This window comes from Cololabis saira, chromosome 16 (assembly GCF_033807715.1).
Source record: "Cololabis saira isolate AMF1-May2022 chromosome 16, fColSai1.1, whole genome shotgun sequence".
NCBI classification, from domain to species: domain Eukaryota; kingdom Metazoa; phylum Chordata; class Actinopteri; order Beloniformes; family Belonidae; genus Cololabis; species Cololabis saira.
The window spans coordinates 24,544,735-24,765,639 of NC_084602.1; the positions used below are offsets into that span (position 1 = coordinate 24,544,735).

The following is a 220,905-nucleotide window of genomic DNA, read 5'->3' on the forward strand; positions in this document are numbered from 1 at the left end:
ACATAGTAATACAAAACATAACACTTCAGTTACAACTTGCAGACATCCTGCTATTATTACTGCCCGGCTATGAGAATCTTCCTTTTTCTGTCTTTTGCTTGGATCAGAGAAGATGTATTACAGCCGGTTATGCAACCAAAGGAGTTTTTGGGTGTTCGTAACGATTTTTTCTTTTTGGTTAGGTTTGTGATTAACAGTGACCAGGTTTCCTCCAGATGTGACTTGGCCCCGGACTCACGCTGAGCACATTTCTGATCAATTCACCAATAAAGATGTGACCCTACACAACACTCTTCATCATTTAAAGAGCTGACGCAGTGATTTAATAAGTAGATCTGACTCCTTGCTGCAGACATGGAATCATTCTTTACACTAAATTGTGGACAGATGGTCAGGCCTCTGCAAACAATCACAGCCAGTGATTACAACACTATTAACTGTTCAGATAAAAACAGTAAGGTGATGGGAAACAGTAGTTGAGCTCATAGGGCTCTGACCATCATAACCTCTTGCCTCAACCAGGCCTCCAGTGCAAAATATCTTTGATTGTGTCACTGTGTTTTAGCTGCTTAGCTAAAACACCCAAGAATGTGTTTATTTTCAGAGGGAGACTCAAAATATTCCAGATCGATCCACAAAACAACAAACAGGCTTGTGGTTGTTTGTGAATACCGGCTATTCTTCTCCATTCCCTTTTGCATTTTCCTGGAACAAAACCCCCACATTGAGATGATTTCCAACCATAATACCTAATAGAGAACAAAATGTGCAAGATTTCAAGCCAAAATTGGTTCAAATAATGTCTCTAAACATCCCAGGCAATAAGGATGTCTATCAAAGTCTGCCCTGTAAATCTTATTTACGAGCCTTGAGTGATTCCTTATCTTATCTAAAGTTAAGTAGAAACAGTTGAAGGACACCTTTATGACTCTATCGTTTGTTAACAACTCTCAATAATTGTCAGCGGGTACTTTTTTCCACAGCTGTCATCCCATTTCTTTTAGTCATTAAGACGTGTACCTTTCACTTAGATAAACACTATAGTCTTAACTGTGCCAGCATGGTCCACTGGGAAAGGAGGCGGGGCACTGATTCTGCAGAGAGCAGAGAGTTTGGAGAATAATCTTTGGTCAGTTATCATGTAGTGAAAACACTCTAAAAACAAAGTGATAAAGTACAACTTTGATTTATACCTGTGCATTCACAGATATTGCAAGCTACTGGTGTCTTGCACCTTAACATTTTTCATAGAAAGTCAACCAACCATCACTCCCAGTCCCGAGGTGGAGTTCCTGCCCTTAAATGCCCCCCACGTCTAACATTAACTGCCTTTTTGTTGCAAACATATATATACTGCTTTAATATTCACTTTAATTTTCATATAGAATTCATAGGACTTTGCATCTAATAAAGAGATTAAAAGGTTACTTTAATTGGATTTGGGCCAGCTTGCAAGGATTTTCTTTCTTTCTTTTTTTCTTGTGGTTATTCATGAGACATGCATGGTTTGTTTTATGTTAAATATGCTATACTATTCATATGTCCTTAAAAGAAACACTTCTACATGCGACTGCAAAAACAAAGTTGGATACAAGCACCCAACCAACCAATTATTTATAGATTCAAATGAGCTTAAATTCAATGAACTGGTGGACTTCAAAACTGCACAGATTATGTTCAAAATCAACAATAACATGCTGCCAGACTGTATTAAAAATATGTTCAATTTAAGACAAAGCCATTACAACCTCAGAGAGGAGAGCATATACAGGGAATCAACAATCAGAACCAACACCAAACTGAGATGCTACAGTGGCAGCGGTGGATGTATGGAATAAGTTGGATAGGGATTTGAAATTATGTAACCTTATTTAAAAAAACATTGAAAAGAAGGAGGATTTCCTTAAATTAAATTAATGAGTGGTAATGCTTGCTATGTTGATTTGGGTATTTATTTAATTGGGGATTTGATTTGATTTTTTAAGGATGAAGGTAACATGTAGACTGCACCTTTATTTTAAAAATCTTTTTTATTTCTTGAGGAATTTTTGTTATCCCCATGGAGGCCATTTGTTTTACTGGCAGTCTTTCTCTTACTTCTTGCTTTTATTTCATTAATTTAATTAATCTTTTTGAGGGTAGGCAAATAATAAGCTTTGCTTCAGCCTACAACTTTTTCGGTCTAGATGTTATTTGTTTATTTGTATATTGGAAACTTTTTTGTAATGTTTTCTTTGAACAGTGTATTCGTTTTTTTGTTGTCATTTTTATTCTTTTTTTTTTGTGTCATGACCGAAAATAAACTAAACTAAACTACATCACTACTATGGATTTAGTCAAGAAAACCTTCGGCCTCATTGCATGCCGGTGTAAGGACCTCAGAACTGAAGTGATGCGGTCCACTTTCTTAGTTCTGGTGAGAACCCGGGCAGCAGCGTTCTGGATCAGCTGTAGCTGTCTGATTGACTTTTAACGCAGACCTGTGAAGACACTGTTGGAGTAATCAATTCGAGTGAAGATGAACGCATGGATGAGTTTTTCAAGGTCCTGCTGAGACATTAGTTCTTTGATCCTGGAGATGTTCTTCAGGTGATAGAAGGCCGACTTTGTAATTGTTTTAATGTGTCTCTGAAAGTTCAGCTTCCAGTCCATGACTACACCCAGATTTTGAACCTTATCAGTGGTTTGTAGCGGTAATAGCTGAAGCTGTGCGCTGACTTTTAAAAGTCTTCCTTTGGTCCAAAAAACAACTACTTAAGTTTTGTTTGTGTTCAACTGAAGAAAATGATGGCACATCCACTCATTCATTTGTTCCATCCATGAATTTGTGCTTCTTCTGCTGCATAGAAGACTGCAAAAATATGATCTAAGCAGCAGACATTTGCATCTATGTCCTGGTTTATATTACTGGGATCGAGGGAGATTAAATCAGTCCAAGTGAATGGCCATTCACACTCCTGGGAACTCTTGGGCAGTTAGGCTTCAGCCAGACTGTTGCTCTGAAATGGTGCGAATGTGAACGCTGGACCGGCCAATTTTGACTTGATAAAGAAAGGTTGACGTAAACATTACTCAACCACTCTGAGTCAGTTCAGACAGATGGCTCACAATGTCATTTCTACTCATTAAACTCCCTGATATATGACTAATACGGTACAGTGTTGGGTCATGTACATATATGCATCGCTCATGATGTAGTGAGGAAAGCAGGATAAGTAAATTCACCTCTTCTGGCATTTGAAGCTGTTTAGCAGCATGTCTGTCTGCGGGCTTATTAAAACTCGGCTTCCTAATGACCATTTGCCCTTGAAGCCTGCTGAGTGCTTAGCGCTGCTCAGGAGACGAGCTCTGGACGCATGGGGCCTCTCTTCCTGCTCCCTACAGAGCCCTCGGTGGTGTAAAACTCAGCTGTACCGGCAGGCCCGGGGTGGAGTCATATGAATCCTTTCACATTATAGTGAACTGGAATGTTAACAAATGTTAACAGCAAACGCATTCTCCGCTTTTTTTCCTCTGTGTTTTAATTCCGCACAAATTAATTCTTTGAGCTGATGTGGAGAGCTGTTTCTGTCACTGTCATCTCTGCCGTGGGGGATTTAAATCCCACTGCTGCGGAGCGGGAGAGTGCGAGGAATAAAAAAAAAAAAAAAGCAGTTCCACATGGGCTGGGGACCCTGCAACCACGCCATGACTTCACACCCCACCATGCCAATTCTGGTGTGTGCATGAGAACTCTGGTCGAAGCTAAATGTGCTAAATTTCACAAAAACAAGTCCAGCTCAAACATCATTACGTATTTAGTTTGGATAGATAGATAGATAGATAGATAGATAGATAGATAGATAGATAGATAGATAGATAGATAGATAGATAGATAGATAGATAGATAGATAGATAGATAGATAGATAGATAGATAGATAGATAGATAGATAGATAGATAGATAGATAGATAGATAGATAGATAGATAGATAGATAGATAGATAGATAGCAGGGGTGGAAAGTAACAAATTACATTTACTCACGTTACTGTAATTGAGTACTTTTTGTGAGTAATTTGTAATTTTCTAAGTAGTTTTTGAAATATGTAATTTTTACTTTTACTCGAGTACATTTTGACCCAAGTATTTTACTTCGCTACATTTGAACCCCCTCACGTTACTGAGTACAACATTTATGGTGAAAATCTTGTGGGCATTTTATTTTGGTTTATTGTGAATAGCAGGATCCTGCGGGCATTAGGCACTTTATTTTGTGTTTGAATACTTTGATTCTGGTTTTAGTGTACTTTAATATGCCTCAAAGTTGATTCGTGACTCATCCTTTTTTTGCATTAAATAACTGAAAGTAACTTTTACTCAAATTACATTTTAAATGAAGTACTTTTGTACTTTTACTCGAGTAAATTTTTAGATGAGTACTTTTACTTTTATTTTGAGTAGAATTTAAGCAGAGTAAAGATACTTTTACTCAATTACAATTTTTCAGTACTTTTTCCACCTCTGATAGATAGATAGATAGATAGATAGATAGATAGATAGATAGATAGATAGATAGATAGATAGATAGATAGATAGATAGCAGGGGTGGAAAGTAACAAATTACATTTACTCACATTACTGTAATTGAGTACTTTTTGTGAGTAATTTGTAATTTTCTAAGTAGTTTTTGAAATATGTAATTTTTACTTTCCCCACGGTAAGAATTTGCCATCTCACGGTAAAAACGATAAATTGAGGAAATTAGAAAGAAAGAAAGAAAGAAAGAAAGAAAGAAAGAAAGAAAGAAAGAAAGAAAGAAAGAAAGAAAGAAAGAAAGAAAGAAAGAAAGAAACGACTATCGTTATTTGGCTAAATGAAAGAAAGAAAGAAAGAAAGAAAGAAAGAAAGAAAGAAAGAAAGAAAGAAAGAAAGAAAGAAAGAAAGAAAGAAAGAAAGAAAGAAAGAAAGAAAAAAGAAAGAAAGAAAGAAAGAAAGAAAGAAAGAAAGAAAGAAAGAAAGAAAGAAAGAAAGAAACGACTATTGTTATTTGGCTAAATGAAAGAAAGAAAGAAAGAAAGAAAGAAAGAAAGAAAGAAAGAAAGAAAGAAAGAAAGAAAGAAAGAAAGAAAGAAAGAAACGACTATCGTTATTTGGATAAATGAAAGAAAGAAAGAAAGAAAGAAAGAAAGAAAGAAAGAAAGAAAGAAAGAAAGAAAGAAAGAAAGAAAGAAAGAAAGAAAGAAAGAAAGAAAGAAAGAAAGAAAGAAAGAAAGAAAGAAAGAAAGAAAGAAAGAAAGAAACGACTATTGTTATTTGGATAAATGCCAGAAAGAAGGAAAGAAGGAAAGAAAGAAAGATTCCCGTTGATGACACTTTTTGTATTGGTATTTTTTTATCGTTATTGGGATAAATGCCAGAAATTATCGTGATACATTTTTTTGTCCATACCGCCCATCTCTAATAGATAGATAGATAGATAGATAGATAGATAGATAGATAGATAGATAGATAGATAGATAGATAGATAGATAGATAGATAGATAGATAGATAGATAGATAGATAGATAGATAGATAGATAGATAGATAGATAGATAGATAGATAGATAGATAGATAGATAGATAGATAGATAGATAGATAGATAGATAGATAGATAGATAGATAGATAAACAGACAGACTGACTGACAGATAACTGACTGAACTTCACTGGTTCTGCCATGTCAAATGTCACATAACATGTAAAAGCAGTTCAAAGGGATTCCAATAAACCGGCGTGATGAATGGGCAGTTTTTCTGAACATCTGTAAGGGGCCTCGCCCTCGGTCTGTCTGCCCCCTGAGGGGGCCTGTTTCAGGCAGGTCAGAGTCGGGAGGCTTCCTCCCTCAACCTCACACGGCTACTCTTCTGTTCTTGCTTCCTGCTCATAAAGAAGGTTTCATTGATAAAGTGAAATCTGGCCCTTGTTGTACGCCGGTCCTTCTATTGCCCCATGCACTGGGGGGGAGGGAGGGGGCGTTGACCACCCAATGCTGCAATTGATAATTAGCAAAAGCCTGTGGCAAAGGGACTTTGAAGTCATCTCAGCTGATTGTTGTGTCTGGATATTTTTTTTCTTTTTTTTCCCCGTTGAGGTTGGCTTGTGGTAAACAGAAGTCGAGTCCGACGGGCCAAAGGAGTCTGCTCTGACTAAATGAACTATGGGGAAAAGGTTTAATGGATTGAAAAATAACAAATTTATCATGCTTAATAGGAAGCCATTCAGGCCAAATTGACCTCATGTGGGGGGTTAAATCGCATCATAATTTTCTGTTGCTCGACCTTCACTGTTAATTGGGGGCAGAGAAGAAGATTTCTCATACTGCTGGATGCCGTAGAGCACATGACTCCCTGCTCCCGGTTAGCCAAGCATGATGCCCGTGCAGTACTACGTATTGGCAAAAGAACATGAAAACACAAAGAAGGAATTAGTTTGAGCCCAACTAGAGCTCCATACCTAATTGATGTGCGGTCATGTTGGAGGCAGAAAGGCACGTGTCATCTGTGAGTCACCCACCAAACGGGTTCATGCCTCATCCATTGCCAGGTAGACATATCTTTGTGTGTGTTACCCAACAGACTGTAGTGTAACAGCAAAACAAGTAGTAGTTTAGTACGTCTGTGCTTGGGGGTCCGTGTGTGGGCAGACTGTGGGGTGTACAGATTAGTTCACTCAAAAAGGATCTACATATAGAGATATATATACCGTATTTTCTGGACTATAAGCCCCTACTTTTTTCATCGGTTTTGAACCGTGCGGCTTATACAAAGGTGCAGCTATTCTGTGGATTTTTCTTCCACCGCTCGGGGCGCTCTAACCGGAATTAAAATAAAAACTAAGAAAAAATAAATGCAAAGAAGAATACGCTACTTTTTCTTTAGCAGATAGAAGTAGGTAGAAGCAGATTTCAAACAGATAAATGGATAAATAAATACCGGTTATTTTCTCTTGGTTCAGTCCCGTTTTAATCAGCAAAGTTGCTGCCGTGTTAAAAGACACTGTTAGGAAAGGATCTATTTAGGTACATACATGTACCTCATTTACAGTTCAAAATCCTTCTGTACATGTAGTAAATATCTAATCTAACAACATAAATATTTGCGGCTTGCATATCTTTTTTTTTTAAATAGAGCAGATGCGGCTTATATACGGGTGCGGCTTGTATATCTTTTTTTTATTGTTTTTTTTAAAATGGAGTGAGTGCGGCTTATATACAGGTGCGGCTTATAGTCCAGAAAATGCGGTAATATGATATATATTATGCTGCTCCCTGGTGCATATGTTCAAACTGTATTTGGATAAATCCTGCACCAAAAATCAATCCCTTTTTTGTATTTATTTTAATAAAATGCTTCGTAACACTTAAGAAAACCCCTCAACTTGATCCAAATATACCCCTTTTCCAACAAACCAGTTCCAGGGCTGGTTCTGGGCCAGTGCTGGTGCTGGTTCACAACACGTTCAACTTGCAAACCAGCTTAGAACTGTTTTTTTCTGTTTCATAGCTCTGGGTGCTCAGGGGAGCCACGTCATTACGTCACTGCAAATGTCAGTTACATCGATGCGTTTGCATTGGAATTTGTCGCTTATTTGAAAATGTCGCCGTCACGCAGTCTTGCTATTGCCGTTGGTCTTAACAACTCCGCCCCCTCCGCTCACTTAAACGGTTCTTTCCTTTAGCCCAGCAAAGAGTTGGTGCTTCCTTGGAACTGCTTTTTCTGGCCTGGAGCCAGTTCTTTTTCCGTGGGAACAGAAACCCTGGTTCCAAACACAGCACTGGGCTAGAACCAGCCCTGGAACCGGTTGATGGAAAATGGGTAATGGTGTACCATGGTGTAATGGTGCATGTTTTAAAATAATAAACCCGATTTGATTTAGAAGATGTATGGTATGTTTGAAAAATCGCACATACTGGATTTAGTCTTGGAAATCAATTTGGTGGTGCCTTGTCTCACCTTTGCCCCAATTTCTAAAATACCTCATCTAATTTGGCCTCTACGTCACCATTGTCCTTCTCTGTTATGAAAGTGTTCCTCTGTGGTGGTTGAGGCTGATGAAGGGTAATTGCAGCAGATATCCATTTCTATCCTCCTGGTAAAGTTTCTAATGTGGAAAATGCTTGACCTTGATTTTCCATGGTCTGTTAGTGGAGACACCGTGAAACAACGAGAACAGGGACCAAAGCTGTGAGGCTCACAGTCATATATCACTCCCGTCAGGCCCAATAGCAGCAGGAATGGCTCCAGAGAGCGCCTTGTGGCCAGGTCACAACCAGGAGGACCAGGAGGAGAGCAGGCCCATGGGCCGGCCTCTGGACTGCCAGGAAAATTAAAAGGGGAAGAAAAATAGAGAGAAATAGAAATAAAGGTCCGGTTCAAGAATCAGTTTGCTTGGTCAAATGCATTAACTCCTCAATTTGCCTTTTATGTAATGATCATGCTTAAATGTTCAGAATTTAAGAGAATGCATGTCACAGAGGGCTCTCCATCCCCACCTTATTTAGACATTCTTACCAGTATTAAATTAAGCTCTGGCTGATTTCAATCTGAGTATTTTCTTCCAACAATTTTTTCTTTCAGCTGAATGGGAGACAGAAACAAAGCGCCTGGATCAAATGTCTAAGTTAGACTGTCATGCAAATTCTTGAATCACAAGAGCCAATATGATTCTCTACCCAACCCTCGTCAAAGTTAATAAAAAAAAAAAACACTTTAAGCTCCAAAATAGAATCAGAAGTATAAGTTCATCCTTTGTGTCTATATTCTCATGGCATTGTCATTTCTAATGTCAGGGTTCACTTGAATGTTCAGGAAGTGGGCGGTAATTAGCTAATTAGGGCAGTTTGTGCCATTGGATAGTAAAGATTCCTCCATTATTTTACAGACTTCTGTTGTTACACTTCATATCTTTGAGTCTTTTATTAGCAACTCACACCCTCAACTGTGAAGGAACATAGGGTGGACATGCGATCAGCGATCTGACATGCCTTTGAAACTATTTAACAGGATTTTGATCAATCTCAATATTTCACAAGTGTTGACGGGCAGAGGTTTTTCTTTTGTTTCATGTCTAACAATGCAATGTATGGTTTGCATTTATAGTGTGGCTGTACAGAAAGCACTCACACATATACACACAGTTTTTCAAGGACACGGTTCCAACACCACAGAAGAAAAAGCATGAATATCAAGCGGGGCAAATCAGAAATGGCTTTCTTAAATAACGTCCGTGTGACTTACTTCTAGAATCTAGATGACAACACTTCATTCATACAAGCTGGGAAAGGCCCTGCGGTGACTGGCCTGAGAACATTACATTTGTCCTGCTCCATCTTTAACTGTTTCCTCTTGTTGTGTAAATGTCTGTTCAGCTGCTCAGCTTGTTGCTAAGCATGATGGAAATCTTATTTAACATTCCTTAAGAAGAAACCCGGTCACGTTTCATGAGCAGAAACATTAATAAAGCACATAACTTCAGCTTTTACAAAGCATTTCTCTGCCAAAAGCACCTCCTTTTTCGGCTTTTTTTCCCCTGGCCCGGTCTGAACAATGTTGGTATTATGCTAGCTCCAGGGCAAAGAGAAAGGAGAGCTTAGGGCTTTGATACAAACAGCAAAAGGTAACGAAGAGATTGACATTCCTTCTTGGTACTCACCATTGAAAAGTCATCACAGAGACCAATTCACATGAATCACTTTAAATTCTGGTGGCAGGGTTATAAATGCACTGTTGATGGTCGCCTATAATGAGCGACCTACATTCTGGGTGCAGTGATACTATTTGGCTTTCTAGCGGGTGCACTTGAACTTTGATCCTTCACTTCGGGCCGTCACTCCCGGCGGAATAGATGTAAATGTGACATTAATGCCGACAGGTAAGCATGCGTCAAGCTACTTCAGTTTCCCGAGAACTGCTTCACATAAACTCCATCTAAAGAGAGAAACAAATAAGTGCACTGGTACGAAGACGAATGAGAGCCACCTTGGGCTCTTTTCACTAAACAAACACACACGAGTTGTTTATGGCAGTCAAATTGCAATACTTGGATTTTTTTATTGTTATTACAAGTGTTTTGTGAGAAACTGTTTGGTAGAATACAGTTATATTTCAGAGGCATTTGAAAGATGATAGGAGTGGCTTGGTTGTCTTGCCAGAACTTTCAAAAGACTCTTTGTGTAGAAGCATTGGTCATAGCCAGAGACATCCTCCTGGTAATTATTCTAGAGTTCCTCCATATGCAGCAAATTGTATCAACTGGGACCATGTTAAAGCCCAGCTTCAAAAGGAGGATAGCTGCTTTGCAGATCATTATCACTTCCCGAACAGAAGTACTAGTGCAACAGACTATATGCCAGCAGCTGTCAAGCGGTACTTAAAAGATAATAGACCAGCTCAACAAAGTGACATAAAAGACACACACTGAAATGTGGTAGTTTAAAAAAAGATTCTGCACATTAATAGGAAAATTCCTACAGATACACTGAAGCAACAGTGCCACAGCTTGATGATTTGTGTTGTAAAGCAGCCAGATTCACATGTTAGTGCAGGAAGGTCCCTGAACTGCATTTCAGGTACGAACAACTACCAGATTTTTTAAATTTCAGTATGACAAGTTATCTGTGCTGGAGTAATGGACAAACAAAAGACTTGCTAAAAATGCTTAACTGCAGAGATACTTTGGTTGCTAAATGTGATAGGTAGCTCTCGGGTAAAATAGCTGGATGAATGTTTGCAGTTTGCAGGATATACAGATATCTGGATTCAAAGCAAAACAAAGAATCTGTAAGTTAAGGAGATGGTTATTGATACCGAATGCTTTCTGGTTTCCATTTGTTGGCCGCGTGGTATTGAGCAATCGTGTTTGAGTCACTGAATACACATCTACATCACATGGAGAGCACAGACTGAACCCAAAACACAATCTCAAAACCGTCCACTATTATCTGATGAATATTAAGCTTTTTATTTGACTTTCTTCATTTATTTTCTACTAATGCTGGTAAAGGGACTACAAGGTCTTATAGCTGTTTGTTATCTGGCTATACTTTACTAGAAGGCCAGACGTACAGGCTGTTTGTCTTTGAAGGACTCATTAGTCTAAGCATTCTATCTGTTGGATAAGGTGTCAATATAGATATTGTAAGTAATTGTCATTGTGATGGGAAGTTTATAGTCTCAGGGATGGAAAAACACTTATTTCTCTGGCGCCTTATTGTACATTATGTCTGTTGTGCTATCTGAGACCCTGAGAGTCTCCATCACTATCCTTAGCTGTACTCCAAACACTACAAGTCTACATCTGTTGAAACCAAGAAAGGTTACTTGTGGATTTCCAGTCTCACCTCATTCATTTTTCAGATTATTACATTTTGAAATGATGAAATAATGAATGGTTGACACTGTACTAAAACTAATGGATAATGTTATAGCAGTGGAAATAAATGCATGGTTGCATTATACTGCTAAACTCTGGTAACATGATGATGTGTTCAGCGGTCAAATGTTTTGTCTATCCTAAGTAATATAGAAGCGCTGACTTTATATTAGAATGTAATGCAATTTAATAGCACCACAAGCCACAGTCAAATAAACGCAAACAGTACCCAACGCTACATAATTCTAAGTAGTAAACCACATCCATTGAAAAATCAGTCAAAATGAACCCAGTTTGAACATGGATGTTTGACAGGGCTGCAGGGTACACCTGCCAAAAGGCTCAAGAAAAACTTTGCCGTACGTCGAGATCAATACAGAAACAGATTAACACACTTGACTCAACATCTGCACTTGAGCTGCAGCCAGCTGCTCGCTTACACAAAACACACAGGAAACTAGTCCGTGCATGTCCCGGTCCCCCTTCAAGGATGTTGGGGTCAACTGACAATTATCAGTTGCAGAAGCAGTATAAACAGCAGACATGCGTGCGGCGAGCCTCGGGAGTGGAGCGAGACTGCCGGACAGTCATAAGACAAATGCATCCCCCTTCTCTAATTAGATTTCTCATAGTGGAAGATGAGCCATAATCAGCTGTGCTGCTTAGTGCAAGCCTCTGCATACTTTACTGGAGGAGCCAACAATAGTCTTGTGTGTTATACAGAATCCTGGTTTTCTTTTTTTTTTCCAGTTTTTTTTTTTCTTCTTCAGTGAAGTCACTTTTCAAAGGTTGAAGCCTGTATCACATGACATTTAAGGTGGGACAGAGTATCAGTGGGAACAGTGCAGTCTGCAGTGTGCTTTAGACAGCAGCTGTGTGAGTAGTATAAGCAATGCTGCTGCTGGGGGAAAACTCATGAGAGAGACAGCCATATGCATCTTTGTGGGCTGAATGGAAGGAGTGTGCCAAACTGACTTTTTGGGTTGTTTAGGATCTTATGGGAGAAGAGAAATGTGTTGTTTCCAGACGGTCAGCAGGAAAGTGATGATGCAGCGTGGATAGAGAGAGGAGGTGAATGGGATCTGTTACATAACTTGACCAGTTTGAAGGTTTCAGTTTGGGTTTGGGCTGCAATACAGTAGCATACTGGAACTGTAACTCAAACTGCAAATGCTCCGAGTCGAGTGGATGCTTGAAATCAAATCTCTAAAAGTGAAACCGAAACAGAATTTGAGTTTAATTAGATAATAAACTAATTAGTAACACATTCTATATTGAATGAAATGATCATAAAAGAGAGTGCTTTAACTGAATTAATCCAGCAATCAGAACTGGAGACTCTCAAAGGAAAACATCTGGAAGTTGTGGCAATCTTCATTTTTATGACATTTTAATAGTCTGTCAGTTCAAATATAAATTGACGGTAATGATCAACGCAGCTGCAAGTAAGTCCAATTGTGTTCAAAAGAATAGGGATTTTTTTTTTAGACACCATGTAACTTGGCAGATAGAATGCGTGTGGCCACATGGACTGAGCCGTGCTGTGTGTGGAAGCAGCAATACGGTCGACAAGGGGGAGTTTCTTCTTGCGAAGCGCATGCAATCCCCTACAAAAATTTCCAGTGACTTCAGATCCAAGGAGGTGGTGATATTCATGGGAGCACGATTCAAACTCTCTCAACTGGAGCGCAGCTTCAGCAGCCCTGTAGTCAGCGCGCTGCTCTCTGCGCCACTTCTCTAGTTAAACATAACCTGAAACAGATGGAATAATGTTTTCTTAACATAATTCGTTTTTTTTTTTGTTTTTTTTTTTGCGGCGCTGGAAGCAGAATCCCTGATAGTTTTTTTCCTCTCACTTTTGGAGTGAAGCTAAGTGCTGATTTGATAACCTGAAGACATTCTGCTTGTATCTTACCTGGGCATTATGAAGAGGTATCCAGGCTCCTTTCATTCCTGGGAAAGGACACAGCCTATCTGAGCTCGTGTAGACACTTCGCCTTTTTTTATTTTTTATTTTCCTTTTTTACTCATATTTTAGTGGCTCTTTCAAAAATTGCAACGCGAGCTGAGCTTTTTACGCGGCACATTCAAAGCTTTTACATGTCCAAAATGGACCGCGCGCAATTTGCTGTTTTGGTGGTTTTGGCTGTTGCGCTCATGCGTGCTCATGGTGGCAGTCACCGGGAGACGACAGGTGGGAGGAAAGAGGGCACCGGGACGAACCAGGGGCAGCAGTCCCGGGAGATCACTCAAGGTCAGTCGATAAGAGATCCACGGGACGGTACATCCTCGAAAACATCCAGAACAACTCCACAGTCTGGGACCGGCCAGACTAGAGGTCTGGTCCGCGCACCCAGAGCAGCATCACGTCAAGAGGATCCCAAGCTCGGACCCGGAGCAGACCCGGCTCCTCCTGCTGCCCAGGCTGCTGCTGCTGCTGGCGCCTCCCGGGAAGGGCTCGCCTCCGCGCCGCAGGATGGAGCGCAGCGCCCCGCCAGACGCGCCGTGAGCGCGCAGGGCCAGCAGAGGACCAGAGGGAACCGCAGGCAGAGCAGCACCAGGAGACTCGTTGGGTAAGAGTGACAGTCCGGTGGCACTAGGGTTGCCACCTTTCAGAAATAAAAATAAGGGACGCCCTGATTTCAGCAGCGCAGGAGCCAAAAAAAAGCCCCAAAACTTCTAAACTGAATAAAAATGTGTTTATTTTATATGAAAAAACAAAATGCTTTGATTTAAAGTTTAAAGTGCTTTAATAGCATTGCATTTTCATGACTGTACAGACAGCCAACCATACTAGCAACTGAAATAGCCTCCTATGCTCTGTATGTCCACATCAGCCCAGATGTAATATAGCCTACAGGTGAAGAATATGGTGTAAAAGTTAATTTATTTCAATAATGCAACTAGAATATGGTGTAAAAGTTAACTTATTTCAATAATTCAACTAGAATATGGTGTAAAAGTTAATTTATTTCAATAATTCAACTAGAATATGGTGTAAAAGTTAATTTATTTCAATAATTCAACTAGAATATGGTGTAAAAGTTAATTTATTTCAATAATTCAACTAGAATATGGTGTAAAAGTTAATTTATTTCAATAATTCAACTAGAATATGGTGTAAAAGTTAATTTATTTCAATAATTCAACTAGAATATGGTGTAATAGTTAACTTATTTCAATAATTCAACTAGAATATGGTGTAAAAGTTAACTTATTTCAATAATTCAACTAGAATATGGTGTAAAAGTTAATTTATTTCAATAATTCAACTAGAATATGGTGTAAAGGTTAACTTATTTCAATAATTCAACTAGAATATGGTGTAATAGTTAACTTATTTCAATAATTCAACTAGAATATGGTGTAATAGTTAACTTATTTCAATAATTCAACTAGAATATGGTGTAAAAGTTAATGAAAATACGGTACAAATCGCGTCCCGTATTAGTTCAATACAGGACGCAACATTTTTTTCTCAAATAAAGGACAATTCCGTATTTTACGGGACGGGTGGCAACCAGTGACAGTCCGGTGGCACACAATCAAGAATAAATGTTTTCACGCTCTTCCAGCCAGGCGAAGCTCAATCCAGCCTCCAACAGCTCTGGAGGAATTTGTGTGACCTATTTTACTGCAGCCAACATGAGTCCATGTGGTTTACTGTAATGTGGTGGTGGCCCACTTCAGCAAAAATCTTTCTTCCTGTAAGGAAAACCAGGAGATGATGTAACAAGAGCCACAAAGTACTATGTACAATATAAACTCCATTAAGCTGTCATCCAGAAAGTGATAGTTTTTATCCATCAAACTGGTACTGTCGGCAATGTTGCCTTGTGTCATGAGGGTCACGGTGGGACACGGAAAGATAGCTGAGGTTAAACCCTTTTTGATTATGGGGGCTGCTAGTGCAAGCTTCTACAGTAGTAGTTGGACTGCATTCAAACTGTTAGACATGGCAGTATAGCCCTGCCATTACTTCACATTATAGTAAATTTAAATCGTATTAAGGGAGTGGGTGCAGTGGCTCTCTGTGTGTGCCCTGGTTTTCTGTTTTGGCCTACAGCAATCTATCATAGTGGTCCAACCAGAGCTTTGGCTGGTAAACATTTGCAAATTCACATAATGATCAAAAACACCTGTTTTTTTTTTCCTTTTTCCTTTTTTTTTTCTTCTAGTGGCTCTCTCTTTATTGTCTCTGCTTAACTCTAAACAGGACGATGGGTTGTTTCCATTAAGGAGCCCTTTTCTGTTTGTTGAATGCAGCCTTGTGCATCCAGTCATGTTTGCTCCATAAGGACAAATCTTGATACTCTCTGGAAGGGGGAATGTTTACATAATAATCAGAGGGGGATTTTAATGGCTCACCTTGGGCTGTAGACAGTGAAATATAAATATGTGTGTCATAACAAGGCTTATTGCCTTCAGAAAAATGATTATGTGGCCAATTTATGGAGGGTGCTTTACAAGAAATGGAAGGATTCATGTAATTGGTTGTATAGGCACACATCATGTCATGCATAGTTTCTGGCCTAAACCTTGACAAATAAAGAGAAAAAAAAGCTAATAGTAAATACATTCTAGGTCATGGCCTGAGTCTGCTCACACACTCATCCACCTGAAAGTGATTCACGAGGCTGCTTTTGTGGGGAAGAAACCTCTAAAGTGACCTCACCCAAGATGTATGATCCATCACACAGATAAAAAAAAAAAAAAGTCTCAATATTCTCACAGTTGTGCAGGTGCAAGATGAACCTGAGGTTGAATATGCCACAAGGACAAGGACACCTTATTAAAGTAGCGAAATAAACTTCCTCTCAACTCCTAAATGTCAAAATGTTATTTTTTTATGTTGACTTAAGTTGTGACTTGTCCATTTACCTCACAAATAAATAAATATGTTAAATGAGATGCAGCAATTATATAAACAATTAAATATGTAGAACTATATCTTGGCAAAAGTACCACTCAAGCAGCATTGTTGCCATGTACCACACAATCAATGCAAGAGTTGAAGCTGCTTGGAGGTTATGTTGTCACTGAGGTCAGGTGTAGCAATCCACTCCCAGAGACTATGCCAAAGCGGGGGTTAGTCAGACTGGGAGCAGTACTTAAAGTGATGGATACAGAAAATAATAACTACTAGTATTAGATCTTGAAAAAAACTGATTTTAGCTTGGAGTGAAGAGGATTCTTTGAGTTTTAAGAAAGCTTAAAGGGAACATTACCTTATAGTAGTCTGCATGGTGGTTTAAAGTGTTAAATGAATCTAGTTCATTTGAATCATCCATCCATCCATCCATCTTCTGCACCCAATTAATTCTCTTCGGGGTCTCCGGGCAGATGATTCATCCAGTGCTTGTTATTGAAAGTTTTCCCATGACACATTTCCTCTTGGAATCCCCACTAGGCTCACTCAGTGATGGTACCCCACAACACAGGCAGTTACAGGAAAACACTTAACTCTCCCTTACGGTCAAGATGACTCAGTATGACTCTTTCTCCTTTAAAGGCACCTGTCAGGTCCTTCATTGCACCTGTCGGCTTAGAGGTGCAATCATTTCTTCTCCACAGCATCATAATGAAACAAAGTGTGAACAAGGTGCTCTATATGTACAATGTATTTTTACCTGCAACATGATAGTTATAATTTATAAATGCCTCCGTGACATGAATTAACCCCTTGATGGAATTTGAACGTGATGATTGATGTTTTTTTGGCACAAGCCTGGTCTGGTGTGTTTGGTTCATGTTAAAGCTGAGCTTGCCAGAGGCCCCAAACAACTGCGCCTCATCCCTGTGATGCCTCAACAGTTGTAGCATCTAATGAACACAATCCGGCTGGGGTCAATGAGTCAATCTCTGTTATCTTTTCAAATCACTGTTCTTCAGACATCCACTTACTGTAATGTCTTGTGAAAAGATGATGGGGCAAATATTCATGCCAGCGCGTTGACTGCTCTTGCGGTCTGGGGCCTTTTCATCTGTCTTGTTACAAAAACTGGCGTGTTCTGTAAGTGTGGATGGAAGAGGGCGAAGAATCCGGTTATAACTGTTTAAAACTTGTCATCCCTCATTTGTTCAGCGGTTTATTGGACACACAGGTTGTTTTTTCACATCTCATGTGTTGAGCATAATCCCTTTTAGGCTCAAATAACACCGTATTTGTGTTCACTTTGGGCTCTCAAATAACATAATGAAAGAATTGTGCAACAGCTTGAGACTCATCATGGTCACAGTTATTACTCTACACTACATGAAGAGCCTCTTTATATTCGTGTATGCCTGATGAATACCATTAATGTGTTTTTTGACTCTGTTTTTTGTATGTGTGGTGCTTTATTCAGGCCTAATGTCTGTGGAGGACAGCAGTGCTGCTCTGGTTGGGTGGTGGCACCAGGAACCAACCGCTGCATAAAACGTAAGTTTTACCAGCATGATTTCCTACAGTGTGTTGATATAAAAGAAGTTGGATGTTTTTATTTTATTTATTCTTTCAACTTTTATCATAGAACAGTGTTCCCCAATTCAGGTCCTCGAGGCCGCTGCCCTGCACGTTTCAGGCCCCATCCGCATGAAGCCGAACTCAGGCTTAAACGCAAAAGTATTTTATAAAACCATAGAGTATGAATCCATACAAAGCCAGCATTTTGGGGGTCTTTAAACGATCCTTTTTGAAACCACGTTCCAGAGTGGAAAGATTTGAACACGCCGTTTATGTGGCTCAGTTGTTACTGCCTCTCCACAACGTTTCAGAGACACTTGCTTGCATGTCACTCGTACTTCCCCGTTTAGAGATTTCTGCACAAGTGCGCATACACAATGTTTCCGTCAAAGCATCACAGCGCCATTCATGTGGACGCACACATTTACTGACACGTATCCATCTTTACTAAGAACGTTTCGTTTTTCGTCTTCATGTAGATACAGCCTTAGATGTTTCCCTGCTCGATCACACCTGATTCAAATGAATGGATCATTAACAGATAGATTTGTGCAGACCTTGACGATAAGCTAATGGTGATCTGAACATTTGAATCGGGTGGCATGGGAAACATTGCCTCAGGCAGTAACATTGCCACACAATAATGACATTTAGACTGGTTCCAGTAACTCTTTAAGGAGTCCTTAAGAAAGGGTGGTTCCCATTACATCACAAATGATGTACATCTGCATTTTAAGAGCTTAATATTAGGGTGTTTTTCCTGTTAAATGAAATAGTGGGTTCTATTCTTATATCCTTTGCAGAGTTTCTTTTATTTTCTAAAGATAAGTTAGCATAACTACGCAGATGACACACAACTTTACATTACAATATCACCCGGAGACAATGAGCCCATACAAATATTGAGTAGATACATGGAACAAATTAATGAGTGGATGTGCTGTAACTTTCCTCAGTTGAAAACAAACAAAACGGAAAGAAAAGTAGTTGTTTTTGGACCAAAAGAAGAGTGTTTAAGAGTCAGTGTACAGCTTCAGCTATTATAGCAACAAATCACTGATAAGGTTTGAAATCTGGGTGTAGTCATGGACTCGGAGCTGAACTCTCAGAGACACATTAGAACAATTAAAAAGTCGGCCTTCTATCACCTGAAAAACATCTCCAGGATCAAAAGACTAATGTCTCAGCAGGACCTTGAAAAACTCATCCATGCATTCATTTTCACTCGAATTGATTACTCCAACAGTGTCTTCACAGGTCTGCCTAAAAAGTCAATCAGACAGCTACAGCTGATCCAGAACGCTGCTGCCCCGGGTTCTCACCAGAACTAAGAAAGTGGATCACTTCACTCCAGTTCTGAGGTCTTTACACTGGCTCCCTGTTTCTCAGAGAACAGACTTTAAAATACTTCTGTTAGTTCATAAATCACTGAATGATTTAGGACAAAAATACACCAGGGGCTTGTTGCTGCCATGTCAACCATGCAGATCTGTCAGGTTTTCTGGTTCAGGTTTACTCCGTGTCCCCAGAATCAGAACCGAACATGGAGAAGCAGAATTCCGCTTTTATGTTCCACAGATCTGAACAAACTTCCAGAAAATTGCAGGAATGCAGAAACTTTCAGTCCCTTTAAATCAAAGTTAAAAGACAATTACCCATACGTCTCCCGCCTACCTTCACTCCTTCATTAATAGCTACACTCCCTCTCGACAGCTCCGCTCAGCCAGTGAAAGACGCCAGGTGTTTCCACCACAACGTGACATGAAATCAGTAGCGTAACTCTTTTCCTCCACTGTTCCCCCATGGTGGAATGACCTACCAAACTCGATCCGCAAGGTCTGTACTTACTTTTAAGAGCAAGCTAAAGACTTTTTAAGGAGCATTTCTGCATCTAATAAACTTCTCTGCTCATCAGAACGAGTTAGAAGATTCATCCAGCTCTTTGCATGACTCAGCACTGAGACAGCTGCATGCACTTATGACATGATGATCGTATGATGCTCTCTTTTAAGACATACTTTTCTTGTATAAAGGGACTGTTGTGCTGGATGGGAAGGGAACACTTCAACAAAAAAATAAAATGAAATACAAATTCTAAAAAGAACAACCTAGCACTGGCATGGCAGCACCTGTATCCAACTGGACTCTCAGCGGTCTGACTATGGGGATAAAACTACAACACTTTGGATAAAACCGTCTGCTAAATGACAGTAGAAGTAGTAAAGTAGTAAAAACCCATTTGTTTACAGCTGACTTTGACTGAGTTATTTAAACTATTTTGAATGTAACTTTGAACAATGTTAATTTCCGTCTTCAATTGTAACTCTAGTTTAAGTCCAACTTTTCTTTTATTCAGCCACTGCACTGTAACCTTTTTTCTCCTCCTCACTCTTCATATATTTATTATGTACCGGTAAAGCACCTTGAATTACCTTGTAGCGGGCATGTGCTATACAAATAAACTTGCCTTACATTGCCTTGCGTTAAGATACACAGTGTATATATGATACTTATCTTTCTTTTCTTAAGACTTAAGAAAGACTTAAAAACCTTCTATCTGCATCATGTCTCCAATATAAACTAAATTAATCAATGAACTCAAGTTTTTTCTATTCCCCTCCTCCACCCTGATGCCAGCTCGAACTGTACACTGCAAAACCAGTCTCTGTAGAAATAAGCCTACTGTTGCATGAATTGTGTCATAATTGTATTATTTTAAACAAAAATAGCATTGCTAATGGGGGTTAGAAAAAGGTTCTTTACTCGAATTCTTCTAATTTTCATGAAACAGATTGTTTTTGTTACTTTCTCAGAACTGAGTTTTTGCAGTGTATTTGTTTACAGGAGGCAATATTAAAAAAAAAAAAATCTCAATACATAACAAATTTCTATTACAACTTTGGCTCTTATATTTTCTCTCTTTTACTGTAGTGTTGATTACAGTATTTCATGTTCTGTACTGCTGGGACGAGTTGCGCAAACTGAGAGCGATGTGATCTTTGCAGCAGCATAGTTGGCAGTAATACCAATTGGAAATGCTAGAAGGGAAAACTGTCAATTGCAATTTCTTCCCCGTCATTCAGCTTCTAAAGTTCATTGTTTGGCAATGAGTGTTGTACGTTTATGTGAGATCAAAAGTAAGCTGACATGCATTATGAATATTAGTATATTCTCTATTCATAAACTTTGACAAGCTTAAACGTGTATGCGCGTGAGCTGAAATAATAACACAGAAAATAGATCCTAATAACTATCCTGTGAAGTGCAATTGGCGTATAAAAGTTTTTTAGGGTCTTATTGCCCGTATGGTGATGTTCATCGTGTGCTATTTGTCTTTTCTTTTTTTTTTTTTCCTCGTTAGATCCCTATTTGAAATTACGAGCAGTTAGCTCGAGGCTTTTTTTTTCTTTTTGACACCAGCATATAATTATAGGTGTAACAGCTCTTTTTTTTTATTTGACCACAGCAGTACTAGTTATATAAACTCCCAGATCATTATAGTGGAGTAGGAGACACCAACAACTGTATGAATGAAAAATCAGCCACTTAGTTCCCTTTTTTAGATTTGTTTTACAGGTTGATCTTAAAATAAAAATTGCTGCAGCAGACTAACTCCTTGCATGTCTTGTTTCAGTTTCAGAGTGTTATGACCACTATTGTTTCCAGCAAACTGAAATAAGAAGTTAGAACTACTTTTTTTTCTTATGGTTAAAGTTATTTTTAAATTTTACGAGTAAAGTAAAGCCTAGACTGCAAGTGACATCTCTCGAGCAGAGAAACAGATCTCTCTCTCTCTTTGTTACTTGTTTAATGTTTTCTCTGTTCCTGCTCTGCTGATTATTTCTTCTCACACGCAAAACACATTTCACACACATTTCAGACAGTTAATTACACAACAAGCTGACTGGCCCCGGCAGTCCCCTTATTGGATCTCCTTCCCTCCTGCCTAGTGCAAAGCCTCCGTCCATGTTTTTCCCTCTCAATTCCCAGACACACTTACAAAGGTGGGGATGCAGTTACCCAAATTAAAAGAGTAAATACTTTTAATCGTCCAGAAAGTAACAGGTTCAGCCAAACGTGCCTGCATTAAACGAGGCTGTGCATTGGAGGAGGCCAGGGGTCTTTCCAACCATCTGGACCCCCTCACAGCTTGGCCCTCGCCCAGGTCTGACTGGAGGCTATGTTATCGTCAGCTGAGCGAAGCCCGACGGCCGGCAAAGTGCCAACACAAAGGCCCCAGACTGGAATTGGGACTGGAAGCCCCCGCATAGAAGACCCCCATTGAGGAAAATCTTTAGTCCACCATCGCCAGCATCCCAGGCCGCTTTATTAGAAGATGGCAGCATGAGAAAACATGTTCACAGTGGGGGAAAGAAAAGGAGCAATCATGTCGTTTCGGAGCAAAAGTGAAAACATAACCTGGCCTGGCTGTGTTTAGGAACTTCTTGCTGAAGGGATTTGTGTAATTTATCATGTTAAAGGTGTCAGCTGCAGGCTTGGATTATGTGTCTCGAATCGAGGCTTCCAAACAATACCTCCTTGTGCAACCGGGTTGAGCTCAGAGCAAATACATCACAGGACCTCCATCCCTTTATCCAGGAAGTGCGCCTACGTATCTTGAGAAATATAATTATAAAAAGATCTATGCCTGGGTCTGCATGGGTCGAGTTAGAGATTGTCATCTGGCTAACTAAAAACTTGCCCTCACTCATATCCTGGCAGATTCAGTGCTTAATGTTGCAACTTTAGGATGAATGGTTAGCAGATTTGTTTGTTTACTAAATGAAATTCATATGCTGAAAATAGCCAGTTGTCTTATTTAAAAAACAAAACAAAACACAAAAAAAACCCAACTTTGATCCATTAATAGAAAACAAGGCATTTCGCCTGATTTGTTATATTTTATTTGGGCAAGTTGCAACCTTAATTAATAAAAGCTCATAGATTTATAAGATGTTATTAATGGTGGCTGAGAAGCAGAGGTGTCTGTGTTGTGGCTGGCCCGTAATATGAGGCCAGGCATGAGCTTGGCTGCGCTTTAGTGAGGAGAATCCTGAAAAGATGAATGGGGCATCGTGTTTCTGGGTCACCACTCGTCCTTAATCCTCACTTTGTTGACCTTCACATCTGTTCATCAGAAGCTTTGCAGCTAGAAGAGAAGCAGAGGGATTCAATATTTGACCAGTTAAAGTCCAGCAGTACTCTGCTTTCATATGTCAAGATTACCAGCGACTTGCACTACTGTTGCTTTCAATGCGCTGATGCAATGCCTGTGCTGAGCAATAGAGATGGTAAAAACAGTTTTAACTATCATTTTAACACTTGGACAAATCACTGAATCCACTAGTTATGATAAGCCATGGGAACATTATGCGGTTTTCTAAATGGTTATTGTCAAAAGACGATGTAGAATGTTGCTTTATTGCCAACAAATCTGTATGTCCCACTGAGCAGATTGCGTTGAAAATGGCCACTGTTTACAAAACAGTACCTTACTTAGCTGCGGAATTAGAGTGGAAGTTTGAATTGCTGGTCTGTTTTACGGTAAATACAGTAACCTTCAATTAGATGTCTTGTTCAACACTACAGCCGCAATTCCAAAAATTGTTGTGTCGCTGTGTAAAATGTAAACCCAAAAAGAATTCAGTGATTTGAAAATCTCATAAACCCATATTTTTTTTTCCAATATAACATAAACAACAAATATTTTTCAAAAAAAGATCTCTAAGATTTTGTAAGAGGGTGATGTTTACCATTGTAGCACACCCCCTTCTTTTAACAACCACCTGTAAATGTCTGGGAAATGAGGAGACCAGTTGCTGGAATTTTAGTGGAGGAATGTTTGCAGGATTCTAACTTCTCCAAGGTCTGGACTGCAGACAGGACAGTTCAGTGCCCAGACTGTGCTCCAGCAGAGCCATGCCGTTGTGATGGATGCGGCATATGGTTTAGCATTGTCTTGCTGAAATATATAGCACCTTCCCTGTAAGAGATGTTACCTGGATGGAGGCAGATGTTTCTCTAAAACATCTATGTACTTTTCAGAAGTGTAAGCTGCCCATGCCATAGATACTAATGCAACCCCATACCATCAGGCATGCAGGCTTTTAAACTAAGCATGGATAACAAGCTCCTCTGTAGTGCTCAGGAAATGGCATCCATGGTTTCCAAAAATTATTTCAAATTTTGATTCATCTGACCACAGAACAGTTTTCCATTTTGCCTCAGACAATTTTAAATGAGCTTTGGCCCAGAGATGACGACGACATTTCTGGATCATGTTCATATGTGGCTTCTTCTTTAATCATAGAGCCATTATACACTGTAGATGTTGGGATCTTCAAAAGTCCTCGCAATTTTACTTTAAACATTTTCCTGAAACTGTCACAGTCTGTTGATGCTTTTTGTTGCAGATTGGTGAACCGCTGCCCATCTTTACATCCGAGAGGCTCTGGTTCTCTAAGATGCTCTTTTTGTACACAGTCATCCTACTGACTTGTTGCCAGTTAACCTAATTAGTTGTCAAATGCTCCTTCAGTTGATTTTGATTTGTGCTAATTACATTTCCAGCCTTTTGTTTGCTGCTTTCCCCTTTCCTCAGTTGAGAGAGCTGAACTACGTAAGACGCACCGCTCCCTGCTTAAATTGAAAACTTGTGCAGAGAGAAACATGGCCACCAATTTTGAATTTGAGTGGTTTATCCATATGTTTGAGCCGGGGTTAGATACAACGTGTTTCCAGTGCTAATTTGGAGCTAGTGCCAGACTTAGCACTAGTTTTTTGCTTGTCGATGGTCGGCTGCATGGAAAACACGGTGTCAGGGCCATGAAAATTAGTGCTACGCTAGGCAGGGCCGCCGCAAGGGGTGTTTTTTTCAAAAAAAAATTTTTTTTTCGTTTTTTCTTTCTTTCCCTTATAAATATCAACAGTCACGTTCCATTACAGACCTAAATGTGTACTAGTCTGTGCATATCAATAAATATATGTGCAATGATGCGCGTGTCTGTTGTCCAATACAACTGCGTCTGACCAAGCGCGTTGACGCAAGGTGCTCTGATCCAGACGGGGGAGTTGGAACAAACTGTCACACAATGTCGAGAGAACGAGACAGATTCAGGAAATTTCCATCAGGGGATGAAAAAAGAAAAAAACAAAAGAAAATGGAAGAGTTTAATGCCTCTCTGAAAGGCTCGTTTGATAAATTTGTTAGAAAAATCACCGATCCGCCCGGGTCTCAAGCAGCCATGGGGCCCCGCGTCGAGGCAAGAGATGATGATGAGGCAGGGGAAGGTATCCAGTATTTTGCTAATTGGAGAGTTAAAATTGCGCATATAGACACCCGATCGACCCGAAAAACCCAAAAGTTTGCCCCCCTCAGCCATTTCGCACAGGGCCTTGCAAATCTCCCAGACGGCTCTGACGCTAGGTCCCACTTCATCAATGCGGGGGCTGTAATTATTCTTACCTACCAAAACAATGCAACCGGCATATTTAGAGGATGGACTATGAGCATGATACATCTGCTGCTCACGAAGACTAAAAATATGTCAGATCTTTGGAATTGCTTGTCAGTAGTAATGAAATTCTGGCCTAGAGCACTATAATGAAGTCCTGGTGTGACGTAGAAACAGGACCAAACTCTGACAGTCTCCTCTTCGTCCTGATTGTGACAGCATACGGAAGACAGACTTTAATATGATCAATTTAATCACATTTAATGTTGAACATTTTACATTTATCTACTTAGTTTGGATTCACATTGATCTTGGCTGTCATGCTGTATTCCCATGGATAGCTTACTAACTCCTTATCATCCATCCATCCATCCATCCATCCATCCATCCATCCATCCATCCATCCATCCATCCATCCATCCATCCATCCATCCATCCATCCATCCATCCATCCATCCATCCATCCATCCATCCATCCATCCATCCATCTCTTTGACTCATATTCTGTGGAAGGTGCTTTTAGAGTATGGGGAACTGGATCCTTTGCTAAAGGGCATTTGGCCCCTACAAACCCAGAATGAGGGCTTAGATGTGGGAGAAAAAAATGTTGTGGGTGTTCAATTCAAACAGTCAAGGATTACATATTTGCTTTTTTGTAGATGATGTGGTCTTGTTGACTTCATCAAGTGGAAATCTCCAATAGGAACTTGGGTGGTTTGCAGTGAAGTTTGAAGCAGATGAGATGAGAATTAACATACAACCATGTCTGAGGATGATATCTGCCAGAAGAAAGTGGATGATCTACTCCAGATTGACACTGAGTATCTGAAGTTTTGGAGTTTAAGTATCTCATTTTCCTTTTTTTTGAGAGTTGGTTGAACAGAAAGGGAGATTGACAGGTGAATTGAGCCAGCATCTACATCTCAATTGGCAACAAGAGAACTCATCTGAAAGGCAAAGCTGACAATTTAGCAGTCTATAATTATAATCAATTATAATTATAGTCATGAGCTCAGGGTAGGGACCCCCACAAGTGGGAAAAAAAGACAAAATGAGCTTCCACAGAAGGGTGGCTGCTACAGGGTGAGGAGCTCAGTCATGGAAGGGCTCGCTGCTCCTCCGTATTGAAATGAACCAGTTTAGGTGGTTTAGGCATCTGGTTAGGACGCTTTCCAGATGCCTTCAAAGGAGAGGGTTTCAGACATGGCCCACTGGAACGAGGCCAGACGGCAGACCCAGAACTCACTGGGGGGATTATAGGCCTCAGCTGGCTTGGAAATGCCTTAGTGTCTTACACTGGGAAGTGTGTGAATCTTTGCTCAGTCTGTTACGCCTACGACCCAACCTCACAATGTGACAGAAAGTGGGTGGATGGATGGAATGAGGGATGATATATTTCATAGGAGTAGCCATAGTTCTCACAGTCAGAACTTTGTCCCCTGGCCATCTTTTATCCTTCTTCACAGAGTGACATAAAACCACAATTTTGGATTCATGGTCAAAGATATCATCATGACTCTTTTACATTTATTTAATTTGGCTTGAACAGTTGAAAACCCCCTGATATAGGCTACAGTGTATTCACTATTCACTGAACTCTAATTGTAGATTAAATCTATGTATTTTACAGGGCTGAGGATCTGAATGTATTTGAGTAGCCCCTTGAGACAACTTAATATTAAGCATTGCTGTAAAATAATGGTTATCATTAGCATACTATTAGCATGCATACTGTACATGCACACAATCCTACATTTAAGCGTGTAAAAATATACAAATATGACAGATCTGTTTAGTTAGTAATATTTACCAGGTGCAGTACTTCAGTTTTGTCTGTTAGCATACTAACTTTTGTTATCAAGAGAAAATGCAATTCAGTTTATTGGAACATCAGATACGTTTCAGTGTTGGTCAATATGAAATTTAATGCTTGAGACATGGATCACCAAAGTAATACAATTGTATCGCTGCCAAATTTAATGAAAATCTGTCAAACAGTTATAGTAAACCTCAATGTAATTCTAGAGGAAATGTTGGGGGACCACCAGAGTTTGCTGGATTGAAACTTTCGGAGTCTTTGATTATTTTATTTCAGAGTGGTTTATTACAGAGTGGTAAGTTATTGAAATATTTTAGTTTGGATATCAAACAGCACAACTCTGGCATGAATACAAGATATGCAACACCAACACATGAAAATGGCTGTTGTCGGTCATACTTGCAGCTGCCTCGTAACAATAAGTTGTGTTGATATAGCTGTTGAAGTAATTGGATTAATGGCATGGTCTGCCACACACAGATCATTGAACATACTGGAATATATCAAAAATCTGAGGAATGGATCTCTTCAGCACAGACATGAACTGTACCACAGCTTAAGTGCATGCTTGTGGATTCTTCTGGAGTATTAATTTTACCACATTATACATCACAATGTTTCGTTGAAAGCATGTGCCACATATGGCAAAGTTCTGCATGTAATGCCAACAGTAAGCGTTTGACTCTGCCTACAAAAACACACACATGGTCTTTGATTTAAAACTGCTGTTTAGAGTGCAGATGAAATGTGCATTGCTCACACGGAAGAATAAAGTTGTTTGCAGTCTCATAAGCATTTGATGATTGACAGAAAGAAAGGTGGTGGCGAGGGGTTTCATTTTGATTCCCTTCCAGCTTTCTTTGGCCTGCTGTGCCGCTCACAGTCCTGTATCTGCTCGAACATAACTCCTAAAGCATAAAAGTCACTTCTTCTCCTGCCTTTCCCATCACAAGGTAACTTTTTCTCATCTTTCTAAACAAACACTGCCTGCAGTCTTCAAGTTCTTGGTCTACTTTGGGTTGGATCTACGTACATGATGGACGGACTGAGAATTATGTTGACTTACAAAATTACCTTGACATTTATTTTATCTCTGTTTAGATAGGGCATAATATTAGTTGAACTCGAGAGCTCATTTAAAGTCTGAAGAGGGAATTACATCTTCAGAAATGCCAGTTACATAATTCGATACAGTGAATCTAAAGCAGTTTAGACTTTAGTACTTCATGACCAGGGATGACTATCATTGACTATATGTAGCAGGAAACGAATGGAGTGTATGTATCGAGTACTTCATCATTCATAAATTTAATAAAATCATGTTTAATCAAGCATATAGTTTTTAATAATGATTTGTTGGATTCCCCTATGATAAATATATCAAGATTTTACTCATGTTAAGATGTCCATTAGATGTCTTTTTTTATATGTTACAAGACAGTTGTAGGGTGGCGAGGAATTGATAGGTTACTGTAGAAGAACTGAGGTTATGTGAGGGAGCATGATGGTGTAGGACACCTGTGTGATAGGGCTGTTTACAGAGGCCTTTGTGCATGAAGAGAAGTAATTTGACGTAATTTGTAATTCAAGTTTTTATTTCTTATTCTTTGGTGTTTGACAGTACAAAACTTCACATTGTGAGACATTTCCTATTATACACATTACATGTAATATCAGTGTCAGAGCAAAACCAAAATAAACTAAAGATGCAAACTAAAGATGCAGCGTGAGCATTACTGTTCGTAAAGAGAGCATATGGATGGATCCATAGCTGTAGAGTACACTGGACTATAGTGCCGGATATGGTACAATCGGAGGGAGGTATTCATACTGTAGAATCATCAGGTAGTGCGATGTGAGCCCAGAACGAGTCCCAGTCTGGTGCCTTGGTCTTGTCTATATTGTTCAACCTGTTGAGCATGAGTTCATACGAAGCCGTCTTTATCATGATGTTTATCCACTCTTTCAGTTCAGGGGGTTTTGGTGTTTTCCACAGTTTCAGTATCGTCCTGGCAGCCGTTGTAGTCCCTGCCATGATTACAGAGAATTGTCCGCTTGTTATATTGTGTATTTGGCTTCTGTCCCCTAATAGGCATATTCTGGGAGATAATGGTATGTCACTTCCCAACCAGTTGCTCAGATTGTTCACGACCGCTTTCCAGAAAGGCAATTTGACGTAATTTGAATTGTATTCATTGAGCTATGGGCAACCTGTGGGTTTTTTCAGGAGAACAGGGGGGGGGGGGGGGGGGGGGGGGGGGAATCTTGTGTGTTTTTAGTAAGTGATTGTGTGGCAATCTATTTTATCGCAGTCCAGCTTGATGACATTGGATTACATTCGTGATTCGATCTTGGAATCAGACTCCAGTGATGCACCTGGTCAAAGTGGAGTGGGTGCCAGGGGTGATGAATTTAGTGGAGATGTAGAACTGAATGTCATCAGCATAGCAGTCATAGTAGAGACCATGTTGATGTATGATATGACCAAGGGGAGCATATAAAGAATAAATAGCAGGGGGCCAAGCACCAAACCCTGGGGGACACCTTAAGATGGAGGAGCATAGGAAGAAATGCAGTTATTGATGCTGATGAACTGTTGCCTGTTTTTGAGAACTGCAGCCAAGATAGGGTGGCCCCGGTGACGCTAAGGGTGGAATCAGGCAGGGAGATAAGAATGTTATGGTGCAACTAGTGCAATTTATGTTAGTTATTAGCACAGGCTAGAAGCAAGGCAGTGTTTTCCTGTACATTTATGATGCTTTTCTATTTGATATAAATTATTTCACTTTCTTTCTGATTTGTTCAAACATGTACAGCAAAATAAATCCGTATTTAAAACTGGACATTGCATCGCATAAAAAAATTGCAAGGGACAGACAGTTAAGTGTTATCTGCCAGAGCGGACAGATATACTGTACATGTGGGGCCAGATAAGTGTAGATCATGATCCACTAAATAAGGAAAAAAAACCTTTTAAGGTCTTTCTTTTTCTTCTTCATGGCAAAAAAACTTCAGCATACAGTTTTGAGAAACATTATACATTTAGAGTGAATTAATAACGGCACTTTATAGAATTAGGATGTACTAAATGATTGTTGACAATGATAATCAAGAGCTGCTAGTGGGAAATAGCCAGTAAACCATTTCTGTACATCAGTACTTCGTCAGAAAATATTTGAGAAATGCTTTATTGTCTATCATCAAAATACTCCTGATTTGTCCCTTACTCATTATTTAAAGCTGCCCAAAGGGAGTTTTGATATCTTTAGCACAGAGTTCCCCTTGAGATTAAGTCTCTTTCATGACAGTGAAAAGAAGACAGCGACCACTCTCTTGTTCACTCTCTTGTTTTGTCCTCCATCTTTGCTTTCTTGAGTCTCTTAATTTCCTCGACCATGAAATCCTCTGCAGCTCTGTGAGCTAGTTGTTGATGCTTTTTATAGTCCCAGAAAGCAACATGAAGTCATTGCAAAAGGCAACTAATATAGGGCTCCAATGTTACTTTTGGTGATTTTTACAGATAGTACTCTCAACTCAACTGAATTTTATTTATAAAACACTTTTAAGACAATGCAACACATAGAGAAATTAAAGCTGCAAGCAGCGATGAACGGGCCTTCGCACCCTTGTGCACATTCAGGCGTGCTGCAGTGGAAGCGCTTGTATGACTTGCATGTAGATTCTTCAGGCCTGGACATTTAGCGGATGACAACACCCACGACTCTCTATATCAAACCATTCAAAAGTTATGGCAGAAAGTAGGAACTATCAGATATCGACCAATCAGATGAAGGGGCGGGGCTAATCAAGGCCAATGAAGGTCAAGTACTCAATACCGAGTCAGATGACACCACCCACGAGTCTTTATGTCAAACCATTCAAAAGTTATGGCAAAGAATAGGGACTATCAAATATTGACCAATCAGAAGAAGGGGCGGGGCTAATTTGCACCAATTATGTTCAAGAACTCAAAACCGAGTCCGATGACACCACCCACGAGTCTTTATATCACACAATTCAAAAGTTATGGCAGAAAGTAGGAACTATCAAATATGGACCAACCAGATGAAGGGGGGCGTGCATTTTGGCATCTATCCTCGCCACGGTAACGCTTATCAGTGAGAAAAGTAATGCGCGTCGTCGCAGGATGGAGACGCACATTTTGATGTATAACACACCTGGGTGCACGTTACGGTTCGGGCGAAGAAGCGGCTGAAGAAATGAAAATTTCACCAAAATGACACGATTAATTCAAAATGGCCGACTTCCTGTTCGGTTTCGGCCATGGCGCCAAGAGACTTTTCTTGTTGGGACATGATACAGGTGTGTACCGATTTTTGTGCATGTACGTCAAACCGTATTGTGGGGCTTGAGGCACAAACTTTTCTAGGGGGCGCTGTTGAGCCATCTTGCCACGCCCATTAATGCAAACCATTAAATATCAAATTTTTCGCCAGGCCTGGCTTGCGTGCAAAATTTGGTGACTTTTGGGGCACGTTTAGGGGGGCAAAAAGGCCCTCCTTTCATCAGAAGGAAAAGGAAAATAAAGAAAGAAAAGAATAATTCCTACGGATACAATAGGGCCTTCGCACTGTAAGTGCTCGGGCCCTAATAACAAAAGATGAAATAAACTCAAAATAGAGCGTCTGTCTGCCACCACCAAATACAGATAAAACACAAATCACTTTAAAAGCCAAATAGGTTTTAAGAGTGAATTTAGAAACAGGAAGTGAGTGCCATACGAGTGCCAGACGTTTAAAAGAAAATAAAAGAATATTATAATCAAACCGAAAGCGAATAACAAAAACATGAAAAACGCCACTAATGTGAGTAGCGGCAGACAGCATGCCAAACACACTGGTCTTCTTCTTAATCCTAGTGTAAAGTAATCCAATATTCTTTGAAATGTAATTGGAGTAGATGTATTTACCACAAAATAACTTTCGCTACTACCTGAAATTTGGTTTGAAATTACAACTTAACTACTGATTAAAAATGTTTGTGCTCCTGTAGATGACAAGAGAGTTAAGGAACTACAGTTTGGTTGTTACATCTTGCATTGAACGCCTTTTGCTTTAGATTTTGTAGAATTTTTGCTCAGTTGAGGAATAATTATTTTGACTCAGCCTGTGTTCATCCTGGTGGGTGTTAAAGGGTTAATGCCTCTCTTTAGCTGCTACATGTGGAAAACAGCTGGTGAACTATTGAGGGCATACATGTGTGAACATTTTCTAACCTAAAAAAAACTGCATCCAAAAATATGGGTCATCCATATTATTTATGGTTTGAGCTATTTCAGTTTGCCTTCTGTTAAGCCTCCTGCCAGACACACAATGAAATATAAATATTTTGGAATAATCTTTTGACTTACTGCAAGAGAAAAAAATGTATCATGAAGATCTAGAAGTTATATTTCATATCTATTGTTCTGGGACATTTTCAGTACCAAACAAGACACACGAATGCATGTCTTTATTGGCAGAAAATATATTTAATGAATGTAGCAAATGTTTGAACTGTGGAGTTGCAGGTTCGTTGTGTCATGTGCACTTCATTAGCCTGTCTAGCTATTCTATTTATTTTGTTTGTCTGTTTCTCTTCAATACAAATATTTAGTGTGGTTCTTCAGGATTTTACTTTGATTTCCAGGGGGCAGTGTCTATCAATGGATGTAGAAGAACGGCCCCCGGAGGCCATTGGATAGGCGGGAAACCAGTCATAGAAATGAAGCGTGTGATCTAAGCAGAACAACAACCAGATTTGTAAGGCAAGGCAAGACAAGGCACGTTTAATTGTGTAGCACATTTCATGCACAAGACAATTCAAAGTGCTTTACATAAAAGGATTTTAAAAAATGCATTAAAAAATGAAATAGGTTAAAAGCAGAAATTAAAGACAGACAGACATAGGTTGAAAGTAATTGAACATATGAGATGCAAGAAATGAAGGTTGCAGTGAATTATGGTGGATCGCTGAAAAACAGCCTTGAGTTAAAGCAAATGAGAATTTCAGTAGCCCTGATGCATTCTGGGAGTTTGTTCCACAGGTGAGGAGCATAAAAGCTTAACGCTGCCTCACTGTGTTTAGTTGTGATGGTTCCGGTTGGTTCATAATGAACCAGGAGATCAGAGATGTATTTTGGCCCGAGACGATTCAGAGATTTATAAACCGACAGCAGGATTTTAAAATCTATTCTGTGACAGACAGGAAGGCAGTGTAAAGACTTAAGCACTGGAGTTATATGGTCTCTTGGTCTTAGTGAGGACTCAGGCAGCAGCGTTCTGGACTAACTGCAGCTGTTTGATGGATTTTTTAGGGAGGCCCGTGAGAGCAGCATTACAGTAGTCCAGTCTACAGTATCTGGACAGTAGTCCAGAAATGTTCTTTAGGTGATAATGGGATGACTTTACTACTGTCTTAAAGTGGCTGTTAAAATTCACGTCTGAGTCCAGAACCACTCCCAGATTTCTGGCTTGGCCATTGGCTTAACTTTACTGCTTGAAACTGAGTGCTGACTTTTATCTTTCTTCCTTGGCTTCAAATACTATTATTTCTGTGTTATCTTCATTTAACAAAAAGAAATTCTGGAACATCCACTCTTAAATTTGATCAATGGATTGTTCAATGTTTGAATTGGATTATAGTCTCCTGGTGAGACAGTTGTCTAGATTTGTGTGTCATCCGTGCAGATATGGTAACACTTTTTGTTTTGTTTCTTCACAATTTGAGCGAGTGGGAGCATATAAATGTTAAACAACAGAATTAAACCTTGAGAAACTCCACATGTTATTTTTGTTAGCTCCGATTTGTTGTTACCTAAAGACACAAAATAGTCCCTGTCTTTTAGATAGCACTCCAACCAGGCAAGTGCTGTGCCAGGAAGTCCCACCCAGTTCTTCGACTGGTCTATCAAGATGTTATGGTCGACCGTCTCAAATGCAACACTGAGATCCAGTAAGACCAATACTGAAATCTTGCTGCTATTCGTATTGGAGCGGATGTCATTAAGGACCTTTAGAGCATTAGACATTATGACCTTTAGAGCGGTCTCAGTGCTGTGATGTGGCCGGAAACCTGACTGGAAGAAATCCAAACAGTCGTTCAGTGTCAGGAGGGCATACAGCTGTTGAAAAACAGCTTTTTAAAAATGATTTCAGAAAAAATATACGGGCCTATAGCTGTTCATAAGTGACCTAACTAGACTACTCTTTTTTTAAAGTGGCTTAATGACACCTGATTTTAGGCACTGAGAGAACCTGAAAGCAAAGATGCATTTATAATGTCTAGACCGGGGGTCGGCAACCTGCGGCTCTAGAGCCGCATACGGCTCTTTAGTGCCGTCCTAGTGGCTCCCTGGAGCTTTTTCAAAAATGTTTGACCTTTTTTTCATTTTTTCTTCTTTTTTTCATTTTTTTCTCTTTTTTTCTCTTTTTTTCTTCCTTTTTCCTTTCCTTTTTAATCTCGACATTTTGACTTTTTTTCTCAAAATTTTGACTTTTTTCTCAACATTTCGACTTTTTTTTTTGACATTTCGACTTTTTTCCCGAGATTGTACTTCAACATTAATCTCGACTTTTTTCTCGAAATTTTGACTTTTTCTCAACATTTGGACTTTTTTCACGAAATTTTGACTCTTTTCTCGATATTTCGCCTTTTTTCTCAAGATTGTACTTCAACATTAATCTTGACATTAACAACATTAATCTTGGACGTTTTTCTTGAAATTTCAACTTTTTATTCTCGACATTTCGACTTTTTTCTCGAAGTGCATAATGAAAAAAAATAATCTTCCCCCAGTTATAACTAATATAGATACATGCAGCATGTGTTGCCTTCATTATAAGGCTTATACAAGACTTCATTTTTTGCGGCTCCAGACATATTTGTTTTTTGTGTTTTTGGTCCAATATGGCTCTCTCAACATTTTGGGTTGCCGACCCCTAGTCTAGACTCTCTGGACGGCCGTACAATGTGCAATACTTGTTAAAAACCCTGTTGGGAGAGTATCAAGGCAGAGGTGTTGGAATTCAGGTGATGTATGATGTCATCCAAGTTCTTATGAGTGATCTAGCATAGGAGCACTGACTGACTGTTGGATTTTCTGAATTGTGTCAGTAAAGGAGGCACATTCATTGCAGGGATGGTTGGATAGAAGTTAGGTTTGTTAACCTGTCAACAGTAGTGAACAAAGTGCATGCATTATTGTTGTTTTTGGCAGTGATATCAGAAAAATGTGATTGCCTTGCATTCCTCAGATCCATATTATATATGTTGGGGCTCTCTTTATAGATATCATAATGAACCTACAATTCAGTTTTCCATCACCTGCATTCAGCTTTTCAACACTTTCAGCTTTTTTCAGCTCTGACCTGTCCAACATTTCTCCATGGAAGTTTCTTTTTAGCAGTGATAACCTGCACCTTGGTGGGAGCAGTGGTATCAAGAATACTAATAATTTTACTATTGGATTTATCCACAAGCTCATTAAGTGAAGATGAGTGGAGGATGGGTGAGGAGGAATAGATCTGAATAAACATTTCAGAGGCATTTTCACCTACGTGCCATTTCTTGATGATTTCTGCCTGGAAGCTTCTGGTCACATTACGGTAATACAACTCCCAAAGAAAACACAATGATGGGCAGACAGAGCAATATCTGTCACCATAACCTTACAGATGTTCAGATCTTTGGATATTATTTGCTGTTGTCTGTGTTGCACTAGAAACTTGTATATCACAGGTGTTAATAGCAATTCTGCAGCAACTTTGCTTTTTTGTGAAATGGTTCTTTGTAACACATGTATGAGTCACTGCCTGCCCCGCTGTGATTAGTTCAGGTACATTCTGAATTGGTAAATCTGGCCAAGCCAGTGCTTCATAGGATGGATACTGGTGAGTAACACATCTTAATGGATGTTTATCAGTAGGGTTAGTGAAGATATGAAGAGTTTTGTAGAAGATAGGACCCTTTTTTAATCTATAAAGAGAAATTGTCCGACAAGCAAAGGGGGTGTCCTACTAACTAAATCTATACTTCAACAGTTTTGAGACATTCTTTTTAGAAAAAAAATAAGAAAGAAAGAAATATTTAAGTCTAAAGTGTAACAAAAAGTGCACCAATGACCACCGAGCCAGCATTCTCTGTTTTACAAGAACAAGAGGAGGTTTTAAAGACGCTGTTGTCTCTGGTGATATCATTGAGCCCGGCTTGAAATTACTGCAACACAGACAGGCCGGCTTGGCTTTTAAATGTCGTGTGTGGATTTGTGGGGGTTGCGCAGTTTACAGTTTGGGGGCATGACACTCCTTTGGCAGGCTTGCAGAGAGTTACAGCCCATTAGACAGATCCTGTAATCAATACACACTTCATGGTCCAAAACCCCATCATTAACATAGACGCTGGACAGCTCGTTCTCACTTTGTCTCCCCAAACTAGGAGTGCTGCTTTCTCCACTCCAGCTGGTGTGTCTGTTTCTAGGTTGCAATTGAGTTCTGTTTTTTGGCGTCTTTCTTCACATGTTGTTCTAATTGCTACCATTGAGAAAAAAAGCTGTGAAAATTAAGTACTATAGAACATCTGGTTTGTTTTAGAACTATTTGTCTAATTTATTTACACATTATTCACCATAGGTTGTGAATGGAGATAAAGCTTTAAGATATTCCTCATTTGCACTCAATAACATCTTTTATTTTCTTTATTACAATACATTAAAGACCATGAGATGAAACAAGCGACTTCCACTGATACGCAGACCCACTGAGACTGAAGGTAGTCCTAACCATATATCATAGCACCTTCCAGAATAAACACCATATGGAAGTTGTTGGGATGTGATCCCTCAGGAGGATGGGTTTTGAGGTTTTTAGTAAACACCGCGCCTCTCAGAGTCAGCTTTACAAGTAGTCGGTAAACCCCCCCAACCGCCTCCTCACACACACACACACACACACACACACACACACACACACACACACACACACACACACACACACAGTCCACCCCCTTCCCCCGAGATACAGATATCCTACACAGAGGGCCCCCAGCATGTGGCCCATTAAAGGCTGAACGCTTGCGTTTGAGGGGTGTGGTGGAAGCATAATATGGCATGGCGAAAATTAATATACACTGTGTCCTGGGTCAGACGTAGGTTAACAAAATTCCCACACCGGCTTAAGGTGGATTTGAGGAGCAAAAGCTTGAACTGCTGTGGTAGACCAAAAAAAAAAAAAAGGGAAAGAAAAAAACTTGACCTATGTGCATCTTCTATGAGGCACCTTCACATGGTAAAGTATAATTAAATAAAGTATCAGTCAAACTGTGTTGTTGTCTGGTTTTGATGAGAAAAAACAGAGACGTTTGTTTCCGAGCATTTAATGAAAACTTGTGGTAACAACTGTTTGGTTTTAGGCAGTAAAGATAGTGTTTAGCAAACCTGAAATGACAGCACTTGTACTGGCAGCCATGTGGAAATCACATGTTGCAAAGAGATTAACACTCACTTGAAATAATTACCATTGAGGGGCAATTGCATTAACTGCTCAATAGACCAATTCTTACTTCTTCAGTGAACAGAAATTATGGATGAGAGTCAAATTTTCAAGCTTGTTCTTCCTGTCACAGAGGTTTTATACTTGTCTGTTGATGTTCTGTATACCTCTTTGAAAAACTCCAGCCCCTTCACATGTATTGCATCCACAACACACACATTCTCGACCTGCAACATTAACAAATTGAGACTTCGAAAACCAGCCAAAAGTTGTTTTTTTACCTAATGATAATTTTGATTTGTTCTTCTTTCTGTTTCATGTTTCTTAGTTTCAGGGTTTGACAGAGCATTTAGTCAAGATTTTAGTCAAATTCTGCCAAATTCTCACATTCAGATCATCTTGTCATCCATACGTCTCATACTTATGTTCAGAGCCTTTAAAAGAGTCTTTCCCGAGATTATTATGTTTATGCTTTTATTGTCATATTTTGTTCATAAATGTCAGGTTATAGGTGCACTGTTGACCCGAAGAGGTTTCTCAACATCTTTGAAGTATCTCTACGTTGGTTCCAGATTGGCCCATTCTCCACAAAAAGACTATAAAGATTTGATGGGTTGTATTTCAAGGAGAGGGAAGGCCAATCTCTGGTGGATTATAATAAAGTGGGAGCAAGCACAAGTATGAAATTAGAGTCCAGAAGAAGAGGAGGGGTGAAGGGTTCAAAAATACTAATCTTAGTTACAGTAAATGCATAAGCCTAAACTCATTGCAGACAACTGCACTCAACTGCAGACCCACTGGAGAAATTATGAAAAATACACACGCCAGTAAAGTTCCTGGCAATGCTTGAATATAGGTTGCGAACTATTGTGTCATTGTCTCAAATGGAGCCTTGTACGTTGCAATAGTCCTTATTTATACAATATGTTGTGAATGTTTGCTTAACCTCTAGCAAACCTTGAACATTGGATTGACGTTTGCTTTAACGATATGCATCAGGGCTTTTCTGAGAAATGCTCCCCAAGCAGTAAAGTTTTTCTTGAACCTTAAAGATGCACATCTTTCTGGAGTCTCAAGTTCTTTGAACCCCAAAAAACAAATAATCAAAATTGGAGACATGGCAGTGTATCTCTTTATGCCTTAAGATGGCCTGCATGTAACTCAATAAAATCCTTAACCTGTGATACATTTCCCAGAATATTTGTTCTTTTGTCAAATCAACACAATATATTTGCAGAATTTTTAAGCAAAATAAGTAGTAACACAGATATAGTTTCATGGCCAGATTTAGAAATCTCAGTTTCAGCAATTTATTTTACCAAGGAGACAAGAATGTAGAAATATGTCCCATCTCATTTTTCCTCTCATCTATAACTGTAGCTACAAATGTGTGTATTTGTTTCTAGTGACGCACATGGCGTATCTGGTAGCTGGTGAGGCACGTGCACGTGAAATAAAGAGAAAAAAGGAGAGCAACAAAAGAACAGTAGAGACTCTTCTACTAAAATAGATTGAAAGCACATGTGAATAATATGAGCCTTTGACATGACCGTCAAAAAACTATTACCGTTGCTGACTGCTAATGTCAGATAAACGTACTCCTACATCCATCTAGTCCCCTGCAGGTTCAAAGGGTTAGTATAAAAAACATTTATAGGCTCCTTACCTTCAACAAAGATTACAATGACTATTTGATGCTTTGTTTTTGCTCTAGGGATGAGCGGTAGGAATCCAAGTTAGCTGTGGCAACTAGGCAACTCATATAACTGATCTACACCAAAAAAGGTGCGACGCTGCTGGCTAACGTTTGCAGTGGAATATCCCTTTTCAGATGTTGTTATTTAAATGTAATTTAGTGAATCCAGATAAAAAATGACCACTCTTTTCAATTGACACTGGTTTAGTACAAACAGATGATTGCTGCGTTATGCTTCGTAGCATGACAATGACCGATAACAAAGTGATAATGCTTCACCATTGACTAAGTCGACTGCTAATCAAAATGCAACATACTATATTTCAAATCAATATATGAGGCTATATAAATTCACCTGGCCTGGTACAACCTATTCCCTGGTTCTCATTAGGGCTGGGGATCGATTCAAATGTCAAGAATCGATTTGATTCCGATTCTTAAGATTCAGAATCGATTATCAAGATTTGATTCGATCCGATTCGATCCGATTCCGATATTGATTTGGGTTAGTGTTATTAAAACTGTTTTTTGAGCTGTTGCATGAATTATATGACTGTAGTTATGCAAAATATTATTACTAGTATTATATTGAGATTAAACAGCAAGTATTGTCAGCTAATGATGCTGTAAGGACCAATTGCCTCCCAGAATGCTGATAGAACTGCTTTCAGAAACATCGTGTGGGTCAGAATTACCAAACAGATCCAGGGCAGCAAACAGAGACGGATTAAATCGGTTTTATTTTTTCCCACATTCCGTTTTTATTTCTTCCATTTTCGGTCTATTTTGGTTTTTAATTTTTGAGCATTTGGTTTTTAGCATTTTTTGCAAATGTAACCCCAAGACAGTATATAAAGTAATGAAATATAGACAATTTATGCAATTATAACCTAACACTTTAGTGTTTTCATACCTTTAAACATATTTAAAGGCAAAAACATGGCACCAGTTATTCTCGTGTCCAACAAAACATTCCTTTTTTGGGGATAAACAAAAAAATAACCAAAAGTTGTAATGTAATGATGAAAAACAAAAAACATGAATAAATAAATAAAAGAAAAAAAAAAAAGAAAAATGAATCGATTTTTAGGAATTAATATGAGAATCGATTTAGAATTGGGAAATCGATTTTTTCAACACAGGCCTAGTTCTCATGGATGTGGTTTGACATTGTACCATGGGAGTCTATGGAGAATGACTCGCCGTTGAAGCCAGCCCCCAGTGGTCAGTCGAGGAATTGCAATTTCCTTTGTTCTGGATTGAGCTCAATACAGAAGTAGGATTGTTGGCGGTTGGTGAAACTGAAGTAATATGACTCAAACCTGTGTAATGGAACAGGAGGGGTGCACACGCTACACCAAGGAGTATAGCCTGGAACTGAGAGAAGTGTGAGAGCAAAGGAGTTATTAATGTCTATAAGACTGACTGAAAAACAAATAATTACATTTAAAACATTCCTAATAATCTAGATACCCAATTGAAAACTGGATATCGACATCATGAATAAATATCCAGATATATCAGAGTATTTGTGTTCTGGTTCCTTGCATATAAAAACCTGGGTATTGAATTTGTGGTTTTGATCTGTTCTGCCATGCTATGGACCTCTTTTTTCCCTCATGATATGTCATGATACCAAATGGAGAACACCACAAAGACATCTTAACAAGGTCGAAGATAATACCTTAAGTTCGGAAGGATCGGATGATGTGGATAATTCAACAAATTCCAAAGCGCCGTTTGAGTTTTAACCATGATACGTCTGGATTAGTTTGTTTGCATGGGGAATGCTCAAAGCTTCAGTCTAACAGTCTCCTCTTTTCAGATGATTGGATGTGGACACAACCTCCAAAAACTGAGCCAGGCTGACTCAGTCATAATTAAGGCTGAAGTGGCAATGCCAGGAATGTTTGCCATTTCTCCTCTTTTATTTCCGATGGATTCTCATTTTATTATTACTGTCGCAAAGTAATAATTGCTGCACATATTTGTGAAATGGATGGAATGTGAGGCAATTAGTTTTAATGAAGTGCAAGAAAAATCTGCACGACAGCAATTACTGTGACAATGTGTTCAACAGCCCAGAGGCAGGGCCCAGAGACAACACAGATAGGCAGTGACACTGCGAGCCTTGGCCACGCAAGCTTCACGTGGGGCATATGTCAGGCCCAGAGTCGGTGACCTCTCCAGTCTTTTGTCAGCACAGGCGACAGATTTGTCTGCCATCAGTTTTGTGTCTCACAGTGGAAAGCTCATAAAACGTGTGCTATTGTATGGCGGTCCCGTGCTGTTTCTCATGTCAGTTTGGACAGTTTTATTCAGGGAATGTAGTTTCACACATTACCAAGTTGTCCCCTTCCAGCATAATGTCCCTGGAATCTGTAGTGTACTTGATCCAAGACTCCATCTCAAACATGAGCTTGACCAGACTCCGGACAAGGGAGCAGCAACCAGCTCGCCCGTACTTAAGTTAGATGATAGATCTTTGCTTCTTGCCAAACAGAACTCAGGCAATCCCTGTTTTATCCCGTAATGGAAAATTCACGTCACATCCCAAGTTATACAAATCCCACAACCACAGTACTTTAAATGTGGATGGATCATCAAAAAAGCTTGTACATTTTCCCCCCGAGCACTTAAAAGGCAATATATGAGTTAAGTAGTTGGTTAAAAAAAAAAAAAAATTCTTCACAGTACCGCAAAATAGAGTTGTCACTGTCTGATGTTTCATCATCGGTTTGTTAATGTTTGTCCGCAAACCGTCTCCTGACAATTAATAATCCAGTGCCTTTTAATTAAACATGTGTAATACATCATAAAACACCAATTCTGATTACATATCTGGTTATCTTAGGAACTCACTGTAGTACTGGTAAATAAAGTCAGATGCTACTGTTACATATCACCGTCACGCTTCTCTCTGTCCATTTCCAACTTGTGTAATCAAAAACAATGTTCTCGGTGTCCAGTGTGCTTTTACTGAAGACCACAGGAAACAAAGTGGTCAGAGTCTGAGCAGCGTTGCAATAACAGGAAGTGTGCAGCAGGTGAAGCGTTGTTCGTACCCAGTCGGCTCCTTTCTGACTCCCAGCAAGAGCTGTGATTGTGTTCCTGCCTGCGATTTCTCAGTGTTCACAGCATTTGTGTCAATAGCATTCCATAGCCCTGTTGACAGAGCGCCACTGTTTGCTTTAGCCACCAAAGACCAGTGGCCTGATATACTGTTTGAGGACAGTGTCATAAATCCCGACACAAGATCAGCTTGTTTATTTTAAATTGCGTGCCACGCGGTCTTTCATTACTTGAAGTAACTGGAATGTGATGCAGGGTCGTGGGGTGGCGGTGGAGAACAGATTATTTTTCCTTGACTATGAAATAACCACAGCACTCTGTATTTGCAGACTACTGATAAATATTATGCACACATTCATCTTTATAAGTGCAGGGATAAACATCTGATTTTATTTGCTTCTCAAATAGAGGAGTCAACTCTGCAGGCCATCTCTGTGATGAAATGTCAAAGATTCACGGCTGGTTTCCAGGATATTTTTTTTTCCTATTTTGTATTTTCTCTTTTTTTATGACGTTTTACTTTTATGACCATTTTTAGCTGTTTCTGTTACAGTGAAAGCACACACTGGATTTTAAGTCCAGGACGAACTGCATAGAAGTGCCCCCAGCATTTCAGCAGATCTCTGAGCTTGTCATAGAGGCTTTACCTCAGGCAAAAATTGGATAAAGATTTAATGTAAGCGATCATTTACATTTAGACTAAACAGGGCAGTTTAACTTGGGTGAAATTGAAACCGACAGCCTTTTCAGGGTCTCGGCTCAATTTAAAAAGACTAAACTGGTTAAGCATTGACGCTAATGGACCCCTGATTGAATCAATTCAAACTGAACCCCGGTGTTGAGACCAGGAAAATACATTTCTGCTACTGCCTCTTCATACAAGTGGGCACATGCTCTAACATGCTGAAAACTCAATCTGCATCTGTGCTCTCCCCCCCAGCCGACTGCCAGCCCCCCTGCCAGAACCGCGGCTCCTGCAGCCGGCCTCATATCTGCGTGTGCCGCTCAGGCTTCCAGGGGCCCCGCTGTGAGGAGGTGGCCCCGGAGCAGGTGTACATCCATGAACGAGGCACCCTGAGACGCATCAAGCCTGGAAGCAACATTTTCCAGAGGGACCAACCGCAGAGGCGGCTGTCGGAGAGGCAGGACAGCACAGACACCACCAAGGTCCAGACCCCGCGGCCTGCAACAGCCAAACAGTCTGCACAAACCACGTAAGTGCTTCTCTGTTTCTATTAGAGCCTGAAACAGGCTTGCAAGCAAAAGGTACGATTTTACAAACCTCCCACGACCCTCAAGTCGGTAGAATAATGTGTACCTCCAGTCGTCATACTTTGTTCAGAGCAAAGATCTCTCTTTGTGGTTTACTGTTGGTAAACAGTTCAAATTTGCTTGTCAAACACACTATTGATTCTGCAAACAAACTCACAGTTTGTGGCCATTCCACCAAGATGTCATGTGTGTCCTTCTGTTGTAATTGCCTGATTGTTCAGGCCTTTAAGATCTTATTTTGCACTTAATCAGACTTTTGGTTTCAAAGTATGTAGTGTTTCTTTTCAATTTGTCGAATGAGCTCCCATACAGTATTTAGTGGTTTTTCCACGGATACACAGTATATTGGTTTTAGCCACAGTAGGCGGGGGTGGGGGGGTAAACAAATTGACAGGCTCAGCTATTTAAAAGACTGTTGAGTAAACGGTGGTGTATTACCAGCATCCTCCGTGTTGCTTTTTTATTGTAGCTGTAAATCAAGTCAGAAGACTAAATTTACGTATAAAATATTTGATATGGTCTTTGTAAAACAATATAAAAAAGAACGTAAGCTCTTGCTGCCACTTGGTGACAAGACTAAATTTAGATCTGTAAGATTGAGGAAAATAAAACATCACTTACTATAAGATTGTATTTAAGATTACAATTTTGTTTAGACTTCATTTTTTCTTGATTTATTGAAATAATTGTGACTATAAAGCATCCTACCAATAATTGCTGAGATGAAGGCTCCAAAGACTGCTAATCAGACAGAGCTAATACTTGGCTTTGACGTCTTACTGTTTAAATTCCAGTCTTTTTGGTAATAATGGCTTGGTCTGATTAATCATTTTTCCGCGGCTTGAACCATATTCCTGATCAAAGATGTTGAAAGGGAATAATTGTTTCCGGGAATATTCTAATGGACTGTTATTACTCACAGGTTCTGATTCGTATTGTCAGAATCGTGCTCGATATTGGAACTCAGTGCTTTTCTTATCTGGTCAGAGTCTGGCTTAAGTTTTATAATTTGTTTGGGCACTGAGGTCATTGCGCACTATTTAGCCTGTTTTTCATCTGGGTAATTTCTCCCCATGAAACCGCAGAAACATTCTCAATTATAACTGACATTTATGGAGCTCCCCTTGTTAATTGTGAAAGTCTTGTGTCATTTTGGGCTTTTGTTGGCGTTGTGGAAGAATGTTGGCCGAGCCATCCACGTGTTTGTGGTAGCTCAGTGAAACTTGACTAAATATCTCAGCAGATGATTCATAAAAGGTTTTTTTTATACATCCTCCTTCCCAAAACAATTATCTTGAAGTCGTAGTAAATCTTTTAATCAATACAAGATCTCTGGAGAGTGCACAGTTGCTGTGCATGTGTTTTCTTTGTTCTTGAGTCACAGGACATATTTGTGTACTGAGTCACAAATCTGCGATAAATAGAGACCGAAGCGCAGGTTCAACATTGTAAGAAGTAAACAGTGCTCTTGAATCACAAATACCCAGTCTATGACTGTGTTTCTGCTGAAGCTGACTAACCGTTTGAATGAGGTGTTACTCTAAGTTCAACACGAGTCATCTTCCTCTTTAAAATGTCCAGCAAATCCAAGTATTAGAGCCCTTTTTTTCCAGGACAGAATAATAACTTCTGCCAAAAAAATTGTACAATGTCTTCATTTAAAGATTAATCACAAAATTATTTAAAGGCCTGACTTAGTTCTTCCAGGAAGCTATTTGAGCTTTTGGAAACCGCTGCAAATTTTCTGCATTCTCTCTGTCTCGAATGATCTTTCAGGGGTGTTACAGCTTTCTCTCTGGATAACTTGTGGATGCAAGTGTCGGTTTCAGATATCAGCCCGAGGTTCCACTGCTTCCAAAGCCAGGAAAGCACGAGCAATGCGAGGTCACGGAGAGTGAGAATCAGATAGCAAGGCCGGTGCCAATGATCAGGAAAAAAAAGGACAAAGAGGAGAGGAGAAGGGAGGACAGATGCTCAGGCTGAGATATAGCATGTCGGCCTTGCCCCCTCTTATATACTGAGGGAGCAAAGGCCACTTAATACTTGCAGCACGCAGCCAGCCTCCTTTCATTTGTCACTACTAGAGAAGGTGCGAGGTGCTATATATGTCTTTCTTGGAGCAGACTTAGTTTGTTATGTCAGCGGCACCCTGTAACTAACCCAGGCTGTCAGGTGGCGCCAAGAACAAGAAATAGCTTAAAGAAATACAAACTAAAATGATGATATCAAGAAAATCTGACGTTTTCCTTTTTTCCAGACGGTCCGCCTGGACTTCTGTCATTAGTTATTTGTAGTTTTAAAACCTCACAATTTGTACATGAATAAAATGTGATGTTGCTTCCTTCTCAGTCGATATGTATTTTAACCTTTTATGGCTTAAAAAAACAGCTTTGTTGACAAACCCAAATACATTTTTTTTTGTTTTTTGTGTTTTTTAATAAAGGTAAGGATTTTTATCATGTGGAAACCTTTCAACATTGTCCTTCTTACCCCATAAATTACAGAAATGAACTGGAGTACAGCGTAAATAGCAGATGTTTTTACATTTGTGCCATAACAGAAATTACAATATCCTCGAGCATCATGTGATTATAGACCTTTCCCAATCCTTGTTCAAGGCAACACTGTTTGCCGTTATATGATCTTGCCGTTCTATGTGAAAATGATCAAATGAGGTGTATTGTTGGTGCGCCTTTAAGCTGGCAGGTGAAGTAACAACAAAACTGAATCAAAAAGCATGTGTTGGGGCGTGTTGTTGATGCTAGCTCTTCCTCTGTTCTGTAAAGAATTCCCAGTGTTTTATGGTTTAAAAGCCTCTCTGCACTTGTTTGTATTGGTCATCAAAATAAAAACAGTGAGATGCTCTGAACATATCCCACCAAGGGAAACACTGCCTTCCAACACTCTCAGAAAGTTTATTTTTTTGTTTTACCTGCTTCTAGGAATGGGCGATATTTTACCGTTCACGATATACCGTCAAAAAAATTCCTCACGATAAGAATTTGTCATCTCGCGGTAAAAACGATAAATTCCCGTTGATGACGTTTTTGTGTAAAACCTGATTTATGGTTCTGTGTTAAATCCACGCACAACGTACGTGAAGGAAGGAAGGAAGGAAGGAAGGAAGGAAGGAAGGAAGGAAGGAAGGAAGGAAGGAAGGAAGGAAGGAAGGAAGGAAGGAAGGAAGGAAGGAAGGAAGGAAGGAAGGAAGGAAGGAAGGAAGGAAGGAAAGAAGGAAGGAAGGAAGGAAGGAAGGGAGAAAACAAGGAAGGAAGGAAGGAAGGAAGGAAGGAAGGAAGGAAGGAAGGAAGGAAGGAAGGAAGGAAGGAAGGAAAGAAGGAAGGAAGGAAGGAAGGAAGGAAGGAAGGAAGGAAGGAAGGAAGGAAGGAAGGAAAGAAGGAAGGAAGGGAGAAAACAAGGAAAGGAGGAAGGAAGGGAGAAAAGAGGAAGGGAAGAAGGAAGGAGAGAGCAGGAGGAAAGAAGGAAGGAAGGGAAAAAGGAAGGAAGGAAATGAGCCTGAAAGAAAGAACGAAAGAAAGAAAGAAAGAAAGAAAGAAAGAAAGAAAGAAAGAAAGAAAGAAAGAAAGAAAGAAAGAAAGAAAGAAAGAAAGAAAGAAAGAAAGAAAGATAAATTCCCGTTGATGACGTTTTTGTGTAACAAACATGGCGGATCTGAAAGCGAGATAGATTTATAGTTAAAAAGATGGAGTTGAATTGGAATTTTCTTTTATCGTCATTTTTATCGTTACCGGGATAAATGCCAGAAATTATCGTGATACATTTTTTAGTCCATACCGCCCATCCCTACCTGCTTCTCCACTGCCTGTTATTGTTTCAATGGTGGGCAGCACAAGCCATTTCTTTTTCTTTTTATTCATTTTCATTTTCCATTTTATTCTCCATAGCTCTGCATGGATAATATAGCCTATACCTAACCATCACCCTCCTGTCATGTACTGTACTTTCTAACTAGTCCATGAACAGTTTTACAGAATGAATATATGTTCTGCCTTCGAAATATGTCATGGGGGACGTAAAGTAAAAAAATAAAAACTCCTAGAAACCTCCAAGACTGTTAGGTTTGGGGCCATGAGATCATAACTGTATATTGCTAGTCCCTGTTGTTTTATTCTTGTTATACATTTTCCAACCCTTTTCAAACCCTCTTAACAATTTCCCACATGTCCTGTGTGCCTGTTCTGTAGGATGTTAATGTTAAAATTTAAAGTAAGTAGAGGCTAACTGCAGCTGACAACCAAATAATGGTCTCCTCCTCTGACCTGTGCTGTGGAACAAATGCATTTCACTGTAACCCTGTGTTTCCTGTGAGGACTGTGCTCGGCCGTAAAAGGCTGTGAGAGGCTGGTCCCCATCAGCTGTCCATCCAGATATGAAGGTCATGGTCAGTGGTGAATATTAACGGTTTAGCTGAAACAATTATAATGCATACAGGACATATTCACAACCTCCTGTGAGTCCTACATATCATCTCCACTGACCCACCATCCTCTGACATCAGCACTCTGCAGGAAACAGAGCAGGGCAGAGCAGGAAGTGCGTCTTGTATGCAGGTCATCTTTTCAAAGGTCATGTCTCCCTGTTCTAACTAACATAATCAGACTCAGGGCAGCTGCAAGTTGCGACCTGGACAACAGACCTGTACAGTTGTACTGCATGCAGCTCACGTTTAAGGCAAGCTAATCTGGACTTGAAACCATCTAATGATACTTTGGAAGAGGTGGCTTACTCTAGTACGGCTTAACTTTGGGTATAGCCTACCTTAACGTTGAACAGATAAAGTACTTTTTGTTAGCTCTACTTTTGCCACAGCATCATCTATGCAGCCTCACAGTGTATTTCTCCCCACTGAACTCCTGATTCTGTCCAATCAGTGATAGAGATCTTGAAATATGTTTCTTTTGTGTTAACTCATAGATGCATGCAGATGTGGAAGCAGAAACAGCTGCATGAAAGAGCTGGATCTAAACGACTCCCTTTCAAAACGCATTTCATTATTTCATTAAGTACTAACTAAACAAATGGTTCTCATTAATCACTAAAATTCCATTAGTTAAACTAATGTTTTTCCACAACACTCATATATATATACATGTCCCACCAATCATTTGAGCCTATGAAAATGAAGATAATTTTCCGAGAACGTTTTTTTCAAAATATGACATGCCATATTTTTGTAAAATTCTCTCTCTCTACCCATTTCCTGTCTACTTCCTTTATTTAGAAAGGAAGTAGACAGGAAATGGGTAAATAAAGGCCACTAGTGCCACAAAAACCTTTAAAAAAAAGGAAAACTCTGTCATTATCAAAATAGTTTTATCCAGTCAAGTTTAAGTGTCCGGCTCCTTGATCAAACTTGGTCTCACATATACACAGTGTCTATTTAGATATAGATCCTACTTTTAATGTTAATTGGTGATCCTGCACCAACCCTAGAAGTGTCAGCTCGGTGTTTGTCTTGTTTGTCTCCGTGTGGATCTGTCATCCACTAGAAACCTGTCCGGGGGATCTGTTTGGATTCATTTCTGGGCAGAATTGTCAATACAAAAACCAGTTGCGCTCCTATTTCCACTTGTCGCTTGCAAACAGCTGTTCTTTGTAAACACTCTTAATTATTCAATCTGACTGTGTTAACAATTAGTTTATAATCTTATGTTATTACAAGAAGTTTCACCCCAAGTCCCCACAATACAGCTGGCAGAAATGTTCAGCTAATTATTTTGTTAATGATATTTTTACGAGCTCATAAAATAAACTATTTGGCAGTGCGACAAAGTAACTTTTTTAACACTTTTAAAAGCACCAAACATAGCACCCCTTAAATCAACTTCATCACAACACTTACATTTTTTTCTCTACATCTTAACTCAGTTTCTGAAGAAGCTTTGGTAATAAACATTTTGATAAACAATATAAATGAATACTGATCTGTACTTTTAGTTGAGAAAAGAAAAAAAATACTCAGAGTGCCGTAAAACTTATGATGAGGAAAACAAGACATTAAGCGCTTGACATATTAAAATAAAAAAAAATAAACATTGGCAGCTATGTCTGTAATAAGTTAGTTACCTCATGGTTTAGATCCAGTTACAGTTTTAGGGTACTTATGAGATTGTTTTGTTGAGCAGTAAAGCTCCAAAAAGGAAATGGGAGGCAAATTAATGTTTTTTTTATTTCTATTTTCCACTTATAAGAATAAAAACTGTAAAAGCAAAAAACAGCATTCACCAGGTCTGCTGGAGCCTATCCCAGCTCATTACAGGCGAGAGGCAGGGGTACGTCTTGCACAGGTCGCCACTATTGCAGGGCCACATATACAGACAGACAACCACGCACACCTACGGGCAATTAGGGATAATCAATTAAGCTAGTATGCATGTTTTTGGACCGTGTGAAGAAGCTGGATTAACTGGAGGGAACCCACACAAGCACAGGGAGAACATGCAAACTCCACGCAGAAAGACTCTGGCTGGACCCGGGAGTCGAACCAGGAAACTTCTTGCAATGACCTTACTAACCACTAAGCCACTGTGTTGCCCCACTCGGTGACATGGTGACGTTTAATATTTCCTCAGAAATGTTTAAATGTCTAATGCGGACCGGAGGCTACTGTGCACTAGGGCTGTTCGATTAATCGATTTTAAATCGTAATCGCGATTATGTAATTAGAACGATGTTAAAACGTGAAAATCGTAAAATCGATTTTTCACTTTTTTTTTTACCTTGTCTGCAAACATATTAATGATTGATACCATATTAATGACTGATGGAAATACCTCTCAATACCTGCGACAAGTGCCCCATGGGAGAGGCTCTTTAGTGTAGGAGGGGGCGTTGGAACATGCCACCGGGCATCCCTCAAGCCAGATGCGGTAGACCGGCTCGTGTTCCTTGCAAAAAACTTGCAAATGTGAATAGCAAATGTAATGAGTGACATTACACACCTCTACCTCCTTCATGGGTTGCATTATTATTTAGCATGCAAAGACCCAGTTTAGTTTAATTAGAAAATGTCTTGTTTTATTTAATTGGAAATATAACTTATTGTATGTTTGCATGTGCTGATTTGCTGATTTTTTTTTTCAGAGATAAAACTTTTTTTCAACTTATTTTACAGAGTTTTGCACTTTATTCATTCATTTTTGGTTTAATAAGAGCAAAGTTTGCACTTAAAGCCCAATGGGGCAAATGTTCAATAAAAAAACAGCATATTTGAAATCATTTCTTTTCCTTTTGTCAATTCACAAAATAATCGTAATCGTAATCGAAAATCGGATTTTGAGAGAAAAAAATCGAGATTTTATTTTTGGGCAAAATCGAACAGCCCTACTGTGCACCAAGTTTTGACAAAGGTTCAAGTTCAGTTAACTGGCTGACACTTCTATATCACTGACAATAAAATGGACACATGGTGTAAGTCAGGTTTACTTATGTTTCTATGAATAGTTTCGCTTATGAAGTTGTCTCACTTGGAGCTATGAATCAGCTTTCAAACTGTGGAAGGATTGCTTGAAAAACATTTTCTTTTCAATGCCCTCTGTGTGCCCATTAGTACATTTCTTTGCTGGTAAGCTTGTTTAATACTGTTTTTGTGCTTTATGAGTGTTTTCTGTTTAAATTAAAGTGTCTGTGCTGGGCAACAGAGTGAGTTCTACTTTCTTTGCCATATTGTTACCTCATAAACGGCGTGAGTGTTTCATACTGGAAGGAACATGTCTGCTTTTTTTCACCCCAATTTCAACAAAATGATTTGCTAGTTTTATGAGGTGAGTGACAGAGATAGAAGAACAAAAATCAAGTGACACTTTTGTTTCTGCCTTGTGTTGTAGTGATGATGAAAACTTCATGCTCCCCTCAGTGTTTATATGATAAAGATTTAACAAATAATATGGAAAAAATAGCATAGATACTGTATATTTTATAATATATGTACTGTATTACAATATTCAAAATTTTTAGGTCCTGAAAAGTTTGGAGGCACTACATAAATTTAGGATATCTTTTTTTGTTTTTGCAAGTCTCAATCAAATTTTTATCTTCCTAGTACAGTAGGTGTAGCATAATAAACGCATTGCTTTGTTTTCCATGGGACAAGAGATGGATATCGCCCATCGACCCAACCTTACTTGGCAGCCAAGTTTTTCACAGAAAACACACAGAAAACCTCCTCTCAGACAGGCCACAGCGTTACAAACATTTGGTCGAACCTAGAAAACATATTTCGATGTTGAAAGTGAAAACGCTCAGTGAAGACATCAAGGCATGGAGTTTTCTCTGCATTTGGTGTTACGCTTATGTCGGCTCCACTGTTTTACTGGTGACTAATGCGGCTGGTGGTTATGTGGCTTGTTGACTCAAGGCTTTGCACATAGCCACCCAGTCGGTTTTCAGAGGAAACTGTGGTCATAGTGGGAGTTCTCCGTGTTTATCATGGATCACTGGTCTCTTTCACTCCCACTCCAGACAGACCACACTACCAGCGCTGGCGGGAGCTGCTGTCAAAATCCCCTACAGAAGGTGATCTCTGCACCTGCACACAAATATTGTCTTGCCATTACGCATTGGTCACAATGATCACTGAAAACTGCTAGACAATGAATGTGAAAATAACACAGGGCTAGAAGAAAATACCATCATAAATCTGGAAATGCACTTAAATTGCTCTTAACTTAGTCGAGACATCAATCATTTTTACAGTCCAGTAGCTTCTTATCACTCTTGATCGGTTACGATCAGTTAAACATGAACATGGTAGATGTCTTAATGTTCAGCTCGCAAAAGTTTTCCGACTGCATCAACAGGCAGTCTGCTTATTGTACTTACTAGAAGAGGTTACGTCCAGAATTGTTTCCTGCTTCCAAAAACAGAGGAGTCCTTGTAGATGGGAAGTCTGGTTCCAGCAGAGTAAAGGGGTAAAAGGAAGGGTAATTCCCACAGGTTGTACAGCACTGTATGCTCTCCACTGAATAGGGCTCTATGCTTATTTTAAACCAGGCATGTGATCGTGTGTCTGGAGTTATGATTTGTATCCTTCTGTGGTTAGGCTGGGAATGAACTTGAATGGGGTAAGGTTAACTGGTCTTCTGCTTGCAGGCGTGTTTGTGCTGTGTACTGCTGCTGAAAAGTTGACTCACGCCCTGACCTCAGTCCTTGGTGAGCAAGTTTCTCCTGTCATATGATGAGGACAGGGTTTACCAGAGTATGACATGACATTCTATGTCATGGCTTCGATGTAACGAGGGCTGTCATTTCAAACTTCTGCTGCAAGTTACTCAGAGGTGAAGGCCATCTTGTTTTCAATCAATCTGTCAGTGCTGAGCCTTTTTTTTTTTTTTTTAATGTGCCTCTATATGCACTAGGACTGGGCGATTTTGGACAAAAATAAAATCCCGATTTTTTTCTCTGAAAACCCGATTTTCGATTTCGATTTCGATTTTTTTGGTAAAACTCCAAAAGACAATGGAATAAATTTCAAATATTTTATCTTTATTTTTAAAGAAAAATAGCAAACAAATTTCCCTATTGGGAATGAAGTGCAATTGAAAGATACTGTAAATCCTCCTTGAGTTTAGTAAAGTGGCAACATTTACAATTTTCTTGACCAAACAAAGATGACTAGACGAGCTCTGTCTGTAATGCAGCCAGATGCAGAAAAGGAAAATCGATTTTCCGATTTTCCTTTTTTTAACATCGATTGTGATTAATAAATCGTATTTAGATTTAAAATCGATTAATCGCACAGCCCTAATATGCACATATGATGGTATAGCCTATACATCATAGTTCAAATTTGCCAAAACTGATTCAGCAGTTCTCTGATGTGTTTCCCAATATACAAGTCTAAATGTACTTTAGATTTCTGGCTGTGAGCAGCTTTAATACAGAATACTTCCTGAACCAGAGCTGGAAGAGTTGGTGTTTCTCTTCTCACAAAGACAGACTCAACGAGTCCCTTGGGTCGTTGGCTTCCTGCTAGGCCAGTGGGAAAAAAGGACTATAGAGAACTGAACCCTCAGCATGGGACAGATATGTCTTTCATTTGGGGAGTCTGCATCCGTAGCCAAATCCATCTTATCCTTCTCACATAGGCTTCTGAACATGCAGCTGTCAGAGACGCTCAAGCACTGTGCGGACGTCAAGGGCGCCTTTCCCAGAACGCACTCCAGCTCTGGTGCTAAGGTAGATGGAGACAACATCGATCAGGCTCATCTCCTAGATATGAAGCGTGGTGTTGAAAGCTGGGCTCATATGGCTCTACTGGGACCATTTAATCCATTCACATGTCAGGACTTAAGGTTCCTGTGGGGCTGAGCAGTGGTGTAGGCCTTGAGACTGTGCAATGATGTACTTCCAACAAGTTCAAGAACGACACACAGATTTAGTTTCTTGTCTATAACCCTACTTCGTGTTGGCCGCCTTCATGCCTACATTTATCCACTCTGTTCTCTGTGAAGCTCTGCTACAGTTTTCATGGCTTTTCAAATCAGTGTTATACGCATTCTTTTTTTAAAGTTCCCTCAATCATCTCCCTTGCTGGAAGCCCTTTTTTGGCTTATCGTCAGAGCAGTCTGACATATGATGCTGACCAGCAAATAGGCAAATCCTCAGTCAGCACTTTGTAATGGCTCTTCCTGCTGACCTGTCTTGTGGCATTTCAGTAAGTGAATGATCAGAGCAGCTACAATAAACTAGAGAATATTGAATGGCCCTTCAGCTCACCATGCCTCCAGGCCTTTTGATTCCAGCCCCTAAACCACATCGCCCACACTGCCTTGCTTCCAACCAGAATCAAGACTTTCTGGGGTTCTTACACTTTGAAAGCCCTGCTTTATAAATGCTGAGGTGAAAACAGACAGGCTGGCACGCTGACTGCTCCCCTGGAGATATGGAACTGTTTATTTCACAGCTTTTGGCCTGTGATTAAGTAGGCTGCAGTAGTCATAAGTTTGGATCATGTAGAGTCTGCAAACCTCAATGAGGTCAAATTTACACAAAATCTATTTTCATACGCTTGCTGAGTAAAGTCATACCTAACAAGTTAAGTGGAACTTCAGATTTTCATTTATCTATGTAGCAACTAGGCTAATCTAAATAACAGTGTTTGCTAAGTGAATCTTGGCCCAGCGGTTGCACTCGTACTGTAAAAACTTTCACCCATCTTTCTGACTCACCCTGACTTTGTTGCATTTTATTTCACCCAAGTTGTGGCTGCTATGAACATTCCTGGAAGAACATCCAGACGGAGGGAACATGATTTAATCCAGCCCCCGTTGCTGGTGCGATAAACGCTGAGGCACACCCAGCTTTTTTAAAAGGGGAAATATTCAGCCAGGACCCACAATTATCCAACGTCATAATGACAAGAAATATTATCAAAGAAAAAAAGACTGGACCTTAATTGCTCACTGATGTTTGGCCTTATGTGACCACCTTACAAGGAAAACGTGTTTCAGTAGAAAGCAGCTTACTATATTATTACAGCACATGTTTCTGGGACCAGTGGCTAACAGAGCAGATGCTCTTTGAACAACTGGGAACACAAAGCACTGTTAATTCAGTTCCATTGGTCTGTATTAGGGATGTAACGATGCATCCTGACACGATTAAAAATCAGTACAAATGCTTGATGATTAGCCCGGTTGACAGAAAAAATGTATCGCGGAGGCCAGAGAAGTACGATACATTGTTTTTTTTTTCAATTCATTTTTTTTTAGAAATAGGTTACGTTATCTTAAAAAGTCACTGGTTGGTGATTAATTTGTTCAACTTTAGACGTCAAGCAATGTGATTTACGTCACTCTGTAGGTACTGGGAACAGAACGAGGGAATACATGGCGACATTAAGTAACAACTTTGAACTAGAGGATGCACTGAGCGCTTTTAAATTCCTTGTGTGGCAGCATTTTGAATTCCCCATATACACAAATACAACCGGTGAGAAATGGACAGACAAAACCAAAACAGCATGTAAATATTGCAAGAAACTGCTAACATATACCGGCAACACGAGCAACTTGCAGCAGGGTATTAGCCGTACTGTATGTAAAGTTAGCCCACCTCCTGAGTGTAAATTGCAGACAAGAGGCTTTACATTTCCCCTCCCCCATAACAATGTAAGAGCGCAAGAAATTACCAGAGCAATTGGAGCCATTTTCCATCGTTGAACATGAGGGCTTTCGGCTGTTGATGAACACGCTCGAGCCAAGATACCGCGTCCCGTCACGATAGCATGTCAGCCAGGTGGTCGTGCCAAAACTCTACCAGAGGATGAGAGCTCATGTGGTGGAGGTTCCCCAGGGTGCTGATACTGTGTCTATCACAAATGACGGGTAGACATTTAGAGCGGAATGGCAGCTGGAAGGGGAACAAGGTATCACTGGTGTCACAGACAACGGATGTGGCGGTGTTTAAACAGTGTTTCTGTGAAGAGAGGACCTCATTTTTTGGTCAAGATTTTATATTCTTGTTATTTAAAATATTTAACACCAGTTTACTTGTGAGATTATTTCTAAAGAAAGGAGATATTTTTAATGTATTTTGTTGTTTAAAGGAGCTTGATGCCGGATTGAGGCAGGATTTATGAAAAAAATTCGTATACGTTTTAAGTTTTATAGTAATAATGTCAGATGAAGCGTTCCAAACCCAAAAGGATGAGCCCTCTAGTGTATCTCTCCTTTGCCTTGAACAGGCTGTGTGCTGCAAAATGTGCTGCAATTCGGGCCCAAATTTCCCGTGCTGGGCGGCGGATGTGACGTCACATGACGCTGCATGCGCGTTCTCCCCGTTCTCCCGTGCCGGCTTCGCTGTTGGCTGCAGTACCCCCGACGGCCGTCGTGGCGAAGGGTGGCGCTAGAGAGTCTCATTTCTTAAAAGAAGCCTCATGCTCCTTTAAGGTGACTATGCAAGTTGTACTTTTTATAAGAGGACACAAACTGTTTTGCAGAGTTTCTGTAATTTTTTCCAATGCATACATGATCATTTAATTTGGTCATAATTTGTCTGTAGCTCATTTTGATTAACAAAAGAAAAAAAAAAAGATTGTGTGAGAAAATCGTATTGTGAACAAAATCGTGAATCGTATAGAAGTGTGAGATGAGTGCATCGTTACATCCCAAGTCTGTATATATTTGGCTTGCGCACATCTCAGTGTCTCCTTTGAATAATTCTTGTTTTTTTCTTAATCCCTACCACAGTTCAACTTGAAATTGTAAATATTATATGAGCAAAGAGCCATTACACTCTTACCTGTGTAGTAAAGGTGTAGATCAGGAGGAAGAAACAGCTAGTACTGCTAAATAAAAAAAAACTCACCAGCTTTAGATTTGCACATAGCACATATACTACAAGAGTGACCTTTTTTCTGTCTTTGTGCAGAACCTATTTTCCAAGATGCTAAACTATTTCTTTTCATTGACATGAAGCTCTTGTCTAGTTTTAGCAATGTGCACAAACTGCGTGATTAGTTTGCAAAACCAGCTTTGAGAAACTGCAGAGGCAAACCTTTACTGCCAGAGATTAAATATTCACAAAAAGCTGTAATTTTGGGCAGGACTTTAATGTGACAGTGGTTGGTGTGGAGTTATTTTTGAATTTCCAATGAACACAAACTTCACAGCCGAGCCATTGCATGACCTTGTTGCTATGAGGAACGCACAACAGTATAATGAAATCTCCTTGGGATTGGATATTATATTTATTGGTTCATGCTCAGGATCAGACCTCAGGATTTTATTGAAAGAAGCAGAGGGACCTCGGTGAATGATGAATGGATGAGGGGGTTCTGAATAAAGCCTGAGGAATGAGACCACAGTGGGATTTGACCACTGCTGGTGCAGATGGCTTGGTGCATCTGACTAGCGAGTAAAGGAGAGGGTTAACGACTTTTTTCCACATCCTAAAAATCTTTAGCTCTAAAGAAACAACATCATCTGAATTTTCTTCCCGGTGGCAGAAATGAGGCAGATCAAAGTTAAGTCCATATAGACTATAAGTATCCATTTACTAATTAATTTCTCATAACATATCAGATGTGAAATCTGACATTTTACTTAATCAAATCACATTACACAATAAAAAGAAGTCAGCCTTTGGTATCTTTACTGTTCATCTGACATATTTCCCTCTTTCTGAGCTGCACTGTAGTTCTGTGTCTTGGATGTCAGAGAGATTCATAACACTGTTGGGCTTTGGATAACAAAACATGAACAAGAGTCAAGTGTGTATGTCTTTGCTAATACTCTTGAATAACACCTCCTGGGACTGCTTTCAACAAGTCTGCTCTCTCCTTCCTCGCCCATGAAATGTGGAGCACCATCTACTGTATTGCAGAATTGTTTTCTTAAAAAATACATTTGTTGACATTTTCAAATAAAAAAAAAGTTTTAAGAGATTATCTATCCATTTCAAAGTTTCCATGCTTAATCATGCTGATCCAGATTTTTTTTTTTTTACACTTCATGACATACAACCTCAATTCAAATCTCTTAACAACTGCCTTTCCCATTGGTTCAGGAAAACATTTTTGGACGAGGGCCATGGTGTGTTTATACCCCACACAGAGTGTTGTGTATAGTTCACAGCTCCCCCCTGTTCCACTGCAAATGTTTGTTTCCCAAATGCTCTAATAAATCTTGTCTCTTAATTGTTGCCAACAGTGTTTGCGGCATTTGAGCCGCAAGTGTTTTCATTGTTTCAGCTGCTGTTTTCACAGTTTTTTAAGATTTCTGCTGCCCTCACTTAGACTGATGATATGCATATCCAAATGTTGTCTTTGAAATAATAAAAGGTGTAGAACTTTTAACCTGTATGAGATTAAATATTACACATCATCATTGATGACCATCAATTATATATCTGTTAACAAGTGGACTCCAAATTGCTCTAATTATATGTAATTGTTATGCAGTAAGGGCTGTTGGCTGATCTTTCATGTTGGAAAAAGAAGTCAATTTATCTTCTAGAACATGTCGTCAAAACCAAAAGTCATGCACTGTGTGTGTGTGTGTGTGTGTGTGTGGATTTTGTCAAAGGAAACTTTAGAGGTCGTTTCCATTCCATCACAAAAGAAAACTGACAGGAAAAGGTGACAAAGCAGGGAGTTACTGAGTTGTGCAGTGCAACCTAGACTGGGATGCTAACGGTAAATACCTCTGCCTGCTGTCACAATGTTGTGTTTAGACATTCTATTCAGTGCCAAACGGCTTCATCCAATAACAGACAACTTTTTCATATCGGCCTAGTTTCTGTGTTGGCTGCTATAAGCCAAAAATCCAAGCCGTTAGATGTTGGTATGGACTTTGTTATTCTCAAACAATTCAAAATGAAAAATGTGCTTTGCCAAGAAGGATCTGTGCTGAGCTTCAGCGCTGAAAGAGCTGGGGAAAAACAATTTTATATCACTATGCTGACCTTCTTTCCAACAAGGCATCCTCAGCCCAGAAGTAGGCTCCCTGCTTGGAATACATCAACTGTCAAGAATGCTTTATTTCTTCAGAAGATTTATTGAGACAGAGGATCATGAAAGCACCTCAGAGAACTGTTAGTGAATGAATCAGCTGCGGCCCATACGTTACCTCGCAGCGCTTCACATAAACACTGATCGAGCCTCGCCAAGCAGAGTGGGCTGCGGAGATGGTTCAAGATGTAAACAGTTCCAGCGAATCTGGGTCATGGTGCGTGTGTGTGTGTGTGTGTGTGTGTGTGTGTGTGTGTGTGTGTGTGTGTGAGGATCATCAGATAAATCCAGAATTCCTCTGTTTATCTAAGGCACACTTGTTTCCCAGTGGACAACTTACAGAAAAAACACAGTCACCGTTTGGATGATTGGAGGTGATGTTTTTCAAGCCTCCACTACAGGGGTTTCCTGGCTCTCAAACAAAAGCCACCTAGCTGAATTTCACTCCCTGTCCCCACACACACCTCCTCAAGTAACCTCTTCGAAAACACACAAACTTCAAAGTACACCTAGCATTTTGTTTGGCAGGGTAATTCATTTCACTTTATGATCAACATGGCTTATGGACAGCATCAGCAGAAGATCAAAGATCAGAGAGTTTGTAGCCCACTTGACTGTCCTCCAGTTCTTGATACTGACTTGTGTTTTCGTAGCGCTCGACTGTGCAAAGTCCAAGCGTGCCTCTTCTCCAACTCATCTGGCTCCGGAGGCGAAGCTGGAACTGCCACATGCACTGCCTGTCTTGCCTTTTTTATGAAAAGTCAGATTCACATGTTGAAATACAGTGTTGAGCTAAAAAAGACTCAGCCAAGTGCCAAGTAATACTTTTGTAATCCTCTGGAAGCTTTGTGGAATTGTTTCATGCGTGATGAAGATTCTTGGCCATTCTTGTCTGTGATTGGTAATTTCCTCAGATGTGTTGAGGTTTAGCTCTGATTCTTTTCCATGTGCACATATGAAACAAATGATAACGACTGCAGGTAGACAGTGCCAATGATTTCATGTCTGAGAGGCTTCTTCTGCTGTCACTTTAATCAAGTGTTTGGCCTGAGATTTATCAGAATTCATTGCTTCACTTGGAATATGATTATTGAACATATGTTGTGAACATGCACATAGTCAGAGGAAATGTATGCTGGATGGCAGTGAATCCTCTTAATTTAATCAAAAAGCCTTAGTAATAAAACTCGCATGGCTTGATTTAATGTCAGTACTTCAACATCTTGTGTGTACCATAAAGATATCTTACATTTGACAGTTATTGAAACTAATGTCGTATCTGCATGCAAAAATGCTGGAGTTGCTAAAGAAAAAAACTCCCAAAAAAAAGCACAGCAAAACTGCTGTGCTTCTCATTACAATCTTTTGCGAAGATAGATGAACTTTGTCCTGGTTGGGCCACGCTCTTTGAGCCTTCCCAAGTGAAGTAGTCTCCTGCAATGAGACAGAAGGAATAAGTTTGAGCCAAAAACTGTTATTCTGTTACTGTAAACCCTTCTTAATTGATTACACATGACATAATTAATTTAGTTTCATTCCCATAGATCAGAAACCATATCCATTAAGTAAACTGAGTCATGAAATGAAGTTAAACAGTGTACTGTAAACAGTGCATCAGTAGACCAGTGATTCTCAACCGGGTGTAATTGGTGCGTGATAATAATATATATATATATATTTTATATAGATCCTCTGACATTTATAGAAATAGATTATCGTGTTACTCAAATGTGACCGAGACCTTTATCTACCTAAACTAGAGAGGGTAACATGACCTTCTTTTACTCTTTACAAGTGTTTTGTATTTTATTGTTGTATTTTAATAAGAAATCTTGCATCCGTTTGCATTGAAGTTACTGCATGACACCGTTAATACAAACGTAACACAATCTGCATCCTTTTCAAATTATGGGCCCCTTAGCGTTTCAGTGGGAATACACCCTTCATTTCTTTATAATGCTTTTATTGTGAAATATTTGCAAGAAGCTGTTGGGGAATGCTCATTAACTTGCAAAGTTCAAGTTAGCGCTCGAAATTGCAATAATGTTAAAAAAACTAAAACAAAGAAGAACATGATAAGTACAATGACACAAAGAAGAAGAAGAAAAACATAAGTAGACCATGATGGCTCGTAATAGAAAAAAGATCCAAACGTAGCAGACTTTGAGCCACTGGAAAAGAAAAAGAAAACAGACAGAAAAAAGAGACTTTATAAAGAAGAATATATCATTTTGGGATTAACAGCAACTGATTGGGACCCTCAGCAGCCTCTGTGTTTTTTATGTGGAGAGGTTCTGTCCAAAATATTTGTAATAGACAGCAGAATATACCATTTAACATGTTGATGCGACGGGAAATCAAAAATTGCCGTCACATTTTGCTTAAGCTAGGTTAACACAGTGGGTGGTTGCTTCGATTAGAACAGTAGCACGATGATTACAGATGAGGAAGTGATAGTGGCTAACCATAGGTTGGGCTGACCGTCGAAAAAATCATATTAGAAATAAATTTGATGCTTTATAAAAACTCCTGGTGTGGTACACCCTCAGAGTTCTCATGGATGTGAAATCAAACAATTAATACCAAAATGTTATTTTGAACCAGGCTGTTAATATGTTTATTTCTCCTCTAAAGTTTGACATTTTACCATGGAGGTCAATGGAGATTGACTCGCTTCTGCAGACGGCCTGGATTGGTCAGTTGAGGAACTGCAACAAATCTTAGTTCCCCATAACACTGAGTGTGGAAGTAAGATGGTTTGAGCTTGGGGGCTAACAAGACAGAGGTGCAAACAATCAGGATCGATGCAGTCAAGGGAAGTCAAACAAGAACCTTATACACAAACACAGACTTTCAAAATAGAACAGGAAACAAGTTACAAACACAAGACCAAACCTGAACAATCAAGTAAATTACAAAAGAGGAAACCCAAAACCCAATAGAAGATATAGAGCATGGCGTGCTAGAGCTAAACGTTTGCTTGAAGAACATTCTAACAATTTTGACATGTTTTAAAAACAAGTCCCCTTGAAATTCAGGTTATGATTGTAAATAATAAATCTAGCCTTCAAGAGAGATCTCAAAAGGAACATCTGTTAGAGGTTTTTGAGCAGAAGAAAGATTGGGGAAACTCTCCGGATTAGATCATGCACCAAAGAACATGCTTGTGGTCAGTCTCATTAAATATTTGCTCACATCTCCCACCCAACAACATCATGCCCAAATGAAAGTGATCACAACCCTAAGACATGTAGTAAAAGGAAAAATGCAACAGCGCTTATAAAAGTGCTTATTGCTTGTCAACCAAAACCAGTTTGGGCGTCAGATTCCTTGTTTGCTCTTTATAGAAGCTTTACATAATAAATATCAGGGGCCTCATTTATAAAGCTTGCGTGCCCACAAAACAGGGCTTGACAGATGTGCACGCCACCTTCGACGCAATGGTTGGGATTTAAAAAAAAAAAACTTAACGGGAAAATGTGCGTATCTCTACGCAAACTTTGATCCTAGCGAACAAACAATTTGAAGATATGGGGAACTGGCGACGCAGACGGTGAGGTGGTGAAATGAAGCCAGATTCATGTCATACTTTTAATGTCATCACATATCAGACTTGTAATATAATAGCGCTGATCGTGTCCCTCTGTGTTTGAGGCACAGCGTCAGTCAGGACACGTCCACTTCCAGCTGCGCCATGTGCTTGATTCGCTCTGGTGCTGCTGGTGCAGCCGCGGTGCAGGACACGCCGGGCCGGGAACCTCCTCGTCACCCACCGCTTCCAGCTGTAGAGTGACTGAGGACAGAACAAATAGGTGCCGGGCCACTCTCCTCTCGGCCTCCACCTTCAGATCACACCACTTCTTTTTTATTTCTGCCACAGATCTGTCCGTGGCACTCACGGCGTTTAGCGCAGCAACGACGTGCTGCTACCCACTCGCTTTCTTTTTGTTAGTGATGCCAATACTGTGACCACCAAATAATGTGGTTTTCCTGGCCTCCACCTCACAAGCATCTCGATCTCGGTCTCCGTGAAATTTAGTGGCACGGTGGCCTGGCTCCACACATGACTCATTCATCCTGACGCGCAGCCGAAACAGACTGCAGGCAGGCGCTGCGCATGATCAGCAGGCTCATTCATATGCAAATACATTCATCAAGTATTTTCCATTGACCATTCATGGTAAAAAGTGGGCGTGTAGAGGGCGGGATATGAGGCAAATTCACGTGCGCAACCTTCCAGGTGGACTGTGATTTGTAAAGAGAACATTGCGTGCAAGTGTGCCTGCACACGGTTTTATAAATCAGGATTTTTTTGTGCGCACGCCTTTTTTTGGTTTTTGAGCACACGTTCACTTTTAGTATGAATCCTACACACTCTTTTATAAATGAGGCCCCAGGACTTGAATAAACTTTCCAATTATCACAGAAACTGAAACCTCAGCAAATCTCTAACAATGATATCAAAAAGACAAAGTATTAGCAGCACGCTAAACCAGTGGAAACAAGCATCTTTATCACAATGTGAACATAATTTCTTTGCCTATTTTTAAACTATGGTCCATAAGTAAATGAAAGATGTTCATGACATATTTGAACAGAGATTAAAGTGGACATGGCATGCTTGCTGTGTTTTTATACACGTTTTTAGGTGTTGCAATGATGAATTCTTGCCTTAGATGTCATTATAAGCTCAAAAAAGAGGTGTACTAGGTGTTGTATTTCTATGCAAAATAGATATAGTGCAATGAAGTCATGAAAACTCTTAAGATGCAGACTTAAAAGATGAGGAAAGCCTTGACCTTGAGAGTACCACTGACCAAAGGTTCCTGTGTGCATCACCTCCAGCCTGGACCGCATCATGATGTCACTGGCCCAGCTGACATGAAAAGGCGACGTTGAAATGCAATCAATCAGAAGACACCTAAGAATCTTTAAACATTCGATCAATCAAAAAACAGAGAGGACAACATCATCCCATTTTCAGGAAGTTGTATTACCCATGATATTTGTCCTTATTGTTCTAAAGGAATATCACATTGTTTAGAGGTATGATGGGTGCAAAGTTAATGTAAAAAGGCCCTAAATAAGAGGAAAATAGCTGGAAATGCCATCTAATGTGTATTAATGCTACTGTATATATGCTTTACCTTCCAAATTCTCCATCACCAACTATCATTTAGAGTACTGTTTTGTACTGTGTTCTTTTTGCTTTTTTAAGAAAGAACAAATGAAGGGATGAATAAATGAACAAACAGAGGAATGAACAAATGAGCAAACAAATGACTAAATCTACCATACAACAGGGTCAATCACACCTCATCACCAAAGTATGTATTTTCCCTCTTCCTCAATCAGTGTTTCTCATTATAGGCATTCCTAAATGTAAACGTTTTACTGAATATTTTCATTCTTAGTAAGAAGCTCTTTAAAAGTTTTTGCAGAGCATTTGTAAGCACAGTCTTTGAATAATGAAAGCTTGGTATTTACTCTCTTTTCAGCCTTTTTTGTGGGTCACTGCCATCTTTTGCCTTTATATGTTCCCCAACTGACCTGCCCAGGGTATATCCATGACCATGAGCACGATAAAGTGAAGAGTTGGAGACAACTGACAGTTGTGGAAATTAATCGAAACTGTTAACACATGTGTAGCAAAAGCCAAAGAATTCATAAATAATTTTATTAGTGTTGAGTGGAAATGCAAAATCCAACAATAATAAAGGTATAAATGTAATTTTTCCAAGTCATTTTATTCAACTCTTTATTTTTCTTAAAGTCGTGTGCTAATGCAACAGCTTTCTTTTTTGGCACTCTCAGTTACTTAATTAAAAGTGAAAAACCATCACTTGATACTCCAAAACATTTTTTCCATCCGTCTGCTGAACCGTGTTCCGTGTAATTCTGGCAGAGATCTGCCAAACTGCTTTCAACTAACCCAGAACAAGGTTGGAGGATGGATCTTCTCTGGGCCTCAGGGGCCCCGAAGTCTCGAATGATGACATCACGCGCGCAGAGCATGTCATGCTTTCCCTCCGTGCCCCCTGATCCGCAGGCTGAGAGGGTAGTGGTGAGCTCATGTGGAGAGGAAGTTACTTTGCCATTTAAAATGAAAGACCAACATCTGGCAAAGCCTCGGAAGTGGGGCAGGATGCTTGCAGGCCACGTGTCAAAGTTAGTGATGGAAAAACACAACTTTAATTCTAACTGAAAGCTGAAAGTTGGTTTGGAACCTCACGTCTGACCTTACCACCATGACACTACAACCTTTCATTTCTCTGTGTCCCATCCTATCCCAAGAACCCCCCTGAAGATTCAGGATCTGGGTCGGCATCTGCCAGCTGTAGGTGCTGCTTATACCGATGTGAGAGGCCTTTATCAAGGGTTTTTCTCTCTTTTCATTTAGTCGTCTGGTTCGTTTTGGCAGCAGGAATGTAGTTTGTACTCCATGAATGAAGAGGCTTGCCGAGGCTTGTGCTACGTTTAGCACAGCTGGGACAAGCTGTGCATGTCTGCTTTTGCATTTGCAAATGTGTTCACATGTGGACATTTGTGTTGAATGTGCACGCAGAGGTTTTTATTTTATGTGTGTTGTAGACTGTCAGAGCTAGCATGATGTGTAAAAACATGACGTAATGAATGTTACGTGCTTAATGCTCTCATTAGGGGTTTGATTACAGCCCCTAATACATTCACGAACACAGGTGTGTTTTGTGGAACAGTCTGTCTCGTGTATCAGATGTTTAATGCTGCTGACTGGATGTCAGGGCAGGTCAGTGGAAGCCAGATGTTTTTGTTGGGGCTGGATCCCAGCATTCCAAGATCAATGCTACAACTCAAGTAGGCCCGCATCTACCTCAGAAGCCGGGACCTCCTCCAGGTCACACACAGGTTCAGCTTTCCGGTGGTTCAACCAAAACTCAATTACTGACCTAAAAGTCAAATGTTATCTGGTAAATAAATAATTTCCCTTGAAGTTATGGTTGAGCTTTGTCTACCTTAGTTCAATTCCTCCAATCCAGTAAAGAAAAAATCAAGATATTGCTCCTTGGTTGGTTACAGTCAGAAAAAAGCCTGTCAACCCGTCACACGCTTTTATGAGATCACAACCTCACATCTACACATTGAGATCAGTAACTCTTACTTCCTTCGCTTGGCTGCTAATTTATCTTTTGATAATCAAACGTTAATTATTTACTCTTTCAAGATTTAATGAATGACTAGCTCAGTATTTCACCAGATGAGATAGTGTTGCCTCTCTGCAGTACACGATAGTTGAGAACCCCTGTGCTCTTCAAGACTGATTGCATTATTTAAAGGAGCATGAGGCAAGAATAAGAAATGAGACTCATTAGCGCCACGACGGCCGTCGGGGTTCCTGCAGCCAACAGCTAAGCCGGCACGGGAGTGCGCACGGACTCCTTACTTCTTTGCGGCTAATGCTACTTAGCACTTTAGGCCACTCCGACTCCTTGGTAATCTCATGTGATTTTCAAATCAAGCTCTAAATATGACTTACAATGTTATCTTACCTGGTCAGTAGGAAATGAGCCATGTCAGCATCTGTTTTCAGTCCCAATTCAAGTTGAAGCTGCCTCCATGACTCAAACGCGTATCCAATGTTTACTCGTGTGCCTGCCCGTTTTTGCTCGTAATTTCTTTTCGACTCGCGACTTGTCTCTGATAAAGGCTTCGTTTTCTTCTTGGTAGCACTTTTTAGTGGGCTTTGAGTGGCGCTGGGTCGTTTGCCGGCTGTGGAAGAAGGGACCAGAATTGCAGCGCATTTTGCAGCACACAGCCTGTTCAAGGCAACGGAGAGATACGCTACAGGGCTCATTCTTTTCAGTTTGGAACGCTTCATCTGACATTATTACTAGAAAACTTAAAACGTATACGCATTTTTTTTATAAATCCTGCCTCATGCTCCTTTAATTAAGACAAACTTATTTATGAATCATTGTGCTTTATGAATACAATTAATTAAGTAAAATCAATGAATCCCCGCCCCTTCTCAGGAATGCTATAATCTTTTGTCCTCACTGACAACACACAAACTTTTCTTCTTTTTTTTTTCAACTTTGATTACACGTGGACACCGTCTAAGGTCACATGTTTATGGTTCTGTGGTGATGTGATTGGCAGGAGCCAAGTGAGATGGGGACTCTCGGACTCCTCCCCTCAGCAGACGGGGACCTCCCGGACTGTGAAACGTTATCCATCATCGTCTGGGCCAATAACCTCCAACGCTCTGCCGAGCAGCACCGTGGATGCTGACGGTCATGGCGGCGAGCACAGGACCTGGTATGGACACAGGAACGGACACACAGGACCCTCCTTTAACGCTCACAGGCCGACCGGCAACGGCCAGCTGCACGGACAGTTCAACAACGCTTTGCTGCCAGCAGGTAAGAACAAAAAGCTGAACATGTATATTGCCCGTGTCACGATATCAACAAACGTAAATCTGTGAATTTCCACTCCTCCCGAGAAACTTCAAAACAAGCACTTCCCATTCTGGCACCGTTAACAGCTGCTGCAATATGTGCATACACTTCCTATGGTGTCACTGTTAATCGGAACATTTGCAGCAAGAAAAAAAACTGGCAGCGTCCCAGACGACTCATCCCTCTGTCCACCCACCTCACCCTCTGCATGGCCTCCATCACACAGACAGACGTTTCATATCAAGGCTGCAGTAACTGTGTGTGTTTGGACTTACATGCTTTGAATCTACACTGTCACCTCTTCTGCGTGACAGGCACTGGACTCTGGCGCCATTAGCCACAACAAAAACTAATGTGACCTTGTCTTCCCTAATCCCCCTCCCCTCCCTTCACTACTTCACCTTTTTCTGATATATCATCCAGCGTTCACAGCTGTCTGTTGTTCTGGCTTGTATTTTTCCTTTGTACCAGGGCAACGGCTGTTGACCAGATCCCCCCATTACACAATGTTCACTTGCACTTATTCTCTTTCTGTCTCCCTCCCATACACACACCCGAACCACCTCCTTTCAAAGATAAAGTGCTTGGACGCTTGCCCGATGCCTAATAGTATTGTTCTTCCCATTTGCTCAACTGTGGCACATCGCTCTTTCAGCTGCGGCGTGCCACTGGCTAACAGTCAGCACACACCCTTACACTTATAAACCTCCCTTTGCCTAGACGGGGAGTAAGTCACTGTGAAGCTTAAGTGGGGAAGGATGCAGTTCCTCTCCGACGCGTCTCCACTGCTGTTTCTTTTCATGCAGGTGTGTGTGTGTTTTCCAGGGGCCAACCTCACCTCCAGCCTGGACCGCATTAAGATTGTCTTCACACCTATGATGTGCCGCAGGGTGTGCAACGGTGGCCGCTGCTACAACAGCTGCGAGAAGGGCGACATCACGACCGTATACAGCGAGGCCTCACTCCACCAGCAGCAGCAGCAGCAGCAGCAACAGCAGCAGCAGCAGCAGCAGCAGCTGCCCAACACCCAGGGCTTCAGACTCTGTAAGTGTTGAAACCAGGTCCAGATTCATCCTTGTTGTACTCGTCCTTTGTCTCACTTCTGCTTTCGCAGTGTCACTTTCGCTTACTTTCACATACTTTCTCGGTGTCTCAATTCTGGCATGTCATTCTTGCTTTAAAGAGGTGAGCCGGGCAAAGTGGGTTCCCAGTGTCACGCTGTCTCCGTTGAATACTAAGCTCAGACGGGAGGCAGAGCGATACAGATTAAAACTGAAAGCTGAGCTAAAAACTCTCACTGACAAGGAGAAGGATAGATGGGGAAAGAAACTGAGACATGGCTAGAACAGAATTAAAGTGGGCTCTGTGGAAGAGGGCTAATCTCCCTTTCGTAGACACACACGTGGTGCTGGTGGTCCCACGCTCCGAGCACTTAGCCCCATCTATTTGCGGTTTGCACCTCGCGGTTGGCCCCGCCGTTAACCATTTAACATGCTCCCTGGGAGAGCAGAAACTAATGAAAGAGGAGAGGGAGCAGTAGAGAGAGTGAAAAGGTAGCAGCATGAATCAGATTTTATAGGGATTACATTAAACCTGCCATTTATGCAGAGGGCTTTGCTCTGAATTCTGCACATAGGTGTCCATGGGAAAGGAGTGGGTGGTCACTGCCAGTGGGAGTTTTTGCATTTCTGTATGTTTCCAGACCAGGTTTATAAATTAAACATGAAACATAACTCAGAGTTTGAAGTAAAAATCATGAGATGCCAACCTATCTGTAGAGTGTTGTCTTGTCTCAGATGACACCCATGAATAATGATATGTGTAACCACTAATCATGTATGTTTTTCTAACCTTAAACATGCAATATGTAACATCTCAATCGTGTCAGTTGTGTGCATTGACATGTAACAAGCTCTCCCGTGTGAGCATCACCACAAAGCAAGAACATCTTGGGATACAGAGCACAAGTCCTGTTTATTACACCTCACTTAAGACAAACTGAAACAGGCAGGCGGTCAAGCCACTCTCACCTAATCGCATTAGGCTTTCCAGAGAGCGAATCTGCCAGACTTATTAACATATAAACTAGGCTGCTCTTGCAGATTTATGTGCCCACTGGTGAGGTTTTAGGACATGGTGCTGATACTTTAAACACTTCAGCATCCTGAAACAGGCCTCGCACACAATTAAATTCCCTTCACTGCCACTTTTCCCCTCAACATGTTGTTTTTCCTCTCGAAAAAACTTCCTTCAGTCAATGTATAAAAGCATGCTTTAACGAACATTACAAAAATTGCTTTCCATTTAGACTCGTATCCTGTTATTGCTTGGATCTGCGTGTTACTTGAGGAATGTCAAGTGGACAGCAAACAGTTATCTCATGCTGTTGTTATGTTGCCTACATGGTGCAGTAAAATCTGGCTGGATAATTATAACAGACTCTTGATTCACACCCCATGTACGACTCTTACTTCAAAGTTACATATTAGCCTGGGTGGAAAGTGTAGATGTCTGTTAATTGAGTGAAAAGTGTTTGTCTGCTGGTGAGGTAGTTGGATGGAGAGAGGGGATACATGTTTTCCATGAATTGCTCCTGCCTCATGCCGGGTCACAACTGGCACCAGACAGACCCGTGCAGACACGCATCTCACATCGAGATGTTTTAATAGTCTCTCCAGATGATTATTTAGCCTGCATGTCAAATCACAGGAGACCTTTTTGTGCTTTTGGACACCACTGCGGGCCAAATTTAGTCTCTGTGTTCGGCTCGCATAATTTTTTCAGCTGTACAGCCTTTCCTCTCTTTCTTCCTCTTACTGTGTCTTCTCTGTTTTCAAGCTATTATGTTAACATTCCTCCCTAATCCATTTCAATCTCTATTTATACTCTCTAATTTTATTCCATTCCTCCTCTTTGTCCTCCTCCAGTCTTAATGCTGTTAATGCTACGTGACAGGGAGCTCATTGCTCTACATGCCATCGAGACTGTCCAGTGTCTCTCTGTTCTCTGTTTACACTTTGTTGGTGTGTTACGTTCTGTCAGTGAACCAGAGAGGATGCAGTTACCATCCCAGCCTGATTTAATGACAGTATGTGGGCCATTTGTATCTCTAACTTTCCTGTTAAACAGTTCCTCATATCGTGTTACAGCAGAACTAAAAATTTAATTCAATTTAATAAAGGACTATGCTTTGTTTTTCCATCGTTTGCACCCCTTAAAAAAGTTTGCTGTATTCATTATTGCAGGACGGATTTGCTTTCATTTTATTGGCTTTGATGTTTTGAGTTAGGAGAGGTCATGTCAGGGCAAATCTGTAGATGGGAGCAGGCCCAGGTATGCAGGGTGCTGGCCTGGCACCTATACTTTATGCCAAAAGATAAGGTCCGTGAAAAGTCTGTCTGTGAAAGCACTGTCAAACACCATCTGGCCGGTACTGGCCCTTTTCCCCTTCTTTATGGTGTATTGCAAACTATGTCTGAAATTGTAGACCGAATTTGTTTTGGTATTCTTTTTTTTTTTTTTACTTGGAGGCATTTGTTTCCCTTTGAAATTTGTACAAGATTTGATTGTTTCTGAGATTCCGGTTTTGTCTCCCCGTGCCAGCTAATGATTATTGGATGAGTCACGGATCATCACTCACTACCCTGTTCAGGAGTATGTAATTACTGATGTGAAGCAAAGCACGCTTATGAGGGAGCTGCAGCGCAAAGGGGCAGTGCCGCATCTCTGTCACTGTTTACTGCAAGCCTACTTACAGGAAACTAAAAAAACATGCCCTTCATACTAGGATTACCCATTCTGTTTCTTATTATCAAATCTTTATGTGAGAGGGTGCTCCTTTGCAGTCTTGAAAGTATGGAGAAATGTGATATTCTTTTAAGCCGAAATGTGGAAAAGAAATGAGTGACAGAATAGAAACTAATTTGTATTTAGAGAATATTTTAACTATTATGTTTTCCAAAATATAAAAATGTTAATTTCTAAAAACAAGAATCTCCCTAGATTGGTTTACCAGGTTTATCTTATAGAGCCATATTGTTATATAACGTTGAACTTTTCTTCTCAAAAATATTATTTGAACCTCTCTCAAGTATGGGCAAAGTGGACAGTATTCACGGATACCTTCTGCACGTAATAAGATATTCAAACTTAGAGAATACACTGGTTTTATACTAGTTCTACACAGAGGTGGGTAGTAACGAGTTACATTTACTTGAGTAAGTTTTGGGAAATTTTGTACTTTTAGGAGTAGTTTTTAATCACTATACTTTGTACTTTTACTTGAGTAGATTTGTGAAGAAGAAACTGTTACTCTTACTCCGCTACATTAGGCCACGTTGAGCTTGTTACTTTTCTTTTATCCCCTCGACGTACGCGTCAATCTCATGACATCACTGAGGGATTCTTTGGGAAAAATGTTTGTTTTTGCATGTTTTGTCACATATACACAGACTCAAACACACACAGAGTTTATATGAGTTCATGGGTTTATTCTAGTTCTGCCTGGTTAAAAAGGAAAAGTACAAAGGCTTGAAATTTTGTGCTACTTGTGGTTAATTAATTTTTTTATTCTGTTATTTTATTTATTTTATTATTTATTAAAGTACTTGAATTTACTTTAAGATTATTTTAATTCAAGCTATTTTTTATTTTTTATTAATTTAAATTTATTTTGTTATTTTATTGATTTAATTTAACTGAAGATGATTATTTTGTACTTTTTTCTGTTTGAATGGTTGTGTTAAAAACATAATTCAGACACTACTCAACAGTTACTCAGTACTTGAGTAGTTTTTTCACCAAGTACTTTTTTACTTTTACTCAAGTCATTATTTGGATGACTACTTTTTACTTCTACTTGAGTCATATTATTCTGAAGTAACAGTACTTTTCCTTGAGTACAATTTTTGGCTACTTTACCCACCTCTGGTTCTACACCAGTTCTCTTTGTTTTTCTGGGTTCATGGTAATTTTACAGACACTTTCTGGTAAAGGAGATTGTTCGCATCTCCGTTACCAGGGACTTCCCTGTAACAAGGCTAGTCCCAATTTAGGTTAGGAATTTCACCATGACCCTGAAAAATTGCTGTCATGGACAATTGGGTGTGCCATAGCTTCTTCCATGTTTACTTTATCTTATTTTGATGTCTTTTTCTCTTTTCCCATTGTCATCTTCTTGTATTATTTTATCAGCAGTTAACAAACAGTGACAGTGTTGCATTGCTGCCGTCGAGTTAGTTTGCTAGGTCAGTGGATCCTACTGGGGTCGACACTGTTATTGAGACACAACAGCTGAAAGAAGTGAGGAGGAGGTCAGCCCTGGTACAGTTCCCACCGCCATGGCTTCTCCCCAGACCGTTAAAGGACCTGCCTACAGTCTTAGATCTTCATAACCTAGCTCAGAACCCTTTGTCCTACGCAGTTGTTTGCTTTGAAAATCAAAGTGTTGATGGGTCCTTTTGCTAACCTGAATCTGGTACTTTGGCTGTCAGGACCAAAAGTTATAAGGTAGGCTCTGATTCCAAAGTAGAAATGCAATGGACCTTACGTTTGCCTATAAGGCTTTATGGGCAGGATGAGTGGGAAGATCAGTTGAAGAACAGATTGCTCCCACATTGCAAGATTTCCTTCCCTGTATGCTTTAGGGTCTTTGGCCAAGGCACTAAATCCCAAGATGTGTGGAAATGACAACTGCCAGGCAGCATTTACCTTGCTTGGCAGCCACATATGAAAAACACATTGCCTGTACCTTGTTAGTGTTAAAAGGTTTATTATAATTAACAATGTGTAAGTCACAAGTTACCCCAGCCTTAACGCAAATCATGCTTTACTCTTTATTGAATTCAAAATTCGACAAAACTTGTAGAAAAAGAACATTGGATTGCATTGAAGTAAGCTCAGACCTTGTCATTAAGACCATAAGCACATTACGGAAACTGGCAACAAATGGGAAAGATGGTGTTTTTCCTACAGCCTGACTTATATATGCCTCTAGACCAATGCTTGCAATCCTGGTTTTCAGACATCTTCTTGCTTCAATACCACGATTCTGATGATTGGATCACCGCATCAGCTTGTCATCATCGTTTGCACACTGATTTGAATTATGTGTGTTGGAACTGGGAAGCATCTAAAACATGCAGGGCAGTACGCCAGGATTGAGAAACACTATTCTAGAGGCATGCCCCTGTAGGCCATTAAAGAAGTTACAGACTGATGGCACTTTGCATTGGATTTACTTCTCAGATCTGGATCCAAAAGAATCATTTCTTTTATCACATATGTGTAGATCATTTTTGTAGTGGTTGTAGTAGGCAACTGGTGTGAGCCAGGGGAGCGAGTGTGTATCCAACACATATGACTATTGCATGATTGTGTGAATAGACAAGACTAAACAGAAAATTGCAAATGTTTATAGCTGGTTTTAGGTTCTTATTCATAACAGAGGCTAGCATACAGTATATAAGGGAAACAAAATGTTACCTATATATCATACTGTTGAGTCAATATGTTGGAAGCAAAAGGAAAATATGGCCTCATTGGTTTATTTTCTCTCTGGTCGAAGATGGTTTTGCTTTTCTGCGTTGCTCATTGTGTTAGCACTTGCAGCATAAATAAAATACAATGTACTACTTTGGCAGTAAATGATTTACAAGGGCTGCAGTATCTAGAACTTAAATCTTTTGTTAAATATTTGGCAGTATAATGGTTCTTAAAAAAAAAGCAAAATCTTCACCATCTTCAACAGATTTCCAAACAATTTCCAAAGACGGAAAAAACCTGGCATTTGAGTCTGAGAAAAGTATAAAACTTTCAAACTTGATTTTGCAGAATAACGCAGAATCTTTGAGTGCAGTTTAATGTGGCATGTTGTGCTTGCTAATCTCGCATCCCTCCTTCCCTTTCTGCAGATTTCTGTCAAATCCCCTGTCAAAATGGAGGCCGGTGCATTGGCAGAGACCTGTGCTGGTGTCCGTCAAACTCAACAGGAAAGTTTTGCCACCTGGCAGTACCGCCTCCTGCCAGACCCACTCCCCGCAGCCGAACTGATGCCGTCCACCAGGGACCCAGATCTCCATTCCACACCAAGTACACGCTGCCGCTGTCCAATCAGGACTGTAAGTACTATTATAATACTAACATGACTAGTGACAAGGTAGAGCTCTGAGTAATATCTCTTTAGGACAACGTGTATATATGTGCCTCAAATAAATATAGATTTCACTTTTTTGGAAAACAAAATTTGAATATCCTCTGACATTGATGCAAATTATCCACCAATAAGCTCCTTTTGTCATTATTGTTGAATAATTTGTAACATTTTATTCATATATTCTGTGTCTTTGCATTTATTATGGACTAGGGCTGTTCGATTTTGCCCAAAAATAAAATCTCGATTTTTTTTCTCTCAAAATCCGATTTTCGATTACGATTACGATTATTTTGTGAATTGACAAAAGGCAAAGAAATGATTTCAAATATGCTGTTTTTTATTGAACATTTGCCCCATTGGACTTTAAGTGCAAACTTTGCTCTTATTAAACCAAAAAGGAATGAATAAAGTGCAAAACTCTGTAAAATAAGTTAAAAAAAAGTTTTAAAAAATATAATAAAATATAAAGTTTTATCTCTGAAAAAAAAAATCAAGGAACACGAGCCGGTCTACCCGGTGGCATGTTCCAATGCCCCCTCCTACACTAAAGAGCCTCTCCCATGGGGCACTTGTCGCAGGTATCAAGAGGTATTTCCATCAATCATTAATATGGTATCAATCATTAATATGTGTGCAGACAAGGTAAAAAAATAAATAAAAAAAAGTGAAAAATCGATTTTACGATTTTCACGTTTTACCATCGTTCTAATTACATAATCGCGATTACGATTTAAAATCGATTAATCGAACAGCCCTATTATGGACTATATTACAAATCATCAATGATTATAAACCACACTCTTAAAATATAGTGACAAAGTTTCTACTGATGGGAATCATTGCATAACAGCCTGGTTGAGAGTAGCATGCTGGGTTGTTGTCAGCATTTTCAGTAGCTCTCATTATTAAATATTTTTATGCTTTTCAAAGGAGAATCAAAACGGGCCCATGGATTCCCTGGCTATTCTTTTCCCATCAAAAGTAAAACTGTCAAGACACCCTGGAATTGGCCAGTTGCTCCCATTGCTCAATGTTTTTATAAGCAAATTCAAGAACATGAATTATGCCACAAAATGAAATTCATTAAGAGGGAAAACTCTTGAAAGTACTGTCCTTGATTTTCAGGATTTCTTTCACAGTGTAGTACTTCGCTTCTGTTGGCCAGCTACGAGGTCAGACTCTATTTTGAGCAAATTATCTAATGATGACTCAGTGGAAATCCTCACACTGTTGCACAATGCTGCTTTCATCAAAACAGGAGTGGTTATCAGAAACAGGATAGAAACTTCATCTTATATAAATAGAAAAATGAAATGTTCTTCTCATCCTCTTCTATTTTTAATGTAATCCTTGCATCTCAGTCAGTATCTAAACATGGCAAACCCTAAATGGGTGGGAGATTTATGTTGGTGACACTTCATAAAGTGGTGTCTTCCTGGATGTTGCTGCCTGTCTAGAAGATTGATTCATGAGTGGGTTGGAATTCTGGGAAGAAAGGCTGTTTATGTTTATTTAAATAAAGATGGTTTCACTCAGTCTCTCACTCAGACATTGCAACATCTTCTCAGCTCTTTGCCAATCTGGTTTTGGTTGATAAAATGAATTGATTTAAACCAGAAAATCACACAAGTCTTTGGAGTTTTCGTTGTTGTTGTTGTTGTTTGCTGTGTTGTGGTAGTTTGCCAGGAATTCCCAGTATACTCTTGATATCATAATTTGCAAATAAAGACGCTGTTTGATTAAGTGTATTTTTCAAATGTTTGGTGGCTGCTCAAAAATGGCAGTATGTACTAGGGCTGGGCGATATGGACCAAAAGTCATATCTCGATATTTTCTAGCTAAATGGCGATACTCGATATATATCGATATTTTTTCTGTGCCATAATTGGGGTTTCCCCCAAAGCATTATAGCATAGCATCTCTGTTAGCTTCATTTTTTTCTGAGGCAAACCCTTAAAAAAACAGTCAGTTTTAATACAAAGCCTCGTGCCAAATGTCACACAGGTTCCTTTATTAACAGAGGTCTGCACAATATCAAAATGTATAAAACAAATGAAATAAAAATAAACTGCCTGCATATATAGAATAAAAATGCTTCTTGAATAAAATAAAACAAATATCCCTTTCCTGCATAACAATTAAATTAAAATACACTGTGCAATTAATACAATGTAGACAGTAACAGGCAGACTTTTCCACTGAGGTTGACAGTTGTGCAAATAACAAAACATTTGTGCAAATCTCAAATAAAACATTCAAGTCAATTTGTCACAAAATAAGCTATATAAAAATAAAAAATTTTAATCGATATAAACGATATTGTCTCGTACTATATCGCGTTTGAGAATATATCGATATATATATTAAAATCTCGATATATCGCCCAGCCCTAGTATGTACTGTATATAAAGCTTTTAAGTTGTAGCTGAAGCTGCCTCCACCTACGTGAACTATTCATCAAGTATGTTTGAACAAACTCTGGATCTGTCTTGTTCCAGCGTCTCTCCATCCATCCTTGGTGAACGTCCACATTCAGCATCCAGCAGAGGCTGAGGTCAAGGTGCACCAGGTAGCTCGAGTTCAACATGGGCACAGGCCGGCCACCACGGATGGGGTTCACTCCGTCCAGCAGCGATCCCAGCCAGGAAATGGACACGAACACACCAGCAAACAGAACGGCAGACACTCACACACCAACGGGTTCGAGAACGGCCACGCTACCACGTTCAACCGCCATGTTGAACATGTCGGGAGATGCTTTCAGGAGACAATTGATGGACAGGTATTGTGTTAAGTCTTTGAAACACACTGTACATGTAGACTACACTTGTTGATCTCCAAAATCACGATCAAGCCACTGAAACTAGTAGGTTAAAGTATAGCACAGTTGCTGTTTTCATCATTTTGTCCATAGCTGCTGTGTCAAATGGGAATTTAATTTATTTTTTAATTTATTTATTTCAGATCCCCATTAGTTGCTGCCTCAGCAGCAACTATTCTTCCTGGGGTCCAACAGTACAAATATACATTTCTAAAAAACTTTTACAGTACAATATAAAATGTTAGTTAAACAGAATAAAACAAAGTAGATAACAAGTACAAAGAACAACAACTAAAAAGAAAAACAAGACAAAAAACAAAAACTAATAAAAACTAAAGATAATAAGAAGCAGAAAACAATGAAAAAAAAGAAAATTAATTTTCCTAAATGAAAAAAAGAAAATGAAAAAAACAAATAACAACCAAAAACAGATAGATTAAAGATAAATCCAAGTACAACTAAAGATAAATAAGTGCATACTAAATGAGGCAAATACAAAAACAAAAAAATGGCTAAAACCATTAGACACAATCTAAAACAACCAGTTTCTTTTAAAACTTCCGGAATGGAGGCCGTCTGATTGAATATGATGTAAAGTTCAGGATTTATGTGACCATGGGACACTGCTCATCTTATTTTCCACCAGTTTCCTATAAAAGACGCCTGTTATAAATCAGGATGTGTCAGAGCACAGAGGTTAAGCTTGAAATGGTGCATGTGGTTCTCTGTGTGGCTTTTTGTGGTGTCTGTGTTCACTGTCTGGCCCATATTGTTTATTTGTGTTCTTTGTACGGTCAAGAACGACCAGAACAAGCTGGCTGTGGTCACAGTCGTGTATTGAAACCAAGTTAGGAGAGGAAAGGACTTCAGTCCCTTGACCCCAGATTAGCCGTGTTGACGAGCGTGCCTTAACTTCAATTGCAACTTTATTAGAGGAATTAAAACTGCGGTTTGTCAACACAATGCCAAAGAAGAGCAAAACTTCAACATAAAAGGAGCATGAAAGCGTGTTCGCGTGCAGGAAAATAAATACCCTTAAGTTTTATCTCTACAGGCCAAAAATTCAACTAACTATAGTTTGATAGGACTCTCTCGTCACAATTAACTGAGTGCTTTAATTAGGCACACCAGGCGGTTCATAATTGGTCTTAGGGGTCTGTGTTTATGTGTTCCTCCAACTAAATAATATCAGATGTGTCTGGTTCACTCTGTCCTTGGAGAATATGTATTTACGCACACTCTGACATAACTACACTAACGCCCTTGCCAACACACAAACACTCACACATAAACAAGCACGCACGCACAAACTTGCAATTCCCAAAAACTTGTTTCATTGATTAAACACAGATGTGTGTTGTTGTAGTGTGGCAAGCCTCTGCCAGGCCTAACCAAACAGGATGATTGCTGTGGAAGTGTCGGTGCATCCTGGGGTCTAAATAAGTGCCAGAAGTGCCCGGCCAAACCAGGTAAGCCCTCGGGACAAAAGCTATCAGATCCAAACATTTCTTTTTGTTTGTGAATGTGTGTTTGTACTGTATGTGTGTGTGTGTGTGTGTGTGTGTGTGTGTGTGTGTGTGTGTGTGTGTGTGTGTGTGTGTTTCCATTATATGTTTTAATCTAATTTCTTCCTGTTGATGCTTTTCTCTACTCGTGCTGTATTTGTGAAGAGATTAGCAGGTGATTTATTTTATATTCTTTGGCATCCATTGTTTATGCCTGATAGATTTTATTTTTTTCATCACAGTATTTATCACAGGCTTAAACACAAGGACTAATGACGATTAACACACTGCAGTTCTCATTAGATGGCGCTCTGATTCGTCCTTGCACCAAGTGATTCAAATTAAGATGGTTTCGCTTCCATAAAACCAAAACTGGAAAGGAAATGAAAACACATTTAGCATACAGATGAGATTCTGGCAGTCATGCCACCCACTCCGCGGGCAGAGAGAGCCAAAGTGGCCTTGAAAGAGTGAGGAAATGAACAGCTTTCCAACCAGAGCTGCGGTAGGTTTGAGGAGAAGCAGCAGGGTGGTTGCTTTCTGGAAAACAGGGTGGGTGGCAGCGCCATCCACTTCAGATTGAGACTGTCACTCAGTCTGACAGCCTTGTGTGCGTAGGGAGTCACCGTTCGTCCCTCCGCTGGTGCAGACCTCATGGGAAACGGCTACAGCATTTTTCTGCATGGGATACTTGGTTATTTCCCAGCTCTCTCTGTCATATTATAGCCATACCCATGGATGCCACTTGGCCGCCAGATTGCCTGAACCATTTTTGACTGGAACTTAATCAGAAGCAGATGTGAAACCTCAGTCTCTTCCATCGATAATAGATGTCGATCCGTTCTTTTCCCTCACACGGTTTGTCTTCCCTGGAATTTCAGGTTTCTGCTCTAAGTCCCCAGCATGATCTCTTTTGGTTCCCAGATGTTTCACCTTCCTCCTTTGAAGTTTTGGGGTGAATACCCTGATTTCTCATCTTTTGTGGAGATGTTTTTTTTTTTGTGTTTTCATTCTGTAGGCTGTAGGGTCACATGCAGAAAGACATGAAAGGGCAAACGGAATGATAGAGGGAAAAATGAAGTAAGAACTTTACTAAGAAAAAAATACTTAGAATTCCTTCAGAAAGTTATTTTTCTTAGTTTAGACATGTTGACTTATCTTTTGACCACAGTACATTCTTCTCTGAATGGTCTGAAGTAGATTTTCTCATTCTGATGTTATATAATTGATATAATTTCATAATGAATGAGCTGGTGTCAGCTTGCAGCTTAGGGAGAAGTTGTATGGCTTTATATGAGTCCCCTGTGAGTCTCCTTTTGAGTGTGTGATAATTATGTCATAAAAGCCCATTTCATGTTTAGGCGTACAACACTACCAATGGTCAGTTTATAGTTGCTTGGAAATACACTGTTCACTCAGGACAAGACTGGCTACCTCATCCTTTTACTGTCCCTGCAGAGGATTTGCCTTTATGACTACAGCATAATGAGGTTCTGATGCTCGCAGGATTTTAAGCCTTTCCTTCCTGTATGCACATGAATTTTAGTAAATTTACATCAGCCTCACTTAAAACAGTGACATATTTTGAAAATAAGTTGATTGTCTGTGCAGTCTGGGTGTGTCTGTGAAGTCTTTAATTGTACATATAGGCATTTCAGGGCAGTTATGTCACTGTTGTGTCACTAGGAGGTGTATATGAAGGAGGGCTGACATTTTGGAGGCACTGATGCCCGTGTGCTCCATCTTGGTGAGAGCTGAAGCTTTTTAAAAGCCAAATGCTGAGGATTCCTGGCCTGTAATGAGATCCAGATCGACCAGAACAGGCTGAAACCCATTCCTCTGACTGAGATGGAGTAACAAAACATCATTGTCCTTGGCTTTGAGCTCATTCCATAATTGCAATTTATGAAAGTAGCGTTGAGATGCTCAAGCTTGTCCTCAAGTATGAAAACTTCTCAGCAGATCATTGAATCTAGAGAGAATGTGAAGAGAGCAATGTGCTTACATAAGCCCTCATTTATTAAGATGCCGAAAAGGAATCTGATCCTTGAAATGTGTGGAGTTGGAGTAGAGTTGTTTGTGTAGTTTTGGGGTCATCTTAAAAAAACACTTTTGTCAGCAAAGGTACATTGCTGCTGTCCAAGGCTGACCTGGCAGGACTTTCTTGCTCAAGGGCAGCTTTCCTTGTGACTCTCAGTTAGGGCTGTTCGATTTTGCCCAAAAATAAAATCTCGATTTTTTTCTCTCAAAATCCGATTTTCGATTACGATTACGATTATTTTGTGAATTGACAAAAGGCAAAGAAATGATTTCAAATATGCTGTTTTTTTATTGAACATTTGCCCCATTGGGCTTTAAGTGCAAACTTTGCTCTTATTAAACCAAAAATGAATCAATAAAGTGCAAAACTCTGTGAAATAAGTTGAAAAAAAGTTTTAAAAAATATAATAAAATATAAAGTTTTATCTCTGAAAAAAAAAATCAGCAAACTGGCAAACATACAGTAAGTTATATTTCCAATTAAATAAAACAAGACATTTTCTAATTAAACTAAACTGGGTCTTTGCATGCTAAATAATAATGCAACCCATGAAGGAGGTAGAGGTGTGTAATGTCAGTCATTACATTTGCTATTCACATTTGCAAGTTTTTTGCGAGGAACACGAGCCGGTCTGCCCGGTGGCATGTTCCAACGCCCCCTCCTACACTAAAGAGCCTCTCCGATGGGGCACTTGTCGCAGGTATTGAGAGGTATTTCCATCAATCATTAATATGGTATCAATCATTAATATGTGTGCACACAAGGTAAAAAAAATAAATAAAAAAGTGAAAAATCGATTTTACGAGTTTCACGTTTTAACATCGTTCTAATTACATAATCGCGATTATGATTTAAAATCGATTAATCGAACAGCCCTACTCTCAGTGATGTTGAAAGGGTCCAGATCATACATCCCCTGAGCATAAAGTAACCACCACATCCACAGGAGCCTTGGCTCCCTCTGAATCTCCTCCCCTGGGTTATGCAGGTAGTGTTATCCTTCTTTTCCCTCTGAGTCTCTCTCTCTCTCTCTTTCTCTCTCTGCGTGTGTGATGAGAACAGTCAGATCAAGCAAAGTTGGTCCACTGAGGCTCATCAGTCCCAGATCTTCCCACATGAACTCATCCAATTCTTCCATCTATTCCAGTAACATTTAATCGACATCCACAGAGAGCCCAGAGCTTGTCCTCCTTCCTTTTTTATTAGCTCTGATCAAACAAAAACACTTGTCGCTATTCAAAAAAAAATGGTGTTGGGGTGACTAAGCCTCAGAACGCATGCGCTGGAATCATTCCATGGCAGCTTTTCCTTGTGATTACTTAAAGATGTCACAGTTCTCTGATAGTACTTTATACAGTGATGTTGCCTTGATGTTATCCCTTCACAACTAGAATAAGGAAACTATTCTCGAAGCAGGAGCGTGGATAATCAGGGTCGAGCAGACCTAACCACTAAACCAAATTAATTCCACTTGGATGAAGATGTATATGAAATTCTTGATCCATTTCTTAATGGGATCCAAACTACATTAAACACTGTGAATGTACCGTGTCATTTGGAACAAGCCCAGATGGTTAACACACTGAACTGGTAATCAATGAAGGAATGTGGATCTGTTTCAAATGTGTTTGTCATGGGTTACAGTGTCATCATCTCCAAAAAGGGGGTTAACATAGATGGTCATAGGGCTGTGCGATTAATCGATTTTAAATCTAAATCGGATTTATTAATCACAATCGATGTTAAACAAAGGAAAATCGATTTTTTTTTAAGCTGGCTGCATTACAGACAGAGCTCGTCTAGTCATCTTTGTTTGGTCAAGAAAATTGTAAATGTTGTCACTTTACTAAACTCGAGGATTTACAGTATCTTTCAATTGCACTTCATTCCCAATAGGGAAATTTGTTTGCTATTTTTCTTTAAAAATAAAGATAAAATATTTGAAACAATTTATTCCATTGTCTTTTGTAGTTTTACCAAAAAAATCAAAATCGAAATCGAAAATCGGGTTTTCAGAGAAAAAAATCAGGATTTTATTTTTGTCCAAAATCGCCCAGCCCTAGATGCTCATATTACGGAGAGCTTAAATGCTTACTTTCTTAGGTAGAAGCAGTTAAATGTATGTTATTGGTAAAGATTTGATGTAGACAAGCGACTCATTAAAGCCTTTCTGATGTTGCATCATACAGTGGGGCAAAAAGTATTTAGTCAGCCACCAATTGTGCAAGTTTCCCCACTTAAAAAGATGAGAGAGGCCTGTAATTTTCATCATAGGTAACTTCAACTATGAGAGACAAAATGGGGGGAAAGAATCCAGGAAATCACATTGTAGGATTTTTACTGAATTATTTGGCAAATTCCTCAGTAAAATAAGTATTTGGTCACCTACAAACAAGCAAGATTTCTGGCTTTCAAAGACCTGTAACTTCTTCTCTAATGGCGCTTTTGCACTAGTACCGCATCAGCTCGTCGCGGCTCCACCCGTTTTGTCCCCGTTTGTTTTTCCACAGCCAGGGGAGAAGTGGGGGGGTTTGGGTGAAGCTGCTGTGACGTACTCGATTGCGCAACACCTTTGTTCGTGTCGGCGCAGATGAGAAATCAGCTGGAGCCGCGAGCAGCTGAGAAAAAAACAGCCCGTCTACATCCCTTTTTTAATTCTCTCGTCAGCCACCAGGTTTATGAACATCTGCACCTCAGAGTTGGATCACCAAACAGACGTTTGTGCTGTATAATAAAATTGCTGCGAGCCGCGGGTCGCTCCTGCTCTGACTCCCGCTTCCTGATTCAAACGTCTGACGGCCCCACCCCCCGACCAATCAGAGGCGTGGAGGGGGTGATGTCAGAAATAGTCCCGGCTCAGCCCGGTTAGAACTTCGCCAGAATGGTTACAGAAAAAGTATCTGCTTGGAGCGGCTCTAACCGCCTCAGCCCCTAGTGCAAAAGCGCAAGACGGGGCCGTGGCGGGTAGAAGCGAGCTGAGGTGGTACTAGTGCAAAAAGGCCATAAGAGGCTCCTCTGTCCTCCACTCCTTGTCTGTATTAATGGCACCTGTTTCCTGTGATCCGTGTAAGGGAAAGAATGAATGGGGCCATGTATCGTGAGATTTTGAGTGAAAACCTCCTTCCATCAGCAGGGCATTGAAGATGAAACGTGGCTGGGTCTTTCAGCATGACAATGATCCCAAACACACTGCCCGGGCAATGAAGGAGTGGCTTCGTAAGAAACATTTCAAGGTCCTGGAGTGGCCTAGCCAGTCTCCAGATCTCAACCCCATAGAAAATCTTTGGAGGGAGTTGAAAGTCTGTGTTGCCCAGCAACAGCCCCAAAACATCACTGCTCTAGAGGAGATCTGCATGGAGGAATGAACCAAAATACCAGCAACAGTGTGTGAAAACCTTGTGAAGACTTACAGAAACCGTTTGACCTCTGTCATTGCCAACAAAGGGTATATAACAAAGTATTGAGATGAACTTTTGTTATTGACCAAATAATTCTCTCATAGTTGAGAGGTGATGAAAATTACAGGCCTCTTATCTTTTTAAGTTGGAGAACTTGCACAACTGGTGTCTGACTAAATACTTTTTTGCCCCACTGTATGTGTTAATGGATAGATATGTCCTCACCATCTACTAGCTGCCCATCTCATAAGCTCACTGTACACAGAAGAAAAAGGGTCTCGATACACCGCCTTGGCTCCGTAAAATGGAAACAAAGTGGTGGCAGCCTTCTCCCCAAGCCATAACAAACATTGCTTTAGCCAGTTTCTCTTCTCTGTTTCCTGGTTCTTTTTCTCTTAACATATGTTCTTATTTTGCACAAGCCATCCTTTCATTTGGATTGCCATCAGTGCGTTTCTGTTAGCACATTTTTTATAAGGGGTTTGCTAAAATAAGATTGGCCAGCACAAGCAATCAGGAAAGCTCAAGAAATTTGAATTACACTTTCAGGTTTAGGGGAATTTGAGCAAATATTATTGAATAGTCTTCACTGGAATGGAAGGCACAGCACAATTGAACGAAGATGGACAATAAATTAGTGAGGGAAGATGAAATCTTTTGTTATAAAGGGCTAAATGGATAATCAACAATGGGAAGCACGCAGACAAGTCTGCATCTACAGTCCGTAACCAAGGGTGACACTAATGATGCGCAGCTTGAGCTCACTCTTGCAAGCCACTGCCAGTGTAGCTCTATATTTCCTAAAAAAAATAATTGTAGAAACAAGCATGAGAAATTGTACGTAATTAAATCTTTTAGGGATAATATCATCCTTTTCCTTTTTGTTTAGGGAAATTCCATGGCCCTGTTGTCACTCTTTTCTTTTTTTCACAAGACTCAAGACTCTGTATTTCTGCCCCAAATCGTTGAAGTTGGTTAAATAAAAGGTTGAGACCATATACATCTTATAGTAACAGTTTTGAACAAGCCATCGTCAGCTTCTTTTATACTGAACTGCAGCTGGTTTTTCAAACTTAACTGCAATCAAATTGCTCCCTGGGAACAATAAACATCAACTGTGCTATATTCCAATGACCAGCACTTTGAATCCCAGGCATGCCTAAGGAAAGGCTGAGTTCTGTCTCCCAAATTACATCCTATGTGCACATTAAGTTTGATGAGCGTATCGTGTCCACTTTCTGGTACACTATAAATGAAAGCATACCAAGCTACAAAAAGTTTTTCCTGCTCTTTTTCCCCTCCTCTCAAGCCATTTTAAACCATTTGGCATAATCTGTCTCTCAGATTCATGGCGAATTTCTTATTTGCTTGAGAGGTCTCCCTGATATTAAGCTTTATTGACCTTCCTTTATCTGCCCTGCTGTCACTCAGCCCAGACAGGCCCTGATGCCATCGCTGCAGGAGGACGCGGCCACCACCCTTTTACGACAGCTCATTACTCAGAAACTTTGGATGAGGATTAGCTTTAGGAGTGTGTAGAGGAAGATGATGAGGTGGGACGGTCGTGTGTGTGTGTTGGGGGGGACGTTTTGACACAGTTCCCTGTTTTCTCGCTACCCGCTTCATACTGACCCATTTCTGCTCCTTCAACTCTCAGGTACTTTGACCCTGCCTGCTCGACTGCGTCACAGCAGGACCGAAACACATCACAGCTTCTAGGACTTCATTCCCAGCAAATCTGCATGTGCCAGACATTCCAGTCACTCCTGGGAAAATGACACGAACTCATGACCAATTGCAAGGGTTTATTTGATGTAACGTATTTAGATTCCTGTCAGGGGAAAATTTAAACCTCAAACAATGCGGTCAGCACAATAACAACTTTTACAATGAGCTTTGAGTTACTGGGTGAGCATCTGATGGCGGGCTAACACTGGATATTTGCTCTATAATATGTGTTTATTGTTCATTCGCTGTCTGGTGTTAAGAGAACAAGTGAGATCTTGTCTCCTGCTGCTTGGCCAGGTAGGCATCCAGATTTACATCATACCATAGCAGACTTTCAGTCAACACTTTGGTTTGCTTGAGCTGTGGCCAAAAATACAATGTGGCTTTTCTTGTTTTCCATGAGCACTCTGCTATGGGAATAGCTTTGTTTGCTTGGTAAGCAGTGATTAGCAGGTTTGTTTTATGTCTTCGGTCCTCTTTTATGTTGCATACCATGCTTTCTAACTCTCTTTGAGCTTTGACTGGATGATGATATGACACATACAAGTGAATAACATTAATCATCCACTTACGATGCATTTAGGATCATGGCATTCGTGTGGATATTACTGTGACGCATATATATGACGAAATGCAGAGGTGCAGTACATTAATTGTCTTTTCAGCCATGTGTTTGCAGCCCTGCTTTTAGCAGCTGCTTTTACTGGGTGGAGTCAAACACTTGACTCAACCCTTCTCTTCTGTGGGGTTTGCTACTTTTGAGCTCGCTTCTATAGCTTTGTGCTGCTCACTTCTATGATACTCTGAAAAAAGAATGATGTGAAGTTGTGAGTTAAGTTACAACTGGGAGGACATGATCTGAGATGCTCAAAAGCCTCCTGAATTAATTTTCTCAGCAGTAGGAATGGGCGATATTTTACCGTTCACGATAAACCGTCAAAAAAATTCCCACGGTAAGAATTTGTCATCTCGCGATTAAAAACGATAAATTCCCGTTGATGACGTTTTTGTGTAAAGACTGATTTAAGGAAGGAAGGAAGGAAGGAAGGAAGGAAGGAAGGAAGGAAGGAAGGAAGGAAGGAAGGAAGGAAGGAAGGAAGGAAGGAAGGAAGGAAGGAAGGAAGGAAGGAAGGAAGGAAGGAAGGAAGGAAGATATGAGCCTGAAACAAAGAAAGAAAGAAAGAAAGAAAGAAAGAAAGAATAAAAGAATGAAAGAAAGAAAGAAAGAAATGAGCCAGAAAGAAAGAAAGAGAATGAAAGAAAGAAAGAAAGAAAGAAAGAAAGAAATGAGCCAGAAAGAAAGAAAGAAAGAAAGAAAGAAAGAAAGAAAGAAAGAAAGAAAGAAATGAGTCAGAAAGAAAGAAAGAAAGAAAGAAAGGAGTCAGAAAGAAAGAAAGAAAGAAATAAGTCAGAAAGAAAGAAAGAAAGAAAGAAAGAAAGAAAGAAAGAAAGAATAAAAGAATGAAAGAAAGAAATGAGCCAGAAAGAAAGAAAGGAGTCAGAAAGAAAGAAAGAAAGAAAGAAAGAAAGAAAGAAAGAAAGAAAGAAAGAAAGAAAGAAAGAAAGAAAGAAAGAAAGAAAGAAGTCAGAAAGAAAGAAAGAAAGAAAGGAGTCAGAAAGAAAGAAAGAAAGAAAGAAAGAAAGAAAGAATAAAAGAAAGAATAAAAGAATGAAAGAAAGAAATGAGCCAGAAAGAAAGAAAGGAGTCAGAAAGAAAGAAAGAATAAAAGAAAGAAAGAAAGAAAGAATAAAAGAATGAAAGAAAGAAATGAGCCAGAAAGAAAGAAAGGAGTCAGAAAGAAAGAAAGAAAGAAAGAAAGAAAGAAAGAAAGAAAGAAAGAAAGAAAGAAAGAAAGAAAGAAAGAAAGAAAGAAAGAAAGAAAGAAAGAAAGAAAGAAAGAAAGAAAGAAAGAAAGAAAGATAAATTCCCATTGATGACGTTTTGTAGCATTTAGTATCTTTTAGAGCAGTGTTTTGGGGGGTCCAAAGACTGAATGTGGTGACAGATTTATAGTTAAAAAGGTGGAGTTGAATTGTTTTTTGTTTTTTTTATCGTCATTTTTATCGTTATCGGGATAAATGCCAGAAATTATCGTGATCATTTTTTTAGTCCATACCGCCCATCCCTACTCAGCAGGAAGTGATGTCACTTAAGTTCAGATGCCATTAGCAAAACATATAACCATACGAAGGAAGCGGTGTAGTGATGTGGCGTCCATTGGAACAGTTATGTTGGCATAATCTGTCTCTTAGATTCAGGTCTGCATTTGTAAAGATGTGGTCAATATAGGTCCCTTCTTTGAGGAAAAATGCACTTGTGTGAATTGAGTCTGTAATGTTCAAGCACCTTTCTTAACTTGTCATTGTTTAGATGTTCCATGGCTTTGTGTGATGAAATCATCCACAGTGCATGAACATGGAAAATAACAAACAAATGCTGGACAATGTAGTGTAAAATGCCAAAAGGCATTTCTAGGAATGTGTAGCATCCAAGGCAAACCTTCTGCCTGACATCTTTGCAGGTATTTTTTGCACATAGTGTAATTGAGCTTTTTCAACAGCTTTTTTTTGCAACAAGGTATTTTGGGTTGATTTTCTTGCTTGGATGAAACCAAGTCCATGTACTATGTTGCTGGTGGGGTCCTATCTGTCTGCCACTTGAAATTGCACATCACAGTAACTTTCCCCTCTAAAATAATAGCATTAGGCTTGTGAAATCCATCCACTTCGTGTAGTAGCATCTGCTTCAAGAACAGTCAAGCACATATGCGACTGGAGATCCAGCAAAAAAAAAAAATCATAGACGAGAAGTCTGCACCGTCCTCTGACACCATGCTGATGCTTGCTTTTTAACAACATATGGGAGGACTTTATCGTTGACTGGTTTGATGAGGCATGCTTTTTTCCACGACACACATGCAACATCCTCAAATTACAATTTTGTTCCTATTTTTTTTATCATGGCTCATTAGAAACCTCGGTGATCTAATTTAGCAAAATCATCCGCATAAAAATATCTGCTATATAAACAATAGCTCTTAAAACACAGAGAAATGGTGCAGCCCTGAACTTCAGGATTTATTGCGCCAATATGTTTGATGGAAGAATATTGTGATTTTTCAGTGGTCTACCACTCATTAGCCCGTGACCATTACATTACATCAGCGTTCCTGTCTGGGGCGTGAAAGTGATCAGAGAAAACGCCTATCAAGGTATGTTATCCTTGGACCAAAAAGGCTGCAAATCTAGTTTGCAACAGTGAAACTCAACAAATTCCCGTTTGAGCTCTGTCTGTGAAAGAAAGAACAGAGTAGGAGAGAAAAAAAGTCAAAACCCTGCATGCAGCCCTTACTATTTGGAAATTAAAATGTTAAAGTATGTGAGTGAGTTGCCATAGCTGATTTAGCTATTTTGGAATTTGAAATATAAAAATATGTGACTGGGTTGCCAGATATTTTTGGGCAGCCTTTACTATACCCAACAGCCTGCAGTAATACTGTGTGCAGCTCACTGCTTTAACCTGGCTGATTTGGGAGAGTAATGTGGATAGTCTATAACCAAAAAAACAAATCTATCACACTAACAAGCATGTCATCATTTTTTACAGTTCTCTTAAATAAAACACACACTTTTCCCTCTAAAATCAGAAGTTGGAACCTTCACTGTGATATGTGGAGAAACTTGTCAGCTCAGTTTACGTCACAGGAAGATCTGTTACCAGTGATCACACCGTCTCCGCTACGCAACATGCAGAACTTCACAGATGCGAGCGCTTTCTCCCCCTCGCTCTCCGACTCATTCAAACACACAAAGACTCTGGGTGCCATATGATAGCCACATTGAGCCATCTGTACATTTAATGGAGTGTGCTGAGGCGTGACCGGGTGCCGGATGAGTAATGAGAGGACACGTTCAGGCCTCTGTCACTGAAAGGCTGGCTGCACCGGAACATCAACAGAGGCACTGTTTTATTTACCGTAGCACTTCTGTGAACCTCTGATTTACCTGAAGCCCCATGCGATTTCTATTACTTTAGTAAAATAAGCAAGAAGGAGTTTTGACCAGTCACTTTTTGAGAACTGTTTGTTAATTGTCATTCCTTCTGTGCACAGTGAAAGCATCCATCTCATGTTTAGGCAGGTCTGCAGTACGGTTGATGACAAAAGGTCAGGGCTGACACTTCAACATATTTATGATATAAGCACTACCTCCATCTCTCCCAGAGGACAGGAGAATTATCGGCAACGTTTTTATAAATGATGTCAAGTGATATAATGAATTTCTGCTGGATGGCAGTGCTGTCTTATAAATATGTGCATGACAGGAATTCATTTCCATTTACTGAGCCCCATGAGGCCTAATTGTGAGTCCCCTCTTGCTTTTCCCCCTCTTGCTCACATCTGTAAGTTATATGGTCTCCTCTTAAAGCTCGTCTTCTCACTCTGCCAGCTTTGCAACAGTGGTATTCAGCTCCACTTTTTTCTTTCTTTTTGCAGCATACGCAATAATTGCAAACGGACAAGTGGAGTGCCCCCAAGGTTTTAAAAGGATGAATGTTACACATTGTCAAGGTAAGTTGGAACATATATTGAAGGAGGTCATTTCTTAGCGCTAATATACATTTAGTTGATAAATGGGCATAGATTTGTCAGAAGCATTCTATCCATCATTAGGGTTGCCACCCGTCCCGTAAAATACGGAATTGTCCTTTATTTGAGAAAAAAATGTTGCGTCCCGTATTGAACTAATACGGGACACGATTTGTACCGTATTTTCATTAACTTTTACACCATATTCTTGTTGAATTATTGAAATAAATTAACTTTTACACCATATTCTAGTTGAATTATTGAAATAAATTAACCTTTACACCATATTCTAGTTGAATTATTGAAATAAATTAACTTTTACACCATATTCTAGTTGAATTATTGAAATAAATGAACCTTTACACCATATTCTAGTTGAATTATTGAAATAAATTAACCTTTACACCATATTCTAGTTGAATTATTGAAATAAATTAACTTTTACACCATATTCTAGTTGAATTATTGAAATAAGTTAACTTTTACACCATATTCTAGTTGAATTATTGAAATAAATTAACTTTTACACCATATTCTTCACCTGTAGGCTATATTACATCTTGGCTGATGTGGACATACAGAGCATAGGAGGCTATTTCAGTTACTAGTATGGTTGTCTGTACAGTCATGCAAGTTCAATGCTATTAAAGCACTTTAAACTTTAAATCAAAGCATTTTGTTTTTTCATATAAAATAAACACATTTTTATTCAGTTTAGAAGTTTTGGGGCTTTTTTTTTGGCTCCTGCGCTGCTGAAATCGGGGCGTCCCTTATTTCTATTTCTGAAAGGTGGCAACCCTATCCATCATTTCCATACATACATGAATCCCTGTGGACCTCTATAACAGCACTGCTGTTGATCTGACTCCTGTGGGAACCAGGTCAAGACCACAATTAGAGCTCAGGTCCGAGGTCAGCAGCTAATAAGTACCTGGGGGTCCAGTTTTGACTGTTCTTGGTTTTTTTGCAGCAGCAGGCTGTGATTATGGCCAAGGTATTGTTTTGGTATTTTTTATTGCTGCAAACACTTGTGCTGCCTTTCTAAATATGCCAAAAAAAGAAAGCGTCCATGATTTCCAATGAAGCGCCACACTCTGTATGTGGAAACAAACTTCAAAGATCAGTGCAGAACATGTTTTGTCCCACTGTGCATCAGGGGGGGCGGCAGGATTTCTGCTGGCTTGCTGATCCAAGGGGCAATAACCTCCCACTGTGTCATTTTTGAAGACGATCCCCCACTAAATAATTCTAACTCTAGTGCAAAACATTGGAATTAATCACCAAATACAAATGATAGCTTACTGAAGCTTCTTTTAGCAGAACAATATTAGTCTAGTTAACCACTTTGACCACCTCTGCAGTTCTCATGCCCTGGTAAGTCAACCAAACTCAGTTTTTCTTCTCTACACAGAACCATATTTGTTTTTAGGTAATAGTTTAGCAAAAACTTGTTGAGAAGGACACCAGCCACCCAAACTGGCCAACAACTATGGAAATTGTGGAAATTTGTCTTTCTATTTTTCATGCTTTTCTTCTGTAATTGTTTCAAAATGTTCTCTCCTACAGGTTCACATTTCTTGGGTTCCAAAAAAGCAAACCTGACAGTTACCCACAATATTTACTGAAGTCTCTATCACGTTCAGCTGCTGCTCCATTCCACAAAATTGTTTCTACTTTCAGGTCTCGGAGCAGCTGCCAAAAAGGCAAAATTGTCTTTTTCTTGAATTTTTCTTTATTATTATTACTTTCATTATTCTCGGGATTGTCTCCAGCCTGCTCAAGAGCTGCTTCTATTTTGAGGTGATTGTAGAGCGTTTTTTGGAATCAGAGCAGAACTTATTTCGAAACAGCCCAGAGTTAACGCTCCTGAGGCCCCGTCTTCCCTACGGTGTGATAAGATGCCGCATCGTAGACACATGCCTGACCTCGGAGACAGTTCCCTGTTCAGTGAAAGAACCACACGCGCACGTTCAGCCGCTGCTGTGGGTGGTAAACTGGGGCTAACAGAAGGCTGCATTGCTCAAATCACTTCAAGGACAAGAAGGTGGAGGTCTTACGTAACCCCTTTGACATTTGGATCCAGTAAATTAAAACTGTAAACAAATTTTAAACGCTCACAGCCAGAACTTGTCCTCTTGAATCCACCCTGAGACCCTGACATATTGATATGGACCAGGTTTTTAACAAGTTTAACAATGGCTGCTTTGGCTTCTTTGGCTTCTTCTTGAGTGTCTATTTACTTGTATTGACAGTCTTTTAAAACATGGACTTTTGACTTCATGGGTTTTGTGTGATTCAAGACATCTAAGGCAATCCTTTTTTTTTTTGATATATGTTTTTATTGGCAGATTGTTTCCACAATACAGAGCAAAACAGATGAACATACCTTTTTTCTTTTTTCTCCCTCTCCCCATCCTTCCCCCCATGGTTATCATCATTAAATTTCCTTTGGGAATAGCAAAAAATAAATAAAAATAAACAAGAAATAAAACAAATAATAACAATAAAATAAAAAAAAAAAAAGTAAATAAATAAAAATAAAAAAATACTAATACAGTGACATAAAAGTAGTAGTAGTGCAGTGACTAAACTTAAATAAGAAAATAAAGTGAGAACGAAACCGAGATGGGTTATCTAGAGATTAATAATTATTTCTTAGATCAATAATTAGCAATTACAGTAGTAGTCACAAGTTATACTAGTAAACACTTGAGTCGGAATGTTGTCATAGATCACCTCCAGAGTTATATACCAATATAATAGGGCTGTTACTATTTTTAGGGATAGAAAAATGAAAAACAACAAACAACAAGAAACAAAGACATCAGCTCAGTCCTTTGGAAGTACCCTCAAATTTTCAAAATAGGTAATAAATGGTTGCCAGCTCGAGAAGAACCTTTCTAATGAACCTCTAATTGTAAACTTTATTTTTTTCCAATTTTAAGAAATCCATAACATCTTTGAGCCATAAGGTAGTAGAAGGAGGCTTTGGGGATTTCCACCCCAACAATATTCTTCGTCTTGCTATCAGTGTGGTAAATGCTACCATTCTAGACTGTTTATCTAAGGCAATCCTGATGTATACTTTAACCACAACAGCTAAAGCTTAATAAAGAGGCCGATGCCTTCTCATTGACTTTCGATTAACAACTACAGATATTTGTGTGATTTAAGATCAAATAAGGTCAAAGCAAGACTGTTTGGGACTAAGTGAACATGTGTCTTCATGTGTCATTACACTGTAAAAACAATCCAGATGAAAGCTACTTGTGAGCACTCACTGCAAGCATGAGCAGCCAAGCATAAACTCAAAATAGATGTTGAGATTAGTGCTGGTCATGACAGGTTGTCATGGAAGTCAGTTTCAATCCTAATCAACCCACCAGCAGACTGTAACAATAGCACTAATCTGGGACTGAAGCGAACCACGGATTAAGGACCCCATGTGATGAAGGCTGAGCCCAGTGCTGACCTGAACTCTGCCCAGATGCTGCTCAAACTGAAACCAAGTCACTGTGGCACCTGCTCTCAGCAGAGGCCGGCGTGACATCTCTGCTCTCCCTCATCATTTTTAAAGTACGAGGTTCATCCTAGCTCATCAATACAGATCCCTTCTGTGAACAGACACAGGCGTGTTTACGTTCAGGGCATGTTTAAGGTCGGGCTGAGCTCAAGTGGCTGGCATAGAAATGGAAAAAAAAAGAGGAAACAGATTCCAGAGATAGAAAAGAAGAAAAAAAAACAACGAAAGAAACATAGAGACATCCCCTTGATTTGCTCAGTTCTCAAAATGTATCATCTTCAATCCCTTATACGTTTTTTTTTCAGCAGGAAGAAAAAAAAGGAAGCAAGAGCACATTAATTAGAATTGGGGAAAATCTGTGGTGGCAGGCTGTCGGGTTCCAGTCGTCAAAGCAATGGGAAAAGACCTAATGATGTACTCTTTGTTTAACACGGTAGAACAACAAACTTTGCCTGGTCCCAGTGTGATCGCATGACTAAGCACCTCAGATATGTCCCCATATGCTCCTGACTGGCACATTAGCTGGCTTGCTTGCCTTCTTTTGATTCCGTGCAACTGTTGGAGGAGCAAACAAACTCCAGCAGAAACTGAGTGTGACTCCTGCACACGGTTCAGGCTGCAGAGAGACGGAGTGGGAAAAAAAGCAACTTGCACTTGTTGACGTAATCTGAGGATGCTGTTATATCCTGTTACAGAAAAAAAGGAAAAACATTCCGGGGTGTCCTTCGTGTTTGAGGGAACATTTCCCATACCTGTAATGTTTTTAGTACTAAAATTGAAAAAAAAACGATTTTAAACGTATTTTTGTTTTATTTGGTTGAATTTATTATGCATGTCTCCCCCTTGTCATCACTCCTTCTTGCTTTTGAACAAGTCTGAATACCTAAAGTTTCCACATTTCATCACCCCTCAGTAGATTTTAGGACATGATCTATTGCATCTTTCTGATGCCTCTCGGGATGCAAGTGATCTCCCTTCTTTTTTTTTACTTTGACTTTCATCATCTCCCTGGTCTGCAAACATGAAAGCTTGACGTAGCCGCTGTGAATTGCAGATTACTAAATCTGACGTTGATGTTTGAACCAAGTGTAATTGAGAGGTTCGGAGGGAGTTTAAAGTGTTTTGGAATGGGGAAAAATATGACTTCATAATTTTTCCATAATCAAAATGTGCATGACTAATGTACATATTTCACAGACATCAATGAGTGCCTTCTGCCGGGGATCTGCAAGAATGCTGACTGTGTAAACGGCAAAGGAAGCTACAGATGCACTTGTAAACCCGGTCACATGTTAGATGCTGCCAGGAGCCACTGTGTTTGTAAGTATTTATCCCTATTTTTAAAAATGATAATGTGTAAAGTCCATATATAGTGTATGAGAGTATAACAGAGGCGTTGACTTCTCTCCCAGCGGACAAGGCTGTGTCTGACCAGAGGGCGTCATGCTACCGGTCCACTTTAGCAGGCGTCTGCTCTCTGCCACTCGTCAATCACATCACCAAGCAGATTTGCTGCTGCAGCCGCGTGGGCAAGGGCTGGGGACCCGAGTGTGATCGCTGTCCTGTACCAGGCTCAGGTAAAGTTACAAAAAGCTGCTCCGCACTGCAGAAATCAACTGTTCCTCCATCTGCAAACTTACATTTCTGTTGTTACTGTACCTGCTAAGAAAGTCTTTGCAGGGTAAATGATTTTGCAGATATAAAATGTCCCATGTAATTTTATGTTGGGACTAGCAATAGTAGTGAGAGCACAGGCAAAGAATATTTACCACTCAATCACCATTCTGCTCTCTGGCAGGTGTCTAAAGCATTCCAACATGACTAAATGTCTTTGGAAAGGAAAACGACCAAAAATATAACAGTTTTCATATTTTGGAGGCTACATAATGGTGGGAGTCAGTCTTGTATTCTCACTCCAACCCTCAGAGAGAAGCCCCACAAATCTACCGGCAAAGCTTCACAGCAGAAATTCAGAGCTTTGCCAAGTGAAACATGGGAAGTGGTTGTCATCCTTTTCTCCATCCAAATCTAATCTTCAAAGTCACAGAGAGAAACAAGCTGGATTTTTTTGGAGCGTCTGCGTTGGCCAGTGATTCACAGGGGCTGTCATAGATCAGATATCACACGCAGACCTCCATGGTGCTGCGCAACCAGTACAGACAACATCGCAGAGATACACGGCCGGTGATTATTTCGGATGGTGGCTTTCACTTGGCCTTACATGCTCCTGCAGCCGTGTTCCGAGCAAAGCGGCCAGCCAGCCCATTACTTGCGATTCGGTAACAGGAGCTCTTCCATATTTACTCCAGATCCTCTGATGTGGCTCCTCGTCATATACAGCCTCATTTCCCTCCACTTTAACTTCATCATTCAGTAGCCTATCGTATCCACGCTTCCTGCATTTATGCCGACCACATATCTGTCATTACTCATATCTCTATTCCAGACTCTTCTGGCACGGAGTTGCTGCTTTCAGGTCAGGTAAAGGACACGGTGCCTCTCACTTGTAATGGATTCACCATCGCAGAGTTTTGTTGGAACTCAGGCACAAAGAGGTGTAGTCTCTGTCCTTTTATCAACCCGGCCAAACCCCCATTAGCCGCTCACTCTCATGCTTCTTCAGCAAAGAGTTCAAAGGTCAGTTAGTGTTACAGGATCCACTACTTCCCTCAGTGGCATTGCGTCCGTTTGGTTCTGTTGTTCAGATATCCTCCAGTCTTTCCGAATCGTCTCCGTGACAAGTGTCACTGGCATGCTAGCTTGTGATTGCTTGTCACAAGCAATCACTCAACCTCCTCATTCACAACTAGGGTTGCAAAATTCCGGGAATTTTCAAAGTTGGAAACTTTCCATGGGAATTAACGGGAATATATGGGAATTAACGGGAATTAACGGGAATAAATAAGAAATTTACAGAATTGAAGGTTGGCCCTTAACAGGGAACTTAAATATAGTTGGGGGAAATATATTGTAGCATAGTCTTGGCTAAAACAACCAGATTTAATGCAAGTACACTCCTCAATCACATGCACACAGCACATTGCTTACTGCAGGGCTATTGAGGCCACGCCCCGTACATGCACTGTGCATTCCTCCATCACATGCACAGGTGATTTCTTGAAGCCTGGAGGCCACACATTTGAGCTCAAAGCACAAGACTATTGAAGCCACACATTTGAGCCCACGGACTATATAAAGTCAAGTAAGTTTTGATAATATTATGGGGAAAATATATTTGATCTATAATGGTATTAATGTTTAACTTGCAAATATTAAATAAAAATGTATTAACACAGTATAGTAGGTTATAGTATAGTTGGATATGATACAGTTTATTAAATTACCCCCAATTTCCAGTTAATTCCCATAAATTCCCATAATTCCCATAATTCCCATGGAAAGTTTCCAATTTGGAATATTTCCAAAATTCCCCAGCTTAACTTCCCATGGAAAGTTTCCGGAAAGTTTCCGGAAATTTACCGGAAATTTTCCACCCCTTTGCAACCCTATTCACAACATTTCGATAAACACAGCAGGCTCATCCTGAAAGTGACATACAGATTACTTTTGCTGTTACTTTGAGTGTGAGTTTCATCAGAGGTGATGCTTTTTTTTATCAGTTTTGTTTGCTTTTGTGCTTCCGTTCCCACAGACCACTTCAAGGAGATCTGCCCCGCTGGCCACGGATATACTTACTCACGCTCAGATGTGCAGATTTCTGTCAGGCAGCTGGAGGATGATGAGCTTCAAAGCACAGGGGTGACGCTGGAGGAGCAGTATCCTCAGTTTCCATCGTCTCAGCCCTCACTGTTTCCCGGCCGGTCACGATACCCCAGCTACCCAGAGACACCACAAGTGCCCCAGTACCCCGAGTACCCCGAGACACCGCAAAGCCCGCAGTACCCCGAGTACCCCGAGACACCGCAACGGCCGCAGTTCCCCGAGTACCCCGAGACACCGCAAAGCCCACAGTACCCCGAGTACCCCGAGACACCGCAACGGCCGCAGTACCCCAAGTCCCCCGAGACGCCGCAAAGCCCGCAGTACCCCGAGTACCCCGAGACAGCGCAAGGGCCGCAGTACCCTTGGACTCCGCAACATCCGCCTCAGTCAGGGAGAGAAACACCTGAGCCAGAAGGTAACACAAAACCGTTCGGCACATTAGGTCTGTAAATAAATGAATGGAACTTTTAGTTACTATAACATAGTATTGACCATGACAGGAGTAATGCAGAGGAAGCTGAATGATTACACATCTGGATTTTCATCTAAAAGATACAAATAGGTTGGATATTCTGTGTGCATGCAGAGATATTAACATTAACAGAAATATTAAAGTCTTAATAAACAATTTGCACTGTATCATATTATGAATTGCACCAAAGTCTCCCATCCATTGAAGATGAAATGGATATGACCAGAAATTCATAAAAGTAAATGGCCATACAACCACATCCTCTGCATTTTCTGTGAATGTTTTTTCTTGATTTAATGGTTCTGAGGTACTTCTGCTGGCAGGGCCATGACATTTTGATTTATTTGCACGCATAATTCTATTAATATTTAGGGATTTTTGTCTTCATTATCAGAGATCTCTATTTCCTTGTCTCTATTTTGCATTTTTCTTGGACAGTCGTCGGCGCTGGACCTCAAATAAAACCTTTTTTACTGGCTTAGAGGATAGCTGTGCCGTTAGCTTTATTTATTTAGTTAAATAATGGCATTTTAAGCTGCAAGTAACGTGCTGAAGCAGAACGTGGGTATGGTGTATGTACCCAGTAACGGGGCTTGTTAATGTGAGATGAATCTCAGCGTTCACTACTGATAAACCACTTCTCTTTTTTTTCTGTCTTGTGGCAGATGTGGAAATTCTTAGCCCGGTAAGTTTTTCCGTCTTTCTCGATTTCTTCTCATAAGCTTTTGAAATGTTTTTCTGAGCACAATATACGCAAGTTATCTCAGCTAGTAGGCCTGTTATGATTATGAGCCTTATTCAGAATGCACTTTTGGAGCTACACGGCCTGAATTAGCACAGAATTTGTCAACAAAAGAGGATGTTATGAATATAGCAATGAAAAATGCAACCAGATTTGTTTTGACTGAGGAATATTTGCCTGTTTTGCAGCCAGAGGTTGTGACTGAATCACCGCCGGAATACCCAGGTATCTTCTTCTTTTTTTTCTATTTAGCTTGACTCATACTAAACACATTACACTGTGTATTGAACAAGTGCCTTGTTTAATTTAATGCCGCTTGTTCTTTGATAATTCAATCGGGCACAGATGTATTATGTTGTTTCTATGAATTGCCCCCGGACAGCGGGGGCAGTCCCACTCCCCGTCTGCTTCACACTGATGCCAGCGAAAACACTGACATAAAAGCCCTAAGATTGACTGTATTCAATGAGTCCAGTGGATTTATTTGGGATATTGTAATGTTTTTTAACTTGGACAAAAAGAGTTGACCATTTTTAAACTGCTGAGCAATGAGTGGCAGCTGGTGCCGCACTGATTGCAAAAACAAGCAATGTCTTTTTTTGGCTGCAGCGACCTGAGTGAGACACACGAATATGTAACCGCTTTTCATACTCACCTAAAACATAATAATCCACCGTATTCCTTTTAACAGAGACCTCCCCGGACAAGCCGATGCCAGACTCAAAGGAAACAACCCCTGCAGTTACAGCCACAGGTAAGACATAAATCAAAATATCTGTTAAGGAAATAAACTCTGTTTGAATACGATTTAAAGCTAAACCGGCAGCTGGGTCGGGAGCTTTAGCAATATCATAGTGAAGAGCAGCGTGGAGCTCAGCTCTTCATTTTTAATGCTCTCTGTCAACTTTTGGCAGACAGCGGCACATCTCATAAGGATTTTTTGCTAGCTTACCGAAAGTAAAGCCGGAAAAGGGCTTTTATTTTTTTTCAGAGCCAATTTGGCTGTAGGATGAGAGGGTGAGAAACCAGGGACGAGCACGCCTTCTAAATGCACCAGAATCCAGAGGCCAGAATCATGAAAAAACGGAGGAAGAGACAAACAGACGAGAGAGAAATAGTGTTTGGGTCGTTGTCCATTTACAGAATTTACCTTTGTCCCATACAGCTAACGCTTTTTGTTCTGCACAAGACATCAATGGCCAAGGTTTATGTCTCTGTTTTGCCTCACTACTTTTAAATGGAAAAAAAAAAAAAAAAACGAGAGTAAAACTAATGTCAGGCTCCACAGTGCATGACCTGTTTCTTGACGAAATCTTTGTAAGAGTGCCACACCACCTGCTAGAACACTACACGGCTGTAAAACCACTCCTCTCATCCAAGACTCCACCTATAAAACAGTGAGATGGCTACCCGTGGAGAGCAACATGTGTTAGTGGAATGCACTTTCTGATTTTTTTACGGCCTCTATAATTTTGGTTTAGAAATGTTACTGTCTCTTTATGGGTAATGACGATGGGAATCTGTTTTTTTTGTTTTGTTTGTTTTTGTTCCACAGGTATTAACAAGTGTGGCTCAACACCCAATATATGCGGCCGTGGGAAATGTCTTCCTGTGCAGACCGGCTACACTTGCAAGTGCGAGCCAGGTTTTAAGCTCAGTGCACTGCAGACGAACTGCATTGGTGAGTAACACAAAGGGGAGTGAGAGATACAGTAGATTGGGCAAGACAGAGGTAACGGTGGGGTGCTCGAAGAGAAGCAGGGGCAACACAAAAAAACTTCACAGGGCACAGTGGCTTTGTCTGTCATCAGTGCAGAGCAAGCAGGTCCTTAACACCAATCATTACATGGCACAGAAGCCTTGAGAAATCAAGCGAGCCATAATGAAAGGGATCCGTTTGTTTATGCTGACCTGTTCCCTGATGCCTGACAACAGCATACAGAACCCCAACGAGCTGCCAAGACTCTGTGATCCCTTGACTCACAAAGGCCTTGGCCGCAGCCTCTGCTCCACTCGGCTGGGTTTAGCCCCATCGCTAGGGAATGTCTGTATTGTATAAGAGCTCCAAAGTCAGGGCTTTGTATGCGTTTTGTGTCATGTAACGGCAATGTAATTTGTTTGTTCCCTTGTAGATGTGAACGAGTGTGACGAGGAGCCGTGTGAAGGGAAGGGCCGCTGCGTCAACAGTTACGGCTCCTATACCTGTCAATGCTTCAGCGGATACAGCCAGGTGATCACTCAGAACAGGAAGTTCTGTCAAGGTGAGATCCCATCCAATTTATAGTATAAGATATAATCTTTCCAGTAGGGCTGTTCGATTTTGCCCAAAAATAAAATCTCGATTTTTTTTCTCTCAAAATCCGATTTTCGATTACGATTACGATTATTTTGTGAATTGACAAAAGGCAAAGAAATGATTTCAAATATGCTGTTTTTTTATTGAACATTTGCCCCATTGGGCTTTAAGTGCAAACTTTGCTCTTATTAAACCAAAAATGAATGAATAAAGTGCAAAACTCTGTAAAATAAGTTGAAAAAAACTTTTAAAAAATATAATAAAATATAAAGTTTTATCTCTGAAAAAAAAATCAGCAAATCAGCACTTGCAAACATACAGTAAGTTATATTTCCAATTAAATAAAACAAGACATTTTCTAATTAAACTAAACTGGGTCTTTGCATGCTAAATAATAATGCAACCTATGAAGGAGGTAGAGGTGTGTAATGTCAGTCATTACATTTGCTATTCCATCAATCATTAATATGGTATCAATCATTAATATGTGTGCAGACAAAGTAAAAAAAGTGAAAAATCGATTTTACGATTTTCACATTTTAACATTGTTCTAATTACATAATCGCGATTACGATTTAAAATCGATTAATCGAACAGCCCTACTTTCCAGTAACATCCCAGACTGCTAGAGAAGTGCACGTTTTGCGCCTGTCGGCACTCTTCATTTAAATAAAAATCTTGCCCAAATTATGGCTGTGGAACACAACAGTCACTTTATTTTCCTTTCTCCTTGGTTGTCGTTCAACTGGCAGACATTAATGAGTGCAGCATGCCCAACAAGTGTCAGAATGGCCAATGCGTCAACACAGAGGGATCTTACACCTGTGAATGCAGCAGCGGCTATGCCAAGTCTCGGAGAGGCCTGTGTGAAGGTGACTTGCATGCATCAACATCAGCTTCCACACACACAGAGTTCAAGTTCACACAGCAGCACAATCCCAACTAGGGTTTGTTTGCTGCCATTAATTCACATACAGACAAGTATGAAGCATTTTATATATCCCTCTGGACAAAGCTCAGTCCATGACAGAGGAATGACCTGCATTTCTGCTACACAGTAGCTTTCCTGTATGCATATGCACATTATTCCTTCTTTTTCTCTTTTTCCACACTCAGATATGGATGAATGCAGAGATCCCAGCTCCTGCCCCAACAGCATCTGCATCAACACGCCCGGCTCCTTCCAGTGCCAGATCTGCAGCCCGGGGTTCAGGCCCATCAATGAAAGATGTGTGGGTAAGGTCACCTCACACCCCATTACAGCTGCTGCGTCACCGGCACCCCCCAACAGTTTGCCAACAGTTTCCAGTCAGTGCATAAAATATAAGACGCCCCTCCCTCTTCGTTGTAAAAGCTTCCTGCACTAAGAAACCTTTAAACTAGACGTAGCTGCACTTCTTAGCTTGAATCACCGAAAAGAAAAATAGAAGGCGACAGGCTCTGCCGTTTAAGACCTGTCAACACCTTATGACAGCTGACTAAGTAGCACAACCTGAATTAAATGTTCAGCCTTGCGGCTTTTTGCTCAGAGGGACGCTCCTAACTGCTAGTGTACATAAAAATGATCAATTAAGTTATGTTTTGGCTTTAGAAGTCTTTATATTGGAAATGTTACGTCCGCTGTAGAATATTTGTAGCGCCACATGACAGCCCAAAACCACACAATGATAACTCTTTTACCTAAAGGGACCACAGCCCTCATTTACTGTTTTCATGTGCAAAAGTTACACCAGGTCCTCCACCCAGCAGCCGCTGCATATTCCCTGTATTGTTCAAACGAATTACTGTGTTATTTTATTTTGATTTATTTCGTACCATTTAAAAAAAAAAAAAAAAATATATATATATATATATATATATATATATATATATATATATATATATATATATATATATATATATATATATTTATAATACTTTAATTTGGCGGAGTCGAAATATTTCTGTTGGCCACAGCCTTGAACAAACATTGTTTTAATGTCGGAGAGTTTTGGCCACCGTACTGTAGAGCCCAGCAGAGGCAATCAGGGCTTTATTACCTCTGCCGGGGTAGGTGAGATGACCGAGCAGTCACAGGAGACACATGAGACGGGCCAAGGGTCAACTCCACATTACAAAGAGGCCACGGCACACAAACAAATTTTCTTGCTCAACCATAATGTTTTCTATGGTGTAATGTCAGACTCTTCAAAAGATTACTTGATTTGACTGCACAAATAGACACCAGACTACGCTTGGCGTGTGTTTTATTTTAAGTTTACAGACTAGCAGCTCCCAACCTGAAAGTGGCCCTGTTACACAACAGTCTGACTGGTGTTACTTACCACATCCCCTCAGTATGACCTTGCACCCCACTAATTTGTTTGGGAATCATAGCTTCTGGCGTGAAAATTCCAGAAATGTCGAAAGCTTACACAGCAAATGAATGACTGAAAATGGGGAGACAAACTCCGGTTGCACTTTCGAGCTGTTTTTAATGGATTTTTAAGTGAGTCTGATGACTGACGCCCTTGTTATAACTTTGGTGATCAGCTAACTTCCAAAGAAAACACAACTTAAGCTTTTCTTTTCCTTTTTTTTCCTCCAGTTTGCTCTTATTTTTCATTTTTAAAGTGCAATCCTGGGACATCTAAATACAGCAGTATCTCTTAGGAACCGTGTAAACAAGCGATAACAGTGGGGGTAAACATTTTTTACTCTGAACGTTCGCACAAGCAGCGTGGACAGGCCCACAGAGCTCGTCCAGTGTTGTGGGAGTCACATAAAACAGACAACATGTGTGGTGAGTTTCCAGTATTCGCTTCGGTCAATTGACGGCAGCACAGAACAGTAGTTTTGGCCCAACAGGCCGTATAGAGGATAAGCCTAATTGTTGATGTGATAGAGAAAGCGGGCTCTATTCCCTTGTCAGGGCTTATCAGCGCGGCCCGAGATATGAGTGCAGAAACAAAGCACTGAGGCACACTGACAGACGTCTGGCAGTGCCCGCGTCAGCAAAACAAACCCCGGTCTGTGGCTCTCCTGCGCTGTTTTCACTGTGCAGCGCTCTGTGTTTCAGGATCTCTATCAACCGTCAGTAACATCCTATTTTCACCTCCTTTTCAGAAATATACTTTTCCTTCCCTTCATGCTGTTCCCTTCCTCTTTGAAAGGCTCCCTCTCTCTTTCCTCTCACCACGATGTCAGCTAACCTAAAAAAATGCAACTGTTCGCACTTGATAAATCTCGCTATTAAACAATGTTTCCCGGGTCAACTGTTTGGACTCATAAAGTGGAAAAGACAGCTACTGACACAAGTAGTAAAAGGGCCGACATAAATGAGGTGAGCGTGTTGACGTAATTAAACGACCGCTGTTTGCAGGTTTTTTTTTTGCACACCAATTATCTTTTATTCGTTTCCCTTTTACTCCTGAACTACACAGACCTCTTTTGTGAGCATGGTTTTATTGTTTTTATGCAGTTTTTCTTCTGCAAAGGCCTGATTTTGCCATCGCGATCACAAATCAGACCCCCAGATCTAATCAGATCTCATCTTGTTACATTTTTTCACCTAAATTTACAGTGCCTGAGGCACCACACGCCAACACAAGGAGCACAGCTTTTTTTTGCTTTTTTTTCGATGTGGTATTCTCTGCTTTGTTTTTGAGTTTTCTATTTTGCCATGTTTTCTAAAATACAGTCCTGCTTGGTCTGTTTTTGGTTTTGTTGTTGTATTTTGCACCTCAGGGTCCCTTTCCAAATTTCATCATGTAAAAAAAGCATGCGTTCTCATTTACCTCCCCTGGTATTTAGTTAAAGGAAAGTCTTTATTTTATGTGCAAAATGCCTCCAAGCATGAAAACCCACAAAGTTTAGAGAAATGTGGGAAGCTGGTGTACTTTCCTCGAATCACACGGCGCTGTCGGGGCAGAGGGCAGGCAAAACTCTCCCCCTCATGTTTTTTTGTGTTTTGTCCCCTTTGTGTCCTCAGATGTAAACGAGTGCTTGAATCAAACTGTGTGCGGTCATGGGAGGTGTGTCAACACGGAGGGCTCTTATAGGTGCAACTGTTTCCACGGCTACACACTCTCACCAGAAAACGCTTGTCAAGGTAACTGTCAATCAGAACACTAAACATCAGAGTTAAGGCTCTGTGAATAGTCCTCCACGGTGCTACTACAGAAGCCTCACGGCACCACTGAACGCTTATAAAACCCCTACAAAGTGTTTGCGGTTGTCTTTATTTTCTCAAGCCCTCCTTTTTTTTCTTCCCTATATCTTCTATCCAGATGTGGATGAATGTGTGCTTCCGGGAGTCTGTCTCCATGGACGCTGTGTCAATCTGGACGGCACCCATGAATGCTCCTGTAACCACGGTTACCACGTTGCCTCAGACAGCAAATCCTGTGAAGGTCTGCAAAGGATTATTTCGAGCTGTTGGGTGTAACTCATCATGCATGCTTGTCCGCTCATGGAGCTCTCCCAACAGCAGCATAATGTCTGCAAATTATTTCTTTTCGCTAGATGTCAACGAGTGCGCAACTGGTAATGCCTGTCCCGCGGGAATTTGCATCAACACTGAAGGTTCCTTCACTTGCCAGAACTGCAGGCCTGGGTTTGGACCATCTGCTGATGGACTGAGATGTGAAGGTACAAAAAACGGCGCTCTAATGATTTACTACTCTCCAGCGTTGAACCAACTCTCATTGATAGCGATGATTCGTTTATCTACATGTGTGGAATCTGTTCTTTTTTTTTTGTTTTACCTCCAGATGTTAATGAGTGTGCCCTGGGTGACTTTTGCCTGGGAGGAGTGTGTGCCAACACGGAGGGATCGTACACTTGCACCAGATGTAAAGATGGTTACAGAGTTTCTGTAGACCGGCAGAGGTGTGAAGGTAAATTCATTCTTCAGCTGGGCTTCTCATTCAATAAATAACATTTGTATTGTAAAACTGTTACTCAACACATCTGGGCCAGTTTGTCAGTTCACCATTACATTACTGTTGCCGTGCAGCTGGTTTCCCTTCAAGTATTATTGACTGATATCCGTGCATGCATGTCTGTGCGTGATGTTTGCTCAGATATTGATGAGTGCCAGTCCCTTTCTACTTGCGCCAACGGGATCTGTCTTAACTCGGAAGGCTCTTACACATGCGAGGACTGCCCTACAGGGTACAGAGTATCGTATGATGGGGAACTCTGTGAAGGTTGGTTTGTTTAACACGGAATTTTTGGCAAACATGTATATAAACGTAAAGGGTCACAGAACCAATAGTAGTGGTGAAAATACTTTCTGTTGCTCATTATTAGTTTTTTTTTGTTTTTTTTTACTTTAAAGGCAGTCTAGTCCCACTGTTCATGTCTAACAGCATTTATTGTTTCACAACAGATATTGATGAGTGCGAGCTTCCCATTACATGCCCTCTGGGAACATGTACAAACACAGCGGGTTCATTCACGTGTGTCATCTGTCAGCCTGGTTTCAGGCTCTCTGAGGATGGACAAGGGTGTGAAGGTGAGGCTTTGTGTTTGCACAGGAATGTCAGTTATTTTATACCTGTATATTTGAGCTCAGGTCTTTGCAGCCTGTGGTTTTGATTTGGACATGCCACACCATGCATCTACTAGGTTTCAGCTGTTGTCAAACCTCAATGAAGAAAACAGCCTTTAGGGGTGTGTGCAAGAGTCATTTAGGAATGTACAGCTTAAAGTCAAGTTAAGAGAAACCAAACAGATGCTCAGGATCAACATGTTTGTCATGAAGAAGCTCAGCATCCTCCTCTACCATCACCATCCACACAGCCCTCACAGCATCTCTGTGACACCTCTACACATTAAGATGCAGCTGATGAGACTGAACTGGAGCAAGGCCGCAGGGCAATATGGTGTCAGCGTGTGAGTCTTAAACAGAGGTGTCAAAAGTATTCACATTCATTACTCAGGTAGAAGTATAGATACTAGAGTTTAAAAATACTCCTGTAGAAGTTGAAGTATCAACTCAAGTTTTTTACTCAAATAAAAGTATAAAAGTACTGGTTTCAAAACTACTTAAAGTATAAAAGTAAAAGTAATGTAAGGGGGAAAAAAGCCATTAAGGACAAAAGCCATTGAAAATGAATGCATCTTAGTATAATGCAAATATATTAAAGAACCATATATGTGTACTATTGAGCATTAACATGTTTCAGAGAGCAGGAGATATGATGACTAGTTGCCTATAAGTATTGTAATGGTGCAAAAAGTCAAACTTCAGAGGCATGTTATCATTTATCCTAACCTTTATTGGAATGTACATCCAAGTTTAGTTGCAGGAATCTGATGTAAGAACAAAACTGGACAAGAACATTTGTGCCACAACCACAACCAAATTCACTCTATCCGGATGGAGCAATTTAACTGGATAGTTTTTTTTAAAGGCCGAAATGAAATAGAGTAACAAGGCTGTTTTTAAAATGTAAGGAGAAAAAAGTACAGATAATTGCGTGAAAATGTAAGGAGTAAAAGTAAAAAGTTGTCTGAAAAATAATTACTCCAGTGAAGTATAGATAACCAAAATTTCTACTTAAGTAAGGTAGTACGAAGTACAAATACTTCGTTACTTGACACCTCTGGTCTTAAAAACTTGTTCAAACCAGCTATGTTGGATTCTCTTCAACCTCAGCCTGAGTCGGGAGAAGGTCTCAGTGCCAAGGAAGACATGGACATTGTTCAAGTTCCTAACAAGTCTCATTTGTCTGTCCTCCATGGTAATAGATCAGATGCTCTACATCCCACACTATGAAAGTCCCGGAGTGATTGCTATTGGTCCACCTTTAGATAAACAAAGAATTAATAATCTTTACCCACTGCAGTTTGCTTACTTCCATGGGGTTGAAGTTGAAGATGCGATCATCTACCTGCTTTAGCAAGCACATGCTTATTTTGACAAAGCAAGTAAACTGTGAAGCTTTTGTTCTTTGTTTTCCTGTGGATTTAACATAATTCATCCTGAATTACTGTGTAAGAAACTCTAGCAGAGGCAAGTGGATACAGTACCTTCACAATCGCCTGGTTTTCTGACTTCCTGACAGGCGGCCCACAGTTTACGAAACTTAAGGGTTAAGTGCCCGAGAGAGTGGTCAGTGGTACAGGAGCACCACAGGGCACTGTACTCCTGACATGTCTATAAATACTCAGATGACTTCACAGCTGTGGGGTGTGTCAGTGGTGGACAAAAGACTGAGTATAGAGAGGTGGAGTGCTTTTGTGGTATAGTATAGAAACAATCACCTCATCTTGAATGTAAACACGACAAAGGAGATTATAGTGGGTTTTGGGAGGATGAGAATGAGCTGAACACTATTTCCATAATGGTCATAGAGGTGGAACTAGTGGAAGAATACAGATACCTGGGAGATGCGACTCTGATTCTGTTTACATGAAGGCGGAGAGGGGGGACATGTGCCTCAGGGTGTGCAGCAAGATGGTGTAGAGTATCTATACATGTATAGTGGAGAGTGCAATCTTACCCACAGCCATAACGTTCCATGATGACTCTTTTTATTGTGAATTTGCACAGAATTTTTACAGAATCAATATAATTTTCTCCTGGAGTTAAAATAAAATAGGAATACTCAGTACTCGAGTTGTAAAAAAAAATCAGGGGGGATGGTGGATTTTATCATATGGGGACAGATAATTTTGTGCTGATTACAAATAATATAATATATTACAAATAATAGCACTGACCAAAACACCTGCAGAAATACTGCAGGAAAGACATAGTAGCAGTTAAATGCAGCCTTCTGTAAGCTTTAAATATCCACTGGGCTTACATCAAATACATCAAAACACAACAATAAAAAACACTTTTCTGAACTTATCAATATGCCTCTGTCCTTCACAGGATAAGTAAAATGGATCACTGCAAAAACTCAAAATCTTAACAAGAATATGTGTCTTATTTCTAGTTAAAATGTCTCGTTTTAGTAAAAAAATCTCATTACACTTAAAACAAGACTCATCACTGGAAAAAACAACAATTTTCACCTGTTTCAAGTAGATTTTCACTTAAAATAAGTACAAAAATCTGCCAGTGGAACAAGATTTTTTTGCTTGTAATGAGAAGATAAATCTTTTCCCACTGGCAGATTTTTCTACTTATTTCAAGTGAAAATTTACTTGAAACAGATGAAAATTGTCAAATAAGTTATTTTTCTGGTGATGACTCTAAATGTTGAAATATCAGTAAAACCACATTCATTGATGAAATGACATAAGGGATGGAAAGGGGTATGGCAGTTTTACAGGGGGGATTATTTTGACCGTTTTTATTTCAGGGGGGGATGCCATCCCCCCTCATCCCCCCTCAACTCCAGTACTGGGAATACTGTACCTTGCGGTACTGATTCTGATGGTATCTAAGAAACATCGGGTTTGACAGTTTTACTTCAAAGTACTTTCATCCGAACCCAAAACTCCTAGACATCACATCATATTTGGATCATAGGCCCCTCTGCTCTGGCACCATTAAGCTGATCCATGCTCAACAAAATGAGGCTCCAGCCCTCAAATAAAACAGGATCATGTCAGGCAAATGTCCTTCAGACAGCTAAACAGATCGAGGTATCAGTATAATGCCTTAACCATTATTGATTATAAGTGTTGGAGTTTGTTTATTTAAATCAGAGACGGTTATCTGTAATGTAATGTGTCTGTGTATTTGTTTCCAGATGTGGATGAGTGCTTGGTGGCTGACTTGTGCCCAAGCCAACTGTGCTTGAACACGCCGGGGTCTTACACCTGCAGGAGCTGTGAAACCGGCTTTCAGCTGTCTGGGGATCGTAACACTTGCGAAGGTACAACTATGTTTCTGTGTTTACGCACCTGCTTAGAAGAGGCAAACACGTCATTATGATAAACTCTGGTCGCGTCTCTTTGTGGTGATTGATGAATCTCCAATGTTAGAGAAGAACTTTACAGCGCTCATTCATTTTTATCAGATCAATTCACTGAAATGGCAGCTCTGTTAGATTTAGATCTTTCATGACTTCATGAGAAGAAAGAAAGGAATGTTAATTTAAAACGAACCAAATATGGTCCAAGTTAGTCATTTGTGCTGTTATGTGTTGTTAATTGGAACTGTGGATCTGGCCTGAGAGGAAGATCCCCCACTGATACACTTTCGCGTTGCAAAATCATTTTACAAAACCACATCCAAGACAGACTCTGATCGGAATTTAATGGATTATCTGATGCCATGGAAAATATTAAGGGTTCTGCCTTCCATGTACTGTAATGACCCTGCCTTGTTGAACTCGCCTGGTTCACCCGAAAGCATAACAGAGTCATTTCAATCATTTAACAATGGCCGGTACTATTTTCTCCTTAAAAAAATATAATCTTTACTGGCTCGAGGAATTTTCAATGATCGCATATCAGTGAGCCAGTGACTGTTTGTAGATACTGTAATTATACGCCACCTGTAATATCTTGATCTTATAGATATGATAACCAGCCCACATACTTATCTCTCCACTCTTTTTAATAAAACACTGTCAGTGGAGTTTAATAAAGAGGGCTTTTTTTTTTTTTTACTGTATTCTTGGCAGCGTGTTGAGCTGAGTTACACTTATCAGTTAATGATTTTAATGTAAAGGGCAGTAGAAGCACAAAAAAATTGCTTTTTGGAGGCCACTGTACTTTAGATCAGTGGTTCCCAAACTGAGGGACGCGGCGCTATTGCAGGGGGGCGCGGCGAGGTTGGAAGGTAGATTAATTTAAAGGAGCATGAGGCAGAATTTATGAAATAAATGCGTATACGTTTTAAGTAGTGCTGGCCAACGATTAAAATTTTTAATCTTAATTAATCCATGATTTCTGTAATTAACTGCGATTAATCGCATATTTATTTCATATTTATTCACACATTTTGTGCTGTTTTAATGTTTTTAATACTGTTAACAACCTGAGGCAAATATGCTGCTTTATGCCAATGTTTATTCAATTTCCACAAAAAAATCTTTTGACCTGAATGTAACATTCCTTCATAAATACAAACACAATGTAGTCCCCAACTTTACACTTGGAAAGACTAACTTAAGATTCCTGTTTTAAGCAGCTCAGTGTAAAACAATGAACCATATGCATCCAACATTGTACAAGAAGTGCATTGGTCAGTTAAATTTTCCCTGTAATTATGTCTCATATGGAGGAAAATAAAAGGCTCAAAAAATATCCCCTTTTCCTAAGTGGGTTAAAAACAGGGGGATACAAAAACTGAATTACAAACAAATAAAGTGCACATGCAACGGAACGGGAGTAACTCAGCCATTTCCTCACCTGAATCCTCAGTGCGAATCGCAGTGTGCGCCCGTCTGTGCGCGCGCGCGCGCGTGTGTGTGTGTGTGTGTGTGCGGCGGCGGGGGGGAGCATTGTTGAGTTTTATGTTTTATGTAAAGCGCTTTGCGTTGCATTTCTTATTTTGTAAGAAAAGCGCTTAACAAATGCAGTTTGATTTGATTTGACTCGTCCTTTTTTGCAAGCTGCGTTGTCTGATTTTGACGGGGGGGGGGGGGGGGGGGGGGGGGGGGTGGCGGAGCGGCGCTCTCTGGTATTTGAGACTCAACATACTTCGGTGGTAATTCATTTCAAATCGATGGTACATGTAAATAACTTCAGTCTTGTCCAGCTTTTTGAAAGTGAACTTGCTGTTCAAAAGTCGCTTTTCATTCTCCATCTATCAGTTCACCAGACTTTTCCTCGAACTACAGGTGCCGTCAAGCGCCTGAAATGATATGCACCTTTTTTTTTCGTGTGCGTTAAAAAAATTGTCGGCGTTAAGAGAACGTTAAGTTAACGCGTCGTTAACGCACTAACTTGGACAGCCCTAGTTTTAAGTTTTCTAGTAATAATGTCAGATGAAGCGTTCCAAACCAAAAAGAATGAGCCCTCTAGCGTATCTCTCCGTTGCCTTGAACAGGCTGTGTGCTGCAAAATGACGCTGAATGCGCGATCTCTCGTACCGGCTTCACTGTTGGCTGCAGTAACCCCGACGGTTGTCGTGGCGCTAATGAGTCTCATTTCTTATTCTTGCCTCATGCTCCTTTACATTTTTTTTTTTTTTTTTTTTTTTTTTAAGATTTTTTATTTCTTTAAGATTTTGCCTTCAACACATATGTGCAATGAGAGATAGACAGGAAATAGGGGGAAGAGAGAAGGGGAATGACATGAAGTAATGGTCTGGCCGGCGGGAATCTAACCGGGGACCTGCTGCTTCAGGTCCCACAACTACCCGGCTACTATATCGTACAGTTAAAAGGAAAAAAAAGAAATGTGTTGCACACATGAAGCAAGCCCACTCACATCACTGAAAAGATGTGGGGATTAAAAGTGTCATTTTTGTAGAGCAAATGTTCAGATTTTGGCTCCTGCTTGTATTGTTGTTGTTTCAATCTCTGTGAACTGGTCAGGTTGAAAATCTATTTTTACAGAGATGGACAGTTTTTTGCGCACATATGTTCAATATATGAAATAAATTGCAGTCGCATTTGAATGCAAAAGATGTGTGAGTCTGTGTTGGGGTCGTGGGGGGGGGCTCGAAAAATTCTGTTACGTACAAAAGGGGGGCCTGGCAAAAAAAAGTTTGGGAACCACTGCTTTAGATGATAACTAATAGCTATCTTTTCCTTCTCTTCCTCTGATTCCTTAGATATCGATGAGTGCCGGGCTCCGGGCATCTGCCCGACAGGTGTGTGCGTCAACACGGAGGGCTCCTTCGCCTGCATGGCCTGTGACCCGGGCTTCGCAGTGTCGCCCAACGGCCTCTCATGTGAAGGTACAACACAGCAACCTCTATAGTGACATCACATTTTTTATGTGATCTCTGTGGTCTGGCAGCGCTCACTTGAGGTGACATAACTCGGGGGAGCCGGACCAAGTGAATCACAGCTGGTGTTAATCGGTCAGATCACATCTGTGCATTTCTCACTGCAGATGTGAATGAATGTGAGGACAGCAGGCTGTGCGTCGGAGGCCAGTGTACCAACATCATCGGCTCCTATAGCTGCTCCTGCCCATCTGGTCTCGAGCTGGTGGATGGGACGTTTTGCAGAGGTAAATATATCTGCCCTTGTATAATAAATACCATTAGTAGTAGTTAGATCTTGTGGCTCACCTCATTTTGCTGTGTTGACACAGCTGTGTGAGTGTATATCTCCTTTTTTTCTGATAGACATCAACGAGTGCTTAACCATCACTGGCATCTGCGGAGAAGGAGACTGTCTGAACACAGAGGGCTCCTTCTCGTGCATCTGTCCTGACGGATATACCACCCTCGACGAAGAGCCCGGCTGCCAAGGTACAGCCATGTATTACAAGTACAACACAAACAACAGTTGGAAATCATTATTCAGATGATTTTATGGGCTTTATGTAATTGGGTGAGGCAACTCCACAACTGGAGCTACATGGTAATCATTTATTAATGATTTTTAGCACATGTACCTCAAGTCATTTGCACTGAAACCCAGTTGGCTCGCACGTGTTTCCTTATTGAGTGCAGAAGGGCTGTTCCCACCATACCGTCCCGGGTGCTGAAACCTGTCTTTCTGCGTAATGGGTCACGGCCTCATCAATTGTCTCAGATCACTCTCCCTCCGTTTGGATATCAGATTGATGTTATTCCAGCCGCACCCGGTGACCTGCTGGTATTTGGAAGGGGAACAAAATGTATTGTCAAAACATTTCAACAAACCAGAGTGTTTTCTGTGAAATAAACATCAATCTTTGATGTACAGGATTGTGTAGATCTCCCTAAGTAGGAGGTTCAGTTAAGCAATTGATGGGTTTCATGGCAATGCAACATCCAGTCACCAAATGAAGCCGGTAGGTTCCGTCTTCAGGTCACTGCACAAAGCTGGCCGAGGCTCAGCATGCTTACAAAGGAGTGTGAAGTAGGAATGGGCGATATTTTACCGTTCACGATATACCGTCAAAAAAATTCCTCACGATAAGAATTTGTCATGACGCGGTAAAAACGATAAATTCCCGTTGATGACGTTTTTGTGTAAAGCTGATTTTTGGAAGGAAGGAAGGAAGGAAGGAAGGAAGGAAGGAAGGAAGGAAGGAAGGAAGGAAGGAAGGAAGGAAGGAAGGAAGGAAGGAAGGAAGGAAGGAAGGAAGGAAGGAAGGAAGGGAGAAAACAAGGAAGGAAGGGAGAAAACAAGGAAGGAAGGGAAGAAGGAAGGAGAGAGCAGGAGGAAAGAAGGAAGGAAGGGGAAAAAAGAAGGAAGGAAGGAAGGAAGGAAGGAAGGAAGGAAGGAAGGAAGGAAGGAAGGGAGAAAACAAGGAAGGAAGGGAGAAAAGAGGAAGGGAAGAAGGAAGGAGAGAGCAGGAGGAAAGAAGGAAGGAAGGGGAAAAAAGAAGGAAGGAAGGAAGGAAGGAAGGAAGGAAGGAAGGAAGGAAGGAAGGAAGGAAGGAAGGGAGAAAACAAGGAAAGAAGGAAGGAAGGGAGAAAAGAGCAAGGGAAGAAGGAAGGAGAGAGCAGGAGGAAAGAAGGAAGGAAGGGGAAAAAAGAAGGAAGGAAGGAAGGAAGGAAGGAAGGAAGGAAGGAAGGAAGGAAGGAAGGAAGGAAGGAAGGAAGGAAAGGGGAGAAGGAAGGGAGAAAACAAGGAAAGGAGGAAGGAAGGGAGAAAAGAGGAAGAGAAGAAGGAAGGAAAGAGCAGGAGGAAAGGAGGAAGGAAGGGAAAAAAGAAGGAAGGAAGGAAAGAAAGAAAGAAAGAAAGAAAGAAAGAAAGAAAGAAAGAAAGAAAGAAAGAAAGAAAGAAAGAAAGAAAGAAAGAAAGAAAGAAAGAAAGAAAGATAAATTCCCGTTGATGACAAACATGGCGGATCTGAAAGCGAGATAGATTTAGTTAAAAAGGTGGAGTTGAATTGGTATTTTTTTTATCGTCATTTTTATCGTTATCGGGATAAATGCCAGAAATAATCGTGATACATTTTTTAGTCCATACCGCCCATCCCTAGTGTGAAGGTTTGTTCTCCAGCTTCTTCTATTTAAGTTCTGTGCTTGCAGCAGCTCAGACGTCGTCCACACGCTCTGAGCAAAGGCCCGTAGCCACATCAGGTACTTTGGCTGCCAGCCACAACAAATACCAGGCCGGAACAATCCTATAAATCAGCAGTTGTCATATGTTTGCTTGCAGTCTGCCATAGTGTGTATAGTGCTGACACTATAAAAGCCAGCCCCCTCTGACACGACCCTACAGAGGCAGGAGAGGGGAGGATGAGGGTTTTTAAGGTTAGGTGAATGACAGATGAGTTTAGTCAGGTGATGCCAAAATACACTTCAAGATGGAAAATGTGTAATAAAATACAACACACTAAAACCAATCTATGGCTAATTTAATTGGAAACTATGAAGAACCAGCCTATTTATGAGGTGAACATAAAACTGGAGAATATAGATTTCTTTTTTTTAAGCGTAGCTTTGAATGTATACTTTGCCGTGTCTGAAAGACTCAGCAGATCGTAAGACTGGAAAAAGAAGATTATTTCCCCTGTGATGAATTAGCCCTGTTTTACTGCATGTCCCCCACCTTTTACCAGGTCCAAGTACATTACAAGTTATGTAGTAATGCTGCAATTATCCGCCCATTTACAACTAATCAAGCACAAAGTATGCATTATTAATTTGTACTCCAGGGGAAATGTTCTCAGCTCGAGAAGCTGAGGTACAGTATATGCTTTTTACGGTCCTTTGTTTCCCGTTTGCAAGTATACCATTACGTGCATCTCGTGTTCTGACAAGTACTTGATTACTCATTCTTTTTGTCGCGCTTAGGCGGTTGTTCGCTGTGAACGTAATGAGGATGTGGGATAAATGGATTGAATTGAGGCTCTGTTACTAATCTTTGCCTGCACCTTCTCATATTATATACACTTTTTTAATCTTTCTTTTTGCCTTATTCTTGAACTTAGATGTCGATGAATGCAGTAAAGACGATGTCTGCATTCGGGGACAGTGCATCAACACCGTCGGCTCGTTCTTATGCTTGTGCGAGGCTGGCTTCAAGTTCAACTCCGATACAGACGACTGCGACGGTAAGACAGTTGCGGTACCACGTCCTGACGGTTGTTGACCCCGTTCTCTGCTCTGCGCTTTCCTGGCTTTGTAAACCAGCAGATCAGCATTAGTTAATTGATTGTCACTCTAAATTACGGTATAGTTGGCTTTTATAAGCCCCAGTGAAGCTGTCCAAGCTTGGCTTACAAGAGTTCCTCCGTGGTCCCAGGGCTGAGGGGTTCCCGGATTACGTGGCTGGAGCCCTGAACTCCCGCTCCCATGAGGGGAGTATGAATGACCCCATTGTGAGCAGGAGGTGTTTCTCCCTCTGAAACGTCTCCCTTTTGCTCCTTCGCAAGTTCTTTGGTTGCTGTGATAATATTGTTCTTGGCCATTCTTGTCGCCTGCTTCGTTCGCTGAGGACAGCTCCACCGCCGGCCTCCTGGACAACAGTAGAAGCAGAGGAGCAGCGGAGGGGTTCATGCATCTGTGTTTGATTGCACATGCGGATGATTCTGTATGGAGCCAAATCAAGGCCAAAAGTTTTGCTAATTTGAAAATAAAATTTTAACCTGAAAATTATTTTTTACAGTTTCAATTTTATTTTTTTCAGTATCAGATCTTTTTTTCAGTTTCAAATCTTTTTATTTCAGTTTTAAATATTTTTTTCAGTTTCAAATCTTTTTTTTCAGTTTCACGTCTTTTTTTTCAGTTTCACTTCTTTTTTTTTCAGTTTCAAATTTTTGAATTTGAATTAAAAAGCTGTTTTAGACCGTACTTGGCACCAATCGCAGTATAAAAGCAATAAACTATGCCAGACTGTACAGTTCAACAGCCACACTTTAAAGTTTGACATTTCCCACTTCCACATACTACCAAGTACGGTCTAAAACAGCTTTTTAAATAGAAATGTGTCACTAATATCAGTTTTTTCCACTGCCAATCACGTGAATATGGTGTATATACAGTGTTGAATCATACTTCTACTGATAACTTCTGCAACCTACGTTTCCTGAAGGCAATGTCCCCCGCCTTCTCTGTTCTGCTGTCACTCTTGATGCCACGCCCCCCACGCCAGATCGGGGCCAAAAGTCTGAACCTGAAAAAAAAAATTTGAAACTGAAAAAAAAGAAGTGAAACTGAAAAAAAAAAGACGTGAAACTGAAAAAAAAGATTTGAAACTGAAAATAAGATCTGATACTGAAAAAAATTAAATTGAAACTGTAAAAAAGAATTTTCAGGTTCAAATTTTATTTTCAAATTAGCAAAACTTTTGGCCTTGATTTGGCTCCATAATTCTGCACCTCTGTTTGTGAATCACTAACTAACGTCTGTCTGTGTGCTTTCTCTCTCTCTGTCGCTGTGCAGACCAGGATGAGTGCAAAGAGTTTGGAAGCTCCCTCTGTGGAACCTGGCGCTGTGAGAACACCATTGGCTCCTACCGGTGCTTCATGCAATGCCAGCCCGGGAGTCTCGAGGGAAACTGCGGTGCGTACGCTAACCTTGTTCATGTTAAAGAGTCATTTTGTGATTAACGAATCACCTGCGGCAGCCAGAGACATAAACCGGAGCATTGTTGTTCCTCTGTTAGCAGAGGAGTAGACTATGATGCCAGATTACTGTGGATGTTCCCTCTTCTGGTTCAGCACTCTGTGGCGGCGCTCGCTGTAATGGCATGGCTTGATGCTCGCCAACAAACGCTCCATGATCCCAGGAATGTTTGAAGAATCATCTGTGTAATGACAGAAAACAAATGGGCTTTGTTACACAACCACCCCAGTTTCTACTTATATCTTGTCTTTTTCAATGATTTTATTGTTTACAATAGAGCAAACGGAGTTCACAAACAACAAGAAAAAAAGGAGGGTAAACCTTTTTTCTTCATATTCCAGCAAGACAAGATTCAGTTATGTGTTGGACTGCAGATGGAAGACGTGGGTGTTTGTGGATGATTGTGCTTACATCTGCATGACTTTGCTGTTTTCCATCTCCGGCATGTGTTTGTGCAAGACAAAGAGAAGCAGAGAGTGTAACGGTCCTAAACTGATGGAAATTGAGGGTGGGATACACCGCTGCACAGCTAAGCAGTAACATATTGAGCCTCCGCCCCTCTCACCCTGATCCTGCCTATGTGTGGCTGCCTCCCCGACTCCACTTTGTGAGGTTACTGTCTGGCACCGGCTGAAGACTGAAGACTGCTGAGGCCTGGAGAGTGATAAGGACTGATTGAAACCACCTGCTCGCCCTGGCTTCTTTAAAAGGCAGAATCAAAACACTGCTAAGCATCTCATAAAGCTGGAGAGTTGGTTAATATATGCAGATACACAGGCTAAGTGAAATTAACGGGGGAGGCTCGGACTTGGAGTGCAATGTCATACGCTGCGTTCACAGTAAAAACCCCAGCTGAAGTCATCTGTGTGCTTTATGACCACCTCTCACATTTCCATGTTGTGACGCTGCTCGTGTTGTCAGTAGACCCTGCAACAAACACTCAATCACAGTTTCGAGTTGACTCACAGCCCCGATTTGGGAGCCAAGCCCTTTCAAAGCTCCGAAACCCAGCACTGCACACAATGGGGCCTTGTTGCACCTCACGATGGGAAGTTGTGGGAGATGCTGCCGTCACCTCAATAAAAGTCCAAGGAGGGAGCTCAATTACTTCAGGGCATTTTTTGTCTGCTTGTAAAAATCATCAGATATTTAAGAAGAGACCAGACGCTGTAATTTGCAGTTACTGCGAGGGGCGTTGTTTTATTTTCTACTCTCCTGCGAGGGGCAGCGGTTGTCGTTGGCGCGGCTCGCTGAACTCATTTAGATTTAGGGGGCCATGACACTAAAGGGAAAAACTGTTTTTTTCCACAGCAAACGTCACCCGCAACTATGCAGTAAGGGTTTCGCTCAAACCTACCATGATGTTATGCACTGTGCAGTATGTGCATATATGTTTTGTTTTAGTCCGCCGCCATGCTCATACGTTCCCTCAGGCTATGTCTTTAATAAGCGTAGCCTGTGGGCGGAAATTGTGTGCGGTCGCCCTCTTGCCAACCTGCCACCCCTCAAATGTATAGAAGCGTGAAGACTTTAACATGTGTGTGATACTGATGGGCATGAAGGTTTATTACTTCAGAAGTACAGATGGACATGATATTACCTGTAAGTGTCATCGCTGTTGACCTAAGACAGCTTTCGGTTCGAATGTCCTTCCTCAGTATCTCACCTCATCCTGGCCTAGTCGTGTGTGAAATAACCTTTTGCATCTGGTTCCAATTAGACCAGGGGGATGCCCAGAGAGCTGGGGAAAGTGTGGGCTGCTCCGGGTTAGCCAAGGTCTCTTATTTCTACTTTTTTGCTGCCATGTGCTCTAAATTAACACACATCCTGGAGATAAACGTGTAACTTCTGTACATACTGTACTCAAATCACAACATCATCAGATCCCGAAACCAGGTCTCTCTGGATGAAATCATTGGTATAGATGGGAACTGAGCCTGGTTTGTTCCTCAACCTCAGCTTCTCTCATCTCAGCTGAACATCTCACCTTCCTCCCCATCTCAGTTCTCCCCTCCAGGAAGTTTACAGCTCTTTTGTGCCCTGATTTCACTTATTATTACATGGAAAGACTAAGAAAAGCAGCCCTGCATGCTACTGAAGCAAAACCAGCTCTGGGTGGGGGTTGTATAATTTTCTGTTCCTTTTCCTTTCCTACGACTCGTTTAGCTGTTATTAAAATGCTACCGCTCTTACTCCAACCATGCCACACTTAAACAACTATCAAATTGATATGTTTTGGTATGTTTTCTATGCTTTCAGCCCTCTCAGGGATGATAATCTGATTGCATCTCATCACAACATGTGGCTTGTGGCAGATTTTGTTCCTTGTGTGCACATGAATGAGACTATGCCTCCAGACAATGATGATTTTATTTATTACCAGAGAGCCTAAGTTTTCCAGCTGGCTGCCGTTGTCATTCCAACATTCCTAACTCCACTTAAGCTCTTCAAAATTCAGAAACGTCAGGGAACTTTATTACCAACACTTTTCATCATACTATGAGAATTTTACTGTATAAGTCTTGAGAATATGATTCTTTAAAAAAAAAAAAAAAATATATATATATATATATATATATATATATATATATATATATATATATATATATATATATATATATATATACTGCCAGTGTGTATATTTTTTCCCAATTACTTGAAGTGAGGGGAAAAAGCACTCCCTGCTTCCACTCCAGTTCAGCGTCTCAAGCATGCAAATCCAGTGGGTTGGCGGTTTTCAGTACAGTACGTCTGCATCCATTCTACCCCCTTCTCATCTTGCAGCCAGTTGAGCCCACAAGTCTATTCAAGCAATTTTGGTCCTTTTCAGCATTCGCTGTCAAAGGTTTTGAAAACAACAAAGACGATTTTTGTCTCTGTGGTTTTATTAGCTTGTGGGAGCCCCTGTCTCTGACCCCGGAGGCATGTTAGAGAAGTGGCCAAGTCAGGACAGGAACGCTAACTGATGACTGGTCCCCCAGCAAGCCTGAGAAAGTAGTTTTCTGCGTTGGAGGGGAAGACAGAGCCCTGGCCCGACTGCAGCATTCAAATCGGACGGCTTGTGCTTTCTCTGGCCTTCATTCTATCTTTTTCTATCTAAACTAATGCAGGCTTTACGAGTGCTTAGAGGCAAAATGAAACTGGTTTAGACAGCATGACCACGATGATGGTCTTCATACCGTAAATCGACTTGTTGTAGATTCCTGAGGTGGACGTCTCGTTTTTTATTAATGCTAGCATTAGAAATATAAGTCTGTTATTGGAACAGATCAAAATGTAATGATTTCATTTTTTTTCCCGTGACATCTAATCAATTACGAAAAGTTACGGCTAATCACGGTATCTACAGATGGAATGCGTTGTTATGAAACTGAAAAGTCAACAAAAAAAATCTAATTACGCATACGATAAAACAGACGCACTGGAGTGTCCTTTCACTTCATCAGGATATTTTATATCACTTGAACAACCTATCTGTCATAACGCTCCCTCTTTTTAATGCCTTGCAGAAAAGTTGTCACTGCATTTTTCTGATACAAGTTACTTCCAAATCTACAGTCCAGTGTTGCTTCAACAGACCAAAACTGTTCCAGTCCTGCAAAGAGTGATGCTGTATGAAGGTTTATGGTCATTAGGTTCGTTAATAGAGGTTGGGTCACCGTGCTTGGCAGCTAGTGGAAAACAGACATAAACCAGTGGCGAGCCTAACAAACAGAAATGCAAATTCACATGACAAGCTGATTGCTTTTTAAACAATTATAATCAACCTCCCTCTCCTGCAGTATTGGTCTTTGGCTTCTCTGCTTTACAGGATATGCCAAGAAACACTAAATCATGTATGTAAGAAATTGCTAACAAATGTTGCTTTTAAGAAGGGATTGGTAAGGAATCAGCACTGCTGTTGTAAAGGCAGGTATCGCGTTCACACTGACGTATAGAAAGTAGACAAATACTTCCCATCTGTCATGTTTGTTTTATGATACAATCTAAACACGAAACTGCTGTAAACCTGGCAGATTCACTTCCAGACTTGGACTTTGTGCCTTGAAATGCTCTCAGACTTAACAATTTTCTGAAAATGCATATTATAGTCGATTGTAATCAGTTAATGAACTTATCAATTGATTACAATCAAAACTAAACCAGCCAGAAAGCTATCAAAATCCTACCAGATCTGAAATCTGTGATTAGTAATACAAGAAAAGAATATCCTCTTGCAGCTTTACAGATCCAGACGAGACTCCCATAAAACATATAAATGACAAGAGAGTTTGAAAAGCGTGGTAATGAAGTGTCTCATCTGTACACTGTTGGCATGTTATGTCTGGCATGTTATGATGGATATGCTATCTGTTGTTGCTGCATTGACATGGTGATGTTTATTTTGGAAAAGCGGGCCCTTGTTTACGGAGGCAGCTTGGAAGTCTGTTGTGCAGATTGAGAATGTAAATGGTAACACTGTGCTCTCTTCTCTGCGCGCTCCCGGCTCACAGATATTGACGAGTGTGACAACGAGACCATCTGTGGGAAGCACGGCTACTGCGAGAACACGGACGGCTCCTTCCGCTGCGTGTGCGACCAAGGCTACACCAACCCGCCCGGAGATCTGAGCAGATGCATCGGTGTGTAAAAAATGGTGCTCTAATCAATATTTGTGAATGGTAACAATGTGTCACAAATCTCACAAATGCAGATCCTGTAAATATTATTCCATGTGGGTTAATCCCAGTAAATGTGGATTTTACTTATTCTGAACCAGTTTCTTAGTCCTCCTCTGAAAATAGTCCCCAACAAATTCACTTTTACCTTTTTTCTTTTGTTTTGTTTTGTTGGTTTATAAAGTTCTGCTAAAAACTGGTATCCAGATATTTTTATAAAAATTTGTGAGCTGTTTCAAACTTAAAGTCTGCATTTTATTAATGGAAGTTGGAAATGGCGTGAGAAGGAAAGACACCAAAATTAAAATATGCCTTAATACAGTGTTCCTTTCAAACTAATTGTAAGTGAAAAAAGTGTACCTAAATGTTATTCAGGACGTTTTTTCATGATCATCTGAAAGTGTCTGTACAGACTTGTTCTGTATCTCAGGATAAATACAGGACTGTCTCAGAAAATTAGAATATTGTGATAAAGTCCTTTATTTTCTGTAATGCAAAAATGTCATACATTCTGGATTCATTACAAATCAACTGAAATATTTCAAGCCTTTTATTATTTTAATATTGCTGATCATGGCTTACAGCTTAAGAAAACTCAAATATCCTATCTCAAAAAATGTAAATATTCTGGGAATCTTAATCTTAAACTGTAAGCCATAATCAGCAATATTAAAATAATAAAAATAATAAAATCCTCGGATGTGTCGGACAAGATAAACCTTTTTATTTTTATGACTAATGAGAAAATCTAATGATGATGTAAAATGTCTAAATGTTCAGACTTTTAAACAGCACTATATGTGGTGTTATTTAAAGAAAACATACAAAGAGCTTTTCTCCTTAAACTTGATTCTAAGCACTTGTCCAATAAAAGCACAATGACCACGATCTTAGTTAGCGAATGCCCGCGTGTAAGTGCCTGATCTTTTACTGACCTCACACCCTCCTCTCGTGCCTTTCTCAGACGTGAACGAGTGCGAGATGAGCTTGGCGCTGTGCGGGGAGGCCCTGTGTGAGAACTTCGATGGCAGCTTCCTGTGCATCTGCCCCAACGACAATGAGGAATTTGATCCCTTCACCAGCCGGTGCCGCTCCATGGGTACTAGAACAAGACCAGCACTCACAGGACTTAACTCTGCAGCCCATCGTTGGGAGACGGAGTTGTCCCTGATTTAATGAGCCATCTCTCATTATCCAAACAAGGGTGACGAAGAGGACGTGGCTTAATCCACAAGTGTCTTTTAACCCGTCTGCCTCCATTTGTTTTGTAGGATGGGGTTGTGGTTTGGCGGGTTGCCTACAAAAGTTTATCTTAGTCAAATCTTTTCAGGCAAATGATCACATAAATCCTGCAGCAGTAGCCAAGAAAAAGACATAAGGCCTTATTGTTAAGCCATTTTCCAACCAAAACAAACATGCGTAAGGTGTTATTAGCAGTAAGAGCCAAAGAGAAATTGTTATTGTGTGTGCAAAAATGATCTTAAGTGCAGAGGTCATAGATGTTTAATGTGGTGTAGTCTTTACAGTCATGGAAATACCATCATATCTTAACTTGCATACACAGAAATGGATGTATACTGAGCAGTGCTCCCTCTCTCGGGAGGTTTCTTTACTTCAGCCTGGGCACTAAACCCCATTTATGCCTCTGTGTGCCCTTTTGCCACATTCCACTGTTTGCTTTTGACGTGTGTGAATCAATCATGTGAGACTGAATGGTGTGTTGACTCATGTGCCAGTGTTTCCATTTGGCTAAGCCAGCAGCTTAATGGTGAAATGCCTGAGCCCATGCCTTTGGACAAATGAGCGTGCTCAGCAATGGCATGCAAGGGTAATGCACCATCTTCTGGAGGCTTGAGGACACGCCGGTAGATAGAGAGGATAGGAGGAACGGTTCTGTTACTACTGGAGTTGGGGCTGTGCTGTAATTTCACACACCACCACTTATTTTCACTATCTCAGTAACAAGATTCATGTTCAAATGATCCTCTTGAACCACCAAATCCCTCTGAAATCCAGGTGCTTTTCATGAACATGATCTCTGACATCCACTTCCTGTCTTCAAGGAATGCTTTCTTTGTTCATCCGCAGCTGAGATCGACTCCAAACCCATACTTCCATCTACTCCCGCAACTGAGGATAGGAAAGAGTGCTACTATAACTTGAACGACCCAAACTTCTGTGACAACGTCTTGTCTCGCAACACCACCAAGCAGGAGTGTTGCTGCACAGCCGGAGCGGGCTGGGGAGACAACTGCGAGATCTACCCCTGTCCTCTCATAGGAAGAGGTACGAGACTCTCCGCATGAACATTCGTGCATAGTATAATATACGATTGACAATTCTCAGTTTTTTAAACAGTTTATTGTGTATTAAATAGTAATTTTCTGTTTATCTTGCAGATGATTACAACCAGTTGTGCCCGCGTGGCAATGGGCTTTTACCTGTGCCTGGTTCTCCTGCACAGAGTCATGGAGATCAACAACCCTACGCAGGTGCACACTCTTGTTCTGAATGCTCACTTATTTTGATTTTATCCCTGAGTTTTTATAGCTTCCCTCCACAGTGAAGCTTTACATTGGCGGAGAAAGGTGGAACGACCAGGCCCTGTTTCATTTCTAGTTGTAGAAAAGCAGACTACAAGACAAACAGACATTATCCCTCCCCACATTTATGAAGCTGTTTCTGCAGCCAACGATGGCTTCATGGAATACCTGCCTGCATACCTAACTAGCTGCTGTAACTGTTGTCCTGACAGTGTCTTACATCAAGAGCTCGTACCATTTAGAGCAAGGCGCCACTGCTTTTGCACAGTGTTTTGACAGTTGTTACACAGCTTAAGAGTCTGTCTTTCCTTCAGATGCAAACGAATGTGAGATGTTCGGACCTGAGATCTGTAAGAATGGACACTGTTCAAACCTCTCTCCTGGCTACACTTGCTTCTGTCGCTCCGGTTTCTACTACGATAACATCCGGCTCGAGTGTCTGGGTAAGACATGGCATATTTGTTTATTTTGCTATATTTTAAAATTATGATTATCGCAGCATATTTCATCTCTTAGTGTTCTTTCAAGTTAATTCCTGCTTAAAGGCAAGCAAAGGGAGTTTATGTGATGTCATCCCGGAATGCCTTACTCTAGGGCTGGGCGATATGGACCAAAAGTCATATCTCGATATTTTCTAGCTGAATGGCGATACTCCATATATATCGATATTTTTTCTGTGCCATAATTGGGGTTTCCCCCAAAGCATTATAGCATAGCATCTCTGTTAGCTTCATTTTTTCTGAGGCAAACCCTTAAAAAAACAGTCAGTTTTAATACAAAGCCTCGTGCCAAATGTCACACAGGTACCTTTATTAATAGAGGTCTGCACAATAGCAAAATAATAGAATAAAAATGCTTCTTGAATAAAATAAAACAAATATCCCTTTCCTGCATAACAATTAAATTAAAATACACTGTGCAATTAATACAATGTAGACAGTAACAGGCAGACTTTTCCACTGAGGTTGACAGTTGTGCAAATAACAAAACATTTGTGCAAATCTCAAATAAAACATTCAAGTCAATTTGACAAAATAAGTTTTATCAAAATCATATTTTTTTTTTAAATCGATATAAACGATATTGTCTCGTACCATATCGCGTTTGAAAATATATCGATATATATTAAAATCTCGATATATCGCCCAGCCCTACCTTACTCTCCCTTTAAGCTCATTATTTTCAGCCTACATACACACAGATTTTACCTTCTGCCCAACAAACAGTCTCAACCAGGACAGGGTTCACACATACATGTGTTTAATAAGTTCCATACAGTCAGGGTTTTCATTTTAGTCATGTTTGAGCAATCAAAATAGTATATTCATGTGGCATTATTTTTTCTCCTGATTATTAATGTCTGTCTACATGTTTTATTGATCTGTGTTTAGATTACGATGAGTGTGAGTTTGAAAATACCTGTGAAAATGGAGTGTGTGTGAACACGGCCGGGTCATTCAACTGTTTCTGCAGTCCTCCGTCGGTCCTGGACACCTCGCGGCGGCGCTGCATAAGTCTCAACAGCTCTGAAGGTTCGACACACAAATAAGTGGTCATTCATTTTTTCTGAGTTTTCAAGGGGGGTCCTGTCACAGCACTAGAATTTTGCCTCATTAGTTTCATGGATAATGGGCACAGTGAATCACGATAATTACCTTTTGATATCTTGAGTCAAATTCAGTTTTCTCGGGGAGCTCTGAGGGGGGGAGGAGCTTGCGCTCTGTATTCTGATGGTGTTTAATATCAACAGATGTGGCATCATCCGCAAATGACTTACTTATGAGTTTTGTTAAAAAAATCTTTCATTCTGTGTCCCAGAAACTGTTGACTTTGATCACGATGTGCACGTGGATATTTGCTGGCAGCGACTTGAAGGGGACAACATGTGTGCGGACCCCCTCCAGGACCTGAGAACTACGTACACTGAATGTTGCTGTCTGTCGGGCGTCGCCTGGAGTGGACAGTGTGCCTTCTGCCCGGCCAAAGACTCTGGTGAGCAGCAACTGTACAACCCCAGCTCCAGAAATGAGGGACTTCTATGTCAAATGTAAATTAAAATATAATATTATGATCTGCAAATCATATAAACCTGTATTCTGTTCACAACTGAATATAGAAAATATTTCTAACACGAAAAATTAGGCCTTTTGCATTTTCATGAAAAGTATTAGCTCATTATGAATTTTGATAGCAACAACATGTCTAAAATAAATTTAAATGAGCCAAAAAAAGGCTGGAATAACGCTAAAAAGAAGACCTGCAAGAACATCTTGCAACTGCTGAGGTTAATTGGTAATAGATTGTTGATGTTATTGAAAATTAAAGGCAGTGTCTGAGGCAGCGAGATGGTGAGAGGTTCATTGATCTGCAAAAAGCTATGCCTAAAATTGTGAATACATTTTGGTGTAACGTTTTAAAGATTTTAAAGTTTATCATTTACATTAGCTCAGCCATACCGTCCCTAAATCAAGGTTAAAGGTCACCCAGGAGAGGAAGATGCCACAAGTGAACACTGTCTGGAAACTGCCAGCTCCATTTATTAGTATCAGCTCAGCGGTTACAAACAACCTGCACCTCTGATGGGACCGGGTGCATCAGAGCCTGGTAAAGGGCAGGTGCACATCTGGAAGGGAAATATCCATTATCAAATGTAGTACATGTTAGGAATGGGCGATATTTTACCGTTCACGGTATACCGTCAAAAAATTCCCCACGGTAAGAATTTGTCATCTTGCGGTAAAAACGATAAATTCCCATTGATGACGTTTTTGTGTAAAGCTGATTTATAGTTCTGCGTTAAATCGACGCACAACGTACGTGAAGGAAGGAAGGAAGGAAGGAAGGAAGGAAGGAAGGAAGGAAGGAAGGAAGGAAGGAAGGAAGGAAGGAAGGAAGGAAGGAAGGAAGGAAGGAAGGAAGGAAGGAAGGAAGGAAGGAAGGAAGGAAGGAAGGAAGGAAGGAAGGAAGGAAGGAAGGAAGGAAGGAAGGAAGGAAGGAAGGAAGGAAGGAAGGAAGGAAGGAAGGAAGGAAGGAAGGAAGGAAGGAAGGAAGGAAAATTCCCGTTGATACGTGTTTGTGTAACAAACATGGCGGATCTGAGTCATTCCAGTTTTGCAGTACAGGTGTACTAACTTAATGGGTTTTTATTAATTCAGTTTAATTGGTGTAGTTTAGTAGCATTTAGTATTCTTTTAGAGCAGTGATTTGTCTCCAAAGACTGAATGTCGTGATAGATTTATAGTTACAAAGGTGGAGTTGAATTGGTATTTTTTTTATCATCATTTTTATCATTATCCGGATAACGCCAGAAATTATCGTGATACATTTTTTAGTCATGTGGACTGTTGTTGGAAGGAAAGGAGATTCCACACAACAGTAACTTTTTTTACACGTTGTGCTGCCATCAAATTATTTCAATTATTTCTTCTTTTGCTTTCCTCATTTCAAAAATGTAAAGTTTTTAATGTTCTTCTGTGTATAAAATAGGTGTCGATGAGATTTGCAAATCATTGCATTCTTTTACACAACGTCCCAACTTTTGTTGGAGCTGTGGTATTTTTAAATAGTCAGGTAACTCTACTGTATGACTGGCTCTATTTGTGAGTTAATACTGACCGTCACTCTGCCCTGTGTGCTGCTGTACAGCTGACTATGCAACGATGTGTAACGTGCACGGAAGAGGAGGTACGAGCGGGCTCCGAGACCGGACGGGGTACGAGTACGGTTTCGAGGGGCCAGAGGATCCAGCAGAGCATTTCCTTCCACCGTACTGGGACAACTACGGTGGCCCCGCAGGCACATATGAGCATCCTGACAGCGTTCCCATATTTAATGACCATGACTACAGCGTTCAGCAGCCATCGGTCCGCGTCCCTGTCGTACAACCAGGGAGTCAGCCGCCTCGACCAGTGGACCCCTATGGCGGTGGGTATTGAAGCCGCTTGAGTTATTTAGCATAGTTTGTGGCCCGATTAGGGCTGTTCCAATCGATTTTAAATCGTAATCGCGATTATGTAATTAGAACGATGTTAAAATGTGAAAATCGTAAAATCGATTTTTCAAAAAAAAAAAAAATTCAAATTTTTTTTTTCAAATTTTTTTTTTTTTTTTAACCTTGTCTGCACACATATTAATGATTGATACCATATTAATGATTGATGGAAATACCTCTCAATACCTGCGACAAGTGCCCCATTGGAGAGGCTCTTTAGTGTAGGAGGGGGCGTTGGAACATGCCACCGGGCATCCCTCAAGCCAGATGCGGTAGACCGGCTCGTGTTCCTTGCAAAAAACGTGCAAATGTGAATAGCAAATGTAATGACTGACATTACACACCTCTACCTCCTTCATGAGTTGCATTATTATTTAGCATGCAAAGACCCAGTTTAGTTTAATTAGAAAATGTCTTGTTTTATTTAATTGGAAATATAACTTACTGTATGTTTGCAAGTGCTGATTTGCTGATTTTTTTTTTTCAGAGATAAAACTTTATATTTTATTATATTTTTTAAAACTTTTTTCAACTTATTTTACAGAGTTTTGCACTTTATTCATTCATTTTTGGTTTAATAAGAGCAAAGTTTGCACTTAAAGCCCAATGGGGCAAATGTTCAATAAAAAAACAGCATATTTGAAATCATTTCTTTGCCTTTTGTCAATTCACAAAATAATCGTAATCGTAATCGAAAATCGGATTTTGAGAGAAAAAAATCTAGATTTTATTTTTGGGCAAAATCGAACAGCCCTAGGCCCGATCATCATATGTGTCACATTTCATTAATTCCCTCTGCAAATCACTTAACTCATCAAGAGGTCATTAAATATTTATGGTTCAGTTTCACACAGACAAAATGAAAACAGGGCCCTCTCGCTTCCACAGGTGATTAATACTTCATTGTGTCTAAAAAGAATCCCAAGTAATATAGTAAAAAAAAAAAAAAAAAGATCTCCTACCCAGTCTTCAAGAAATAAAAATCAACAGAAAGGTTGCAGATCAAGCTGAGTGCTGGAAAACACCCAAAACCTTCGCAGAGGACTATTTGTAGGGCTGATAAAAAAGCAAATAAATATGACAGAAGAGCTTATTAGAGATTATTTAGCAGGCTCCGGATAGGTGCGTCGGCTGATCTACTGTGCAGCGATGCCAGCGTAAATATAACCTTTGTGCAAGTGTCATCAGAATAAAACACTTCTGTTTTCTCACGACAAAGTTCAACTTCAGAATTCCCGAATTAACATCTGAAAAGGTCAGCTGCGTTTAGGAAACAATTCTGATGACTGATGAAAATCGAAGGGCATGTTTACTTCAAAACTTCATCAAATAAAGCCGCCCTGTCTGGCCTATGCAGAGCGATCACAATATTACAATATTATATAATTAGTTCCTGGTGAATCCACCTGTTTTGCTCTCCTGAAAGAAGAACAAAACTGGCAGGTTCCCTCCACATCTTCTCTTTCTCAGATATGCTACGTTGCACACTGGAAATACAGCGGTTTTTGCCAAAGTATAACCAAAATCAACTCATTGAGTCAAAGCAGACTTTTATTTCTTTACCTAGCTCTCTGCCGTCTGTGCTTTTTCCAGTAATAGGTCTAGGTTTCCCCATCCCCTCGCCCTGTCGCTTGCACTCCCAATGGCTCTTGTTCCAAGCAGCCCTTCACTTCACAACTCCTCTTCGCCAAATATCTTCCACAATATCCACCGTGCTTGATAGCATGCTACATTTTTGGTCAAAGTCTGCAATATGTCTGCAAGTTTCCCAAATCACCTCAAATCATCTTTGAAGGAACCACGCATAGCGATTGCCAACTTCCAATCAGTCCACAATTTACCTACGGTCTGGGCCATTTGTCTTTACGCTATAAAACCTGTCTGCATCGTGAAAACACTCCTTATAGTTCGAACCTGGCTTTAGCTCGATTCAAGCTGGGACACTTGGCAAGATACGTTCCTTCTGCACTGGCCAGACAGGGACCTGTTTTTGTTATTTTAGAAGGCAGCTGGACTCTATAAGATTTAGTAGATCACGGTGACAAGAGAAACCACCTTTCCAAGCTCCAAGATATCCATTTGTGGCCAAAACACAAACGGCAGCTCCAACCAGCTTCGGCTATGGGCAGATTTTAGGAGTGACCATTACAACCAACTGGTTAGACTCTGCGATGGAAATTTACAGGAGCGGGGCCGGGGGGGCGGGTATACTGATTCTTTTCTAAACAAAAAAAGAGAGGAAATGTAAAGAAAGGTCGGTAGATTTGTTGCATGCAGCGCAAAACACTCAGCAACAGGATTGAAGAGAGTACTTGTGAAATTACTAGCAATACCTTTTCAAAGTTCTTGATTTGCAAGCATTAAAAAAAACACCTTACAAGTAAGATGCTGTCTACACTTTTGCAGATGACACCTTTTTCAGCTCATTTTTAAACAGTTTCAAAGTTTGTGTTTTCCCCATTTCAACAAACTGTGTGGCAAGAATAAAGATGTTTGTTAGAGTCAGTTATCAACAAGCAGAATGTTCTTAAGCTGATAAAACACAAACAGTTGTTAGTTCGCTTGTCGTCATTGAACATGCATTAAACATGCAGAGGTGACGTGAAAACTGAAGTGAACCATAGTGTAATTACCTCAACAAAGGCTAATTAGGGTCAGTAGTTGGAATAAGTTTAGAAATGAGTAACTTGGATTAATGAAAGGTGGTTGGATAGGGTTACGAACTAATCTCAAAGGGTTCAGACGTCAGTCCGTCCAAAGTTAGAGAAAATGTCTACGAATGGAGATAGTCGAGCTTTCTGGCTGCTCTTCTTAGAAGTTGGTGCCCGGACGAAATGACAACAAAAAACACAACACAGAATCCTAAACGGGGCAGAGAAGGACACAAGAGAAGCAGCTAAACATTTGAACTCCCCAGAACACGCAATGATCTCTGTGTGAGTTTACCACATGTGAGTCACTGAAAAAGCAGGATGTCCATGACGGAGCCCAACAGAGGGGTGCTTTGTTGGGCTGATTGCTTGCATGTCATCAGCTTAAGAACAATGTGTTTGTCTGTTTTTGTGACTAATATGAAGATCATCATTTTTTTTGGCAAATTTATGTAAAAAAAAAACAACTTTTAACTTTAACTTGCCATTATAAATTCAAGATGACTTCAAGTGTCAGCAGAATCATTTTTCTTCTATGTCCTTTTAAACCTATTTCTGTGTCCAATCAGACCGGCGTGATGGCTTTGAGGGTCTCCAAGCAGAGGAATGCGGGGTCCTGAACGGGTGCGAGAACGGACGCTGTGTTCGCGTGCGAGAGGGCTACACCTGCGACTGCTTCGACGGCTATGAGCTGGACATGGAAAAGATGGCCTGCATAGGTGGGTTCTCTTCCCGGCATCCTGAGTCTCGCTCCCAGAAGCTCTCCCACAGTCAGACTTCCAAGTAAAACAGACTCACAAACTTGTAACAATTATTGGAAATTCATGAGCATTTTTTAAGTTTTAATTTTATATTTGGAAGGGTCATCAATCACTCTACTTAATCTGTTCCAAAATGTGGCGGCGAAACTCGGACCCAGCCCTCGTGAACTCTCTTTTCAAGTTTAAGTCCTCTGGAGCCGTGTCATGGAATAATTTCACGCTGTGTATTATCAAACTCAGGGAGAGGCTTTGAATTGAATAATCTTGCACTAACTTAGGCTTCAGAGGAAACTAATGAAATCAGCGTAGTTCTTCAAACCACCGTGCACTACCCTCGTTGTGGAAATTCCCAAGCTGCACGCTGCCAAGACTGAAGAGGCCTTGAATCAAAGCCACACATGTCTTACATGAGATATTATATCTTTTAAAGGGACTTTGTTTGTTTTCTAAGAAAGTGAGAATGTCTCAGTGTAATGAAATGCCGTGATTACGATGTTCCGTCTGCATACGGGGCTTATCGGTTTGAAGACCAGCTATTTTCTCATGGAAAACCATTGAACTCTGTGGAGACGTGTGGGAGCTGTGCAGCTTGTGCCATGCCTCCTTTTATAAATATCACCACTTGGATTTCTCCAACAGAACATGACATAAACAGAAAAAAGGGGTCATTTGAGACTGAATGCTCTTAAATGAAAATCAGACCTCCACAACTTATAAAAAGGGGGAAAAAACAATGGATCGGACGCCAAGAGGAAACATATTCTAATTGGTTGTTAATTTTATGATCGTGCTCACTACAACAGTCCAGCGCTGAAGACTTCCTGGAATTCAAGTTCACTTTGTGACCAGCTGACACGCGATATGACGGCATGTTTAATTATGGGATGAAATATTATGCAACATGTCACTTTGAGTGAAGACTTCTCCGCTCCAAATGTGAGCTTGTGTGGAACTAATTAAAGCACCTTTAATTTTACGACTCTCTTAAATGTCTTCACAATTTCCTCTTTGATTATATTGCGTTACGAGCAAAATCCTTCCCAAAGCTGCGTGTGCTGCATCTGTAGGGGGGGCACTGGAATCATTTATCTCATGTTTTGGTAATTATGTCAAATAAGTTGGACTATAGTTGAAATGTGTTTACTGAGTAATGTTTGCATCTTTTGTCGTGTAGAACTTAGCATTACAAGGGTCTGAACTTTCAGTCAAAAGATTTCTTTGATAATTTGTTAGAACTTGCTTTTGAAGAAATTATCGATATATTTAGATGTTAGAAGCTGTTCTTGATAGAAAAAGTCCACAAATGTAGGTCTACTTACGTCCTAAAAAAGGTTGCGCTTAAAGGAATCTTTCAGCGTTAAAACTAACCTGGGCGTGTGGAGTGTAGACTTTGGTTATGGAGCAAAACAATGTGGATAGAATATATCTGTGCAGCTAAATCAAATCAAACTTTATTTATATACCACTTTCCATACAATAGTAACGCAAAGTGCTTTACATAATAAGATCAACATTCAACAGAAAAACTCACTCACTCATGGTTAAAAACACACATCTGGTCATTTTCACACACATCCTCACATTAATACCCACACAGTACACATATACTGTGATCCCCATGTGGAAAAAGCACTGGAGTTAACATGTAAAAAAGAAAAAAACATTAAAATAAACCTAAGAAAACATTTTTAAAAAAAAGTATAAAAGAATAAGTACATAATAAAATAACTGAAAAATAAGTAGTTGAAATAAACAAAATAACTAGATAAACATAAACTAAACCATACTAATAAAATAAATAAAATTCAGTTATATGCTAAACTAAAAAGGAAGGTCTTGACAACTAATGCTAGCCCTAAAGCAAAATAAATGACTGTGTTAAGCCTCTCACAAGACTCAAAAAACTCATTTTAGTGAGCTGGATTAAGTTTTAATCCAGCTCTATAAAACCAGAGCGTTTATTGACGGTAGTTTGAGCATCAGTGGCAGTTGTGTACATTTCTAAAGATTTAAAACAACACAGCAGTTATCATTTAAGTCATTTTTATACACTCCCAGTACACACACAAAGGTAAAATGATCTTGGTTTGTCTGTAGGGATCCTATTCTCATTCTTGAGTCTTATCGGAGGCTTGAAATAGTAACTCATTTTGATGTAGGGTCATTGCACAAAATGCTAACGTTAATTGTCATTTTGCTCCAAACACGTATTCTGTTCTCACTCAAAACTGCTCTGATTCACGTTGCTTTGGTCCATGAGGAAAATGTGTACTTTTGGCCACCTAATGATAGAGCTTGGCCTCGGGATGTTTGAACTCCTTTAAATCCCCCCGGGCGCAGGGAGGTGCTAAAAGTTTATATCTCATAGTTTGCTGCATGCGCTGGAACGAGATGCAGTTCATACGATACCAGATCATGACTGGAGTCGGTCCCCAGGATTCGGTAACAACTATCGTTGTTATGACTTATTTCAATAAATGTGAACTTTCTAGACACTTCACCTTCCAAACTTCACTTGTGAAGCATCGCTTGTAGGTCTTGGGGATCCCAATTTTTTATTTTTTTTATTTTTTTCAACACATTCTGGAGACTGTTGCAACCTCTGTACAACCTCTGGCAAATTTAAAGTTCTATTGTTATCATTTAAGATATTCGAAGTTAATTAACATCTCTCTCATTGCATGTTCAGAGATGCCAAAACTCTATTTAACAATGTTTCAACAGCATTTTGTATTTCACCCCATAATTATAAAAAGAACGAACACCAAAGGTTATAAAAAATAAGTACATGGGAAAAAAAAAAGTGCATTTTTGTTTTGTCACCAGAATTGTTGAATGTTTGTTAATTACAGCCTATTTCTCTACATAACATCGGTGTCCCAGCTTGTGAAACAGAGTATAAAAAGTAATTTATTTCCATTTGGCCAGTCAGGAAATCGCCATATCTAAAAGTGTGTTGTTGATTTTGAATCCCGATTTAAGTGTTTGTGGTTCACCATCTGTTTGGACCCTGATCACTGTGACTAATTTGCTTTAAAGTAAGTCATTTGAATGTAATATGTCAAAATCACAGTTAAAGGAAGGGAGAAAGGAAATGGGAGGAATGAAAGAAGGAACAAGAGACCAAAGAATAGGAAATATAAATTATTTTAGTGTTCCCGCTCTCGCGCACCCAGGAGGCCACTCAGCAGCAGATGTGTTGCAGACAGCTGTTGAGTCACCCCGCTCACTAACTCGTCGTGTTTCCTTTTCCTGCAGATATAAACGAGTGCGAGGACATCAGCGACAAGGTGCCCTTGTGTCAGAATGGGCAGTGCACCAACACAGAGGGATCCTACAAGTGCACCTGTTTGCCGGGCTTCGTGGCCTCTGCCAAGCCGCACAAATGCATCCCGGCGATCCCACAGTCCGAACAAAGGGAGGCTGCAAACTGAGACACGCACTGTTGCAGCGCTGACTGTTTCTCCCTCAAAGATCATCCCTCTGCCCTTTTCCCTGAGGGCCTGGCACTAAACCTCCAACACTAACACTGAAACGTCCAAGCTTTTTGAATACGTAACAGACATAAACACGGACACGCACACATTCATATACTTTTCAAATGCATTCAAGAGGAGCCGGAGTTGTGCCAATGAATGTATTTCATGCCATTTAGTCTTCACCTGATATCCATTTGCCTTAAAGGGATTTTATGGACTGATCTTTTATTTGCAGTGACACCCCACCCCAACAGGCAATTTGAATAGACGATATTCTATCCACATTATTCTCTGCATTCATTTCCTTTTTAAAAATGGTATTATTTATTTCCTTGACATGACGGGCGTCTGCAAATTGACAAAGCATCACATTCCTGAGGTCAGATGACGATTTCTTTCATTCAACTTGTCACCAATTGACTACAGAGACAATATGAGGTGATATTTAATTAAATAGATTTTTGTAAACAAGGAATCTAACAAGAAAGTATTCATATATCACCTTGTATTTCACTTGGCGGACAAAGATTTTATTTTTTTCCCCCCGCACCGCAGCTGCCTTCCTTCAATGTTCAAGGTCCATGAATGTCTGGACCAAAAGCCAGCAAGTCAGCACACCGAGACTGTCACATTAAAAGCCTCGACCTTAATCTGGCCGTGGACAGACTCCTGGTGTATATGATGATCCGTGTAATGGTTTGCAAATGATGCAATAGGTAGCAATCAGTTTTCCAGCGTTTAAACCCGTTTTCAGATATTGCAATAGAGCTCCGACACCAGCATTAACTTGTTTTTTGCGTCTGTTGAAAGAAAGAAAGAAAGAAAGAAAGAAAGAAAGAAAGAAAGAAAGAAAGAAAGAAAGAAAGAAAGAAAGAAAGAAAGAAAGAAAGAAAGAAAGAAAGAAAGAAAGAAAGAATACTTGTAGGACTTGAGGAAGTACAGAAAAGAAAGTTTTCTGAATAGGCCGCAGCTATTAATGCTTAAAATGACCAAGTGTTTTTCTGCACCATGTCGACCAGGCAGAAGGATTTCAGGTTCACCTGCAAATCATTTCAGCCTCCCCTCAGACAGTTTGTATCCCTACGTGTAGACAAAGGCGTCATTAGAGAGGATTGGTATATTTTGTACAGATCTAGTACTATGTTTTGGGGGGGGGGTTTGCTTTTTTTTTAATATACTCCTTTAATGCATTATAGCATATACATTATTTTTATTTGACATAAAGCATGAAATGGTAAAAAAAAAAAAAAGAGAGAAAAAATGGCATTATAGCTTTGTAGATTTATATATATATGTCTATAAAAAGGTTTTTTAAAGCATATCTTTCTATGTATGAGAGTGGCTGACACTGTGCGATAGGAACTGTGTGTATACCCTGCCCTGTGGAGCAGACAATGAATTTTATATATATATTTTTTGGGAAGTGGCAGCACTGTTCTAATCACATGCATTTTGTCTTATTAATTCCATTACAAAGACAATACATTTAAAATGCAAGCACCGACTTCTGTGCATCACAACTTCACAGCTCATCATTAGTAGGGATGAGCATTGTTTCTTTTATTTCTCATGAATCCTTGTGTAATTTATCTTCTATATAGCCAGTATCAGCATTCTCAATTGGTGTCTGAATTACGTTTCCTACCATTTTGCCTTTCATATTCAGCACAGAGGGGTTTAGGTCTGTTACTGCATTATCAGGATGTCAACAGTTGATAACTTTTGCCATTAACCTGCATTCATAGCCTATAAACCTACAGTTGTACAAATATTTTCACCTGCTGATGCCCGCTGTGTTTTACTGCGCTGTTTAAATAATTGCCTGTATCAGAAAAAAGGTCTAACAATTCACCTAAAGCAGTGAAAGTCTTCAAAAGTGAAAATAACTTCAGACGAATATCTTGTAAAGCGATCATGCTCATTCTTTGTTTACCTTTGGCTGTAATCACTGTCAGTCAAAATAAAAAATGAGAAACGTTGGTCTCTGATAATTTACTGTGAAATATGGCACCCAACACACCTTGCATTCTTTATGTGAGCATTTTCAGATAGAAATGTTTAAAATGATAAAGGGATGTAGTATTTTGCAGTGCAAAGAACCAAATTATTCATAATCATGAAGTAATTATATGCTAGTCTTGCTCAAATCTTTCTTGTTCTTGAAAATGGCACAGAAACAGCTACATCCAGATGTATTTGGACAATGAGATTTTTTAAGAATATTTATATAATTTATCATTTAGGAATTGCTGCCATTTTAATCAAAGCACCTCAGTTTTCAAAGGTTCAACAGTATTTGGACAATTGAAAAAAGAAGCTAATTAGGGAGTTATGCTCCATTGGCTGTTTACTTCAAGGAAAATGAAGCAATTTAAAAGTCTGGACTTGATATCAGGTATTGACTTGGCATTATTCATCTTTTTCACTGGAGGTACCAATAAGAAGTCAAAGGAAGTCTCAATGCAAGTGGATTAAGCCATAAACAAAGAAGTAAAGGAACAGGTCCATGAGCCAAAGCATATGACATGAGGTGTCAAACACGGTGGAGGCAGTGTTATGGTATGGGCATGTGCAGGACAGCTGCTAATGCTGCTAATGGTGTTTGTCTGTCACAGAAGACAAAACTGAACACAGACACACTCATGAACAAGCAACAACAGAAATTTGCTGCAGTGACGGCCTGGAGAAGAATCTCCAGGGAGGAAACTCAGACTTGGATGATGACCACGGGCTCCAGACTTAAGAAACTCAATGACTGCAAATGATTTTCATTCAAGTATTACAAAATGTGATTATATTTATTATTGTCACTTCGTCCAAAATACTTTTGAGCCCCTGAAAATGTGTGTATGTTAATGGAAACGATCATATTTCTGTTGAACTTCAGCTAAAAGTCACAATTTTATTGTTCTTTTTCAAGCCTATTCTAATGTGGTGGTCTTAGACAAAATCACGAAAACTCTCATTTTCCAAACACATCTGGACCTAACTGTATGTGCATGAATCATGGGCAAATTAATCTGTAATGATGACATGTTTGATATCAGCCAAACATGTCACCATTACAGACATTTACCCTTAAGGAAAGTCAAACCACTCACACCTAACTATAAACCACTCTTGAAAACCAAACTTGAGTAAATTCCTTCTCATTTCTGGAATATGGTTGTTTACAAAATGGTAAGGACATCCTTTTTTTTATATATCACCCTAAACAGCTATATAGTCACATCAGTTATGTTTTTAAATAATTTAAATAATTTATTATACTGTGTCTCCCTCTGCTGGCCAAAATTATCAACTACATCAGTGTGTTCCCTGCTTTTCCATAACTTTTGTGCCATTTGTAATTTCGCGACTTATTCTCCTATTGGCTGTCCATTATTATATCAACGTGTTAAGTATAATGGTGTAAAGGAGGACGGAACCATACTATGCATTTGCTTCATAATATTTATTTATTCATGATTATGCATGGTGTCATAATATTTATTTATTCATAATTATGCATGGTATCCAGTACTGGAGTTGAGGGGGGATGAGGGGGGATGGCATCCCTCCTGAAATAAAAACGGTCCAAATAATCCCCCCTGTAAAACTGCCATCCCTCCTTTCCATCCCTTATGTCATTTCATCAATGAATGTGGTTTTACTGCTATTTCAACCTTTAGAGTCATCACCAGAAAAATAACACCAGAAAAATAACTTTTGACAATTTTCACCTGTATCAAGTAAATTTTCACTTGAAATAAGTAGAAAAATCTGCCACTGGGACAAGATTTATCTTCTCATTACAAGCAAAAAAATCTTGTTCCACTGGCAGATTTTTCTACTTATTTTAAGTGAAAATCTACTTGAAACAGGTGGAAATTGTTGTTTTTTCCAGTGATGAGTCTTGTTTTAAGTGTAATGAGATTTTTTTTACTAGAATGAGACATTTTAACTAGAAATAAGACAAATATTCTTGTTAAGATTTTGAGTTTTTGCAGTGATCCATTTTACTTATCCTGTGAAGGACAGGATCATATTGATGAGTTCAGAAAACTGTTTTTAATTGTTGTGTTTTGATGTATTTGATGTAAGCCCAGTGGATATTTAAAGCTTACAGAAGGCTGCATTTAACTGCTGCTATGTCATTCCTGCAGTATTTCTGCAGGTGTTTTGGTCACTGCTATTATGTTTTATATATATATTATATTATTTGTAATCAGTACAAATTATCTGTCCCCATATGATAAAATCCACCATCCCCCCTGATTTTTTTTTACAACTCCGGTCTGATGGTATCATTATATTTTCAGTATTAATTCTCAAAAAAAGAGCTATCAGAATTATGCACAATGCCGGTTATCTATCTAGAACACACCAATCCATTATTCATTAAATCCAAAATAATAAAATTGTTTGATATTGCAGAGTTAAGGACTCCACAAATAATATACAAAGCCAGAAATAACTCTTTACCCGGACAAATACAGCAAATGTTTCAGGAAAGACAGGGGAGATATGAATTAAGGGAACCAATTAATTTAAAATTAGTCATGTAGAACTACAAGCAGAAAATGTTGCATTTCAAACAGTGGAGTGAGGCAATGGAACAGTCTGAGTGAGGAGCTGAAACAATGTCCAACCATCTACAGGGTCAAAAGCAAATACAAAGAAATGATTTTTGAGGAGGAGACATGAGGTAGTGATTGTGTGGGGATTCAGCACAATGTACGTATGTAAAATTGTATATATAATTATTATATTGTTTTAGATAAGATGTCTATATATATATATATATATATATATATATATATATATATATATATATATATATATATATATATATATATATATATATATATATATATATATATATATATATATATATATATATATATATATATATATATGATGTATATGTATATTGTTTATAATTGCTCTGGTAATAACAGGTATCATTTTTTGATAAAGTAAAGCTTGCTGTTTTATTTTTTCTTATTTTTATTTTCAAGCAAATTGAACTAGAATCAAGGAGTAGGAGCCAATACGTTTTTTACTTCCTCCTACTCCTTTTCGGGCATGAAAGTTTATTTCCCTTTGATTTTGTTTAATTACTGTTTATTTGTACTCTTTTTTGTTTTGTGTAATTGTTTTTTTTTTCTTTTTTGTTTTTGTTATGCTCGAAATAAAGATTTCAATCAATCAATCAATGTATTTATTCATAATTATGCATGGTATCATAATATTTGCCAAATACTTCATTCATAATGAAAATAGTGGGTTAAACGTAACCCCACTATAACATGACCCTTCACAGTTTCCGTACATCACAAATGCTTCCCCAGATGGATTTTGGGAAATGGTGTTTGTGTCCACACGGCGCCAGTCTGTGGGTCCGCTCCTTTCTGTCTGACCAGCTCAGTGATGACGTGCTCATACGTAGAATGAATAGAAAGATAGGTAGGAAATAACCGGCACGGATTTATCAATGAACATCCTAGAAAATAGGCACTGTAAGCGCTAAGCAACCTTAATTATCAATGTAAGTCTGCAATCATAGTCTAACATCTAACAATCATGATGTTCAAAGTCAGTGTTTAACCGGAGCGGGGCCTAGACTCCGCCTACTCGGCGCACCGCCGGTGCGCGCCGGCGGACTAATGGCGCTAACCCAGCCATCTCCAAGAATACATCCCCCAGAAAGCCACGTGTGTTTATGTTTCGTTGGCTTGAGCAAAAAAATCCGTGAGGTAGAAAACAGCTAAATTAGAGCCAAGAGAGAAAATTAGCGTTAAATATGATTGTTTTTCACCCTGTCATTGGAAAACGGGGAAAGCACACAACTGGATACGAGTGGTGTTGCTGAAAAGTTGTGAAAAGCTCCACGGCAGTGCAACTTATATCATGTCTGGTAATGTTATATTGTATTCATTGCCTGTATTTGGCACTTAGTATTAATACCTGCCGCACCAGCGTTAACATTATTTAATATATCGGTTAGTGTATATGGGCTTCTGCCACAACAACACTGTATATGTTTTATAAACCATTAACTGTCCTTTTATATTCCTTTAAACCGCCTCACCAAACTATTTGATTTACCTGGCTTTGCAAGTGGTCTGGTCTCCTTGATATAAATCAAATTCACAAATGGCGAAAGAAGAAGACATTTCCAAATGGAGCAGAACAAGGGACCCATCATCACTACGACATAGGAAAACATGTCCCTCATCAGGAGAAAGTCTGCAAAACCAAATCAGCAGAGCGTCAAAAGAAAAGGACAGTAAAGCTGACAGGTCGTCGGACGAGGACGGACAGTCTTCAAATGGCTCTTATGCTCCGTTTTTGCACTGCAAAAGTCATGCGTCACAGATTAAAGTGCTTCTTATTCTAGTGATGGGGTTGTCTTTCTCCACACGCCTTTACAAGATAACAGAACCTCCTCATGTTTGGTGAGTCGCAGTTTATGCATCATATCCAGTACTGGAGTTGAGGGTGGATGAGGGGAGATGGCATCCCCCCTGAAATAAAAACGGTCAAAATCATCCCCCCTGTAAAGCTGCCATGTCTTTCCATCCCTTATGTCATTTCATCAATGAATGTGGTTTTACTGCTGTTTCAACATTTAGAGTCATCACCAGAAAAATAACTTATTTGACAATTTTCACCTGTTTCAAGTCAATTTTCACTTGAAATAAGTAGGAAAATCTGCCAGTGGGACAAGATTTATCTTCTCATTACAAGCAAAAATATCTTGTTCCACTGGCAGATTTATCTTCTTATTTTAAGTGAAAATCTACTTGAAACAGGTGAAAATTGTTTTTTCCAGTAATGAGTCTTGTTTTAAGTGTAATGAGATTTTTTTTTACTAAAATAAGACATTTTAACTAGAAATAAGACAAATATTCTTGTTAAGATTTTGAGTTTTTGCAGTGAATCATTTTACTTATCCTGTGAAGGACATATTGATAAGTTCAGAAAACTGTTTTTTATTTTTGTGTTTTGATGTATTTGATGTAAGCCCAGTGGATATTTAAAGCTTACAGAAGGCTGCATTTAACTGCTGTCATTCCTGCAGTATTTCTGCAGGTGTTTTGGTCAGTGCTATTATTTGTAATATATTATATTATTTGTAATCAGCACAAATGATCTGTCCCCATATGATAAAATCCACCATCCCCCCCTGATTTTTTTTTACAACTCGAGTACTGATCATATCAGTGTGTCCATTCATTCCCAGAAGATCTCTCCTGAATGTTTTTGTGTTTTGTTTTTTTTTCAGTTGGGATGAAACTCACTTCGGAAAGATGGGGAGCTACTACATCAACAGAACCTTCTTTTTCGATGTCCATCCGCCTCTTGGAAAGGTGACCTGGCTGTGTCTGGCTTTTATGCTGACCCGAGAGTCTTCATGCTGACCTCTCTAATTTGCTGTTTTGGTCACTGTGTTGCAGATGCTGATCGGCCTCGCCGGTTATATGACCGGATACGATGGCACCTTTCCCTTTATAAAGCCAGGAGACAAATATGAACACCACATCTACTGGGGGATGAGAGGGGTACGCTCCTTCATGCAACTTGCACTATGTTACAGCTTTAAGTGACAAGATCCATCAAGCTGCTGCTGTTTTTGTCCTGTTTTCTGCAGTTTTGTGCCATCCTGGGATCCTTCCTCCCAGTCTTTGCCTACCTCATAGTGCTGGAACTGTCTCGGTCCTACACCGCTGCTCTCATCACAGCCACTCTTCTCATATTTGGTTAGTAATTCAACTCAAAACACATTCAATACCACAGTACATACTTTATTTTTCAGGGTTTTTTTTCACAAAAATCAAACAAATGGAAACGATATTTACAAAAAGTCCTTGTAACTTATAAATGCCTTAATTGCATAGCTTCATTCTGTATTAACAATGTTATTATCCCTTGTCAACAAGCAATAACTGTGTTCTGAAAATGTACAAAATGAGAATGAAAGTAGAGTTTTTAGTCTTCAGGTTTCTCTCATGTAGAAGCAGCTGTGAGTTTTGGTTAGTGTTGAACTTAAGAGGTTGCAAATATTAATTTTAATATGATAAAAATAGTCTTTTTCTTTTCTTTTTTTAACATCATCTTCCGGACAGACACAGGTTGCATCACCATCTCCCAGTACATCCTGTTAGACCCCATACTAATGTTCTTCATCATGGCAGCAGTGCTGAGTATGGTCAAGTTCAACCAGCAAAGTTGCAGGTGAGAAGATCACTAAAATCTTTGCTATGCTCCTTTTGTGATTGTTTTATTATGTGGGCTTTTTACTCCAAACTACTAGCTGATTTATTTATTAGTGGTAATTGTAAGAGGTATCTTGATCAAAACAGTAAAATGCAATGTTTTTGTTTTCTTCAGGCCTTTCACTGCCCCCTGGTGGCTATGGCTGGTACTGTGTGGTGTAAATCTTGCTGGGGCTCTTGGGGTGAAGTTTGTGGGTCTCTTTGTTATCCTTCTGGTGGGACTGAACACAATCCTTGATCTCTGGGATCTTTTGGGAGACCTGACTCTCTCACTGGTAAGCGGCAGCATGTTTTGATTGTGATGTTAGTGTTTATTAATTAGGCTGGAGATTTAACAGCCTTCCATTTCCTCTGGTTTCAGATGAATATTGCAAAGCATTTCCTGGCTCGGGTTGTTGGACTCATCCTGCTCCCACTCTTCCTCTATGTTACAATGTTTGCACTCCACTTTGTTGTGTTGAACAAAAGGTGAGTTTGATTGTTGAAGAAGGTTCATACTTGTATGATCCTGTCTGAGTAGGCATTTTTTTGTTATTGTTGTTGTTTCGTTTTTTTTCTGTTCTAGTGGACCAGGTGATGGTTTCTTCAGTTCTGCCTTCCAGTCCCGTCTAATCGGGAACAACTTGCACAATGCATCCATGCCCGAGTGTGAGTCAATTCAATAACATTATATTAATTCAGATCGGCACGAATGTTTCCTGACATTGTACATCCTCAATTCAGAAAAGGTTTGGATGGTATGGGAAGAAAAATAAAAAGTGGTTCTCGCATTTAGTTTCATTTTTATTTAATTGTAGATATTGTGAACTCAACATATTTCAAAGCTTGGCTCAGCTTCATTTCACCTGTCAGTCTATTAATTTCTTCTCTTTAGGTCTATGAAACATTTCAAAACAAGTGACGAATCCTTCCAGAGTTATTTTGTGTGATTTTGACTACAAAAGCATCTTAAGGTGTACAACGGTACACGGTTGTCTCTTTTATCTCCTTTGTCTTTAAAGTTCTCCAAACACCCTCTATTAGGGACAGCTCAGGACTTTACTTCTACTGTCATTTAGCAGACGCTTTTATCCAATGCGACTTACACTTTAAAAAGAAAACAGTCCAGTACCCCAACACTCTCTCATGCTTTTGTGTTTTATGTAAGCTCGGGTTTTTTATTTTTTTGTTTATAAAAAAAAAAAAAGTATGAAGGACTTTTGAAACAAATGGTTTATTTTAAGTGAAAAATGTAAACGCTCAGTGTCTTTGTGTGCATTAAAGCTGCCATTGTATAAGTGTAAATTACCTTTTCCAAAGACACAGATTCAACCCCACAAATCAGAGCCTGGCGTTTGGACTCGCTACTGATACTGGATGATCACGTTCATCTTTGGAGCAGAACGCACAGAGGCCATGATCACAACACACACGTCCACTGTGTGATGGCCCGTCCTAGATGCATCCAAATCCAGAGACATTAACGTTAAAATGCTTTGCACAATTAAGTTTTAAGGTGCAAATGTTAATTGAGCTGCATGTCGTAATGACATGTCTGATGAACGACGGTTCTTGATGCAGGCCCGTCTGCAGGATCAGGAACAAGTCCAGTTTAGGCCTGTGTCCTGTATGCACTGAAATTCCTCCTGATTATTTAAACTGTTTAATTCACACTGGAAGTGTTTCCTTTGGAGAACATTCTTTTTCAACATTTATGGCGTTTTTAACAAACCGGAGAACTTCTGCCTGTTCTTCCTCCCAGGATTTTTGATATTTATTTTGTACCAAATCATGATTACTTGTAAATCTTTTCTAAGATCAGTTACATATGTTGCAGGTGTGTTGGTTCATAGTTGATTTACTTTAAACTGAATTTCAAAATTTTTAGATGTACTTTTCTTAAAGGAGCATGAGGCAGGATTGAGGCAGGATTTATGAAAAGAAATTCGTATACGTTTTAAGTTTTCTAGTAATAATGTCAGATGAAGCGTTCCAAACCAAAAAGAATGAGCCCTCTAGTGCAGGGGTTCCCAACCTTTTTTGTGCCGAGGACCAGCAGAAGTATAAACAAAAAGCTCAGGGACCGGTTGACAATTTATGTAAATTTTAATAAACATTTTAGAAAAAAACTATGCATTTTAAAATGCAGGCTATCATTGTTTTACTAACTTTACAATGGTTTCAGGTGCATATATTTATCCACCAACAGGTGGCGACTCATTTTACGAAAATAACAGCCTATTTCAATTGCCAGACCGCTGCGACACTTTGCCAGCTGCTTTTTCCCCCAAAAGTTCGAGGCAGATGTCTTTTGCAGCGGGCAGTATTAGCTCCTCTCCAATTGTAAAGGGCTTTTTAGCTTTTGCAATCCGGTGAGCAACGAGATATGAAGCCCTCGTTGCAGCGACGTTAGCTGATGTTGTGGCCTTTAAAACTTGCTTCTGCAAATCTAACTCACGTTTTTTCCTTTCGAAAAAATCCACTGGTTTGTCTTTGAGAGAAGGATGTTTTGTATTTAAGTGTCTTTGAAGCTTGGATGGCTTCATTGCTTCGTTGGCGAGCGTTTCTCCACATAAAATACATAGTGGGTTTGGCGCCTCCAAATCGCCAATTGCAACAAATCCATATTTTATATACATAATGTCGTACTTGCGATTAAAGCTTTTGCTTTTCTTTTTGGTAGGATTTTCCACTTGTTCATCACCATTTCTTTTACTCGAACAACCAGTAAAGAAACGGCTCATGGAGGTTTGCTGAGGTCCGCTCATCTCTGCAGCTGACTGAACCTAACCTGCATACAGCACCTGTGCATGGCGCTGTTCAGTCCAGTCGGGTACCAGAACTTATTGTCCGCCAAGCCATGACAGGGCTGCCACTCAAAGAAACACATTTCGATTTATACAAGTTTTGGAGGAAATTATATGACAAAAAAATGCTTCAGGTGAAGAATATGGTGTAAAAGTTAACTTATTTCAATAATTCAACTAGAATATGGTGTAAAAGTTAACTTATTTCAATAATTCAACTAGAATATGGTGTAAAAGTTAACTTATTTCAATAATTCAACTAGAATATGGTGTAAAAGTTAATCTATTTCAATAATTCAACTAGAATTTGGTGTAAAAGTTAAATTTATTTCAATAATTCAACTTAAAAGGTGAAACTAATATATTACCTAGTCTTATTACATGCAAAGCATGATATTTTGAACCTATGTTATAATTTTGATGATGGAATTGTTTATTGATTTCATAAAATATTCTCTAATTATTTTTTTATTTGGGGCTTTCATAAACTGTGAGCCATAATCAGAGCAGCGTCTTGCTGCTGCAGGTAACTGCTGCACGGAGATGAGTGACGGACGCTGGCTGATTTATGGTTCCGCGTTGCACCGACGCAGAGTTTACGGGGTAGGATACGCGGAGACCTGAACGTACAGTGCGCGTCGCACGATTTTTTCTTTTCTTTTTCTTTTCGTCTTTTCAACTGAGCACGCAAACACAAACTGAGGGTGCAATGCTTGCTTATGCACCCTCGTAGAACCGGGCCTGGCATAATATATGTCCGTATTGGTTCAATACGGAACTTTTAATTCCAATTCCCAACCCCTACCTGGAAGTGAAGCCCGATTCCTCCCCGCAGCGCTGTCTGGCACATAGAAAGATCTGGGCACAGACGCAGCAGGTCCGCCACAAAGATTTTGCTGGCCTTAATGTTTCCTGTGTTTTATTTGTGTTATTATTGATCAATTTAGTGTTGATGTGTGTGTGTGACAGACGTGTGTATGGGGCGTTAATGAAAATACGAGACAAATCGCAACATTTTCTTCTCAAATAAAGGACAATTCCGTATTTTACGGTACGGGTGGCAACCCTACTTGCAAGTGTTCTTTTATTCGCCGTATCCAGGCTAAAATGCTCCCGAACATTTGAAGTTTTGTTACCCGCAGCTGCGCTGGGAGGGCGCAAAAGAAAAAAAAAAAGGCTCCGCTGAGACGTCCTGCAGCGCGGCTCTGGGCAGAGATTGTATGAGGTGAAGTGAAGTGAGATGCCTCACTCCATTGGGAAAAAAAACGTCTGGTGACAATTTTGATTATCGCTTTTTTGTCGACAACGTCGACGAATCGTTGCAGCCCTAATTATGATCGGAACACAAGCCATTCCACGGCCCGGTAGTAACGGCTCTACGGACCGGTACCGGTCCGGGGACCGGGGGTTGGGAATCACGGCTCTAGTGTATCTGTCCGTTGCCTTGAACAGTGTGTGCTGCAATATGTGCTGCAATTCTGGGCCCGAATTTCCCGCGCTGTCCTGCGGATGGGACGTCATGCACGTTCTCCCCGTTCTCCCGTGCCGGCTTCGCTGTTGGCTGCAGTACCCCCGACGGCCGTCGTGGTGAAGGGTGGCGCTAGAGAGTCTCATTTCTTAAAAGGAGCCTCATGCTCCTTTAATAAAGCAGTCCTCTTGATCTTCTGCTTTTCTGTTGCAGACCTGGCATATGGCTCCACGGTTACAGTGAAAAACCTCCGCATCGCTGGAGGTTATTTGCACTCTCACTGGCACTTGTACCCAGAAGCAGTTGGAGCACGGCAGCAGCAGGTTCGTCCGCACAGAAAACTTTGAAACACTGACCAATATCTGTGATGCATATCAGTCTGAACGGCCTTTTTTGTTTTTTGCTTTTGTTTGTGCTGAACAGGTGACAGCCTATCTGCACAAGGACTATAACAACCTGTGGCTGGTTCACAGACAAAATGATAATGATGGTAAGAAAAGATTGACTTTTAGAGTTGCCAGCACTCCTTTCCCAGCGTAATCTCCTCTCTGGACTGAGCTGAAGTCTTCTTTACCTTGAGAACTAGTTTAGTTGTTTTTTTTTGTGGCACAAAATCCAAGTGTTGAACCAAGTGGAGTGGCTATGTCTTCAGACAGTCCCTTTTAATGTCTGTCTCTATTATTTATCTTTAATGAGCTCAATCTGGGAGCCCTGATCTGGTTCGTCATGGGGACGTCATTCGATTGGAGCACAAAGAGCAAGTATCACGCATCCACATTGTCGATTGACGGTTCTCTCCAAGTTTTGTAAATGTTTTCAATAAGTGTAACTGGGTTTTTTTGGCTCTTTCAGAACAACTCGTAACCTGCACAGTCACCTCCATGAAGCTCCTCTGACAAAGAAACACTTCCAGGTTACAGGCTATGGAACTGTGAGTGGACCTACGGCTAAGCAGCTCATGATCTTGTTGTGCATTATTAGATTTTTGCTGCCCGGTTGTTTTTGTGTCTGAAATTTTACACATTTGGTCTGTTCACAGAATGGGACAGGAGACGCTAATGACCTGTGGCGGGTGGAGGTGTGTGGAGGCCAGAAGGGTGACCTGGTGAAAGTGCTGCGGAGCAAAGTTCGCTTTCTGCACACAGCTACCGGCTGCATGCTTTTTTCCTCTGGAAAGACTCTCCCAAAGTGGTAAACCAAGTCTTCTCATCTCTGATTTCACTTCCTTATCCATCTATGGACACTTCAGGTTTTGTTTTTGTTCAGGGGCTGGGAGCAGGTGGAGGTGACCTGCAGCCCCTACCTGAAAGACACTCCAAGTTCTCAGTGGAACATCGAGGATCATATCAATCCCAAATGTACGAAAAGTATCTTGCATACATTCTTATGTTGTTGTTTTTCTGTGTGTGTGTGTGTGTGTGTGTGTGTGTGTGTGTGTGTGTGTATGTGTGTATGTGTGTATGTGTGTATGTGTGTATGTGTGTATGTGTGTATGTATGTATGAATATATTTTTTGTTTGATTTGTTTTTTTTTATGCCAGACACTTCTGAAAATCCTACGATATGATTTTTATGTCTTCTTGCAGTACCCAACATTAGTCTGTCTGTGTTAAAGCCCAGCTTCCTGGAAATCTTGCTGGAGTCCCACATAGTTATGATAAGGGTAGGTAATATTAAAATAATGTATCAGCCAAAAAAGAATGTTCAATAATAATAATAATAATAATAAATGTGATTTTTTTTTTATTTATTTATTTATTTTTATTTTTTTATAAATGTTCCCTTTTTTTCTTTAGGGTAATAGTGGCTTGAAACCTAAAGACAATGAAATGAACTCCAAGCCTTGGCACTGGCCCATCAACTACCAGGTATGTAAGCCGAGCTGCAGTTCTTTTCTTCTTTATTAATTCAGTTTGAGTTCATAACTACTATTAACTCTAATTACAATTGTTTTTTGGTGAAGGGACTGAGATTTTCAGGAGTTAATGAGTCAGAATATCGCGTCTACCTGCTGGGGAACCCTGTAAGTCTGTTCGACTCGCTTCACGGTCTTGTTGTCATTTTTAGTCTGATCGACACACATGAACTCTCAACTAAATCCTCTTCTTCAGGTGGTCTGGTGGATAAATCTGGCCAGTTTAGGGTTGTATCTCATCATGGCTGCAGCGGCAGCAATAGCCATTCAAAGAGGTTTCTCCCTGGGCCACAAAAGAAGAGGTATTATTATTATTATTATTGACTGGTGGATTCTAACTTGAGACTCATGATGACAGCAGAGATGAAAGGATGATATAAAGCAACAAATAAATCCATTCTGGGTTTCAGAGCATTCATATGTGCTCATGAGAGGAGGAGGACTGCTGCTCCTCGGCTGGCTGCTTCACTACGTCCCCTTCTTTACCATGGGCCGTGTCCTTTACTACCACCACTACTTCCCAGCAATGCTCTTCAGCAGCATGCTAACAGGTACCACGTCCCACCAGGTTCTGCTTATTTTTGAATTAAAAAGCAGGTTGTTTGCAATGTGTTATTGGAGTGTGCAGATGAAGACACCCGAAGAAAATTTCTTTTAAATTGGTATTTTTTTTCCATAAACTTGTCCATTTTGCATAAAGTAAAGATTTTTTGTGTCTTTCACTGTAGATTATGATGAAAAACTGTGTGATTAGGTAGTGTTACTATTTATATGAAGTTCTGTTTTGTTTTGTTTTTTATTGGCAAATGAAAACCCTCTATTCAGATCAGTGGCAGGTTAGTCTAGTGGCTCTAGAAACACACCTGACTTCAAAGACAAGTTCATGATCAGTAACAGGTCTGACTCCAAAATCTTTGAGACCTTTTTGAAAAAAACATGTTGGCAGGATGTTTAAACAGGAAGAGTTCAGCTGACGTAAGACATCCTCCAGGTCTTTGCTCTTAATGGGTTGAAACTGTGTCATGCTGTTTAAACCAGTTTTTGATAGACAATGTACATATGCTGAACCTGCTGGTGATGTACCAACTGCTTGTGTAATATTTTGGATTTTGTCTATGACGAATTTGGCAAAGTCATTGGAGACCAAGGTGGGATAAGTGCTTTTTGTGCTGCAGGACTTACATTGGACATCCTATTTCGAAGTGCCGACCTGCTGATCCATCCACCATTGTGTGATTGGTTGCGGAGAGGCGGCTGGCTGGTACTGCTATTCAGTGTTGTTTACAGGTGAGCTCAGTATTGTGCTATAATTTGTTGGAAGTTCACTGTCACAAACTGTATATTGATACTGTGTGACGTAGGGCTGGGCGATATGGACCAAAAGTCATATCTCGATATTTTCTAGCTGAATGGCGATACTCGATATATATTGATATTTTTTCTGTGCCATAATTGGGGTTTCCCCCAAAGCATTATAGCATAGCATCTCTGTTAGCTTCATTTTTTCTGAGGCAAACCCTTAAAAAAACAGTCAGTTTTAATACAAAGCCTCGCGCCAAATGTCACACAGGTACCTTTATTAACAGAGATCTGCACAATATCAAAATGTATAAAACAAATGAAATAAAAATAAACTGCCTGCATATATAGAATAAAAATGCTTCTTGAATAAAATAAAACAAATATCCCTTTCCTGCATAACAATTAAATTAAAATACACTGTGCAATTAATACAATGTAGACAGTAACAGGCAGACTTTTCCACTGAGGTTGACAGTTGTGCAAATAACAAAACATTTGTGCAAATCTCAAATAAAACATTCAAGTCAATTTGTCACAAAATAAGCTATATCAAAATCATTAAAAAAAAATATATAAATAAATAAAAACATTTTATTTTTTTTAAATCGATATAAACGATATTGTCTCGTACCATATCACGTTTGAAAATATATCGATGTATATTAAAATCTTGATATATCGCCCAGCCCTAGTGTGACGTCTACCACATTTTGTGATTGTCCTTCCTTCTTTTCTTCGGTTTATTAAATATACTTGTGGTTGAATCTGGACTAAGCAGGCAGTATTATTAAAGTATTACTTCAAAGACTTTTGTTCGTCATTATTGCTTTCTTGGGATGTAATAAGATGATTGCCATCAGTGTCATGACGTAATTAAGCCATGATCAACTAATCTACCATCTTCATGTGATTCTTATCACATCAATACATAATGATTCCTTCACTTTGTAATCCCGTCTGTATTGCAGTTTCTACCTGTTTCATCCGCTATCCTATGGCATGACGGGTCCTCTAGCACACGAGCCGGGCAGCACCATGGCTGGCCTGAAGTGGATGGAGTCGTGGGAGTTCTAGTCAGCTCTGCAAGGACATGACACAAAACCTGTGGTGTACATCCACGGTTGCCAGTATTATGGACACAAAGCAGTTTGGACTTCAAAGGTATTACAAAGGAATAATTTTGATAAGGTACTCACTAAAACTCTGCGTGTCCAAGTATCTGTGTCACAACATTTAATGCTCTGTAGACCATCAAAAATAAAGGATGCTTGATAAGACGGACTTGAATTACTACAATGTGAAAGACAAAGTGTGGTGAAGTCTATGAAAAGAGACTCAAATTAACTCTGAGATGCCTTGAGTGATGATATACTGTAACTTCCATCCATAATCAGCAAAAGTGCCTGAAAGGTATTGAAAGAAATCCTGAGAAGTTTAAATGGTATTCTTTCTTTATTGTTGGTTTCAAAACAACTCATACAGTTGCATTTGTTTTTATTCCTGTCATGGTTATAGTATTTTGGTACTGTATTCAGCTATTTCTGCTGAGCTCCACTACTACTGACTGTCATTGTTTACATTTCATTTTCAACAATAAATAGTGATATTCTTGTATTCACTTCTTCTTTATGCTCCTAAAATCAATCCAAAGTAAACATGAGAATTTGTTACATAAGATGCATCACAAACGCAGAAAAAATGTACAAGAGTTAGATAAAAACATACATTGAAGTGTTTTATCCTACAAAATATTAATGTCAAGTAGATGATTACCCATTGTGAAATAAGTTGAGTGAAAAAGTTTCAGTCAAGTTTCAACAACAAAACCATACTTGGCGTCTCTACCTCTCTCCCTTTTACACCTGTCAAACTCTGCGCTCAATCTGAGCTCCAATAATTTCATTAAACTCTCCATCCCCAAAGCCTGTACAGTCTTTGGTCGCAGCGCCTTCCGGTTTGCTGCAGCTAATGACTGGAACACACTACAAAACACTCTCAAACTTTCTGCCCTCATATCACACTCTGTCTTCAAACAAAATCTGCAACAAATTACAGTTGACTCTTGCACCTGTTGATCAGGCCGACTTGCCACATCCCAATGTCTTAATGTTTTTCAATATTTTTGTATTTATATTTATTGTACATATTTATTGTATTATTATGCCATTTTATATAATGTTTTTTATTTCTGGCACTCCCCTTTCCATCTCCCCTCAAAGTGCTTATGCTCTTTGTTCAGGCTGCATTTGCAAATAAGAATTTGTTCTTAAATTGCTGCCTGGGTAAATCTTCTTCTCCTTTCGGCTTTTCCCCTCAGGGGTCGCCACAGCGAATCAGTTGCCTTCATCTGAGCATGTCTTCTGCATCCTCTTCTCTTACCCCAACTACCTCCATGTCCTCTTTCACTACATCTATAAACCTCCTCTTTGCCTCTTCTGGGCCTCCTACCTGGCAGTTCAAAACTCAGCATCTTTCTACCAATATATTCACTCTCTCTCCTCTGGACATGTCTGTACCATCTCAGTCTGGCCTCCCTGACTTTATCTCCAAAGCCTCTAACATGTGCTTTCCCTCATAAGTTATATTAATATTTGCCTGGGCAAATAAAAGTTTAATAATAATAATTATCCTGATATTTAATATTACACTTTGATTCTTAATATACATTACTTTTTTGTTTAGGAATAGGGTAAAGGCTCTATTAAGAGTAAATGACAGCACCTCCTGCGCCAAATTAAACATAATACGATTCAAGATACTACATCGCATGCATTTTTCCAAAGCAAGATTGGCTAAAATATATCCTAACACAGATGCGAGTTGTGACAGGTGTCGAAACACTCCTGCTGATTTAACGCACATGTTTTGGTCGTGTCCTGCCCTGGTAAATTATTGGTCCACCATCTTTAAAACTTTATCAGAAGCACTGAATATTGATCTTCAACCCGATGCTGCTATGGCCATATTTGGTACCACAGGTATTAAATATACAACATTAAAGAAAATCTATAAAAACATTATTGCATTTACAACGCTGCTTGCAAGAAGAATAATATTATTGCACTGGAAGTCAAAAAAAACACCCAAAGTATCTCTATGGTTTAGTGATCTGACGCAATTCATACAGTTGGAGAAGATCAAATATACTCTCAGGGGGTCCAAGGAAAAACTTTTCTCTGTCTGGGATCCGGTGTTACTGTATATCAGTAAACTTAGAACTGTGCCCACTTAGATATCCCATAGCAGCCACCTGTATGTGTGTGTATACAGTATATGCTTATATGCATGTTAACTTGCTATATTCATTATTGATCTATGTTTTTTTATTTGTTTTTGTTTTTTTTTCATTCAATTTTACAATTCTGTTGGTTAGGTGTCCAACCTGTTCAGGGGATGGGAGGGCAGTGGTGTTAAAATATAAAAATGAGCATTGTGATCCTTTTGTGTCAGTATCCGTGTGCTGTGCTATCAATGCTCAATAAAAAAAATATAAAAAAAAAAAAAAGAAATAGGGTAAAGTGCAAATCTTACTGCGAGTATGTTGGATTGAAGGATTGAAAACAATATGGAAAGTAATAATATTCAGAGGTGTCAAGTAACAAAGTACAAATACCTTACTTACGTTACTACGTTACCGTAGAAATTTTGGTTATCTATACTTCACTGGAGTAATTATTTTTCAGACGACTTTTACTTTTACTCCTTACATTTTCACGCAATTATCTGTACATTTTACTCCTTACATTTTAAAAACAGCCTTGTTACTCTATTTCATTTCGGCCTTTAAAAAAAAACTATCCAGTTAAATTGCTCCATCCGGATAGAGTGAATTGGGTTGTGGTTGTTTCAGATGTTCTTGTCCAGTTTTGTTCTTACATCCGTTCCCTCAGATTCCTGCAACTAAACTTGGATGTACATTCCAATAAAGGTTAGGATAAATGATAACATGTCTCTGAAGTTTGACTTTTTGCACCATTACAATACTTATAGCCATAGGCAACTAGTCATCATATCTTCTGCTCTCTGAAACGGTTCAATAGTTCAATGTTCAATGTTCAAAGTTAAGGTTCTTTAATATATTTGCATTATACTAAGATGCATTCATTTTCAATTGCTTTTTCCCCCTTACATTACTTTTACTTTTATACTTTAAGTAGTTTTGAAACCAGTACTTTTATACTTTTACTTGAGTAAAAAAATTGAGTTGATACTTCAACTTCTTCAGGAGTCTTTTTAAACTCTAGTATATATACTTCTACCTGAGTAATGAATGTGAATACTTTTGACACCTCTGATAATATTAAATTCATTATAATTCAGTATTTAGTTTTAAAGTAGGACCAGCCTAATTAAGAACAGCTACACCGTGACCATGGTAACCAGAAGAGGAGGCGCCCTCTAGTGGCCGTCTCCAGGAAGTGCGGAGCCCGTCGTCAACAAAGACTCTGGCTGTTCTCATTGGCTGTCGCTCGTCACGTGACTGTTCTGAAGATGGCGTCTCCAAATGGAGGTAAATTCTAATTCCATACTCGATACGATGTAAATAAATTGTAAATTTCACCATTTTATCTCCACTCAATCGTTGACGACGGTAATGCTGTGTAATGTGAGCATCCAGAGGTTACACAATACTCATGTTCCAGTGGTATTCTCACTGTTTGGATGTGTTTTCCGTTGACTAAGAGGCTACACTAGCCCCAGTGTTTGTATGTAAAGACGCTCGTAGACAGCTGGATCCAATTTACTGTTCAGCTCAGCTGATTGTGTGTATGATGCTGGCTTTAAATCTGCTTTTCTGCGACGAAAAACCTAACTCAGCCCTATTTAGATGACTGTTTCTAACAACTGTTTAATTGTTTCAGAAAATGGCAAGAACTAAACGTGAAGGGTTTTACTACCGAAATGCTTTTCCCCATGATCTGCCTTTTGAAATTGCCTTCATAAATATATTTATATTAATTCAGCCTGGAAAAAAAAGACAAAGTAATATACTTTATCATATGCAATGTATCTAACTGGATCCCTGACCAGAGGTGTCAAAAGTATTCACATTCATCACTCAGGTAGAAGTTACTAGAATTTAAAAATACTCCTGTAGAAGTTGAAGTATCAACTCAAGTTTTTTACTCAAGTAAAAGTATAAAAGTACTGGTTTCAAAACTACTTAAACTATAAAAGTAAAAGTAATGTAAGGGGGAAAAAAGCCATTAAGGACAAAAGCCATTAAAATGAATGCATCTTAGTATAATGCAAATATATTAAAGAACCATATATTTGTACTATTGAGCATTAGCGTGTGTTTCAGAGAGCAGAAGATATGATGAATAGTTGCCTATAAGTATTGTAATGGTGCAAAAAGTCAAACTTCAGAGGCATGTTATCATTTATCCTAACCTTTATTGGAATGTACATCCAAGTTTAGTTGCAGGAATCTGAGGGCAACGGATGTAAGAACAAAACTGGACAAGAACATCTGAAACAACCACAACCAAATTCACTCTATCCGGATGGAGCAATTTAACTGGATAGTTTGTTTTAAAGGCCGAAATGAAATAGAGTAACAAGGCTGTTTTTAAAATGTAAGGAGTAAAAAGTACAGATAATTGTGTGAAAATGTAAGGAGTAAAAGTAAAAAGTCGTCTGAAAAATAATTACTCCAGTGAAGTATAGATAACCAAAATTTCTACTTAAGTAAGGTAACGAAGTATTTGTACTACGTTACTTGACACCTCTGCCCACTTCAGACTTCATGAAACCTGTCATGTGCATCAGCTTCTCCATTAGTAAAAGTGCTGTTATGTTGTATTTTTTTGTTGTAATTTTATTGTTAAAGTATTTATTAACCTTTGCAACTCGTACTATAAAAAGGTGTGAGTAGGAACTCTGTTTTGCTTAAAAGTCTGATCTCCAAAACACGTTTGTGTAAGTGTTTTATTACATTAACAAAGTTTCTTTAAGAAAGAAAAAGTTGTTGCTGCCTGTCAGAATGTAAAGGGTAGACACAAAGTGTGATGGATGTGTCATGTCATCTGCTATTCTTTTTACTTTGTACTACCGGAACTTATGAGATAGTTTGACTTTTTTCCACTGCCCCAGAGTCAAGTCTTAATGCTCCTTTTTAAAATTGAAAAACTCTTCTCTTTTGAATAGCTTCAGTGATAAGTGGCTTTCTTAAAGCTACACAGCTGTTTACTCCTTATACCTTGACTTCTCGTTGCATTGTACACGTGGGAACACTTTTACTAAAAGTGTTTTAGTACATTTTAGTCTTTTTGAGCAGTATCTTATGTGTTGTTGTAAAACCTTGTATAAAAGGCACATTATTAACCAGAATGCACTGAAAAGGTTCTCTGAATCATGTGACCGCAATATAGTTTTCAGTGGCTTATTCTCTTGTACAGTTTTTCAGTAGCCACTGTCTCTCTCTCTCTCTCTCTCTCTCTCTCTTGGATAAAGTAGGGCAAAAATCTCACTGTCATCTTCTAAACTACTTAACGATCTTTCTTCTTCACATACTAGGATACGTGAACTCTTTTAAACAGATGATACCGTCTTCAGGCTCTTTTGAACATGGTTTCTCATTCTCCTTACTCCTCTACTGTTAAAAATGCCTGAGTATTGTAGAGATTATAAAGCTGTCACTTTCACAGACTCTGTCCTAATCTTTTTAAGAAAACTGTTGTTGGACCATTAATTAAGAAATCCCATTTGGAGCCCACTCAAATGATGAAGTATATGCCAATATTTAAACTACTTTTCACTTCCCCAACTTTGAAAGAGGCTGCTGCTTTGCAAACTTTTTTTTTTCTGGAACAGCACAGTATTTATGATTAGTTTTGCAGATTAGTTTAGTTTAGCAGAATTCACAATTCTGGTTTTGTTGGACTTAAATCCAGCCTTTGATTAAACAACCATAGGACCTTCTTGGATGAGTTTATGTCTCCTACTGGAATTTTAAAGTTTGCTTTAATCAGTTAATTTGAGAGTCTACTTATTTACCATGTGTAGATATGGGAATTGATCAGATCAGATTCTTTATTGATTCTTTTATCAATCCCAGACTTAGTTTCAGTGAGGATAAAGGAAAATTATAATTATTTTATATATTACAACTGGTCAAAGTTTGATATTTTTTGCATTTTTGGTTACGTTTTTGTTTAATGAATCATAAAAGAGTGTTGATTGTTCATCTTAGATTTAATTCTTACACATTATTACATGAATGCACTATATTTGCATTCCCTTAGAAAACATACTTTCTGTGTCTTGTCAGGGGATGATTTTGAGACTTCCTTGTTGAGTTTTGAGAAGCTGGACAGAGCATCACCAGACCTGTGGCCAGAGCAGTGTAAGTTTACATCCTCTCCTGTCTTTTGTAATTGGTTGTCGTGGCATGGCATTATGTTTAACCTTGATCGTCTTGTAATTTCTCTCCTAGTGCCAGGAGTTGCAGAATTCGCTGCATCTTGTAAAAATGTGAGGATAGTTAAATAGGCACGATGCTATGATAAAGAGCTTTGAGTTGCCTGCTGAGACCTTTGCTGTGTCTTCATTGCAGCCCATCACTAACTCGCCCCCCAAGTGGATGGCTGAGCTGGAGAGTGAGGACATTGAAATGCTGAGAGGTTGGTGCAAAAAAAACTGTTGTTTTGTCACTTTGAAAGATTCTCTGTCTACCTGCAATAGTTGATGTGGAACTGGAGAGTATTGACATAATCAGCCTTTAATTAGTGATGCACCGATTGTTCGGTAACCGAAATTGTTCGGCCGAAAATGGCAAAAAAACACTTTCGGTGTTCGGTGGAATATGTGGGAAAAAAACCGAACAATTTCGGCGTTGTAATATAAGGAAATGGACTGGCCACTCCCGTAACAGTTGCACCACAAACATAAATTGTTGGCCAACCAAAAGGTAACCACATAAGAATTTTACCTAACATTCACCAGGAGGTGGAACCAAAACAACATAATGCTGGGAAATTAAAAGTTAGTTTTTTATGTTCAATAAATATTTTCTACCTTGTAATTTTGTAAAATAATTTTTTCTTTGAAAAGCATGCCTAAATCAAATTTATTGGATTTATGCAATGGTGAAAAAATTGGCAAAATAAATGAAAAACTGCGAAGAACCATGTTCGGTATTGTTCGGTATTCGGCCAAGTGTTTATTATTATTTTCGGTTTCGGTTTCAGCCACCAATTTTAATTTCGGTGCATCACTACCTTTAATTCATAATGCTGTCAAATACGATCTGATTTTATCCAAACTAATTTTAGTAATATGTCCCACCTCTCCTCCACAGAGCTGGGAAGTCTGACCACAGCCAATCTGATGGAGAAGGTCAAAGGACTGCAGAATCTTGCTTACAAGTTGGGGTTAGAGGAGTGTAAGTATATGAATGTCACTTGATACTGTAAAGTATAACACTCCCTGAACACATTTTTGTTAGTTTTTCTGATCAGTTCATTCATAACTGACATTGTCACCACTAGATGGTGCTGAGAGCCTTCCTAGGGTTTTTCTCCTGTATTTAATTTCAGTAGAGTTCACAGGATCTGCCGCTGCATTCATGGTCAAATTCCCCATAGGCTGACTTCACAAGGATTAGATTTAATATCCAAAGACAGCATAGATATAGGTTTCATTTTAACTTTCCGGTTTAGAATCAGTTCTTGTTTAAATGTCAAAAATAAGATGACTGAGGTTTTGAAATATTTGCCATTTTAAGTAAATTTTTTGTTAAATGAAAAAGGTAAGAAACATGAGCTTGCAGACAAGCGCTCATAGAACAAATGCTCAAACATTTGATGGATGCAAACTATTTATTTAATCCATTCCCCACCGCCTCCATTGTCATAATCCTTGTAGAGTGTGGATTAGAGAGATGTAGCTAAGTGCTCATATTATCCTGAGAGGAAAAAGGGGTATAAATTTGTTTGGTAAAAAAGCATTGGTTAAGCAGCAAAGAATTGTGGCACATGTGCCTCTTATTAGGATGAGATATATAAATAAATTTACATAGTTTGTCTTCTAAGTCTAGTAAATTTACCCAGGATGGCTGCTCATAAGGGCTGTTTAAATAATAATGATGTCTGCAGATCTTTTCATTTACATTAAATTATATTTAACATTATTTGTAGAGGCTTTCATAAAGATTTAGAGATGCAGTGCTCTAAAATAATCCTCAGATTGTACTTCTGAGTAATGTGTCAAAAAAAGGTCAAATCTAAAGCAAATCTAACAAATAATGTTGTATATTTGTGTCATAATTTGCGCATTCATTTAGTTGTTTTTTTTTTCTTTTCAATCTCTTTGACCTCAACTTCAAGAGTGATGTAATCCTGCTGGAATAAAGATGTTAGCGGTCATAGGTGCAGGGCTGCAGGCTTTGCAGTCATGTCATGTACCTCAAGATGACGGGACACAATGATGGCTATTATTGGTGTCAGAGCAGCCCTGTAATCGGTGCCTGTTTAATGCTCTCTGGTTTAATTTTCTCCTTTTCCTGGCTGTCAAGGGAGGGTCTGTAAATCTCAGCTACTTTTTCATCATGTTTGTGCACTCTTCAGTGCCCGTAAACATACTCTGCAGAGGCACGGCAGAGCCAGGACGGGGAACAGAATTTACTGCCCCTCCCCCTTAAACATGTGGACCATTAAAGAGAGAGCTGGTTAATGAGCAGAGCACAATCAGGCAGTGAAAACTCACCCAAACCCACCCTGGTGAGAAAGTGAGCTTAAGCACTACTAGTGCAGGTTCCTGCATTTTCTTTTGTACAATTTTGTTGTATATAAGTAGAAATGTGGAGGTTAATCGAGGATGCAACAACCCCTTCCAAAAAGCCCCCCCAAAAAATATGGCGGTGTAACGCTGGCCCTGTTGGTCCCACAGGGACTTGGCGCGTGCCTCCGCCTCAGGCCCCAGCTGTTACTCCACCCCATGATGAATGCCGCAGTCGTAGGTTGCTGAGCGTGGGCATCAAGCCTCCAGTCTCTGGGGAAAGCTGAAGACTCTGATAAGTGCTGCTATCGGAGGTAATTGAAAGCTGAGTGTTCCCTCGGGATGCACCGAAGGGCCTCAGCTTCTGGGTACAGCCAGTGGGTTGTGTCATTTCGCACACTTGTGGGCTCAAGGCTACTGAAACCGTTTAATACTTTTCTATCTCTGATGTTCTGTTAATTTAGAGAACTTTATCGGAGCCGGCATTAGAAAAAGAATCTCACATTTCAGCTGCAGTCCTTGTAGTTTATATTCATTAAAAGTTAAGTAAATAAGAAATAAGTTGCTTATTTCTGCCATTTAGCGTAAGTTATCAAAGAAGTGTTTGCAGGGGGGGGGTCACATTAGAGTCATTCATATTTTCTTACATTTTGAACTGATTCTGCATTTTTTTTAATTAAATGCTTAGTTGTCAAATATGATTTTCTGCACAAGTTTCTTCAGTTTTGAGGAACAGGTGTTGTTGCCAGAGTCCTTAGTTTATTATTATCTTCTTCAGTGTAGGCAAGTGTTTGGGTACACTTTGGATTCTGCAGTGATATTGTGGTGGTTGGGTTAGACGAGACTCATTTGATATGCAAGGTTTACAAAATGAAAGTCTCAAATACCTCCCATGTAGTTCATCAGCAGACATTGCACCACTTGGTCCAAATTCTGCTTAATTCTGGAAAAGACATGCTTAGCTTGCTCACATCTTAATGTGAAATCTGAAGTTTGTATGACACAGACAATTGAGCCAAAGTGTATCATATAGTTTTGTTTGTTTTTATTTCTTTAACAAAGACGTCTGCATGTTAGGTTTACAAGATACAAAGGTTAAGGAAGACATGGTACAAATATTTTTCAATCAATTGCTAAAGAATTAAAGTTTTACATTAAACCTAATTCCGTCACACTTTTTTATGCACTTTTTTTTAGGACATGTATATTATATCTATGTGGTTTGCTCATAGAATTGAGGCATCTTTTAAATTAATATAGTTTCTGAAGTCCCCACTCAGTGTAAGTATGGATGTTTATCATATGGTAAGCAAGAGAGCCTTCGTATTAATATGCAGAAAGAATGAGGTTGTGCTGTGATTTATGTTTAGCTGTGGCTGAATTTCACTTGGGATTCCTTTTTTATTTTCTAACTTTAAAACCAGTATGAAATGAGCAACAATTATACATATTAAGTCATTTTCAAATCAAGAGTCAATTATACACCTAATCATGGGAGCTGTGTGATTTCTAAAGCTTCACGGCCACAGTCGTGGTACGAAAATGACCACAGACGTATATCTTGTCAAGGTGGTTATGTTTACTATGTTTAAGTCTCCTTCACCTGGTAAAAAAAAGTCACATAGAAAATAAGTCACTCTGCGAAAAATTGTAGAGAACTTTAGTTTCACAGCGAAAACCTTTCTGCAAGAAAAATGTCCCTCAGTAAATCCCCAGACCACCTGTTGTGGCCTCTTCCCCCCTCCAGAGCCTGGAGAACTCCTCACCTCTGCCACAGTACCTCCCAGTCAGACCCCTGTTGCATGTGCCTGTGTGAAGGTGAGGCTGAAGGGCACCCAGCCCTGACGGCTCCTAATGGGCCAGCATTCGCTGCCACCTTCTCCCCAGCCTCAGGATCAATCTCGAGCCTATTAGAAACATGCCGGCGCTGAATCTGATTGCATTCACTGAGCCCCACTCGTGCTAATGTGCCTTCATCAATCCATCAGGGCGGGCTGACCGCTGGGCGGGTGGTTATGAAGTGCCTGAGCTGACAGCCGCTGAATGAGGGAGAGGGTGTGTCTCCCCACCACCACTACTACTGCTCTTCCTCCTCTTCACCTCTAGTGTTTTACAATGCTTGTGTTTTCACTTCTCTCCTAAGTCTCCTTGGAGCTCAAAATAGCTCTGAATTAGGGATGGGCGGTATGGACTAAAAAATGTATCACGATAATTTCTGGCATTTATCCTGATAACGATAAAAATGACGATTAAAAAAAAATACCAATTCAACTCCATCTTTTTAACTATAAATCTATCTCGCTCTCAGATCCACCATGTTTGTTACACAAAAACGTCATCAACGGGAATTTATCTTTCTTTCTTTCTTTCTTTCTTTCTTTCTTTCTTTCTTTCTTTCTTTCTTTCTTTCTTTCTTTCTTTCTTTCTTTCTTTCTTTCTGGCTCATTTCCTTCCTTCCTTCCTTCTTCCCTTCCTCCTTTCCTTGTTTTCTCCCTTCCTTCTCCTCTTTCCTTCCTTCCTTCCTTCCTTCCTTCCTTCCTTCCTTCCTGCTCTCTCCTTCCTTCTTCCCCCTTCCTTCCTCCTTTCCTTGTTTTCTCCCTTCCTTCTCCCTTTCCTTTCTTCCTTCGTTCCTCCTGCTCTCTCCTTCCTTCTTTCCTTCCTTCTTTTTTCCCTTCCTTCCTTCTTTCCTCCTGCTCTCTCCTTCCTTCTCCCCTTCCTCTTTTCTCCCTTCCTTCCTCCTTTCCTTGTTTTCTCCCTTCCTTCTCCCCTTTCCTTCCCTCCTTCCTTCCTTCCTTCCTTCCTTCCTTCTTTCCTCCTGCTCTCTCCTTCCTTCTCCCCTTCCTCTTTTCTCCCTTCCTTCCTCCTTTCCTTGTTTTCTCCCTTCCTTCTCCCTTTCCTTTCTTCCTTCCTTCTTTCCTCCTGCTCTCTCCTTCCTTCTTCCCTTCCTATTTTATATATCCTTCCTTCCTTCCTTCTTTCCTTCTTTCCTTGTTTCCTTCCTCCCTTCCTTCCTTCACGTACATTGTGCGTGGATTTAACGCAGAACCATAATTCAGGCTTTACACAAAAACATCATCAACGGGAATTTATCGTTTTTACCGCGTCATGACAAATTCTTATCGTGAGGAATTATTTTGACGGTATATCGTGAACGGTAAAATATCGCCCATTCCTACTCTGAATGCAGTTAAAGCATTTCCTTTAAGATTACACACACAAACAAAACAAAAAAAGTATATCTTGGCTTTATCACTTGCTTTTGTTATTTTAATCATCTTTAAATTCAGTACCCTCATGGCCTTGTGCACAGATTGTCTCTTAAAGCAAAACTGCTCAAATGATTGTGGTTTATGTTAAGTAGCCGTGAGAGTATGAAGTTTCTCTGTCAGATTGGAAAATCTTCAGTAGTTCCATACACATTTTGCAGCGGAATGACATGAACATCTCCTTCCATTGTGTAGCAGGTTGCAGCTGTGTCTGATGGAGCGTGCTGTATCTTAAGCAGGGTCCGTGTTGGAACTGTGTGAAAGAAGAGAGGGGCAGAGCAGAACGCACACACTCTTGCACACTCGCACAACACTCGTCAGTCCTGCCTGCCTGCTGCCTCCCTGAGCAGATCGGAAATGACATCTCATTTCCATAAAGGCATTAGGAATTCATTGGATTTTCTTTCCCAGCTAATCATAGTGCGGGTGTAAAACCTTTTAGGCTTTTTAATGAATTATTTTTGACTGATTGCCTATTAATAAGGACACCTCTTGAACAGCCATGGGCTGGGGCAGGGGTTGAGGGGTGCAGATGTGTTTGTTTTGGTGTGTGAACGTGTGTGTGTGTGTGTGTGTGTGTGTGTGTGTGTGTTTGTCAGCCAGGCGAAAATGCATTGGATGGGGAGGAGGGCTGGGCCCTCACGGTTGGGACATAAAGAGGAACCAGGGCTCCCCTGGGAAATCACAGCTCGTGTCTGCATCTTAAATATCCCTGTGAAGTATCAATAAGTGGGTAATTGAATTTTGAACACAAACATGAGCGTCAGGTGTATATGTTTCAAGGTGGGGGTATTGGGGTGGCTACGTCAGATGAATATGTGTGCCTTCAACTGTTTCCATGCTTGAGTGTTTGTGTGTGTCAGCTCCTCTGTGTTTCGATTGTCCCCAGGGAGGAGGGCAGTGAAAGTGGATGTTAAATCCATTAAATAAAGCTTACATGCCGTAGTAGCTAAGCAGCACTCAGGAATGGGCAGGGAGGGTCAGATAAGTCCCCTTAACTCCTAATGAAAGTGAATTTGGACAGTTAGGGCTGGGATTCCAGACTCCAGTTAAACCAGGTGGTCATCTATCTTTGCAGCTAATAGCGCTCCAGCAGCTCACCAGGAAGGGGGGGGGAGTGGAGGTTTTAGGGGACAAATTGATGATTACTCTCGTTTTATACACAGGGGAGTGGTGGTGGGGGCTGTGAGAATGACACCCAGATCACTTGCCATAAAGGAGGGGAAAGTAAGATGTTACACCAATGCATTTCCTCTGCATTTGCATTCATTCCACCTGGGATTTGCCAAATGAAAATGATTTGACAGTGTGGGGCAGTAAATTGCAGAAATATTTTGGCAGAAATGGCTTATGGAGCTTTCTGTTTAGATTAGAAAAGTAGGCAACGTTTTGAATAGTCTGCTGGCTCATTTAGCAGTTTGTAGATTTAGGTTAATCTCCATTGTTGCTCTGAAACCATGGATTTATGATACTTTGAGAAAATAGTAAACACTCATTTTGAGTAAAATTGAGAGATAATGTACTTTTTTTTTTAAATTTTATTTTTAACTAGAGTACTGCATTAGACCGTGATGAAATCTGGGCAGTTGGAGCTTAACAATAATCACATGGCAACAAATCAACAGGGCAAGGTGATGCCCCGCAAAATCCATGAAATGTCATTTAGTATGGATGGCAGTCGTAACAAGATGCTGATTAACTTAGTTCAAAATTAGTAATTGACCTTTCTAATCAACTAAACAAATGTCTGAGGCCCCCTAATCAGTATTGATCTCCCTAAGCATATGACAAAGCCTGTGCATGTTTGTGTGTTGATCAGTGAGCCAATAGGTGGCTATCTGAGATTTTTTATCTTCTTGGACATCTTGGGAAAATGTAAATGTTTTATGAAATTCTCAAATACATTACAGTAATGTACATGCGTGTATTATTTATTGGTGAAAATGAAGCCAAAAAGACAACAAAAATAAATAAATCTGGGCAGTACAAAGTACCCCCTTTCTCCTTCCTTCAGATTTAAGAGGGGAGTCACAGCCATGTGCTTCTAATCATCAGCCCTTGATGAAATGATTAGCAGCAGCTGTGCAGACCCTTGTTAAAAAGCCCGTGTTTTGTCAGCTTGATGGTCTGGAGCGCTCAGATATTTGCTAACATTATTCCAAGAAAGAAGGACATAAGCAATGGTCTTAGACAAACAATTGTCTTTGCACATCAATCTGGAAAGCATAAAACCATTTGTTAACGGTCTCAAGTTCAGCAGTGGGGAACATTATTCAGTTTATTTGTCCGCTATCTATACCTGTTTCTTCCTATTCAGCGTCACAGGGATCAGCCGGAGTCTATCCCAGCTCTCTTCTGGGGAGGCAGGGTAGACTGGGGAAGGGCTTCCAGTTCATCACAGGGCCACGCGTCCAAACAACCTCACACTCACTCCCATGGGCACTGATACCAATGCGCTCTTTGGGGTATGAGTGTAAAAATGAAAGTGCTGCTGTATATAAAGTTAACATATAATAGGAGCTCTGTACTGCAAGTGTATTTGTGTGAATAGGTTAAAAAAAAAAATATATATATATATATATATATATATATATATACCGTATTTTCTGGACTATAAGCCACCTGCATATAATCCGCACCCGCTCTATTCTTTCAAAAAACTATTAAAAAAAGATATATAGAGCCGCACCTGCATACAAGCCGCATCCGCTCTATTTAAAAAAAAAAAAAAAAAAGATATCCAAGCCGCAGATATTTATGTTGTTAGATTAGATATTTACTACATGTACAGAAGGAGTTTGAACTGTAAATGATGTACATGTTTGTACTTAAATAGATCCTTTCCTAACAGTGTCTTTTAACACGACAGCAACTTTGCTGATTAAAACGGGACAGAACCAAGAGAAAGTAACCGGTATTTATTTATCTGTTTGAAATCTGCTTCTACTTCTATCTGCTAAAGAAGAAGTAGCATATTCTTCTTTGCATTTATTTTGTCTTAGTTTTTATTCTAATTCCAGTTATAGCGCCGCGAGCGGTGGAAGAAAAATCCACAGAATAGGCGCACCTTTGTATAAGCTGCATGGTTCAAAACCTATGAAAAAAGTGCCTTATAGTTCAGAAAATACGTTGCTTGGAAGGGTTATCTGGGGAAACCCTATTCTGTATGAAAATAAGACATAGAAAACTACTTCTGAACAAACCACAAGACTTCTTGAATAATGTCCTACGACTGAGACCAAAGTAGAATTGTTTGGCTTAAAATTGGACCCAAATGGCCTGAAGTTCATCCACATCATTGATAGGAAACACCTACTTTAAGTTATTGCTGCCCACATTATTGTTATGTTATTTGTTTTCCTTTTGTGCTGCATTTTTGTTAAATAAATAATGGCACTGTGGGGAAATTGTATTATGTTGCTGTGTTTGTCTGAGGTTGTTTGCCTCATTAAGAGCCACTGCGCACAAGAGGGCGTACTGTCTTTTGTACATGACTGTGTGCTACGAGCAAGCAAACCGTTTGAGAGTTTGGGAGATATTCTTTCTTTAGCAAAGGCAGAACTGTGTAATCCTTCGCTTTAATTTAGTTCTTTTATCTTCTAAACATTTTAACTTTACAAAGGAATTCTTTGCATTAATGCTTTAAATTGTTGATACATGCAATTTTTAAACTATTTACTCCAGATCTTTTAATTTCATCAATGATAATAATATAATGACATTTTGTTTCAGCTTATTGACCACCACAGAACTACTGTGGTTTGAGTACAAATTCAGGCATTTGGACCAAAATAGGATGTGATTAGAACTTGAAATCTTGTTTCTTAGTGAAAACCAAATGTCATTTGTATCAGAACAGGAATCGCAGTGGCATTGTTGACGTGAATACTAAAAGATTGAGCATAATCTAGTCACTGATGTAAACTGATGCTGCAACTGAAATGGCTAAATCTCTATTATGTGATTCTGTGACACAAAACGTGTGTGTCTCTACGATCCAGTCAGGTTAACTGCTGGTTGGAATCTTGCACGTAATGTTTTAAAGTAAAAATGTCTCGCCAGCTATGATGGGGCTTATCCCAACAGCTTTAATCAGGCGGCAGGTCTCTAGTCCATCACAGAGACAAATCATATCACTTGTCCTTTTATGAAAGTAAAGCAATAAATTAACAGTTGATTTATCTTTAATGGTGCCTTTGATATTATGATATTAGTTATTTGAGTCTGACTGACTAGAGGGAGGCTGAGCTGAACCTAAATTAATCCAGGTGAAAAATCTCCGGGGAGGTGTCACAGCCATCCTTGATCTGTTTTAAAGTTTGGGCTCATCATGAAATGAAGAAAAGGATAACGGGGTAGAAAGTCATGACACCTTAAAAATCAAAACGCTGCTCTTCACCCTTCCTTGTGTGACTGCTCCAAAAAGGCAAGTGACACCGTCGCACTGACAGTCTCACAGGTCATCCCGGTGTAATTGCTTTCTCTCACCTAATTTTAATGGCTTCCTTTCAATCCAAAGCATCCTCTACATGTCTGAGAGTCCGCTGATGACTTTGTTTAGGGAGATTTGAAAAGACAGCAAAGTGCAAAATGAATTCAACCCATTCCAATTAGCGTCATCTTTAACTTAATGATGGACACCTCAAGGTGATATGGCCCCCACGCCCAGACACACCATTATCATTCCACCTTGGCCAGCTCATCTAAATTACCAAATATCCCGTCTTTTTCATTAGCTGCCGTGGGCAGAGCAGGCGGGGCCCCTCTCTACTAATACAGGCACACAACAGTCAACTGAGGTCCTTCTCATTTTTTTCTCTTTAAAAAAAAAAATATATATATATTATATATATATACATAAACGCATTATAAAATTAATGAATGCTTATTTCAAATATGTCCTCTTTAAACCTTTTACATTTTATATCTGATTGATTGTACAGGATTTGTTAAATGCCAGTTACAGTTCTTGACACGGTTCCAGCTTTGAAACATACTGAAACTGAGAAGCTTATTATCTTTATCAAGTACCGTATTGGCCTGAATATAAGACTGTGTTTTTTGCATTGAAATAAGACTGAAAAAGTGTGGGTCGTCTTACATTCGGGGTCTAGACGTTATACCCATTCACAACGCTAGATGGCGCCAGATATCTTTAAAGCGAATGCTGAATTTAACTCCCCAGGCCAAAGCGAATCCCTGTCACGAAGAAGAAAAATAAAAAATAGTATAAGAAAGAAAAGAGAAGAGATAACAGAAAGTGGAGAAACGTAGCGACAATCTGGAGAAAAGTGGGTGAAAGTTCGGCAGGTAAACCGGCAGCTGAGGAGAAGTTATGATGCAAACTTCAAGATAATGATTTCAAATAGTCAAAATAACATGCTTTTTCTCTCGAATATATTGTTATAATCATTTGTTTCAGATGTACTGTAATTATTTTCTGTATAAACTTGAGTCTTGAAAAAGAGGGGGTCGTCTTATAATCGGGGTCGTCTTATATTCGGGACAATACGGTAATAAATGATTTTACCTGTCTCTCAAGGGTTTATGTGGCTACTGCCTTTTTAAGTCCCTGCAGTTTGTGTTTGCCAAGAAACCTCATGACTGATTGTATTCCCAGTGAAAACCAGTTCCATAAAGGGCTTTCAGCAGAAACTACTCTCTTTCAGAAGAGTGACACACAATTAACAACATGCCTATTAAAAAAAAAAAAAAAAAGAATTTCACTTGTGCTATTACCACCCTGCAAAAACTGTCCATGTTAACTCTACTAATGCGGTTAATATCCACAATAGATGTGAAATGATGAAATTTGAAGTGAAGTGTAGTGACATCCATAACTTAACTCATTACGCACATTTGAAATGAACATTTTTAAATGTTTACATTTAGACCTTTTCTAATATGTTGTGAAATATTAACTCTGATATTTTCTATCGGTTTGAAAGAAGATGATAAGGTCCATAACAAAGTTTAGGACGTTCCTCTTTTATCTTTGAGTCATTAGTATGCTAAGTTTAATGAAATTTCAGAAGATTTGTACTTTGGTGTACTTTTACATACTAATATACATACTCACACATCTCTCTTAGTTCGGCTAGAGTTCTGTCAAAGCTCATAATCTCTTACTCAGAAGTGTAATGCCAGTCATGTATGAATGAGTAACATCTTGAAAATCTAACATTTTACTAAATTAGTTCTACTTATCTTCACCTTTTACGCTGAAATTTACTGCATTATTCAATTGCAGCTTTTGTTATTGTAGAGGTTAGCTCCACTGCTTCTACCTAATTTTTACTTTTCATGCGTCTCTTATACAAATGTCCATATCCCTTAACGGCATGTAAAGAAATGTTACTTTTGTTCTCTTCACTCTGTCCTCTCTTCTCTCCATCTTGGTTCCTTGCGTGAATACTTTTGTCCCACTACACTGAGGTATCAGTCATGCCTTCACATAACTGTTTGATTCCTCTGTTTCATGTTTGTTTGTTTCCATTTCCTGAATGAACAGATGTTTCTATAAATTGCCTCTCAGTGCTTTGCATCACTACCCAGCTGTTCTGTAGTTGTTGGACCATAAGAAAAATGATGCGTTACACTGATTATCTAAAAATTCCTAACAAAGGTTTTTAGAAGTTGGTGAAACTAATTAAAGTAGCAATCTCTTCTGAGCATTACGTTGATTAACAGAGCTCTTTTAATATGTATTATGTTGTTTTTTTTCCCTCCAGCCAGAGAAATGACCAGGGGGAAGTTCCTGAATATTTTGGAAAGGCCCAAGAAGTGACGTTGTTGTCAAGGATGGGAGATTTGGGAGATTTGGGAGTCCGCTTTGATCCTGCTCTATGTTCAGTCACTGTTTAGAGCTTCACAACAAAGTTCAAAGACTGTTGATCCACAATGTTCACTGACACAGCTGGGGACTTCTCCAGGTTCCTCGGTGCACCTGCTGTAGGCTCCTAGATGCCTTTACTTCATTGGGTACCATTCACTGAATATCTCAGTGGCTTATGATTCTATCTTCATTTAGTTTTCCTTATTTATTACTTTTCTTTTAAACTTTTTTTCCTCAATTGTATAATAAAGTGTTCAAAGGAAAATGTGCTGATTGTTTTTTTGTTTTTTTTTAATGCCTCCTTTATGTGGGTTTTAAACCAAAGCAACTAACATAGTTGATGCAAGTGTTTTTGAGAGCGTTCAGATTTTAATTAGGGCAATAACTTCATGTCTGCTCCATTCCTCAAAGTGCAGCACCTCTTGGCTGTGTTCGTGTAAGGGGTTCCCGGCTAACAGGGCACGATTTCCGTTTAATGAGCCTTGGAAACAGGGTCCCTACACAAAACATTGCGCAAAAATAATATTGCTCATTGTCATCGCTGTTAACGAGAGTTGACATAATTACGAGGACCATTTCTTTTCTAATTAGCACACTCCAGCCTTGTCCGGGCAAAAAGGGGATTAGACAGGCATGCCGAATGGGAAACAAAAAGAAGTCCATCCGCCGTAATTAGGTAAGACAATGCCTCGGACTGTTCTCGGCTGGAGATGTCGCAGGGGCTCCGGCTGCTCACTCCCAACAACTTACACTTCTCCCCAGGCCGCTAATAAGCCCCTAATCGTCTGTCCGATTCACACGGACCGAGGCCGACACGGACCCTGGCTCACCCCTGCGGAAATAAAAGGTCTTCATTTTTACGACCTCCCAAACATCTGTCTTCTTCCTGTCTGCATGCGTCGGAGGAGGAGGAGGCTCTCGGGAGTGGAGAGGGGGGTTTGGGGTCCCTGAACGCACCACGGCCTATGCAGGAGACGCCGGCGACAGTAGCCCAATATTTACCACATTTTACATCTGTCTCCTTGAGCTGCTGACTAGTTTTCATTTTTAAAAGTTTTAAGCTAAAATGCCACTTGTTGGCACAGAGGCAACTAAAACCACCAGGTAGCCTGTGTAGCTTAGTGTAATGTTTTATAAGGTTTCCTTTTGAGTAGCCTAGGCTGAATTAATAAAATAGCCAATTATTCAGAGTCCTTGAATAAACCCACGTCCTTGTTAAACTGCAATTAGCAAACCTGATTATGGTGGATTTTTATGTTTATAAAGCAATGTGATTAAATAGTTTTCCTAGTTTATTTTTATTTAGCATCTGAAGTGTTCACTTTCAAACATTTATACATGTATTGTGGTTGCATAGTAGTTTCAGCGTCTTTCAAAACCTGTTTAAACGTTTTTAGTTTAGTTTATTGGTCCTTTCAATTCCCACAAACCCAAAGTACAAGTGTAATTCGTCGGTGTTATACAAAGAAATATATATAATTTTTGGTATGTATATATATAATATGTAATGTATATACAATTTTAGGTAAAGACCAAGGACCAAAAGGTGTAGACTGAAGCCTAAGCTTATGACGCCTACCCTTTTCACAAAAAAATGTTAGCTTTTATAAATTAGTGCAATGTCATTAATAAAAATCATTCCATACAGTATTTGTATAAGCAATAATACAATAGTACATACACACACCTACATATATACATACATACATACATACACACACGCATACTGTGTGTATATACACACACATAGACATACAAAAGGTTTTATGGTTGCAAAAAAAAGGGAGGAGGGGGGGAGCAATAAAATATAAAAATTCCTCATTATCATTTTTTTTTCGCATTAAATAATCAACAGCAGCCTGTCGTCACCGGTAACCAGTTGAATGTGGCCACATGTTGATGCTCCCACCATGCACCATTGATCCTCCGTGGCAGCTTCAGGATGCTGCACTGGTGGCTGCTCCCTGCGGCCATGCAGCCACTCAAGAACCGGGGTCAGCCCCCGCTGAGCTGCTCATCCATATGGAGAGGAAGAGAAATCACCAGTCCATCCATTCATCCATCCATCCGCAGTGCGTGGCCGTGACCCCGCACGGCCTCTGTGCCCCGACAAACGTCAATCCGATGTGCCCCGAGTCCTTAAATTAGCTGTCAATTAGTGCAAATTAATCAACTCCTCGCTTAATTAAGCAATGCCGACGGGCAGCTACCAAACATGCCATTGTGGTGGAGCCATGAGAAACCTGCGGGGCTTGGACGGAGGGGGGGCTCCTACCCTGAGCAGGTTTCCCCTTTCACTCCTCACTTGTAGCTGCATGTACGGAAGAGTAGGGCCATGCAGGAGAAAAAATAGCCTATTTGAGAGGGGAAGATTTTTTTTTTTATTGTGCACTTCGAGAAAAAATTCGAAATGTGAGATTAATGTTGAAGTACAATTTCGAGAAAATAGTCGAAATTTCGGGAATAAAGTCGAAATTTCGAGAATAAAGTTGAAATACATTTCGACTTTTTTCTCGAAATTGTACTTCAACATTAATCTCGACTTTTCAACTTTTTTCTCGACATTCCGACTTTTTTCTCGACATTTCGACTTTTTTCTCGAAATTGTACTTCATTTCGACTTTTTTCTCGACATTTTGACTTATGCTATTTCTCGACATTTTGCCTTTTTTCTCGAAATTGTAGGCTACTTCAACATTAATTTCGACTTTTTTCTCGACATTTTGACTTTTTTCTCGAAATTGTACTTCAACATTAATCTCGACATTTTGACTTTTTTTCTCCAACATTTCGACTTTTTTCTCGACATTTCGACTTTTTTCTCGAAATTGTACATTAATCTCGACATTTCGACTTTTTTCTCGACATTTCGACTTATTTCTCTCGACATTTCGACTTTTTTCTCGAAGTGCATAATTAAAAAGAATCTTCCTCTAGAATATTATTTTTATTTTCTCCTGCCTGGCCCTAATACTCTTCACCATGTGTCACCAAGCTGCCTGAACTCTGTTTAGGATGCATCTCAACTCAGCATTCACATGGCGCATAAAAGTTTGTAATCTGTTATTTTTGATACCACTAGCCTACAGAAAACCATTTTTTTAAAGACCATGAGTTTCAAGTATATTATTTGTTGAGAAATATGCAAAATGTACCTTTTGATGAAGGGTTAATCTAATATTTTTATTTCTGCATCGCAGCCCATCTTTCTCAAAACCCATTTTACAAGTGCACATTACTTGTTATGCATTAAAGTGGGCGGTTTCAATTTGTGGCTTTTCATCATTTTTGACCTCCTAGATGACTTCTGTTTGAGTCGCACTTGTTTTTTTTTTTCTCCAGATTTCAGTTTATGTATTAATCCTATATTAAGTGAGAACGAAGGGAGCAAGGACGAGATGCTTGGTGCGGGAGGAGGTTTGGGTGGCTGCGGGTGCAAATAAACCAAAAAAAAATTCCCAACAGCTGTTTGCTTTTTAATCTGCAGCCGTCCGTCAGATCCTGAAGGTCTTTGATGGGCAACACAATCAACACGAGTGACTGAACTAAATCTTCCCTTAATCTAGACTTGAGCCTTATTAGATCTGTTCTCCATGTAAATCAGCATACATCCATTTTCAGGAGATGGATTAAAGGGGGGAAAGGGATACACGGAGTAGAAAGTGGTAGAGTTTATAAATAAATAAATAAATTAAAGTATGTATGGATTGGAGGAAGAGTTATGATTGAGTGAGAGCTCTGCAAGTTCCCTGTAACTGACGGGTCACTGTGCCTTACACCCTTCTTGATAAATAACTCAGGCCGATGTGTCATTAGCATATCCTGATAACATTGATTCCTTCATTAATAGAATTTCCACTAAATAGGTCCTAATTACTTTCAACTGGCCAATCACTAATTGCAGCAGCAATATTTTTTCTTCTTGTTAAACAGCAGCTCATTTGGTATGAAATATTTCATGGCGAGTCAAAGAAGGCTCTATACGCCTTTATACCAAACGCTTTGATTCACTTTATTATAAAGCTACATATTTTCTCCGCTTTGGCTCTGCAGCGTTTGATCCTTAGTGGATGCTGCGCATGCGCTTGTTTATTATTTTTACCTGGGAGGTTCCGTCATTGCCTTGAGATTTTATCAGCTGCTGCATTACATCAATCACGCTTGTACAGTTTTTCAAGGCACAAAATACAACACTGTGCGAGGCAACATGTTAGCTATTTGTAAGACATTTCCCCAATTGATGCCAGCAATAAATTGTTGTATTATTTCCATCCATCCATTGATTTTAATTTATTTGTTTTATGTCAAAACCAATTTGTGAAATGATATAAGGGCTTATTAGAACAACAGCACTATCTATCTATCTATCTATCTATCTATCTATCTATCTATCTATCTATCTATCTATCTATCTATCTATCTATCTATCTATCTATCTATCTATCTATCTATCTATCTATCTATCTATCTATCTATCTATCTATCTATCTATCTATCTATCTATCTATCTATCTATCTGTGTGTGTATATGTGTATATGTGTGTATAAACCCCTGCACATATTATTATTATTATTATTAATATTATTGTTATTATTATTATTATTATTATTATTATTTTTATTATTATCATTATCATTATTATTACTATTGTTATTATTATGATGATAGTGTGCTGCTGTGGGATTACCACCGCCCAGACTCCACGGCGCAGACCGGGTCCATGTCCTCCAGCTGTCGTTTCTGGGAGGGCCTTTGATTTGCGTGTGATGAATTTCCCAGAGCATCTGGAGATCAATTATCCATTCGTGTGAAGCTGTGGCTGGACATAAAGATCATAGCTGGCTCTGTGTTTGTAGACCAAACCCTTCATAGAAAGGCAGTGCATACATTTTTATTCTGGGAGACTGAGGTGGCCCATTTTATAAATCCAGAAGAAATACATTTAAGGTTTGTTTTTCTTGCATTGAATCTATAGATTTAGTATTGTGCTTTAAATGTTCGTTTTCTGTTTGAAATTCGTTGTCTGCAAAAATGGTCCAATTTCTTCTCCTTTTTTTTAATTTATTTTTTTCTATTTGAATTTTTTTTCTCGCAAGTTACAGCTTGGTAGAAAGTCGTTGTTTTCTCCCTTCTCGTATCTTCAATCCCTTCCCCGTTTATGAACACAGTCCCGAGGAAAATGCCGCTATGTTTTGGAGAGGAGGGCGTATAATAATGCATCCATGATCCACTGGAATCCTGAATCCTTGCAGCTGATTGGCTGCTGGGTTCTGCCTCCTGTTGGGACGGACCTGTTGGATAAAAGGACCATTTTCTAAAGGACTGTGTGTTAACACAGAAGATCATGCATTGATTGGGGACCGCCCTGAAAGACGCCGTGGTGACAAAAAAAAGGGGCTTTTTGGAGAAAAAAAAACATGACGGGAAAACAAGGCGAGGTGATGTCGGAAAGTTTAAATCTGTCGGAGAAAACCTCTCTGGGTGCAAATGGAGGGAGTAACAATAACAGTCACCAGGCAAAGAGCAGCGTCGCATCCCATCCGCCCCACAGGTGCACCGGCTTCGGCATCCAGGAGATCCTGGGACTGAATAAAGAGCCGTCGGTGACACCGAGGAGCCCGCTGGGCGCGCTGCCGGCCGGAGCGCACCTCATCGCGGCCAGGTCCATGCTGGGCCCCGCCGGCATGGGAGTCGGCATGGGATTAATCGGCCCTGGTGGAATTCCGTCCTTTTACAGCCAGCCAGCGTTTCTGGAGACGATGCTGTCGGACGGACAGGACGTTCACCTGCAGCCCCACAGCAGGTCGGCGGGCCCGCTGGACACCAGCCAGTCCGCCAGCTCAGGTGACCTGACAGCAGCCTGATATCTGCACCTGAAGCCTGATTTATGGTCCTGCGTTAAATAGACGCAGAGCATACGCCTGAGGGATCGGCGTAAGCTACGGCGTAGGGTCTGCGTTGGTGTAACGCGGAACCGTAAATCAGCCTTCTGAGTGTGTGTGTGTGTGTGTGTGTGTGTGTGTGTGTGGGGGGGTGTGTGTGTGGTGAGAGAGACATGTAGACGTGTATTTCTGGAATTATTATTAGCCTATTATTATTATGTTATTATTATTGTTGTTGTTAAAGTGTGAGGGTTTAAATAAAAAAAAAATGTAATGGTTGGTAAGTAACGGTATTTCATAAAAGTCAGTCTTTGATAGTGCCCTCATTGCCTTCATTTATTTAAAATAAATGCCTTATTTGCTCTGTTTTTAATCCAGATTCCGAGGATTTATCTTCAAATGAACGCAAACTCTCAAAGTCATCAGTCAGTCAGAACAAGAAACGCAAGAAAAGACGTCACCGGTTAGTGTTTATGTCTCCAACTGGAACGTATGAAGATTATTAAGCCTTCATAAAATAAAATAAAATAAAATATATTTTTACTAAATATCGCCTATTTTTGTTTCAGTGGATTTTATTTTATGATTATTATTATATATATATTTTGTCATGGATATCGATTGTAAAATGCTGCGTATCCTGTTATAAACTACATCCAGAAATTCAACATTTAAAGGTCTGAAATTCTGGACCTTGTTATTGTTTATAATTCGGTACACCAATTTTACAGATATTAAATGAAATATATGAAATGTTCATCCCCTTTCATTTTTATTCTTAGTTGTTGGGTATTCCTTATTATTATTATCTTTTTATCTTACTACCCTGCTTTAAAACGTGTTTTTTGGTTGTTGTTTTTTTCGCGGACTCCTTTGAACAGGACCATATTTACATCATATCAACTGGAAGAGCTGGAAAAGGCCTTTAATGAAGCTCACTACCCGGATGTTTATGCCCGAGAGATGTTGGCCATGAAAACAGAGCTGCCTGAGGACAGGATACAGGTTGGGTGAATTTTAATAGTCCTTATATTAAGCCTTATTAAGCCTTATATATTTTTAAGTCATGACATGTTTCATAAGTTTAACTATTTATATTTATTTATATATAGCCTTTTCAGTTTAGAATAATATATGATTCCGTTATATTTGTTCATCATTTATATACAGTATATATATATATATATATATATATATATATATATATATATATATATATATATATATATATAGTTCATGGGTCTCCTCTGTTACCCTCCTCTAGTGTATATATATATATATATATATATAGGCTATATATATATATATATATATATATATATATATATATATATATATATATATATATATAACTTTCTAATAATCAGACAATTTCATGTAAATGTAAATAAGGCTATATATATATATATATATATATATATACAGTATATATATATATATATATATATATATATATATATATATATATATATATATATATATATATATATATATATATATATAGCCTTATTTACATTTACATGAAATTGTCTGATTATTAGAAAGTTTTCAATAATCACCATCTGCCATAGGTCGAAAAATTGCTTCGCAAACATAGGCCAATATTTATACACACACATACATACATACATACATACATACATACATACATACATACATACATACATACATACATACATACATACATACATACATACATACATACATACATACATACATACATACATACATACATACATACATACATACAGTATGTAAATGCATGCATACACATGTATATATACATACACATGTATATATATATATATATATATATATATATATATATATATATATATATATATATATATATATATATATATATATATATATATATAATAATTATTATATTGTTTTAGATAAGATGTGTATGTATATATCTAAGTGAAAAGTGCATTACAAATAAAATGTATTATTTTGTATTAATTGTAGGCCTATCTATAAATGCTAATTAGAGGCAACTCAAATAAAAGAACACTGATGTATGTCTGAGATTATGAGATGATGGGCCAAAATAATTCTATGCATGCTTGAATAATAACATAATGAAGTTGGAAGCATCAGTTCCAGTGTGTTTCACCTCTCTGAGTCTGAGAATCATCACTCGCTGTAACACGTGAGTGCAGGTCTCAGGTCCCTCTCACACTCCCGGGATGTTTAAGGGAAGGTGGTCTAAAACGATCCCCTTTAAATCGATCGGTGATGTTCCCCTTCCGTCGGAACAAAGCCGCTCTCCGCCTGCAGCAGAAGCATCCTCGCCAGGACGCATAATCTCTCATCAGGCGCAGTTGGATGTGAAACAATTTGTTCTCGGTGAAGGAGCCGCTAACGACCTAATCAAGCTATCAAGGCGGAAGAAGATTGCAGTGTGACCTGGGCCCATCCATCTGCCACGCTGCCTTTTAATCTCATTTTCATTACGGCGCCGCAGCAGTATGGCCGGGAATAAATAATAAAAAGGGAAATAAATAAATAACTCCGGGCCTGCTCTTCTGCCTAAATAAAATTAACACCCAATTTTCTCATTGAGTGTAATTAGTTAAATCAGACGAGCTCTGGAGGCTGGCTCTTGCTGCTGCTGCTGGAGAGACGCAGGGAGTTCAAATGAAATAACTACATTGAATTTATTAGCACGGGTCAATAGCGCTGCTCCCCCGAGTCCCGGTAGTTTAATTTCCCGTGATATTTGCCCGCCTGCCCACCATCGATTGGGCCTGAAATTAACTTATTTTTCAATCAGTCTCCTCGTGCCCCTGGGTCGCTCCTCCTCGACGCTTTCACGCACTGGCTTCTTTTGAGGGACAGAGAACCGAATTATAAGATACACATATCTTATTTGAAAAAGGTGGTTATCATAGGAATTATCAAGTTAAAAAAAAAAGAAAAGATAAATTGATGAGATCAATTGGATGGTTTGGAGTTCTTGAATCTTCTTTCTGGCTTTTTCCTCTTTTCCCAGAGTCAGATAGTGTCAGAAGAGTGTTGAACAGTCCCAATTAGTTTTGACACAAAGTTTTTTGGGCTTCAAGTGAAGTGTCTTGACTCTGAAATGAAAATACCTCCACAGAAAGCTAGACATGAGAGGTGACAGGGGGAGGACATCTCTCACACCTGTTGGCAAAAATAAAAGATCAATGTTATCTGGAGTCACTGTGAATCAAACAGGTTTAGAAATAATTCAAAGATTAAATCATGGTTGAAAGCAAGAAAACAAAAGTACTGTGAAAACGTTTACCTGAAAGAATGCATCATCTCAGAAAATGGATGCATAAGATTTGTAAAGAAATGTATTTATTATTCGTCAAGCACTTAACCAAACACAAGCCAGATTGATTTTGCACACCCACCTCAAAGTTAGTTCCTATTGATTGCTTGCAACTGATCAATAAAACGTTAGCAAACTATTTACTGATCATCAATAAAGGCAAAAACCCTTTTAGGCTTCTTTTTACAACTGGCACATTAATACGTCCGGAAACTGGACTCTTTGGAGTTCCTGACACAGCAAGAAAAAGTCCTTTCATATTGTGCATCCCTTCTTCCCAAATTTCCGAGACAGGACTACTTCAAGTTTTTGTGTAACAGTAAAACATGCATGGAGCAACCAGTGTCTGCCATAGAGAAAACCCTTAGGTGACACATTTCCTGAGGTCTCTCAGTTATATTGAAATGCCTGTGATATACTTGGCTGAAATTAGCAATCTCACAGCTCTCTTCTCAGGACTGGTTAACTTCTGTTGGTCTGGGGGTTACATTCAGCTTGACTGCACTCCACCCCCCTCTTTTAAGGTTGTGCCTTTACATAACAGCTTTGTGCTACAACGGAAATATGTTTTGGAACCAAATTACAATCAACAACCCCAAACTGGTAGGAAAATAATGAAAATTCCGGCAGATCTATTCTCACATTTCCCTCGTTTATAGTTCAATGACAGAAGGTTGATACTGATCCCTCCTCAAGGCAAAAGAGTTTGACCTCTTAAAAAGTTGTTAACACCACCCTAGTCAATGTTAGAATTAAAAAACACTTGATGATGTCAGTTTCAGCTGATAACTGAAGGGCGTTTTTGTCTACCATAGGTATGGTTTCAGAACCGCAGAGCCAAGTGGAGGAAGAGGGAGAAGTGCTGGGGCCGCAGCACAGTGATGGCTGAGTATGGGCTGTACGGAGCCATGGTGAGGCATTCCATCCCTCTCCCCGAGTCCATCCTCAAGTCTGCTAAGGATGGCATCATGGAGTCCTGCGCCCCCTGGCTGCTCGGTGAGGCTGCAGTCTTACAGTTTCCCAGCTCTTTTGTGTCTCCTTTCATTGCAATCACAATTTATAAGCACTAGAGATTGTTTGTTTGAGGCACTTGTTCTGGGAATTAGTTTCGCAGTTTTATATTGTTTGCTAAGGACAAACCCTCAGAAAAGAACGTGAAAAGTACTCATCCAGCATCTCAGTAATGCATTCCCGTTGTCCATTTAAACATTATATTCTAAACAGAAACTATTTTTGCTTGCTATTTTCAGTCCAAGATGGCTTACCAATCAACAGACGCTATTCTAAATATGAATACCCGCAACTTTTTGCAGGGATGCACAAAAAGTCCATGGAGGCAGCAGTTCTCCCGCAAACAGAAAAGAGCGATGCACCCCAGCAGCTTGGCGCTCAGAGGCCAGAGGACGCCGAGGCGGAGGAGAAGAGGTCAGAGGTCAAGTCTGCCATTTCGAAAGAGGAAATGAGAGAAAACAGCATTGCCGCACTCAGGGCCAGGGCGCAGGAGCACAGCGCCAAAGTGCTGGGGACAGTTTCTCATGACAGACTGCTGGAGGGCAAACAGGAGAGACAGGCGGCCGGGGAGAGGGCCAATGATCCCCCAAGTCCGGCAGAGGAGCCAAGAAGCCCTTAGAGAATCATATCAAGAACCTTTGGACTATTATTCTCATGAGTGAATGCAGCGGACTGATTGCTTTCAGCATGAGTAAAGACGAACTGATATAGATTCTCATCCACCACTGACTTCTCTAAGCTGGCCTTCATCTGGACTTCTGTGATGAGACACCTCATGTGGTTGGCTCGTGCACAAAAGACGCAAATGCACTTTTTTCTGATTTACCTCCACGTTTACTCTTGTTGCTTTGTCAAGAGAGCTTAGAGACGCTCTCTTGACAAAGTGGGACTAAGAATGGTTGATGTATATAATAGACCCCGCAGTTATACAGAGAGCCAGATGAGAAAACATTTATCCAGCACAACAGTTTAAGCACATTCATTACTACCAATGTCCAATGGGAAGTCAGCGTGTGAAAGCCACATTTTACTCTTGACATTTGTTCTAATCGTGCTTGTACACTTAATATAAATGGTGATATCCTAGATAACAACCATCCCAATGACGGTAGGAGAAAGAAAGTAATTGTTGTCCCATTCCATTGTATATAATTGATATATTAATCTCTTTCACAAAGCCACAATTTGAAATATGTTTCTTGTAATCTTTAAAATGTCTGTGTTTTTGTTCCAAAATATGTATAAGTCAAATTTCAAAGCATAAAATGGAAAACACTGTTTATTAAATGTGTCTTTTGATGTCTACTCTTTGACTTCCTTTTCAAGAGGTTTGTTTAATCTTGTGCGTATCCGTTGTTTGATGATGTTTTACTGAGCTGGGACACACTGGTGGCTTGTCCGTGGTGTACTGTGTGGCAGCTAGGACTGGCTCCAGCCCCCGCTGTGACCCTTAATAGGATGAAGCGGGTGCAGAAAAAAGGATGGATGGATGGATGGTGTCACTGTAATTCTGGCATGAAGTCGCCCTTCTCTGGCCGAGTAGCTACTCGTTGCCGCTTGATACTCTGTTGTCCGAGCTCATTAGGGGATAGTGTGCAGATGCATTCTTTGGTTAGGCTGTGTAATCCGTTGCAGTTGAAACCCTTCAATTTCAGATTAAAGATTGGGTACTTGTGCTTTTGGGACTGGCAAAAAAGTTAAAGCACCTCCAAAGCGGGGATAACCTCAGCCTGATTTCAAACCACTTTATTAGATGCTGTTACCAGCTCACACACAAGCTGTTTCATCCTCTTATCCGCATACTTAGCCAAAGTCTTACGGCTTTATTTGTTGACCGTCTCCACTTTCCCCTGGCTGTTCATAAAACTTTGAATTTGGGCATTTAAGCTTTACCAAACATCAGTGTGGACACATTAGTGATAATCCATTTCACATTTTACACTTCCTCCTCAGTCAGCTAATGCGGCTTCTTAATGAGTTGAAAAACTGAATTCAACTGCAATTAAACAGAGAGCAATTTGAAAAGTCAAGGCTTGACTATTATCACTAAATTGCTACTTGAGTGTGAATGGCTCTTGGATTGGATCCATGATGTGACTGGATGGAGAAAAAGGTTCCTAATTACATTGTTGACAGAGATAAATGCAATTAAGGATTTATCTTATGTGGAAGGAAGTGTATTTTGGGGAAAATAAGAAATATGAATAGCCTATAATGTATATTTGTATGAAAATCACAATTAAGCTGTAGAGTCAGTGTGTGGGTAATATGTGAGTATCTACAAACATGAAGGCCCTCTGTTTTACGTTAAGAGCAAAGGCTGATATATGTAACTACTTTAGAAAACATATGCCTGAGGTATTTCAGAAAATCCACCTGTTTTTTTTTTTTGTATTTAAACAGGAAGTCAGTAACCGGATGCTTGTCATCCAACTGTCCAAAGTTTTCTTAACATGACACTAAAATAGTATAACATGACTTAAATCTAATCTCTTTTTGACTCAACTCTACTCAGCTCAGCTTAACTAACCACACAGCACCTCCTCTTAGGTTAGAAACAACTTTAATTTACTTTAGTTTATCTTAGTAGAGCGTAGCCTAGCCTACTTTAGCTTATGGCCACCAAACAATTTAAACCATATATAAATTGTAAATAATTGTTGAGATTTAAAGCCACCTAAAGGTACAAATTTTGAGTAAAATGGTCCAAAATTATTGTACAGATTGACACACATCCTTGTTCTACACACTAATCAAATTACATATAGTTCTAGCACATAGCACATTGTGTTCTTTTCTTAAAAAACTTGACTTGGCTAAAAGAGTGCAGTTTGCCAGCAGGAACATTTCCCTTAAAATGACAGTTGAATTCACAAATGTTATTGGTTTAATCATCCAGATCAAGAGAATTACAAGCATATGTTTTTAAGTTAGAAACAAACATCACACATAATGGGACAAAAATTCACACAGATTGAAATGAACAACCGTCCTCAACCCAATTCAGTTATTAAGGCCAAGACATACAGAGTGAGGATTATGCCTCTAAAGTGCAAAGCTATTTAATCCTCTGAGTGGAATAGAATGTTAAGATAGATCAGATTTGCTGAAGATCAAGCTGTTTACATTGAATACGAGGAGGTGATTCACAGTATCCCTCATGATGGGCTGCGACCCGTTGAAGACCATCATAAGATCATCTCAATCCCTGCAAAGTGACTGGGGAGCTTTAGGAAAGATTTCGCGTTATGCATTATTAATATTCAATTTATTTTTACTTTTTTGATGGGGTTCTAGGAAATGTGATTTCATTGGTGGGATTAAGCGTATACACATAATATTTGGAGGTCCCTCAGCTCCAGTTTTTCTCTGGCTAAAAATCAGGTAAAAGCACTGAGAGTTGAAAAGTGGTGTCATTCTGCCCTCTGCTGCACACATATATCAGTGCACATAAAACCGGAGCATGTCAGCCGCCACCAATCACAGTCGAATCCTTTCAGTGCTGCTATTCGCTTTATATTTCATTGCACTAAAACTTGACGGATAGAATTTCTGCTAATTTCTTCTAGTTTTTAGTTGTAAAGATCAAAGCTCGCCCAACAGTGACTGATATAAAACCCAATGTCAATCTGAAACTCCTCCAATGAAATAAACTCACACTACAGCCAAAGAAATGTATGTGTACACAGTGTTCAGATTTAAAATGAATTTCTTTTTCTTAAGCCAATTGTTCTGGATAAGAAGACCTCCTTGATATCATGTAGGGAGCACGTTTTGAATTTGTGAGTCTCTGTTGTGCATCATCAAGTTCACCACAAATTTGATTTAAAGAAGACATTTGGATTAAAAGTAACAAGTTGGCTCTGCAATCTCATAACCATTAATAGCCGTTTTGGAGCTGTAAAACATCCTTCCTTCCTTGGCTGATTGCCCAGTCTGAAAAACGTAGTTTTAATATAACAAATCAACGTTTTACCCTATTGATATAACAAACGTTGTCCCAGCGGGCGCTATAAAATGTTTCCTTCATCCAGATCGTGGTAATCCTGATTACTTCAGTCGGAAGACGTTGAACTTGGTTTTGAGTTTGAGTTTGAGTGACTTTGTTTTACTTGCTCATAGTATATAAAGAATAAGCTTCAGAAATTAGATTAAAAAACATCATGTGCGGGTCTTTATTTAAAAATCTAGAAACTGCTGTATTCAAAGTGTGAGGTAAAACAGTAGAGCAAAACTAGAAACACAAGATGTATTTGAACATTTCATGTCCAGGATGTGAAGAGTGTGCAGTGATGATCTTCCCTGACCTCCCCTGTTCTTGACCTCTGACCTCAACAGATGCTGGACAAAATAATCTTCTATCTGCACCTGATTTAGGGTTGCCACCCGTCCCGTAAAATACGGAATTGTCCTTTATTTGAGAAAAAAATGTTGCGTCCCGTATTGAACTAATACGGGACGCGATTTGTACCGTATTTTCATTAAGTTTTACACCATATTCTAGTTGAATTATTGAAATAAATTAACCTTTACACCAAAGTCTAGTTGAATTATTGAAATAAGTAACTTTTACACCATATTCTAGTTGAATTATTGAAATAAGTAACTTTTACACCATATTCTAGTTGAATTATTGAAATAAATTTACTTTTACACCATATTCTGGTTGAATTATTGAAATAAATTAACCTTTTACACCATATTCTAGTTGAATTATTGAAATAAATTAACTTTTACACCATATTCTAGTTGAATTATTGAAATAAATTAACTTTTACACCATATTCTAGTTGAATTATTGAAATAAATTAACTTTTACACCATATTCTTCACCTGTAGGCTATATTACATCTGGGCTGATGTGGACATACGTAGCATAGGAGGCTATTTCAGCTGCTAGTATGGCTGGCTGTCTGTACAGTCATGAAAATTCAATGCTATTAAAACACTTTAAACTTTAAATCAAAACATTTAGTTTTTTCATATAAAATAAACACATTTTTATTCAGTTTAGAAGTTTAGGGGCTTTTTTTTGGCTCCTGCGCTGCTGAAATCAGGGCGTACCTTATTTCTATTTCTGAAAGGTGGCAACCCTAACCTGATTGTCCGTTACAGTCTTCTCCTGTCCTGTTTGATGGCAGATCCAAACCACACAGCGATGGAAGTGCACAAGACAGACTGGATCCTGAAGCAGGTTGACCTTTGTGAGTTGATGCAGGAAATGTAAGGTGTGTCGAGCAAACCGTTCGGCTCAATAGAATCCACATCCAATTATTCTCAGCAAATGTTTGTTTGACCAGCTAGTTTCTTCTGGCTTTCAATGACTGAAGCATATAAAAAAGTGTTATTAATTATGCTATGTTTCACACTTCTAGTGATTTCATTTAACAGCTGGACTTCATGCCGGGCGTTAGGGCTGTTGTCTCACAGCTAAGAGGGTTCCGGGTTCAACGCTGGCTCTCTGTGTGGAGTTTACATGATCTCCCTGTGCTTGTGTGGGTTTTCTCTGGGTGCTCCCATGCTCTAAAAATATGGATGTCGGGCCAATCTTTGACCCAAAATTCAGTTTAAGAAATGATGCATTTTCACTGTATCTGTATCCTAGAGAATTATTATTTTTAGAGTTGGGGAGACACTCTCCTTACAGAGATCTACGATCAGTTCTGCAGATGTTAAAAATTGAAACTAAAAATGATCGTGTTAGAAAAAAATAATCATCTAACACTATATGCACATTACCCCAAATTCAGGATATTTTTTCTACTTTCTCACTGATTGACTAGTATAGGTGAGATATAGTAAAAAAGTTGATTGTGTGAAATGGAGACTTACTGGTACTTGCTTATCACTGAATGCAGACATGGCTCGCTGCAAATGCAGTTACTTCATTCCCCATAATCTGCAGCACATGCTGTATCTCTAATAATTGCTTCCTATTTGGTAATCTTACCAGCTCTGTATATTGCCTGGAGCTCCTGAGTATACTCTTGAGCATCAGCTCAGTGTCGGAGTCACACTTCATCTATTCAGCCACATGATGGCAGTCTTGAACACTTAAAAACGTCTGACTAAAAATACAGCTTTATAGTCACATACTAGGCATAATTATTTCAATCTCTGAAAACCTGCTGCTGAAACGTGAATTGGATTCTGACATCAATATGCACCTGCAATGTGGAATAAAGGGGGATCTTTACTGCAAGCTGGTACGCAGATGTGGCCTGATATCGTGATCAATATTCATCATTTCTTACCACTCTTAGGTGTCCGTGGTGATGAGGCTGTCTGCAACGACTTACGGTTGCTGCACTTAAATGATGTGAGCTGATTGTGGACTAATTTTATCTTCAAGGTTCATTTTTCCAAAAGCCACTTGGAGAAAGACAGCTCTCGTCTACACCTGATAAGAATGATAAACATCATAATCATTTCTACATGAATCAACTAAAATCAGTATTTGGAACTTGTGACAGTATCACTTTGTGCCCGTAATACTAATGCTACTTTAAACCCACAAGCTTTTTGATTAAACTGATGGTTGAAATCAGCTGTTGATGTCTGCAGCTTATTTATACTTTCATTTTGATAAATGAAAGTTTGATAAGTGTGGGTGAAGGAACAGAAGCACTAAGCACTACCGCCACTGCCATTTATGGAAGCATCAAAGCTGGATTCATTTATTCTAATATTTAACATATGGAAAAATGTAGAACTGCTCATAAAAAAAAAAGAAATTCTTGTAAAAATGGAAAAAAGCTGAAAGTGCTTTGACTCTTCCAGTGTCAGCTGAAATAGCATGATGGAAGTTCTGTGTCCTTGGTAACCTCCTCTAAATCCTCTCTATCACTGCTGCCCCGCTTTCTAGTAATGCACAGGTTATCTCTTAAAGTAGCACTTGACTGCTTGTCCCAGAGAGATTTATGATTTGTGGCACAACACCAGCGTCCGTCCACTGCAATCTGCCCTGCAGCCTTCAGTGCTCAGCTTCCCCAGCAGGCCATCTGTGGGCATTTGCACCAGCCAGCTCCAGCCATCTGAGCAAACACAAACTCTGTTAGACTCTGTTTACTTTGATATTATCTTACCAACTTTTATTACATCCTGCTTCGTAATTCTTCTCTTAAAAAATGGCATCTTCCCTTCCTATGAAGTATCAGGAACTCGGGTTATAATTAATAGCCATTGCATCTTGCTGACTGTTATCTCAGAGGTGCATTAGAGGATTTTGCTTTCTAAAGATGGGGGTTTTGAAGAATGTTTAGAACCATGAAGGAAAAAAGGAAAAGGAAAGTGGGAAGTGTGTTATTATCAACACAAGCAGAACATGAACAGATAGACTCTCCCTTGTCGCTCAAAAGTGATAAGTGAAGCCAGAAGATGAAGCTGGGAGGACCTTATCAGTCCAGAGCTCATCCTGGCAAATGGCGTTTCCACACAACAGAGAGGTATGTTGCTGTGTGACAAAGGTGTGAGGGCAGATAAGCATGTATGTGCGCAGTACTTCAAAGATGAGTTTAGCTCTGATGTGAGAAACAGAGAGACAGTGATAAACAACACGAACAAAAAAAAAGGGTGGGGGGTACAGATATGAATGCTGAGATTTGTTGTGGTCACAGTTGCTGTGAGGATGTCTTCATTTTCTGGTGCAGAGTGAAAGGTGCTACAGAAATGCTGCTGAAAATACAAATGTCATCTCCTGAAGCTAAGGAGAAATAGAAGAGGTCTTCATTTCCTCTCCTTAAACCCTGTTTTGTCCTCACGTAAACTATCAGTATCAGATTTGGCCATGTGGTTGATATTTAGGTTGTGCTTGGAATTTCATCAACCTTTTGTCCCTCAGTTATGCACAAATATGATCTAAAAACAAAATCTTATTAAAGATGAGCTCTAAAATCAGATAAACAATTCATTACACATTACACATCTCCGAGTGGCAAATCTATACAAACCTCTGCTTTCAGTATCTGATGTGACGCTGTCGGTATCTCAGGCAACAATAATTGCTCTGACTGCAGCAGAAAGTGCTGATCAGTCCTGCATATGAGCCTGGGGGATTAAATGCAATTCCTCTGTAATAAACAGCCTCAACTCTGGTCTGGTCCACTGCTCACGCAGAGGGAATATGTTGACTTGAATTTCTTCTATTTGTACACAGTCTGTCTGACCGTGGACTGGTGGGGTCCAGACTCTGCAGAGATGCTGATGGTGAGCATCAACAGCTCTTTATACTGACGAATCACCTATAAAAACATGTAAAAAGCCTTTTGTCGTGATGCACTTCTGCACACATGTATTGTATCCCACGAATAAAAAACACCTGATTATAATTTCCAATTTAAATTAATTGCTAATCCTTTTGGATCCTATTTGACACTTACATTGAGTGCAGAAGGTTTGAACATACTTGTCGAATGAATGTCCAAACTTATGGTACTTAATGGTTAATGGTACTATATGTATGATGTACATTTTTATTAATAAATAAAGGGTTGGCTTATTGTCTTGTTCTGCCCTTAAAACTTGTGTTTAAATCAATCAACCAAATTTAAAATGCAAAAATGACCCGTGCGTAAAAATGTTTCCATTAACTAAGATTTCAAACCCATTTCCCTTTAATTGAATTACTGGAATATTGATAATGATGGGGTGCTTTTACTTCTACTGTATGTCAAAAATATGGGAGACAAAATTCATGTTCAATGTTCCGTAAATCAAAGCAATAGTTTTAGCTTCCAATGATCCTCCAAAGCAGGGATTGCCAATCCTGGTCCTTGAGTGCAGCTGTCCTGCATGTTTACAATGTTTCCTTGCTTCACCACACCCTGATACAAATCATTAACAGACTTGTGCACACCTTGTTGCCAAGCTGATGATGATCCGTTAACCTGAATCAGGCATGTTGGATTCAGGAGCCAAGGATGTAGGAATAAGGATAATTAAAAAGTCCTTTATTTCAAAACAAAAACACTACAAATAAAAAACCAAAAGATAAACCAGAGGTGACACCAATCCATAGTATGTGAACAATTGTACCATTTGCAGTATGTGAGAAGTATCTGCATGGTTTGCCTCTTCAAGGAGAAATTCTAGTATGCAACTGACCAATCGGCCTTATATATTGTATCCCATAATGCCCCCCTGCTCCAAGAGCCACTCATAAGGACCGCCATCGAACTTCCAGGTTGAGGCTTATTTAGAACTGAGATCCGTTGCAGTTCCTGGACTGACTGCTAGAGGCTCCAAAACCAAGTCAATATCAAACATTAACCTTCACTATCATTTTAAATGTCAAACTTTAGAGCAGGGAAAAATATATTTACTGCCTGGTTCTCCAGAATGTTTTGGTATCAGTCTTTCGATTTTACATCCATGAAAACTCTGAGGGGGGGGGGGGGGGGGGGGTTGTACCCCTCCCCAAATTATTTACATAAAGCAAAACCTTTAGTTCTTATATGATTGTTTGACAGTCTGCCTAGCCAGAGACTAGCCATTATCACTTCCTCAACCGTAATCATGCTACGACAACAAATCTAACACAAATGACAACACTTTCAATCTAAAATAGGAAAATGTGAAAAGATTTAACTAAATGAATCTAAGGATGGAGTCTCAAACAGAAAAATCAAAGTAAAAAAAGCAAAAATCTCACACATAATGAGCAGAAGACCCTGGACCATGACAGTGCTCATTTTTCTCAAATTTCTCTTTTCTAAAATGCTTTATTCTTTGATAAATACAGCATTCTTTTCATTATGTTGTGCTCGTGGTCTTGTGTTTGAGTTTTCTCTGATGTTTTGCAAATGTGGGGCTATCCACAATATAGGACATACACTTCAGCCATACAAGACCATAAATTCTTTATGACATAGGCTGTCTGCAGATGATTCTCCTCCCTATTCTTATATCTACCCCCAACATTTAGAGAAAGGTGCCAAAATTATTCTGAATTGAGAAATTCTAGGAAACGATTCAAACAAGCCAAAACCTCTTTTATCTTGTTCTGTTAAGAAAACAGTGACTGAATGACACAGAATCATCAATATTCCCAATTCCATTTGAAGTATTTCATTTGCTTTTTAACCAGAGCATCTTTTTTTCTAGCTTTTACATATTTGTATTCCTTCATTTAACAATTTCTATATTCACTTCACACATCCATTCGTTATACTTACATATCTAGTTCAGGGTTGTGCATGGCTGAGATCTGTCCCAAATATTCTGGGTGAGTTTCTCGGTGTATTTTGGGATCTGAATCCTCGATCCAATTTACCGAATGAAATCTCATGCAAAATAAATCAAAGCTTTGATATTTGGCCCTGAATGTGGTGGAATACTGTTGTCTGGCACCCATGGTGTGTTAGAAGGTTTAGTTGTTGCTTCTTCTCTTTTCTTTTAAATTTAAATTAGTTATTTCTTTATAAATAAATGTGTGTATTCAAGGGCAGGAACCATGGCTTATGTTCTGTCCAGAGACATAGTAGGTGGTGATGACCTAGATAGTGTCCTCAAAATAATCTAATATACATAAGTTTCATCCTCGTTTAGGGAAAAAAGATCTCTGGAAACAGCTTACAAGTGTATTTAATCTACTCGATGAACAATACGTTTTTGATTAAAGATCTGTCAACACAGAGCTCAAAGGTGTATCCACTCTTGCAAGATTAACACTGTCATTCCAATGCTGTGACATTTTAATGTTTTACATTGACATCCTCCCGCTCTGAGTCGAAAGGGCAAAATTGTATTTTTCTCAAAATAATATTTTGCATGAAATGTTGATTTTTCATGTCCACGAGGTCACTTAGGATAAAAGCATTCAAAATATGTATAATGACAGCTTTGTTTTTAGCTGTGCTTATTGCAGTTACTTCAAATGAATATAAATCAAAGACAATATTAATGCATCGGCTGTCCATGTCCATGAGCAGAATATTTAATTAGAGCAGCGATAAAATCTAAAAGTGCCTTTCAGTTTTATGGAGAGCATCATAGTCCTTATTAAATCAGCACTCAGTGTTAATATGTCTTTATCTTTCTATTCTGCTCCAGTTTCCTATGCTTTAGGTATGGAGCTCATTCATCACTGTTTTTCCTCTAAATTATCAGTTTCTCACTTGAGCTCTGTTTTCCTGACGCAGCCACGTTCTGCTTTTGTCACGCGCTGAATGTGACAAGCAGAGGTATGACTTTGTCCCATCTGCTATAAACAGACTTTTGGAAAGCTGCAGATAAGAAGGTGCTGTTTAAAAACTGTCAAGAAGAGAAAATCTGTGTTGCCTAAACTGAAACTGTATTCAGTCATTCACTGAAGTAAACAGTTCAAATCCAACCTGCTGCTATCTCTTGGAAAGTTTTTTTTTATTCCTGTGGGGGTGGATGACTAATAAAATCGGTTTGCTTTCAGTGGTCTGAGCTAGCTGTGGATGCTGTGAGTGCTAGCAGGCGTGGGTGAACATTCCTTTCTATTGAGGGAGAGAAATCACAGGCAGCGCAGTTTCTCGCAGAGCGAGCCCACTTCAGCACCCCATACAGCTCCCATTGATGAGAGTGGCACTTTCGCCCCCGTCTTCCCCCATCGAGCCACATTTCATGCTTTGTAGTCTTTTTTGGAGAGATGTTACAAAAGAGAAAACATACAAACTTAAAAGGACAGACCTTGCCAGCATTCATGTGAGACTCACTTTCCTTTCCATCTGCTTCCATTAGAGGAGGAAAAATCCACAAAGGTCACTGTAATAACCTGAAACTGACATAATAAACCATGCATTTCTTAACATCGACTAATGACAACCTGACATTGCTTCTGAATTGTGATTCAACAGAATCAATTAAAAAACAAAGAAAGGAAACTAAACAAATACTGTGTGTTTGCACCCCTAGAAAAAATGGCAAATAATTTGACCAGAAAGACGTGTCAAACTGAAATATGTCCTGTAATTAGCATCACATGAGTCTAGACCAGGGGTCTGCAATCCAAAATGTTGAAAGAGCCATATTGGACCAAAAACACAAAAAACAAATATGTCTGGAGCCGCAAAAAATGAAAGGTCTTGTATAAGCCTTAGAATGAAGGCAAATGGTGAAAAGAGAAATGTTGAGGAAAAAAGTCAAAATGTCGAGAAAAAAGTCAAAATGTCGAGAAAAAAGTGGAAATGTCGAGATTAATGTTGAAGTACAATCTCGAGAAAAAAGTGGAAATGTTGAGAAAAAAGTGGAAATGTTGAGAAAAAGTGGAAATGTTGAGGAAAAAAGTCGAAATGTCGAGAAAAAAGTCGAAATGTTGAGAAAAAAGTCAAAATTTCGATAAAAAAGTCAAAATGTCGAGATTAAAAAGGAAAGGAAAAAGGAAGAAAAAAAGAGAAAAAAAGGAAAAAAAGAAGAAAAAAGAAAAAAAAAGGAAAAAAGAAGAAAAAAAGGAGAAAAAAAAGGTCAAACATTTTTGAAAAAGCTCCAGGAGCCACTAGGGCGGCGCTAAAGAGCTGCGGGTTGCCGACCCCTGGTCTAGACTGACTGACTAATATCAGTCAGTGTGACTATTCGAGAGGGGAAAAGAAGTCACTTTGCTGTTTAGTGTTCACCACACTGAACATGGACCAGAGACAGCAAAGGAGAGAGTTGTCTGATGGGACAAAACATTGTTCTTCTACGAGTCCTGATGTAAATCCTAATGAACATCTGTGGAAAAAGCTGAAAATCCTGAAAACCTGAGACAACTGGTACATATTATTATTTAAATAAATTACTTAGATTTATTTATTTATTTATTAATAATCCCCTTGAACCACATGTTGGAGAGAGTAATGTCTGAGTCACATTAGTCAGTATTCAGTAAATTATTACTTTTGTCAGCTTCCAGCTACTTCAGGGACCACTGTATCTTGTTTGTACATAAGAATGTATCTATGTGTGTATGTGATACTGTGACAAAGTTTTTGGCAATAAACATAGATTGAGGATGCTTTTACTTTAATAAATGACAATGACAGTGTAATCTGTGTTAGGGTTGTACTAGCAGCAATGTTATAATTGGGCTTGTTAACTACAGACAAAGTTAATGTTTTCTTTTTGTAAAAACATGATAAAAATCTGATCATAGAGGATCAGACTATTATACCAGCGCAACATCGAGGCAAGGACAGTTTATTTGTATAACACATTTCATGTTCAAGACCAATTAAATTGCTTTACATAAAAGGCTTTAAAGGTGCATTAAAAAGTAAAAGAGTTTAAGAGCAGAATGAGAAAAAAGAGACAGTCATAAGTTAAAAAAGAATAAAATAAACTGCATACAAGAAATAAAAATTACAATGCAGACAAAGTGCAAGACAAAGTGTGACTTTTTACAGTGTTCCATTATTAATTAGACAAAAAATGTGTGTTAACACAACACAAAGAGGAGAAGAAGGAAACAGTCTTAGAGAAGCATTTTCTTTCTGTACAGCAAACTGGAAATTGATAACCTGTGTTATCAATAATGAGCACAAGAGGTGACAAAAAAGAAGAATGTAGCAAAAGTAGAATAAGAAACATGTAAATAAGGGATGCTTCTTGTGTTTTTTGTTCGCTTGTGTAACATATACTACGGTGGTAGTATATGTCCAACAAGGCCTGAACCGACTAGTCGGTTTTTTCTTGTAATCTAATTTCATCAAAGGTACTCGCGGCAAAATGTTTCTGATTTAATAGGTTCAAATGCACTCTCACTTGATTTATGTTCACGTGAGAGTGCTGAACATAATTTAGAAATCAAAATTAGCAGAGATTCCCCGCCAGGAGGTGCCTGTTGGCCAACAGTACCTCTCCTACTACAGGAACGTTTTTCGCCCGTAAAGGTTCGTGAAGGCCACTTTTGCAGGGCTGGTCCTGGTAATAGAGACACGTGTCAAAGGTCTGGCCCTGAAAAATCTACCCAGAACCCCCACTAGTGGAAACATGTAGTGAGTAAAGAGGCTACGGGACAATGATCCCCAAACTGGCAGCAAATCCAAGTTGGAAAGGGTAAAAGATAAAGGTATTAAAGTTTTGGGATGACATAATAAAACTTCTTTTGCTAGCTCATCATATTCTTCTGAAATGCTGGGGGGTGGGGTTTAAGAGAGTTGTGCATGTCTCAAGTGAATGTTCAAAATCTTCAATAAACTGAAGCAAAGTTGTAAAGAAAAATGACCAAAACTTCCTCAACAACCATATAAGAGACTGATGAAGTCATATACTGTAGAAGATGACCACTTTGAGTTATCGCTCCTAAAGTTGGGTCTGCAAAACATTGAATCATTGGGTATTGCCCACATTATTATTATCTTTTTTCTTTCTGGCTTCATTTACATTAGATAAATGATGGCATGATGAACAAAGCTACATATTGTCCTTTTTACCTGACTCTAAAATCCACTACATTCACATAACTCTACATAATAATTTCGTGTCAAATCAGATGTGTCTATGGTAAAGTTTGATGGATAAAAATCTAACTATTTGCACATTTCTTTTCTCCTCTTCTTCCTAAAAAGTGCTGTCTGCAGAGCTGGGGACCATAGACTTGTTCCTCCGGAGGGTAATGTTCTGATTAGATGACAGTTGGAGCAAGAAAACAGGATGTGCATTATGACGGTTCCAAGTCCTAAAGGGGAGTAAAGTGCTGCCTTCATTTTGTTCTGACATCCTGACTTCAGAGAGAAGGCTTTGTTCCTTCCGCTGGCAGCCAAAGTAACCTCGAGGCCTGACAGTGAGTGATGCCAAAAGACGGAGAAGAGACATGTCGGTTAGAGTACAAGCCTGTGCCCGCAATAGCAAAGAGTCAATATATTGCTCCGTGGTTGACAATAAGCTCTGACAGGCTTTCTCTAAACACACAATTTGTGTTTGGCTCTCCATTGTTGTCTGGTGTAAAATGATAACTAGTCTACACCTATACAGATCCTTTTATAACTTTTATCGGCTCTAAAAAAGTGCTCATTCATTTGATTTCATCACTTATTCAGTCTCACAAAAGATCATCTAGTGCTCCTCATTATACAGTAAATGTATGAAATGCACTTTTAACATTCTTAGGGCTTTAATATAGATTTTAAAAACTTGAATATGTTGTCAGATTTTCTGTCAGTTTTCTTTTTCTCTTTGTGTGTGTGTGTGGTTAACCCTTTTCTGTTATTGTTGGGATTTGTGTTTCAGGGCGACCGTAACTGTGCCCCATTAGGACTCGCTACAGGTACTGGCATCCAGGAAAACACCAAGACCATCGGAATAAAAATGTTCCACAACAGAATCACACTGAAATTCCCCTTGCACCGGAAAACACAAACACCGGATCCCCTTCCTGTGGAGGTTAAGTGTGAAGGATGACTCATCATGCCTTACGTCACTCATTTGTTTCTTTGTCTCTACAGATAAGCACCTTCATGGTTTTTGCACCACTGAACCCTCAAATATTAACTCATCTTTGCGCTGATCGTTTCACGCATTGCAGATTTGCCGTAGTATCCCTTTTTAAAGATGTGGGCGGGCCGCTTTCGCCGGTGCAGTAAGTTCACCTCCTGCATTGTCATTGTCTGTCACCAGAGGAAATAATGACTCTGTTGTTCTTCACATTTTATAGCTGAGCACCAACATTACAGCTGCCACTTAAACCAGTGTTTCCTGTGAAACGCTAGTCAGTTATCTTTTTAACTTGCTCTCCTGCTACACAAGCCTCTGCAATTTAATCCTGTTTCAGAGTCACTTATACCTTGTGGAATGTGGGTAACAAACTAATGATCGGTCGGACTTGCTTAGCATCATTGTATTTGACACTTAAAGGGGACATATTATGAAAAACACTTTTTTTCTTGTTTTAACATATATAAAGTGGTCTCCCCTCACCCTGCCTGCACAGGGGAGACAAAATCCCATGAATTTCTGCAAGGTCTTTGACCCCCGCCTTACAGAATCCCCCAGTGTCACGTGATTTTTTTTGAGCCGATTACAATCTGCGCCTAGGGTGACGTCACCCGAGGCGCAGAGGTTCGGCCTCCGCTGCTGAAACCACCCCCACAACCAGCTCTCTCCGTCGGCTCGAGCTCCTCCATTGTTCAGCAGCGGTGGCTGTTTGAACAGCGAGGGAGAGTAGAAATGAGATTTTGCATCGACATTTACCCTCATAAAAGGATCAGTTCCCACAGCACGGACCCGGCAACTGCACACGAGTCAGAGGTAAGTTCCTTTTTTTTATGTTATATATATTTGTATGATCGTTGCATGGGCTAAGTATTTAGCTTAGCTCCGGAGCACCGGAGCTGCTCACGGACCGGACCGTCGAGGAGCCCCGGGCTCGGGGCTCTATTAGTACCGTAATACATTTTTCTTCTGTGGTTTCAGATCTTTCAAGCACCTGGAGCTGTTCACATTCAGAAGACGCGCGGTCCTTCCTTGAGCCAGCAATAGTGCATACATTTTATTTATATATTTTAACAATAAAATTGCCATTTGTGAAAATTCAGTGTTGTGATTTCTTTACAGTTAACATGATTCATTTGTCTTGTAACATAAGAAGTGAAATGATGAGGAATTGGAGTAAATAACCGTGGTGTACCTGTTTAGAATTAAATTCAATCTTCCTGTTTGAAGACGAGGTGACTAAAGGCTGATTTATGGTTCCGCGTTACACCAACGCAGACCCTACGGCGTAGGGTACGTGTCGATTTAACGCAGAACCGTGGACACGCTTTGCTACGCAGCCGCTGCTCTTCTGCCCGGAGCGACGCTTTGTCTCCTCCCCTGCTACACGTCATTCAAGCAGCCAATCAGCGCAGAGCCTCATTATCATACCCCCCCTTCCCTTAGAATGAAGCACAGAAAAAGGCTTTAGGAGCGGAAAAAATAAAAACATGGCCCAGAGACTGAATTTCTGATTTATGTAGAAAAAACAAGCTTTAGATTGTTTTTAAGACATTCAAGGCCTGTTTAAAATAAACATTAAATGCCATAATATGTCCCCTTTAAGGTAAGAGGCATATACGCTCACGTGAGGTGCGACTACTTAACAAACTGGGTTGCAGCTTGTTCTGTCCTACAATATCTGGGATGATTTATTTTTGTTGACTCCCCTACTGAATATCCCATCCACTGAGAACATGTGAAGGAAGAAGAGCTTGGAACGCAAAGGAGTTTAAGCTATTTAATTATGCAAACCTTTTGTATATTTTAATATGCAAAAGGTTTGCATATTGCACCAAAAGGCTGTGAGCCCATTGAGAACAAGGGAAAGCCCTAAGAAGCAGGACTTGATGTCTTTAACCGTTCTCTAACAGCATCTTAACCTAAAGGTCATTTAATTACTGAATGTTTTCACGCTATTACAGTATTTAGATGGACTTAACAACAGACATTTAATCGTTTTCTTTGTCAAATTTCAACAATGGACTCGCTTTTTTCTTTTAAAGTCTAGTTTTCTATCCACTTTGCTACATTTACCTGGCTGCAGTAGTTACTAAAAGCTTCACAAATCTAAAATCTTTCATCTTAAAAGCAAAAAACATTTAGTACAAGTACAAGAGAAGCCATACATTGGTTAACATGCTAAATAATTTAGTATTTAAACCTAGTAAATAGTTTTAACATTGATCTCCATGATTGTAGTTGTTATATTGTACTACAGAATACATAACCTAATACCGTGGAAATCACTCTCTCTAGAGAACATATCAAGAGCAAGGTGTTTCATTCTACACTTGGAGAGGAAGAAAAATCCTGCTCCTCCTCAGGTGATGAAACTAACACCATCCCGGGCATCCTTTCCTCTCCTTCCTCTGACTGGAAAGAGGGCAGCTTGTGTAAAATGGCCAAATACAAGAAAACAGCCCGAAAAGAAACAGTGAAATGATCAAGCAAAGTGTCGCCGAAGGCTAGTAGGAGTGCAGTGATGTGTATCAAATATTAGTTTTCACATAGATTTAAAAGGTTTGTATTTATCATAATCTAATATATCTCATGTCTTCCCAGGGTCACGCTTGGGAGACTTAATGTTTTTCACTAGATTTATAGATGCCTTTGACTACAAACAGCAAATTTGTATCAGGTTGGAAATGCTGGATATACAGTAATTCTATAAAGTCTATTTGAGTTCCTTCTTAGGAGACAGGGACATTTGCTCTGTCTAAAGGAAAATCCACCTGATTCTACACCAGATATGCAGCACATCTGTTTACGCTGTCTAAAATACTCTCCCCCTTTTTCAGACACTCAAAATTAAAATGTAATTAATTATACTTAAATAACAGCCAGCGTGAGGCTACACTACGTCATGAAGCATCTCAACTCCCCGGGGACGTACATGTATGCCAGGATTCTATTTGTGGATTTAATTGGCGTCAAAACACCTTCATCCCTGAAAGAAAGCTCACCCAACTCACTGTGTCCTGGTTTATTCCTTCCACAGCAGCTTCCTGAATGACAGGAGGCAACAGGTGAGGTTGGGGAGTGTCACCTCCAACATCTGGACCATCAGCACTGGCGTCCCCCAGGGATGTGGTTTGGATCCGCCACCAGTCAGTACAGGTACAGACTGTAAGGTCTGCAGAAAACACATTTGGGACCAACCTTCTCTGCATCCAGGAACTGTACCCCTCCGTGGTCAGGAAACAGGCAAGCAACATTTCTGCAGACCCCTCACACCCTGCACATCAACTGCACACCGAATGTGAACATAGAGAGATGTTTCTAGAGAAAAACATGAATCTAAATTATCATAATGACCAGGGTTATAATAGTTTTGAATTTTTCATTTTAGTTTAGTTTTATTTCGTTTTGACTTTTTCTCCTTCAATTCAGTTAGTTTTAATTCGTTTTTAGTGTGGGTTTGCTAGTTTTTATTAGTTTTTATATTTTCAAAAATGCTTAGTTTTAGTTTAGTTTTTATTAGTTTTAGTTTTAGTTTTGACGTCACGGACCGTGAGGCGTTAAGGTGCCGTAGCTGCCAGTTGGAGATAAACGGCCAGAGCAGAATAAATCGATCATACCAAGAGGGTTATGTTGACAGGGACGAAAACGGAGGAAATGATATCTTTAATTTCAGTTTGTTTTAGTTAGTTTTCTAAACACGCAATATAGTTTCAGTTAGTTATCGTTTTTGTCTTTTAATTTTCGTTTTTATTTAGCTCAGTTAACGAAATTGTTTTTTCAATTTTAGTTTTCGTTATTTCGTTTGTTTTCGTGAACGATAATAACTCTGATAATGACTTTACGCTGAAATCCATTTTGTTGGTTCTGTTGTTCTCTCAATCATACAGAACCATAACGAAGACTCATGTGGTGTTCAATGTTAAGATAAAATGGTGTTTGTGTGTCTTGACAACTTATATTGTAACACATCAGAATGAATTAACCCGGATGACCAATATATTTACCAATATATTCATGATGATTTAAAAAGTATAATTCAGAAACAGTGAAAGAGAGTGTGAGTGTTTTTAATTTCAATATATAACAAACACTTGAAATAAATAAAAGGATTTTTCTGTGTATTTTTTCATGTCAGAATTTGAAGGGTTAACCATTCATTTGCTAAAGCAAACTATATCCTTGTCAAGATGAGCAGTACTCCAATCAGCAGTGATTATACAGCAACACACTCAATAAATGCAACTACTGTATATACAAATATTAGAATGTGGAGCTAGCTACAGAAAACTGGAATCACAAACAGCAAAGAATCCTGAAACAGTAAAATTATATGGAAATCAAAAATCCATGACCCAATGATGATCCACCACTGAACAGCTGTCCCTGACAGACAGATGTGTTTCTCCAGAGTCCTGTGCACTCGGCTCTCTCATTCATGAACCCCCCCACATCTACTCAAATAGGAGAGACAATTGAATCGTGGTAAGAGTTTATAAATCAAAGGCCGTTTCAGACAGCGATAACTATCAATCGGCCACAGTGTTCAACACTTCTATGCTTTATGTGTCTTATGGCAGGAGTGGGCTGCACAGGGCTGCTTTCTGCACTCTCATCTGCAGTCATCTGTTGAGGGAGCAGGATTAAAGCCAACCACTTAAACAAACTGATAAAGGAGGCTAGCTCTGTTCGGAGCTGATTGAAAAAGAGGATACTTCTTAAACCGAAGAAGATTGTGGACAACCCTAAGCTTCTTCTTCACAACACAGTGATTCAGCAACAGCGTCTTCAATCAGAGGCGTCTTCAGATCTACTGCAGCACAGACCGCTCCAGGACATCCTTCCGGCCCACAGCTATAACCCTCTACAATGACTCCTTAAAGAGGCTTAAATTATGACAATGGCAACAATTAATTTTCCCTCAGGGATTAGGAAAGGATTTTTGATTTGAATTGAGTTGAATTGAATTGTGCCCAAGGGAGTAGGTTCCTTGATCTCTCAAGACACTCTGGTGAAAGAGGTTTTATCAAAAACATTTAAAGAAAAAAAAAACAAGAGACGTATAAGTAGGTCCACATTATGCACTAGAACTGATTTTAAAGTGTTAATTTAAGGTGGACTGCAATGAATTTACACTCAGCTTGGTACTGAACTGTTGGTTCATGGGGTCAGTGGGATGAGAGGGAGTTTACTTTGCTCATTAAAGTGATCATTATTTACAATATGGTTCTTCCTTAAAACATAAAGAAGGAAGTGAGTTACATGACGACATCTCTAATGTCCTTTACATTATGCTTAAGGTATCCTGGACATAATTTCAGTTGTGGATTCTGCAACAGCAGATTAAAGAAAGTGATTGCATTTTTCATTTTAAGATTTTGATTTGTTCTATTTTTAAATTTTACTTAATCCACATTGAAGGCCTTAGCTTGAGTTCAGGACAATTTCTTCTTGAGGGGACTATAAAGTTTGAGATGACCTCCAAATAACCATTGAAGGGACTAGTGTTCATCCAAATCCATCCAGAGCCAAACATATACTGTACAAACGCTTTTAGATGGATGATTTGTAACCAACTGGGGCCTCATTTAAAATGGAGTGCGTAGGATTCATACTAAAAGTGCACGTACGCCCAAAAGCCGAAAATGGCGGGCGCAAAAAAAAATCCGGATCTATAAAACCGCGTGCACGCAGACTTCCACGCAATGTTCCCTTTATGAATCACAGTCCACCTGGAAAGCTGCGCAGCTGAATCCGCCCCATATCCCGCCCTCAACACGCCCATAAATCCATATGGATGAGCCTACTGAGCATGCGCAGTGGCTTCCTGCAGCCTGTTAGGGATGAATGCGTCAGAATGAATGAACGTGTCGAGCCACCGTGCCACTGAATTTCGCTGAGATCTGAGATCTAGATGTTGTGGATGATGTGGAAAGAGGACAGTGAAACGAGATTATTTGGTGGTCACAGTAAAAGTAGAAAAAGTATATAAATAGTATAAAATAAAGCGAGTGAGTGGCAGCACGTCGTTGCTGCCCGTTAGTGCCACGATCGCACGACGCAATTTCCACTGGGGGCAGGGGGGACATGTCCCCCCCACTTTTCAAAATGATGTATTTGTCCCCCCCACTTTTTACAGTTTAAAAACTAACGGTAGGCTCAGCAAATCATCAAGACACTCGGGACGGCGGCCCGGCAGCCCCCGCTCCCCCTCCTCCCTCTCGTCTCCCCTCAGAACTGCTCTAGGCTGTTTTATGGTTCCGCGTTACACCAACGCAGAGCCTACAGCGTAGGGTACGCGGCGACGCACACCTACGCCGGACCCTACGGCGTAGGCTCTGCGTTGGTGTGACGCAGAACCATAATTCCGGCTTAAAAGTAAACAACATGAGCGCACGTACCCGTGCATGACAGGCAGACACACACGGGGAGAAGAGACTATTTCTTTAATTTTTATTTTTTTTAAAACGTTATCCTTATGAACGCAATTGTTATATAGTCCAACTTTCCTTATTTTAATCAGAACACTTTCTTTTTTCCTCTTCGGCGTGGAGTACCACCTCACAGCCTGCCTCGCCAGTTCCCCGTGTCTTAAGTAAATTCTTACGGGAGGGTCCTGGTTGCCGTAAAGATACGCAGATTTTCGGTTAGTTTTTTCTTTTTAGATCCGAGGCTTTGCGTAGAAGGTGGCTTCCGCAACTTTCAGGCGCTTTTTCTGCGCAAGCAAGCTTGATAGATGAGGCCCCTGGACATTGTCATGTTCGACAAACTCCAAAAGAAAACAGCTGTGATAAATGCAGCAACAAGGACTTTGGCGCCGTTAAGGCCAGTAGGGCCTGGGCCCTACCTACTTATGAACATCAAGCATAAAAAACCATCTTGGGATGTCACTCATTGCCTATCAGAAAGCCATATTATAATATTTATAAGACACAGGCTATTTGCAATGTGGCATGAATCAATACAGTTAAATTGCACTGTCACATTTAACTGTTTTTAGCTACATGGTGATAAGATTTTGGAATGAGACACCGAAAGATAACAGATTGTTTTGGGCTAACGCCTGTAAAAGTTAAAAAGGGGTTGTCTGCTGTCGCCGGGGTGTACTGTGAGGAAACTCCATGTCCAAAACCAAATTCTCCATCCAGTGCAGCTCCGATGACTCCAGGCAGCCAGTTCTCTCCTTCAGTTACACTTCCTGCCGATCCCGTTAGAGCTACTCCTGCCTCAACAAGCTTGGCTGAAGCCCACTGGTGCAAAACGTGTGCAAGGTGCAACACTAACAAAAATCTGATCTGTTCGACCACAGTGGGTTAAAGAATTCGGCCTGTTTGACATTGATTGAAGCTGCAGCAAAGATGTTCTGCGCTCATTATCGATTTTGTACTTGTTAAGGACGGGGATCAGGTTTGAGCAAAAGCAATGAGCTTGCTTTCTCTGTGTTTGGATGCCAAAACCTGCACTCTGTTCTTTTAGGAGCAATGAAAGCAGTAAATATCACAAAGTTGCTATAGCTTACATGTGCATTTATCCCAGCAACCGATTGCATCCCAGGCTGATGCCTTGCTCAAGGCTAAACAACAGTGCAGACACCAGATGTTGTTTAAGGAGATAACCTCCATTATTTATTCCACGGGTCAGGGGGCATGGTGTGAGATGGCAATTATCAAAAAGCAGCAGTCTCTACAAGTTGGTAGAACATCACACACAAGTCAAAAATGGCATGATCAATAACATGTAGGGTGTTAGTTGAGAAGCCTGGAGAAAACACACATTTTTCCAGGATCGGTTTGTTTTACCATTTTGGCTTGAATCTATAGGAAGAAAAACAACCGCTGTTTGGACACATATGTGTTCTCCAAGGAAAGCTCATAATTACACCTTTTAACCACCTTGAAGTGGATATCTGGAGCTGGGTTGATTGCAAGGGTCATTTCAGAGCTGATTTAACTTTGAATGGTTTGAGATGGTTTGCCGCTCCATTTACAAAAAGTCATTACATAACCATGCCAACGTATTTCGCCCTAGTGTCAAATTGACCTCCCTTTAGTGCACTTTGAATTTCTGTAGAGGATCATGATGCATGCAGGACAAAAATCACAGGATTTATTGTTCAGAACCAGTCCCAACATTGCCAGTCTGCGTTTATAAAGGTTGTTGTAAACTACAGTTGTCATTTATGGACGCTCTCTCCTACAAAGACCGGCATATTTATGAACGCTGCTGCAAACAGAACATTATACCTGCTGCTTTGAACGGGACCTATAAATGCCAGCTGGTGATGCTGAAACACTGCACAATGTTTATAAATGAAGATGCAAACATCGTTTTTAAATCCAGTTTAAAAGAGCCACGGTGATGATGTTTACAACCACTACTGTACGTGTCCACCACGGTTCTGCCAAGAAACCTGAGCCATCTGATCTTTCAAAATGTTGATAAGATTCAACTTTGAAATGTTCATCTGTAAAACAGATGTAGAAGTCCATCACCATTCGAGTCCTTCATATCTGGATGCATCCACGTCTGAGTGTTTTTCAAGAAGGTAATTTTCCACAATTTCACAGAAGAAATTGTGTGCTTTTGAAGAATTATACAGGTTAATGAGTCCTCGTATATCTGTTACATCGTGCCTAAAGAAGCGAGTTCCTACAGAAAAGCAAATCTAACTCTTTTTAATGTCAAGTGACCTGTAGATGGGACAAAACAGTCTTCATTGGTATTTTTGCCAAATATTCTCATATCACCAGGAAAAAAAAGACAAATAAAACACCTCAGGAGAGTATATAAACCTTTAGGTGCATTTCCTATCCCTAAACCCAATCTGTGCAATTTCAAAGTTACTGGAAACACACATGCAGACTCATTTCTTACATGTACTGTAGTCCATTAGAGTTTTGGGATCAGAGTAGGAGCAATTCACATGAACTGGTAACACTTCTTTCTTCCCACTTTGCTGTTGACAAACAAAAAACAAACAAACAAACTAACTAAAACTAACAAAAACTAAACAAGAACTGGTTCAAAGTTAGGCTCTGGAAACGCTTTAGTGGAAAAGGTTCATATGTCCGTTATTTACCAGTTTATCCATGATAAGTTATTAGGAACCAAACATGTTTTAATGATTTTCCTTGAAACAAAGCAAAATAGAAAAAGAATCGCTGTTTTTATTTTGCCAAGTCATTTGTTGTAATATTCCAAATTCCAATTTTTCCAAGCCCCATTTACTGTAACTGCTCCAGGTTGAGCTTTGACAATGGGCATGGGAGTGTGAGACACAGTATACTGTTTCATGCCAAATATATTTGTTAACTAGATTAATAGTACACAACAGACACTGATAACCGTCATGTTCACTGTTTAGCAGCTTCGCTACACTTTTGAAGCATTTTGCCTTTTTTTTTCTTGTCTGACCAGTTTTCCTCTCACTGTTTATCGACTCGATCACTTTCTGGTTTATTCCTTCCACAGATAATCACAGAAAACTCAACTGTGTTTCCAAAAACTTCATTTACAAGGCGGATAAAACACAGTCTGGAGCAGCATGGACAGTCAGAAAACCTACTGTACCACAAAGTTCAATAAAATGATAAATGTGGTTTAAGGTGGTCCATTTCTTGCCGCTGTGAGTCCAGTTTTTACAGTACAGGATGTGTGTGGTTACCGTTTTCAACAATGTCTTTTCCCTCTTGTAGAATACTCTGCTGGAAATGATGCGTACCAGAAATAAATATTGAGTCTAGATTGATTTACTCTTCATCCCCGGCTCCTCCAGTTCACCGGTCCTAGTGCGGTACGTGGCCCGGTTTGGACAGGTAGCCTATGAGGGCGACGACCACCCCCACGTACATCCCGGTCCCGATGGTAATGGACAGTGCAGCCAGGAATAGGGCTCTTCTGGAGCTTATCCCGGCTCTAGAGAAGTCTCCCTTAGCGATGGCCTTGCCAGTCTGACAAAATAAAGCAGAGTGAATTCAGCGGCTGTGTTACTCATCAGCACGGAGTGTGTGAGTAGGTGTTAAACCACAGTTAAAAGAGGAAAAACAAGAAATCCTCTTAGGGAGCCATTAGTTACCATGGTAATTAGTTGTTATGTCTCTGACAGTGACAAATGTGTTATTTTGGTGTTTTGTTTTCCCATCAATAAATATGGGCCTGGCCTTTTATTTCTCCATCTGACATGTTATTTTCTGTTCTGGTATATTTTTCTTTTTCCAATGATTAGAGAACATGTTACAACAAAACATATCCAGTGCTTTGTTTGAGGTCGTAGGGCTTAAAACAAATGAATGACATTAGTCTTATCTAAGATATCGTTCTCACTGTATACAGTACTCGAGTTGAGGGGGGATGAGGGGGGATGGCATCCCCCCATGAAATAAAAACGGTCCAAATCATCCTCCCTGTAAAACTGCCACCCCCCCTTTCCATCCCTTATGTCATTTCATCAATGAATGTGGTATTACTGCTATTTCAACATTTAGAGTCATCACCAGAAAAATAACACCAGAAAAATAACTTATTTGACTATTTTCACCTGTTTCAAGTAAATTTTCACTTGATCAATACGGGACGAAACATTTTTTTCTGAAATAAAGGACAATTCCGTATTTTACGGGACGGGTGGCAACCAATGTTCCCTCTAATTTTTCATGTATCTGGGCACACACACAAGCTCCCTGAGCAAACTGAGGACGACTGTGAGCAACATCACATATGCACGCTTTATTTTTAAGTATCTCATTACACTTAAAACAAGACTCGTCACTGGAAAAAACAACAATTTTCACCTGTTTCAAGTAAATTTTCACTTGAAATAAGTAGGAAAATCTGCCAGTGGGACAATATTTATCTTCTTATTACAAGTAAAAAAATCTTGTTCTACTGGCATATTTTTCTACTTATTTCAAGTGAAAATCTACTTGAAACAGGTGAAAACATTTTTGTTTTTTCCAGTGATGAGTCTTGTTTTAAGTGTAATGAGATTTTTTTTTACTAAAATGAGACATTTTAACTAGAAATAAGACAAATATTCTTGTTAAGATTTTGAGTTTTTGCAGTGATCCATTTTACTTATCCTGTGAAGGACAGAGTCATATTGATAAGTTCAGAAAACTGTTTTTATTGTTGTGATTTGATGTATTTGATGTAATCCCAGTGGATATTTAAAGCTTACAGAAGGCTGCATTTAACTGCTGCTATGTCATTCCTGCAGTATTTCTGCAGGTGTTTTGGTCAGTGCTATCATTTGTAATATATTATATTATTTGTAATCAGCACAAATTATCTGTCCCCATATGATAAAATCCACCATCCCCCCTGATCTTTTTTTACAACTCGAATACTGACTGTATATATCAATTAAGTATAAGGTTTTTAACCCCAGTGCTGATTCAGTCCATACTATGAAAGCAAATGTCAGTTTTAATGGTTTTTCTGTTCACAGCTGACTGACAAGAGGGCTGAACCTGCTGAATGTACGCAGTCATTCATCTGAAACAACTGCAAATAGGGTCACAGGGTGGAAAATGGGCTCCAACCGCACTTGTGTGGGTGCTTGTGTTCGCTGACCTTAAATAAAATGCAATGTTTTCAGAATTAATGGCAGGCTTGAGGTTTGTGGGCCTTTACCTTGTGAGAGTAGTAAAAGGCAACAATGCCCAAGGGCCAGAAGCAGCAAAGCATGGAGAAGATGGCCAGGCCCAAGTAGTCCCGCGGCGGCAGCACGATGAAGTTGTCCTCACTCTCACTGTCGCTGGAGCTGTCACTCTGGAAGACAGCGGGATTAGAGTGAGTGAGTGGGATCCTGAAAAGGAATGATGTTATATAAAGTATATTTTGCCTGCAAATTTGGAAGGTAGAGAAATCCGAGTTGCAAACTAAAACGAAAAGATGATTCAGTGATCTTGACAGTTACACTGAAAATGTGTAAATAGTCCAATTTGAACGTGTTCAACCCACGACAGGTTGTGCTTAGTCATCCGGAGAGGATTTGGTGCCTCTGTCAACAGCCGTGAACTGCGTGACAGATAACACGCGGATTAACGGATTGTCCCATCGCGATGAGAAACCGCAAAGAAGACAGTGCCATTTACACGCTGGATTGCTCCTCCAGCCTGATAGACCTCCACCGTTCACCCTTAATACAACCTGCATCTTACAAGCCAAAGTGCATTCAAATACTGTCTGGTGTGGCTGATGTTCAGGGCGATGGGGCTGAGTGGGTTAATTAATGATAGATTTGAATGCCACTCAGACTGCATGAGCCCATCATGCCTGCAGGAAGGATGAAAATATCGCTGCATGGCTGACCTTTGAAAGAAGGTGGCCATACTTCCTCTCAGCTGTCCAGAAGACCCAGAGGATGTCTCCTTTAATAAATAGCCCCTATTAGGAGCAGGTTTCATTTGTTGGTGCTGATACTTTCAAGAATCGATCAAAAAAGGGAAAAAGAAAGCAAAAAACAAAAATCAATACATACTGTAAGGCAGGATCTCAACCAACCATTTTAGAGGTAATTAAAGAACAGTCGAGGAGGCAAGCAAAAGAAGAGGAACAATTTACGGGTTTCTGCGAAGAAACCTTATTTATGTTTTTTGAAAAAAGTGGAGGAGGGGAGCGTGGAATTACTGAGCAGTTATCAAAATGCAGCTGGAGTAGGGCTGGGCGATATATTGAGATTTTAATATATATATCGATATATTTTCAAACACGATATGGTACGAGACAATATCGTTTATATCGATTTAAAAAAAAAAAAATTTTTTTTTTTTTTACTTTTTTTTTTTTAATGATTTTGATATAGCTTATTTTGTGACAAATTGACTTGAATGTTTTATTTGAGATTTGCACAAATGTTTTGTTATTTGCACAACTGTCAGTCTCAGTGGAAAAGTCTGCCTGTTACTGTCTACATTGTATTAATTGCACAGTGTATTTTAATTTAATTGTTATGCAGGAAAGGGATATTTGTTTTATTTTATTCAAGAAGCATTTTTATTCTATATATGCAGGCAGTTTATTTTTATTTCATTTGTTTTATACATGTTGATATTGTGCAGACCTCTGTTAATAAAGGAACCTGTGTGACATTTGGCACGAGGCTTTGTATTAAAACTGACTGTTTTTTTAAGGGTTTGCCTGAGAAAAAAATGAAGCTAACAGAGATGCTATGCTATAATGCTTTGGGGGAAACCCCAATTAAGGCACAGAAAAAATATCGAGATATATATCGAGTATCGCCATTCAGCTAGAAAATATCGAGATATGACTTTTGGTCCATATCGCCCAGCCCTAAGCTGGAGCCGAGAAAGGATTATGAAGCTCTCTGTTATCTGCTTTGTGAACGCTATCCACCTGGACACCCAGGTGAGATCTATCCAAACAGCAGCTGCTGAAACCCCCGAAAGTGGTGAGCACAAACAGGAGTAATCTCCTGTTATCTTTATGGCGCGAGACCCGATAACAGACCTGAGTGACTGGTGCTTTCAGTCCTACTGACAGCCTGTTTGACACCAAGTCCAGCCAGCCGCAGGATGGACTCCCCAGTCTGCTCCATCTCTATAACTGACTGGGCTGCACAGAGGGACAGAGCCTTGTACAACCACAGCTCTTGTTAGCATCCGGAGGGAATGACAAACTCATCAGCATGGCAAACACAGACCTGCTATGTGTTACCTTGAATTTAGTTTTTCCTTTGTCACACACCCACTGGCAATAACAAGAGGTGGAATTCCTTTTTTTTCTTTTCTTTTCTTTCAGTCCAAACACAACCCACAAAGCATTGTAGATGTCTTCTTTTAAATTTAAGGCAGATATGATCAGAGGTGGACAGAGTACTGGACCCCAGTACTTGAGTAAGAGTACAAATACTACTGGTCAAAATTTACTCCGTTACAAGTAAAAGTAGCTCAGTCAAAATATTACTCGAGTAAGAGTAGAAAAGTACTTGCTTTTAAAGGTACTTAAGTATCCAAAAGTAAATGCTTTTAAATTTACTTTAAGTAAAAGTAAGAGTAAGAGTAAATTTCTTATTTTCCACATCAGTAAATTACTATATTTTTTGTAAATTAATTTAAGGATCTTATAACTCTTGTTTCTGAGAATTAACTCTTTGAAACCAGCTGCACTGATGTGCTGCTTTTAGAACCACAATGTTATATAAAACCTGCAGAAACACCAAAAACAAATCAAATGAATGGGATCATAAGAGGACAGCAGATGATGCAGAGTTTATTAACAATCTTGCTTGTGTCCAATAGGATTTTAGGGAAGAAGAAAAAAGAGCAGACCTGAAAGTAACGAGTACTTTTCAGCCTTCCTAGAAATTTACTCGAGTAAAAGTAAAAATATTTGTCTTGGAAATGTATTCAAGTAAGAGTAATTAGTACCAAAGAAATCTAATACTCAAGTAAAGTACAAATCCTCTGGATATGTACTTAAGTACAGTACTCAAGTAAATTTACTCCGTTACTGTCCACCACTGGATATGATGCTTCTACCAGCTCTGCTTGGTTTATATTCTTTTATGACCATATCTAATAAATTACTTACGATACTGGATTTGCTGTTATTCCTCAGCACGTAGCGATTGTGTGAGTGTATTTTTATAATTCAAAAACACATGAAAGGAGACATCTTCCCCCACAGAGCCACACAAGAGAGGTAGTAAGAAAATGCAGGTTCTCACATTCCAGCCAGAATCCCAACTTTCCATTAGGGATTCATTAGCTGCTTTGAGCTGACATAGAATAACTTTAGCTCCAGGCTCACCTGCTACGCCAGCTATACATCAGCCAAGTACCGCTTAAAACCCTAAAAGCACGACATTACTTATGGCATTAATGGAGCTTGCTTGAATGTCTCTATCCATCTGCCAGGCCTCCGAGTGACAGGGGCTGGCACAATCATCAGGCCAGTTAGGGTGCTATACTTCATCCTCTCCCAGCTCCGAGCCCTGGGTGTTTCACAAGTGTCCCTGACTGAAATTAGATTTTCTCTACTTCTTTGCTCTCGTTGCTTTTTTTTCCCACTCTCATTTCAGAGAGTGGTTACATTCCTTTCAGAACAAAAGTGGGGGCTGATAAAATCAGATATGGACTTTTCTCTAACATTAATAAAACCAAAAGCATACTGTTATCTTTCAAGAAATTTAACAGACCCCCAGCAAACAGGCCTCTTTGAGAGAAGAGTGGGAAATGAGCATGAATCACACAGACAATCTGTTAGGGAAGCAAAGTGAGTAATAGGCATCGCCATAGTCTTTGCACAATGAATGCACAATGAATCATTTTCTGCTGACAGTTACAAGTCAGTGTTGATAAGCCTTTAATTTCATAAATCACTCTGTGAAACACTGTAACATATCTCTAACTGGCTTCTGTTTGTCTTTGAAAATGTGTTACGGTAATTATTTTCACATTCTGAATCACGAGTGAGGACTTTTAACTGTATAAAAAAAAAACTTAACAAGCCCTCTGTGATGTCACCCACATGTTTCTGAAGAGACAAGGTGACGCCCACTTGGCACGAGGGTTACTCTGCCCAGTCCCAGTTAATTCAAAATGTGGCACCTCAGTCATCAAAAGCCTGTTTTAGCTTTGTTCATGCTCGCCTGCAGTGCTAACTGTTACCTTATGTTCATTCTGACTGATTCTTGGCTCAGCCAATAGCTAGCCATCATCATTTCCTCATCAGTCATTGTCCTGCTATGAAGCTAAGTGAAGCAATCAGCAGTTTGTACCAACCCAGCTTTGGCTAAATCCAGTGGTCATCTCTGATTTTGCCACCACAACGACATTTGAAACAGGATACTCTGCTGCAAATATTGGCTTTGCTGCATGGATCGGCCGAAGGGGCTGGTAGCTACACCTAACTTTGATGGAAATAAAGTGGGCGTGTACCAGTCAGCTTCACAGTTATGTGTCTTCCGCCCATTTGCAACAGTGCTAAGAAAAAAAGGCTTCAGAACCACCCTTCTAAAAAATCTAGGGCTGATGTCACAGCTCGGCTGTCCAGTTATATTTACAGCCTTGGTTAGAAGCCTTTTGAAGGTACTGTATTTTCTGGAATATAAGCCGCACCTGTATATAAGCTGCATCCGCTCTATTTAAAAAAAAAGATATGCAAGCCGCAGATATTTATGTTGTTAGATTAGATATTTACTACATGTACAGAAGGATTTTGAACTGTAAATGATGTACATGTATGTACCTAAATAGATAATTTCCTAACAGTGTCTTTTAACACGGCAGCAACTTTGCTGATTAAAACGGGACAGAACCAAGAGAAAATAACCGGTATTTATTTATCTATTTATCTGTTTGAAATCTGCTTCTACTTCAATCTGCTAAAGAAGAAGTAGCGTATTCTTTTTTGCATTTATTTTGTCTTAGTTTTGATTCTGATTCCGGTTAGAGCGCCCTGAGCGGTGGAAGAAAAATCCACAGAATAGCCGCACCTTTGTATAAGCTGCATGGTTGAAAACCTATGAAAAAAGTAGCGGCTTATAGTCCAGAAAATACGATTGTTTCCAGCTACTTAGTAAAGCATCAACCCCAAACCCTTCCAGACCAACCAGATGGTCGCAGCAGTCTGTTAGTAGAGTTAGCATCACAACCATCCATATTATCTTTACAGTAAGAATGATTAAGCTCTCTTAGGTCTAAATTCACAGGTTCACAGATTTAAAGGTTCACCCGAAATCATAAGTGGTTAACATGAAAGCTGGTAATTTGGCCATATATAGCAGGACAGCTGTCACTCAAATTAGAACACCTCTAAATATGTGGATTTATACAATTCTACGCGATGAGGTATGTAAAACAGACACTTTAGCATGCGGGTCAAAGGAGACTGACCCCCTTTTGGAGCCAGCTCCTGGTGGTCGCTTGAAGAACTACAACTTTTGCAACTTCCGTATTGATGATTGATATTCCATTATCAATTAAGTTACTCAATAACAGGAAATGAGCTGTGTGTGTGTGTGTTTGTGTGTGGGAAGGGCGGAATGTGCAATAACGTGTGCTGCTGTATGTATAGAGGGATGTGCAATAATGTTGCTGTAGCAAGGGGTTTTTTTTTGTGTAGAGGTGTTTTCAGGACATTGCGGGGGGGCATGCAAAGAGCGGGGGGATATGACGATGTGTTATTTGTTTATTGTGATTTTATATGTTTTGTTATATATGTGGCGCCTGGAGTCTCTAGTTTTGTCCAAGACAAATTTCTCTCAAGGGAGACAATAAAGATTATCTTATCTTATCTTATCTTATGACACTGCAGTAAGCCGGATGCTGTCACTTGATTTTGAATCATCTCTGCCAAACCTTCCAACAACTACAAAATACATGGCTTCATGATAACAGATGTTTTTATGTTGCTGTAGTGTGACGGCTGACCTCATATTCAGGACATTGATCCTCCTCCACTTCGTATGACACCGTCTGGATCTTCACATCCTTCTCTCCTTGTGCATTGATTCCAGTATTTTCGGTGGAAACTCCATCTGAGCCAGTGTCTTTGCTCTCTGTGAAAGTGGTCTCAAAGCACTCACTCTTCGAGTCCTTGCTGTGAAGGCTGATGTCATCCTTGAACAGGATGAAGTTGGGCCTGTAAAATGCCTCCACAGCTAGATGAAGAGAGGTTGCATCCAAGAATTGCTGGGTTTTATGTTTGCCACTGGTGCCGGTGTAGTAGTAGCCGATCAGGCTGTCCTGATAAGGCTGGCCGAGGCGGTCACACTGGTAGTCCTGGTTGTCGTTTGGGACTGCGTGTCCACTTGTTTTCTCCAGGAGAGGGTTCTGGAGCTCGCTGAGGCTCTCCATGATTTGTGGGCTGTTTTCAAACGTGGAGTCAAGCGAGGTATGGAAACCAAAGAATATATTGTCTGGCAGCTGGAAAAGAAAAATGAAAAAAAAAAGTCGAGTGGAGTTACAAGCAAATCTGATTAATAAAACAACACAAAGGAATCACTAGTAGTCGTTGTAAAACATTCCCCTTCTTAGATATGCACAGTTGATATGGTGCTGCATAGTAATTCAGGTCAATGCAAAAAAATAAATAAAATAAGTCATTGTACTAATGATGTGGTACAGGAATTCAGCGCAGGGAGACGTTCATTTTGCATTGCAATCAGGATTCATCTCTCAAGGTCTAAGCAGATTGAGCCATGACATCACCATCTGCTCTTTGTTCAACTGTTGCATCTCACGGCTCAATTCATGAGGAAAAAAATTATCTAACATGCTTTGGCTGGACATAAAAATAGAGGGATGTGCACCTATTGTATTTGTCGATGCATGCTCATTTGACTTTTTTGCCACCCAGCTTCTTTGACCTCCTTCTCATTTTGCTGTAAAGCAACTGAGTTAATGAGCCGGGGTGCACATAGGTGCTTGAGGGTCGGTGTCCTGCATGTTTTAGACGTTTCCCTGTTTTAACACACCTGATTATAATTAAGAGTCATCATCAGCTTGTCATGGGGGTCTGCACAGGTCTGTTAATGACACAGCCATGTCTATCAGGGTGTGTTGGAGCAGGGAAACATCTAAAACATGCAGGACAGGGCCCTTGAGCACTGACAATATGTGTACCCCTGTTAATGATCATTTCAATATGGTTTATGGAAAACAAACAAAAAAAAAAAAGGGAGTGTGCCAAGACAAGCAGAGCCACCAAAAGGCAGCAAGCTGGAGGATGTGTGATCCAGTCATATCCAGATTTGAGTAGACAAATAGGATCGTTTGTCTTGCAAATCCACCACAAGTCAGTTCATCCTGGCTCACAGAGACTTTAATCTTGCAAATTAATCCCTGATCCCTTGACTAATAATGAAATGAGATAAAAGCCACTGAGGCTGCTGCACTTAAGCAAATCGAGTCTGGAATAAAGAAGAAAGCTACAAGATTTGAAAAAATAATATAAATGAAGCTGGGTTTTTTCACTCAATAGAAAAGAGAAGTAAGACAGGTTAATGCGATGTTATATGTGACGGAGTTGCACAAAAATAAAAACAGACTCATGGGGACAGATAAAACCTGGAACTATGGGAGGTGTTTGGAACCTCTGACCTGCTGAAAACAAAAGTTCAGGCGGCTGCAGTCGGTTTCCAAAGTTATTTTCTGTGGAGAACCATGACTAATGTGGGCCAGTGGCTGAATCTGAGCCCCCACCCACACACACACACACACACACACACACACACACACACACACACACACACACACACACACACAGAAAACTCAGCCTATTCACCAGTGTGTGTATGCCGCATCCCTCTGAGGCTCCAGATAACAAGAAATGCCATTACACACTACATTAGATGAGTAAAATCACCTCCCAAATTCACAAATAATTCATCTGACATGAGAAGAAGTGCTCTTAGCAAACATGAGTGTGCGCTTAGACTCCACAATTATTAATGACCATGAGCACAGCCTGTCTGTCTACCTTCTGTTTCTGCTGCTTAGTAGACTGCAGTTTATTTGCGCTCTCTCTCTCTCTCCATCCCTCTCTCGCCCTTTCTCACCCACAGACACACCTAAAATACAATATTCTTCCCGTTTCGCTGACATCAGCTGCAAAACTCCTAAAAAAAATGTGCACAAGCGTTTGATGAGGGAATTTTTTTACTTCTCGTTTCTTTGCTGTTTTGAAGAAGCAGACGATGTGTATGATATAAGCACAATAATATTTTAGGACCACACAAAGGTAGACCTCGTAAAAGGATCTTACCTGTAGAAGAAAAATCCTCCCGTCGGTTTGCTCAGCATAGTTCCCTGGCGCATCTGAGTCGATGTAGAGGAAAGGACGGACCCATCATCATCCCACTTCTCATTGCCAGGTTTGGGAAAACTGCCATCATCACACCGCAACTGTGAGATCCGTTTATATAAAGATGCTTATTCCGTGTGTGCAGGATTGGACTTTGCTCGCTGAGCCCTGGATGCCATGGCACCGCTGCTGCGTCTGGCAGCTTGGTTTTACGCACGGGGTGTCTCTCTGAGCTCCAAACAAGTCGCAGAGAAGCTGAGCGGCTCCAGCCAACTGATTGGCTGTGCGTGGCGCACTGTGAACTCAGCTACCAAGCACAGATTTGGCTTTTTCAAACTTGCCCTGTCTAGACCTCTACTTCCATTCGGAGTCTAGGTTTTTTACGACTATTTTTTTGTTTTTTTATTGTTTTTTCTGCACCCCTCCGGCCAAGGATGGTTGTACTCTGCTTTGTTGCATAAGCTGAGTCTTTTATGAAATCAGTCTCCTGAGATAGCCACTGAAATGTGCTTTAGATAACCTGAGAAGCTTATATATCATGCAATCATATACGTCTGTTGAAGTCTTATTCTTCACTTATTAGAAGACTCAACAACACAGAAACCTAATAAATCCATTTGTACCATCTTTCTTTGTAACATAAATTCAGGAATTCTTCTGCATGACTCAGAAAGGCTCCAAATAAAGGTTGAATAAAGCCACTTTTCAATTCATTGCACATTTCCTCTTGATTAATATTTCAAACAAATCCCATGCATTTATCATGAGCTTACCAATTTGAATGCTCCTTTAACCCCTCTCTGCTGTGCTTGCTTTGATTAGCACATTTATCATTGTCAACACTGATTATATAACTTCAGCACACTAAACCATTTCCCATACAAGCAAATGAGTGACATAAGAGATCACACATGGGGAAATTGAGTTTAAATCATTTTAATCCTTTGAAATTAATGATAAGAGACCCACATGCTTTACAAGAACATAGTCTGTGGCTTAAAATAATTAAATATAGTTTTTTCAAGGTTGCCAAAAACTAAAACGTAGCCAGTGAAGACATTACACATATCTTATTCAGAAGGAGCGCCTGGTTCTACGGGGTCATAAAAATGACTGGAGTTAATAATGTGCAAGTCCAGGTTCTGTCAATTTCACTGGGAGATGCATTAAGGTGCTGATGGACACTTTATGTGGGAAACATGGGTCTGCATTTATAAGACGGGGCCGACACCAGCTACATAAGTCACCTTGCGTTCAGATGCATGAGGCGACGTGGCATAACAGCCGTGCTGTCTATGTGATGGATACCACTCCCTCGGGATACGGGTTGGCTATATTAGAAGAGGAGGTGGGGGTGCTTAGTGCGGGGAGAAGACTGGGACCTGTTACCTTTTCTCTCTCTCCTTTTCTCTCTCTCTCTCTTTCTATTTGGATAGTTTTAATAAAGATTTATTTCAAGATGACTCAAAATCTCCACAAACAGAAGCTAAATCCAGAATTATCAGCCAATTGATTTTAATGATTATAAGTGTCGTCCAAATCTCTCCTAAGACCAAGTTTTTATCAGCCTTCTGTAGATGGACTGTGAATATTTATGGTTCTTACTGTGCCCCTTTCTTCTGCTCCATTTTCCACTCTATATTTAGGCACCGTGTCACTATGTAGCAGATGCACTATTTGTAAGGCTTTTTCTCCTCAGAGACCTCTAATATCAAGTAACAAAGAAAAAGATCACGTCTGAGCTTAATACGCAGATGAGTAGATACTGTTAACAGACATCAAGGAAAAAAAACTAGAGACAGAACATTTTTCCAGTAGCCTTTTGTTTATTTATTTATTTTTATTGATTTCTCTCTACCTCTGTTTGATATCAGAGCCAACACCATGAACTTTCCCCAGGCCCATTAACCAGCTTTAATCATTTAAACACTTTTGGGAATTAACCAGCCTAATCGGATTGGCAGAGAAAGTATCAAACCACTTAATTTGATCTGGCCTAGACAGCTTTTACGCTGAGAGAAAGGGCAGGGGTGAACTTCCTGATAAGCAGCTTTTCTCACATGGCCATCCTTCGCATCATTTCGTGTTTGATGAAACATTTTAATAAAGCGTATGCCAGTGGAGCACCTCTGACCACTGAAACAGCTTATGGGAGGAAAAGATCTGCCGAAAAGTTTCTTTAATCGACACAAACTGTATCTACACATTTAAATTAATATTTCAGAGCTCCCGTCTCATTTTTCAATAATTTTAGTCATGGCAGTTATAACAGGTTACAGTAATTACCTCAAAGAGGTAAACAGTGCCATGCAAAAGTACAAGTGTGCCAGGTAAAATGTTTACTCACTTCATCTTTGTTAGAAACCCTAAATATACTAAAAACACTAAATGTTGGCCATCCATCAATCCATCCATCCATCCATCCATCCATCCATCCATCCATCCATCCATCCATCCTTCCATCGCCTAACATGTATGTTCTTTGGACCGTGGAAATTTGGAGTGCCCCACGGAAACCCAAACAATCCTGAGTCATTACCCAGGATTTAAACTAGCAACCCAGCTGCTATGAGGTGACAGTCAAAGGTTTTCTCGTTGCAGGGAAAAAAATATTTTATTATCATGTTAATTATTATTATGATTACTTTTTTTTTTTACTTGGCCATTGCAAAGGACTAGTTTCTAAAATACTCCATGCTTGTTAAAATGCAGCTTTGCAAGCTTCTTCCAGTGGATTTTGTGGTGTGATAACAGAAATGGTTTCTTCTGATGAGTCTTGGAGTCCGAGTTTGTGCAAGTGCACCTGCAACATTCATCTGTGAAGAATTTAAAATCTTTATGCGGGTCTTATGTAGTCAAACAGAGGTATAAGCCTTTTCTTAATTACAATTTAAACTGGAGAAACAATTACTCGAGGGCTTATTTATCCTCATTTTCTGCTTTGTTGGTGTCAGTTACGTAGATATTCAGAATGCTGGGTACCTTGTTAGCTCATGGCTGCAGATTCAAATCTTTCCGAGTGGTTACATTTTTAAACACGGCTCCTTTCTTTTTTCATCACTTTAAAATTGTACCCAAGTAAATCACGCACAAATCTTGTTTAAATGTTAAAAGAATACTAAATATTCAGATTTGTTCCTTTCGGAGAGCTGTTCACAACCTGTGAAACATTTTCTACTGCTGGGGTGAGTGTAGACACCAGGTGTTACGTAAGGAGCTACTCTATTTGGCCAAACGTGCCACTTTTCAGATGACAGTAAGAAATCAATTTGTGTAGCGAGACTCAGGTGCAGAGGCTTTTGAAAGCTCAGCATATGGAGAGGGTGTTGGCAGAACAGGGCTGGAAACTCCTTCCAGACCTGAAGGGATGCTGGAAGCGCCAGACTGGAAAAGCAAATAATCACACCCAAAAACTAACTCATATGCAGCAGCTGACTCAGGGTTTACCCGGGTTTAACAAGCTGAACATGAATTAGACAACAAACTTGGATGCAGTTATAGATCCAGTTCACCTTCAGACAGCTGCTGTCTTTCAAAGCAACAAATCGAACTGAAAGGGCATGCAAGTACAACAAAAGCTTTTTTATAAGACTTTGTTTATTGGCCATAAAGTGCTGCAGTCAGGCGCCCTCAGAATTAATTCCTTTTATAGCAATATTACAGAACTAAAGTCATTTGTTGAGGTCTGATAATAAATGAAGCCCATGTGGGATGTCAAAGAAAAATGGATTTATTGCCCCCTTATATCCAGAGAAAATGAAAATGAGCTTTACCTCTACTGTACGTTGTCATAATGAAAAATATAATAGCGGATGAA

At 39.7% G+C, this 220,905-nt stretch overlaps 5 protein-coding genes across 7 annotated transcripts; 4 read left to right on the forward strand and 1 right to left on the reverse strand.

The window, feature by feature from the left end:
• The first annotated feature begins 13,039 nt into the window (after nt 1–13,039).
• On the forward strand, nt 13,040–138,175 carry LOC133462653 (latent-transforming growth factor beta-binding protein 2-like). 2 transcript variants are annotated; one of them, XM_061743994.1, is made up of 41 exons: nt 13,040–13,963; nt 17,738–17,811; nt 43,304–43,577; nt 67,244–67,506; nt 68,371–68,589; nt 74,457–74,663; nt 77,197–77,480; nt 78,886–78,988; nt 90,688–90,762; nt 95,501–95,623; nt 95,716–95,880; nt 97,956–98,441; nt 99,164–99,183; nt 99,429–99,465; nt 99,932–99,994; nt 100,796–100,921; nt 101,373–101,501; nt 102,289–102,408; nt 102,653–102,772; nt 105,507–105,626; nt 105,805–105,927; nt 106,040–106,165; nt 106,288–106,413; nt 106,600–106,725; nt 106,908–107,033; nt 110,230–110,355; nt 113,208–113,333; nt 113,492–113,611; nt 113,730–113,855; nt 116,477–116,599; nt 117,930–118,049; nt 122,606–122,734; nt 123,735–123,869; nt 124,859–125,056; nt 125,170–125,262; nt 125,628–125,756; nt 126,705–126,845; nt 127,132–127,305; nt 128,959–129,237; nt 132,525–132,674; nt 135,975–138,175. In XM_061743994.1, exons 1-41 carry the CDS (start codon nt 13,491–13,493, stop codon nt 136,148–136,150), a joined length of 6,453 nt encoding a protein of 2,150 aa, XP_061599978.1. In that variant the 5' UTR covers nt 13,040–13,490; the 3' UTR covers nt 136,151–138,175. The 2 variants fall into 2 exon arrangements, with proteins under 2 accessions (XP_061599978.1, XP_061599979.1); XM_061743995.1 differs by lacking the exon at nt 102,289–102,408.
• A 3,749-nt stretch (nt 138,176–141,924) lies between these two features.
• Nucleotides 141,925–153,514, forward strand: pomt2 (protein-O-mannosyltransferase 2). The gene is made up of 21 exons (XM_061743096.1): nt 141,925–142,635; nt 143,466–143,550; nt 143,638–143,742; nt 143,832–143,940; nt 144,307–144,415; nt 144,572–144,731; nt 144,818–144,924; nt 145,022–145,104; nt 148,924–149,033; nt 149,134–149,200; nt 149,407–149,467; nt 149,563–149,641; nt 149,750–149,901; nt 149,977–150,068; nt 150,297–150,373; nt 150,507–150,578; nt 150,674–150,733; nt 150,822–150,927; nt 151,036–151,176; nt 151,801–151,912; nt 152,896–153,514. Exons 1-21 carry the CDS (start codon nt 142,334–142,336, stop codon nt 152,999–153,001), a joined length of 2,295 nt encoding a protein of 764 aa, XP_061599080.1. The 5' UTR covers nt 141,925–142,333; the 3' UTR covers nt 153,002–153,514.
• Nucleotides 153,515–156,408: 2,894 nt separating this feature from the next.
• On the forward strand, nt 156,409–172,010 carry lin52 (lin-52 DREAM MuvB core complex component). The gene is made up of 6 exons (XM_061743256.1): nt 156,409–156,437; nt 159,201–159,275; nt 159,366–159,403; nt 159,486–159,552; nt 160,230–160,313; nt 171,645–172,010. The coding sequence occupies exons 1-6, from the start codon at nt 156,419–156,421 to the stop codon at nt 171,698–171,700; spliced, it is 339 nt and encodes a 112-aa protein (XP_061599240.1). The 5' UTR covers nt 156,409–156,418; the 3' UTR covers nt 171,701–172,010.
• Nucleotides 172,011–177,066: 5,056 nt separating this feature from the next.
• Nucleotides 177,067–183,189, forward strand: vsx2 (visual system homeobox 2). Of its 2 annotated transcripts, none has more exons than XM_061743563.1 (5): nt 177,067–177,593; nt 178,010–178,094; nt 178,513–178,636; nt 181,751–181,931; nt 182,186–183,189. In XM_061743563.1, exons 1-5 carry the CDS (start codon nt 177,167–177,169, stop codon nt 182,563–182,565), a joined length of 1,197 nt encoding a protein of 398 aa, XP_061599547.1. In that variant the 5' UTR covers nt 177,067–177,166; the 3' UTR covers nt 182,566–183,189. The 2 variants fall into 2 exon arrangements, with proteins under 2 accessions (XP_061599547.1, XP_061599548.1); XM_061743564.1 differs by having other exon boundaries at nt 182,249–183,189.
• An 18,077-nt stretch (nt 183,190–201,266) lies between these two features.
• Nucleotides 201,267–217,294, reverse strand: LOC133462615 (synapse differentiation-inducing gene protein 1-like). The gene is made up of 4 exons (XM_061743943.1): nt 217,050–217,294; nt 214,715–215,209; nt 208,950–209,087; nt 201,267–207,268 (listed from the first exon to the last, which is right to left on the reverse strand). Exons 2-4 carry the CDS (start codon nt 215,138–215,140, stop codon nt 207,104–207,106), a joined length of 729 nt encoding a protein of 242 aa, XP_061599927.1. The 5' UTR covers nt 215,141–215,209; nt 217,050–217,294; the 3' UTR covers nt 201,267–207,103.
• Between the last annotated feature and the right edge of the window lie 3,611 nt (nt 217,295–220,905).

Coding starts and splice junctions, on each gene's coding strand:
- LOC133462653 (XM_061743994.1), top strand. CDS start 13,491: ATGTCCAAAATGGACCGCGCGCAATTTGCTGTTTTGGTGGTTTTGGCT. Junction 99,995..100,795: donor CCCTGCAGTTACAGCCACAG/GTAAGACATAAA, acceptor TTTGTTCCACAG/GTATTAACAAGTGTGGCTCA. Junction 107,034..110,229: donor GGATGGACAAGGGTGTGAAG/GTGAGGCTTTGT, acceptor ATTTGTTTCCAG/ATGTGGATGAGTGCTTGGTG.
- LOC133462615 (XM_061743943.1), bottom strand. CDS start 215,140: ATGGAGAGCCTCAGCGAGCTCCAGAACCCTCTCCTGGAGAAAACAAGT. Junction 209,088..214,714: donor ATCAATGTCCTGAATATGAG/GTCAGCCGTCAC, acceptor GCTGTCTTCCAG/AGTGACAGCTCCAGCGACAG. Junction 207,269..208,949: donor CCTTTTACTACTCTCACAAG/GTAAAGGCCCAC, acceptor TTATTTTGTCAG/ACTGGCAAGGCCATCGCTAA.
- pomt2 (XM_061743096.1), top strand. CDS start 142,334: ATGGCGAAAGAAGAAGACATTTCCAAATGGAGCAGAACAAGGGACCCA. Junction 144,925..145,021: donor TTTGTTGTGTTGAACAAAAG/GTGAGTTTGATT, acceptor TTTCTGTTCTAG/TGGACCAGGTGATGGTTTCT. Junction 150,734..150,821: donor TCTACCTGCTGGGGAACCCT/GTAAGTCTGTTC, acceptor CCTCTTCTTCAG/GTGGTCTGGTGGATAAATCT.
- lin52 (XM_061743256.1), top strand. Junction 159,404..159,485: donor TCGCTGCATCTTGTAAAAAT/GTGAGGATAGTT, acceptor TCTTCATTGCAG/CCCATCACTAACTCGCCCCC. Junction 160,314..171,644: donor CAAGTTGGGGTTAGAGGAGT/GTAAGTATATGA, acceptor TTTTCCCTCCAG/CCAGAGAAATGACCAGGGGG.
- vsx2 (XM_061743563.1), top strand. CDS start 177,167: ATGACGGGAAAACAAGGCGAGGTGATGTCGGAAAGTTTAAATCTGTCG. Junction 177,594..178,009: donor CAGCCAGTCCGCCAGCTCAG/GTGACCTGACAG, acceptor TTTTTAATCCAG/ATTCCGAGGATTTATCTTCA. Junction 178,095..178,512: donor CGCAAGAAAAGACGTCACCG/GTTAGTGTTTAT, acceptor TCCTTTGAACAG/GACCATATTTACATCATATC.